The 280,411-nt window shown below is 38.6% G+C and overlaps 2 protein-coding genes across 4 annotated transcripts; both read left to right on the forward strand.

The window, feature by feature from the left end:
- Positions 1 to 45,083: 45,083 nt before the first annotated feature.
- LOC121524502 (beta,beta-carotene 9',10'-oxygenase-like) lies at positions 45,084 to 55,892 on the forward strand. The gene is made up of 12 exons (XM_041809924.1): positions 45,084 to 45,187; positions 45,308 to 45,506; positions 46,054 to 46,265; positions 50,097 to 50,212; positions 50,468 to 50,570; positions 50,676 to 50,804; positions 51,213 to 51,373; positions 53,634 to 53,801; positions 53,950 to 54,087; positions 54,185 to 54,367; positions 54,511 to 54,621; positions 55,345 to 55,892. The coding sequence occupies exons 1-12, from the start codon at positions 45,151 to 45,153 to the stop codon at positions 55,459 to 55,461; spliced, it is 1,674 nt and encodes a 557-aa protein (XP_041665858.1). The 5' UTR covers positions 45,084 to 45,150; the 3' UTR covers positions 55,462 to 55,892.
- Positions 55,893 to 67,149: 11,257 nt separating this feature from the next.
- sorl1 (sortilin-related receptor, L(DLR class) A repeats containing) lies at positions 67,150 to 199,295 on the forward strand. Of its 3 annotated transcripts, none has more exons than XM_041800923.1 (48): positions 67,150 to 67,471; positions 93,598 to 93,714; positions 95,745 to 95,879; positions 98,841 to 99,002; positions 103,780 to 103,847; positions 112,233 to 112,413; positions 132,771 to 132,872; positions 135,820 to 135,989; positions 139,365 to 139,557; positions 140,439 to 140,556; positions 152,513 to 152,586; positions 153,175 to 153,263; positions 155,440 to 155,618; positions 158,707 to 158,893; positions 159,656 to 159,784; positions 160,765 to 160,850; positions 161,788 to 161,960; positions 162,046 to 162,177; positions 162,777 to 162,868; positions 167,789 to 168,035; positions 168,520 to 168,658; positions 170,268 to 170,441; positions 170,584 to 170,697; positions 171,801 to 171,923; positions 172,489 to 172,608; positions 172,886 to 173,011; positions 173,275 to 173,385; positions 174,344 to 174,475; positions 174,698 to 174,829; positions 175,458 to 175,592; positions 176,057 to 176,209; positions 176,393 to 176,569; positions 176,755 to 176,883; positions 177,111 to 177,237; positions 177,593 to 177,762; positions 178,140 to 178,252; positions 178,976 to 179,080; positions 181,197 to 181,263; positions 181,743 to 181,825; positions 185,463 to 185,553; positions 185,873 to 186,063; positions 186,230 to 186,349; positions 190,277 to 190,441; positions 190,630 to 190,804; positions 191,619 to 191,725; positions 193,239 to 193,431; positions 193,537 to 193,749; positions 193,843 to 199,295. In XM_041800923.1, the coding sequence occupies exons 1-48, from the start codon at positions 67,151 to 67,153 to the stop codon at positions 193,908 to 193,910; spliced, it is 6,708 nt and encodes a 2,235-aa protein (XP_041656857.1). In that variant the 5' UTR covers position 67,150; the 3' UTR covers positions 193,911 to 199,295. The 3 variants fall into 3 exon arrangements, with proteins under 3 accessions (XP_041656857.1, XP_041656866.1, XP_041656876.1); XM_041800932.1 differs by lacking the exon at positions 67,150 to 67,471 and adding an exon at positions 70,175 to 70,247; XM_041800942.1 differs by lacking the exons at positions 67,150 to 67,471; positions 93,598 to 93,714; positions 95,745 to 95,879; positions 103,780 to 103,847 and having other exon boundaries at positions 98,851 to 99,002.
- The last annotated feature ends 81,116 nt before the right edge of the window (positions 199,296 to 280,411 follow it).

Genomic DNA, 280,411 nt, shown 5'->3' on the forward strand with positions numbered 1-280,411 from the left:
AACTGCATTATGCAAAAAATACTGGCCTTTATAGGGTTAAAACTCCAGTGAAAAAAAAAAAAATGTATTTTTCAGGCCGAAGTAGTTTTAAAAGACTGACTCATTTAAAGTGGAACACAAAAAATTTTTAGACAGAACTTTGTGGTAAGGTGGCATTTTTGGTCATTAGGGTCAAATACAAAAGTCTTTATTGGACTTTTGAAATTAAGGCCATAAGATGTCATAATTCTACTTGTGAGTGGACTTACATTTAAGATGGTACTTTGAAAGAGACTTATCTATCAACTCCTTTTTTCAGCCAACTTTATATGATTGTAAGGCAGGGTATGGCGAGTAAGGCTGGCCACACACTACAGGATTTTAAGCCCGATTTGAGGCAAGACTTGCCTCCCCTGACAACTGTGGGGGCGTAACCTGAGTGGCAATTGCAAATGATTATTTGTCTAAATAATCTGCATGTGTGTGGTGTCAACAGGATTATTTTACTACTCCAAATCGCGTCGTAGCCTCCAAAATCCCAAATCAAAAACAAACACGTTTTATATTTACCATTCTAGGTCGAAGTGCCTCTGACAGAGTACCCACAACAACCAATGAAAGCAAGCACACTGGGTAGCGTCACCAGCTGGATCATACGTAATCACAACCATAAACACAACTATAGCTTCTTTCCAGCCAGATTTCATCTGGAGTTTTTCCCTTGCTTTATGATTTTTGCTGCACCTGTAATGCATGCCAGGACAGCCTGTTGTGGAGGGACAGCAAGAAGGTATCGACAGTCATCGGTGATATTTATTTATTTATTTTCTGAAGTCATGTGATTACACAAGGTCGCTGGCAGGTCAGCATGTGTGTGGTCTCCAGTGATCTGACAGTCTGGCAGACTTGTCTAGTGTATGTGTTCAGAGGATTAAAGATGACAGATCATTAGAGATTGTCCTTATGTCTGTGGTCTCCCACATTTTTAAAATCGTTTCAGATTTAAAAATCGTCAAGAGTGTGGCCGGCCTACGCCGCCTTAGATTACTGTTGGGCAGGAAGGAGGTTTGCCACACTATATGTCCATGCATATGACCAGGGGCATGGGAAAATAATCTGTTGAAAAAATAATGTAGTCCACACCTTTAGGGTGGAGTAAGGGGTGGATGTGGTCAGTAATCATAGCCCAGGGAACCGTCAGGGTGGGTAGCAGTGTTGCCACAAGCCCCTGGTCATGCTATGGATGTCCCAAAGGCCTGAAAACTGCCAGTGGTCTCCAGGTATATCACCAGGAGCTTGACTCTGGCCGCCAAAATCATAAAATTTGAGTGCATATGACCCCACACATTTGACATTTCATGTACAGTACATTAGATCATAAAATTCTGGTCTGGTGTACAGAAAATATCACATGCCTTTAGTTTTTGATTATTTACTGCACAAAACCCTGATGGAAAGAAGTTGCTTGAAATAACTAGACAATTTCCTCAAGTGGAAATTGCAAGAGGGGTTCAGGGGGGCCGTGCCGGTTTCATCACATGGCCGTTTATGACAATAGACCCAACTTGTCATTACAAGGTCATGTCCAAGTCCAGGCTGAAGCAGCATGTAGCTGGACAATGACACGATGAAATGGTTGAGAAACACCGTACATGACAGGAGACTTTATTTATGTGTTTTAGTCAGGTGTGGCCTGATTAGCTGATCACCTAGCGCCTGAGCTTCAGCTGTCTTCTTGATATACCTGGTGGTGTTGACCCTCCCTATGAGCTAAGGTAACATTATGACTACAAATGGACGTGACTGTGATACAAAGAAACAATGAAATCAATCTAATGAAACCATGTGTCTCTCTTACTCACGTGGCCTGGTCATAGTTTAATAGCAGTTACTGGAACATGAGGCTGAGAAGTTTGTGCAGATTCACACATGCATGTAACTTTTGCTAATGGATGCTCAGATAGAGTCCTTTAATTGAATTTTATACAGACATGCAGTTCCTGTCAACATCTTGATGAGAGCAGGTGAAGAAGAGATGAATTTTATTATTTCCAGCTCCATTTGAACACATTAAAAACTTTCATTGAGAAAGGATTGTGGGTTCTAATTTTGATTGACGTTGCCAAAGACAAGTCAACACATACACATGCATGTGCGCTTCGCGCGCCAACACACAAACACACACACATGTGCTAAGCATGCCAACACACACACACAAACGCACAGTCTCTCCCATTCACTTCATATGGGATAAATGTGTGGTTGTCTTTGGCGACTGACGTCGCCAAAGACTTTATCCTGTCCAAGCATTGTTTAAATGGGCTGCTTTATTGGAACAGCTCCATGTGTGTGCATGATCAGAGCTCATTGAGGGACAAACTGGTCTGAAAGACCTGTTTTCTGCCTCTGAGAGGCTTTTGAACAAATGTTAATTACAGGACTGTAAATGCTAGGTGAAAAGTAAAATGATCATGAGCTTCGGACAGTTCTGGGGAACGTGAAGATGTAATGTTTTTTAAGATACTCTGAGAAATGACTGAGTTACGACAGTGTAAAAACAGTCAGTTCAACAGGAGAAAAAAGAACAGTTTACACTGTCTCTTATGGGACAAAATCAGGGACCACCGCCTAAACATTTGGCTCCCATTTCAGTTTTAAAAAAGGTAGGGCTTCAAATATGGGTTTATATGAGTCCCAGGAACAGTGGCCACATTCTATGAAAAAAATCATTCGCCTCCTTTGTATGGTTTGGCTGTGAGGGCGAGTAATTCGCAAAATTGTCAGTTCATCTGTCGGCTCTCCCAGGCTCTAGGGTGATGACATCTCCGAGAGTGGCTCGTGTCGTTGCCCCTAGTAATAAATTGCATCAAAATAATTTTTGATTATCCAAAGAAGTCCCTGAGGACCCCTAGCTCAAACAGCAAGACCCAAGCACCGCAAAAGCTTCCAAAGCTCTTCAAAACAAGCTCATTGTTTTTAGCTAAAGGGGTAAGGGCCACATATTAGTCTGTGTTTGGTTCAAGGGCCTACAGCTCTCCCACAGACATGTTCTTGTTCCACTCGCCTCTTTATGTATTTTTTTTTGTGTGTGTTTATGCTTTTTTTGACGATATTTACCTCCACCAAGGAGGTTATGTAATTGGGTGGGTTTGTTCGTTGGTTAGATTGTTTGTTAGTTTGTTTTTTAGCAACATAACTCAAAAAGTTGAGGACGGATTTTGATGAAATTTTTAGGGAATGTCAGAAATGGCATAAGGTAGAATTGATTAGATTTTGGGACTGACCCAGATCACCGTCTGGATCCAGGAATTTTTTAAAGGATTCTGTATTATTGAGAGATAGGGCTAATGGCCGAGGTCTGTGCTCTCCAAGTGCTTTTCTAGTTATCAACTGCAGACAAGTTACCATTCTCTCACACATGTGCATGCCCAGCAGTAATAAAAAGGGATCCAAAAAGATGTGGCAATTAAAGCCTGTTGTCTATTTTGGGGAAAAAAATGATTGATGCGACTTGTAATTAACTATTTCCGATGATATTATATTTTCCAATTAAGCCTTTGAAAGGGACACATGCAGCTCAAGAGTCATGGTTAAGTCTCTCTATTTAAAACTAATCCTTGCAGTGGACTCCCCATATCTAAGGAAAGCTAAGCATCCCCATTACCCTCACACAAAAAAGTGACTAATTTCTGTCTAAAATCAACAGTACGAACTATATAATAAGTGTTCTGTTATTATTTTAGTCTGGAAAATTCATCTGATGGGTCTGACCAACAGCTCCACTCTTGTGTCCAATTCGTCCGTCTCTTTGTGACGCAGGACCAGTTTGTTCAGGCACTGGTTCTTCTCGTCTGGCTCAAATCCAAGAAACTTCATCGGATACAGAGATGACTCAAACATGTACTTGTTAGACGTCGATGGGAGTCTCACTCTGTAGAATACAGCTCTGTGTCCATCTTCTTCAATCTTGGATGGAAGATCCTGGAAAAAAAACAGATTTTTTTATTTTAGGCATCTTGTTGCTTCATGAGGATTCATAAGAACGTACAAGTCCTAAGGCAGGGGTGTCAGAACTTTTTTCACTGAGGGCCACAAACAGGAAAAATAGAAGAATGACTTGGCCACATGTCTTTAGTATATCAAAATAAACCAATCCCATGTAGGTTAAGATATCATTAGTAATTCAGTGTTTTTTCAGTTAGAAATGCAAGTTTGAGGAGACTGCTTCTGTCTCAACCACATATTGGCCATTTTCGAATTCGCCTACTATACTAGCAGTGTGTACTGATTTGCCCAAAACGTAGTATGCAGTATGCAGTATGCGAACATATGTGAAAGTTGCAGTATGTCAAAAATACCTGGATGGCATACTGATTCGGGAAATTTCACAGTATGCATCGGACCAGTCTGCTTCACCTACTGTTACCAACAATGCAAAGCGCCAGGTCAGAGTTTGTAATGGTGGAGAGCGGCAAAACTTTCACCGGGCAGCTGGCGGTTACATCAAGCGCCATTACCTTTTACCTTTGCCTTTTTAACATGCACTGTAGCGAAATAGGTTGTAATAAGGTCACTGTTGTTTTTGTTTTGCTGTTATGGCTCATAAAGCCAGAAAGGTGCTGTCAAGTGTGTCCTTTTACTGCACTATAAATGCTAAGCTAAAAACAACAGCTATAAAAATCCCCAAAAATCAAATAAAAAACACTTCCCAGATTTTTTTTCTGTACGTAAATGGATGGAAAACACTGTAGCGTCGTTTGCAATTGACCAGGGTGTTTGTATACCAGAAACCAGAAACGACTGGCAGTCATACTGCATATTACTGTGGAACGCAGTACGCAGTGAGCAGTGCGCAATACATACTGCGTTTGGCAGGAGTATGCAGTAGGCCAATTCGAAAACAGTCATCGTGTCTCATCCAAACAAGCGCAGAAAGCAACACTGAAAGCTTTCTGTGACAGAAAAAAATGTTCTCTCTCTCCTCTCCCGGCCTGTTTCGGCATGGTTTCCCAATCATGGCGGTGGGCTGGTTCCGCATTATCTGCCATTAGCTTGGATATTGCTGTAAGACCGCTGCTGTTTATGCCGAGCTGGACCGCTGTTCTTTTTATTAAATCCAGAGCACAAAGCTGCACCAACAGCTTGTCTTGTGCAGAGAATATATTTTGTGATTCTAGACTTGTGCACAATCTTTGGTTTACAATTTTTCCATCATGAGCGCCTGTCCCCCTGCTCTTCTCTCATCCTTGTCTGCTTTCATGCTACATGAGTGACACACACACACACCTACACTGAAACGCATGCTAACATGTTGGTAGTGTAGACCTCAGGCTTCTATCTGTTGAGGGAAAAAAGTTTCCGAATACTGGAGGATAAACAGCAGAACTTTCTCCTCTTAAAGCTCCTCTCTGACCACAGAGGATCAGCACGTCATCGCCGTGTGTGTGCGCACTCCAGCTGTGTCGCTGCGTGAGCCAGGGGTGTGCGCTATGTTAAAAAAATATTTGGTAAATATTCCCTCAATAGTATGTTTTGGGGAACAAATTAATGTTAAAATCACCGCATTTGCATTGTTGAGAGAAAGCTACTGAACGTTTAGCACGTCTTCATTTGCAGGGAATATAATAAATTTGTTAACGTTTATAGATAATTAACGGATATAAAAAAGGATAGGAACAATTAAGTAAAAATTCAGCTTAATTTTACACATATAAAGACCCTTACACACCTGTCTGAGGAGAATTAGAAATGTTCGTGAAACCTGCTGCAGTTTTTATTTTATTTTAGAATAAACAGTTTATTAACAGTTGGTGTTTTATTGTTAATATAAAATTACTACCATTAAAGACTTTAATCTGACAGAAAAACATTAAATCTCCAGTGACACTGTCTCTGTCAGTGAAGTCTGACACATATCTCTGTAGAGTTTCATATGTACACAGAGAAGAGTTTTATTAAGAGGAGAGACAGAGAGAGAGGACAGCATGTAGCTATGTACATTTAAGAAGCCACAATAAATTTGGCTCACAAAAAATAACAATAATAACAAAATCACTCTGCCAGTCAGGCATTTTAACAAGCATCCCAGATAGTTGCGGTCAGCCATATACTAGGTTTTTACCTAGTCTTGTTCGTCTTTGAAAAGAAAACGACTCACTGCTGTTCTTTGTTCTTCTTTTAACGAAGAAATGTCGTTAAGTTCTGAAAAAACTGACGCTATAGCAGCATCCACGCTAATCTCTTCCGCCATAATTGCACCATCCTCTTGTTGCTACTTTCCTACATCATGACTCTGCCACGCCTGAAACTACTGCCCCTTGATGCTGATTGGTCCTGTCACTTTCTAACTAGGCCCAAACGGTTCAGTTTGGGAGCCTTGCAAGATGGATTCCCCAGTGGGAAACACGGAAACAGGCGCATCCATCTGCTTTGCAAGTTTACATTCATGTGGGATCACTCTGGCTTTGAGAAGTCAGACCAGCAAAGTAACTTGCAGATTTACTGGAAGTCACACACAGATGGAGATGTTGTAAAATAATTTATTGTGTTTATTAAGTGTGATCTCAAATCAATTAGACAATCATGATGACATTTGCTTTAATTGAGCAGCTCAAAAGCCTTAAACAGAAAAGTAACCAAAGCAAAGTCTCAATAAGTTGGACTCCACTGAGCTGAGTCACAAGCTGTTACAGTCCTCGACTCGAGAACCCAAACACTGGTTGGTCAAACCACAAAGAAAAACCAGGTCACATTTACAAAACACCTGTTCTACTCAGTGCAAGTACAGATGGAGAGAGGATGTTTCTTGAAAACTAATCTATTTAGGGTGGAACCTAACACATTTTCTGTGATTGTTTGTACTCACTATTTCCTGAGCATATACTTCATGCTGCTCACCGCAGCACGCCACCTTCTTCTTCCCATCTTTGTTGACATACAGCATGACTGCCCGCCCAGCCTTTCCATCTCCATTGCTGCTGTTGTAAAACTGCATGCAAAATTGGCAGTCTGGAAGGGAAACATTGGGTTAGTGAGAGACCAAAAGCAGCTAGTTGTGGAATAATGTAGGATCTGACTTAATAGGGAAGAATTTTTGTAACCTAAAAGTTTGCTTGAATGCTCTTAGCAGGCTTCTCACCCTTTTTCAATGCTGCTTTACAAACACTTGTGATTTCATTCCCTCCACTGTCCTCGTCTTTGATCACCCTCTGCTGTTCTTACAGCTTTTGTCCCCTTTAAATAATTTGAACTGACCACATATGAACATGTTCTTGCTTTGTTTTCAGTTGGTACTTAAAGGTGCTATTTAAACAAAACAGTTTTAACCGTAGCAAAAACCTCCTTCAAACTTGGTGCCATTGCAACAAGATTTGGATAACATGTAGCTATGACTTTATTTCCATCAGTCTACACTGTGAGTAGGCTCTCCAAGCATACAATAAAAAATACTGACACATCTAAATCCACAAATCATGTGTCTTAAGTATAAGAACAATGGGAGAAAAACTAGCCAACAAGCAGCTAGTCAAGCTAGCGTGATGCTGAACAAGAAGTGTTTTTATTAAAAGTAGTAAGAACATTACATGGTACCAGGATGGGGTAAAACTTCGCCCAGACAAAGAAGCAACACAAGATGGATGCATTAAAACCACCAGGTCTGTTAAAACTGACTGGAAACATAGATGCTAACTGGAGGACTTTTAAGCAACAGCGCCTGCTGTATTCTTCAGCCGTCAGAGCCAACAGTAAGTCTGATGCCAGAAAAATAGCAACGCTGCTCACTGTTGCTGGAACTGAGGCCATAGAAGTCTACAATACCTTTGTGTATGCTCAACCACAGGACAAAGACAAGTTTGATGTGATCCTGAAAATGACCACATCAATGGAACACTGCCTAAAAAGAATGAAACTTAAGAGAGGTACGTCTTTCGCTCACATGTACAGCACCAGGGAGAGTCTTTTGATAAGTTTCTCACAGATCTCAAGCTAAAGGCACAGTCATGCGGTTTCAATGATCTCAGAGACTCACTGATCAGAGATCAAATTGTGTTTGGGATAAATGATAAGAAGCTAAGAGAGAAGTTGCTGAGAGAAACAGACCTCTCATTGCAAAGTGCTATAGAAATATGTCAAGCCAGTGAGCTAGCACGCCAGCATGTACTAACATTTGAGGACTCTGCACCTGCAGCTGTGAGCAAAGAAAGTGATTGTGTTAACACCCTGACTGCTAAAGGCAAGCACAGAAGCAAGTTTAAGGATACAATCAAAGACAATGAGATGTACAGTTGCAAGAGATGTGGTGAAAAACACAAACCAAGACAGTGTCCTGCTTATGGAAAAACATGTGCCAAGTGACAAAACCATTTTGCAAAAATGTGCCTCACTAAAGACAGAAAAAAAGGACATAACATTCATGCAATAGAAAAAACAGATGACAGTGATGACTTGAGTGAGACCTTTTTCATTCAGACAATATCTCATGAGGAGATGGACAGCAAAGAGGATGCTAGCCAGACTGTCAACACAGTGAAAAGTCACAAATGGGCTGCACTGCTGCTTGTCAACGGCACAACTGTAACATTTAAGATAAACACTGGAGCTAAAGCTAACCTAATAAATGAGAATGATCTCAGAACCCTTCAACAGAAGCCTAGTTGGATAACAGACAAAACTATGGCTCTGTAAGCATACAATGGACAGTTAATTGAAACAAAAGGACAGTGTCGACTCAAAGTAACAGCAAAAGGCAAGCAGTACAGCCTGTTGTTTGTCATTGTGCCACATGGATATCAATCTCTCCTAGGAGATGAAGCCTCTGAACACCTAGGGCTGGTGAAGAGGATTTACCAGATGAACTGTGACAACAAATTGATGGACGGACAACACAAAGAACCAGACCACATGCAGTGTGAGAAAACTTCTGACAGTATGAGAGAATTTCCAGACGTTTTCAAGGGACAAGGAACATTACCTCACACTTACAAAAAACAGCTCAAGACTGGTGCCAAACCGGTAGTGCATGCTCCAAGGAGGGTGCCTGCACCGCTTTGGGCCAGCTTAAAAAAAAAAGCTTGACAGGATGACCCAGCTAGGTGTCACTGAGCGGGTGGAGGAACCGAGCGACTGGGTCAACTCCATCACGTGTGTCAAAAAGGAAAGTGGTGAGTTAAGAATCTGCCTAGATCCTAAAGATCTGAATGAAAACATCAAAAGAGAGCACTACCAGATCCCTAAACATTAAGAGATTACTAGCAAGATGGCAGGTGCTAAATGTTTCAGCAAACTGGATGCTTCACAGGGGTTTTGGCAACTCGAGTTGGACCCAGAGAGCAGCAAGTACTGCACCTTCAACACTCCATTTGGGAGGTACTGCTTTCTGAGGCTCCCATTTGGCATCATCTCAGCACCAGAAATCTTTCACAGGGCTATGGAGTCCATTATAGAGGGTCTGGAAGGCACCGGAGCATACACTGATGACTTGGTAGTCTGGGGAAATACACGTCAGCAACACAATGAAAGACTGAGGAAACTCCTGCAAAGAGTCCGGATGAGTGGGCTAAAACTGAACAAGAGGAAATGTCAGTTTGGGGTCACAGAGATGACCTTCTTAGGAGACAAGATCTCTGCACAAGGGGTGGAGCCTGACAAGATGAAGGTACAAGCCATAGGGCTCGAAAGGGCACGTGATCTCGCAATGCATTGTGGGCCGCGGTCGCCATCTTTGCGGGCAAATGTTTTTTGTTTACATCACTTCATGTTAGATACAGTGCTGCGAGAGAGAGACACACACCATGAAAAAATGGACCGTACAAAAGAGAAAGGCAATGGAAGGCTCAGTACCTTGAAAAAATCAGTAAAATTGGTGGAATCGATCCATATGAGCATGTTGACTGGACAATGGATTTAAATGACCTGCCGCCTAAGTGTCCGAAGCTCAGCTTGTCCCTACCTCGTCAATGGCGTGAGTTATTACACAGGCGAAGAATTTAGGAATGGCAAATCTTTAAGGGCTCATGGACAAACCACTTTGGGTGGGTGCAACTGGGAATTTTCTGACTTGAAGAGAAGACCGTTGTCATTTCAGAGGTGTGTAAACAACACGCCTTGAGCTCACTGTGTCCCACCTCCATGTGGTGCTGCTTGTTTGTTTGCGTTGACTAACATATGTTGATGTCTGCTGGACAAATTTGTTTCAGACAAGTATATTTTAAGCCTGGAATCCACTCTGCATTTATGTGGGAAATATTATGTATCTATGAATCGGGGCACTTTCACAATCCAAAATTTCTCTAACTCTTCCTCGTCATACATGGGTGGACTGGAAATGAGAAAAATCTCACCCCATTGTTTTTTTTGCTGAAGTGATCGTGTGAACGATTGTGGCAGTTAACAACACAGCACATTTGCACCATGTTTTAACTTGTTAAAACAAAAGAACAGAACAGGGACAGCGCACATGCAGCCGGCATAAACAAACTTCAATTGCCCGCAAAGTCCACAATGCATTGTGGTTTTCCCACTCCGCTACGTCACCCTTTCGAGCCCTATTCTCAACATGCCTCCTCCCACTGACAAGAAAGGAGTCCTGCGAGTAATGGTCATGATAAACTTCTTGGGTAAATTCATCCCAAATCTTTCTGCCAAGACTGCATGCCTCAGAGAGCTGCTTCAGCATAACACAGTGTTTGAATGGACTGCTCAACATGAACATGAATGGAAAAGACTAAAAGAAACAATGACTACTGAGCCAGTCCTCACGTTCTTTGATCCATCTAAAGCAACCAAGATCTCAACTGATGCTTCCAAGGATGGGTTGGGGGATGTGTTACTTCAAGCAAATGGAGAGAAGTGGCAGCCAGTGGCATACGCATCAAGGTCAGTGACGGAGACTGGACAGTGCTATGCTCAGATAGAAAAAGAAACTCTGGGTTTAGTGTTTGGGTGTGGAAAGTTTCAGTTATGTTTATGGGTTACCTACCTTTACAGCTGAAACTGATCACAAACCACTCACCTCGATTATTAAAAAGAACCTCTATGACATGTGTCCTAGAATCCAGCGCATGATGATGAAGTTGCAACGCTATGATTTCGAGTTAATCTACACACCTGGAAAGTACATAGTGTAAGCTGACACTTCATCACGAGCACCCATTACTGACTCACAGACAAGCTCTGCAACCGATGACTTGGAAGTACATGTTGACATGATAACAGCTTCACTTCCTGCTTCTGATGCTATGTTGCAACAAATCCAGTTGGAAACTGAGAAGGCTCCTGTGCTGCAGAAGGTGACTGAAAATATCTGCAATGGTTGGACTAAAGGAAGGCGCAAAGTTCTATTCAGTTCGAGCAGACTTGAGCGTGGCACATGGCCTTGTGCTGCGTCAGAACAGGATCATCATTCCTTTATCCATGCATCAGGACATTCTGCGTCGCATTCATGAAGGACATCTGGGCACAGAAAAATGCAAAAGATGGGCAAGAGAATCCGTTTATTGGCCAGGTTTAAACAAGGACATTGAAAACATGATAGGGAAGTGTGAAACTTGACTCAGACATCACTACAAACAGACAAAAGATCCAATGCTCACTGCAGATTTACCAACTGCACTATGGCAAAAAGTGGGTACTGATCCAACTATCCAGAGGTTACACAACTGCCCAGTACATCTGCACAGTCTGTCATCACACATGAAAGGTTTCTTCACCAGACATGGAATCCCTCAATGTGTGGTCAGTGACAACGGTCCACAGTACAGCAGTACCGAATTCTTTTCAAAGTGGTATGAATTTCAAAACCTTGCCTCAAGCCCTCTGTATCCACAGGCAAATGGACAAGCCAAGAAAGGAGTTCAAATCGTGAAGAGACTGTTGAAAAAGGCAAGTGACAGCAAAAGTGATCCTTACCTAGCTCTGTGGAGTTACAGAACAGCAACTTTGGAGTGTGGAGTTTCTCCTGCTGAACTCCTCATGGGTCGCAAACTGCGCACTACACTTCCTCGCATTGTGCAAGACAACACATGCAACAACAAACTGAAAAACAAGCGTGCTAAACTCAAGCAAAAACAAAAGAAGGACTTTGACAAACTATATATGATGCAATAAAACACCAGTGATCACATGTGTAACAAGAGAGCGAGCGTGTTTATGTTCAAAAAAACAGCTAGTCAAGCTAGCGTGATGCTGAACAAGAAGTGTTTTTATTTAGAGTAATAAAAACATTACAGTGTGTTAAATCATTCCATTTACTGGGGTTTGACTGCAGATGTTTCACAGACTACCACAGAGATAAACCACTAGGAAGCCATGAAGTCCTTGTAGGTGAAGCACCAAAAAATTAACAGGAAGTCTGGTTTATTTTTTTAGGTTATGAAAACATTTGCTGTTTTTTTAAAGAACAGATTCCATCCTGAGATGCCTCCACTGATCTCATGCTGAAAGAAACCAAGTAATCTGGAAACTCTGTGGGAGATTAAATCAAGTTTCTTTGTACTGATATCCCAAACAAAATGATCTTCCTTATTCTAAATTCTTTAACAGATCTGTGTCCAAAGCAGAACTTTGACAGGCACTGTGATCAAGTTTATCTAATCAATGTAATCAATGTTTAGTGTTATCAGTGATTATTTATACGTTTGAAACCTATTTTACTTTTTTGGCGCCATAATTACATGGAGTATAAAGGCTGCATCCAAGAAGGAATAATTTTAGACTTCAAGAATTTGAGGTTGTAATATGAGGAGAATAAAGCCATTGTATTAGGTTTACTGGTTTAAAAACATGACATTAGCTGGTGTAGCTCAGTGGGTAGAGCAGGCGCCCATCAGTAGAGGCAAAAGTCCTCAACACACTAGCTGCAGGATTTCAGCCTCAGCACGTTTGGTGCATGTCTTCCCCTATTTTCTCTCTTCCCATCCTCTCTACGGCTGTCCTATCAAAATAAAGGAAAAAAGCCCAAAAAAAACCAATATTAAGGAAAAAAAATGACGTTAAGAAAATAATTTTTCCATATTATGGGGAAATTTTTCAAATATTATGAGAGTTAATGTGTAACTTCAAGAGAAAAGTTTACAGTTTGTAGGTGATGGTTAGCTTCTTAGATATTGAAGGGCTACAGTGGTGTGAAAAAGAATTCCCCCCCTTCTGATCCTGAGTTTTTTTGCATATTTATCACACTTAAATGTTTTGGATCATCAAACCAATTTTTCTATTTCACAAAGACAACCCAAGTAAATAGAAAATGCAGTGTTTGAATGATTATTTAATTTTTTTTAAGTGGGGGGGGGATCCAAACCTCTCTGGCCCTGTGTGAAAAAGTAATTGCCCCCTGAACCTAGTAACTTGTTGTGTCACCCTTGGCAGCTGAATAACTGAATGAAGCATTTGCGATAATGGGTGAAGAGTGTTTCTCATCACTGTGGAGGAATTCTGACCCACTCTTCTTCACAGAATTGCTTTAACTCAGCCATATTGGAGGGTTTTCCAGCATGAACAGCCGTTTAAGGTCACACCACAGCATCTCAGTTGGATTTAAGTCCGGACCCCATACTGGGCCACTCCAAAACCTTAATTTAGTTTTTTCTTGAGCCATTAAGAGGTGAATTTGCAGGTGTATTTCGGGTCGTTGTCCTGCTGCATAACCCGAGAGCGCTTGAGCTTGAGCTTGAGGGCACATACTGGTCAGATGTTCACCTTCAGGATTTTCTGGTAGACAGCAGAATTCGTTGTTCCATCAATCACAGCAAGTGGTCCAGGTCCTGAAGCAGCAAAGCAGCCCCAGACCATCACATTGCCACCACCATGTTTGACTGTTGGCATGATGTTCTTTTTATCAAATGCTGTTATTTTTACGCCCAGTGTAACAGGACTCAAACCTTCCAAAAAGTTCAACTTTTGTCTCGTCAGTCCACAGAATATTACTCCAAAAGTCTTGGGGATCATCAAGATGTTTCTTGGAAAATGTGAGACGAGCCTTTGTGCTCTTTTTGATCAGCAGTGGTTTTGGCTTTGGAACTCTCCCATGGGTGCCATTTTTGCCCCGTGTCTTTCTTATGGTTGAGTCATGAAAACTGACCTTAACTGAGGCCAGTGAGGCCTACAGGTCTTCGGATGTCGTTCTAGGTTCTTCTGTGACCTCCTGGATGAGTCGTGGTTGCACTCTCAGAGTGATTTTGGTTGGCCGACCACTCCTGGGAAGGTTCCCCAATGTTTCTTGTTTTCTCCATTTGTGTATAATGGCTCTGACTGTGGTTTGCTGGAGTCCCAAAGCCTTGGAAATGGCTTTGTAACCTTTTCCAGACTGATAGATTCCAATCACTTTGTTTTTTCATTTGTTCCTGAATTTCTTTGGCTCGTGGCATGATGCATTTCTTTTTGAGATCTTGTAGCCTACTTCATTAGGGGCTCGGGGCAACGACACAAGCCACTCTCCTCCTCATAGCAAAGCTATGAGCCACAAGCTCATGACATAGCCACAAGCCACTATTGTTCTTTCGTGCGTTTCTTTTACTTCATCTTGCGGACAAAATTTCGCCGCACTATTCCTCCTTGGGCTTTGAGAAGACCCCTGCAAATTATACATCAAAACGTGTAGTTTGTTCCTGATCGGTGTGCTATGACTTTTCTAAGAGATTTGCCAATTTTTCGCAAAGTTATTTGCAAAAAAATGCGAAAAAAGTCCCATTTGAAATGAATGGGGAGAGGGACGATGAAACCACAAAAATAGGGTTTTTTACCACCCCTACTGCTTCGCCATACTTTCACCTACAGAGATCATTCAAACTTTAAAACGCAGGTATTTTTGTCCTGTCTTCAGGAATGTCTTTGTTATGATAATGGGGTTTACGGTTTTCGATAGGCAAGTCTTCAAATCTCCTGTGTGTTGAATGAAAATCATGAAAAATCACGCTGCTAGAGTGGGTGATGTTGTCATCCTAGAGACTGAGAGAGCCAACACATCAACTGAGACTTTTGCGAACAACTACTGACTACGGCCACAAATCTAACACCACACACACATAAAAATATATCAAAACGGAGGAAATTTTGTCCCGCTACTGTGGAACCAAGAACCAAAGCCATATCATGTGCAGTTTTGGCATGGGAGAACCAACTGTCCCAAGTACGCTGACACCTCTCTGATCTGCTGCAATGTTACCAAATCTGATAAATTTGCCTAAAGAGTCTGAAAGTTGCCCATTTTGAGCTTGCCCTCCTGGCCTCATTTCTTGCACAATCAACACCAAAATTACATCACTGCTAGTTCCAAGCCTGCAGATGCTCATGCCAAAATCCTTTTGATGATACCATTTACGGTTTTCGCACATGGAGAGGAGAAAGAGACTGTGTTTACGAGCAAAAATCACCCAAAACTACTCTCTGCTGTCTCAGGTGTAACTGATCTGTGATCAGTGATGAGTAACCATGCAGGCATTAATTACCATGGCAACAGCAGCTCTGGTGCTTTGATGATGTCATCGTTGATTGACACACATAAAGCCCTCAATGAGCTCTGATCATGCACATACATGGAGCTGTTCCAATAAAGCAGCCCATTTAAACAATGCTTTAACAGGATGGTGGGATGCTGTGGGTGGCTTCTCATCCACATACAGTCCCCCATAAAGTTTTTGGCGACTGACGTCGCCAAAGACAGCCACACATATATCCCATATGAAGTGAATGGGAGAGAGTGTGCATTTGTGTGTGTTAGCATGCGACACGAGCATTGGTGTGTGTTTCTGTGTTCTCTTGACTTTGGTGACATCAATCAAAATAACAACACCCAATCCTTTCTCAATAAAAGTTTTTAATGTGTTCAAATGGAGCTGGAAATAATAACATTCATCTCTTGTGCACCTGCTCTCATCAAGACCTTGACAGGAACTGCATGTCTGTATAAAATTCAAATAAAGGACTCTATTTCATAGGGAGGGTCAACACCACCAGGTATGTCAAGAAAACAGCTGAGGCTCAGTTGCCAGGTGATCAGCATCAGCTAATCAGGCCACATGACTAAAACACATGAATAAAGTCTCCTGTCATGTACAGTGTTTCTCAACCATTTCACCGTGTCATTGTCCAGCTACATGCTGCTTCAGCTTGGACTTGGACATGACCTTGTAATGACAAGTCAGGCTATTGTCATAAATGGCCTTGCAATGAAACCGGCACCGCCCCCCGAGCCCCTCTCGCGATTTCCGCTTGAGGAAATTGTCTAGTTTTGTCTGAGAGTTTCTATTTAAGTGATTTTTTGATTCAACAAATCTGGCAGTAATCAGGCCTGGGTGTGGCCAGGGAAATTGAACTCAGCTTTCCAAAAACTGTGGTTAATCAGAGTTAACTCATGATTTAACAAGGGGGGCAATTACTTTTTCACACAGGGCCAGAGAGGTTTGGATTTTTTCCTCCCTAAAAAATTAAATAATCATTCAAACACTGCATTTTCTATTTACTTGGGTTGTCTTTGTGAAATAGAAAAAATTGGTTTGATGATCCGAAACATTTAAGTGTGATAAATATGCAAAAAAACTCAGGAATCAGAAAAGGGGCAAATACTTTTTCACACCACTGTATATGAGAAGAGCAGCCAGCCGTCTGCACTAAAATATAGACTATGGGCAATGTTTTAAAATAAAAATTTGGATAAGGTTTACATAACTTCTTTCTTTTAGCAAAGCCAGCGTGCTGTTCTTCTGATATTACCCCAAAACTATGATTTTCTGACTTTTGTTTAAAATATGATTTAGTGCTGTCAATTGATTAAAAAGTTAGTGAACACAAATCATAATAAATTGCATATAACAATAATATTAGAAGACTGCAGTACAGGCAGATTTAATAATGGTTGTAATGAACTGATCTGAAGTAATGTGCTTTGGAATTTTAGACTTAAATATTTATTTATTTATATTTAATGGATGAGACTGCTTATGTGCATGTTATTGTTAGGGATGGGTACCGAATTCTGCACTTTTATAGTTACTGACAGAATTACTCTGGTAATCTTGAGTATTGGTTCACATCAAATCCAGCGGTACTGCAATTTGGTACCTAAATGCATCACCATCACTTTGAGAGAGGAGATTTTTCATTCTGGACACATTGAATATTACAACTTTATTCTAATCATCACAGATGTTTTTTTTTTTTTCTGAATACAGTCCCACAACTTTTACTTAATAATTACTCAAACATTTGGAAGCTTTGGAATCTGTCCAGCAGCTGCTACAGCAAAATGTCTTTCCCTGTGGGGATTCTTTCTTTAATCTTTTCAGACATTTTAATTTACTCTGAGGCAATGGGTGGTAAAAACAAAGCACTTTTGCCCAATGCACATTGATCAGGCCAATTTTCCAATTCCCAACCTGTGTTGCTGCAGGCACCAGCACTCTATTCAAGTTTTGACCTTTTGAAGATCTAAACCCTGACATTAGTTAACTAGAGCTCAGGTGTTAAGGTACTGTAAATTACAATTAATCACAGCACAATGTTTTGCTGAGTTTGGAAACATCTTACCTGACTGACGTTGCTCCTGTGTGTTCAAGGCTTGAGCTTGAAATTGGTTGTCATCATTTAACAGCAGGAATTTGTCATCGTTGCTTTGAATCCAACCTTGAAAACAATTCAAGGTCTTTCCAAAGGCGTCTACATCCATACCTGTATTTCAGAGGAAAAACATTCAGAAAAACCAATACTATTGCATCCCATTCTCCTCTTTTTCTACTCAATACCACATGTACCTTTGTCAGTGTTAATGGCATTAAAGCCAGGTGTCTGTTGTTTTTTTTTTTTGTTTGTTTTTTTGCTTGTCTCTCTTTCTGTAAGCCCAGCAGAGTTTAAGCAGAGGGCTGTTCAATATGAGTCTGGTTCTGCTAAAGGCACATACGGACTACTTTTTCCAAATGTCTTAATATTTCATATCTCTATTAATATATCTGTAGAGTTGTAAGTCTTTTGAAACAAAACATCATAAATTTGCACAAATAAAGACTGATATGCAATCACCACTTTTATACTGTGCTGAAGACTGAAGGAGTGTTAAGAAAAACACAAAAAATGTAAACAATAACAATATCTAGTGCTATTGCCTTACCTGGTTCACCTGGTTCCACTTTAAAAAAGGGAGAGGTGAAGAGTAAGAGACAGGATGTCAGTATTTTATCAGAAAAAATATTAAAGTGATTATTTGGTAATAAGTTGAATAAAATAAATGAAAGAAACAACTTTACCTCTGAAGTAGAAGGCGTTCTCATAGGTATCACAAAAGGTGGCTGGAGTAAAGCCCTCAGTAGCCATCATGAAGTCCTGGTGGAAAAGCAAAGACTTGCTTTATTTTCTTCTACAGTACACACTAAGTGTTGAATAGCCTCTGCGTCTTTGGCTTTAAAGCATTTTAGTGAAGGCATATGAGAACTGTTAAAACACATCATGTGGGTGGTGGCCATTTATTCTATTCCTGTCTGGAAGCACTTGTATCCCGTACTGCGGTTCTCCCTATAATGTATCTTCACAAATGTTTCCCACACCCACACTGGTGACTCACAAGCCAAACAAGTTCAATATAAGTGGAAATCTTTCACAGTCCAAACAAAAGGGGAAATGGGAGAAGTCAAGGTGAAGCAATCCAACCGCATACCCTTTGCGGATGTCTGTGGTTACAAGCATAGACTTGAAAAGCTCTGAAATAAACTTGATATAAACCGTTCTTCAGCAGACAACCAAATATTGTTACATTCTAATTATCACAGTAAAAATCTGCTGTAATTAGAAATCACAGAGTAGAGGTGGAAAAAATGCATTACAATTGCACTTAATGAATAAGTGCAGTTGGCCTGGTTATAATTTAGTGACGTAAAAGAAAAGTACTGGTCTATAAACTGACTAAAAAGTAAAAAGTATTTCATTTAAAGTTGACTTTAAGGACTGACTACTGAGTAGCTACTAAGGCTGAATGATTTGGAAATAAATTAACCATATAAAATACATAAATAATAAAATAATTAGGGCTATCAAAAGATTAAAATGTTCCACCATTTCTGTAGTTAATTGTGATTAATCGTACCCTTTCATCACATTTTATAAATTCCACTATTTTTCATTTTAAACAGTTATTTTCTCTGTTTTCCATTTTGGATACAGTCCTGTTTTCATGGTTACATTGAGGATTGTGATATGAACTCAACCAAAGAAAAAGGAAGTCGTCATGGCTAGAAAAGAAAATTTCAGTCAGGAACACTCTTGTATACATTTAACCATTTTATTGCAAAATGGATGTTCAGTTTTACATGGCAGAGAAAGCTCTGCTCCCTGGGTTAGTCAAGCAGCATGCTTTGACTTTCCAGGGAGCGCATGGCTAGAAAACCGCATAGATAGAAACATTTATGACAACGCGTATTGAACACAAGAAAAGTAGTTCAAAAGCAATTAATCCAAGGTAGGATAAATCTGAATGTAAGGGTGCAACAAGCTTTATAAAGTTAAGGAAGGGGCTGGGATGGAGGAGGTTAAGCTTTGCCAGCAGCAGCAGCTGTGTGGTACATCGGTATTAATGCAAGCAGGGATTAGTAAGAAGTACGTCATATCTAAATACACAGCTGTGTTCAGAGAAAAAGCTATAATTGGCTGTAGGAGCTGGGAGGCAATAAGTAGGATCAGCTGGCCATCAGCCAATCATGACTGGGCGTAAACTGTGTCCTGCATGAACTAACGCTGAGCTTCATAAGAGAACAATAAAAATTAAATGCTTGATAACACAAAGTTCACATGATATTTGACCTGCCTTCTGAGCTGTCGGTGAGTTTTTTTTTTTTTTTTTTACAGTGAAATGAGATATTAAAGGGGAGTGGTGGACTTACTTTACATCACTCTGGCTGTAGAGAGACACTGACATGGCCTAACCAAAGAGTGTTGAAAGGGACAATAAATCATGTGACTCACTGTGTTAAAAAAATAGTGCACTGATTATGGATGTTGATTATTTGCAATTATCTTGATTAATCTTGAAAGCCCTGATTTTCTTAGTTGATATTGCCCAACATTATTAGAAACCACACGAGTGTGTTTTTCTGTGATGTTGCCACTGTGTATTTCAGTGCTGTGATGCAATTTCACACTACTCACTGAGAGACCAGTATTATGCAGTCGCAGATCCAATTTGTAAGAAGAAAAAAGGCATGATCACAGCAGAGCACTGCAATGTTTAAAGGGCTAAAGTCAGAATAACAGGAGATCTTCTAGCTCTCTTACAGTGTCTTTGAACGATGTTGACAGAGAGGTCTCTATCCACAGCCTCAGACAGGTGGTGTACTAAATTCTGTAGAAACACTGCTCTGCAGATGAAAAACAATCCCTTAATGTACCCTATACGGCATCTTTCTACTGGCTTCCTGTTCTATGGGGGGCTTTTTTTTAGCAGTTACACCTTGACTTAGTATGTTAAAAACCACTATACCCGCAATACCAATCCTGTGCAGTCACTTAGGTCCACAGATTAATCCCTGCAATGAAAGCAAAAGCTTTTGGAGACAGGGCCTCCCAGGAGCTGACTCTGGAATACTGGAACTCAAAATTAAAAAAAAATTAAACACTTAGGTTTAAGCTATGTCTTAAGAATGATCCACTTTAAAAATCCCTGTCATTATTGTTGACTTAACTCTGCATTTAATGACCCATGAATGTTTGAATGCCTGTGTTTGTGCATGAATGAATGCACTTATGTCTGTAATTTTTGTCCTCTCTATATGCACTTTGGTTCAATCTGTCATTATCTTTTTAAAGCCTTCTTTAAATAAACTTGATCTTGAGACTTTGAGATAAGACATGAAGTGTGGCACTTTAAGACTGAATAGGAAATAAATTAAATTTTTCTACAATGGATGTCTCAGAGGTCTTCATTTTCCATCATCTGGGCTCTAGTCATCAACCTGTGTATATTGCTTTTATGCTTCAACACTTAACAAAATTTTAACTTAAAATTAGATATTTTTTCCAAAAAACAAAGTTGACTCATTGCTAGAAGATTTAACTGCCCAAACACAAGACCTCTTTCTGCAGTGCTATGAAAAAAATATTTGCCCATTTCTGATTTATTTCTCTTTTTTCTCGTAATCGTTTATCTTAAATGTTTCAGAACGTTGAACAAATTTTAATATTGGACCAAGCTAATCCAAAAAAAGACAAAATGCAGTTTTTGAATGATGATTTCATATATTAAGGGAAAAAGCCATCCAAACCTACCTGGCCCTTTGTAAAAAAGTAATTGCTTTAATGGCTTTAACTCAGCCCCATTGGAGGGTTTTCGAGCATGAACAGCCTGTGTCACAGCATCTCAATCACATACAGGTCTGGACTTATACTAAGCCACTCCAAAACCTTTATTTTGTGTTTTTTCAAGCCATTCAGACTTGGAATTGCTGGTTTGTTTTGGATAATTGTCCTGCTGCATAACCCAAATGTGTCTGAGCCTGAGTTCACAAACTGATGGCTGGACATTCTCCTTCAGGATTTTCTGGAAGAGGGCAGAATTCATGGTTCTATCAATTACAGCCAAAGGTCCAGGTCCTGAAGCAACAAAACAGCCCCAGACCATTACACTACCACCACCATGTTTGACTGTTGGTATGATGTTCTTTTTTTTTAGAAATACTGCAAAAGTTTTATGTTGTTTTTGGGCAGCAGTGGTTTTAGCACGGGAACTCTCCCATAGATGCCACTTTTGCCCAGTCTCTTCCTTATAGTTGAATCATGAACACTGACCTGAGCTGAGTCAGGTGAGGCCTGCTGGGTTCTTTTTGACCTCCTAGAGACTTGTCGATTCGCTCTAGGATTAGTTTTGGTAGGGTGGACACTCCTGGGAAGGTTAACCACTGTTCTAAGTTTTCTCCATTTGTGTATAATGGCTCTCCCTGTGGTTCGCTGGGGTCTCAAAGCCTTAGAAATGGATTTGTAACCCTTTCAAGACTAACAGATGTCAATGACAGTATCTATCATCTGTCTCATCTGAATTTCTTTAAATGTCGTCATGATGTGTTGCTTTTTCTGATCTTTTTTTGCCTTCTTCACTTTGTCAGACTGGTTCTATTTCAGGGATTTCTTGATTCAGGAGGTCTGGCAATAATCAGGGCTGGGTGTAGTGAAATTGAACTTAGCTTTCCAGTTAATTCATGGTTTAATGGTGGGTTCAATTATTTTTTTACATAGTGGCAGGTAGGTTTGGATGGCTAATTTCATTCAATAAATGAAATCATCTTTTTAAAACTGCTTTTTTTTATTTACCCTGGTTATTTTTGTCTAATTTCAAATTTAGTTTAAAGATCTGAACCATTAAAGTGTGACAAATATGCAAAAAATAAGAAATCAGGAAGGGTGAAAATACTTGGTCCAATTCAAAAGTGGAGGTCCAATACTCTAAAGTGGGGGTAAGGAGATTGGGATATTACTTGGTTCACAAAATTTTCAACAAATGCTTGCGTGAAAATTCTGAAAATTTGTTGTGAAAACAATCAAAAAAGATCAGTAATTACTTTCAAGTACGTGTATCTCAAACATGTCAACTTTTTTGACTGTTCTTACTTGTTAATCAAGCAGTAAAAAGCCCAAATAAGTCTTTTTGAAAACCAGGTTGTCAAAGAGGTTGTAACTGGACGGCAAGTTGTTATGGAATTTTGTAATCAAGTTGGAAATCTTTTAAACTATTCACCTAGAAATCATTTAGACCAATGCTTCTCCCCTGGTGGGTCAGCACCCAAAAATGGGTTGCAGAGTTATATTCAGTCGGCTGTGAATGTGTGTCTGAAAACCACTGACTTAGACTATCAAAAAAACAGGAAGTTGTGAAAATGCTCGGCACACTTTCCAGGTCCTGAAGCAATGATTACACTTTGCTTTTTTTCATCAAACCATTGGTTAAAAATCCCCAACGATTAACTTACAAAACAATAAAATTACCTTTACTTTAAAGAAGTTTGAACCTTCAAATGTAAGATTTTTTGCTTGAAATAAATCTGGAGAATGACTGTTATGACTCATTCAGTCTCTGATTCATCATTACAGTCCAGTTCCACTAGAAGACTGATGTCGAGGGTTTATAGCCAAATCAGCAGTCTCATTACCCAGACAGCTGGGTCAGATTTGCAAAACACAGTGAGGGAGATGTATGATTAAGCATTTAAAACCAGTCAGTGGAGGGTCAATGCCAGGAAAAGCGTGATGAAGTGGTGATGTTGTTTGGGTTGTAGTGGCAGCCTAGGGTCATGCAGTAGTCTATGGAATTGATCAACAGTATACAGGGGCACACTCACTTTACATTTATTTGAAAAAAAAAACTACTGTATTGGCTAAGATAGTCTAAATTTTAGACATCTGTAATGAACAGGGCCTGAATTTCGTGGTGGAATTGCAGAAATTATGCACAAAATATTGAATTTCCTTAAGTCTCACTCTGGAAAAGTCATGCACAGAATAATAACTTTACCATTATTTTTACAGTGCCCCTGTATGTCATTTCATGAATGTCTGTTTCGGCCATGGACAAGAAACACCTCACAAGTTGTTCCAGACAGTACAGGCTGAGGTAGATGGGTATGGGAGATCAAAGTGACGGTGAGTAGATTGAAGTTTCAGAATAAGGAACCATCGATAAAACTAATGAATGAAGTATCTAAGCATAGAGTGCTGGAATAATAATGCTGTTGTATGTCTGTAATGCAAATAATCTTACTCAGTACTGTCTCGGGAGGGGGGGGGGTAATGTTTGAGCATCCAAAAAATCCCCTGGTGTGAAGAAAGAAGAGAGGAATTTCCCCGTAGTTAAAAAAGAGAATTTCAGGCCCTGATGACATATCTCAAGATAATATTCTAATGAGATTTGTAAGCTAAGAAACTCAGTATCGTTTGTTCTTTCCCCACCTTTTGCTGATTTGTTTATTCATTTCTGGTTTATTTTGAATGTTACACAACGTGTAAACACACGATTAATAAGTACTGTGATCAGGAACATTTTATAGGAATGCAATTGTTAATGTATGTCTCATTAATTTACTTTTATGTTGAACGGGTGAAGATAAAAATAAAAGGATTGTATTAAGATCTTTATAAACAGCAGAATATGTTTACCATACTGTGCTACACAGGCTATATATAGGCTACATCAAGAAAGTTTCGTCATTTATTAAGGAAAAGATTCAACAATATCACTTTGTTCTGAAATGTTCATTTCACCTGCCCTTTGAGGAGTTATTTAGACACTAGCACGTTAAGCTTTAAAATATCAGAACCGCTTGCCAAATGGTCCAGTATTTAGAGGTTGAGATAGCTACTACGTCATACTAAAGTAAACGTGCATGCCGATCCGATGTAGGCTATAATGAGCATTCATATTTAAGCATAAGATTGAAAAATCAACATACCTTCACAAATATGGAGGGCAGTTCTCTTTGCTTAATGGCACCTTCGCTCTCACCTGGTAATGAAGGCGACAAAGACATCATAACAGTGAATTAAAACTGTATCAACCAGTAAACTAAGGCGTTTATGACTGATACCTGACGGTTATAATACTGTAAGCACCATATTACTGCTGCTTACTCGAGAGCGGACGTCTCGATCTATCTTTAATATGTTACCTTGCTTCCTGAGCTGCCGCTGTGATCCAGGTGACAAGGAAAGTTCTCAGATTGTCAGCGAATCTGCAGAGAAATCCCGCTAACGCACGACGTGTGTATGTGGATGACGGGCGCGCGCTTAGCCAGTCTGCCATTACGGAAGTGAAAACAGAGGAGTTGTCAAAATAATGTGTTATTCCTGTTTCATTTTCTCTAAGATGTGCATTTTTGTCAAATGTTATCCAAAGCTTTTAAAAGATCTCAGACCATGAAAACATTTATTTTCACGTTAAATGTGGTGTCAAAACACTTAAATCATTTTATAGTTTTCATTTCGTGTTATCCCGGCGTTATATTCACAAAATGCCTGCAATGATACTCTAAGGAGGAAGAAAAACGTTTTATTTAGTGATTTCATCTCCAGTTAGTAGGTTAATTCACATTAAATGACATTTTTAGTTTAGGTTTGAAGACTACAATTCTAGTCACTAGAACGTGCTGGCTGTATTTCTACCACTAGAGGGCCAACCAGAGCTAAAGAATTATGCCTAAAATGCTTCACAAGTACAAGTGTAGTCATTGTTTTAATTATGTATGATGGTACAGGTTTTAGTCAGCATATTTGTTGGTTCATGTGGGTATGCAATAATTCAAGTGACTGGCAGAGGTGGAAAGAGTACAAGACTATTACACTCAAGCATAAATTCAGTTTCTTTGGTTAAAATTTACTTAAATAGAGGTGAAAGTACAGGCCAGCAAATCTAACTATGTACAAGTAAAAGTATCTAAAGTTTACTGTAAGTACTGAGTACCGCCAGAAAGCTCTGAGTCTCAGGACTCTGACCATGTTAACCATATTGGGATAAAACCTAACCTGGCACTCAATAGGTAGCGTTTGGGAAAGGGCAGAGCCTTTAAAAAAAACTCGGAAGGTGATTGGATGGACATTCGGTCTGTCACATCTTTATGGGCCAATCAGAGCAACAAAACACATGACGTAGCCGCTACTGAGGAGTAAACTCCAAACAGAACTGCATAACGTCGCGAACCATGACATCTGTAGACATGTCAGTACACTACTTTTGTCGTTTCTGAAAAGAAAACAACTCAATGCTGTTCTTTGTTCTTTTAACAAAGAAATGTCATCAATTTCTGATAAAACTGGCACTATAGCAGCTTCCAACCTTGATGCCTTCTGCCATTATTGCACCGGCCTTTTGTTCAGTGTTGCCAACTCCTCAGTGAGCAAAGTAGCTATTGGTTGTCCTAAAAGTCGCCAGAAATCGCAAAATGATGTCATCACCTAATTTTCATAATTGTCTGTACGCATTTAATTGTAATGGACACTGTAGGAGAGAGCAAAAACATGAGAGAAACATAAAGTGAGTAAAAAGACCCTTAAGATGTGTAGAACTGCAAATGAACTTGCTTCTGTTGGTTCTTGTTTTTATAATGTCACAATTTCAACCCTTCTCCTTGGGCTTTTAATCCATAACATTTATTATATGTTTCTGTGTTGTATTCAGTCTTCATTAACAATGTAAATGGACCAAAAACAGGCAATAGAAAAAACTGTGAAGGCGTCTTCACAGCGCGGTTAATCTGCAGTCTGGACATGGAGGCATGAGCATCTCCTGCTCCGACTGCAGCTTTCACTAAATGTAGCGACAAAGTCACTAAGTAAGCATCTCTGCTGCTTGCCTATGTCACAACTCCGCTGCACCCAAAAGTACTGCCCCTTGACGCTGACTGGTCCCATGTCTTTCTAACCAGTCTTCAGATGGGACTTTGCAAGATGGATTCACCAGTGAGAAACACGGAAACAGGCGTATCCATCTGCCTTGCAAGGTTAGATAAAACCACCACAACAGCACAATTAATGCATTTGTCAGACATAAAAAAATAATAATAAAAGTGACAACGCTTACCATCAGAAGCTGTCCTGTACTCTCCTGATCATAACTTTCCATCAAAAACTGTCCTACTGGATCAGAAAGAGACCCCATGATCTAAATCCAGCCAAAATTTTGGTCTAAAAATACATCCATGAAGATCCATGGACATGGGCGGAATGAGGGGGTGGCTTATGGGGCTTCAGCCCCAAATGTTTTCTTCAAAGCCCTGAATCTTTCAGGTTGGTTCTAAGTAAGTTGCTCATGGCCTTGCTGATCACCAGGTGGTAATTTTAAAAATCAGATTTTTTTTATTATTATTATTATTTTTTTACTTCCAAGAAATTACAGTATGTATGGATGAGGATAAGGGACATTTAACAACAAATCTTTGGTATGCATTTTTTTAATTCTAAGACAAATGACAGAATTTAAAAAAAAAAAAAAAAAAACTTTTTATATTGCTCTTAAAATACAATGGACTCCAGAATGGTGTATCATGATTGTAGAATGATAATGACACTTTTAGCTCAGTTAAGTTAAGAAAACAAATTTTATCAATTAAGTATTTTTTAGGCTGAACAACATTATTTTTGTCTAAATGATGCGTAGATTTGTTGTCAATTTGAATTAAAATTTTTATTTAAAAGTTTGCAGATTTTAAACATGTCTGGCTCCACCTCTGTCCATGGACCAGTTTTGTAACATTTCAAATCTACTGCCGTTCTCTATAGTCCACTGTATTTACCTTAATAATGAGGTTTTCCCGGGCTATTATTAGCAATGCTATATAAAAAAAAGTCTGCCAACCTCAATCCCTTTGAGTCCAGCTCAAAAAGCCTTGACCTTTCCCCATAAAAATGTGTAAAATACTAATTTTCTGTTCTATTCTCATCAGTGTTGAACACAAACTAGTGATGGCTTCAAGCTTTGGTCCAGTTTTCCAGCTAATATAACTCCCAGCTAAGGTCATCTACAGGCCTCTGTTTCACAATACAAATTCAGATGGGAAAAAATATGTTTTTTTTTGTTGTATTACTCAATAACAGAAACACCTACAGTGAGTCTGCAGTTTAGGAAGAAACTTAAGACTTTTACCTTTGTAAAGACACCTTGTTTGTGCTTGTATTGTTCAAACACAGCATTCAATTCAGTTTGCGTAGTTGTGGGTAGGACTTTTTAACTGATTTCACCCGAAATTCTTAGGGGTTAGAAACGTGTTACTGACTGGTCAGCCCTAGTTTTCATGATGATTGCAACAAGGCTTTAAAAGGGGAGGGGGAGTAAAGTCTTCAGTATGGGGACTTTTCCCTAAGAGGCTATCAACAAAGAGAATGTAAAACCTGTAATAAATGCATTTAAAACCTGTGTTTAGCTGAAGAAAAACAACACTTGACCTGGGCAGATGGCTGTCACAGGCCTCTCCTCGGATCAGTGCCTCCAAGCAGGAGGCCTGGACCTAAAGTGGCCCAACCACTGGTCTAAGTTGTGGGAATCTTCCTGTAAATTCAAAAGAGGATGTTGGACCTTATTACTGATAGAGAAATATCTATTATTATTAAAAGGAAATAACATCAGAATTCTGCTGGCAAGAAGAGGTTTGTGCATCATAGATGAGTATCAAGCTTTCATCCTCTGATCATTTATAATCATGATCAATAAAACACCAGAAAACCTTGCCAACATAAATATGAATTGCCCCTACATGGCCCTGGTGGATGATGTTAGGATCTCTATTGCATGTTGAGTAAGCAGCAGCTATGAGTTGACCTGTATTTGTCAAAACAGGTCTTACATCAGCCACAGCAGAGACCCAGTACTGCCTGAACCATTCAGAAAGATGGAACAAAACCATCATAAAAGATGCTGACCTGGCACCAGTGTGAAAAGTTGCTCTTCTTTATCTGTTCAGAGCTGTAGCTTTCTTATCGTGAACACTCTGAAGGAAACAGTGCTAACACTTCCTCCAAAACAGATAAAAACTGTGGGGAGTCCACACACAGTAAAGCGGTCTTAAACAGCATGACATGAACTGGTACTGGGTCATAACCTAGATCCAGTCTTGAAGACATGGCGGCAAGTTCAAAATAAACAGCGGTGTGGAGTTGGAAATGTTCTTTTGAGTTTGATTTTTCATTTTTTTTAATCCATCTCATCAAGCTTGCAAAGTACTGATTGAAAATTGCTTTGAAAGATAGTGCTGAAAAAGAGTGATATCTGAATTATATGTCCTTAATGATTTCCTTTTTTAAGTTGTTTATTTCTCTACTCTACTTTTTTGAATGGGGCTGAGAGAGATGATCGAAGAGGCTCAAGAATGTCATATGCTGTTTTATGCATGACCAGCCTTTAGTTATGCTTTTAACATTTTTAGTTCCATAGTTTTATACTTATCCCAATTCCTTAAAAAGTTGGAACACTGTGTGAAATGTGGATAAAAAACAGAATACAATGATCTGCAAATCATTTTCAAGCAGTGTTCATTGGAATGAATCAAAAAGACAAAAAGACTTCTTATTTGGAAGTATCCAAACATTGTGAATTTGATACCTGAAACAATTTTCAAAATGCTCGGGACAGGAACATGTTTCCTACCATGTTACATCACCTAATGTCACCCAGGTAAAGGAGAGATGCCATGGCTTATCCAGGCCTTAACAAGGAGATTGATTTTAAACAATTTCTACAGATTAAAAAATAGAAAAAAAAATTGCAAGATAAAATAGATGTAATTAAATAAATCATTTCTTTATAAAGATATTCAGTGCTTAACAAATTATTAGACCACCACCCAAAGTAAGGTTTATGCCACAGCTGCCCTAAATTAACAGCATCGGTAAAAATTGGTAAAACCGAAATCATTTTTTATGTTTCTGCAATGGTTAATACACCAATATGTACAAGCTTTTTCACCCAAATGATATTTTAATGCTAAAATATAATTTTTATTGTTATCCATGAATTTTCAAATTTACTGATTTACAAAAAAAACCTGAAAAAATAGTAAAGCACATTATTATTTCTTGATTAATATGTCAAATTATAGTTATTTACTTGCATTCCTGAACAGAAAAATTTGTTTCAGTGGTTGAATGTTATGCTTGATTCATTTCTGACTTCTCAGAGAAGCCCAGTGAACCGGCTCAAATTTGGGTATAAAAAGGTGAATTCAGTATGAAATCCCTCATTCCTGTTCAAAATGGTAAAATGTGGAGGGCTCACTGAAAATGAAAGAGTCCACATTAAAGCACTTCATGATGCTGGATGGTCTCTGAGACAGGTGGTCTAATAAATTTGTTAAGCACTGTACCTTGTAAGTAAATAGATAAACCTATGAATACACCCAGGGGTGTCCAAACTTTTTCCTACTGAGGGCCACATATAGCTATTAATATATAAGGATGTTCGGGCCACTTTAATATCCACAAGATGAGGTTTGTTAAACCAAAATAATGTAGGTTAAGATATGCTTAGTGATTGAGCATGCCTAAATAGCTAAGTCATTCAGGAAGCAGCAAAAGCCTAGAGCAGAGCAGGGATCAGTGGCAACAGAGTGGCACTGATCAAGTCAGAAGCAGAATAAAGGAGGAGCTGGGGGGGAGGAGGGTTGCAAGAGCAGCTTCTAGACAGAGCAAAAGAGCATGGCCAGGTAAGAGCAGAGCCAGTGAGGGCTTTTGTGATTGTGACAGTGCTTGACTCCTGAACTAATGCTATATGCTCGATTCAATGGCTGACAAGGCAAACAGACAATTGATTCCTTGTTTTTGGGGAGGCCATCAGATTTCAGGGGGCCCTGTTGCACCAGAACTATCACTGGCTCCGCCCCTGAAATGTTATTGTTACTGCTAGTTGCTGTCATAAGTCATCACAAAGCTTGAAAATAAGACACTGATATTATTTTGTTTGGTAAAAAAACATCAATGTTTTTTTCTTGTCAAAATGCTTGTTTACAGAATTATCATGGTAGCACTTGCCTTGTACTGAAACTATGAAGTACAATACAGTCAAGCACATGCTTCATGCTCAAATGTGGGCCTTTACTTCATTTCTAGAATTTGCTGTGGGCTGATTACAATTGGACCGCAGGCCACATTTGGCCCCTGGCCCATTGTTTGGACACCCCTGACCTAACCTACTCTTCAATTTATTGGTTGGTCCATCCCTTTTAATCAGTCAATCTGCTCTGTTGCTACTTAAGGCTGTTTCATCTTCATGTTGTTCTCTCTCTCACTAAAAAAATCCTTATGATATTAGTATTGTTTTTAGTAACTATTTTATGAACAATTTGGGGTTATAAATGCAATCTGTAAACCTCTTTTGCATTTTTTATATATGCCATGGTTGTTTCAGCCCCTAGGTCACATGATTTTTTTTTTAAAATGAACCTCATCTGTGTCTGTCTTGTTACCAAAATACCCTGATGAAGACTCTGTGTAGGTGGAAACTGTTTATTATTTTTTTTATATTTATTGGATATGCCCTGAGCTGATAAAGGCTAAGCTAAAATAGGTCTGGACTGCCAAGTACCAGCACTTTTTTACTGTGAAGTCATCCAATTTTACTCATGCAGAATGTGACTTACCCAGATAGCAAAAGACATTAATTCAATATTGGATTTTGGTCAGATTAGTTATTTTTGGTTGAGGTTGAAAAATCTATGTTGATTCAATGTTTAATTACAGTTGCCATTTCAACATTTGAAAAACTGTTGTTGAATCAATGTAGTATAGATGATGATTTTTCAATGTTGAAATGCCCTACAATGAATTGACATCATTTCAATGGTGCTGATGGGGAAAGAGGGGGCATGTAGGCAGCTCATGAGACCAGCGAGATCTCACGGGACTTGAGTTAAAACTATGGCGGCAAGTGGGCACAGAACGGCAGATAAAATACTTTGTCCTTCTGTATTGTAGTGTATTTTTTATTTTAAACATGTTTTATTTATCTGTGTATATAGAATTATATATTATTAGCGTTTTTAATAGTTACATAAGCATTGTTGTACTATGTGTACTTGTACGTCAAGCTGCCTCATTTCACAGAAACGGGCAATGGGCTCCTGACCCGAGAACAGTGTCTATCTCAAGGCTTTCCCAGTTAATGTAATTATATTTAAAATTCTTTCAATTGCTGTGAATGCTTAATTTTTATTGTCAAAGCCAAATCCTGTGTATGTGGAGTCAGATGGGGAGCCAGAAACCAGCAGTGTTAAGAGAAAATTTTCCAAGCCCCCTGCTATTCATTTTCCAGGTACATTTCTCCTCATGTTTCTAGTATTGCCATTTCCTGTTTTATTTTGGTACTTACCTCGTGTCTCTTTTCCAGATCACTCCTTCCTGCCCATCCCTACCTGTTTCCCCGCGTCCTGATTACCCTCATGTGTCTCACCTGTGTCCATTGTCTGAGTGGCTGCGCCTGGTGATCCCCGGCTGGTTGTCTCCCTCCTGGTGTATTTAGTTCATTCACTCCCTGTCTTCTGTGCAAGATTGTCTTGTTACCCCTGTGTGCAATTCTTTCGAGCCTTATTTTCTGACAGATTCTAGTGTGTTTAGACCCAGTTCCTAGTTCTCAGTTTCCGAGTTTAGCCTGCTGATTTTATACCTCTGCCTGATTATTATTTGACCTCCTGTGTACTGAAACTTTTTTGATTAAATGAACTGAGACTTTTTCCTGGTTATCCTGTGTCTGCTTGTGAGTCCTTTTAACTGGCATATCGTTACAGCAGCTGTTTTCAACCTTGGTTTCTTAAAAACAATCGAAATAGCCAATCTCCAAGCTCACAATACATTTTCAAATATTCACCTATGACATAATTATTATCAAGTAACATGTCCCTGTAAAGTGGGGTCTTTGTATATAAAGGTTGAGAACCACTGCAGTATGGTATACTTAATGGACCATTTCAGCATTTTAACCTTTGTCTGTATGTCTTTAATATGCTTCATTTAAAAAATAATCATTTTACTCTATTTGGTGTTTTAAGTTCTGTGGGGGTTGCTCCAAACTTATCAATTAGTGACATTACTGCCATTTAGGCACATGGAGGTGATATCACTGACTAGTAGACTACTTTGGCATGCTCCTTGTTGAACTATACCATAAATGGAGTAATAAAGTGATTATTTTTTAATAAGGCATATAAAAAGCATACAGAGGAAGGTTGAAAAGTGTTGAAATGGCCCTTTAGTAATAACATTGTTTTGATGTATAATGCAATGCATATATAGTTGAATCAATGTTGATGCAATTCATTCTTTCAATGTTGATCATATCATAGTTGAATCAAGGTTGATTCATTGTCAGAATTGACTGGAAATTCAGTATTATTTCCATGCTGATCATAGCGAGCACTTTCCATGTTTTTTTTTCAATGTCTGACATCAGTATTGATTGCAATCTTCAGCCTGACAGTATCACAATGTTGATTCAATCACTTCTTGCTATCTGGGTTAACTTTGGCTTGCTGAGCAGGAAAGATTGTCTGAATTGAAGCATATGTTGCTCCAAAATGTTATTGTACACAGTACATTTACCTGAGTAAATTTTACTCAAATTGAATAAAATTTTGCTCTGAAAAATATAACATTTGGTCCCAGTCTATTTGGAGTAAAATTTACTCTGCTTGCAGAGTAATGTTTTCAGAGTTGTTTTTACTCTTAAACGTGTTGTTATTTAACTCTAAATGATGATTATGTAACTTTGCAAAGCAGATGGATATACCCATTTCCTTGTTTTTCACTGGCGAATCCATCTTGCAAAGCTCCCGTCTAAACCATTTGGGCCCGGTTAGAAATTGACAGGAGCAATTGGCGACAACGGGCGGTACTTTCAGGCACGGCAGAGTCATGACGTAAACAAGCAGCAGCAAGAGGGGGAACAATTATGGCGGAAGAGATTAGCGTGGATGCTGCTAAAGCGAAAGTTTTATCAGAACTTGACAACAATTCTTCACTAAAAGAAGAACAAAGAACAGCAGTGAGTTGTTTTCTTTTCAAAAATGACAAAAGTCAAGTACTTACATGTCTATAGTCGCCATGTTTCACGTTATTCCCCGTAGGTGTGCACGTGCAGCCTGAAGCTGCTACGTCACGTGTTTTGTTGCTGTGATTTGCCTGTAGAGATGTAACAGACAGAACATTCATCCAAACACACTCTGAGTTTTTTCAAATCCTCTGCCTTTTCTCAAACGTTTCCTATTGAAGCTTTCCCACATGGATGTGTGAAACAAATCCATCTGGCACGTCAGGATAATAATCATGTACTCCATAATGAAAAAACATAAAAACAACTCTACAGCAATTGAACTCACTACAGAGTCATACAGACCTTAGTTTACTCAGTATAGAGCTTTTTTTCTTAATACTGATATTTAGTCCTTTCAGAGCTGTTTTTCATTCCTTTTAGAAATGTTTCCTACTCATTACGGAACAATTTCTACTCCATTTACAATTAAGTAATGCTTATGTAGAACTGTACCTTCCTCTAAATAGATTAATCTTTCTCTTTATAAAGAGCTATATTTCCTCTCTATAGATAATTCTGCCTTTCCACCTATAAAGGGCATGACAACAAAGGAGGTCTTGTTTTGCTTATACATATTAAACATAGATTTCTATTATTACAAAATAGTTGTGATGAAGATGTGACGAGCACAAGATGAGGTAGTAAGGTTAAAGAAGTTTATTTGACATCAACAGTGCAAATGATGGTGAGCTGGCAAGTGGGTGGCAGAATCACTGGCAGAGAGATGAAGACACTGCAAAAAAAAGGACAAAATGGAGTTAGACAAGGCAAAAAAGTCACTGAAAAATCATTAGATTATCAAAGGTTGAAGAGGAGCCAAGTTACCTGATAAGAAGCTGCATCACCAGGTGAGGAGATCTTGGTCGTAATGGATTAGCTGCAGCTGGGACAGCAAAGGAGCTGCAGCCTTGAGTGACACCAGCTGAGCTGAAACATAAGTGGATGTGGTTGAAGTTTTACTCCAGCAGAATTTACTCTGTTTTTTAACTGCAACTCTGACAGTGGTTGGTAATAAATACACTCAACAAAGTGTACATTTTACTATTTTTGAGTAAAACATTCTTTACTCTGGAAAAATTACTCCCCAGATTTTCCTGTGTACCTCTCAGCACTGATGGTGCCTTCACAGATGTGCAAGTTACTCATGCCATGGGCACCACTACACCCAACACCATCACAAGACTGGTTTTTGAACTGTGTTCATAACAACCTAGATGGTCTTTTACCTCCTTAGCCTGAACGACCTGGCAGCATTTATTTAAAAAAAAAAACAGTTTGCAAAATGTGGACTCGTCAGACCACAGAATACGTTCCCTCTCTAGGTCGGTGCATCACGGAAGAAGTCAGGCCCTGAGAAGACGGCAGTGTGTTGTTGATGCAGTGACAAACTTGTTAACTGATGTTAGTTTTCTGAAGTGTCCCCAAGCCCATTTTATGATATGCTTCACAGCATGATGATGCCAGATTTTAATGCAGCTCCACTTGTTGGTTTTCAGCCTTGCATCACATGCAGATATTTCTCCAGATTCCCTGAATCTATATCATGGACTGAAGATGGTGAAATCAGTAGAGGAAGGTTTTTCATGAACTGCTGAGCTATTTGCCCTAGCAGTCTTTTGTAAAGTGAAGAACATTGTGCTATCATTGATTTTGAATGAAGCCTTTCAGGGGTGCTCCTTTAATACCCAATCATGAGATTTGACACCAACATACCTACTGTCCTGACATGTGGAACATCCCAGGTGCTTTTTTAGGTAGTCCTCAACTTTTCCATTCTTTTCTTGTTACTGTCCCAACTTATTTGGAACATTTTAAAGGCAACCCATTCAGAATATTTGTATATTAAAAGAGAAAAAACACACATTTACAATGTAGAGATTAATATTATTTTTATCATCATCATCATCATCATTATTTTTTTTTTAAATTATCATCATCATCATCATCATCATTATTACCAAAAACCTTGATTCAAGTTCTTGTTCAAAAAAATCTCCAAATATTTGGGGATCAAAAATAACCAAATGTTGGTATTGATATAGATTAAAAAAAAAAAAAAAAACTATGTAGATACAAGATTTAAAAATTAAAGTAAAAAATGAAATGTCTGACTTTTGAAATTGCCTATAAGGTGTCAAGCTTCCAGTCTAAAAGCAAAGGACACCTTTTCATTTTTATGGTTTCAGAACCACTCCTTAATCTTTTACTGTAGTGCTGGCAATGTTGTAAATCTCCTCACAGTACAATTTGTCTCTCAGTAGAGTTGTGACCTAGTACTGGATGAAAACAACATGAAAAAAGGCTTTAAACCATTTCTGTTGAGAGGAGAAAAAGAAGAAAGTGACCTTGCACCGGTGCAAAGCATTGATATCTGCAAAGCTCTGAGTGATGACTTCCTTATCATGAAACATTATTACCTCTGACGGGCCATCAAACAGTGGTTAAACTCTGTTTGACTTCAGTCATGAGAGATAAAAAAAAAATCTCGCATGGAGAGTCACTGAGAAGTCAGCAGGTCATTTACAGGTGACATGTTCACCTTTGCAGAGAGTTGTAATTGAGCTCTGTAGTTTAAATAATCTTAGTGCATATTTTCGTGCATTGGAGTGTCTAGAATTTCAATACTGTCGAGCTGCTGCCCCAGTGTACAAACCCCTGGGGTGACAGAAGTGGCATTATGAAAAAAAAAAAAAACAACATAAATAACCCACTGAGCCAACTACAGTTAGCACTCAGCCAATTCCCATTTAATGTTTATTTTTTTTAGAATCACAAAAACATTTAAATTGATTCTAGATATTAAATGTAGTGAATCAATTTTAAAATCCTGTGGTAAAAATCACTAGATGATAGCTGTGTAGTTCTCTCTTCACGCTCTGTTATTTTCATATTGTTAACCTCATACATGACCACCACATTGGTGGGGCTAACAAAAACTTTGCTTCTCATTAGCTAGCCAAAAATGCTTATTGAAAGTATGACCAGTGGAGTCTGACTGTACTGTAAACATAATGTTTTTACCTACTGAAGTAAAGAAAGAAGTAATAGTAACAGTGTAAGCACTACATAAATTGTCAGTTAATTAGTTAACAATTTTTGTCTTAACATTTAAAAGGACTGGATGTAAATGTTTCATTTACAGTGCTATAAAAAGTATTCACCTCTTGGATGTTTTGAACATTTATTGATTTTATAAATCAGTCATGGTCAATATAATAAGGCCTTTTTTGACCAAAAAAATGGTCTTAGATGTCAAAGTGAAAAACAGATTTCTAGAAAGTAATGTCAATTAACCAAAAATATATTATGAAATAAGTGACTGCAATAATAATAAAATATTCATCCCCTTCAAGCCAGTATTTAGTAGATGCACCTTTGGCTGCAATCACAGCACTGAGTCTGTGTGGATAGGTCTCAATCAGGCTTGCACATTTGGACACACAATTTTACTGCATTCTTCTTTGCAAAACTGCTCGTGATCTGTTAGGGATTCAGAACGAACAGCCCTTTTCAAGTCCAGCTACAAATTCTCTGTTGGATTGAGGTCTGGGCTTTGAATACGCCACTACAGAGCATTTACCTTGTTGTCTTTAAACCATTCTTTTGTAGCTTTCATTGTATGCTTGTAGGGGTCTTTGTCTTGCTGAAAAATAAATCTTCTCCCAAAGCAGTAATTTTCTAACAGATTGAATAAGATAGTCCTCCAGGATTTTCCTATATTGTGCCACATTCATTTTACCCTCAACCTGTACAAGCCTTCCAGGACCAGCTGCTGAGAAGCATCCCTACAGCATGATGCTGCCACCGCGGTGCTTCACAGTGGGGATGTTGTGTTTGTAGTGACATGCAGTGTTTTGTGTCTACCAAACACAGCTTCTTGTTTGATGACCAACCGTTATGGTCTCACCAGACCAAGAAATTTTCTCCAACTTGACCACAGAGTCTCTGTAATGACCTGGCTCAAGAAGGGAAACAACTGGGGGATGCTGGTAGTCAAGTGGTCAAGGCGCACACCATATACACAGGCGACCAGGGTTCAAATCCAGCCCCTGGTACCATTTCCCGCATGTCCCCCCCAGCTCCCCTCCCTGCCCTCGACTCTATCCACTGTCCTCTCTCTAACAGAGGCACGAAAAACCCAAAAATAAATCTTAAAAAAAAAAAAAAGAAGGGAGACAACTACCATGGCAAAGTTCCAAACAAGTCTTTATTTTTCCAAATTAAACATTTAAATCAAACAATTCTCTAATTAAACCAAATATGAACAAATTAGACCAAATTAGAACAAATTAAATATTTAAAGCATGAAGAATGTAAGTTAGGAGAGTTAGTAGTGTGGGATGTGCATGAGTGAAGATAATGTGTGTAAATGTTGTAAAATGCAAACTTAACTAAAGTTAAGCCTAATCTAACATAACTAAACCAAAGTGTGGTATACAGTCATGGATGAAAGTATTGGTACCCCTGGAATTTTTCCAGAACATACACCATTTCTCCCAGAAATTGTTGCAATTACAAATGTTTTTGGTATACATGTGTGTATTGCCTTTGTGTGCAGTTGAACAACACAAAAAATCCCAGAAAAAAGACAAAATTGAGATAATTTTGCACAAAACTCAAAAAATGGGCCGGAAAAAAATTATTGGCACCCTAAACTTAATATTTGGCTGCACAGCCTCAGAAAAAAATAACTGTAGGCCTCATTCCGTTTTTTATAAACAGTAGAATGACGTGCTTTTCCAGAAAGCTCTACTTTAGTCTCATCTGTCCTCAAAATGTTCTCCCAGAAGGATTGAGGCTTACTCAGGTTTATTTTTGCAAACTCCAGTCTGCCTTTTTTATGCCTCTTTGTCAGCAGTGGGGTTCTCCTCGGTCTCCTGCCATAGCGCTTCATCTCATTCAGATGACGACATATGGTCTGAGCTGACACTTTTGCATCCTGAGTCTGCAGGACAGCCTGAATTTGTATGGAAGTTGACTGAGGATGTTTATCCACCATTCCAACTATCCTGCGTTACATTCTTTTGTCAGTTGTTCTCTTCCATCCACATCCAGGGAGATTAGCCACAGTTCCATGGGTTATAAACTTCTTGATTATATTACACACAGTGGACAGTTAGGGTTTAAATTTAAAGCCTGGTCAATTGGATTTTCCATTGATTTCTGTGTAAAAAGGCATTTGTTAGTCACATTTGCCCAGAGCACTCTCTCCCCCAGAGAGCATCTATTTCTAGTTTCAAATGTTCTGGTCTTCAGTTGTGAGAGGAGAAAAACAAAATCACCAATCTAAGACTAATCAGCTGCCCTTTTGGTCATGGTTCATACGTAAATTGAATCTTCACCAGTGATAGATAGATACTTTACTGATCCTAAAGGAAATTTAAAAATAGTGAGTGACATTGCTGTTGAAACTTTCTTTAATTCACTGAAATGATTTGGTTGATGTTTCCAACATTAGCTTTCTACAACAGTTGTTAGAACTTTCCAGTGTCATCAAGTATTTGGTCTCAAAGCTAACCAACAGTTTTTCCACAATCTTCCATTATGCCTCTCACTATTCTTACAGTTGGCTAGATTTGGAAGAAATGTGATGATTTTCCCCACCAAACCTGGTGAAAGTTCACCCTGCTCATTAAGGGAACTGGGTGCACCCAGCTGAGAGCTGTTCAGCTGGTCTGGGATGCTATATAGAGAGCAGGTGGTTGCTCAGGTCAGTTGAGTTTTGTGTGCCAGAGGGTCAACACCATAAGTTGGCTCTCTTTGAGTTGAGTTAATAAAGGAAATTTGTTTTGAGTATCTTTGTATTTGTGGGGAGAGAATCAAATCTGTCTTTTCTTAAGCTACCTACCCTGTAATCTAATGACTCCCACCTGTTCTTATTTTATGTAAAAATTCAAGTTTATCTATCATTTTGATAGACGTGGCGGTGTGGAAACAAAATCCTGGCACCTTTCAGAAATCAAAGACCTGTTTTAATTTTAAACGCCATTTTGTGGTTTGTGCAGTTTTTTGTAAGTTAGTTACAGTCATGGGTGAAAGTATTGGCACCCCTGGAATTTTTCAAGAAAATACACCACTTCTCCCAGAAACTGTTGCAATTACAAATGTTTTTGGTATACACATGTTTATTTACTTTATGTGCATTGGAACAACACAAAATAGCAGAGGAAAAAAGTCAAAATTGCCATAATTTTACACAAAACTCAAAAACTGGTCCAGACAACATTGTTGGCACCCTCAAATTAATATTTGGTTGCACACCCTTGGGAAAAAAATAACTGAAACCATTGGCTTCCTATAACCATCAAGAAGCTTCTTACACCTCTCAACTGCGATTTTGGACCACTCTTCTTTTGCAAACTGCTCCAGGTCTCTCAGATTTGAAGGGTGCCTTCTTGCAACAGCATTTTTGAGATCTCTCCATGGGTGTTCTATGGGAATTAGAGCCCCACTCATTGCCGCTCACTTCAGAACTCTCCAGCACTTTGTCTCCAAACATTGCTTTGTGCTTTTTGAGGTATGTTTGGGGTCATTGTCCTGCTGGAACACCCATGACCTCTGACGCAGACCCAGCTTTCTGACACTAGGCCCTACATTGCAGGCCAAAATCAAATTTTGATAGTCTCCAGATTTCATGATTCATTGCACACAGTCAAGGCACCCTGTGCCAGAGGCAGCAAAACAACCCCAAAACATCTTTGAACCTCCACCATGTTTGACTGTAGGTACTGTGTTCTTTTCTTTGTAGGCCTCGTTTTTTATAAACAGTAGAATAACACGTTTTTTCAAAATGCTCTACCTTAGTCTCATCTGTCCACAAAAATGTTCTCCCAGAAGGATTGAGGCTTACTCAGGTACATTTTTGCAAACTCCAGTCTGCCTTTTTTATGTCTCTTTGTCAGCAGTGGGGTTCTCCTCGGTCTCCTGCCATAGCGCTTCATCTCATTCAGATGACGACGTATGGTCTGAGCTGACACTTTTGCACCCTGAGTCTGCAGGACAGCCTGAATTTGTGTGGAAGTTGACTGAGGATGTTTATCCACCATTCTAACTATCCTGCGTTACATTCTTTTGTCAGATGTTCTCTTCTGTCCACATCCAGGGAGATTAGCCATAGTTCCATGGGTTATAAACTTCTTGATTATATTACGCACAGTGGACAAAGGAATTTCAAGATCTCTGGAGATGATCTTGTTCATCTTTTTCCACAGTCTTGCTTCTTAAGTCCTCAGACAATTCTGGGCTCTTCTTTCTTTCCTCCATGCTTGGTGTGACACACACAGGCACAAAACACAAAAGTTGAGTCAACTTTTATACATTCTAACTGGCTTCAGGTGTGGTTTCTAGATTGCCTGCACCTGTTACTGCCACAGGTGAGTTTAAATGAGCATCACATGCTGGAAATAAAAAGATTTACCCCCAGTTTTAAAAGGGTGCCAATAATTTTGTCAAGCCCATTTTTGAGTTTTGTGTGAAATTATATCAATTTTGTCTTTTTTCTTCTGTTTTTTTTGTGATGTTCCAATGCACATAAATGAAACAAACATGTGTATACCAAAAACATTTGTAATTGCAACAATTTATGGGAGAAATGGTGTATTTTCTTGAAAAATTCCAGGGGTACCAATACTTTTGTCCATGATTGTACTTCTGTAATTCTGTGTTTCTTGGGGGAAATGTAGCAGTGTATTTGTTTTCGGGAAAAATCTTGTTGCGCTGCCAGGATGTCAGAAAAGCATGCTGAGTCATTCTATCACTGGTCATTTTGCAGCACTGATCAGCAGATAAGGGCTTCTTTTTGTCCCCTATTAATGCCAATGTCCAAATTTAGGTCATGATGTCCTCAATGTATAAAAAAAGAGAAAAATATTTATCCTTTTTAAACAGTGGTAATATTATAAATTTACAATAAGACAACTGTGTAAACAAATTCCTTCATGCTTTCTCATTTTCACCACACATTTTGAAATCACCAAAATTAGATCATCTTCAATTGGATCAAAGATTTACTGACATCTTGCAAGACACAGAACCAGTTCTTTCATTACTTGAATGGGAGAAAAACTATACCGCAGCTCAATCACTGTGCACATACAGATCTTACATACGCAAGCAAAAATAAAGCAAACCAAAGAAGTATTGGTTTGAACTCCAAGTTTAAAGATGCTACATTGTGCATCAAAGAAGCTACCTAAATGGTTAAGTTACCACTGTTTTCGTGCTAAATTTAATCATGAACACAACGCTGCAGGGTAGGAGTTGTTTTTCTGGGAACTTCAGACTCCAAGCGCTGCACGCATTCAGCTGCCACTGAACAACGTGTAAGTGATGAACTGGAACAATAGCAATAATCCACGTGCACACAGAGTAATACATACCAATGAAAAACACAATTAACAAATATTCAGGGTTCTTACATGCTTTAAAAAAAAACAACGTTTAAGACCTGAACAGAGAAAAAATGTATATCATGGTCAAAAATGAAAGTCATATGAGATATCTCAGTACACTGGACAAGAGCTGAATTTTCTGATTAAATGTGTTGTTAATGAAATGTCAAATAGCATAAGGCAAGTACATTTTTTTGGCCATAAAGAGCCAACATTGATGATGTCTGGCACACTGAATGCCTATTCTATCAATAAGCCATACACTGACTTTTATTCTAACACATTTTAGCAGGTGTGAGCCAAACAATTTCACTATTTAAAAGCAGAATAATACTTTCGTCAGGGAGAACCTGTTAAAATAAGGGTGGTCTGCATGGGTTTTTAATCGGGCAACCTGGTTTCCCAGGGAAACGGGACCGTTGTTTCACAACAGTACAGAGCAGGGGTGTCAAACTCAAGGCCCCGGGGGCCAAATTTGGCCCATGGCACAGTTGCACCCAGCCCGCAAGGTCATATCATATTCTTATTATAAGTGGCCCACCAGTATAAATTCTGCAGACTTCCTCCAGTATAAAAATGTAAACTTAAACTTGATGATATCAAATACCTTCAAGTCATAAAAATGGGACAAAATAAAGAGTAAAAATACTTAGATAAAAAGATATGTGGGGAAAGAAATTCATTTGTGTTTTCATTTCAAATTTTCAATTTGTATTGCACAATTATGACTTCAATCTATTATTTGGACTTTTATCTCATATTTTAGCTTTTATAATTAATAATTTTGACTGTTTATCTCATATTTTGGCTTTACAAAATTATAAATTTTATTTCTTTTTTCATATTTTGACCTTTCACATTTATAATTTTCACTATGTATCTCTAATTTTGGCCTTTAACATGTATTATTTTGACTTTATAGCTCATATTTTGGCCTTTTACATTTATAATTTTGACTGTTTATCTCAATCTTTGACCTTTTAGGTACAAAATTTCAAATTTGAAGTCATATATTTGCCTTAAAAACATGATTGAGACTTCTAATTTTATACATTTGCATTTTAAAAGTATTATTTTAACATCTAATTACATGTTTTGACCAACTGAAGAAATATTTTGACTTTTCATCTCAGATTTTGAGCCTTTCAACTTATCATTTTGACTTTTTAAATCTCAGAATCATTTATCATCAGTGCTATTTTTTCCCCCATAATTTATTTCTGGTGATAATTAGGGTGACAGTTTTGTTGAATGTTGACCCTGTTAGGTCCTCAGGTTAGATCTAAATTTCGGAATCTGGCCCCTGCTGTGACTGAGTTTGACTCCCCTGGTACAGAGTATATTTAATCTTAGTGAGCCAGATAAAATCAGAGAGTTGTCTGGGGGTCCTTCTCAAGGAAATTTAGAACATCCAACATTGATTTCCCTGAATTCTGGGGATTTATGCAACAGTTTGTGGAGGACAATGGCTAAAATCATTTAAGATTGGAAGACTGGATAAGAACGTGTCTTAGTCAAAGTGCTGTGTAAAACTTAAGATCGCTCACTGGTAAAAATCAGATTTTTCAAGTTTTCTCCTTCATTAGAAAAAAACCTGCATTTAAAAAAATGTCTGTGGTGGTTTATCATTTTTGGTAAATATGGCCAGAACTTGATAGTAGAATGTCCCAAAAGAAGACTGATACTACTCTCAAGCCTTTAGGTAAAATATCAGCCTACCTTAAAGTGGAAAAAGAGAAACAGCTTGTATGTCTGTTGAGGTATTTCTGAGCTACAGGTTGTAAATCATATCTCTTTATTTTCAGCTTTAATGTTTACTGTATCAGCATCTGTACGTTGCCCTGTTGACCCGTGTCCTTTGTTTCACCCCATACTACACATGACACTGAACAATGTTCAATATGTTAATATAGATAAGACAAAGTGAGAGAAGATAAAGCTAATTTAGACTGTGTTAAGAGCATGTAAAGATAATGCACCCCCCTCTACCATTAAAGATTAAGTGTGCTGTACATGCAAAACACTAAAAAAAAAAAAAAATTCAGATCTTGCTGTACTTGAACATGCCAAACAGGTAAATATTGCTAAACAAATATAACACGCTCATCTACATACCGAGTGTCTTCCCCTGACCCCATGTCTCTGCAGTTCAAGTCCAGGTCGTTGACCTTTGTGAAATCTGAAGAAACACTTGACAGGAGATGGATCCCTCATTCATGAGATAATCTGATAATAGATTCACCTTTAAGTGTCTGGACGGAAACCATATAATATGTTTGTTAACCATTTTATGGGTGACATACATTAATGAGGTACATGTCTCTCAGATTAAACCACTCCACTTAAAAAAATGAGGAGGAAAATCCAAGTTTGCGTTTCAGAATAACACAATTGTTCTGATTATTCCAGACACAGAAGCTGTCAGTAAAAAGGCTGATTGTAGATGTGTTAGGGATGCATGATATTGGATTTTTCCCAATATCCAATATGCCAGTACTTGCAAGTTGATTTTAGTTTAGTCTGATATTGATACTAATATTTAAATGCAGTTCAGACCTAAAACTTCAGCTCTTAAAACAAAAAAATTTAAAGCTTAAGGATGAACAAAGATAAAGTTGAGTCCTTAGAATACACCTAGATGTTAAAAGAATGAAGTTGCACAAAGAAAAATACTTCAGCCTAAAACTTCCCAAAGTTGTTTGTGCATATGGGCAATATTTACAGTTGATATATCAGTAGTAAATATCCCAATAGTTTTCAAATCTGACAGTATGATAACCAACTTGTTAGCTGGTAACTGCCAAAATCAATATCATGCCAATATTATCTTGCTTACCTAGATTTTGTATAAATACTCCCTGAACTGCTTCTCAACAAACTTCACTTGTTTTAAACATCACTGCTCAAAGACAAGCATACATGGCATGCAGACTCGCATTTAAATGTTCATGTTAAACATAAAAAATTAAATGAATGCAGTCATGGTAAATTACAAAATCAAGTGATCCTCTTATCTCTGTAAATAAGTAACCTCCATCATCTTGTGATCATGAACAACATCAATTTTGTAAAGGATTATGCAACCATGAAATCACTGCCAGTGTGTCCACTTATCTGGCTTGAGGGTGTGTTGAAGGAGGGCTGTCACAGTCAGGGGGACAGTATAAAGTTGAGCTCCAAGTGAGGGGAAACCACACTACTGCAGGAGGAGTGTGCAAGATCTTCAACACCAACAGAAACTCAAGAAAATTCACTACAGCCATGGCTTCCATCAAAATTCAACAGAACAATGCTACAGGTAGGTATTTACACAATTTATGCAAAATTAAGGTTCACACAAGCTACTTTCATGAATATCAATAGTGGATCTCATTTTTTGAGTTGAAGATTGTGCTTTTGGGTTGTTTTTTTCTCAAAGGGCTCAAAAAGTCCAGGTCGAGGAAAAACATCAACTACTTCACAGACGTGCATGGGCTGCCTAGCATTGAAAAGCTTGTGACCTCTGTGGAAGAAACTCCTCAGCCAATCATCACCAAAATCACAGGCAAAATCCCAGAATGGATCAATGGGAAGTTCCTGAGAAATGGACCTGGGAAGTTTGAGTTTGGAAACAACAAGTGAGTATTTAAATGTTAATGAATTTACTAGAGTGACTACATAACAAAGCTGATTCCACTGGTGTAGAAACCTCGTCTGATAAAGATTTGTACTTCAGCAGTTCAGGTCTGATGTTTTCTTTGCATAATTTGAAATTTAATATCCATAAATAACTAGTCAACTTAATAAAATACAGCTGCAATGTACCCATCAGAAGACGTGCAGAAGGCTTCACCTCATAAAGTATGATTTGTTTAAGGATATGTTGTCTGTAGGCAAAAATATTCATCCTCTTTCCTGAATGTTGTTTTCCTGTTCTACAGTAGATAAAGTTTACCATCTGAAGTCCAGTTTTGGAAAAAAAAAAAAAAAAAAGTGTTGGTGTTTTTTATGACAACACAATGCTTCTATCACCATAGCAAGCCACAATCTCGTCCCAGGATTTTTCCAGCCGTCAGTAATTTGAGTAAATGCAATCAGTTACTTTCCAGCCCTGATTTTAAGTCATCATTTCTTCCTTTGTATGTATACTTCTAATGCTGTTCTTTCCCCTTCTTTTCTCATCAGGTTTAATCACTGGTTTGATGGTATGGCTCTCCTGCACCAGTTCAAAATATCCAATGGTCAGGTTACTTACAAAAGCCGCTTCCTGCGCAGTGACTGTTACCAAACCAACAAAGAGCTCAACCGTATTGCTGTTTCAGAGTTTGGCACTGTCATGATGCCAGACCCCTGCAAAAACTTCTTTCAACGCTTCCTGTCAAGATTTGAGTTACCAAGTAAGCTTTTTAAGTCTTATGAAAAAAAAATCAGCTTTATATCTTAGACTGTGTCTTTCATTGTGTTCACCACTATATAGTTGCTAGAAAAAATATGTGAACCCTTTGTGATTTCTTGGATTTCTGCATAAATTGCTCATAAAATGTGTTCTGATCTTCATCTAAGTCACAACAATAGACAAACACAGTCTGCTTAAACTAATACCGCACAAAAAATGATATGTTTTTATGTTTTTCTTGAACAAACCATGTAAACATTCACAGTGCAGGGGGGAAAAAGTATGTTACCATTGAATTTAATAACTGGTTGACCCTCCTTTGGCAGCAATAACCTCAACCAAACATTTCCTGTAGTTGCAGATCAGACCTGCACAATGGTCAGGAGGAATTTTGGACCATTTCTCTTTACAAAACTGCTTTAGTTCAGCAATATTTTTGGGATGTCTGGTGTGAATCGCTCTCTTGAGGTCATGCCACAGCATCTCAATCAGGTTGAGGTCAGGACTCTGACTGGGCCACTCCAGAAGGCATATTTTCTTCTGTTGAAGCCATTCTGTTGTTGATTTACTTCTATGCTTTGGGTCTTTGCCCTTTTGCATCACCCATCCTCTGTTGAGCTTCAGTTGGTGGACAGATGGTCTTAAGTTTTCCTGTAAAATCTATTGATAAAATTGGGAATTCGCAATCCGTCAATGACAGCAATCCGTCCAGGCCCTGAGGCAGCAACGCAGCCCCACACCATGATGGCCCCTCCACCATATTCCACAGTTGGGATGAGGTTTTGATGTTGGTGTGCTGTGCCTTTTTTTCTCTACACATAGCGTTGTGTGTTCCTTCCAAACAACTCAATTTTGGTTTCATCTATGGACAGAATATTTTGCCAGTAGAGCTGTGGAACATCCAGGTGCTCTTTCGCAAACTTCAAACATGCAGCAATTGTTTTTTTTGGACAGCAGTGGCTTCCTCCATGGTGTCCTCCTATGAACTCCATTCTTGTTTAATGTTTTACTTATTGTAGATTTGTCAATATAAATGTTTGCATGTACCAGAGATTTCTGTAAGTCTTTAACTGACACTCTAGGATTCTTCTTCACCTCATTGAGCGTTCTGCGCTGTGCTCTTGCAGTCATCTTTACAGGATGACCATGCCTAGGGAGAGTAGCAACAGTGCTGAACTTTCTCCATTTGCAGACAGTCTGTCTTACCGTGGACACATAGGTCTCTCTTTTCGTAGACCAGGCGCAGGCATGGCGCACCTGCCCTGCGCCACGCCTGTGCCACGCCAACGGGGAGTGTCCAGGGCATTTTGCAATTTTTGTGCACGGCGCAGCGCGACGCATCCACGCCTCCGTCCCTCCCACCAGCGCAAGTGGCAAAGAGGGAGGAGAGAAGGCATGAGTGGGTTTAACACAGCAGAGAGTAATCTTCACCAATCAAATGAATGCCTCTCCTTGTCTTTAAATGCGCTGTGAGGTCCAAGTTCACAGTACCAGAATATATGGTAATGCTAACAGACCTCCAGGGCTGATGATGCAAAAACTGCCTAGGAGGAAGTTACTAATATTGTCAATCAAGTTTTCACAGATATTCTTAGAACTGCTGCCCAATATAAAAAACGGTTCAATGATGTAAGGAGAAAGGCCAAAAAAAAAAAGCTGTCAGAGCAAAGAAGGCACACAGTGGCCACCGGGCTGTGCATCAGAGGCCATGATGCGCGTCACTGTGTGGACCACCTCGCGGGACAGATGTAATCTGTTCCTGTGTCATGAATAGGAGTACAAAATTAAGTGACAATTACATTAAACACAGCAGCAGGCTAATCCAAGCATCATGCTTGTGATCCACCTGCATTCCTGCTCTGCCATCGCCAAATAGGAGAACCTTTGGTGATATATTCTCTCCCGGTATCTCCTCCTCATTCTCCTTGCCATAATGTACTCCATCTTTTTAGATCACGTAAAGAATAAAGATTAAAACAGAGAAATATGGGCAATCACTGGTAAATCCTTAAGACACCGACTGACTTACATTTATTCAGCGAGCATCTCTCTCTTTTTTCTTTTCTTTTGAATTTCATGAGATGAGAGAAGACGAATATATACTCCGTATCGGATGCCATGGCTGTTTGTGGTTGGCTGAGAGATGTGAACTCGCTAGTTTTTATCACTCTTAGCTGCCATCAGGTTGACTTTCAATTACACGTGACAAACATCTTTGATCTGACATCAGATGTGACAGGACAATTGATATAGATACAAATGTTACGGTTACATTAAATAGTGATTGCTGTGATTGTTTATTGCACTGAAATGTGCCTGACACTCTGGAAACCTGCCTGTGAGGTTTTGGTGACGTGTGCGCACTGCGCGCTTGTCAGCCAAATTGCCACTACACCGGGCGCGCTTTGCCTGCACCGAGGTTGGAGCTGGCGGGCTTTCAGCGCACCTTCCGCGCAGTGTTTTGGCACGAAATTGTCCCTGCGCCAAGCTGAATCTGTCGACACCTCCCCCCGGTGCACCGCCACACACATCTCGGCGCAGCCTGGTCTACCAAATTGCCAAATTGGCTGAGCAGGGTGGTGTGCCGGCCAAAATGACCACTGTGCGGGGCGCGCCACGCTCTGCCACCCTGTGCTGCGCCACGAAATTAGAGCCCATGAACATCAAGGCTCTTAGAGATACTTTCGTAACCCTTTCCAGCTTCATGCAAGTCGACAATATTTGATCGTAGGTCTTCTGAGAGCTCTTTTGTGCCAGGCATGGTTCACATTAGGCAATGCTTCTTGAGAAAAGCAAATTCAAAACTGGTGTGTGTTTTTGTAGGGCAGGGCAGCTTTAACCAACATATCCAATCACATCACATTGATTGGACTCCAGGTTGGCTGACTCCTGGCTCAAATTAGCTCTTGGAGAAGTCATTAGCCGAGGGGTTCACGTACTTTTTCCACCCTGTACTGTAAATGTTTACATGGTTTGTCCAATAAAAACATGAAAATATATCAGTTTTTGTGCAGTATTAGTTTAAGCAGACTGTGTTTGTCTATTGTTGTGAATTAGATGAAGATCAGAACAAATTTTATGAGCAATTTATGCAGAAATCCAAGAAATCACAAAGGGTTCACATACTTTTTCTAGCAACTGTAACATTTTGAAATACAGGAAAATGAAATTATCTTCATCAGCAGATAAAACATCATTAATAGTTATAATTCTCAACATTCATCACAAAGTATACTCAAACATATGTGTCATGCTTTTGAAATTACATAAGAGGTTTGTAATTTCACTCAGGCTGAAAATGGCAGTTATTGTTGCAATTGATTAATTCACTGATTAATCAAGCCTTAACTCTTCAACATGTAAAAAAAAAAAAAGTGATTTCTTTGAAAAATAATATTTTTGATCAAATTAACACTTCAATGATAAAATGATCAGGAGCCATAAATGCTTAAATTTCAAAAGTTAGTGGCAGCGATCACTTCACTGTTATGCCTGAAAATCACTAATTTCTTATCAAGAACATTAGAACCCCCATCGGTTTTGGGATTAGGTTTCTTTTCAACGATTTTATTCCACTTAACACTATTAAGCATTATGCACACACCCCTTGTTTTGCTTCCTGTAAAGATCTGAACAATCTAATGAGCATCTTGATCAGGATCAGGAACTGGAGTCCTTTAATACAAGAGATATGTTGTAATGTGAGAGTAAATTGCCTTGCACAGTTCAGTTCATTTCCTTAATCTAGAGGTACTGTGCGTGTATTACAGAATGAAAGCTTTCTTTGTTGGTGATGTCTGCTCAGCAGTCAATTTTTAACTTTTTCCTTTAGAACCCACAGACAATGCAAATGTGAACTTCATGACGTACAAAGGTGACTATTATGTCAGCACAGAAACCAATCTCATGCACAGGGTGGACCCTGAGACACTAGAGACAACTAAAAAGGTAATACAATGTTATATTTAGTTTCAAGAAAGATGTTTCATGCAGAAGAGACAGCAGTGTGTTATATTGGCCGGGCACTTTACACATAACAAGAATCATAAAAGAGTGCAGAATTCCAGCTGATTTATAGCCACCCTGCAGGCTACTGCCACAGCTCATTAGTGCTTAACAGCTGTATAAAATCATAATCTTAACAGCTGTATAAAATCATAAGATTGAAGCGGAGCATTGCAATTCTTTGTTCTTGCTTCTTAGGTGGACTGGAGCAAATTTATTGCAGTAAATGGAGCGACAGCACACCCCCACACAGATCCTGATGGAACATCATACAACATGGGGAACTCGTACTCAGTTAAAGGTATTTTAGAAACACACAATCACATTGTTCATAAACCATCACAGATGTCCAGAACATTTCTGCCCCCCTCTTCTTTGCTGACCTTCAACACAATTTGGCTTGCAGGAGCAACTTACAACATCATTCGCGTGCCACCAACAAAAGAAACAGCTGATGAGACCCTGGAGGGAGTCACTGTGATGTGCACTATTCCTTCACTGGACAAGGCCAATCCATCCTACTACCACAGCTTTGGTGAGAAAAGCTTCATCCGCAAAAGACAACTGTGCTTTGCTCTTTATCCAGACCATAGACCAGTTTAGAGGTATATAATCTTCAGGTGCATTCTACCACAATGAATATAAAGAAAACACTGAGTACAGAAACTGGACTCAGCAATCTATCACTTGTTTAAAGTTTTGCCAAAAGAGGGCATGCACAACTAAAAAAGAAAAGAGTAAATTCAAAGAAAAAAGGAAAATAAAATTGGAATTGAGACCAAAAGTTAAAACAGTCAGAACTCCTCTTGGATGAAAAACAAGAAATTGCAACTGGATTGGTAAACCACTAGTTACCCTAATGAAAATGTCTGAACAACATGCAAACGAAACTTCTGAAATAACATTGAATAGAAACTAATGTAACCTTGTCAATCAATTGCAGGAATGACTGAGAACTACATAGTGTTCATTGAGCAGCCAATAAAGATGGACCTGTTGAAGATTGTGACCGGCAAGCTAAGAACAAAAAGCATCGGTGATGGTTTTTTCTGGGACCCAAAACTCAAAACTGTCTTCCACCTGATTCACAAGGACACAGGGAAGGTACGTCCCAAAAATTGACTTTCATCTAGTTATGGAAGATAAACCCCCCTCTTATGTAAGAAGCCCCCCCCCCCCAAAAAAAAAATCTGGAGTGTAAATACCCAGGGTATATACAGTACTCTTTAAGTTAAATTTAATACCTTTAATACCTTTTTTACTACCTTGAATTTTTTTTAAAACCATCACAACACTGAGTTGCAAGTGTTAATCAGTGACCTTTCTAACGTTTACGCAGATTTTGCTTAACAAATTTATTAGACCACGCTAATCCTAACCAAAGTAAGGTTTATGCCACAGCTGCCCTAAATTAACAGCATTGGTAATTACCAGAATCATTTTTTATGTTTCTGCAATGGTTAATACACCAATATGTAGGAGCTCTTTAACCTAAATTATATTTGATGCTAAAATAGAATTATTATTGTTATCCATGAATTTTCAAATTTACTGATTTACAAAAAACTGAAAAAATACTAAAGCACATTAATATTTCTTGATTAATATGTCAAATTATAGTTATTTACTTGCATTCCTAAACAGAAAAATGAGTTTTAGTGGTTGAATGTTATGCTTGATTCATTTCTGACTTCTCAGAGAAGGCCAGTGATGATGATGATGGACAGCCATGAGTCTTTTTGTACAGAAATGTGTAGTAGTTGCTGAGAAATAATTCTTCTCTGATTTTAAATATTCTCACAGGCATATTACAAATGTGACATCTGCATAAGAAAATCTTATTTTGCTAAAAAACTCAGCTTTGTTGTACATCTGGAAAACAGGTCACGAGAAAGATGGGGTGCCAGTTTAGCTCATTTGGTAGTGCAGGCACCCGTTTCGAAAGGCTACAATCTACAACACACTGGTGTCAGGTTTTAATCCTGATTGTGGCGATGTTTGGTCATCACTCACATTAAATAAAAAAACAAACAAACCCAAAAGACACAAGTGATGCATGTAAACACCGGGACAGTCCAATAACTTTGCCAGTTTGACACTCATTTCAATAGCTATCCCCTTGGTTGGAAAGAATGAGGTTTTTGCAAATCAAATGACAGCATCTTGATCAGAACAACAAAAACAGTCATCATGTGCACAAAAGTTTTAGGCATGTGTGCAGCTAAGGTCAAGCTCAACAGCATGTCTTTTGTCTGGGCCTTTTCTCAACTGGTAATATGCCTGGAAAGCACCAGGGGTCTTTGGACATTCAGAGCACAACCAGGGGCTCGTGGCAAGCCTACAGTAATATATAAACAGGACAAAAAGGGACAGGTAACCAACGGTTTACAACAGATGATCATCAGAGCACCACACTGCATGCACTATATCTGAAAATGTGTAGTGTGTGGATCTATTTTTGTGACTATTATTACTAATACCACATTGTAATCTTTAGAATCTTCAGTGTAATTATACATCATGGACTTACTCAAACTAAGCAACAATCATTTATCAAATTTACTCATTTTTATCTTTATTCATGTTACAACATGAGTAAGAAAACATAAGTAGCTTGTCTCTGCCTTAAAATAAACATGTTGGAGCCTAGCAGCTCTCGTCTACTGATGGAACAGCCAAACTCAACAGAAAACAGAAACTGCATTTTGGATTTAAAAACTAGAAAGACAGATGCGAACTGAACGAGAGAAAGATCATATGCAAGATGTGCCACGGGTAAATTAGGTAAAACAGTAATGTAAATACTACTAGTTTGAGGCTAATTTTTTACGCAAACTCTAATATTTTTTATAATGTGCCTGGTTGGAACATTCTTTGTACTATTTCCAGCTTTAATTCTCTGAGAACATCTTAAATGTTGAAGCAAAATAGGTTTTGTAACTAACTAAGCCTGGTGAATCCAAACTGAATCAATTCATGCAATCAGAGGCAATACCCAGCCCTAACACCCACCCCTTACCCGCCATAGAGGTGTGGACTTTATTTTTTCAGCAGATTAATTTCCCAAGCTCCTGGTAGGACATCCAGAGCATAACCTGGGTTGTGTCAATCCTTTCCTGCCCAATGGTGCTCTCAGGCAGGCTCACTCGCCATAATATATCTTACTTCAGCCTCAATTTTTAGCCCAAACATGCCTAAAAATTATGCGCAGTATTGTATATAGAACTCATGATAAAATTTTGGATCAAAGGAAATGTCTCTGAAGTAGACCGCTGGGCATGTTTTGGTCAGATACAAGCATACACTACTTCTGTCTTGAACAAGTAAAAAGTTTCACATTCACCTGTCTTATCATGGCTTTCAGGTAAGCGCCATCAAGTACATGGCTGAGCCACTATCAACCTTCCATCAGATTAATGCATACGAGGAAGATGGCTTCTTGATCCTGGATATGTGTGCCTCAGATGACGGTCAAGCAATCTCAAACTACAACATCCAGAACCTGCGCAAGTCTGGAGAAGCTCTTGATGAGGTAAGAGAGTTACAGGTCAAGATCAAAACCCAACAAGATGTTTGCTTAACACTTCCACCATTTGTCTAGAGGTTTAATTCAAGGCTTTAGGATGTTTTAATAGCTTTATCTTGATTCTGTTAAAGTCATGTTCATATTGTCATGTTAGGTATATAACACTTTGTGTCGATCCTTCCCACGGCGCTTCGTTCTTCCTCTAAATGTGAGCAACGATACACCCTACAACCAGAACTTGAACAACCAGGTCTACACCACAGCCACTGCTGTAAGAACTGATAAAAACAAGGTGAGCAGCCAACACAAAACAAAAAAAGAAAAAAGCACTGGGGAGAAAATCAGTGTCCTTTGATCCCCATAACCTATGTTGATTTCTTTTGGTCCAGGTCTTCTGTACTCATGAAGACCTCCATGGGGACGATCTTCATCACTATGGAGGTCTGGAGTTCCCTCAGATCAACTATAACAAGTACAACACCAAGCCCTACCGCTTCTTCTACGGCTGTGGTTTCAGACATCTTGTGGGAGACACACTGATCAAAATGGACCTTAATGGGAAACAAATGAAGGTGAGTGTCTTTCTATTATCATTTCTTGAAGACAGGTCAGTACTCATAGCTTGTTTCTAATTGTATTGCCCTTTCAATGGCAGATGTCAAACCTTGATATTTGCATCAAACTTCAACTAAAGTTCTCCTGTATTTTCTCACAGGTGTGGGAACAGCCTGGCCTGTATCCCTCTGAACCAATCTTCGTGCCCTCCCCCAATGCAACAGACGAAGATGATGGTGTTGTCTTGTCAGTTGTCATCACTCCAAATAAAGCAAGTTCTGTTTTTTTATACCAAGGAAAAACAAGCAAGAAACCCTCAAAGTAATGGTCAGAACCCTTGTTTCGGGATTTAATCTCCATCTGATTATTTGGACAGTGGCTTTACACCCCCACATTTCTTCCCAGCTTACTGTATCCAGTACAGTCATGCAGTAAAAAATGCTTTCTGAACAATAAACAGATGAGAGGAAATTGCTGAAACAGCTTTAACCACAGAATGTATAGAAGAGATTAAAGTACTGGTTTGACTGTGAAAGAACCGAGCTTTGCATTCTTGCTGTTATGTCTTGATTTTTTTTGTGGCTGCATTTGACTTGTGAATCACAGGAAACATGGCTCTAAAGCTCTAAAGCATCCCCACTGTTTTTGTTTTACTCTACACAGGTTGCAACTTCATATATATTTAAAATACTTGAATCTACTGGTTAAGTTTATGAATCTGTTCACTTGAGTGATTAGATCAAGTGAGAAGTAGAGCCTTTTTGTGACAAACTTGCGCAGTCACCACCTGCTGGCCTCATAAGAGAATGCAGCTTGAACACTTTCTCATAGGCATTTGAAACCAAGGCACTGGGTTTATCTCTCTATTCTTTGGATTTATAAGTTTATGCTGATGCTTCAAATTTCAATATATAACATAAGCTTTTGAGTCCTCAAATTCTGGAAAACATTTTAAAAAATTCATTTTTTCTCCCTGCATCTTTCTTATTTCCAGGACAAGAGTACATTCCTTCTGGTTTTGGATGCAAAAACATTTGAGGAGCTGGGCAGAGCTGCAGTACCTGTCAACATCCCCTACGGTTTCCACGGGACATTCAGTAACGATGCTTAGAGCTGCAAGGAGGAAATAAACACAGACTGAACTGCCAGACTCACAGGGAGTTAAAAACTATGTCAATACTGAGTCTTTTTTGTTTGTGTAAACTAAACTTGGAGAGGTCACTATGAAGGTATGACATGTTAGCAGTAAAAAGATGGCAACCTCTATTATTCATATTATTTTGCAGGTAAAACTTTAGAAACTTTTGAGATGTTCAATTGTAAATATGTTTTCTTTTCTATACTTTTAACATTGTTTTTTAATGTTTAATTCAAGAACACTTCAGTTTTAAAAGAGTTTGAATAGTAAATATCTCGGGTAGAGTACACAAAACTTAATTTATGATGTTAACATATAAACTAACACTGCAGCTGGAATAAAACATTAACAGAAAGTTCCGTTCAGTATTAATGAGGAAACATGTACTGACATCTATATATGAACCAAAAATCAATTATTGAATGTATTATAGCGTTGCTTTCACATGTTGGAGAAAGTTCAATTTCCTGTTTAATAAAGTATACTCTGTTCTTATTTTGTATATTGATATTGCTGATCATTATACTCTTTAAATAAAGGAAAAATGTACTTAAATAGTTGTATTATGTTTATTTTTTTTCCTCTTAGTATTTATAAAAATGAGGATAAGTAAGTGTAATACTTTGCTAGGCAATTAGGAGTCTTGTTTCATTCCACAGTATCAGTATATAAACAAAATTTAAATCTATTAATGTAAATATTCAGGAATACTCGGAAAAAGAAATAAGGAAGGGATGGGCAGCCCAGGAGCCATTTGTGGTCCCCCTTTTAACTCAGTGTGGCCTCCAAGTTGACAAAACCTGACATAAAGAATCTAAAGTAAGTGTGTAAAACAACACCAAGCACAACAACATGCACACGAATACAAATTCCTATCAGAAAACTTTGTTTACAGGTTAAGAGCCTGTGTCCACAAGCCATCTATGTTTAGCACTAGCAGAGCCCAGAACTGCATTTTCAGAGCACTTCCTACCAGCGTTTATCAATGCCTGGTTACAAAAGCTGCTTTAGGATACATGATGTTGCTTTAAAACAGCTTTGTGTGCTTCATATTTTCTTTTTCAAGGACATATCACAAAGAAAACAAACAAAAAAACAATGTAAAGGAATCCTGAGACAGGCAGCTACTGTAAACCTACTTTACCCTTGAAAAGACAATTCAGATTTGTTTCTTTGTTGACATTATCAGAAGTACCGCCCCTTTTTGATTTGGTTGCTGAGTGAGAAAGAGGTGACATTGATGAACAAAGCACTGTTCAAAAAAGTAAAATTCTTTCTTAGGAGAGCACTGAAAGCTCAGCAGCAATAACAGCCAATGCATAAGGTAAACACTGGGCTATATCAGCTTTGTATAGAAATTGACTGCTGCTAGTGCTAAAAATGCTGGCTGTGGACCCAGGCCTATATTTCTGTGCTGTGGAAAAATTTAGAAGATGTTTGTTATTGTTTCTGTAAAAGCATATTAATGGCACTGAAGAGAATAGCCATAAATAAATATGGACCTACTTTAATAGCCTGTTAATATGTTTAACTCATTACTAAAGTAGATTTTTTCCTTCTTTAAAGTTAATTAAGTTACTGTCTTATTAAGAGTGTGAGAAAATTAGTAATAATGTGGCCCTCTTGGTAACTAAGGCTGCTCATCCCTGATGTAAAGGAAGCTGTGGGAGCTAAGCGTGGCACACCTACACCCTCTTCTGGCTGGACATTTGACCTTACATAACCTAAATGCCATTTCTGAAATGCATTTGGATGAATGTTTAGCAGAGAAAAGTGTAATCAGTGGTCATATGAACAGTCCTGAAACAATACAACAAAGTTTATTTCTATTAATTTAGTTTCAATTCGTCCTCTCTTCCTATTGTGTTTTGTATTCTAAAATTAAATTATCAACTGAATCCCTCTTTACATAAGCAACAAAAATGACAGGGTGCAAAACTATTTTGTAGTTAAGTCACTTTTATTTTTAATAAACTGATAGAAATACATTTGTTTGTACAGAACTTCTTTTTAATTTTGTTCCATTAAGAGTGTCATAAATCATTTTCACTTATCTTAGTCTATATGACAAAATGTAGGCCCAGTATGAAGAAACAAAAGTAAGGTTGTTGTAAATTGCATAGCTACTCATGTATTCAGTTAATTTAATTTAACCAGAAACATACAACAGGTTTTTGTCATTCTTCAATATTTTAAAACAATTCCAAAAATTGCCAGAGACTTTATCAATGTCTCTTTTTTGTTAAGTGAGCATCAATCAATATTAATAAATGAACTGACTACACAGCACTACTACATCTGAACAAAAAAACCCACTTTGGGTAGAATAAACAGGACTGTTTCATCCCAGCGTGGTAAACCTAGCCCTTCAGCTGATCAGAAATGAGAGCCAATGTTTGCCTCAGATGATTTTTCTTCTCTTTAAGGAAAGACTCCAGGTGTCGAGCTTCACTCAAAATGCCATCCAGCTGCTCCATCTGAGAGGTGTCTGCTGTAGCGCTCTCTCTACAACAAACCATTGATAATTACTTCAGTGTTACCTAATACTAAATTGCTGCATCATATTTATATCCTGGGAATCCTGAGGAGCAGATTTGCATAATTCTGAATTTGTACAGCAGTTTAATGTTAGGGATATAGCTCACAGTTCTAAGTATATTTGAAGTTTTCAGTATATTTGATATTGAAGTTTAGATCTCTCTAAGTCTAAAGTAGTCTTAGAAACCACTTACCTTAACACTTCAGCAAATTTTGAGAATAGCATGCTGACCTCTCTAGTTGCACCTGTTTGGGGGGAGCAAAACAAATGCAGGATGCTGCAAATTTGTTGTTTTATCAACGTTTCACTGATTTTATCTATTTTATTGCTTTTTGGTAATCAGTATTTAGCTGTGTTGATTGTATTTCCTTTATTTATGAGCTCATCAGATTTTTTTCTCTTTCCTATTTTTTTCTGTCTCTGTTCTTTATGAAGCACGTTGGGCTGTTTTATTTTTTTATGTATAAAAAGTGCTATACAAATAAATGCTTGGCAATTATTTTGAGCAGGCAAAAGTCAATAATACATTTCAAAAATGATCATGTCCTGTCTAGACACTTTTCAATCCTGCGGTTCAATTTCACACCTCTGATTAATTTTCTGTCAAACTTGCAGAGAGCTCATGTTCCTTCCTATCAGTCTAAAATAATCTTCGTTTGTCAATACAGTTGTAAGGATGAATCATTATGTTGTGAACCTTCCAATGTGAAACTTCACATACCTGCACCTGTGGTGTCAAATATATCAGCTGGTTCTCGCATCGATGGTTTGAAATTGTGTTTCTTCTTCTTTGGAGGAGATTTGTCTTGATTTGGACATGACTGTTCCATCTGTAGAAAATTATTTGGTTTAATTTATTTTCTTTTTTAGTTAAAGAGATGATCTGTATCATTTCCAGAACAACAGGCACTTTTGTAACTAACAGCTTTTTTAAATACTTTTTGAGCCTTTTCGCCTGTATGGAGAGGAAATGTAGCGGCAGAGTGTAGAATTATATGACATCTCTTATTATCTGACCCCTGACATATTTTCTCTGTTTCAAAAAGAAGAGTGTATTTCCTGTGCTGTCATTGAATCAACAGGACATCATTTTTTTCTTCATGTAAAAGCATCTTTTCTCATAAATGATGACATTTACTTCCCAGATTAGATACTATCATCAGCTTCTCTTACCTCTTGTGGCATTGTCTGTTTAAGGCCTTTGTTGCTGTTCATGGACCTCTTGTTTAGTGCTGGTGAAATCAGATTTCCTGCCATTAGTATTGCTTCTTCCATTATTAGGTAGTGTCCCTGAAATGTGAAATTTTATTAGACAGTTTGGTAAATATAAAGTCTCTCTCATTACTGTCAGAGTCATATAGTCTGGTTCATGCTGCAATTTAAGTATTTTCAACCTGCAAATTGCAATCAGCTTCTTTGTATGAGTAAAGGCAGTTTGTTAACCTAAAGAATCCTTTAAAAAACAGTTATAAAGTAAAAAATGTATCTGATGATGTTCAAGTTACCTGATCATTTCTATTTGTCAGAGGTGGAACAAGTACAAGACTATTGGACTCAAGTAATATTAGTTACTTTGGTTCAGATTTACCTAAGTTAAAACAGAAGTACTGATCGATAGATCTACTCAAGTAAAAGTAAAAAGTAGATGATCCAAAATTTACTCAAAATACTAAGTAGCTACTTCTAACACCCAAGGGGCTTATAAAGTGAAACATGATCTCTCCTTAATGTGTAAAAACAACAAGAAAATATGAATCTCCATCCAGGTTGGTTATTATAAGGCGTGACCTAGCCTACACTATATTACCACAGCTATTTTGGGTAAAATGTGGAATCATTCTCTTGCTATGTGCTACTGAGTGTCATGTGTTGTCAAAGCCAAACTACTGGCCAGTTTCATGTTGGCAGAAAGCTTCGGCCTCCTCGTTTTGGCTTCTAGTGCTTAATTTTGAGGATGTAAAGTAACATCAGCATGCTATCATTATCGGCAGATATTTGCTTAAGAATGTAAATATTAGGGTCAATGACATGTAAGGCTTAATTCAATTGCAGCTGCGCTGCCCTACATTTGCAACTAATTTCTAATCTAACATGCAAATAGTAAGACACATGTTGTTATTTTTACTCTTGTTAGAAAGTGTACACATATATTTTTAGAATAAAATCAAGAATTTTATGATCAAATTAATTTTTAGCAGTTTTTCATTGGTTGAACCACCTGTCATAGAAAGTGTACCTGCCCACTTGTGACTGGAAATAAATGCTTTTATCTTTACTTGAAAAGGGTCTACAAACCATTTTAATTTCTTATGACTGTTAGCTGGAGTAAAAAAATTATAAATCATGCTACAATTTGTTTTCATCTTCATTTTAAAATAATATACCAAGAATAAGGTTGCGCCGCCATGACATTTAGGAACATGAAAATTCTGTGACATAAGTATTTTTATGATCTTACTAACTTTGTATTGGGAAATTTAATCACCTTTATTCATTTCAGAGATTTCAACCATAAAACCATGCCAAAGTATTATCATTTGAATGTCTGACAATTAAAATGCCATTTAAACCATGTCAATAATCCAGTCATTCATTTGGATGGTCACGCCACCTGACAGGTTTAGGGTTTGAGATCCCAAAATAAAAAATGAATTATTTGAATTAAATATACCAAGCATATTTTTATACAAAGAAGGTTTTGTATAACAAATCCTTATATATACAGTGCTTAACAGATTTATTAGACCACCCTAACCTTCACCAAAGTAAGGTTTATGCCACAGCTGCCCTAAAATTACAGCATTGGTAATTACCAGAATCATTTTTTATGTTTCTGCAATGGTTAATACACCAATATGTGGAAGCTCTACAACCCAAATGATATATTTGATGCTAAAATAGAATTATTATTGTTATTCATGAATTTTCAAATTTACTGATTTACTAAAAAATGAAAAAATAGTAAAGCACATTAATATTTCTTGACTAATATGTCAAATTATAGTTATTTACTTGCATTCCTAAACAGAAAAATGAGTTATAGTGGTTGAATGTTACGCTTGATTCATTTCTGACTTCTCAGAGAAGGCCAGTGATAATGATGATGGACAGCCATGAGTCTTTTTGTCCAGAAATGTGTAGTAGTTGCTGAGAAATAATTCTTCTCTGATTTTAAATATTCTCACAGGCATATTACAAATGTGACACCTATATAAGAAAATCTTATTTTGCTAAAAAACTCAGCTTTGTTGTACATCTGGAAAACAGGTAATATTTCTTGATTAATATGTCAAATTATAGTTATTAACTTGCATTCCTGAACAGAAAAATGAGTTTTAGTGCTTGAATGTTACGCTTGATTCATTTCTGACTTCTCAGAGAAGCCCAGTGAGCCGGCTCAAATTTGGGTGAATTCAGTTTGAAATCCCTTATTCCTGTTCAAGATGGTAAAACATGGAGAGCTGACTGAAAATGAAAGAGTCCGTATTAAAGCACTTCATGATGCTGGATGGTCTTTGAGACAAACATGACAGGTGGTCTAATAAATTTGTTAATGACTATATATATATATATATATACACACACACACATATATATATACAGTCGCGAGAAAAAGTATGTGAACTCTTTGAGATTTCTTGGATTTCTGCATAAATTGGTCATCAAATGTGTTCCGATCTTCATCTAAGTTACAACAATAGACAAACACAGTCTGCTTAAACTAATACTGCACAAAAAATGATATGTTTTCATGTTTTTATTGAACAAAACATGTAAACATTCACAGTGCAGGGTGGAAAAAGTATTTGAACCCCTAGGCTAATGACTTCTCCAAGAGCTATTTGGAGCCATGAGTCAGCCAACCTGGAGTCCAATCAATGTGATGAGATTGGATGTGTTGGTTAAAGTTGTCCTGCCCGATAAAATACACACACCAGTTTTGAATTTGCTGTTCTCAAGGAGTATTGCCTGATGTGAACCATGCCTGGCACAAAAGAGCTCTCAGAAGACCTACGATCAAGAATTGTAGACTTGCATGAAGCTGGAAAGGTTTACAAAAGTATCTCTAAAAGTCTTGATGTTCATGTGTCCACAGTAAGACAGACTGTCTACAAATGGAGAAAGTTCAGCACTGTTGCTACTCTCCCTAGGTGTGGTCGTCCTGTAAAGATGACTGCAAGAGCACAGCGCAGAACGCTCAATGAGGTGAAGAAGAATCCTAGAGTGTCAGTTAAAGACTTACAGAAATCTCTGGCACATGCTAACATTTGTGTTGACAAATCTACAATAAGTAAAACATTAAACAAGGATGGAGTTCATAGGAGGACACCATGGAGGAAGCCACTGCTGTCCAAAAAAAACAATTGCTGCATGTTTGAAGTTTGCGAAAGAGCACCTGGATTTTCCACAGCTCTACTGGCAAAATATTCTGTCCATAGATGAAACCAAAATTGAGTTGTTCAGAAGGAACACACAGCGCTATGTGTGGAGAAAAAAAGGCACAGCACACCAACATCAAAACCTCATCCCAACTGTGAAATATGGTGGAGGGGCCATCATGGTGTGGGGCTGCATTGCTGCCTCAGGGCCTGGACAGATTGCTGTCACTGACGGAAAGTGAATTCCCAAGTTTATCAAGACATTTTACAGGAAAACTTAAGACCATCTGTCCGCCAACTGAAGCTCAACAGAAGATGGGTGATGCAACAGGACAACGACCCAAGGCATAGAAGAAAATCAACAACAGAATGGCTTTAACAGAAGAAAATATGCCTTCTGGAGTGGCCCAGTCAGAGTCCTGACCTCAGTCTGATTGAGATGCTGTGGCATGACCTAAAGAGAGCAATTCACACCAGACATCCCAAGAATATTGCTGAACTGAAACAGTTTTGTAAAGAAGAATGGTCCAAAATTCCTCCTGACCGTTGTGCAGGTCTGATCTGCAACTACAGGAAACGTTTGGTTGAGGTTATTGCTGCCAAAGGAGGGTCAACCAGTCATTAAATTCAATGGTTTACATACTTTTTCCACCCTGCACTCTGAATGTTTACATGGTTTGTTCAAGAAAAACATGAAAACATATCATTTTTTTGTGCGGTATTAGTTTAAGCAGACTTTGTCTATTGTTGTGAATTAGATGAAGATCAGAACACATTTTATGACCAATTTATGCAGAAATCCAAGAAATCTCAAAGGGTTCACAAACTTTTTCTAGCGACTGTGTGTGTATATATATATATATATATAACAACAAGATGTATATATATATATATTTATATGTATGCACATTTTGTCAATGACCCTTCTGCAGATATTTATTGGTTAAAATCGGCTGTTAATATTCACCATGTGTATGAAATGGCCAATAGATTTGTCTCAACTTAGGTCTTATTCTTTGTTCATCCTCATTCTTTTAAAGCGTGATGTAGCAACTGAAGTTTTAGACCTGCTCTGAACTATGTATATGAATACTGGTATTGATATCAGCACTGGCTAAAATTAACCTGTAAAACCTGACATGTTTGATAATGGCAAAAGTCCAACAGCATGCATCCCTACTTAACTTAATTTTTTACTCAGTATTTGATGTTTTTAAAAATTAAGTGAAGAACAATAACTCCTTCAAAATATGCTTAGGTAAAGGTAGGTATAATTAGAAGAGGTTACCAAAAAAGTGCAAAAAAAAAAAACTCAATCACAGTAATTTAAGTAAATATAATACGTAGCTAAGTTTCCACCCCTACTATCAGTGCAGCAATGATCAGTCAATTGAAAAATGTGTTACTTCAAGAAACTATTTTCATTATGAGAGAATTTCACCAGTATTTTTCATATGAAAAACTGTCACACATTTGCTAGTCCAAATGTCTTAAATTCAAGTATCTGCAGCTTTCTCTATAACGTAAGACAGTAAAACAGTCTATATTAAAAATTTGAAATAAAAAAACATCTGAAATCACCTCTTAGTTGGACTAACACACCTGTTAAAGCTGTATTTCCCAGTAAAACACAACTCAAATGTTTATTCAGCCACACCTACCACATTAATTCATCCCTAAACCTTTATATCGTAAAATGCGTTTGAAAAAGTAGCCACAGAGTTAGAACAATGATAGCAGGAAGTTAAGCTAGCTGCTAACCTACCTGCCTAAAATTTTGCACATACTAGCTAGCTATGGTTTGTAAAATAACAGAAGCTAACCTCTCTTTAACAACCACATTTCTGAGTCAAAAACTTATTGACAGAGGTAAACTTTACCGTAAACTGAAGGCTGTTTTATCGCTGGTGTTTATAATATATAAAAACATAAAGTCAAAACAACCGTTAGAGCACAAGCGCGCGCCTGGCACGTGTTGCATTCAAAGGTACTCGTAAATTCCGCCGGTTAGGTTCAGTAGGTTAACTTATCGACCCGTTTACCACACTAGGGAAAACGATGATCCGTTTTTAACCAGTTCCCCCTTTTCTCGTTAGATTATTTTCATTAAAATGTGATTAGTTAATCAAATTATTGTTTAAGTAAACACACACAATGAATTACCACTAATTTGCATTTTTATTTAAGTTAGAGTGAAAAACAAAATAACACTATAGCATTTTTGCAGAGCCTACACTATGCAAACTATGTGCTGATTATTTAAGTAACTGTATGACTAATTTTAATATGGTTACAGGGAGGGACCTGTAAGGGGACCAGCCAATCCTCTAAGCAGGCCTGATGACAATTTAAGCCTCAACAATGGATTTCTGACATGTCAGAAACCTTGGTTGACAGACATAGTAGTCTGAGTGTGTCAGTTGAAGGCAGGACATTTTTGCCCCTGCAACCCCTCACATGCAATGTGTAATGCAAAGAGATGGAATGGTTGCGCAGAGTCAGACAACACCGATCTATCGTTTGAGATAGTAAAGGGGGAAATGAGCTGGCATTGTGTAACGCCAGAGTTGGTTAGGCAGAACGAAGCTGTGTGTGAATGTCTGAGAGTGTGTATTTGGAGCCTCTTAGTGGCTTCTTTCTTGATGCAGAATTGAATTCAAAATCAGGACAGTACAATTATGGTATTACGGGTCCAATGTGTAAGTTAAAAGTGTGGGCCTGATTTCTGCTGAGCTTTGGTATGGCACCATCTCAGAAGTGATGAGGCAAGTGAATGTGGAGATCAGCACAGATCAAAGAAATTGGAAGCACTTAAGCTAAATTCAAGTGCATCTTTTAAGGGTCTTAATACTTATGTAAATGTGATATTTCTGTTTTTTATTTTCAATAAATCTGCAATTTTTTCTAAAATCCTGTTCTCACTTTGTCTTGATGGGGTACTGAGTGTAATGAGAATAACACTGTAGCATTCAGCTGCAACGTAAGAAAAACAAAAAAGTGAAGGGGGCCTGAATACTTTATGAGTGCACAATATATTCAATACTTTTATAGTGCCATAATTAAATCTGCTGTCATGTTGATTTGCACTATGGACAGGCTGCTCAAATATCTTCAAGCTCTATGGTCGCCTTGAGTCTAACAAGTTCACCTCTCTTTCCAAACTCTATTACTTAGGAGCAGGCCTTCTACAAAGTTACTCTACAACCCATAATGAAATCTCTAGGGCTAAAATTCAACCAGTGTTTGTTATTGCAACACAGGCCAGCTTTGTTTTGCTGTGGAAGAAGTGGAAGTCCAATCAATATCCAACTAATTCAAAGGTTTTGAAGGAAATAATGTGATTCTTTGAGGATATTTGTGAATGCAATCCCTGAAGAGAACAATCAATATAAATAAAGTCGACCTTGAAGGGAAACCATAGAGACTTAGGACTAACACTGTTATCATGTTACGCTGAGTTTGACTGTAAACAAATCATATATTTATTCATTGTATCACATTATTGATCTACTATATCTTCTAAAATGAGTAAAAACAGCATGCTTTGTAATTAGCCTTTCTCATCCAGTAAGCATTGTTGGCAGGAGACAGTAGATCTGTGACCACTGAATTTTTAACAGCAATTTAAAACACATTTCAGTAATTTTTTCCCCACATGTCACAATTTGGAAGTGCAAGAAAACTGCAGAGTCCACTTAGGGGGCTGGCTGCAAAAGCCAATGAAGTCCCATAGATACCCACTCAAAACAGAAAGAAACACGTTTACAGCCTGGTTCAGTATCTTGTTCGGTCTTCAAAGCTCATGTCTAACAGCTCAAACTGTACACAGGAAGAATTTCTTAAAAATAATTCATTCCAATTTCCTGAAGGAAAATACAGCGTTAGGCTGACTTAACTGGCGTGTTGTAACTATTTACCAAGAGGCTTAAGATCTGTTTCGCTACAGCTCTTTGCCTGTAGTTGGGTTGACCTGAAGTTAGATATTGATCAATCTCGGACCCAGTCTGCAATCACTGTCTGTCCTCATTGGATAGATGCATCATACCTCTGGTGAATTTTTCCTCCAATCTAGTGAGGCAAGAGTAGGAGTAAAATGCCTTACAGGTAAGAGTGTATTTTTCTGTTTGGTTTTAATATCTGCAATATACAGCCTCATAAATTTTATTCATAAATTTTAGCACAGTATGCTCTCAGTGTATGAAAAACTCAATTTTAATGACATATTAAGCTGATTAAAGAAAGCACTAGATGGGTTTGAGTTTAAAAGTATAAATGATGGCTGACTCAACTTGAGACTTCACCCATGGTTCACTGTACCTCCTCCCTTCAACAGTTGCATTCACATTTTTACTTGTTTAATAAATGCCTGTTTTATTGTATCTGTTCTATTTAAATTATCATTTGAACCTTCCCTGCTACTCTGCCTTTGTGTTGCTGCAATGCTGGGGGTTTCCCATGGGAATCAATATATTATAACTTAACTTGTCTTAATTTTTATGTCGTCTTTATTCATTTTAATGACACACTGTGAATGTTTTTTCTTCGTCATAGGAGACATGCTATGGCGCATTGGTGGCATGTTGTGTGGCTTTGTTTACCGCAGCACTAAGCCAACTAAAGCATATTATGAAGTGAGAAGTCTCGTGTTTCCCGACATTCCCATGGTCTGTTAACGCAGCATGAAACAGCCCGACTGCCAGTAGAAGGAGCCCTTCAGTCTTACCTAATCCAAACATACACAAACATGGCGATATCACAGGCAGGCAAGATGCTGTGCTCCCTTCGCTCTTCGTTATATTTATTAGTCTTCTGGGTTGCTGGATTTAATGCTTCGACCCTTCGTCTTCACCCGGAGCAGCGTTACATGCTGCCGCAAAACAGAGGATTTTTCACAATAGAAGCAAATGAGGATTTACGGTGGGGAGGTGGAGGAGACGCCGCGGCTCCAGAGCAGTCTCTGGCCGCTCGCAGCGTCGCTGAAGGCGGGTTGGACTCCGGCGCCCTCCCGCTGCAGCGAAGCCGCCGGAGCACTGGGGAATCGACCATGCCAAAGGTGTACGGCCAGGTAATTTAGTACATCCTAGTCATACTACTCTATTTAATTTGTGCATCACCTCAGCATGCCCTTAACTGATAAGGGTGTCTTGAAAAAAATTACGCAAGCATCTGTGTATTTAACTCACATCAGTGATCGCACCTTATAACGAGGTTTGTGCTGTCTGCAGAGAAAACATCGAAAATAAGTGACCTGTTTAACCTCAAAGTAGCACACCCAAGGCACTGAATATAAGAGGTCAGTCGGTTTTACCTGGTGTTTTCAGTGCAAGATATTAAACAGCTGGCTTAGTAGGCTTGAATTATCAGTTCAAACCTAGGTAACCTTTAGGTCTGTTGTAGCGACCTGCTTGTGGGATCCCATGAAATTCTCACAGGATGGGGATAAAGTGGCTGCTACGTAGTCTTAATTTCGACCGAAGTTACCAGAAAGCCCTGGAGATTCTGTGAACGCTGTCGCTTATGTGCCACCAGGTGTTTTATGTTCCAACAAACAAGGAAACCCAATAATGTGTTCCCTAATGGTGGATGTGAACGGAGGAGCACTCAGGGAGGAGGGCGATGCGAGAGTCATAGGTGTGAAACATATGCCCCCAGCTGTTGTTTCTCTGACAAACAGACTAACAGATCAGCGAGAAATAAAAGTTTATGTACCGGTGCCACAGACTCAGTAAATGCAAAGCAGTTCTGGTAAACAGTTCAGGCAACTTAAAGCCAACATTATGGATTTTCCTTTCTGTATTTAATGAACAGCTGCTTTTATCCAATCTAAACTTAAGTTGTCCTTTGTAAGTAAACATGAGCAAAAATGCCTTGTATTGACACAGAGACAAACTGGTTTTAAAGCCAAAAGCGTCACAGGTTTCCATTGAGGCAATGTAGCCCCTTATAGTGGATATTTAATTGACTTTACACATACATGACTCTCCGAATGAACACAGAAGGCTCTTTAAAACAACTTCACTGTAGAACACAGGGTTTTTACAGTCAGCCTATCCTGCAGCAGGGACTGTCTGTTTGGCTGTGATGCTCTGCAGACAGTGCTCAGATGACTGTAAATCATGGGGCCATGCACCCTGCATAAAATGACAGCATTTTTGAAGTATCCCAAGCATTGTTTCCTGCTTTAGATTTTCTGTTTTAGCATTGTTGCACATCTCCGTTACAGTTTTGACTCTGAGATGTTAGTACTGGACAAATTTTAAGCCAACTATTATGATTTGACCCCAAACATACTGCACAATAAACAATTCTGCGAAGGAACGCAACATAAAAGACGACTTTTAATGCTCAAATATTGCCGCAGTTGTTGGTAGCACCCTGTTTTGTTAAAAAATGTTCCTTCCTCATTAATAACCTTTGCACCAGTCTGGGAGCTGCTCCCACTATTCGCCCTAACTCATTTCCTAATTGGTCATAATCAAACATTTTAAACTCTTGAGTAAGTGTTCTTTGTTATTTGAAAACGCAGCTTACTTGTACCCCAAAGAAAAAATAGGCTCTCATTGAAGAAACCCCTTGTCTCGTTATGCCCTCATGCCCTTCTCATAGCTTGTCTTATGGCCCTTCATTGCTACTACAATCAAAACAGCACTGGAACCTTTAACAGATCCAGGCTCTGTTTTTAAGCCAGCTAGGTGTTGACAACAATGATGCTCTATACTGATGTCACATCGGACCCCACATTTCAACAGTAGAAAAGAAATGAAATGCAGCAAGAGCTAGGGCATCTCTAGGGTTTTCAGATTTATTCGGGATTCCCACGGGATGGGAGTCATTTCACTGTTCGATCATGTGATTGGAATGAGATGAGAAAACAAGTAAGCGGGAAGAGGCGTGAACCTCTGTAACAATGGACCAATTTTTATATCTAAATATGCATATGCAGTTTTTATGCTTTGTTGTTAGTTAGTAGTTTTTTAGTGGAAAATGTACAGAAGCACAGCTCTTTGACCACACTTGGCAGCCATTTTGCTTGTAGTTTTTCTTTCAGTGAGACTGCAACGCAAGTAGGGATATTCTGATACCATTTTTTCCTTCCTGATATGATTCTAATACCAAGGTGTTTGGTATCGGCCGATACTGAGTACTGATCTGATACCAGTGTGAACTTTCTGGACTGACTGTGCAGGCTAGTAAATAATTTTAGACCTACATTTGACTCAGAACATGGCTCAATGATTAGAATCATAATGTACAGCATCTCTGTGAGCCTAAAGTTGTTTTTCTTCTGATTATTGAGCTTTACTCCTAAATATTAAAATAACAATAATACAGGGGGCTGCCTCACAGGCTCTCACAATCTCTAAAATTGAGTTGAAAAATAAACAGAGTCACTTCTTGTCATGTTTGACAGCACAGGTCTGGAAGGCATTTTAAAGATCACATTCAGAGAAAAACTGTCATGCAGCCACCATTTTTTGCGGCTGCAGTGGGTCCTTTGATCCTTTTGCTGCAGTAAAAACAGTAGCCCGTGCATGCAGTGCTTTCTGGCAGCAAAGAATAATTGATTTCCAGTTAATAGTGCTAAAATTTAGCATGGCTAAACAAAGCAAAATAAAGAGCTAAATTAAACAGTGTCGGATCGATGCATAAACTCGTGTACTTGCCGATAACAATACCTGCATTTTCAGCAGTATCGACGTATTTCAGATACTGGTATCAGAATCGGAACAATCCTAAATGCAAGTTGAACAAACTACACTTCCCACACCGGACACAACACTGCAGCAACCGGCACTTTCTCCAGCAATGCAAGCCGCAACCCTTCTTTGACATAGAGCAAGGTGAGTGCAGTCAGTTGGATGAGGCAAAATGTGATTTAAAATGAAAAATATGATGGAACGATCAATCTATCATGCTTAATAAATTTAAGGGGAAGTCGCAAATTTTAGAAAAGTACAGGAGAGTTGAGCATGAGGGCTTATCCTTTTCTGGCATGTTACAGTTTTTTTCTTTTTCAGCCAAAGGTCTTGAGTGGAAAGTTGGGAGTTATTCTACTGGGAGTGGGATGGAGCAGGACTGTTTTTTTTTTTTTAATTTACTCTGGTTTGGGATTGGGATTGGATGGGAGCGAAAATCCTCTCCCATGTCACTCGCTATCATCAAGCAAGAACCTCCTTGCACCAGTATTCCATATTAATAGGGCTCAAGTATGCTCTAAATATGACAAAGATAAGGAGAGAGCTTCTGTCTGTACTTTGCATGTATATAATCCAAATTGCATCATGTTTTTGGAAGCTTGCAGCTATGCAACAAATGTTCGAACCAGACCAACAAAACACAACAATGTGATTGGTTGGCTAAAATCAGATTCTTTTGTTGTCAGCACAAGGAGTCACTTAACTTATTAACATTTTTATGTTAAAATCAATAGTGATTAAAAATAGCTGTTAAATTTCAATGATAATAGCCAAATGTCTGTTTGCATTTTGCTGTTTTAAAAGATGTAGAAGAAGATAAAAGAGGCAGCTCAATTTGGAACAACACTATCCTACCCCTAAGTGCTATGTACTGCATATACAGCAGTAAAGTATAAGCTAGCTACTATTAATTCTAGCTCTCGCTGGCAACCACCGCCACACAGGGCTTCTTTATCTTCTGTACTCTACCACAATATAATGACACTCCTTTAGGTGCAAATTCATCCACTCTCATATATTGTTTTACATTTTATTATTTGGCTGTTAAATCCTTATTATCATTTAGATGTTGCCATGTATTCTCAAAGAACACCTAATCCAGAAGGGTAATGTCTTGCCCATAGCTGTTGAACTCTTTTAACCTCCCAGCATTGTGAGGCTATTGAGCTCACTCTGACAACGCCGTGATGGAAAAAGTGTAATGAAGCATCTCATAACAAAAGGCAACAGAGTCAATGGCACATGATTGCCTGAGAAAACGGTTCACTTCCACGTAAAGGCAGAGAGCTAGAGCAGCAGAGTCACTGTGAGACTTCCCTAACTGTTCTGGGAACTTGTTCGACGATTAGGTCATATACAGCCGTAAAGAGGACATTTTCTGTTCCCTAAAGGTTAGGGTTTCGAGGTAAATGTTAGAGTGAAAGGATGAAGTTTGTTGACCTTTGGTAATTATTTATAGGAAAAAAATTATGAAGAAGTTGGTTGTATTGGATATTTATCTCAATTTGTTGTCTACTTCTGGTGTTGGAAAATGGAAGTCCGAAAAGTCTGTCCACTGAGGCTGACTTCAAAACAAAGAGATCCTCCAAAAAAGACTAATTTGCTTATTTATTTATTTTTTTTAATTTGCGTGAATAACTTGCTCCACTCACTCGTCAAATGTTGTGTATACCAGTACCCACAGGACGTGAGAGGCAGCCATCTCCCGCAACCGGCATTTCAGTCAGTTGTCAACAAACATGGCTGAACTTCACTACACTGAGGGGATTACTGACCAGGCTGGTCCTTCAGGGATCCTCCGGTGACATATGTGAAATACATCAACAGGGGATCTCCATGTTGATTGCCAATCGCGCTGCAAGTGTTTCACTTGAGTTTAGATTTTTTTTAACTCTTGTGAATAAGCGAATGAAGCAAACTGCACAGTGAACACGGTGCACGGGAATGACTCAACTGTGCAATTCACAGCATTTGCACCACCCGAGGCGAATTTGCATCCACTCGCTTCTTTACTTTACATGTAGTTAGGTCATGCAAACGCTTTTGCTAAGGGCTTATAACATCTTTCCAAAAACCACTGGGTGAGGTTAGTTAGACTATGTCCATGTTTATAGAGTCCATGACTATGACATATCCTTGACTAAGTTTGCAGTTGTAAGAGCACCCTGATAATGACAGATGCCTCTAGGAGGGCTCTAGTTAGATATGGTTCTTCAGAGAGCATTTAAAAGTCTTGCACAGTTTTAAGCCTGTGCTCTCCATAATAAGGCAGGGATAATGAAAAATGTTAAAACATTCAATAAAGCAGTTAAATGTTCAAAATCAGCGCTTCACTAATGCTCTAAGTTCACTGATGGACTCCAGGGCTTCATGAAAAAATATAAATGAGTGAAATTAACCTTCACACAAGTCCTTGAGGACTAATGAGAGAGGAAAATCAAGGAAAAAGGAAACCAGCGTGGGTATTTGTCTCTGAAGTGTTGTTGTAAAGAGGAGGGTGTTTCTCTCCATCACTCGTCGACAGTCTGCCGTCTCACGCTGACACCCATAGTTCAAACACAGCAGACAGGACAAATAGACTCCAGAGAGTCACATCAGGATCAGGTTACGTGGCTTGTATAACAGGCAAGTGCTGGAGATTGTTTTTAAGTGCTTAGCAGGCCACGTGTTTGTTCATCAGCTTGCTGTCCCTGCTGGCTTGTTGTGGAATAGCTGGCCTTGTTAAGAAGCAGAGCAGGCGTTGTAATTGGACATAATGGTGAGGTTTGTGTGGCATACTGAGTTTGCATACTTAATCATTCATCCATTGGAGTAAGGTGTGGTTAACTGTTCGGTTAACTGTCTCCAAGGGTGCGCTCACACTAGGTATGATACTAGGCCCAAGGACATTTTACCCAAAACTTCTGTTTGTTTGACCAGTGTGATTGCTCTGAATTGTACACTTTCTTGGCCCTAGGATAGATGGAAGAGGAAGACTTCAGCATGGTATGGTTGCTCATGATTGACAACAAGTATGGTATATGGACACGATGTCTATTCGATGCACGTTGATGCGCAACCTTGCATATTGGAGATATTCAGGGGTGTGTCAGAGGGCTGCACCTGACCAAGCAACTCAAAATGAGCCATTAAGTCAGTAAATATTTGATATTTATTTACTAGTTTTAATAAAAAAAGATAATTATAATACAGCCTAGACATGCAACACTGAGCAAAAGTATCAGGCCACACTTGCTTTGATCTTTTGGCAGAGTTTTATTAACTGATCACACTGATGTTTCTATAACCTGCTACCTATAAATTAAAGGATGCATCATGTCAAAATTAAGCCATCTATGTTACAACATGATGGCGTATGTCCAAGAGGTAGCAGTGCTCAGGCCCAGCAGAGTCTGGAGAGATGCGAGTGCAGAAACCTGTCAGTCCTGACAGTCCTTTGAGAGATGAAAGTCAGCATCTGGATTAACCAGGGAGTTTTCACTTTACATGAAGACAGGTGTTTCAGGTCATTTGCACTTCCTCTTTTGTAGCTGTTGCATGTGCAGGCCTACAATCTGTGAGTTAAAATTCTGTGAATTTTGACCTCCCTCGCTTCCAAGATAACTACATTATGGAAGTGTCTGCCTGTGATGTCTTGTCATTTTAGCCAATGAAAATCGATTCTCTGATTTAAATTGATTCTTATTAATTTTTTAGGATACCAAAGCATAAAATACAGAGATTGTTCTTTTAGTGTAGGACTGCTCCTGTTCCTAAGAACTTTCAGGTGACAAGCCTTTGCACTATAAAAAAACTGGCCATGTGAAAGACTGGTGCCTGGTGGGGGCAGATAAAGCAGACAAAGTCACAGTTTATAATAGTTAAAGATTCCAGCAACACACTGCAATAACTGTATTTAAGATGAGTTGTCTGAGAATCTGTTTTAGTGAAGAAATACTTTTACTACTGCTGCTACATTTAAAACATTACTTAGGCTGTTGTCTTATTACAGGGATGAGAGAGTGGGGGAGAGACAAGTGGGAAAGGAGCTGCAGGCCAGACCCGAACCCGGCCCTTGGGTGCAACCCAACTGCTAGGCCATCTGCAATCCGATAATGTGCCTTATTTAATCCTTTTTATTATCATTCCGTCAAACACTTGTGACTCCACTTGGACTTGCCTACACAGACTTGAGACCTTACTTTTTCTTGCAGTAAGTGGCTTGTACCCATCTCTGCCTTAAAACAAACATGGTTGATCCTGGAAACTCTGCTCCACTGAAGGCACAACCAAACTTAATCGGATGTCTGGCTTCGTTTTGTATTAAAAAGTATGATAAAAGGGGTGGTGGACCAGGTGCAAGATGTGCTACATGGAGGTAAAATATTGTGGAAACCTTGGGGTCAATTTTTGATTTAAACCTTGATATTCTTAATAATGGTCATGTCAGGTCAGATATGGGAGCATATGTCAGTTTGAAACTTCAAAGCGTCACCCTTGGTCCTGTACTGCTCCAACCTCCTGATGGCCATCCCAGAGGCCTGTGCCAGGCCTATGCCCCATCTCTCCAGGTATTCTCCCTGCTGCCCCCTCCACAACGCGTGGAGGTGTGGTGTGCGAGTGGTGTTCCACGGCGTATGGATCAATCCACCGGGTCCTGGGCACCCAGTGTGCAGTGCGCTCCATCAGGCTGAGTAAAGCATGCAAGATATCCGCAAAAGTGCTGTTCCCATATCTGGCACCCTTCTTGTCCCTGCTCTCCTGAGGACGTCAGCATTAGACACATGGTCTTGCCAATGATACCAAAAGATGCACGGAGGAGTCCAGTTAGTGCCTCTGGTCACGTAAGTATAGTAAAATCGGGAGGGCCAAGCACAGAAAGACTTTGACTTTTGTCCACATGCTCAGATACCAGGACTGCTATACTGTCTTGCTCAGCAGAGCCCATGGAGATTAAGGCAGTGGCTAATGCAGCTGGAAGGGGGTTGGCGTCCCTTGCCTTTGGGACCTCAGAGCAGAGGGTTTGCACCCCAACACCCTTAAACGACATCACATGTTCAACCATGAATGACAGATCTGTACAGATGCAGTACTGACGCTGCAGCCATTAGACAAGCTACACGTCACATGAAGGCAGCGAGGCAAAGCCTATGGGACCCTCACTGCCCAATGAAGAGGAAATCTCTGTACAGCAACCCTTGATCAGGTAGGTTGAACATCGCTGCTAGTGCTGAGATGTCATCAACCGGTTCTCAACTGTTAATAATGGACCCGCTTGGACGTTTCCTTGTGCATTTTTCAACTTTAGCTCTTTGAGAATCTCTTTCATATTGAAGAAAAATAGATTTTTATAACTGAAAGATCTCTACATGTATTGAAATCAAACTGTAAATAGAATTGAATGTAATCAGTTCAGGCAATCATTGGTGACACCCAGCCCTAATGGAAAGTCTTACAGAACAGAACTAAATCACCCAAATTTGGGGTAGCATCATACTGCATCCTTAAGACACAGTCTTAAGGACACCCTCTCAAACACCGTCAGAGTACACTTTACAAGTCTTTTCTCTCAAGGCTTGCGTGCAGTCTGATTTAAAGAGCCTCCTTAAAATTCATCTCTGACCCTCACTTTTAGCAGCCATCAGAGTGTGTGTCTATCTGTGTGTGTTTAACACAGCACTTAGCTCTAGCATGAAAACATGTTTCTTAGTGTTTGTCTGGTTGAGTTTGTGCAGCTGCTGTTAAGACGTTTCAAGCAGGGCTGTCATGTTGTAAAGCAACTTAAGCCCACTTTTCATCAAGTGTTGAAGAAAATAAATATATTTTTGTTTATTGAGTGCCTTAATTTTAAACACTCAGATCTACACAAATAGCAGTTAAGTCATTCAGCATAACCTTTTTTTTTTGTCTCAGCGTGTCAACACCTCAGTGCAGTCTATAAAGGAACCCTAAAGGGAAGGTCTGCTGTTAGAGCACAGAGACTCAATTGTGTTGCCTCTTTACAGCCAGGAGTGCACTAACAGCACAGACCAACTTACACATGCAAGTGTAGAGCATGCCAGTCCTGCAGAGATGATGTCATTGTTTCAGACTGGGCTCTGCCGCTGATGCTCTCCTGACTACGATGCTGCCCCCCTCCCCTCCCTTCACAGTTGAATAATGGAGAACTCAGAGCTGAGGCGAGGGGAGGGTGGAATGGGAGAGTGTAGGCTAAATGCCTGAGCGTGTTGTTGCTCTGTGTCACTCCTTGGTGGTACCAGACGCCGAGCCAAACTCCTCCACGCTACTAACAGGACATCAAAGTGCCAGAAGGGAGGGAAAGGAATGTAGCAGATATGAAAAACATGGTTTCAAAATATCCTCTCAGGTCAAATCAGTGATTTCTTATTTCTGCTCTAATGCTGGGCGTTATAGCAAAACAAAAAAAAATATGTATTGAGTCATATTTATCACCATGATCTGATCAGTCTGCCATTTTGTTAAGCATCTTGACAGTGACGTAGAAACCAGGGGATCATTAGAAAAACTTAGAGTACAGTTTATTTACATGTGCAAGGGTTGTCTTATCACATAAACTTTACCAAAGTCTGAGGCCACCATTAGATTTGTTGTTGTCAAATCGACTACGATTGCATTCCTAAGAAATGTTATTGCATTTATTTTCACTATACTCACACCTGAATAAAACTTCTGAAAATCTCTTGAATTTAAGTGGATGAGGTGCATTTGTGAATGCAAGCTACAGAGTTTTCACCTTGAATTTGCCCTGCAACCTCCCTAGTATTTTCCCCTCCCCTCCTTTTTTAATACTAACAGGCAAACTGCTTTGGAAACTTACTGATGTGATTGAAAAGTACTTGGGTACATTTCTGAGTAGGTTAACCTGAAATATTCCAGAAAATTTCCAGGGTGCATGTGTGAAAACGGCCTATGTCATTTTCTCTGGAAAACACCTGATTGGTAACTGTTTAATTTTATTATGAAAATGATCCCAAGCACACTGTTAATGTTCTGAGACCATAAGTTTAGTGAAAACCGCTGATTCAACACAACAGTAATGAACTGATCTCCACACAGTGCACACCTGAATATTATAGAAGCGGTCAGGACAGGGTTAAGTATGTCCCACAGCCTCATAATTTTGATTTCACAAACTGGTAAGTGAGCCTAGTTGTTTCTAATTGCTAATTAGCCTGGTGCCTTGTTTAGGATAAAGACTGGTGTTGCTGCAATATTTTACCTTATTTCTGCACAGCTTGCATGTTGCATGACTCATGTCCAGCTCCTGACTTTCCGGTGTTTGAAGAGACCCAAAATGATCTAGCATCTTTGATATCTGTTGTGCCAGTAGGAGAAGGCTGCCTCATCCATATGTTACCTGTAGTTTTGTTTTGATCTTAGGTGTGCGTTGCATCAAGCAGTTTCGCGTCATCTCCCGCCTAGTGGGTTTTTTGTGAACTGTACTAAATGGGATGTGTATTTTCAAACTACTGCCACAGCATTTGCAGCCATATTGAAACCATAACACCTGTATGCAGGTATGAGCAATGTGCATGTGGTGACATATTGCCATATATTTATGAATACAGAGGTAGTTTACAATCACCTAGCTCTGAAGATGTCTGGAAAGTGCTGTAAGATGTCTGGCAAACGATGTGTATATTCTCAATAGTGATTTTTACATGTTGATGCCATTTTATTCTAATTTTTTCCCCTTTTTTAAAATTAAATTTTGTTAGCAAATTTCTTGCATTTTAAAGGCACGGAGGGCACTCTCACTTAAGGCCCATTTATCTCATACCTTGCCGAAGCATGACAATAACCCTTCCCAGTACCCTGCTGGCCTGCACTCATTTCTTCAGGCTCAACTGGGCCTGAGGATGGTTAGCTACATCATACGTAACACACACATACATATGAATGTGTGACGTATGATGTAGCTAACCATCATACGTCACACATTACATATGAATGTGTGACTTATGATGGTTAGCTACATCATACGTCACACATTCATATGTAATCACATTGTAGTATGACGTATGCACGGATTTATTTCAACACGATGCGTCCCTAAATTTACAAGAAGTGTGGTCTCAGAATCAGTACAATGGAAAACAATACAGTGGATATGACAGTAACTTTACTGACTTTGTGGCTTATTTTCATTTGTTTTGTTCAGATATGACCCTCTCACACTGGATTTCTTGACAATGCAAGAGGATAAGATGAGACATTTTTTTCATGGTATGCTCATTAGTTCAACTCATGTTTAGATTAAGATACTTTAGTTTTTTTTTTTAGGATTTCTAAGGTTTTAAACAGATGTCACATTATCTGCGAAAAACCCCTTCTGTCTTGTCTCCATATTTATGAGAATTTTGAAATAGGATTAGAGTTTATGATCAGCATTTGCATTTATACTTCATCGTTCCCTTTTTTTTTTCTCTAACAGCAGACATTCACTTCACCTCAAATGAAGCTTCAAAAATACTCTATTTTCTGGTTGCTTCAGGTGCTAGGAAAAAACCCTGTAGACTTGCATGTTGCCAAAACTGTTACGCTACCCCCAAATCTATGCTATTTTAAAAAAGAAACATGATCATTCCTGTCTGATTTTAAGCTTCTTCTTTCCAGAAAAATATAAAACCTGTCCAGTAAAGGGCTAACGTTTTCTCTATGCTGGTAGATATCTTTTTGGTTGACTAAAAATATGTTCAGGCTTGGAGATGCTGAGACCTGAAATGAGCTGCTCTTCCAGAGGGATGATGAGAAGTAGCACGGACTGTTCGTGTGCCTCCCTGTTCTCACCCAGGGATGGCTTTTTTTACATCTTCTAATCGATTATATTAGGAGCTTTGTCTGGAGTTTATTTAATTGTGTTCAAGTTTCACTTTGCCAATCCTCTGACGAATATCTGTCTGGCCTGCACTTGTCTGCTCAGGATGACTAATGCTGTGTCATGTCCAAGCCTGGCCATGCTTTTTATGAACACTCTCCCATGGCTATTAATCTGCTCTGTGAATATTAAACACTGCTACTGAAAATGTCTCTCAAATGGCACTGGTTCCATCCCAGATAATCAATATACATTGATGAGGCTTTTAAACTGTTGTCAGGCAGCCAGTAGAAACCCCCGCAGTGAGAAACAACCAGAGACTTTTTATGTGGATCCAAGCGTTGATGAGGAATGCAGCCAGTTTTTCTCAGTCGCATGTTTTGGCTTGTTGCTGAAAGACACTGCCTCATTGCCTGTCGGGGGATGTGACACAAATAAGTTTGTTTGGGGAAAACATGATGCGATTTGAAGGAATTGAAAACGGTTAATTTTGGCTCCACATTTTGATTTAGTTTCATCTTCCCATGCTGTTTCCTAAACCACCTGCTTTGCCAGCAGTAAGGGCTGATTCAGGCAAAAACATAAGCCAAATCTTCTGTATGCTAGGTTTCCTTGCTTCTGTTTTACATAATGCAAACTGAGGTGTTTTAAGACAATACAGTCAGTGTTATTGTGATGATCAGTAGTATTGAAAAGTACCAAAACTTTTACAAAACACACCTGTTTCAAAAGACAAATATGCAGAATAGAAATTTATCTATCTATTGCCCTGCAAAAATCTAAAAGTTGCAAGCAAAATCTTTTTAATTGTCTTAAGTTGCACAAAACTTTTGCAACATTTTGGTATTGAAGCCAGTGCCAATGTATTTGTGCAAGTCAGACAGTGTTAGTGTATAGGAGTTGGCTGCCATTTTGGGGGGATTAAAAAACTAGCAAAAAAAATAGAAATTACCCAATAGGATCTCTAGAGACTTCTATATCTGCTGCTGCTGTGGTGTCTAAACTAGGGGTCGACCGATACTGGCTTTTCGGATTAATATGGATACAGATTATTTGTGTCTCATGAGACAGATAATCGATATTTGGAATCAGTATGTTTTTATTGAGACAAATAAGATGCACGTAATGTGTCAAAAGTAAAAGTGCATGATTACAAAATGAAAGAAAATATAAAAAAAATTCACTCTTCGAGGTGAGAAATGGCACATAACTACACAATAGCAGCAGGTAAGCAGAAAGTAATGCTATATGCCCACTATGTCAGTGGCACCCAGGCTTAAATGTTGATTGGCTGATAGCCAATCAGATAGTAATATGGGAGGCATTAGGGGTGAACTTTAAGAGCGAAATTAGAGTCAGGGAAAGACATATGTTACTAGGGGTGAGGTAAAAAAAAATCGATACAGCATAGTATCAGGAAATTTTGCACGGCCATATATTGTATCGTATCCTCCGTCAAGCATCAATTTTTTTCAAATTAATTGCTGACATGAACTCCCGCTATACAGTTTTCATTCTAACATTAGTGCTAGTGGGAGTTCAGAACTCTTAAGCTATGGAATCTGCAGAGCACTGATGACTTCTACGCACTGTGCACCTTAGCAGTCGTTGACCCTTCTCTGTAATTTTATGTAGTCTTCCACCTTGTGGCTTGGTTGCTGTTGTTCCTAAACTTTTCCATTTTCTAGTAACATCACTTACAGCTGGCTGTGGAATATCCAGCGGGACTAAAATTACACTGTCTCATTGCAAAAGTTGCCTCATCCACTGAGGTAGGGGTAGATAAACAACTCCCATGTTATCTAAGTTTAAATGGCTGATTTTATCAGTGGAGTGTGGTGGCCATGTGGAGAATAGTGTAACAGCTTTTTCCAGTTAAAAGAGCATCATCTTAGGAAAACAAAAATTAAAACTTTAATGTTGTCAGTCCCATGAAACAACAATTTTAGACTTTAAGTTGTAAACATGAGCATATTCAGTGGCTTGTTTCTGCAGCCTGTCTATCGTTTACAGACAACAGATAGCGAAGAAAGCTTTGTTTATCTTTCTGTGTTGCATGGTGGCTCAGCTGTCTGTAAAAAAGACACTTTAGAGGGTTCATATCTTATAGAACTTTTTTTAAAATCCTTGTGCATCATCAAAATAGAACCGGCAGCCCTAATCCTATTATAGCAGTCAATCATAATATGAGCATATGAGTCTTAATGTAATGAACAAATAACAAATAGTATTTATGGAAACAAACAAGCAGTGCTGATAATGGATATGCTTTCAAACCACTTTGATGTCATCAAATGCAGCTCTGGCTAGTTTTTGCTACGCTCATTTATTTGTGACCATTTTGTGATGAATGGACTTGAGCTTGTATAGCTCTGGGGAAAAATGTTTTTTGGACTTGTATTCAAGAACAGTGGACTGACATGGGATAAAAGCCAGTATGTAGTTTTTGTTTTGTTTATTCATGACAATTTAAATTGCCAGTATAGTACAGCGTAATTGCATATTGGAGATTTTTCTCTTATTCTACAGGATACACACTTCACAATTTGAACAATGCTGTAAGGCAGGGAACATTCTCCCTGCATCTACCTAACCCAGACTCACCCATCTGACTGTCAAACAGAGGTGCATTGTGTAACACTAACCCAGACTCACCCATCTGACTGCCAAACAGAGGTGCGTTGTGTTAATGTGCTTTACACCACTCCATCTGACACTTAACATTGAACTTGATGATATGAGGCTTATATTCAGTTATTCAACCATGGAAACCTATTCCACTAAGCTACGGCTGCACTATTTTTTTTCTTACATTAGTGCCAGTAGAAGTTAAGAACTCTTCAGCTATGGTGTCGGCAGATTGTTGACTTTTACGCACCATGCATTTAAGCAGTCGTTGATCCTGCTCTGTGGTTTTAGGTAGTCTTCTGCTTTGTGGCTTGGTTGCTGTTATTCCTAAACACTGCCACTTCCTAATGATATGACTTACAGTTGACCATGGCATATACAGTAAAGATGAAATTTCAAGAACAGTCTTATTGCAATGGTGGCATCCATCACATTACCACGCTTGAAGTAACTGAGCTCTTCAGAACGACCCATTTTGTATCACAGATGTTTGCAGATGGAGACTGCATGGCTTGGCGCTTGATTTTATTCATCTGTGGCAAGGAGGTCTGATTGAAACACCTGAATTCAATAGTTAACAGGTGTGCCAAAGCAACACACAAGTTGATTAACTGATATTAGCCATTGTTAGTAAGGCAAAGACAAAGAAGAAGCTGTGGCTTCAACAAAGCCAAAACAGCAGCTATGACCACTGTAGCTCCATACTCTCATGGTAACACTGGTTTTGGCAATACCATCTTTGTTACCAGACATTAGCAGTCTGTGTTTTTGAATGGTCAGAAAAAATGAAATCTTAGAATCTGATAGCTTTTAAGATGCAAAACTGAGAGTAATTAAGAAGAGGCATTCTTATTACAAACAGAAAAGTTTTCTTATCATTTCTAAATTAACATTTGATCATTTCTAAAAGCTTAAGTGCATCTATATTTAACTGTTTCCATGACTCCCTGATGTTTGTATTATTTGGGTGTTTTGAGCAGATTGAGGCAGTGCAGATATAAATCTCCCTCCACACCACAGAGAGGACTATAAAGATGACGATAAACTCGCTGTTCCGGTCTGCTGCCTCTCAGTGTCTGTCAGAAGAGCGAGCCATGAAGAAAAAGAGAAGTCCTCCTCTGCTGCTCTTCTTGATTTGCTTGCTGTGTTGAATCCTGTCTGCTCGTTCAGGTATGAAGGGTTCACACAAAACCGCTGCTGGTGACTCAGAATGCATAATACATGTGAGAGTGAGAGACGGTGTCAGTACAGTAGCCTTCATGGACGTCTGGGATGCTCTTTAACACCCTCCCCCCAGCCTCCCTGAGTGACCACAAAGCTGTCACAGAGATTGATGGATGGGAGCAGACAGGGTTTACACCTCTGAAGCTCAGCCGCCATGTTGCTTTGCTGAGTGTGAAGGAAAGAAAAGAAATGTAATAGAGCAGCACAGGAAATATGCTAAACAGGAATTAAAGCATGAAATCTTGTTAGCCTGAAGGTGTGCATTATTCTCTGTTGAATGTACGGCTCTGACACAGCAGCTGTCCTAAATTAATTCTGAGGTGGGAGGTGTCTTTTCAGCTGTTACTAGGCTACAGCTTCCCCTCTTTTAATGATTTTAATGTAATGTTGACAAGACAGACAAAGGGACTGTTGGTGTTTGTAGAGCAAATGGCTTAATGCATTATCAACAGGGATGGGCAAATTAGTGAAACTCAGTGACTGTTAGTCACAGTCAGTGGTTTTTACTGCCAAAGAATGAGTTACTGGATTCCTGCATTATAAAGAAAACTTTAGTGTAACTTGACTGAAATAAATAAAGCCTGCATAGGAGATTGTCTACAAAGTTTTTTCTATAGGCTATTACAGTGCTTTTATTTCATTTCATTTCATCTTATCTTGACTAATGACTTTACTTTGCTTGATTTTAAACTGTACTGTCCAAACTGCTGCTCTCATAATTCACACAGCACTTCGTCTCTGACTCCTATAGCTTGCCTTTACCTCAATGCGCACTTGGAGAGTGAGGGGAGTTAATAAAACACTTTGGCACATGTTGTCTATTGGAAACTCTGGTTAACAGTATGTGTGCTTGATATTGCATTTTTGTGTGGAGTGTAGAAATAAAAAAATGACCGTGCATCAGAACTGGGGGGTATTCACTTTTTCATACGGTCATACCCTCCCTAAATTTTACAGGGTTTAGGTATTACCACCAGGTGTTTCAAAACCACAGTATATACTGTAAGTGCTTGCCGGCGTTTATGCACAATCACAGCGAACAGAGTGGACCTCTACAGACGCTTCATTCATACCTTTACCAAAATGTTACAAGTAAAAAAAAAAAAAAAATAGGTTTATGAGGCGACTTATGTAGGATGGAAGTGATTTATAGTTGAATTAATGTTTTAACACTTAAGTAAAATGAGCAACAGTAGGACAGAGAATCAAATGAAGTTTCTCTCTTTTTCCTCTCTATCGATGACACAGATGAGCTCTCTTTTCCTCCCTCACTTCCTCCCTGAGGTGAGATGAGAAATAGCTCTCAACGCATATAAGATTAGGGAACGTGAAGTATTGTTCAGCAAGCTTTTAAACAGATAAAAATTGGACTTAAATATTATTTCTGCTTCGTGCTATGATGACAAGCTCCATCCTCAAGTTAATTTTTTACAGGAAGCTTATGAAAGGACGCAGCACCTGTGGATATTCATAAACCTTATCATTTCTCATCACTAATCCACACCCAGGAAGAAGAATGAAAGTGTTTTCAAACTCACGTTGTCATTGATCACAATACAACCAGTGGTCCACGTTAATCAGTTTGACTTCAGAGAGGATCAGAGCGTGGTGCCGGAGCTGTGCCAAGCCATGGCACATATATAATGTAAAGGCGCCGCTATACATACACACATTGGTTGTTCCTCAGATTAGCCTGACATCACTAACAGGAGTTCTGTCATCACTTTTAATGCATTTTCACTCACAGTCAGGGGTGCTACAGGTAGAAAAACACATATGCCAGAGGAATTTATGAGGAATATTTACTCATCACACAATACCATCTTCATAACGGTAAATTAAGTAATACCTTGGCTATTTTTTAATACCCCGGTATATTGTATTACCTCAGTACCACCCATTCCTACTGTGCATTCTTATTGCTGCTGTCATGCAGCATCTCCATGTTCTCCTTAGGAAATGTCTGTAATTCTGAGGACATTACAGACTTCACTTGCCCTGTGCAAATGCAACATAGCCAACACTGACAAATTATCAGAAGTCCATAGGTAATACTAATCCTGTACAGATAGTACTTTTATAACCATTTTTAATATTTACATAACCTCATTATTTCTCTGAAGACCGACTTTAGAGATGACATGGGAAGAATGTTGTCAACAACAAACCTGTCTGTTTAGTCTGGGTCAGGTCATGTGGCTTTGTCTGTTTTAATGGAGTGGATGATGAGCTAATGTGATCTGCATCTGGGTCAATGATGTCTACAGTGCTTGGCTCTCTGGTATTGTTTTAGTAGAAGTGTGTTTTTTGGCTATAAGAGAAGGGTAAAAGTACTTGAGTACCTAACGTGGCTGCCATTATTGGAGTATTGTTTCATTACTAGCACTGTGGACATGCTGTGTTGAGCTACAGTATTTCAGCTAATTACACATGTAACTGAACGCTGAGGTTGTTTAACTGAATATAGTTGGTAGGAATTGATACAGATTAGGAAAAGAATTTACAGTAAACAGAGGTCATTTCACCCGCCTCAGCACTAGCTTATCCGTCTTAGACTAGTGGCAATGACTGAGTAAAGTTGGTTCTGTCTTGTTCATACTATGGAGCTCTGTGCTTTCTTTATATTTTTGCAGTAAAGGCACAACTAATAACCCTCACTTACATTATGATGTCTAAAATGACAACATATTGGGCCAACTGCAGTTCTGAGTGGAGCGCATTTGTCTATACAGGAATATTCTAGTGCTAGATGAAATCCTATGGCTGTTGGCTATGTGCTTTGTAAGATTATAATTACTAGTGTTGGTGGTGGACACAGTTTTTCCATTCTCCACATAGACTAAGAATCACTGCTATCTCCTTGTCCTTTATCTTAAGAAGGGAGAATAATGCTTGTATTTCCAAGAGAGAAAGCTGGTAGGATTCCTCTACCACTGTATATGAGCCTTTAGCTATAAAAATGTGTAAGCTTCCATGTCTTAAACCCTTCTGAATTTTGAAACAGTAGGGAGAAGTTAATGGACGCCTGTGTTTTCTTTTGGTAATCTCTGATGATGAGTGCATCTGGGTAATGCAGTTTAAAGTAATCCTAGCATGCTGAAGTTTCTTCTAGCAACTGTTTCATAGAGAGGGGAGCATGGAGGGTGTCTTTTAGCTATGATGTGTTATCTTGCTATTTTACTCTATATTATTATGCTGCATTACTGTTTCATTTGTTTTGTTGTGTCTGCTTTTTCTTTGTCGTTTAATAGTGGGCTGGCCTACGGTAACAAGCAGTAGCGCTACCTTAATTTGGGTGTAGAAACTACCATGTGATGGCCTTTTCCTTCCCTCAGAAGCTTAGACACTACATTTAACCAGCATTGTGCAAGAACTCAATTTCAAATAGAAATAATTTAAAGTAGAACATTTAATCATGAAAGTGAAATTGAATGTGGAGAAGAACAAAATATAGATATGTTACCTTTAGCATTAAAATGTCCTCTTATTATGAAGAAGCTACCCTTCCCTATAGATACCTCCCTATCCGACCTAATGGACTATATTCTGTGCTAATTTAAAGGTTTATATTCTATCTAAACATCACAAGTCGATGAATTTCGTCAGTTTACAGTTTGCACTGTAAAAGATGAGCAGACAGGTTGGTGTTCTGTTGCATTCTTGTCTGATTTTGAGCACCGCTTTAAAAATAGATTTTCCTTACTTACAAGTCAACTAGGAATAAAGTTGTATGAAAGAAGAAAGACTGCATGGAGGATGAGCACTTCAGAACACAGACTGCCGCATTGTGCATTAACTGAAAAGTGACGTCCCTAATGATTAGAGGATTCTGTGGTGTTTTGCAAACCTCTTCAAAGCGTTCAGTATTTAAGCTCCTGTTCTAGAGACAGATAACTACAGATATGCTCACCACTGGCAGTTAACACTGATCCTGTAAAAGTAAATCATCTGTAATGATGTACTTATACATTATAGTGTGCAATTTTAATGTTGAATTTACCACAAAAAAGTTAACAGGAACTCCTTTAGTCAGAGTCTGAAACAGCGAGCTGTCTGCAGACACGAGGAAGGGCATAACACTGTGGTCAAACCACAGAGTCTGCTCTCTGCAGGGTGGAAGAGGCAGTTTATGACACCTGTAACTGTGAGAATATTTGCATAAGGAGACAACACTGAGCTTTTTTGGTGGAGATAAATGAACTTGACACAAATTTTTGTCAGCTGAATAAGATAAGATAAGATGATACTTTATTGTCTGATTGCTCCGAAATTTGTCTTGCATCACCAGCTCATCCATCAACACAGTACAATCACATCACATGTAATAAAAAAAAAAAGCATATCATTAAAAACATCATAAAAAGATTGAAAAGTCCTACGATAGGGCTGTTCAATATGAATCACTTTCAGCACAACAATCAACTCTGAATTCAGCCCAGAAGTCTCATGTTTCACAAGGAAGAAGCTTGTCACTCCAAGTTTTGTTTTAGTGCAGGCTGATTTAGAGCACCAGCTTACAACTATAATTGGTGGCGTGTCTTTCTGTGTGGATTTGCACACCACATCATTGCTCCAATTGTCCTTGACACCTCTCAGAAGTCTTCTTGGGTGTACCTGTTCAATAAAGGTGCCATGACAGAATCATAAATATTTACAGATTTTCTATAAAATCCAAGATTGATGCACCTTTTGCTTCAGTTTGCCCCCCTCCACTGTCCCCATCCCCTGTTTTGCCACTTTCCCTGTTTAACACCCTGAAGAGGAGACGACCTTTGCTCTTAAACACACACAAAACACAGATACTGCAGGGGCCCCATGAGTCTTGTTTTTCTTTATAATTGAGAGCGAAAGTGACAGAGCTGGAAAACAACTGAACTTTGTTGAAACATGCCCACATGGAAACATATTAGGCTTTCATGGATGTGATGATTCACAATCCCTGTTGTAGGCATATCACCATAAATACGCTCTGGGGCGTAGAGATGCTGAGCTATTATGCCGTTATTTGGAGAAAAATCAGGAAACAGAGTGATCAGGAAACAATTCCACCTCTGTATAACTTTAAAATAAATGGTGAAAAATAATGTGTAAATTACGCCAGTAATTATGACTTTGACATTGCTATTTCTAAGCCATAACCAGGAGTTAAATCAGTCTGAGGCTTGGACAGGAGTGGGCAGCATGCGCTACTGGAATAGGGCAGTAATGGTCAGAAATTCAGTGAGAGCAGAATAAAAAAAAAGCGTTCCATGCAGTCCATGTAATTGTCAGATTTGAGCTTATGTGGATCTCTTGGACTGAAACTAACCCGATGAACAGCGTACTCTGAGCCTTTCTCTTTGTTGCTCTGCGTGATGCAGCTAAAACTAAATCAAAGTCAAACCACTGAAAAAATCAACTGAGGGTATTCTTGACTAATGGTGATAGTCTTGGACTTTTAGTGTGCAGCCCTAGAGTAGCCAATGTTTAATGGTCGCGCTGCCCTTCAGTTGGAGCCACTAGCCGTGAACAGAGAGGCAATCATCTACAGATGGACCCTCGCTGCTTTGACTCTAATGCTGCAATCTGCTGCAACCTGGCAAATAGTTTTTATCACCGTCATCACCGTTCCCCAGATTCCACTGCAGAGCCGCCGGCAGACTTTTTGGCCAGCTCACACCACGACCCAATGAGGCTTAAAATGCAGAGATTTACTGCTGCAACACCTCGGCCAGGGAGGGAGAGACGGCGATGGCTTTTTACTGAGGTGGCCCTGAGGGAAAGGGACTGAGGAAGATGGAGAGGAGGAGGAGGAGGCTGATGACTAAAGCAAGAAAAAGAAGGCGCAAGTTGTGTATCAGTAAAGCTGGCTTCATGTCAGCAGCTCATAGCTGTCCCTTTGTTGAGGAAAATGTTACATTTGTGTCTAGCAGGCGACACAGAGTCTAGTCCTGCAGGATGTTGGCTTCACTATCAACTTTAGCACCATGCTTATAGGAAAAATCCACACGATGGTCACTTAAATATCATCACTCTCTGGAGGTTTAAGATGTTTTCCAGGAGTCTTTTGTGATAAACAGTTGTAATTTTCAAGAAATACCCACCCCCTTATCCAGAACACACTATGTGCTGTTTGTGTGTTGCTTTTATAGATTTGTGAGGCCTCTGTGGGTGGTGATATTAGCGTCTCAGCCTTTTCTGCTGCTGGAAGATTCTTGTCGAATCCAAACCCTGATGTTCACCACACAACAGGCACAGCAATGCACTGCCAGCAGCTCTTCATAAGTACTGAAATATTTCAAGCCAAATATTTTATTAAACTCCACTTCCTCATGCTTTCACAATAACATCGTTTTGGGCCCTGTCATCCACATCAGCGCCGCGATCGTAGAAGTTACAAACAAGAAGTGGGTTAAGGGTTGTCTCTGATCACAGCTGACAGGGGAAGCAGAGATATTTGTTGTTTACTCCACAGCGTGAAGAGCAGAAAAAACGCCTTTGAAGCAAAAAGCAGAGCTCCTTCAGAAGGCTGCCCCCTCACAGAATCATCAATAAAAGATAAGAGAAGAGAGGCAGCACAGAGGGTGAGGCAGCGACAATGAAAAAGATGAAATAGCCTATTTCTTTTCATTGATCTACGAGCCCTGTGGGAGGTGCACTGAGTGGGGAATCAGTATGTGTTCCAGTAAGTCATTATAGTAGCCTTCTTTACATGGGAAGAGACAGGCTGCACAAACACACATCCACTATAAGAGTGTGATCATCCAGATGTTAATGTCCTTAAATAGTCTTTTAATCTTCCGCTTGACCCAATAAGATACATAGATCCATTGCTGTCTAGAAAATGCCCAAAGTACTAGCATTGCAAGATTATTTAGACCAAGAACTAATAATTACATTCTTGTTGCTGGAGGTGTGGGAAAATCTACTTGTGCTAGAATCTCAATGATCAATTTCCAATATTCTGAATTTATTCAAGCATGTTAAAGTATTTTTTTACGTCGAACATACTCCGGTTTTGTCCTGAGTACATTTTCATTGGTAACCAGCTTGATCAAGGCAAAGTCACTGCTGACATTTTCTTCTGTCTCCAGCTTCCATGATAGACTGATGCAGCAGGGAGTGTCAGTCCTCATTAGTGGGGTGTGTCGTTGTTGATGTACGGCTGTGACATAACACTGCACTGCCTCTTCAGTCCATTAAGTATTATTTATTTCCTTCTCTCTTTATGTCAAGAGTTAGTGGCCCTAGTCCAGTTCTGCAGTTTGGGATTCATTTTTTTTAATCTATAAGTTTGATATATTAAGTAAAAAAAAAAAATTGAAACCTAGAAAATAACAGGTAAACTAATCGTGAGTTGAAATTACTTGTTTATTTTAAATGTGCTGCGATTACACATCCATTCTATTTTTTCACTAAAAGAGCAGCATTCTTTCTGCATGTCATGTGTTTCAGTTAGAATTATGTCATAAAAGTCATAACAACTGTCTCAGTATTGTAAATATTTAGGAGAAATATATTTTTTAGATTATTTTTTGGGTCTTCTGCCTTTATTCAGATAGAGAGACACAGGAAATATGGGGAGAGTGGGGGAAGACAGGCACCAAATAGCACCAAGGCCGGGAATCGATCCTGTGACCACTGTATTGAGGACTCCATATGGTCATCTCCTCTACCCACTAAGCCAAACTAGTGCCTAGAGAGTCATATATCTTTTAGATAACTGAATAGACTATGAAATAAGAAAAGGAAATGGTCCAAACTTCTTGGGGTAAGAGGCTCAGTCAAAATTCTTATCCTAAGGCTGCATTATAGTGTGATTGTGTCAAAGACAAAAACTGGCCTTCTGTATGTAAATGAGCAGAGCAGACATTTCTTAAGACAGTGAAATGGAATAAAGACACTTATGCTGTGCTGAAATAAAACTAGGCTGCATTTAAATTTCATTTAAATTCTATATGGTATGGTGGTTGCATTGGGGTGGAGAGCTGCCACTCCAAATGAATGGTAGTGGAAACAGAGGTTTATGGGTGTGTTGTTCAAGGAAAGCAAATTTTGGATTCTTCATTTATTTATTTTGCACTTGACTGTTATTATTAACCTTGTAAAATAAGTTTTATCAGATATTTGTCTTCTTTTTAGATCTGCCCTGACAGATTCAGACTCCTCAACATGAGGTTATCTCAGGTTTCTACCTCTTTTGTTTGCATACCAGTAATAAGTTGTCATGAAGCCCTGAAGGCTAGTTTGCTTCCTCGATCTTTATCTCTCCTCATTGTTTAAGTCTGACAGTTGAAGAGAAAAAGAGAGGGAGTCTTTAAAATCTTGCTGCCCCGGTTGTTAAATCATTACAAATTTTCAGCTTTATGTCTGGGGTTTTACAGTGAAGAAAATAGTCACGGCTGTCAGCGAAAGCCTCTTCTTCTCAACACATGAAACCATGTGTTGAGAAGAAGAGATGTCTAAATCTATTCTTGAGACAGTATGCCCATCTAGAAGATTTGTAACAGCCATTTTTTATCCTCAGTGTGAGTATTTTGATACAACACCAAGGAGTGGAATGATGGACAATATCAATCTTCATCATTGCACCTTTTTCAGTTTCCAGCAGCAATGTTTTACCACTGTTGAAAAGCCAGAGCTGCATTGTTTCTATTGTAAAAAAAAAACATAATTTTTATTCTCACTGATCTACACTCAGTACCCTGAAATGACAAATTAAAATCAGAAGTTTTAATTTTTCTGCAATTTTATGAAACATAAAAACCTGAAATATCACACTGACGTAAGTATTCCGACCCTTTGCAAAAAACACTTGAAATTTCACCCTGTGCCTCCCATTTCTCTTGACCTTTGCTGAGATGTTTCGACAGGTGCATCTCAATAAATTAGAATAGCATCAAAAAGTTGACTTTTTTCAGTTTTAAATTCAAAAAGTGAAACTTGTATTCATAGATCTGTTATACACAGACTGATAAATTTCAAGTGTTTATTTCTTTTAATTTTAATGGTTATGTCTTACTGCTAAAGAACACCCAAAATTTAGTATCTCAGAAAATTAGAATATCACTTAAAACTAATTAAAAAAGGATTTTTAACAGAAATGTTTGACTACTGAAAAGTATGAACATGTACAGTGCTCAATACTTGGGTCAGGGCTCCTTTTACATGAACTACTGCAGCAATGCGACATGGCATGGAGGCAATCAGTCTGTGGCACTGCTGAGGTGTTATGGAAACTCAGGTTGCTTTGATAGTGGCCTTTGGCTCTTCTGCGTTGTTGGGTCTGGTGTCTCTCATCTTCCAATTCACAATACCTCACAGTGTGGGCAGATGCCAAATCCTGCTGGAAAATGAAATCAACATCTTCATAAAGATGGCCAGCAGAGGGAAGCATGAAGTGCTCTGAAACTTCCTGGTAGATGGCTGCGCTGACCTTGGACTTGATAAAACATAGTGGATCAACACCAGCAGATGCCATGGCAGCCCAAGACATTACTGACTGTGGAAACTTCACACTGGACTTCAAGCAACATGGATCCTGTGCCTCTTGGACCTTGATTTACAAATGAAATTCAACATTCTCCTTATCTAAAAAGAGGACTTTGGTCCACTGGGCAACAGTCCAGTCCTTTTTGTCCTTAGCCCAGGGAAGACACCTCTGACCTCTCTGGTTCAAAAGTGGCCTGACACAAGGTTTGCAACAGTTATAGCCCATATCCAGTCCAGCCTCAGTCTGCTCCTTGTGAAGCTCCCCCCAAATTCCTTAATGGGCTTCTTTTCACAATCCTCTCAAGGCTGCAGTTATCCCTGTTGCTTGTGCACTGGTTTATACCACATTTTTTCCTTTCTTTCAACTTTCCATGAATATGCTTGAATACAGCGCTCTGTAAAAAAAACAGCTTCCTAAGCAATGACCTTCTGTGTCTCACCCTCCTTGTGCAGGGTGTCAGTGATCATCTTCTGGTTATCTCTCTTGTCAGCAGTCTTCCCCATGATTGTGTAGCCTACTGACCCAGACTGAGAGACCATTTAAAGGCTCAGGAAACCTTAGCAGGTGTTTTGACTTAGTTGGCTGATTAGAGTGTGACACCATGACTTTCCAATTTTAAACTTTTTCTCGATATTCTAATTTTCTGAGATACTGAATTTTGGGTTTCATTATCCGTAAGCCATAATCATAAAAAGTAAAAGAAATAAACACTTGAAATACATCAGTCTGTGTGTAATGAATCTATGGAATATGAGTTTCACTTTTTAAATTGATTAATTTTGATGATATTCTAATTTACTGAGATGCACCTGAAACATTACAGGATCATGACTGGTAATAAGTAGTACCTTTATAAATACCTTTAGGTGAACCTTCTGTTAGATATTGTGTTCCCTTCCAAAAGTTTAAGATGATACAGTGTGTGCAGGAGTTTGCCTGCTTTTTTGTTGACTATAAACAAGACATGACCCAATATGTGTACCCTAGAACTTGTGTTTTTATTTTTGTGACATTCAAGCAGGTATCAAACTTTTTTTTTTTTTTTTTTTTTTTTTTTACTAGTATTAAATATCGAAGTTTGGAAATCTGGTTATGTGGCTAACCTTCATGCAGAGAAATGCTGATTCAATAAAATACTGATAAATGGTACTGATAAATCCTTTTTAATATGAACAGAATATGCTGTAAAGATTTGTTCTGTTTAGCCTTTTTTTCTTCTGTGTGCTTCATTTGTATTTTGTCTTATTTTCTTGCTTTCCACCAACACGGTGTCTCTGCTGTGAAGTTTGATTTGGCCTACTTTGCCCTTCTCCCTGGTGTCCATCTTTAATTCATCTTGTTTTGTCCTGCAGGCCAACCTGAACGACTCTCACAACCAGATGGTGGTCCACTGGGCTGGAGAAAAGAGCAATGTGATCGTAGCTTTGGCCCGAGACAGCGCAGGAGCCACCGGGCCCAAAACCAGCTCGGTAAGTTCACCTGAGGGCATACGTTCTTAAGAGGGGGGTTTTATGAGGTCACTTTTGTTGTTGCTCTGACTGAAACACCTCACACATTGCCCTCCATCATCCTTACCTCCCTTTTGAATTGAAACGTAATCTCAGTAAATCAGCAAGTAGCAGAAGGTGTGTGCCGACACTTGTCCAACATGTTTCTCATGTTTCTGGTGATGTTTTGATTGTCAAGCCACAGTTTGAGTCTTCCATCTGCTACTGTATAACACAAACATACACACAGACTAACACTCACTTGGAATAAACTGAAAGCTTTAAGCTGCATGGTTGAACTTGCACACCTTAATTTTTCTGTTCTGACTTGTGCGTCTGATTTATTTCCTCCTTGTTTAAAAGGGAGTTGAGTAACAGCCCTTGACCTACTCCTTTCTTCTTTAGGGAATCTACCGACGCATTTTCCAGTTTTTTTCCTGTACCCTTTTGTCATTAAGATGCCAGAAATACAAAAAAAAATAGTTTTGATTTGCTCAGAAGACTGCTACCAAAAAAACTTTTGATTAAATTTGACTCTTTACCTTATAACATCAGAAAAATCTCAATTTTTCTATATGAAAATGCTTTTAACTGAATCAGTCTTTCTAAGAGAGGTAGACAGTGACTCAACAAAATCACATTTGCTTTTTTTTACTGGTTTCTGCACAGATGAAAAGCCAACTCAGCAACTATGGAACATGTCAGATTTAACTGTTGTACATTGTACACCCTCACAGAGCTTTATGTAGATTTTAAACAGTTATTTAAATAAATAAACCTCATCAAGGGCCCACGGTTGAAAAGCTGAATAGTTTGATAGGATAGATAATTTATAATTGATCCCTGGAATATGTAGTCGAGAGGATACTTTAGCCTTTTAGCTAATTACAGAGAAATGGAACATTCTCATTTGGCACTAGAATTTATTCTCACTCAATTTATTTTATATATTTAATTACAGTATATTCACTTCTCCTAAAGAGGATAGCATCTTAATTATATTTAAATGACTCAGAGAACATGCGTCTGTTGAGTCAGTTTTTTTTTAATTTAAAATGTGAAACTTTTATGTGAGCTAGTCTTCATTTACCAAGATATGATTTTACAAAGCAGTTTTCTGACATTTATATGGATCTGATTTTGAGAATACAAATCAAAGCTGAAATCAGCTTGGTTCATCAGAACTGAATCAATATCAAAACGTTTTGTTCATGCAAAGCTTTAGACCAGCTGTTTCTCTGTGTATCAGAGTTTCTTTTACGTTATACTTTAGGTGATCTGTGGAAAAGATCACTCTGTAGTTGTATAATCTGTTTGCCAAAAAATTCAGGGTGTAGCCTGTTTCTAAATGAGATCAACATTCCCCAGCTGCCTTTCTTAATCTAGTTTCATTTTGACAACAGTTAAACCTCTATTTTTTTTTTTGATGTCACCACACATTCTGACTGTTCTCTTTTTTATTCAACACCTTACACTGTAACCATTTTTTATTCACAGAAACAGAGGTAGTGTTTATTTTTTTATGTGAATATCACATGCTTCTGTTGTTACATTTGATGCTTTCCTGCTTGTTAATAGTGCCATTATGTAAATTTAGAAAGGCATAATGGAGGAAGCTTGCTAGTGAACAAACAAGGAAGTAAACAGTTCTGTTTACAAAATCCCTTAAATGTGCTCTGAGTGTGTTTAATGAGGAAGGTAAAGCATAAAATACATTTGATTGATTGTTAGAGAACTCTAAAAACTGATGAGAAGAGAAACATCACAGCCACAAATCCTCAGAGGTTCTTAAAAGGAAAAGCTTGAATCAATAAAAATGTTCTTATAAGTTTATGAGGAAATTTCTGACCACTCCCATTTTGTTTCACTACTACTAAAATACGTGGTACAATTTCACATCTCAGTTTCACTTAGGAGAGATGAATCTAGTCAAAATTGATGTTGCTCATCAGTTAACACAAACCTCAAAATCATTGATTTCCTTCTCTTCTGTTTTTTTCTCTTCTGTCCAGGTTTATGTGTCATATGACTACGGGACCACCTTCACGCTTGTTTCAGAGAAGTTCCAGCTCTTAGGGGTCAAGTTTAAAGAAGGAGCCAAGCAGGTCATCTCCCAGTTCTACCACAGTCCTGCAGATAACAGACGGGTAAGTCAGACAGAGCGCCGCGCATTGATAAAGGTTCCCAACACAACACTTTGAACTGAATGGTAAATGGTATGAACTTGTACAGCACTGCTCTAGTCTCTTGGCGACACAAAGGACTAACTAGTAAAAGTCACATGTAAACAGCAAATTGAAAGGTTTGCTTCGGTTGTTCAGTTGTGTTTCATGACTGTAGTGTGTCAGACCTAGGAGCAAAAATAATTTAGCCTTTTAGCCATTCATAGTTATTGATGTATTGGTTTACAAACAGTTCTGTGCAGAACTTTTAGGCATGTTTGGACCAACATTTACAGCTGAAGTAAGATGTAGATGTGGTGAGTACACCTGGATGAGGGCACCATTAGGTGTGAAGGAGGATTGACACCAGGGGCATGGGTAAAATAATCTATTAAGATTATGGTCCACACCTTAAGGGCAGAGTAAGAAATGTTGTGGCGAGTAAGCACGGCCTAGGGTACTGCCCAGATGGGTTGCCATGTCCCAAGGGCCCAAAAACTGTCGTTGGTCTCCATGAGTAGTACCGAGGTGAAAATGCCTGGACAAAAGAGATGCTGTTGAGCTTGACCTTGGCTGTTGAGCGACACATAGGTGTGCCATATGCCTGTCAGTAGGGCTGGGTATAACCTCTGATTACCTGAATCAATTTGGTTAAGCCCCAATTCAATTCATGATGAAATTCAAGATTTGATTCACTACAGGTTTGAGTCATGACTCATGTAGGGATGTTTTAGTTACAAAACCTATTTTGCTTCAACATTTAAGAGATTCTCAAAGAAAAAAGTTGGAAAAAGTACAATGAATGTTCTTACCAAGCACATTATTAAAAACACAAAGGTTTGCATTAAAAATTGACCCTAGACTAGTAGTATTTACATTATATTATACATCTACATGCCGGCACATCTTGCATATGCATATCCAGCTCATATTAATAACGCACACCAAATATTACGAAAAAGGTAATTGGGCTTAAGAGTTACACCTTGAATATGGATCTAAAGGCTTTTAGAGGAGTGTGCAGGTCTTAGACTGGTTGTGTGAGGAGTTTTCAGGAAGTGGAGCAGGCCTATATGTATGAATAAACTTTGGATCATATGAATCGATATCGTTACTAAATAATGAGAATCGATCTGAATCTGTGAATTGATTTAATGCCTATTTTCAGTTTTAAAAACTCACAGACTGCTCAATTCAGAAGTCAGAAGACATTCGCTTCTTGTAATATCAAACATTTTACTTTCTACTGTTCCCATATTTTCATTACAATCCATAACAAGTTCCTTTTCACTGATTAGGTTCATGTTCTTATCTACGTTCCCTGTTTTCTTTCAAAATAAAAGCAGGTCTGTTATATCACAATGAGGAGTTTAATTGCAGTCAGCTACAGAAATACAGAGATTAATCACCATTAAAAATTTGAATTGATTGACAGTACAGTGTGATTATCAAGGAAATAAAACAACGCTGGAGCCTTGTAATACTTGTGAGATGATCCAGACTTTATTCACTGTCATCAACCTCTCAGCAGTACAAAAGTACAGAACTTTCATTTTCACCCCTCAGAATAAAAGTCCCCTGAAAATGGAATTCACAGAGCTTTATGCCACCATACAACAAGTCTGTTAACAGTCTTTTTCCTCAGAAATAAATTCCACTCTCATAGCCATTGTTTTCTGCGACGGTGGCTCGTACTCCTGCTTGATGAATGCCATCAGCTTCTGGAAATCTTTTCTGTCCAACAAACTTCATTAGAGCATACCGCCATTGGCTAATCTTTTTCATTCTTTTATCATCACGATCATGTCTGCCAACAAGGATAGCAAATGATGAGACATTGTAGCAAACTATGATAAGCAGGTTTTATACCTCATATGTTTTGCTGCAAATACTAATCATCTTTTAAAATGTACTTCGAGACAGCATTTCTTCCTTCAAGGCTGACATGAAGCATGCATAACAGGTAATAGGCAGTTTGTTGTTTGTTAAACACTTGCCCTTTGGTGTAATGTGTCCCTTGAGAGTTACTGTAGCTGCTGTGAAGCAGTTGTTTTTGTATTGTGGTTTTAAGATCCACTACACCATAAAACGAAACAGCATGCAAATTAATCAATAGTGAGTTTTTACACTTAAAATAACAATTCTGAGCCTGTTTGTGACAAAAGCACCAACTTAGAGTGGATGTACTTTGATCGGGTTTGTTTGGTCAACAGGGATTATGATCCAGCTTGTTTCACTGATGCCAGCTGAAGCAATCGACAAGAACAAAAGGAAAAACTATTTTTAACCCATTAAAATATGCACTTTACAACCAAGGTTTAAGAATCTGAGAATGCGAGTAGAAAAAATCATCCTAATACAACTTCTTTAAGTATATTTGAATATTTAAACAAAGTGCTGATGCAGAAATAAGGCTCTTAGTTAAGGAAATTAAAGTTCCTAACTGCTCCTGGATTCACTTTCTTCCTGGCCTGTAGATTTTCTTCAGCATTCTGCTCTCCTCTCAACACTTCAACAGTCACTGATCCCAGCGGGACTGAATTAGCAAAGCTCTCTGAGTGCATTAGTGATCTGGCACCTTGACTTTGTGTTGAAACACTGCAGTCAGAAATCACTGAGGCCCCTGAGAAACACCTCAGCTGACACTTACTGCTTCAGTAACTTGTGTTTTCTGCTTTCTGTGACCTGCTTATAAGGAACTGAGCAGCTATTTGGGAAAACAGTGACACAGTACTTCAAAGTGAGCTGAGGAAAGTGGGATTAGCTCAGTGCAATTACATAATCAAACTGTGTAATGCAGCAGGGGAATACGTAGTGTTGACGAAGCACTGAGCTGTAAGACTTATTCCACTTTCATTAGCTTGAAAAATTCTATACTTCATATCCAAGGTAGGCTTAAAATTCAGTTGTGTGTGTTTCATTTTGTTTTTTCTTCTTTTCTGTCAGTACCTTTTTGTGGACTCAACCAACAACTACCTGTGGAACACCTTTGACTTTTGCAAGAGCGTGCAGGGCTTTCCTCTGCCCTTCAAACCCACAGACCTGCTGCTCCACAACAGAAGATCCAGCCTGGTGCTTGGCTACGATGGCTCGCACCCAAACAAGCAGGTAAAGACACTTCTGCTCTGTATTCCTGCATTAACTGATGAAAGTGTTGAGTGTGTATCATAAATTGAAACATCAAATGAACAACAAAAGAAAGACAAGTGTTTGAATTTTGCCTCATGAAATATACAAATAAACTTATTGGATAAAATAAAATTCTGCACATAAAAACACAGAAAAATAATCTAAACATTGTTGGCTACTTGTTATCGATATAGTGTCTATCTGAAGTATTCACCCCCTTGGATGTTTTACCCTGTTATTAACTTTATAAATCAATCATGGTTAATATATTTTGCCTTTTTGACAAAAAAGGGCTTGCACATTGGACACTGCAATTTTACGCCATTCTGTTTTTTTTTTTTAACGGCTGCTCAAGCTCTATTAGGTTGCAGACCTGAATGGCCCTTCTCAAGTTCAGCCACAAATTCTCTATTGGATTGAGGTCTGGGCTTTTACTTGGCCACTCCAGAACATTCACCTTGTTGTCTTTAAACCATTCTTGTGATATTTTCTCTGTATGCTTTTGGTCATTGTCTTACTGGAAAATAAATCTTTACCAAATCTGTAGTTCTCTTGCAGACTGAATAAGATTGTCCTCCAGGATTTTCCTTTTTTTTCTCTGCATTCATTTTACCCCCCACCTTTACAAGCCATCCAGGGCGGGCTGCCAAGAAGCATCCCCACAGCATGATGCTGCCACGATCATGCTTCACAGTGGGGTTGATGTGTTTGTCGTGATGTGTCTGCCAAACGTGTCTTTTCTGATAGCCAAAAAGCACCATTTAGGTCTCATCAGACCAAGGAACTTTCTCCTACTTGGCCATAGAGTCTTCCTCATGCCTTTTGGCAAACTCTAGTCCAAATTTAGTATTAGTTTTCTTCGACAGTGGCTTCCTCTTTGCCACTCTCCCATAAAGCTTTGACTGGTGAAGAACAAACATGGGCACCAGTTGTTGGATACAGAGTCTCTCCCATCTCAGCTGCTGAAGCTTGTAACTCCTTCAGAATAGTCATAGATGTCTTGGTGGCCTCTCTCACTACTCTCTGTCTTGCACAGTCACTCAGTTTGACACGACGGCCTGATCTAGGCAGATTTACATATGTGACATATTCTTTTCACTCCTTGGTGATGGATTTACTTGAACTCCTGGGGATGTTCAGTGCCTAGGATTTTTTTTTGTACCGATCCCCTGACTTATACTTTTCAATAACCTTTTCTCTGAGTGCTTGGAGTGTTCTTTTGTCTTCATGGTGTAATGGTAGCCAGGAATACTGATTAACCAGTGACTAGACCATTCAGACACAGGAATCTTTATACTACAATCATTTGAAACAACTCACTGCACCAGTTGTCTGAACCTTTGTTGAATTAGTTCAGTCACTTTAAAGGAGGTGAATATTAATGTACTCACTTGATTTACATAACATATTTTGTTTAATTGACATTAATTTGTAGAAATCTTTTATTCCCTTTGACATGAAAGAGTTTTTTGTCTTCTTTGTCAAAAAAGCCTTGATTGATTTATAAAACCAATAAAAGGGAACATCCAAGGGGGTGAATACTTTTAATAGGCTCTGTATATGAGGAAGTTTTCAAAGGTATTTCCATCTCCGTGCAACATTTAAAGGTGCTTTTCTTATTTCAGCTGCAGGAAGAATACAGTGTCTGCATTCATACAGTAATGACCTTAAAGCTATTGCATGATTTGTCTGGCAGGTTATACAGCAGGAAATAAATAGCTTGCCCTCGATTTGACCTGCAAAAGCTAAAAAGATGGTACAAGCAATTACATACGGTTTTCTGTATGCATAAGCAACAAGATTTATCAAAACTAATTCAGTTGCAAAAGGCATCAAAAACATGACATGGGGCAAAAATAAGACATTAAAATGCAAAACATGAAAAAATATACTTTTTTGAAATGTATTAAAATAATTATTAGGATTAAATCATTAAAATCTAGTAGCCTTAAGTAGTCTAATACCTAATGTGGTTTCATCTTAGCTCATCGGTCCAACCTTTATGATAGAAACAATCTCCTGGTGCTGTTTTGCCCTGTCACCAGAATTTCTTTCAATAGAGAGAAACCATAGCTTTAGCAAAAGAATAGCTGTAAAGAAGACCTTTGTAGGGTTTTTGAGGTCATCTTATTTGCATATTAGGTGTGTCCTACTTAGTTGCTGATTAAATAGCATGGTTACCAAACAGGTTTTGCCCTGGTATGACCCTAAAATGTGCAGTTTTATACAACACACAACATCATGGATGCCCTAGATTTGATTAAGTATACAGCTGGCATGATAACTGCAGGAATGTAACCAGAGCCGTTCGCCCATTGTCATCCGTGCTGCTAACCAGTACGACCACATTTCACCTTTACCTCAGAGCAGCCAAACACAAGTATGAGTGTCATTGTGTTGATCGGTGAAACTGCACAATTTAAAGGCTTCTGTTGTGTGCAGTCCGAACACACCTGGGTCAAAATGACTCTGTTAATCCTGCTTAATACGGGGATTTAAACAAATCAGTGAAATTATAATATATGACAGAGAGAGGCCATCTGTGTGCAGAGAAAAAGCCTTGACTTTTATTTACAGTAATTAAATAGTTAATTGACAGCTCAAATAGGTCATTTCCACTGAGTTGTCCGGCTCAGTTTGGTATAGCATGGGGCGTTTCCATTAACAAAAGTTTGAAAGGGTCCCAAATAACTGGCCTCTACTGTCCTATTTTTTGACACCCTTCTGTAAGAGTGCCAAGCTTACCTATCCATCCCAGAAGGGTGGAGCTTCACACACAAAAGAGGGTTTGCACTGACATCATTTTCAGTGTGCAACACTACTCTTCAGCCAGGATGAGTGAAAAAACATGGGAGAAACAGACTAACATGCGCTTAAATTAGGGATATTTGGACTGGGCAGAAATTTATATTGTTTTTTTGGAGCGTGGACAGCTAAAAACATAACGTTACAGCTCCAAATGATACTCCAAAGATCTTAGAGAATGAGGATCTGTACTGATCGTGGTAAACATCCTAAAGATGTTACGAAAAACTCTGCAATTTTTAGCTTCTTGATGTTTACCTTCTGCTGATTTCTGTCATCAGTATGAACTTTCTTCCACCCAGCAGCTGGAACAGCAGAGACTCACGCTGCCTGTGACCTCACATGCATAGCCTTTACAGTCCACCCACCAAGTGAGGGTACAGGTGTCTTTGGAAATGCAAACTATTTTGGGGTTTAACATATCGAATCATGCCATGCTGTGCTCAATCAAACTTGGCCACCTGGTGGGAACACAGCTTAGGACTCTGCGTCCATAGACGGTGCTTTTTGAGCCACCAGCATACACAACCTAAGCGTTAGAGCATCTCTCACCTGCGTTTATTGTCACTCACTCACATACAGTGCTTAAAAAATTTATTAAACCACCCTAACTCTAACCAAAGTACGGTTTATGCCACAGCTGCCCTAAATTAACAGCGTTGGTAATTACCAAATCATTTTTTATGTTTCTGCAATGGTTAATACAGCAATATGTAGAAGCTCTTTAACCCAAATGATATTTTTAATGCTAAAATATAATTATCATTGTTATCCATGAATTTTCAAATGTACTGATTTACAAAAAAACCTGAAAAAATAGTAAAGCACATTAATATTTCTTGATTAATATGTCAGATTATAGTTATTTACTTGCATTCCTGAACAGAAAAATTTGTTTTAGTGGTTGAATGTTATGCTTGATTCATTTCTGACTTCTCAGAGAAGCCCAGTGAGCCGGCTCAAATTTGGATGAATTCAGTTTGAAATCCCTCATTCCTGTTCAAAATGGTAAAACGTGGAGAGCTCACTGAAAATGAAAGAGTCCGTATTAAAGCACTTCATGATGCTGGATGGTCTTTGAGACAAATATGACAGGTGGTGTAATAAATTTGTTAAGCACTGTATGTTGACTTCTGCTTTCCTCAGTAGTATGTGTGAGGTTTTTCCCATCTTTTCTTTCGTTGAAGGAAACTTCGACAAGAAAAAAATAAATTAAAGGAACTATGTCCTGGCCTTTGCAGCTATAGACCTGGAAATTATACCCTCGAAAAGATAAGACAGATTGGTTTCTTCTCGCCACTGTAATTGACAAAGCTGGTATCATGTCCCGCCCTTTCTTCACTTTGGTTGGTCAGTGGGAGAAGTGCCATTGATGACTCTGCAAAAGTCTGCGGAAAGAAATAGGCACTGCCAGTATAAAAAATGGCAGATGTGGATACAGTCTCTGATTTTCCTACAAATTTCTTTTAAGATCTAGAAGCATCTTTTCTGTTGGTTTATACCCTCAGACTTTCCATTTATTGCTCAAATAATGCCATAGTTTTTGATACAAATACTCACATTATAACTACTACTAAAGCATGAACTCATGCATTACATTCAAAATGTTCTTTTCAGGGATTTCTTCCCCCTATGATTTGGTTACACAAAAATGCTTGCACCTCTAGAGCTGCTTTTAAATTTTCAGTACTCGTATGATTCAGAACCTCACATACAAAATAACCAATAGAAGAACTACTGGTTGCCAAGGTTTCCACATGCAAGTTTTTTTTTTGGTGTCTTTGTCTTGAGTTGAAGCACAATAGCGCCAAACAGCTCTTATGCGTTCTCATGTCACATGTGCAAGAGCCAAAACGAAAGGAATGAGCTTGACCTACATTTCTACAGTTCACCATCCCCCTCCTCTTCTTCCTTCTCCTCCTCTTCTCACCGTGTCTCTCTCCTCCTGCAGCTGTGGAAATCAGACGACTTTGGGGAGACGTGGGTTTTGATTCAAGAGCATGTGAAGACCTACTTTTGGTAAGACACATTCAATGTCTCAGGATGTATGAACTGCAGATGACAACTGCTCTGAAGTCTGCTGCATTGAGGGCCCCATGTGCAGGACATGGTAAAGACAACCTTTCCAGAAATACCACTGAGGCCACTATCACAATACCAAACTTAGCTCTCAGGCAGAAATTACAACCAATACTGCTTACAAATGATTTGGGCTGTAAATACCTTGATGCTATTTCATGATAATGTGGCTTGTCATAGGATAACAGATGATAAAAACAGTAAGTACATTAAATACTTGTCCCCCCGAAAAATAAAATACCTCCCAAACTGTCAAGGTTGGCTGAGAGCTCAACTACCATACTGTTACTTTGTAGTGCTGCACACAGTGAAAGCAGATGGTACTAAAAGAGCTACTGAGCTTCACACAGTCTGCAAGCTGTGAACACAATGCAAGTCATCACACAGGAAGACAGTTTTTACCAGCAGTTCTCAACTGGTTGAGCAACAGGACCCATCACCCCCTTTGCATGACAAGTCACACTCCAGCATTTTATAAATCATCAATAGAAGAAGCCTGTTTACTCAAGCTTTTTAACAGCTTCTATTTATCAGATATCATTATGCATGCTACATGACAGTCTTACTACTTGCCATATATCGCAGAATAACTGAATCATGATAATGTTGTTATGAGCTAGAGCTAGGTAAAATGGTCTAAAATTTATATCTCAGTAAGTTTTTTGCATTTTGGGCTAATGGCTTCATATCCTGGCATTAATAAATTAAACAAGACAATGCATCTAAATGCATATACAGGTCTTACAATCCCCTTCTCCCCAAAACAAGCCTGTGATGGCATACTCAACCCATGTCTTAGAATAAGATCACAGACAAAGGATTTTGTATTTCCCCCCTTGTGTTGCTGAGGTGCATCAAGCTGCTACTGCCTAAACTACATTCCCTGATGTGGGCATTCACAAATTAGGAACCAAGTAAATTTACAACTACCGACTTTTGTTGTGAAAAACTTGTCAGATATAGCATGTTATCATTGATTTATCAATTAATCAATAAATATTTGTTTTTGTAGCACAAATTCATAACTGAGTTTCTCTTAAGACACTTTAAGGGGGCAGGTCAAGACCTCTGATGTAGCCTATTATAATACAAGATGTCATGGCATGAGATCTCATCACACCCCTATATGCAACTCCTCCCAACATTAATATTTTATATAAAAAATTATAAAAATAAAGAACCAGGGCAGAAATAATGAAGTTTCTTATACAACCTTAAAGGAACAAGGAACCTGTATTATCTTTGTCCATTATGAATTTAAATGTATTGACCACAAAGAACAGGAGATGCATCAAGGCCTTTGATATCTTCAGTCAGTTACAAATTAATAAAAAAAAAAAATCCAGTTGAATTTAGGTGTTTGTTCCTCAGAAGTTGTTAACACATTAACACAACATGATGGAGTGAAACTGTATTTGTCTTTAAGGAGGGGCTGGTGAATTGCTTCATTGTTTGAGTTACAGAACAGGATCAGACATGAAGGCTGAACTGGTTCATGTTTACTTTCAATTTGTTACAGTAAATGTATGTGTATGTGTGTTTGATATGCTACCAGTGCTTCTCCTTCTAATGGTATGAAAAATAGCCTCAACAGGAGGAGTTACAAATGCTTGTATGCATGCCTCATTGCAAGTCGTTGCTCACAGTGTACAGCCTTAGTTGCAATTGATGAATATTTGATAATCCCTGTTGTAACTGCTAGCAATACTATCCCTGATGCAAATTATTGGAATTTTTCCCTTGGGGTTTAAGTGTTGTTAATGCTCTATTCAAAAAGAGAAACACATTTCAAGGCACGAAACCAAACTTGGATGGGTTAAAGCAATAAAATGCAACTTTTCCACCTTAGAATTGTCATTTTAAACTACAAAGTTGATCTGTAGTGATCAGGGAGAATGGCGTCTACCCCGTTTCCACAAAGTGCCCTGGTCACTGATTTCAGCACGATGTAACTTTGGCATTTGCTCACTCTTCTGTACTGTCTCGTCTATCATGCTAGCTAACTTCTCTGTCACTGTCAAGTTGAACCATGCTGCCTGGGGGAGTACTGTATGTTCCTTAACTGGAGATTAATCTGGTTGGTCCATGTTTCCAGGCCTTGATCTGATTTGTCAAAAATTGCATGCTGACAAACTCCAGAGGCATCATATGTTGCCACTGGCATCCTAAATTGTACTTTTGGAACAATACGAAATGCAGTTTGGCTCTTAAGTATAAAAAATATTACTACTGCTTTAGATTCAAAACGATTCATTTTTCTCTTTAACCCAGTTTGACAGAAGCTAGTAAATGCCTCTGGTGTTAGAGTAGTTAAAGTGTTGCCACTGCTGCCAACAGCCACATAATGAAAGCAGTGATTGCATATCGTCTTTCATGGCAGATACTTCAGCAGTCTCAGCCTGCTGGTTTAGATTTAAAGAAAGAAGAGGAAGTCTAGAAGACAACTGCTGAGGAACGTGGCTCTAAATAAGGCCAGTTTGACATGTGTGAGTTTATACATTAAGATACATATCTTTGAATCTTTTTAAACTGATCTAAAAGACTTTTCTGTAACCAACCTGGCCTATATCAGTGAGAACAAGGCCTCAACTGAATCTTTTGAAAGTACTGTAGAAGTGAACACCACTTGATTTTAACAATGATACAACACAATCAAACAGCACTGAAAGCTTTTTAAAAATTGTTTTAGAGAACGCTGGTGTTTTTATTTAATTTCAAACACACCCTTTTTTTTTCTCGAGAAAACAAAGCATGAGTATTCAGGTCAAACTCTGAGAACTAAAACTATTCAGACCTTATTCAGGTTATGTTTATTATAGATAATGGGACAAGAGTTGAAAACTGTTAATAAAATCTCTAAATTTGTGAAAGCTGCAGTGAAATTTCAGACACTTAAAGTGTTAACACTTGGATGAAGTTGAGAGCCAGTGAAATCAGCATATTTTTTTATTCAAGTGTAATAGTGTTGAGAATATATCTGATTTATACTTGCAATGGTAGCCAGACAAAAGGACTGACATTACACGCAAACAATAAAAGTGAACCTAAAATAAAAAATCTAAAATTTCTTGACATTTAACATGTGTTTGATTTAATCTTGGGGTATGCAAGATGTAAAAAAAATGTGTGTGTGTGTGTGTGTGTGTGTGTGTGTTTTAAGTCGTAGAATTGCAGTCATGATATTGCCATGTTTATGTTTCATATTGATTTATTGTTCTTACAGTTGATTTACAACTTTGGTGGCCCAAGTATTAAATAATTTTAATACAAATAACAATACCTGTGAATGCCTTCAGCATTCACAGCAATAAAAGTCAGTGAGATCACAAGGAGTGAAAGCCTTGGCAAATGGTCAGTTAAATTTAATCTTATAGATTCATAAGCAGATGAACCTGTTTGTCCTACGTTCAGTGGGCAAAACATTTAATTTGACTCAAACTGCCCATTTCATCCGCAGCTGAAAGCGCAAGTAACCGGGGATCTACACAGTAAGTCAACTGAATGTTAAAATGCTGTCACCCGTGCTAATCAGCATCAGAACTACTAGGTCATTGACTCATCCCTAAGCCCTTCCCTGTAACGCCACCAGCCAGTGATATGTCTTACAAAAGAAATAATTTTATAATTAATTTTGGGATCTATTCGAACTGTATCTATGTCACCCTCCTCCCTATAATCTTTGTTGTATTTTATCATGTGTATTCATCCCGTCTTTTTTACTGATGTTTGTTCTTTTTACTTTGTCCCCGTTTATCTTGCTTTATTCTATGCATTTTGTAAAGCCCTTTGAAACTGTGTTTTGGTAAGTGCTATATAAATAGAGTTACTATTCTTATTCTTATTCTTATTACAGCTCCACAACCCATCACATTTGGCTTGTAGACTTTCATAAAAAAAAGTTAAATTTTGACTGAAATGTAATTCATCCTGCTCTGTTAACCTTACTTAAACAGAGCAAAGTGTCTCCTTTGGATTAAGCTGTTTAACAAACCACACAGTCAGCTCAACAGAAAGCAGCTCAAAAAGTATGTCTACAGTTGTTCTAAGATAAGGCAGAATATTATTAGCAGGTTACTAAAAAGGGACAACTGAATATGAAATGTGATAGATGATGTTGGGAACATCATGTAGAGCACCACTTTGCAGCAAACTTTGCTTTGTAACGTTACTGCGAGTGAGCTAATAGCTGGTAATGTTGTGGCCAAGTTCAGCTTTGAATGGTTAGCTCTCCTATCATCTTCTCAACTAAGTCGTTTTGTTTTTTGACAGTTGGACATTGGTGTTAACTGAAGGGAAAGGTTATAAAGCTCATCCAACTGAAAACAGATAACATAAGCCTGGGTTGTTTGTCTGAATGGGCTAAGTGGGTGGGCATTAAAGACAGGTCGATTAAACTTAGTGTAAATAGTTTTTAATATTGATCCACCATCGCACTTAAAAGTTGTGTGTACATTATAATGCAGTCACTCACCACTGGGGGGGCTGTAGCTCATGTTAATGAGCCTGCTCTTCTTACTCTACTGTATGAATGTAAACCAGCATAGTAGAAGGATAATATCTCATAGGAGCAGCAGGAAAAGTGATCTATTAACACTCTACTGGAGCAGTGTGTATCCATATTCTGCATAGATGTGGATATTGGTGGTAGCTTCACTCTGCAGACCAAGTTAAATTCATTAATCTGCAAATGCTAGTATCCTGTGTTTAGTCATGTTAAGTAAATTGTGCCCAATTTTGATTATTTTGTGAGTTTCTTATCCTCAGACAAGTCAGCTTGGTTGAATTTCAATTGCTGTGTAATTGACATTTTAATTAGTTGTCTTGGAACAGCAGTTTTCTGTCCCTCGACAGAATCTGTAGTTTTTGTCTTTCTCCCTTGTAGATTTGCCGATAATTTAATCATTAATGGCATGCAGCGGTCAGCCGGTAAGATTTGATAGACTCTGTTAAAGCTACCCCACTGCAGTGCTGCACCCGCCAAGAGAAACTGCAAATAATCTGAGGACAAAGGCAGCACAAATAAAGATTGATCTGAACCCAAACTCTCCCCCCTCCAGGCACCCCGTGGCTCCATCCAATTTGGGTCTAATCCTGTTTGTTCTGGCTGCAGGGAGGGGGGCTTCTGTCATGCTGCAGATCAGTCTTAAGGCTCTGCTACTGGATGTGTTTAAAACCCAATCTGATGGGTCGATCCCCCACCCGACTCCTAATCTTCTGATCTCAGGGCTCAGGGACGGACTGAGTGCTACTGTTCTCTGTGTATACAATGAGAAATACAATCTCTTTTCTCCTACAGATTACAGGCGTAAAACAAATCCTGCAAAGGCTTCTTTCAAATGCATTGAGACAACTTGGGAAAAGATGTTTTGACACAGAAGGTTAATAAGAGAATGAAAGTAAGGAGCATTGTCACTGCCAAATAGTTTAATAGTGCAATTTTAAAGTTTATTTTGGAAAGTTAAAAGTACATCAGACCATATGGACTCAAACATGTTTTTTTGTGTGGAATAAGAGATTGTCCTGCTGAGTGAATACAGTCTCAGTCACCAGGTATGTTTTAATTTTGTAGAGTGTAGAAGTATACCTTTGGTTATGCTGTTCAACCGTTACAGTGAACTCTTTAAATTACCTCTGCCAAGGCTGTTATGTGATCGGCAGGGTTTTTTAGTTAGTTTGTTAGTTTGTTAGCAACATAACTCAAAAAGTTATGGACGGATTTTGATGACATTTTCAGGAAATGTCAGAAATGGCATAAGGAAGAACTGATTAGATTTTGGGAGTGATCCAGATCACCATCTGGATCCGGGAATTTTTTAAAGGATTCATTACTATTGGGAGATAGGGCTAATGGCAGAGGTCTGCGCTCTCCGAGTGCTTTTCTAGTTCCTACTAGATTATACCTAGAAAGATCTTAAAGAGCCCAAATGATAATCTGTAGTGCCACTGCTTTACAATCAGAATGAAGGTCCTTAATATAAGTAGATTTTGGTCATAGTTTATATCCTAATGTTTAGATTTTCTAGCACTATATCTTCTGGTTCCCAATATTATGGTCAATTTAAGAAAATGAGAATGGGTGCAGTCCTTCCAGCTGTCAAAAACAACAAAAAAGATCTATGAAAATCAGTGCAATATCATTTCTGATACTTGTGATTTGTGAGCTCTCTGTCGGGGTTAATCTAAGGATTGAGGTGAAAGTTAATTCGCAGTGTGGAGAGTGACATGGTACATATAATGTATCACTGTAATCATATTACATTTGTTGGTTATGCATTATTGTAATGCATTATTGCTGCTAATATAGCAACCACATTACTGCTACTGTAAAATAATAATCTTGTTACTGGGGTTAATGCAAATCCTCCAACTCCCTTTAAAACAGGTGCACAGAGAAAACAAATCAAGCATGCCTATTAATAATTAATTCAAGCAACACTTGCTGACTCAGGTGACTGACACCTTAGCTCAGGTCCATTGCATAAAGACAGGGAAATCAGGGAAGCACTTTAATTATGAATAGAGGTGAATAAAAAATATATATACCTGGAATTCATTGTACAGGCAAATTACAGCACAATTCTCTAGAGATATATGGTGTCTCAGACACATGGTCTCAGAGTGGTCTTCAGAAATGTACGGTCTGCAGCCAGCCCCTTCTCAAAATGCCAGGGGGCTAGCAGAGAAAGTAAGATAGAAAAACTCTGCTGTTTGGTGTCACAACAGCAGCTCATCCTGGATAATTAAAGACATTTTCAGGAGTTTTGTGCAAATCTGAATAAGGACAGGTTGAGATGAGCTGTGGAGCCAGCAGAAAATATTCAGAAAATTTCACCATGACTGGGCAGGAGTGATGACCTTCCCGCAACCAACTCTCAGAACTTTTCGATTGTAGTGAGAGTAATGAAGCAGCTTCTCACTCACTGACCCTATCTCTCTATACTTGCTTTGATATGTTGAGAACATTGCATAGCTTCCTATTAATGTCTGTCTTGTGTCCAGAGACTCCTTCATTTGAAAGGCAAAATCTCTCTCTGTGAGGGGCATGTGTGAAACAGCAACTGATGAAGATTTCATGGACAGACTTATGAAATTTTCTTGAAATTTTCAGAAGTGCATGTGTAAAAAGGGCTTCTGACACACAGGACATAACATTAGGCACTGATCTCAAATTTACAATGGTTTTAAGCAGTAATGTTACTACTATAGGTTAGTTCTTGGTGCATGAATATTTAATTGGGCTGGAATGGTTCACCCCAGTATTTTTACTTTTGTTGTCGATGAAAGTGAGATTTGTTTAAAGTTTTAGTGGCTCTTGGTTGTTTTTCCTCCTTTGATGGGTATTTTCCTTATAAAACATTGCATTTCAAATCAAACACAACCAGAAGTAAAAAAACAAGACACTGCCAGTAAAGGGGGAGGACGGGTGTTTAGGAAGCGTTTAGAGCGTGCAAAGATGAATTCAAAGGAAGGGACGGAGACTGACTGCCAATGGCCTTCTGTGCACTCTCAGCCCAGACAGCGTCCATCAGTTAAACAGGAACCTTTGAAAGAATGCCACAGAGCCGAGCTGAGCTGAGACACACTGCTCCCTCTGTTCAGCTCTCTAGACTCTACAGGAAAACACACTGATTTAGAAGGCAGACGATAAGACGCAGTGAACCTTCTCCATTCATTCAGCCTGACTCTCCATGCCACTGTGTCAGAGCAGCGCTGTGATACACTCGAAGCCACAAATAGTTTGACCACACTGTTTTTAACATTCACACACACATGAATATTTAAAGCTAGGACATGCTGATGGGCTGTTTTATGTGCTGACATTTATTACAATGAAATATTGCCATTTTATACAGCATAAAATGTCAAATAAGGATGCTCTACTGTTTAAACAGCTCAGTGAAAGCAAGGTCAATTCAGGTATTTTAAATTAGTTTGCAGATTAAATGTTACTTACCATTAAATAAAAGTGCAGCGATTCAAAATAAAAATGACGTTGCTATAAAGCTTAAGATAATTTTTGAATAAGAGATGTTAAAAGAGGAGAGAGGACATTTTTTCCTCTTTGATGCTGAAAGTAGGTCTAAGTGGTCTGGTAGGATGGAGCTTTAAAATTTTTATGTGTGCTTACTTGTACTCCATTAAGAAAACCACTAAAATGCCGTGCAAAGATGAAGGGAAGGACTCACCAGAAATATGCAAGAAAACAAAGATGTTTTGGCACCTATAAACTCTACTCTTTCAAGAGGGGATGGCTAAAAGCTAAATGGTTCATGTGTCTTTTTGGTCTTTCTTCACCTTTTCTCTTTCTCTTCTCCTGTCTCTTAGGGGTGTGGAGCCCTATGACCCCCCCACCACCGTGCTGGTTCAGAGACACGAGCCTCAGGGTGTCTCCACCATTCTCAGCAGCACTGACTTCTTCCAGAGTGAACTGAACCGCCGGGTGATCCTGGAGCAGGTGGACAGCTTCCAGCTCAGAGAGAAGTACATGTTTGCCACCACCACACGGGTAAGAGAGCAGTGGCTCATCAGTGCAAACTTTGAACATTGTGTGCATATAACTTTGTTTTGATTTAACTTTTTTTTTAAAAAGCTGAAGAGAGACAGGAAAGGTTGGGTGGAAAGAGGGGGATGACATGCAGTCAAGGGCTGAGGTCAGACCCATGTCCACTGTGACGAGAACTATAATCTCTGTATGTGAGGTGCAAAACTAATACAGCTCAATCCTGCATCCTAGATGTTATTATCATCATTTTTTTAACTTTTACTATTTTGAAGGAAGCTTAATGTGTGTAGCAAAGAGCACAACCTGAAGTGGACAGTTAAGTTTTCGTATCAAATCATGATATCGTATTGCGTTGTTTCATTATATCGTATCATATTGTCCTATCAAATTATTGTGTCATTATATGGTACCGTTTCAAATTGTATCTTATCATTTTATCGTATTCTATCGTATCATGTTGTATAGAATCATCGTTTTGTATTGTACAACACCTTACAGTACTGTACTGTATTGTATCCTATCCCCTCTTGTCCTATCCTATCCTTTAAAACCTCCCTTGTTTAATTTCTTACTGTGTGAAGAGTAAACAAACAAGGCACAGGATAGTAACTGGTTCTTTTGAAATGTGACTTTGAAGAAATGGCAGAGTGAAAGTTTTCTGTAGTTTCTTCTCAACTGCATGAATATCATCCCCCTTATAAGCAGAAGAAGAGTAACAGGCAAGTCAACCCAGAAGTGCAGTGCTGAAACAGATATTTACTGTTGCATGTGCACTAACATACAATACAAATGCTGCCATTGTTTAATAGCAGAGTTAAGCGATCTAGTGATTAGCCAGTTTCTACCTCAGCATGATGTGCCGAGTCTAACAGACGCTGGATCAATATTTAGCTGATGGTCACATGAATCTCTGTGTGTTTGTCACTTTTAGTCTGGAGTGTTTGTGCAGAGCAAGCCTCAATCAGGCAGCAGACAAACAGACAGCTGAGCAGATGGAGTGGATAGTTTGGATCCAGTCTCCTCTGTTGTTTCACAGGCTGCCACTGACAGATTTTGCTTTTCTTCATGTTGACTTCAGTATGGGCTGACGACAGCCTTTGCTTCAGAAACAGCTGATTGTAAACAGAGGTCAGCTGGGAAGGATTTGTCTCTGATAATGAAATCAGATGGTTCATGACACCAAAATAATGCATGTGGCTTTACATTTAATCAGTATCGAGATTTATGTATTTAACGTGTTTTCTGTACTGCCGGAATAGTGGCTGTTGTGAGGCATTCGAGTACTATGGGAAATTTGACATTTATCTGATCTGGTTCTGTGTCTGTGTTATTTTTCTCTGTTTTGTTTGCCCATCCCTGTAGTTGAAGTTGGCTAGGACCCAAGGCTGGTAATTGCCTCTATAAAGACAGTTCACTGCAAGCAGCAGGGGAAGAAAGTCTGGAACAAACACTAGGATTTATGCTGAATTCATCTAGCCTCAGTTTCTTACTTTCATAGTTTGTTCGGCTTCCTTTTTATTGTTATTGTGTTTTCATGCTTCCTCAGTACACTTGTAAATAAATGTCCTCAGATGGGACCTTGGACATAAATCTATGAGTCTGCCTCCTACACTATAAACCATCAGACTATATTAGGTCACAGAGCTACTGAGATAAAAACCAGCATCAATATTAAACCAGCATCTAAACTTTATTTCTCCGAATGTCGGACCAAAATATTATTCCTGGGCTTTTGCAGACAGTGCACACCTGAGGAACAGCAGTTTTATGCACTTTTGCATTGACTTAATTTTCAACAACCTGGTGCCACTTTGGCTATCACTGTAACACCCATTTACCTGCCCTACTTTAACTTGACATTAAATATGTCTGCTGCCTGAAAAATAATACAATATTATAAAATATTATTATGACCTAAATCTATGCATTATATGGGGCATAATTAGAAATTATGCAGTTTGTGTAATTCATGGGCATTAAGAAAGATTTTGACAGCTAAGCATTGGTCAGTTTGTTATTAAAAAACACTGTACAGCAACTCCAAATTGTCTCATATTGCAGAGAACACAATAGTTAATAACCTCATATTCACCAGATAATGAGCTAGCCACCAGCTATGGTTCATTTCTTTGCTTACTTAGTGTCTGCTGATCCATCCTCCTACCCTCTCCAAAAGATATGGTCACATCTCGATTCTGAAAACCAACATGGTGAATTTCTGAACGCTAGATATCAGCTCCAAAAATACTGTCCACAAACAAGAGGCTGACAGAATGAGATACAACCTTAATTTATACAGTCTATGATGACTGCTGTGATTTAGTGGCTTCTTGCCTACAATGTACATGTGCCAATCAGGATTTTTTTGTCCATCCTTACTTCCATTATAGATATCTTTCTCATAACTGTTTTCAGTGCAGTACTTTTTGCATTAATAAGAATGATGCTAGTATATTTGCTAATGATCTATCTGTGGGCTCCTTAATTATGTTGTCATCAGTGCAGATGCATTTGGTGTAATTTGGTGTATACACAGCACACAGGAGCTGTTTAATACTGGGCTAATGAAGTCAGAGCAGTATAGAGCAGCCAGTAAATACCACTGGCTAATGTGGTTAAAACTAATGAGAAAATCCTCATTTAACAATTACTTATGTGGTCTCATAAAAACACAGGGTTTAACCTCAAAGTGTTTAGAAGCAAACAACTGCTCAGTGTGGTTTTCAAAGCCACTAAGAATTAAAAATACTGTCTTAGGTACAAAGTATATAAGTTTGAGGCAGAAATGATGAGCCTCTTTTGAAATAAAATGCTGAAGCCTACCACTGTCATTGACCTGCAGCCACATATTGGTCACAGTTCCTCACTTACAGTTTAAAGTAGTTTAAATCAGTGGTTCCCAACCTTTTTTCCTTGGACCCCCCCCCCCAGGACCCACAGAACGTCAATTTGATATTTTTATTGGCAAAACCCCAACATAATAGGCATTCACACACATGTTCTTACTAAAAGATCTATGTATAAACAATCAAATATTACAACAATGTTGTCGTGCAACAGTAAAAAAATTAATGCAAAAAAAAAAGAACAGCAGTAAACTAAAATTCTCAAGTTTATAAGGTAAATTTACACGGTCATAGATTTTTGACAGAAACTTCCAATGTTTGATTTTCTGTTGTTAAAGTAAATGACTTTTTTCCAACTCAGAATTTAAGGTTTGTTTTTCTTATAATTACAACTACAACTTTTTAAATTATGAAAAAATTGTGACAATTTTCTAAAAAAAATTACAGATCCTCTTATTTTTTTTAATCTTTTAGGTTGGGGCCAATTCACTATCCTACATTATGTTTCTAGTCTGGTTTTTATAAAGATAAATGCAAATCTCATTATGACAACATCAGAGCAGACAGGGCTCTGTGCCCCCCCGAGATCTTTGGCAGAAAGATTTGCCTTCAAGGTGAAATGGTTGGGAATCACTATACTGGTTGATGCCTCTCTCATGCATGTAGATGATGCTAACACCAGATATAAAAAAAGTCACTAAATATACTTGGGTGGCTCTAATGGGAGTGTTTAGTCAATGATTTTCTTATGCTTTAATCAAAGATATTAGCATGCCTTTTTTTTGTCCCTCCTTTCCTCCTGTCCTATTCATCTCTGTCTGAAATAAAGCTAATGCCCCAAACACTTATCTACTGTCTCATCATAAGCATATGCGGTTTTTAAGATCTAAGTAGAATAGAAAGAACTCTGGTGCTGAAACACATCTATCCAAAAATTTATTCAGATTGAGAACAAAACCCTCTCAAATTAGTCCTGTGACCTAAAACTGGTCCGTCAGGGGCTCTCTGCTATGAAAAAGACAGAAAGGCTTTGGGAGCAGCAGGGCATTTGATCCTGCCAACACTTGGCCGATTTGTTTGGTGTTTCCTCAGAGATAGTCATTTGTTGAACAATTCATCAGTGCTGCTGCCTCTGATGAAAGAAGCTGGAAGGGAAAACTAAACATCAGTAATATCCAGATAAAGTCAGAGTTTAATGTTGGCTGAACATATCAGAGCCTGAAACACAGACAGATGAGAGATGAAGAGTCCCAGCAAACTGCTGTCTTATACTACTGCCCTGTTGATGTGTGTTCACTGGCATGAAAGCCGTTCAGCCCAAGCCTCTGGTGCTGGAAAATGAAGCCAGTGCAGAAGTGCAGTTCATTGTGCCTAATTCAGGCTGGCTGCATAAGCTGAAGAATCCCCTTTTCACTGCTGCTCTCTCCTTTTCTCCTGGCAGCTAAAATATCTGTAGTATCTGAAAGTATCTGGTTTTGTTATGGCTACAATTTGTAGAATTTTTGCACTGAACTGTCTATATTAATTTAAAAATTAAGGATGGGCAAAATTTGATTTTTTGATATCTGATATGCCATTATTTCCAAACCCCTTTTAGCCAATACTGATAAAAACATGCCTTTTTGATGGCTCCATGGCTTAATTCTTGAATTGAGGGCTCATTTTGATAAAAGGTGTGTTTTCTAGATAGTGAACACACTTGGTTTCATATATGAGTTTACATTATTAGGGAGAAAAGCAGTTAAAAGTGCCCCCCTGGTTTGGGATGCAAGTGAGCCCAGAATGCTTTTTGAATAGCTTGTGAACCAGGAGGCCACTTTTAACAGCTTTTCTCCCTCATTATGTAAATTTTCAATTATGTCAATTTCAGTTCAGTTCTTTAGAAAAACACTACAGAGTGCTATCTTTGTTGAACAGAGTCCTCAATTCCAAACAGAGTTTAAATAGTGTTGGTTTAATACTATCAATCATTGAAATATGGATAGAATCAGAAACACCTGGAAATGTAATACCTAGCATTTCTTTTAAAACATCCACACACATGCACAGGTTTCCTTTGCATGTAGTTGTTGCGACTGACCTGCTGCTGACCTCCCCGTCTGAGATCTGACTCTGACCTCTGGAGCTGATGAGACCAGCCACACACCCATCCAGCCCTGAGCTCAGGGATCAGCTTGTGCAGAAATGTGTGGACTGAGCTGTCATAAAACATCAACTCTGTTTCCACTAGCACAGTTCTCTCTACATTCTGCCGTGTTCATCAACTTTAATAGAGAATGGTTCTTCTGGTATAGTCCCAGTTACTCTCTAGTCCTCTGTCTTTGCACTCGCACTAATAGGATTAGAATAATGGAATATCACTTTGGCTTTTGGCAGCACCAAGCTGCTTAAGCTAATTAAAGAGCCAGAAACGGAGAGTTTTATCTAACAATAGGGATCCTGAGGAAAAGGGTGTTAATCAGACCTTTAACAGCCCAGCCTTTCTCCCACAGAGGAGACCCGGGAAAGATAACTGGCTTAGAAGATGTAATGGGGGTGTCGATAAGATCCATCACTTCTCTTTATAGTTTTCTGTTACCCATATTCCATCTCATTTAGATCGCAGATTCTCTGCAGAGAATGCCTGAGACAGACAGAAAAGAAGCGGATGCTGGGACTAGAGGAGGAATGACTCCTTACGTCACTGTGTAGCTTACTGTGAAGTGGCTGCTGAAGATTTGTTTTAGTTGCAGTTTCTTAAACAATCAGTTTAGTACCTCAGACAGTGAAAAATTCCTGGCATAGTCCTCTTCTGTGTTTTGGTATTTCACAGGAAATTCCCAAAAGATGTAAAGTTTTGTTAAGTGCTTCATGAAAATTGATCTACCTGCTTTTCTGTGGCTGCTCATAGAGAAAGTAAAAGTGTTATTGATTACTGGAAAAGCTTTCAGTTTCATTTTGAGAGCGTCAAGAGGATGTCTTTGGAGCAAGGAATGAAAAGAGATAGTAAAATGTAGAGATGCTCCAGCTGATCAGGAACTGATCTCTATCTACAGATTTTTATTAAAAATGTGTGATTGATAGATTGAAATTAGTGCTGATATAACAACTAATTTATTTAAAGCATAAGCACCAAAAGCAATGAAATGGGGTTTATACTCTGACGTCTGCAGCTACAGTACCAGAATTTCGGTTCTACCAAGCGGCAACCTCTGGTCCTGAAAAATGAAGCCAATGCGAAAGTGCAAAAAATTGCTATACCGCTAGTGTCCACTTGAGGCTGGGTGCAGGAACACCGGAAGTCCCATCTGGACACATGTTAAACAGCCGGTTTTGACACTAGAAATAAACTGGTTTACAGCCTGGTTCAAAACATCAAACATGTCTGATTAGCTGGTGTCTTATTGTGCTCCCATTGTATGAGGGGTGAATTTTTTTTTACCACGATCGTTTGGATTATATTTAGGATGAAAGCTGATAGCCGCGTTTCATTTGATTGACAGATAGCTCGGCAGGCAGAGGCTCCGTTCCTGTCAACCAGAATGCTAGCTAGCAGGCTGACAGGAAGTCGCGCTTGGTGGGCGGGCCGTTAGGTTGATCCAAAATTCGGTTGAGACTGTGATTTCAATATGGAAGCCTCCATGGATTGGCTTCAGGAGCTGTTTGAGTCCGCCTATTGTAAGCAGGCGACTGACGTCACATGGGGCTTGTCCAATTCTTTCTACAGTCTATGGGTTCTACTCATTGGTCAAATAATGCTCTGGATTATTCATTATAGATATATATTCTCCATGACTGTTCATAGCGTTAACACAGCAATCTGTTCACAAAACCTGATCTGAGCCCTATTTTTACCTGACCTGGGGATCAGTGTACACAGTCCGGGGGCTGTTTACAGAGCTGCAAACCCTTGCCTGCTGAGTGAAAACTTGACTTTAAACCCATGCATGAGCCCTACAGTCATTCTTCTGCATGTCTACTTTATCTGAACCCCCTGATGTCCCTGCACACATGATGTACTGGGGCATCTCCGTGCGTATTTTAGTGCTGCGTCAAGACTAAACATGCTGACCTCTCATATCATAGGACAGCCTGTGTCCAGATTAGGATGAACTGTTCAGTTTTAGAGTATTTTTTTTATCGTTATGAGAGGAGTTTTTTTTTTTTTTTTTTAAGATTTATTTTTGGCCTTTTTGCCTTTATTTGATAGTACAGGACAGGGGATAGAGTCGGAAACAGGGGAGAGAGCGGGGAGAGACATGCAGGAAATAGTGCCACGGGCCGGACTCGAACCCGGGTTGCCTGCGTATATGGCATGTGCCTTAACCACTCGACTACCGGCACGCCATGAGAGGAGTTTTTGACAATTTTTTACTTTTGACAAGACTTGGAGTTAAATATGACACACGATTCATAAACCATGTCCTGTTTAAACAAAAGTGATCAAGACTACAATTTCACTTCTGGTTGACATAAAACTAAATCGTACGTAAATAAAATGAGTTGATATTATTTTGGCATTACAGATTGTAATAATGAGGGATTAAATCAGTCGGGAGATTGAACTGAGTCGCTTACCAAAGCGAGACACGATGTTTGCGTTTGTGGCTGACCGACAAGGGAAAACATTTGTCATCCTGAGCACAGCTGTTTTAATCCCACTAAGGGGAAGTTTGGTTTTACAAGGCAAAAACCTCTGGATTTCTTTGTAGACTTATTTAAACTCCTATCCATATCTCTGACCCTTCCTGTCACATCAGTGATCTGTGATCGCAGGTCCTCACGTCTGCGTTGTTTAAAGAATGAGTTGAGAAACAGCAGTGGAGACTCTTAGACAAGCACCCTGGTACTGCTGGCAATACTGACAGAACTGACAGAACCCGAGACCTGGACCAAGCAAAACTCATTGATGCCTTCACCCTCAACCATAACAACCGGAAGATTGTTTTATTATGAAGACATGTAAAGAGTGTGTTTTTCCGGCTGCATTGTGTTGATTAAATGCATTTGGGGATTAAGGTACCTGTTTTGAATTCCTGTTCTTATCTCTTAATGCTTATTCATATTATGGATATAATATGATTTGAGCCTTTTGTTGCTTTAAAGCTGCAGAGTTGTTAAGTGGCAGCAGAAACTGGTGGATTTTTGTGACTGAGGCTGGAGTGTGCATGCGTAAAAGGCGGGGGCCGCACTAACGCTATGCTTTGATGTCAAATGGGGGGCCAAACAATATCTATATCCAATTGTGGCCCACAGGCCACAAGATTGAGACCCCTGGCTTATATAGAAGTAACCTGAGGTTTAAACTAGGGATGCACGATAGTTATCGGTACGATAAATTATCCACTGATATTGCATTTTACACAGTTCTATCATACCGGTAATAAAATATTAACCAATAAAATCCACCGAACTACACATTCTGAAACAGTTGGTGGACCAGCATTAAGCCCAGAGTAGAAGAAGAAGCCTCAGTGAGAGGCTACAGCACATCTCAAAACACAGCATCACATGTGGACTTATCCTGTGTTTTAGAGGAGGATTACTCCACAGTGTTTATAAAACACACCCCGCAAAGATACTGAAGAGTGGAAACAAGTCCTCAAGTTATTAGTCCTATTAGTCAAGAATCGTCATCCTAACGGTGGACTGTTAATGTGAAGTGGCAGCAGCCGCTAGCTTTAGCCACTAGCATCAGGACCAAGCCAAAGGCTAGTACCAGACAGAATGCTGATTCAGCAGGAACTGGGAGCTGCGGGTTAAAATAAGTCTCAGCCTCCTGATCCACTGCTTCTTGCTAGACATATCCCTGCCTGCTCTGTTTGACGTGGTTTCTGATTGACAGCATGAAAATCACAAGTTTAACCACAGACAAAACCATAATTTTGGTTTAACAATGTACTTAACATTTTTTTAACCCATGTCTAATATGACTTACGTTATTGCATGTTGAATCTTTTATAAATGACTGCATTTCTCTTGTTCTGACTTGTACAGTAAAAATAACCCAATGGTCCATTTATTAAGCATAACAACTTGTTATCTTTTCTGTGTTTTATCTGTAGAGAAGTTTGCAGCAGGCTTAATTTTAATTGAAAAAACGACTTATTATTAAACTACCTGTATTTTAATAATAACATCTTATTTGAGGTTGCATAGAGGATTTGACTGCTTGTCAAGATATTTAAAGTTATTTCATGGGAAAAAGGGAAAAAAATCTTTAAAGCCAAAGTATATCAGTTGAGTTTTGTATGTTGTACTTTGGTACACAAATGTACAATTACAAGTAAAAAAAGAATTAATAACAGTTGAAAAGTCAGAAATGTCCTTTGTTTATTTATGTAAACATGAGTGATTTTATTAAGATTAAGTTATAAATGTCTTTGCTCACTACATATTGACCTTGCTTACCCCAAGATGTGCATGAATACATGAAATAACTTTTTTCATAATCAACAATTAAAAAAACAACGGTTCTTATCAGCTATCAGGAGTAAGAAATGATCAGTTATCATATCGGTTCGAAAAATGATTATAGTTCCTTGCTAGTTTAAACTACTGGTTTGGAAACATCAGAAGAGATGGATTTGTGTTTGTCTGACATTTCTTCTCCTGCTCTCAGTGAAGGCAGCATGCAGTAATGTGCTTGCACTTGTGGAGAAGGAGAGAGGATGAAGAAGAGGACATCATGTTGACCTGAGTCCCCTTTTCGGTCTGATATTAATTTCTGTGAGCCAAGCTGTGTGCTGGCAGAGAAACACTGTAATTAAAAAGGGTCACTTTCTCTGTACGGTGCAGAAGTGCTCACACACTTCTATGTCAATGTGTGTTCATGGCTGACTCTAGTTAGGGTGGAGGATGTGTTTTGCCATCATCCCTGATAGAAAAGATGATAATGATACTATATCCATTATTTTCTTTTGATCCATGAGCCAAATAATACAAAACTGCAGTTCACTGAAATTACTGAAAAATAAAAGAATGGAGATGATGGTTACCTTGTAAATATTTATTGAATTTAAAGCATCAGGCAGATTTGCATCAGTTTACTTTGATGTTTTATCTTCAAAGTCCAGTGGACTCATCAGAAGTCATCATACTTTTCATGAATCTCAATGTACTTCTTTAAACAGACATGAAAAGATTAGACACTGAATTCAGCAGCAGAGTTGGAAAGTCTAAGAGCGATGAACATTTCATGAAATTGTGGCTTAAGCAGATGTTAGGTTTAGCATTATTTCAGAATAAAACCATGCATTTGACACTGGAGGAACACATCTCCGATTTTATTGCAGAGTAAATCTGTTCTGCTTTGCTGTAGCAGGAAATGTAGTAAACTGTTTTAGCTTTTTTAAGATCGCCATGTGCATGCTAGAGACTGACACACAAGAATCATCTACTTATGACCTGACATCCTCTTGAGCAGAGATCTGAAAGAAAAGCTGTGTTGCTTTTATGCTGTACTAAAGCCCATTTGAATATTAGCATTGCCTGAGGTGAATACATGCAGCCATTGGGTCATGAATATGGAAGAGATGATCCCTGAGACACAGGCTTGGACAGAGCAGACCGGGAGTCTCTCTGCATAAACAGTGAAGCACATAAAGGTCTGAGAGGGTTGAGCTGTCCAGCAGAAGGCACTCTGGCCCCTGAGGATTTCACCTGTGGCATTTCCAGCTTGTTTTAGCATCAGTGCAGGTACTTTTGGTTGGATTAAAATGTCAGCCTTTTAAAAAAAAACATTAAAAAAGCAGCAACAGTCAACATGCACTATTCCTCTGGGCCAGTCATTAACAAATGTCACCTTGCAGCTGTTTACTGTGTGGGCGTACGTACAGCTCCGACTGTGCAGGCTTGTTGGTTTGGAGGAAATATTAAGGCTCATATAAATCTGGAAAACATATGCATGTGTTCAGCTGAAATGCCAAATAGCGTGGGAGAGATACTGGCATTAGTTTTCTTAAGCGGCTGGTATTTTAACATGACTTTAGGTGTTGCTATAACTTGCAGGAGGATTGAGTGTTACACAGTATTTGTTTACATCAGAAAAAACCCACAGAGAAACTTGATGTGTGAGCCATTTGTGTGCCTGCAACTCCTTTTAAGAGTTAGGGATGTCCTGATCACAGTTTTTGTTCACTATGCTGATCTATGAGAGACCAATATCTTAACTGATCATATTTAGTGTTTTGATATAGCAGCTGGTTTCATAGTTGCCAGTTTGCTTAGCTTTGTGGTGTGCTTGGAGCTGGGGAAGGTGCTGCATTTCAGTATTTACAATGCCGATGTGCTTGATACTTATGGGCTGGAATTTCAATCAGCCCTTATAATTACACTAGACCTCACACAGTCAAACAGTGCCTCTCCCAGCTGCACAATTAAAGAAAATCTGCCAATACTGATCACCTTCTAGTCAACTGGGCCATCTCTGGTAAAATAACTATTTTTTTTCTCTTCAGTGGATAACGTGGCTTTGATGGAGGATGTAAGCGCTGTTCCTGATGCATTTCAAACATCGTGCTCTCAAAAAAAATGTTTATCTCTGCAAAAATATTCCAACAGTGCCCTGAAACTCTTATATTTGCAGTTTTATGCTGTTAGTGGCAACAACATGCTGCTGTTTGATGCAATTTGATCTCAGTAATTGCACCCAAGCAATACTTTGCTGTAGTGTCAATCTCTGTTGATGATACTGGCCGAGCCAAACTACACAGGTTGGAGACAAATATGTTAAAGCAGGGTTTGAAAATACCTATTTTTTTCTCTAAGCTCCCTGTCCAGTGGGAAGTGGCTTTAGGTTGGACATTCAAGAAAAGGGGAAGAATGCCTGAAATACCACATGGATGACTTTATTCATTTCAGAGCATGATTATGTGATGTCAACAAGCCAGTATGTACAACAGCAACCATTTACTACAGTGGTTTTTCAGCAAACTTAATTACCTCTGCCAAGGAGGTTATGTGATCGTCAGGGTTTGTTAGTTAGTTTGTTAGTTAGATTGTTAGTTAGTTTGTTAGCAACATAACTCAAAAGGTTGTGGACGGATTTTGATGAAATTTTCAGGAAATGTCAGAAATGGCATAAGGAAGAACTGATTAGATTTTGGGAGTGATCCGGATCACCGTCTGGATCCAGGAATTTTTTAAAGGATTCTTCACTAATGGGAGATAGGGCTAATGGCGGAGGTCTGCGCTCTCCGAGTGCTTTTCTAGTTTATATTGTTTGCATTACCCTGTTACTTAACTTATTTGAGTGTTGATAGACATATATAGTGGGGCTAGAATTACTTTTCCCTGAAATGAACACAAACATAGTCTTGCTCTGTCTTATATGCAACTTCGAACTCCATAGATGGAAGTTTTTTCTTGGCAGTCGGAATAACCATTTATGTGTGCCAACTTTGGCAGAGTTAAAAAAAAAAAAACTGGGTTCATGATATGAAATGTGGTGGGCCAGAGATGCAGTGCAATGTTTAATATCAGCAGATATGAACATTTTTGTCAGCATTTACTGCTGAAATATCAGTTGAATATATATAGCAGCAGTAGAATCATGTATCCACCTTGAATACTGGCAAATGTATGGACTAGGGATGCACCGAAAATTCGGCCACCGAAAATTTTCGGCCGAAAATGGCCCAAAACCCGACGTGATGACGCAAGCAAAAACCGCGGCCAGCACGCGCTTGGATCAGTGGTTCTCAAATAGGGGTATGCGTACATGAAGGCACTCCAGGGGATACGTGAGATGTTAAAATACATGCCGGATATTTAAGAAAAATAGCGCCTTTCTTTGCATGTCAGGAGTGACATGATTTTGCGAGTATATTACATTCTAAAATCACATTCGTGCTACGAACATCAGCAGTGTGTTTTCTTTGTTCTCTAATAAACAGTGATATTTATTGAAGCAGAAGATAAAAGGAGGTTTGTCCCTCTCTGTCCTTCACTCCATGCGTAATGCAGCACTTTTACGCACAGCCAGGACGTCAGTGCCGTTTTGTTTCACGGTTTCATTCACTGTGCCAGCCAAGTTTGTAAGAGGAGGGAGTGACTTTTCATTCATTCTATGTCAAATATGATCAATAAGAGTCATAATATTGCACAGCTGAGGCTCGCTGTGAGAGGAGTGAACTCTCTCCACAGTGCACAGACTGGCTCACCTGTTTGTGTTCCAGACTGTTCAGAGGAGTCATTTAGCTGGTTGATCCAGAGCATTTATAAGTCGTTCGTCTGAGGTGAGAGGAGACTGTGTTGGTAAATATTTCACTAAAGTCCTGTTAGTTTAGAAACAGCTCCAGCTGTGTGAGTTTCACTCCAACGAGCGCACATGGTGGTGGTGGTGCCGATTTTTAAGGCAGACAGAGGAACAAATACGTCCTCCTCTCCAACACCACCTGATGTTTGATATCTCCTCATATCTGTCCGTTTCAGTGCTTGTGTTTTTGCCTCTTTTTTTTTTTTTTTTAATTTCCTAAAAAGGTTTTCTGATTTATTTTTTGTGAAGAAATGCTGATTTATAACTAAGGCTCAATTCAAACTAACAATAAAGTGAGCGTCTTCATTATTTTACTCCAGATTAGTTCACACCACCGTGTTCAGAGCTCCAACAGCAATTCCCTCCAGAGAGAGAGAAAGAGATAAAAGAGATAGTGAGAATAAAAAAAGCAGAGAAACAAGAAAAATCCATCAGGGAGTTAAACAGAGAGAGATCCGGAGGGAGAAGCTGGCAGGCAGGCGGCTTTAGAAAACTATAAATTGAACTTGAACAAGGATATAAAAATTCAGAGAGCTGAGCTGCACAGCCACTATTCATTCTGTGTCCTGAATTCATTTAATTTAAAGGTTAAATAAACAGAAAGCGTAAGAACATATGATTTATCAATGATCACAAACTAGCCCTGACATCTCTGGCCATTTGATAGCTAAGGATGAGAGTCAGAAGCATTTAATTATATCTGAATACAGCACTGAATCTGTTCATCATATTTGAATCCTGCTAAATCTCGTATGGAGTCTTAAAAGGTTTAGTTTTTACAGAAGAGGCAATCATTTTTTTTTAGATTTATTCTGTTGGTGCCTTTCAAACTTAAAGCAACATAATAAGACTAAAACAATGAAAAAGATTTTTTTCCCCAAGAGTAATGCAAAAATATTTAAACAATTCTGTCTATCTGTCTATAAATTATTGAATTGAAATTATTGGCTTACCTAAACATAAAGACTGCAGACTGATGAAGTTTGATTCTGTACAAATAATCTCTCTCTGTGGAGCAACAATTAACTTTAAACTTGCCAAATAAACATGTTACTTGTTATTTTGCTTCTTAAATGTTATCAACCATTTCTAATCAGTCATTTTATGGGAACTTAGAATTTAAGAAAAGCTCACTGTGTTAACACACACCTGTCGTAGTAACATGAACAGTTGATGGCATGTCTGTGCTGTTGGACTGTACATGTGGCTACAGCGTTAAGGAGCAACAGGACAAACTGCTGCTGATGGTGGGAATAAACTCCCTAAGATGCACCCCATATTACTGAGCATCTGCCTCGAGCATCATACTGGTGTATCTGTGACAGCAGACGCATCACCTGTAGCCTTTTAATGCAGGAGGCACACAGACTCTACAGTCCTCAGTTCTCTGACTGCTGATGGTGATATCAGATGGACTGCTACAGAACAGGCAAGGAAACAAGAAAACCTGCACCTTTTGAGGCCCTGTATAATGTCACTCTGGTGAATGATGTTATAAAGATAGGGGTCTTGTTAAATCATGAGTTAACAATGAATTCTGCTGTCTACCAGAAATCTGGAAGGCCAACATCCATCAGTTCATGCCCTCAAGTTCAAAGGCTCTTGAGATATGCAGCGGGACAAAAACCCGAAACATACCAGCAAGTCCACCTCTCAATGGCTCAAAAGGCAAGCTGGATTGTCTTAATGTTCAATGAGGCAAAGAATCAAACTTCTTACCAGGAAGGGTAATTCCCTAAGGAACAAAATGTCAGCTTTGGAAATGACCCATGAACTTCCAAAGGCAGGAAGTTACTAGCTCGGTGAATAAATAACTTCACTTCTGGTACAAAAGTGCTTAACTTCAAAAACAACAACAATAATCCATCAGAAACATGAGCAAAGGTACTCCAGTAGTAATCACTGTACAACAGACAATATCAAAAGTCATCTAAACATTCTGCTCAAGGGCATGACAGGGAAACTCAGCCCAAATTCCCCACATTATTTGAAACGGCAGTGGGCAGAGCCTAGCTCGATAGAGACATATTATCTGTGTCTGTAATATTTTCTTGGGAAGTTTTTGTACTGCTTTGTTGAACATATATATTGAGAATGGCATAAGGATGAATTTTGTGCTCCTTTTGTCAGGTTTTGCTACCACCTGTAGGAGGTCCTGGTATATTACAGAGCTAAGTTGACTGACCAACAGCTAAAAAAGCTTCTATAACAAAGACAAAATGATATCAGTTTCAGTTTACAGGTCGATCTCACTCATAGATGATCAGTATCAGAGGCAAAAAAAAAATGTAATCAGGGCACCCCTTGTTCTATTGATTTTTTTTTTTTTTTTTCCCATTTTGGGACAGAGCCAAACTTCACTGCTTTGACTATTTCAAGCTACAGCGATGAGTAACTTCCATGCTTAAACACTTGAGCTGGCTTTTAAAAATCCTGTTTATGTGTTAGTGTGTCTCATTGTGTGTGCAGGCCTGTGTGTGTCCCATGGAAGGATTTGTTTCCATCCTTGAGAGCGTGAGCATCTCTCCTCTCCAGCAGAGCATTTCAGCCTTTACCATTCTGTCTATTGATTTATCTAGCGTAGTGCCCACAATTGACTGTGTGCTGTGATGTGAAAGCAAAGCAGCTACAGCACTGAGACAAAGAGAGTGAGCAGAGAGAGGGACTAATGGAGGTAGAACAGAAAGATAAACCATATAGAGTAAAGAGAAAACAGACAGAAAACTTAGATTTATAAAGGTCTGTGGAACAAAATAATGTAAAATGTATGTAGACATGCTCAGATGTTGAAAAAGTTAGCTTGAGGAAGAATTCTTTGGTTTTGGAGTTTTGTTTCACTTCTTGCCTCATATAATTAGGGTTTTCAGGTCGGTTGACTTTACGATTCAAGGGGACAGGAAAATGTCCATCATGTATTTTCACATCTAAGTGGCATGCTGATTTGATATTTTTTTAATGCCACCATAGATTGCACTGCGATGGTAAGTGCAATTTAGCCACACATTCCTCTGTGTGTCTACTTCTCTCATACTGATCCACACTAAAATCCTAAATCCCTGAAGTGAGATGTGGTTTCAAGGCCGAGGATCATCTCAACCTGGGTGGCAAACACACTCAGTTATGATAGATGTGAATAGACAGTATTTTATGCCTCTAAAAAAAAGAAATGAAACAATGAATTATGAAGTCAGAGTAAAAATGTTTGATATGCAAATGAGGTCAGAGCTCATTGTTTCAAGTTACTACTAAATTGAACCCATTTCTGCTTTGTTCCACTCAGTCATTACCACTTAGAAATGTTCCTCTGTATGATGCAAAAATTCAGCATTAACCAATGCCCAACTAAACATATTTTATTCTTTGTTGTCAGTTTTAATTTATTTAGAAAGGAATATCTAAAGTCCTGTTCATTTTTGCTGCTGTAACCTTAATTTTTATGTATTCCATTTCTTTCTACGTCTCTTTTTCCTGTTCAGTGTCATCATTAAAAGAGGTTCTGTTATGGCGCGCCGGTAGTCAAGTGGCTAAGGCGCACGCCATGTACGCAGGCAACCCAGGTTCGAATACGGCCCGTGGCACCATTTCCTGCATGTCTCTCCCCTGCTCTCCTCCCTGTTTCTGACTCTATCCACTGTCCTATCTAATAAAGGCAAGAAAGGCCAAAAATAAATCTTAAAAAAAAAAAAAAAAGAGGTTCTGTCATTTTATTAATCAGTAGAATTGAAAAGTACCAAAGCTTTAAAACCCCTTAAGGTCTTAAGTCCTATGTTGAACCAAAAACCACTGCAAGCTGGGAGCTTAGTCAAAATTGCAACATGTTGGCAACTTGAAGTATTTGTGCAAATTAGACAGTGTGTCGGAATTTGTCGCATTTTCGTGTTACACAAAAAACAACTCAGTATTGGGTAACTGGGACTTTAACTTTTGTTGTTGTTGTTGTGGTATTGAAACAGGAACTCATATTGTTTGTTTAGTCCTTAAACCACACTAAAATGTCTAAAAAGCATATAATAGAGCTGAACAATTTTAGACAAAAGGGACATTGCAATATCTTACCTTTCTGAGATACATTCCATGAGATGAAAAAAAACTAAATAGTATTAACATGTAAAAAGAAACAATTAGAAAAGCCAAAATATCTAACAGTAGTGAACAACATAAAAAATATATTAAATAAATATGAAAACAACATTTATAGACTTGGTTTACATGTTTGTAAAGGTTTGGGAAAAGTCCAAGAATACAGGAAAATTAGTCCAAATAGGTGCAGTGTCTTCATGTAGGCCTGAATACAGTATCTTTAAAAAGTATTCCCCCCCTTGGATGTTTCACCCTTTTATTAATTCAATAAATTAATCATGGCCAACATAACTTTGCTTGTTTGACAACAAAATTACAAAATAACCCTCTTAAATGTCAAAGTGAATATAGATTTCTAAAAAGTGACGTCAGTAAATACAAATATTTAATATAAAAGAAGTGACTGCATAAAATTTTACCCCCTTCAAGTCAGTATGTAGTAGGTCTCAATCAGACTTGACCATATGGACACTGCAATTTTACTCCATTCTTCTTTGCATAGCTGCTCAAGCTCTGGTGATCAGGTGTGAACAGCCCTTTTCAAGTCCAGCCACAAATTCTCTTTTAGGTTGAGGTCTGCTCCAGAACATTTTACCTCTTCTCTCACGTCGTAGTTCTCTTGCAGACTGAATAAGATTTCCTGCATGCGATTTTCCTATATTTTTTGCTGCATTCATTTTACCCTCTACCTTTATAAGCCTTCCAGGGGTGGCTGCAGAGAAGCATCCCCACAGCATGATGCTGCCATCACTGTGCTTCACAGTAGGGATGGTGTGTTTGTGGTGATGTGCAGTGTTTGATGTCCACTAAACATAGTGCCTTGTCTGATGACTAGTGGTGTAAAGATAATCCGATATGGATCGGTTAACCGATCTTGACTTCATTAGTCTGAGTGCATCGGTCCATGGAGCCCTGGACCAGTAAAAATGCAGCACAAACCGGTCTCTGGACTGGTTTTAATGTTATGGATCAGTTAAATGAGGCTCTGCTGCTTTGCATAGCCTGTTCTGCCATGCTCTGGCTCAGCGTCTGTAATCTTGCGCAACCTACGTTGACCTTTTACCTTTAAACGAGAGTTATGTTCGCCGTAGATGCTCGCTAGGTAGCTGGATGTGTTTCACCGGTCGTCGCCTAAACGTCTTTCAGTTCTGCACCTCAGGAAAAAGTCATGTGGACTTTATATGAAGGAAAGATAACTTTCGAAATGTCTGCCTGTCTGTACGCTTTGGATAAAAGCGATTAAGAACTACGGCAGCTCATAAATCTCACCTGTTGAGATGGCGGAGCTAAAGTTTAGCTAAGATGCTAACGCTAAATGAAGCACAAACAGACCTGAACATAAACACCTTTCTAAATTAAAACTCAGAGAAGTCTTCAGTTATCACAACAGCCCCTTTATTCACAGGGTTTAAAACCATAACGTGTTGTTGATTTGGTGACATAATCAATAGATCTGGGCCCACTGATATGATATTAATCAGAGAGGACTTCACTGAGCTGGAGATCAGCTGTTCTCCAGTGAATTAATTCAAGTATGAAAACTATCAGGAATAGTCAGATACACAGAGAAAGGAAATAACAATGTTTTTGCGACATGTAGACTGAATACTCACATTAAGAGAAATCATGAAAGAAAAAAATGTACAGAAAGCTGTTTTAATTTGACTGTTTTCAATATTATTTTAACCCCTTGTTCTCCTGTACTAGCAGACACACAGAGCTCTGTTCACCAAATCTCTTTGTAACTTAAAATCTGTTTGAATTTGTCCTTCTTGGAAAAATGTGATATTTAGTTTCTACTGTTATTGGGATTAATAATGCTAAGGAAGTTACAAGTACAGAAGGACGAACATGTACCAGTCAAAACTCATTCTAATATTTATCTCCCAGTTTATTGTCAAAGTAAGACACCTGGGTGTGATGAAAACTTTCTTAAACATAATTTCAGAATGTTAGCACAGATAAAGCTCTGTTTTATAAAAAGATCAATTAAGCTTAGATTATCATGAAATTATCTTGTTTTCCCCTTTTTTGCTCATTTTTGATGAAGCAAAAAGTTATTTTGATTTTATAATCAGATTGTACCAGACAGAATCGTTCTGTGTTTTAAAGAATTGCCAGTGAATCGAATTGTAGTCAGTGAGTCGAGATTCGAATTGAATCGTCTGAGAAGGAGAGATTTACACCCCTACTGATGACCATACCATTTTACTTATATATAGTGATAAACGTCTTTGCAGTTATTGCTAAGTTATTGCTTACTGTGACAGTAACAAAAACTGCAGCCCTTATTATGCAGCCCTTACACAGTCCATAAAGTATTGCATAATATTATTCCCCAAATATGATTGTAATTTTGCATATATATGGCTGTCACAAAATACTAATATAAGAAGTGATTAGATTGCTCAATATAATTAATACATAGAGGAAAACAGAGCAACATACATAACCAGTGAATCACTAAATGTCAGCACTGTGCATGTGTATGGTGGGTTGCTAATGTGGCAGGGTGAAAATCTGAGTCACTCATCTGAAAAGATCCAGAGTATATACCCAGGAATCTGATCAGAGGCTGAGCCTGTTTCTCCTTCACACACTCTGTCACACACAGACACACAGACATGAGATATGCTCGATATGCCTGCTATGTCTGGTCTGCACACGCTTGTAATTCATAAAAGATCAGAGCTAGCTCCCTCCAGCAGCCAGCCTTCTAATGCATTTGTAATGACAATGAAGACGTGTCCTCTGAGTCCCTTTCTCTCTCTCTTTCCCTCACTCACTCTCTGTCACACATTCACAGATTATTGAACCCCACTGGGAGTCCTTTTAAGTCTGGCCCTGTAATGTTTTCTGACTCAGCTGTCGGGCTCTGTGCAGCTGGGATATTAGGACAGAAAAACATCATTAGGAAAGTTCATGTATCCAAAGTCTGTCATCTTTAACCTCACTGATGTGGGCACAGCGTGGTCCACATGTCTGCTCTGTCATTATCCTTATCTCTCCACATTCAGGGATTCTTTAATAGAGTTAATTTCATGTTTGTTTTGGGGTATTTTCATCAAACTTTGGAGTTATTTTCCAAGTTGGAGCTGCTAAGACATGATTCAAGATTGGTGGCCTGTGAAAGTGTTTGACTTCAACGATGAGTAGCTGACTGAATTGTGCCATCTCTGTCTCTGTGTCCTCTCCAGAAACTGTTTGGCAGTCATGAACCTTCCTCTGTTCAGCTGTGGGTCTCCTACAACCGCCAACCAATGAAAGCTGCCCAGTTCCAGACGCGTCATCCAATCACAGTGAGTTTTGTTTCCACACAATGCAGCAGCGACTGAGAAATTAGGAGTTTATGAAGGCCTATATGATAAATTGATGATGAATTAAGGTTTAATAATCGCCACATTTGTAGTCGTATTGGAACTAGCTTGACTGATGTCCTTTTTAAGACCAAACCAGTGTCAGAGGAAGAATAAAATAGTATCTTATATGATAATAAACTTATATACAGTGCTTAACAAATTTATTAGACCACTTGTCATATTTGTCTCAGAGACTATACAGCATCATGAAGTCCTTTAATGCGGACTCTTTGATTTTCAGTGAGCCCTCCACGTTTTACCAGTTTGAACAGGAATGAGGGATTTCAAACTGAATTCACCTTTTTATACGCAAATTTTAGCTGGCTCACTGGGCTTCTCTGAGAAGTCAGAAATGAAACAAGCATAACATTCAACCACTAAAACTCATTTTTCTGTTCAGGAGTGCAAGTAAATAACTATAATTTGTTATATTAATCAAGAAATATTAATGTGCTTTACAATTTTTTCAGTTTTTTGTAAATCAGTAAATTTGAAAATTCATGGATAACAATAATTATTATATTTTAGCATTAAAAATATAATTTGGGTTAAAGAGCTTCTACATATTGATGTATTAACCATTGCAGAAGCATAAAAAATGATTTTGGTAATTACCAATGCTGTTAATTTAGGGCAGCTGTGGCATAAACCGTACTTTGGGTGGTGGTCTAATAAATTTGTTAAGCACTGTATGTGTCTTATGAAACAACCTATGGATATTGTCTTCCTGTGTGGATTGCACACTGATTTTTCACAAACACAACTGTGCAAGAATATTCAGAGGGCTGTTTTTCAGTCAAATTACTCCATTTAAAGGCTTACTGTGTGAGCAGATTTTTAGACTGAAACAAACTATCATCAACCTTTATTTAAGCCTTGAACACTAAGGTTTCAAAGATGTTAAGATTCAAAAACTCACAATTACAACAATAAAAAAGTTATAGAAAACAACCCCACACCAGGATGAAATGATCTGAGATTATTGTTAAAGAGAAATAGACTCCACATGTTTGGAACAGAAAAGCCAAAGGCAGATTTCTCTAGTTCTGAGTGAACTTTAAAGCATCAGACAATCAGTTGACCACCTACAGTATGAAAATTTCAGTTTTTCCCAAGTAATTCCCAAGTGCTGTGAAACAGAGCAAAGAAATTTTAACAGAGCTTTTCAAAACATCACAGCTTTATTTGGATGCTTACATTGTTTTACTTTGCATACATAAACAAAATGATTTCACAAAACTAAAAAACTACCTAGGTACAAAATTACCCTTTTAAGCCATAGCGAAAACCACGGTTGTGCTCAAAGCTTTAAAATCAAGTTAAAACAATCTTCCCATTTACACAAAGTATTAAAACCTCAGTAAGGATTTGAGAAAGCATTATGGCAAAACCAAAAGAAATCAGTTTAGACTTGAGAAAAAGAATTGTTGATGCTCACAAAGCAGAAGAAGGACATACAAAGTCATCACAGTGTTTCCAAGTGAGATCAAGAATTTCATAGAAAGTCACACAGTCCATAACAATCCTGGCAAAGGTAGGAAGAGAAAGATTCCAAGACTCTGGAAAGAAAACTAGACAGAGATGTGTCTAAAGACCCCAGAACAACTGTCAAGACACTAGAGAATGACTTAGCTGAGTCAGGAATTGTAGTCTCGAAAAAGACTATCACTACAGCCCTGCACAGGAATGGACTGCGAGGTTGCAGACCAAGAAAACCTCCACTTCTACAGAAGAAACATCTTCAAACCAAACTGAAGTATGCTAAGGACAACCTGGAGAAAGATTATATGTACTGGAAGCATGTCCTTTGGTCAGATAAGATGAAATTAGAGCTTTTCGGCCATGGAGACGTTGCTTATGTGTGGAGAGAGAAGGGAGAGGCATATCACTCAAAGAATGCTGCCCCAACAGTGAAACATGGTGGTGGGAGGATTATGCTGTGGGGATACTTCAGTGCATCTGGAACAGGAAACCTTGTCCAGGTGGAAGGAACTGTGAAGAAAGAAGGATATGTGGAGATTTAGAAAGAAAATCTCAAGCAGTCAGCAGCAAAACTGGGTCTGGGTCATCGCTTTGTCTTCCAACACAACGATCCAAAATGTATGTGGCTCCTGACGAAGAACTACCTTTAGAAGACCAACGTGAGTGTTACTGAGTAGCCTGTACAAAGCCCTGATTTGACTCCCATTGAAAATCTGTGGGGTGAACTGAAGATGAAGGTCCATGCCAGAAGTCCATCAAATCTGGAGGAGCCTGAGAGATTTGTCTGAGAAGAACGGGCTGGGATTCCTCAGGAGATGTATCAGAGACTTGTTTACTATTACTATTATCAATGGTATCAAAAGCTTTTGACAAATCAATGGTGTCAGACAGGTGTGAAAAGAAGTAAAGATTAAGATTGTGAAATTCTTTTATTGATCAGATGTCTTGATGTTTCATTAAATGTGTGTCTTGCAATATATCAATTATTGCAGAATTGCTGTAACATTGTTATTATGGGCCCCATATCATGTATTGTGTTATATTGTATATGGGTTACCCTGTGATTCCAGCCCTTGTCATTATGTCTATGAGCTTATTTAAATCACTTGGTTGAATCTTTATCAGGTCAGAGATAAATTAGAGTGTGAGTCATTCTGTTTCTTTGAGTGGATGACTTAGAACCAGTGAACTGCATCTGAGCAGCATGCTTCTTTTTTCTAAAAATATGAGAAACAATCGACTTCTTGGTTTTGCTGGAAGAACCACCCACACCCCACTGCACAAGAAAGTCCATGTCCCAGCTTTGATATACGGTATATACAGTATATTCACACTGTCCAGAGTCTCATTTTGATGTTTGTCAGTGAAAATGGCCCCCTCTGTCTGTCCCCTCTTTTCTTAACAGGAGTACTACATAGCAGATGCTTCAGAGGACCAGGTGTTTGTGTGTGTGAACCACCTGAACAACGTCACACACCTTTACATCTCAGACACACAGGGCCTGTCCTTCTCTCTGTCACTGGAGAATGTGCTGTACTACAGTCCTGAAGGCTCTGGCAGCAACACATTGATAAGGTAACACAAAGACACGTGTAATCTCTATTGACAGTTTTTGCATTGATATAAATGATATTAAGGGGCAGGACCAATTTTGATATCTGATTTCTGTGTGGAAATCGAAGGGTTGGAATGCTGTCCATGGAAATGCAATGTTTAAAACTCCTGAGTGAGAAGTTATTTGATGATATAAATGGATAAGTGGATGCAAGTGCAGCTTTTGGATGAGACAAGGAAGAAGAGTTAAAAAACAGAGCATTTGTAACAGTTACAGAGATATAAGGCAGCAGAAGACATAAAAAAAATAAATAAAGAAAATGACCTTCAGTTAATATAAGAAAAAAATTACACTGAGCTTGCAAAGGAGAGTAAATAAATAGATCAAATGAAAGATATTAATCGTGTGAAGCGTCGTTTAAAAGAAGATAAGAGGATATTGAACCTATGAGAGTTCTGCAGTACATAAAATATTTTTTATGAGTAGTTCTTACCTTAATTAACCTTATCCGATACGTCCTTTCTTACTGGCCCTATTCACTCTATTTAGGTTGCTAGCCGCACTTTTCCCATTGACTCTCTCTCTCTCTCTTTCACTCTCTCTCTCTCTCTCTCTCTCTCTCTCTCTCTCTCTCTCTCTCTCTCTCTCTCTCTCTCTCTCTCTCTCTCTCTCTCTCTCTCTCTCTCTCTCTTTCATTCTCTCTCTCTCTCTCTCTCTCTCTCTCTCTCTTTTCCTCTCTCTCCCCCCGATCGATGTACAAATAATGATTCATGCTTATCATCAAAAAGAGAGAATTTTCCTACATTGACGTCAAAGATCAGTCTTCTGATGATCGATTTATGGGTTTTTGGGATTGCAGAAAATGAAGGCAATCATATTTTTGGATTGGGCAATATGAAATGCATGCTTTACTAGTGCCAATAAATGAATACGACTCATTCGTTGTTATGTAAAGAAAAGGTCATCTTGATCAGAGTCTAAATGTTTTAAACATCTCCAGGGTTTTATTTTGTACTAAAGGGAAATGGTTTAAACTTCATATACGAATAGGCCCAGACAAAGTTGTTATCCTTGGCATGCCATTGTCACTTGAGTCAAAGTTGCGATGTTTTAGCAAACAGCTGATCAGCAATGAGGCGTAAAACACATAGCCTATTTGTTGCATCTAAAATAGTACCAAACACAGAAGCTCTCTGGAGTAAAAATAAAATGCTAAATCTTTTGTCCTAAATATAGTCTTACAATCATATGATTCTGATGACGTGTTGGGTCCCAGAAAGTGTGAGCCAGCTGTTAAGAATGAATGTGAGTGGAGGAAATTCTCAGTCCTGCAGACCTCCTAGCATCTAGCGTTGTCTAGCGTACACCACTAAAAAAAAAAAAAAAACACACCAGAGCACTTAAATTAGATAAAATAAATGTTAAAGACAAATATACTGTATGAAGCAGTGTATTTTAACATGTATGCATTAAGGGGTCAGGATGATTGTTATTACTAGTAATTCGACCTTTCATACTTACAGTTAATATCATCACTTTCTTCCTTTATGCCTTCACAAAGTAATGAGTTGTACGACCATCATACCAAAGTCACAGTTAAACATTTCAACAGACGTGACAGTGATGAAGCGGTTTCATTGAGCATGCTCAGGAAATGTCTGGTTACAGAAATATGATAACTGATAACACAGAGACTGAGCCAATGCTGACCAGTGACGCTTGTTTATCTAATAAGAGATAATGTATTGATGTGACGCTGCAGCTCTGTCTGACCTTTCCACGCTGTATTCATTGTTTTTCTGGCTCCCTCTTTTTTATAATCGCATCAGTTTGATGCTGCGTTGTTTTGGCAGGAGCAGTCTCAGTGTTGACTCAGGTGTTTGTCTGCCAAAGATGATTCTGTTTGTGTGACACTGTGTCTTCTGCTAACGGAATTATCTGTAGATCACTGTGCTGTCTCTTTATGCAAACACGTAGCATCCTGTGCTCTGCAGCTCAGTGAAAATGTGCTTCCTTTTTGTTTGAATGCATGCAAGTTTGTTTATAGAGTTGACCTTCATATTCATATTCACCACTTTCTGCAGGAAAGAAAATGTGCAACTTGAGGCTGTAATTTTAAAATGCTGATGTTTATAATTTGCTTGAATTTGTCCTCCAGTGTTCTTGAGTTAAGTCAGGAAGAACATGAGGGATTATGGAGATTTTAAACACAAGATTATACAGGCATGAATCAGCAAAACCATTTTTAACCAATAACACAGAACAAGTGCACCCAGTTTTTACTTTTAACCCATGTTGAAATGATTCTCCTTCTTTTTCATTTTTTAAAGAGTTGCAACAATTGTCCCAAAATGTGGCAGAAAATAAAATAAAAAAACCCTGATAATTAGATCAGAGTTGTACCTTTATAAGAAATAAAATCATGTTAGACGAAAGTTGAATCATCATGGGACTACAGTTGTGAACTTCGTATATTTGGATGTGAGTTTGATTAATATAGCACAAATGTGGGGTTCAATGTCCTTATTTTCCTAGATTGAAATTGTAATTTCCCAAGCTTTATGTGGTAATGACTGGTTGTAAACCATTAATCCTTAATTAAAAATCAGAAGAATTTCACAACATTTTAAAATAAATTTTAAAAACAGTTTTGATCAGTAAATATATTTTCAAATTCTTTCAAGAGATGGTTTAATTTGGATGTCCTTGAATGCCAAGTTCTTTTCATTCTGTCAAATAAACTAAAGTTGATAATATCCTAACAATTAATTTGTAAAAAGTTGTGTCTAGTTATGACTAGTTTTTTTTGGAACAGTTATGATTCAAGAAAAATATTCTCACAAACTGTGAGCACATTTACATCAAGGTTGAATGATAATAGAAGAGACATAAATGTGCTTTCACTTTACAAAATGCTCCACACCATTCATTTTAGCTTTGAAAGTTTGGTGCTTTTCTGTTTTGCCTTACATACGTAAGTTTAGACTGATCTCAAAATCTTATTTTTGTTTTCTTAACATAGCCCTAATAGTCAGATGTAGATTATTATGGGTAGAATGATTTGTTATACCAGCTAAAAAAGTCAGAGTGGTAAGAAAGTAAAGAGTAAGGGATAAATACAGTATCTTAACAATTGTAATAAAATGACTGATATTGCTAACAGGCATAAAGTAGTTTGCATACTAAATATTTTTATTTAAGATGTCACTTTAGGGCAAGGGATGTTATGATGAGCATTTTTCAGCATTTTGATTTTCTTAGATTTCAATTTCACAAGTTTTTGACAAAATATTTAGTTCCAAAGATAGTTTTAAATTCGTTCTTTAATTGAAAACATCCAAAGTGTGTTTCAGCCACTGCAGCCTGATGATAATGGCATTTCATCTATGTTCCAGGTACTTTGCCAATGAGCCTTTTGCAGATCTTCACCGAGTGGAAGGCCTACGAGGAGTCTTCATCGCCACGCTCATCAATGGCTCGGTCAGTGAGGACAACATGAGATCAGTCATCACATTTGACAAAGGAGGCACGTGGGAGCTGCTGCAGCCCCCTGCTGCAGACAGTCTGGGAGGAACTCTGGACTGTCAGGTATGCATACAGTCTTTGATGGTACGATTGATGGTACGATTTCTCATACTTAACCCTTCTCAATGTTTCTTATGATCTCATCTCTAAACGTCTAACAGTATCAATGCTTGTTTTCATACCACTGCAACAAAAAACAAGCCTTAGGCACCCAATGTTTGAATTGCAAAAATTAATTAATTAATTAAGCAGACGAATGCACACTGTTTTGATTGCACAAATTAGTTGGCAGCATTTCAGTGCCAAAAATTGCTGATGTATTTCTGCAGTCAAGACCCTCTCTTTACTCATGGCGGTTTTGGGTTAAACATATTTTTAAGATCTGAGGACCTTTGGTACTTTTTTTACTATTTATCATTAAAATAACAGTATTTGTAATGTTTTGAATCATGATTGCTAAAATGATAAAACAATGGAAAACTTGGGCAACCTTACACTTTTCAAGTTATTTGCCTTGGCGTAGCTACCTCTTTACTTTTTTTGGTTATGGTATTTTCATTGCATTTTTCTGAATCTAACATTCTTCACAAGTCCATAATTTATAAACAAATCTTAAAACTAACAAACAAATACACAATTATCAAAAATTCCCAACAACCTATCAAGTATACAGTATAACGTGGTTCTTGATGGTATTTTTTGGTATTATGAAAAGGTCATCTGCTACCATTCTGAAGGGGCTTTGAATTTGATCTGTAGGGTGTTTGAGTATCAGCCCTACACCTTGTCAAACTAACATTTGTTATGGTACTTTTATTTATAGATGTTACTTTCTCTGCCTACAAGTTGACCTTTGTCTCACAATGTAACCGATCCATAAGGCAGAGAGAAAAATGCTGTAAATGCCCTGACAGGATAGTCTGACGCTCTCCCCTCTGTTTCAGCTGAGTAAAGGTTGCTCTCTGCACCTGGCACAGCGCTGGAGCCAGCTGTTCAACATCCAGCTGAGGAGGATGCCCATTTTATCCAAAGACTCTGCACCGGGACTCATCATGGCTACAGGTAGAACTATAAGCAACAACAGCATTGAAACTGTATTCAAACTTCCATTTCAGTCAATTCTCCTCCATGCAATACTATGGAAACAGAGTTTATGGCAATTCTCTTTTTAAACACACTGATCTGAATCTTTTTGAGATCTCCATCCTGATTTTTCTAGCACTAATTTTTTTTTTATCTTTGGAGTTGGTTAAAAAATAGTTCCAGGTTAGTGAACAAAACACATTTAAAATATACTTTTGGGTTGCATCAGTTAGGTTTTGTCCTGTCATATGGTCCAAGTTCTGTACTGGTACTGATTAACTTTGAAAAAAACAAACAAACCCTGCAGCAGAATCATAGAGATTTATCATAATTAATCTGAGGGTGACAAGACTCAGTCCATGTATTTAGAGCTAAAAGCCACCTCTTTTTTCAGTTTATTCTAATGCAGTCAAGATCCAATAAAAGCACTTCATTGTTACTTCAAGCCTCTGGGATCCTCTCAGTTTTGCGAACCTTTAGTTTGGGAGCAGGTCATTAAAATCAATTTCTTGTGCTCTGCAAGATGTATAATATTAAGTTCAAAATCACAGCCAGATAACATTCAGAAGGCCTCTAATAAATGTACAAAAGGCTTGACTTTTCTTGAATTTAACTTGAGATTTCCTCTCACTTTCAGGGAATACAACTAGGTCAGTCCAAAAAAAATAGCATATGTAAATAAAAGGTAATCATGACTATTTTCAGACACAAGCAATTATTACTGCATGAGACAGTACAAAATCATCACACTAAGCAAAAAGTTATCAAAGCAGTAAAAGAAAGGGTTAGCTGCTACCTTCAACATTAGCTAGTCAAGCGTATTATATCAAAACAAAACTTTTTTATTTTTTACATGAAATTTCCCTTTATGAATGTTTTGCAGTCAGGGATAACTCAAAGAACACCAGACTGCCTTTTGCCTAATTTGAATTTACAATGTGCACAGATCACAGGCATAAAAAATTATTTTTAGACCAAATAAATAAATGAAATTTCAGAGCTCTGCATCACAGATGGTGTCTTGAAACTTTTGTGCCTTTAATTGCATGTTTAACCATCTTCAATCAGTTTCATCTCTACAGTTCTCTGTACTTCTACAAAACTCTGAAACAAACAAACAGAAAGTCGTTTTTTTTATTTCACCGTTTTGGCAGGACTTCGACTGTTTGAATATGTCTTAGTCATGGCAGATGAAGGGAATTTGGGTGCCATCTGTTGGAGGATGATCTCTCTGTCAGAGCTAGAGCCAGACAAGCTTGAGCAACTTCCTTTTGTTCTGATAAGACGGAAAAGTTTGCTCTACACAGGAAACAAGCAATACAGACTCACAAGTGTTCCTCTGTGGTAATGAGCTGAGCTCTTTATATCTTTCTGAGTAAATATACGCTTCCTGAACAGCCCAAAACACAGGAAATACTGTTTCATCGTTCCCCCAAAAAACCTCTGTTTACTGTGTTAAAAATGATGGTCTCTCACACAGTAGTGATGCAGCCAGTCACAGTTAATATGTGGTCTTAGTTCAGGCCTAATTTTTATGTGGTTCAAGGTTTAGTGGAAATTTTTTCATAAATGTGTTACATAAATGTACAGCCATTAAACCCCAGTGTTGTTTCTCCGTGAAAATAAGGTTGAGTTTAAGTAGTTAGCAATGGAGATAAACTGCAAATATCTTATCCTTTTTTGTATTATTACAGGAGTTTAGTGTGAATTTCCTGAAAAAGAACAGAGGTGAAGGTGTTTTTTACTTTCCTCTTCTTCCTTTTAGTGTCTGTATTTATCACGCAACAATCAGCTGGTGGTTTTAGAGACCACAATCAGTAGCTTATCATTAGCAACACTATCCTTCAGCCTGCTATAGCCTGTATCTGTAAACTTAAGCAAACTATTTTTGCTATGCAGCACTACCTGTTTGTTGTTTTCCATCCCTATGTATTAATATGGACTGCATTTCTGTGCCTCCCTTTGTTGTACAAAAACAAAGCCAAAATACCTCCTCAACTTGAACTGACTGATGCTGCGTTGGTGACGTAATTTGAAGCCAAGACCTGCACTAAAGGGGACTGGCTGGTGAAACCACAGTATGCCATGCTTCTTCTGCTACCTCTAGCACACATTAAACTCACCTATAAAACATCCAACAGGTTGCACAACAGTAAATGAAGAGATCTGAGGCACTTAGAAGGATTGTTAACAAAAAGCCTTTTCATCAGGGCTATGGACTAAAACCATGCCAGCACGTTTCACCCATACAGGCCTTTATCAGGGCAGATGAGCTTTCAGAACAGTGCAGTCCACAGCAAAACAGACTCTTGCATATGGTTGAAGCAAAAAGTCACAGTTATGGAAGGTTTTATGACTCTATTGCTAATTTTTGTTACGCCTTTCCTCCTCTTCTGCTGCTAATCCAGCTGGGAACACTGCAAGGAGACACATTTGTCAACACATTTGTCAGCATGACACTGCATCTGCTCTGTTTTACACCAAATAACTAATCAAAACAGACTTCCTCAGAAAGATGAACAGTTGGGCGTTAATGAGCATGACAATAACTATCACAACAGGCTTCAGGTTGGAGAAGAATTTATTTGATATGTATTTTTAACTTGTGTGCTTGACTCATATCCTATTTGTTGATACAGAAGAAGCGGAGTTTTCCGACCTATACCGCACACAGTCAGCAGGGGGAGCTCTTAGTATTTTGTTTTCACTCTGAGGCAGCTGTTGCTGTGTCCATTTTCATATACAGTCTATGGCTAGGCTGTTTATAATTAAAGGGATATTTTGGTGTTTTTGGCAAAATTAGCCTCCAGAAATTTCAGTGTGCATTGCCCATTTAGGCAACTAAACCCCAGAGTTCTGTCTGAAGTTCATCTAGCCCGGAAAATATTTTTAAAACACTTTAAGAATATTTTACATCCTCAGAGTTTATTTAAATGAAACAGCAGTGTGTTCAGCATAAATATTATGCCCTATTTTTAAAATGGCTAATGTTGTCAGATGGCACCAGCTGAGCCAATAGAAAAATTCAGTTGCAGTAGCCTGGTTTCAGCCTGTAGAGGGCAGTCTCTATGCAAATTTCTTAAACAAAATTTAAGATTTAAAACTTTGTGCTCAGATGTTGAGAGATGAACCTAATTATTTAACAACACTAGTAGATGCCAGTTTACGTAACTTTTCCGCTTGGCTTTACAGGACTACAGATGGGTACAGTTTCTCAGTGTAGTTTAGGGAGTTTTAGGTGAAAATGAGCCAAAACAATGTATGTTTGAATGAATGTTATATTGAAATGTTTTAGCAGTTTATGTTTCACCAAGAAAACCTTTGTTTGGCACTATTTTGCAGTGCAAGCTTCGGAATCAACTACATGCGCTTCAGTGTATCGTTATCTCCTGATCGGCAGTTTGGGTCTGCAGGCTTCAACAGAGACAACAACAAACTAAATTAAAACTAGTTAGTTCTGCTCGGTTTTTCCACTTCAACAGCTGTCAGATTAGTTACATAAAATAAAAATATCATGTCATCTGTAGCTTGTCTAATTATAAGACATTAGAAGAGTAAAGTGATGTCCATAAACTTACTTGGATGATGAATTTCCATTCAGCTCTTTTGGTTGGAATCAGTGTTTTCAACTTATCGCAGAAAAGTTGAAGAAGGTCTGTAAAACACCAGTGTTCAGTAAGGCAGGGAACTCTAGATGGGGAGTGATGCAGGCTGCAGATGTCTGTGAGCTGCTATCCTCAATCAGAAATGGGAAGAAGTGTTGTGAAGGCCCACTCAAGATCGCAGGAGCTCCCCAGGTTTGTGGGGTCACCATTTGCAAACCCACACCATCGGGTAACTCAAGGTCTCTCCTGCTCACTGGTCTCCACTGAAGTGTCTCTCCTCTCTGTTTCTTCCCGCTGAGTCTCCATCTGCAAATGTTTCTCTGTGTACTCCAGATGATAGCAGTATCCACTCGTATCCACTGTAAATGGCATGTCATTGCCACTCAAGTTAAAATCTCTCATTTCTAGTTTTGTTTTAGCTTAGTTTGTTGTTGTCTTTGTCGTAGCCCTAACTCCCAAACAGCTGTCCAGATACACTGAGGCAGAAGAGCATGTAGCCGTTAGCTGAAGCTACCACTGTTCAGATATGCTGAGGCGGAAGAACACTTAGCCAAAGCTTGCATTGCAAAATAGTGCTAAACACAGACTTTTTCTTGGTTAAAAATAAAATGCTTAAATAAAATTGGATATAGCATGTTAGTGAGCTAACATGAGTTTTTGGCCCATTTTTACCTAGAACTCTAACTTACGAGGAGCATCTGTACCTGTCTGTATAGCCTAGTTTCCCTTAGCTCCTTGCATAAAGGGGCACTGAAATCTCTGGAGGCTAATGCCACTACTATTGCCAAGTATCAAATACAACCGAACTTCAAAATATCCTTTGAGGACTGATGTTATCAGACTTTTAAAACCAATCTCTGAATAAAATGGGCAACCAGGATGATCATTTTATTGATCATTCTATTTATTGGAGTTTTAGCAATGAGTACTGTGGTATCTGGTTTCTAAGCCACACTTTTAATATTGGTTTTTCATCTTAAGAGTTGTCTGCATTGTATATACGCATGTTTTTCTGGTTAAATGGATTTAAATACATTTAAATAATGTACAGTGCTTAAAAAATTTATTAGACCACCCTAACCCTAACCAAAGTAAGGTTTATGCCACAGCTGCCCTAAATTAACAGCATTGGTAATTACCAAAATCATTTTTCATTTTTCTGCAATGGATAATACACCAATATGTAGAAGCTCTTTAACCCAAATGATATTTTTGATGCTAAAATATAATTATTATTGTTATCCATGAATTTTCAGATTTACTGATTTACAAAAAACCTGAAAAAATAGTAAAGTGCATTATTATTTCTTGATTAATATGTCAAATTATAGTTATTTACTTGCATTCCTGAACAGAAAAATGAGTTTTAGTAGTTGAATGTTATGCTTGATTAATTTCTGACTTTTCAGAGAAGCCCAGTGAGCCGGCTCAAATTTGGGTGAATTCAGTTTGAAATTCCTCATTCCTGTTCAAAATGGTAAAACGTGGAGAGCTGACTGAAAATGAAAGAGTCTGCATTAAAGCACTTCATGATGCTGAATGGTCTCTGAGACAAATATGACAGGTGGTCTAATAAATTTGTTAAGCACTGTACCAGTACTTACATGGCAATATTAGATGCTAAGACTCATACCATCATGATCACAGGTTCTTACCATCATCACATATTGCTCAAGACCTGTCACAATTGAATATTTGCCCCAAATCATTGTGTATTGCAAGAAACCCCTTCACTGCACCAAACATGCTGGAATACATAGTTATGCAGAGCAGGATTGCTGGGATTGACACCACTTTTTAATAGCTTTTCCCCTCACTAGGTCATAGTCCTGCATTTAAAGAAAACTGTGGTACACTGATGAGTAATTAAGCCATAGGAAGTGCTGGTTTGATTAAAAATGTCTTAATTAATGACAGCTTTGGCCAGCAGAGGTGGTAGGCGAGTCTTGTAGGCTGCAGGTTTATACATTGCAGCAAACAGTAAAAGCAGAGACCTCAACTACTGTATTCTAGTAGCAGAATGTAAAGTCAACAGAGAAACTGTATACCGTGGACTTTGCTGAACACAATAGAAATTATTATCCACAAAGACAGTTTAAACAGGTATTCCTTCTTTGAGAGCCACAAAAGAGCCTCCATTCGTACACCAGTGTGATTTATAATCTAGATATTGTGGTGCAAAGCTGCGAAAATAAAGGAAGTGGGACATCAGCACCTTTTGAATGCATTAAGTTGCATTCTGATAAGTTATGCCTTAAAATCATGGCTAGCAGAGGACCAGAACTTTCATAATGACATGTTGGCAAATCCAGAAAATGGTCAGATTTTTCATCAATCCATGATCTAGTCCATATTGTGACATTATTGACCCTCTGCATCCCAAATAAAGGCAACAAGCGTTTTTCGAACATATCCCTCACAGTGAAAAATGAAAACTTTTTCTCTGCTCTGGTACTCAGGCTGAGTTTCTGCCTCCAATTTAAACCTCTTCGTCTGTTTACAGCCGATGAAAAGCATTGATTTGTTGATACTCCACAGTGTCTAGGACTGCTTCCTCTGCACCCAGCTAGGCCCTCTAATTAAATTCTTATTAGATAATGGCCAGAGAGAGAGAGAGAGAGAGAGAGAGAGAGAGAGAGAGGGCTGCGAATCACCAGCACCATTCATTTCGTTATCGCTCTCAAACAGATGGGCTAATTACTGCTGCTGCACCCAGAGGGCACTCGATGGGTCAAACACACACTCATGAATACAGCCAGGCTCACACAAGCGCACACTGCCTAGACATGTTTACATAAACAACAGCCTGATTGACTGCTCGTATATTCCTCCACACATTTGACCAGGATGTCACATGAAATTCAATCATAGCATCCGACATACTGCACATGTTTAGTAGTAAATACTATTATGAATTGAAGTTTACACAGTGTGTCAGGCTGACACGATATGTCAAATTCATCATTATTTGTCTCTCAAACAGAATAAAGAACATACAGTGAAAGTTAAAATTTGTCAGGGAGACTGACTTTAACATATGAAACATCCAAAAACCGAAAGTATAAGTAGGATCATCATACAAGAAATGCAAACATCAGATAGATAAAATTATTTATGGATAAAGACGCAAAGCTGAAAATCTAAGATGAAAAAAGTTTGCTAAATACAGCTTGTTAAACTGTGATGCTAAAGTGCACATAAACATGAATAATAACAAACCTGTAAGCACTATGAAGAAAAGAAAGCTTGAGAGGCTACGGACAGTCAGGCTCTTGCAGCTCTGTGTCTGTTTGGCAGCTTAAGTGCAGAAATATTCAAGTTAAATCATCTTTTGTTAACAGTGATTTTTTTAAATCTCGCAGGACCATGAACTTAAAAAAAACACAGAGAAATAATCCACTGTTTACCCTGCTACTGAATGGCACCTGACAACCTGGGCTGTGCACGGGGATCTCTTTTGAGGATTTAGAAAAGCATTTTCATTTATTCATTGTTTGCCCAATGCATAAAAAAGAAACTTATACAAAAGTGAGACACATTCATTCCCAGCACACAATAATCAACATATCAGAAGTAATCATAAGTGTAAATATGCTAGAATCAGCAGAAGAGCTTGATTTAACCTGTAGTCCTAAGGCAGGTACTTATTTAAGCCTATGTAAACTTGAATTACAAAAGCTTGTTAACAGTTTTACAATCAAAACACGTTTGAGACTTAAAAAAAATTATAGATGGATTCACAGTGAACCAGAAAAAAAGGCAGGATGAATGATTTGGCAACGGTCATCAGAGGTAAAAATAGAGACACATTAATTCATGACAGTTTTTTAAAAAATGTTTAAGTTTTTTATTTTGAAATGGCCTCTCATTTAATTCGGCCCCAAATGGCACGAGTTTTTGTGATAAAAATAGACTGTTCTCTTGGATTTTCAATAAAACTGTATGCAGAAAGTAAAAATCAATGTAAAGTCAAATTTAGCAGTTTTTTCTGGATTTTGATCATTCAATCTTTTACTAATAATATCAAGAATACATAAATCATGAAATACTACATATATATAAACATATATATATATATATATATATATATATATATATATATATATATATCCTGATATATATATATATATATATATATATCCTGATATATATATATATATATATATATATATATATCCTGATATATATCGTGGTATTTTGAAATGGCCTCTCATTTAATTCGGCCCCAAATGGCACGAGTTTTTGTGATAAAAATAGACTGTTCTCTTGGATTTTCAATAAAACTGTATGCAGAAAGTAAAAATCAATGTAAAGTCAAATTTAGCAGTTTTTTCTGGATTTTGATCATTCAATCTTTTACTAATAATATCAAGAATACATAAATCATGAAATACTCGATATTTTACAGTGTATGGAAAGTCCTGAAGTGTTTTCTGTGTTATGTTTAGTATTGATGATTATAAAATGATTATTTTCCTCATTAAGGGTGAAGCAAACCTACACAAAACTCACCAATCCTGCATGAAGACCAAAACCATGCAGTCTAGTCCACTATTCAGGCTTAGAACTGTGATTATATTAGTCCATTATCTGTGCTGATGAACGCTGGAGCAGTTTCTGACAAGTTTATGACACAAGTGCGCCTTTAGACCTTATTCAAGAAGCTCTCCTGTGTGATCATGGGGGAAAAAAGCTTGTCTGGAGGCAGGAACATTTTAACCCCTCGTTGTTATTGTTTTGAACTCTTAGGCTGAGATAAGTCTCCATTGTTGTGGAGATGTGGATCACATTTGTCTGCTGCTGGGCCATCTTCTCTCTGACGTGTACAACTCTGGCAGGGAGTTTTCAGCAAAATGTTCGCACCCAGGCAAATCTTGTATTCTGGGTTAAGTGTCTGTATGACATTTTTAAAATCCTGGCTTTTCAACAACACTGGGCTCATGTCGTTAGTGACGTGTTGTGTTACTTCCGTTATCTCGGAGTCATCTTGTGGCGTATTTTAACAAATACCGCGCGAGTTAGACCTCCTTCTTTTCAGAGTTAAACGACTGCTCAACGCTGCAGATCCAACGCTGTTTCTCATTGACCGTCTTAAAAAGGGATCTAAAAGGCATCTAACTACAGACGCTAACTCGCCACGCTGCTCTGTTTACCTTCCTGTCCCCTGCTTCTCTTGCCACTGATACAAAACATGCTGTGAGAGATGCCTTCAGGGACAATGGGAGAAGCGAAACTCTGGCGACAAATGCATGCTGGCAGCTCAAACTTCCACATAATTTATACTCGGATATTCGCAATATAGTCATTTTAACGACACGTTACATTCACAGAGCGAGGGCGAACAGGTAGCGCCAAAATCTATTTGTGGCGGGCTTAAGTTATTTGTGGTGATCCGCCACAAATAAATGAATGTATGGGAAACACTGCTTTATAGTTAAATTTTTCACAGTCTCTGATATGTGCTGGCAATTTCTATGAACAGGCCTCAGACACATTCATCTGTCTAGATTTAGTCAGATATGTAGGTACATTACAGTCTCCCCTAGCAGGCCTTGATATTTATTTGTTTTTGCTCACCAGCCACTGTGGCTAGGAGTTTTGCAGTTACTTGTTGCAAACAATAAATGATCAAAGTTGATGATATCATGCTAAAATTTACTTGAACTACATCTGAAATCATTTTAAATGTAAATGAACACTGTACTAAAGTATTTTCTCTCAACCATTCTGGGGAAAACACAAATTGAAAAAGTTTGTGGTCAACTGTTAAGTGGGCACAATTCTAACACTGTATTAATTTTGGGGTAAAATTGTCCCCTATATGTGCAAAACAGCCTCATTGGGATGGGCATTTACCACTGTAACAGTGTTCACTAGGGGTCGGCCGATATTTGTTTGTCAGGGCCGCTATAGATAGTGATTATTTGTAGTTCACGAGAATGATAACTAATGTTTGGAACCAATATGGATCTATAATGACATACAAAATGTACTTAATGTGGCCAAAGTTAAATCACATGATAAAGGGAACATAAACAATTTAGCCCTATTTCTATCAGCATTAGAAATGTCACAGAGCAACACAGTAGCAGCAGGAAAACAGGAAGTCATTCCATATGTTCAGTGTGTCAGTGGCACCCAAGATTAATTGTTGGTTGGCCAGTGCTTGTGTGACATCTCCCTCTGTGGTTTTCAACCTTTACTTAGCTCAAGGCACACCGAAGCCAAAATCTCAAGGCACACCATGCATACATCTTAAATCTAAAATAGCCTCTTTAAAAATGTGTAACTTAATTTGTTTTATAGCTTAGTAATAATGTACAGTTATAGTATTACTGTACACTATTACAAAGCTGTGCCTTGCTACACCGTTTTAGTACCACTGATCTAGCTAATTGGACTGTATTGTACTCAGGAAATTTGGTGAGGCTGTGGAGATGAAAAATAAAGACATGGGGGAAGACGCACACCTTGCAGGGGAGCCTAGGTAGCCCACTTTATGATCAATCAATTTTATTGATTATCATTAAAATGGAATACAGATAATTGACCAACTGCCAAATATCGATCTTGTTAATAATAAAAATATGTAATTGGTGGGGCCAATAATTGGTTGACCCCCAGTGGTCACAAACACTGGCGCTAACAGCTGAGGCAAGTAAGTATAAAGCACAGCATGTGTCACTGATAAATTCAACCGGCCAGAGTGGCTAGTGGGAGTCACCACACAACCTGCCACAGCTGAAATCCACCTGCATTTTTCTGGTTGGCCGGTGTTAATGCCAAACCATGTCCCCTAGTTTGTGATCTGCTATTTCTTGTTGTGCTTTTCTGCTTTAAAGTCATTTAAGTGCAATTTTAAATGTTCTAAAACAAGAAAAATGAACCTAAATGTCAATGCTTAAAAATGTTATACAAACTTCTGCTATTGACATAGTAGAAATGAAAGGGTTTCCTGTTAAAATTTCCTCTTGAAGCCAGACATGAGAGGTTTTCCCATGCTAAATTGTAATGCTATACTATTTAACTGGTAAACAGATTTAAAGTGACTGCACGTTCCTCTCCTCTTTTACAGAAGCACAAGCCTCTCAGGAACATTTGTTTTATTGTCTGGAGCCTCTGTCTGGCTGTCTGATGATATTTAATGACCGTCATTAACCTGTTTTACACAGAGATGGAGCGTAATTCATTTCTGAGGCATTCTCAGAGCCTTCAGCGAAGACAACAACCGTGTTTGTGTCATTCTAATCTCTGATTCTCAAAGACATTTACTGTGAAAGATTTGACTAATGTGATTGATGTCTGCAGATACATGCAGACGTCTGGTTGTCCCCATCCTCTTTACTGAGTCAATCAGTTCTTTAATGGATTGAAGGAGGAATGCAAATTGTTATTTGTATATTAGTGGCATGCTAAAAATCTTAAAATAATGTTAGCATGCAAATATGATTATTATTCCACCCTCCCTCTTATTACTGTGCAATAATCTTATTTCTACTGAAGCAATAGGAGGTATATGTGCTTCAACTATGCTTTTTAAGTATATAAAAAGCATGCTTTATTATCACTGGTGAATTTTTGTGCAAAGAAAAAAACTGAAGGAGAATTGTTATGTGTACCCAACTTGGGCCAGGGGTGACCAAAAACATCAGCAATGAGAAGGAAGAAGGGGCAGTAGACCTACTCTGTGCCAAAAAAAGTGAAATCTTAGATTTTAACGTTTTGCTGGAAAATGCATTTTTCCAGCCAAACACCTCAATAGCTAAAGTTTTTGGTCAACATTAAATACACATTTTTATGCTTCCTGTACTGGATGTTTTGCTGAGCTTAAAAGAGGAAATTTTCAAATTTCTCAAGAGCCTTGCACCATCCGTTATCATCAAAGCATCTCTCAACACTGTCATGCTTACAACTTGAAAACTTAAGATTTTATCAAGGTTACACAACTTCAAATACATTTTACCGGTACTTGTGCAACCATGAGTCCTGGAAACAACAGACTTTTGACCTTATTTCTCAGTTCCACCAAAGTGACTAGATATACGTATGTCTGTAAGTTAATAGAGAAATTGGTTCAAGCCTTTTTAAATCATCTGAGCAGATCATGTTTGGTATTCTTCCTTCTTGTATACCAACATCATGTTAAATGTTCTTGTTCAAAGTGGAGGAAAAGGTCACGCATATGCAAGTAGCTGAATGCGCTGGTTTGAGTTCTTGGGTTTCAGGTTTTCCATGTATGAAAGCTAAAACAGCAGTTCAATCCTGTCTGTAATACAGGGGGAAAACCCTGTGATGTGTGTGTTAAAAGCCTTTCTGTCCTCTGATTGCAGGATCTGTAGGCAGGAACTTGGCCAACAAGCCCAATGTGTACGTATCCAGCAGCGCCGGAGCCCGCTGGAAGGAGGTCAGTCCAAAATCTGCCACAGATGACAAGAAAAACACAGTCTGCATGACTGAGTCACAAGCAATCCATCATTTAAAGAGAGTTTATAGCATGTCAAAATGAATTTTATTTCACTAGCTGTGCATTTACGCTGGATTTATGGCCTTTACTGCTTTTCTGCAAGGACTGGCCTTTTCTGTACTTCTCAAAATGAGATCTGTATGTCTCAGCTTTTGGCCTCCCAATGTCATAAATACAGTACAAACTTCATCAATTATAGTCTTTAAAGTTTAATAACAAGCGTGTCAAATCACAAGTCCTTGCTTGTTAAATATGTTTCAAAATGTACTTGCAAGGAATCTTGCTGTTGCAATACTACTCTTTTGTGCCACATAAATTCTGCAAAATAAGCTGGAAAAACAATTTTGATATTTTTTTATCATAAAGTTGTTTCGGTAAACATTTTTGCAGTTGATAAATAACTGCACAAAGCTAATTTGGTATCTGATATAAAATGATAATTTTTTTAAAGTTATTGCAACAAGTTCTATGAATAGCTTAATTCCTATTACTCATGATAGCACACTAAACATGCATTTTGCTGTCCAGGCTCTGGCTGGGCCTCACTTCTACACATGGGGAGACCATGGTGGCATCCTGATGGCCATCGCACAAGGAGGAGCCACTACACACCTCAAGTAAGTCCACGTGAGCTGATCAAATGTTCCTACAGGATGAAATTAAAGGATCATTAGCATAAAGCAAAATCCATTCTTTGGCTGGTTATACCAGAATGAATATTTTTTAATCATCAATCTTTGTTTGTATAGCACCAATTCATAACCAAAGATATCTCAAGATCCTTTACAAAGAGAGCAAGTCTAGACTGTACTTTCTGATGTAACCTATTATAAAGATCACCTCTAATCACCATGAGGTCAGTATTTAGCTTTGTTACAGTGGTGAAAAAAGCCCTCTGTTTAACGGGCAAGAACATTGAGCAGAGCCAGACTCATGTTTAAAGCCATCTGCCAAAGCCACGCAGGGGTTGGAAGGGGTAGTAGGAGGGGTAGGGGATGAGGGAGAAGTAAGAAAAGAGATAGATGACTAAAAAAAGCACTATACAAGCTCAAGTCCATTTACCAGATGGGGTGAAACAGAAAGAGGGACAAGAGAAACAACAAAACAACAAATGGGAGATATATTTATGTTAGTCATGACCATACACCTTTCTCCCATTTTATGGGATAAGGCTATGACGTCAGTAATGATAGTGGCATTGTGTGAAGAATTAGCAATAAGAACTATAATTGATAGATAATAAAACAATGTAATATTAGCATTAGCAGCAAGGATGATAATGATACAGACAGAACTATTATTAATAATTACATCAGTTAAAGTACTATTGCTCTAAGATTTAATTTAACTGTTCTAGTAATGATAATAGAGGTAAGGATGATTATGATAGATGAAGCGATGATCATTGTAATGCTAGCATTTTCAAAAATAATGGCAGAGAAGACAAAGATGTATAAAATACATAAAGGTTATAATAGCCTTGCAAGGCTGATAAGTTGTAGTGGTTGGAGCCAGACAGTATTTTTAAACCCCAGAGAGGCTGGTTTAAGTATCCCATTCAAACCATTTGAGTAAATTTAAGGACTGAAGCATGGCATCGCTTTCTAAGGATTTGCTCATGAGTCAGCAGAAGCAGATTTTGAGAATGTGAAACAGCTTAATGTAGGTAAAGCCATAATAAACCTGCCTTGGACCTAGTGATGGCAGATTTTTGTGAAATCAGCTGAATGTTTTGAATCATAATACCAATGATAATGGTACTAATATGTATCATTAATATAGCCCTTTTCCAAACAAGCTGTGTCCCTTATTATTCTTGTTACTCAATGATACGGTTTAATCTTTTTATAGAAACATGTCAATATAATGTAAAATGATGAGACTTCAAATGTGATCAGTTGGAGGGTTTTCTCTAGAGTAAATCTTAATTCTACAAAGGCCACATAGCTTCAGGCTGTTTTTCAGGAAGCTCAAAAAAGCAAAGCGAAAGATGCACCTTTATTTAAGGAAGTTACCTTAAAGGTTTCTGGAAAGGTGATTTTAAAATATCTTGTTAAGGCAAGGCAAGTTTATTTGTATAGCGCATTTCAGCAACAAGGCAATTCAAAGTGCTTCACACAGGACATTAAAATACATTGACAAAAGGAAAAAAGAAAAACAATGTTTGTTAAAACAAAATTACAAAAACATTTCATTAAGAAATAATGGCATAAAAGCTTAGGTTCTAGCAAACATAGCATGAGTTCAGAGGTGCACAGTTAAGAATGGGAATCCTTTCTTTGACCTTTTAGAATGTGTGATAAAAAAAATTATGAACTAGAGGTGTTTGTAAATTACTGGAAATCAAAGAAGTTTAGGATGACTGGCATTTTCTGACGCAGTGAAATTTGATGTAATGAGTTAGCTACTCTCATTTCTTGACCTTGAAAAAAGGCATATTGGTTTCTTTTTAGAAATGTTTGTGATCTACTATTTAAACTGAGTTTTCTGAGGTCTTTCTTATAATGGTGTCTTGTAACCACCTTTTGGTTTGGCAATATATGTTACAAAATCAATTGATCTTTATGTCCTTTTACACATTTTAAATAAACCATCACTTTTGCTACTATATCATATTTCTGGTATACTTTCATTTAGCCAGATTCAATGGGTGGGGATTCATTTTATATGAAGTTAACTTTCCTTCCGCATAAAGGAAATTCTGGCCATTGATGTTTAAAAGATGAGAAACATCTGGAAAACAACTGTTACTTTGTGAAACAACAGGTCAAATTCTGTCCGTGTCCTCTTCAGGTTCAGCACTAATGAAGGTGAGACGTGGACAGACTTCAAGTTCTCAGACAGGGAGGTGTTTGTGTACCAGCTGCTGACTGAGCCTGGGGAGAAGAGCACCATCTTTACCATCTTTGGCTCCTACGCCGACCAGAGACACAGCTGGCTCATCCTGCAGGTCAACACCTCCGACGTGCTGGGTAGGTCAGAAGTCAGAGGAACGAAAAGACAAAGAAAAAATTTTTTCACTCTCAGCAATGAAACCCTTTGGACTCTGAAGAGATGTTTTAAAACAAGCGATGGTGGTTACAATCTTGGGAATGTTAACTTTACCTTACTTTTATCAATCTTAGAAACTGTTATGGAGTAGAGCTGTGGCAGGCGACTCTTACCTTTTTATAATCAAAATAGACAATTGTACAAAAACGGACTCTGGTATAGTTTTAACAAATTGCTAAATGAGCTTTCGAGACCAAAATATTTGTTTGAACCAGGCAGCAAATGTTTTTATTACTACTGTAAATAGTATAATTTTACTACTGACACTAGAGGAACTGCAGTTTTTGCCTAATTTTTTAACATAAGAGGCTAAAACTTCATTTAAACTTCAACTTTAGCACCTGTGCTTCATTAATGTAGCACTACCACTTTAGAGATAATAGGGCATTATCTAAAAGATAATCACTCTGTGGTAAATTTGAATAACATTATTCTTTTATATTTATGGCTTTTCTCCTCACATAGTCACAAACTTGTCAGTTATATTAGCTTCATGGTCTATGCCACGCTGGCTACAGTTTCTACATAGACTATCCAAATTGCAACCAGTTCTTTCAGGCAATGTAGATGTTAAAATTGCTGCATAGCCAGAATAAGCTGTTGCTACATAGCCCCTTCACTGTTAGCTACATTTTTAGCATTGCCAGAATTAGCTACAATTGCTGCTTACTGTTGTCAATCCAGCAGTTGCTGAAATTGCTACATAGCCTGTCCAGCATTAGCAGAATAGTCTAGACCCAGATTGTCCAAACTGTGGCCCCTGGTCTAAATACAGCCCATGACCATTTTTTATCGGTCTGCATCAAATTTTAAAAATAACATACAATTTGGCCCGCATTTGACCACAAAGTGTTTGACTGCATTGTAATTTTTAGCTTTAACACTAGGTAATAATGCGGTGTTAATCATTTAAACAAACATTTTGACAATAATAATTACCCCGCCAAGGAGATAATGTGATCGGCAGGGTTTGTTAGTTAGTTTGTTAGTTTGTTAGCAACATAACTCAAAAAGTTATGGACGGATTTTGATGAAATTTTCAGGAAATGTCAGAAATGGCAAAAGGAAGAAATGAGTAGATTTTTGGAGTGAGCCAGATCACCGTCTGGATCCAGGAATTTTTTAAAGGATTCTGTACTATTGGAAGATAGGGCTAATGGCGGAGGTCTGCACTCTCCGAGTGCTTTTCTAGTTTATTGTAAGTTTAAAATGGGTAAATAGTAAAAATAATGATACCTCGATTCATAACACAGTGATGAATGAAAACCAAAGGAATGCAGCAGCCAGTAGCAGCACAAATGGTGCTCATTTTCTCCTCTGCTCCGTCTCAAGGTCTGATTTCCACTGCCTATTGCTCTAATCATCTTCAAGCACCAACTCTCCTCTAAAGTATGACAGCTTTGTGCAGTTTGTACAGCCTAAATTACATCAGATTTGTTTTACTAATTTTATTATACTAAGGGTAAGCTATCAGCTCAGCTGGCCTTAAATTTTTCTGAATTAGGCCTTTAGTGAGAAAGTTTGGCTACCCGTGGCCCAGACTATCTAACATTGGTTAAATTTCCTACGCTGTGTGTCAGGTGTTAGAAACAATAACCACATGGCATATTCTGTGTGTACTGTACTGTACTGTACTGTTTCAATTTTATTTACCCCCTCCTCCCTCTCTAGGGATCCTGCATGGACTACACAACAGCCACGTTAACAGCAAAATATGCTGAACATGAAGGGGGTTTCTTACACCTCCAAATGTATTTACTGCCCACAAATCTTCAGTTTTTAACATCATTCCACAAACATAATACAATTCTCAGAAATGTAATAGTAGTTGCCTACTGCAAACATCATAACACATTCCCACAAACATAACCATTATTACACATACAAAATCTCCAGCCTCAGTATTTTGTCACAAATGTAATATGAGCATGAAAACTATATTTTTGTGGTCCTAATTGTTTTTTTGCTTTTTGTTTTTGCCGCTGCCAGTGAGTTCAGGTCAGCTTGAGCTTAAGTCACATAAAAACTCTGTAGTCATAGACACTTTTTGTTCAGCATGAAACAGGAAGTAGTTTTTTAGAGTCTTAAAACATGGTAGAGCCATGAATCTTAGCAATTGAAAAAAAAACATATCTAGTAGTAGGTATAATTGCAATAGTTCATCCAGTGTAAGCTAAAATGGCTACATAACTTATCAAATGTCACCTAAAATTGCTTGATAAGCGATACAGCCTGGTGATTTAATTGAAATAACTTATCTTTGGTTTGCTAGAATTATTACAGCTTGAGTTAGAATGGAAAAAATGCAAATGTAGTTCTGCTTTAGTCCAAGAGAAGTGCAGAAATAAAGCATGTTCGGCATTAGGACAGTGCTAAAACAAAGTGTTTTAAGGTCTAGCTAAACTAAAGGAGCCACATAAACAGTCTCATACTGGACAGCCAAGAATTATCCAACAATTTAGATATTCCGCAGAAATATTTGTGTAAAAATGATGGCAGGACTTTACTAGCTGAAGATGGAAACATAAAGACATAAAGTTGATCTAGTGCAGTGGTTCTCAAATCTGTGTCTTGAGGCAAGATTCAGTGTGCCATGGAAATTTGTACAACCATATATTAATACAACAACTATACAGCTACTAGATTTACTTTAACTCATGATAAAGAGGCTATTTTGCATGAAAATGAGCGTGGTGTGCCTTGTGATTTTGGCTTGGTCTTTGTGTGCCTGTGGCAAAAAAAGTGTGAAAACCACTGACTGTTATATCAAGAGCTCACTCTTTTTGTAAAAGGCTCATAAAAAAGAGCCTTTTTGGACGTCAGTTGTTTATAGAAATATGGTAGTAATATTAGATACGAATGTTATCATTTAAATTTAGATTACTGTTTTTTTGTTGTGTGCACTCCTTTGAAATATTACAATGCAACAAAAATGCACAAAGTAAGTCAGGGTTCATTGTTAATGTCATATATAAAGCAAAAATTCTCTCCTTTTTGATTTTCCTTCAGGTGTGCCATGTTCTGAGGCTGACTACAAGCGCTGGTCTCCATCAGACGAGCATGGCAATGAGTGTCTGCTGGGCAGAGAGATAACGTTTAAGAGACGAGCTCCTCATGCTACTTGTTTTAATGGAGAAGACTTTGACCGGCCCGTTACCATCTCCAACTGCTCCTGTACAAGACAGGACTACGAATGGTAAGACACTCCCCGACACAATATACTGTATATTCATGATCAGAAAGTGCTTATTCTTGTTGCCTTAGTTTCAGGATGTGTATTAACTACTGATTTATTATGAGCTGTTACATCTTTATATCAACATTTGTCTGTCAGTAAACCAATTTCTTTTTTGGTTTACACACATCTGTTCTCATTCCTCTTTTTTTTTAATTACTAGGGAAAATGGCTCCCCAAAGCCCTCTTTTCAAGGGGCTGGTGGTACCTGGGGATTTCATGCAGTTTTAGAGGCTCCCCTGTGGGAAAAATATTATGATATGATTATAATTTTGTTTTATATACAAAGCATGGACATAGAAGAAGGAAATTAATGACAACCCCTGCTATTTTTCTAATTACTAGAGGTCCTCAGGTAACATCAGGCCTGTGCAAATCGAGCTTGAGACGTTAAACTAAATGACTTAAACATAAAAGTTACATTTAAATATCTTTGTTTATTAGCTTCAGAGTGAGAGTGAGACTTCTTATTGGGGGTAAATGCTTCTTTGTGCATGTCTCTTAATTAAATTCACCTCTGGCAGACCAATACATCAGTTTCAGCCTTTGTTGCACATTTTTAATGCTCCTGGAGCAGCCATCACAGCTCATAATGAGTCTGTTTTAAATGCACATCAGGTGCTGCCGTTAATCACAGGGCAGAAGCTAACTGGCTTGTTTTTCTTTCCTATCCCCCTCCACCTGTCTCCCTCCTTCTTTTCCTCCTTCTCTCTCCCCTTCCAGTGACTACGGCTTCAAGCTGAGTGAAGACTTGTCTCTGCAGGTGTGTGTTCCTGACCCCGAGTTTGTTGGTGACCTCTACGCTCCTCCTGTGCCGTGTCCTGTCGGCACCACGTACCGCCGCAGCAAAGGGTGAGCTGCTGTTTTCTGTCCCCAAAATGGAAAAATAGTCAGTCTGGGGTTCTTTGTGTTATTTATTAACATAATACTGGTGTCTGCGATATTTGTGTTCTACTCAGTTTCGTTTGTTGATGTTTGATTTCTCAGTTGTGACATTTACTGTCTAATAAACTGGCTATGTGCCCCTAATTTTAGATATATTGATGTTAAAACTATTTGCGACATAGCAAGAAGGTCATGCAAGACTGCACACAATGACTCAAATGAACCCAACTCAAATGACTTGTTTCTGACAGTAACACCTGAAGAAGAATACACAGACAAAGGACAGCTCACAGAGTCCATGATAGATATCTCTTTATGAAATCTTAAGCATGTCTCACAGGGAGATTGCTTTATCTGAAGTTGGAGTTTTTGAACCTAAATAGTAGTCTTTGAGTAGCTTGTTCAAAACATAGGGCTAAAAGTTTAAATTGTACTCTGTTTGAGCTATGCTGAGTAAAATCATGCTTGAGTAAAACAAGTAGCTACATTAGTAGTTCACATTTGGTAGCAGAGGAAGAAGGAATATCTCTGCCATAAAAATGGTCATATATGTATTTTATAAACAAGAAAAGTGAAATATTTGTATTACCTGACCAATGCGATGGATTTGTTGCCCCAGCATTGCAATATTTATTTATTGTCATACAACTGAGTCCTGTACAAGGCAAGATGAAATATTTGAGAATGAAACCAAATGTAATACCCTAGATTTCAGGTCTTTGTTTTCCTTGTTATATCTTCATCAAGTCATGTGAGCTTCTATCCTTGGCTTCCTGGCCATATTTATTGATTGACGGGACCTGAGAATTCCCCAGGATGTAATCCAGCCTTTGTTCTTTTGAAGCATCTTTGCTATAGAGAGAACTGCTGCTGTTGTTGTCAAACATGTTGTGTGAGAGCACCACCTAGTGTCCAAGTGGATTAAAACATTCTTGTTCCTCTTGCAGCTATAGGAAGGTACCAGGCGACAGCTGCAGTGGAGGCGACGTGGAGTCCAGACTGGATGGAGAGATGCTGCCCTGTCCTGTTGGAGGTAAACCTTCACTTTATGTGTATTTACTATTAAAATGTCTGCACAGAACTCTTAACTTAATCTTGCTTCTGCTGGATTTCTGACATTACCGCAGCACTCGCCATCCACTCCTGCCCACACCCTCAACAGGTGTCTCAGATACCCCCTGCATCTTGCACAGATTCTGGCAATCCATGTTGAATATTCAGATTAACAGACAGTGCGTTTAATTAAAGGCAATATTGACATGTTCACTTAAGCACCACCCTGATTAAGTTTCCTCTCTGAATGAAGGAAACCACTTCCATGTCATGGTGCCACATATGGATAAAAAAGCAGCTGAGTGTCTTAGACTGGTTAAACTCCTGGTTATGGTTTAGTAATAGCAATGTCAAAGTAACATTTACCAACTCTATTTACACATCATCTATCATCATTTATTACTAAATCATAGAGGTGGAATGTTTCCTGATCTCTGGAAAGTTTGTGTGTCATAGAAACAGCAGTGCACTACCATCCACTATTGTTTGCAGCTTTTCAGAGCAGCTTAGTCTGTAAATGGTGGGGGAAAGGAAACCTTCACAGTACCAAGAAAGGAGGAATGCATGTCCTATAATAATACTCAATAGTATTTTATCAGTGTATTTGGCATGGCATCCTTTTCTTGCAAAGTTAAGCCTCATTATAGAAAAAGTCCAGTTAAGAGCTCACAAACTGCAGCAATGGAGGTCAAACTTGTTCTTCATGCAGCAGTAGAGACCAGATGAGCAAAGGAAGCTTTATTGGCATTACAGTACCATATATAATGCAGTCATCTATGTAGATCAGACCTACAGAACAGTTACTGGTAGCAAGCTATATGTTATTGAATGTAAAATACATGGCTGCAATCAGCTTTCATTGAATTCCACTTTGTAAGTATCTACTCCATCACTTATGTCTCGGTGTTTACTTTCAGAGAGTAACGAGTTCATCCTGTATGCGGTGAGGAATGCAATCCGGCGACACGACCTGGCCACAGGAGATGACGAGCCCCTACCTGTGATCGGACTGAGAGAGGCCGTGGCTCTGGACTTTGACTATGACAGAAACTGCCTGTACTGGGCTGATATCTCTCTGGACACCATTCAGGTGAGTGAGAAACCCCACCTTAGGCAGGTTTTCATGGTAATTCAAGAGTTGTTATTTACCATTGTCTCTGTCCTCTCTTGTGCAGCGTCTGTGTCTGAATGGCAGCACAGGCCAGGAGATTGTTGTCAGAAAGGACCTGCAGAATGTGGAAGCTCTTACCTTTGATCCCATCAGCAGACTGCTGTACTGGGTGGATGCTGGAGCACAGAAGATTGAGGTATATAAAACTGCTTTCACACATGCACTGCTGCAATTTTCTGTACATTTCAGGACAGCTTTCCCCAGAAATCCTCTTCAGGTGGTCCTTCACATGTACCTCACTTGGGGAAATTTGCAGTTGCAGAAATCCAAGATGGCAACAGAGTACAGCTCTATGATGATAATGTTTGCTTCTATATCTATGCTGCATTTAATTGGAGATGTTCACAGTATCAAAAAACAAGCTCAAAAGGAAGTGAGCGTCTTACAGGTTAATCATGTGCACAAAGATCACAACAGCTGCGCACATGTAATATTAATGTCATCACCCCAAGTGCTCACTCATGTTGAATTTCCTGCAAACTTTTATGGATTTGATATCTCCAACAAGACTGGAAAAAACACAGATCTCTGTCTCCTACAATATCTTTCATATTAACAGTCTTATACGTTCTGTTGTCTTTTTGCCTTTTACTGACTGTACATTGTTCAAAGACAACAAAGTAAAATAAAATCATATCAAATCATTGATTTTGTGCAACATACAAAGCTTTAAACTGCTAAATATTCTTAAAATTTAAGCTGATAAATCTCTGAAAAGTCTTTCTGTTTTTTAAGGTGTCTAACCCTGACGGCGACCTGCGTCACACTCTGCTCAACTCGTCCATCCTAGAGCATCCAAGAGCCTTAGTTCTGCTGCCTGGAGAAAGGTAACAGGCATTCACGCACACACTCAAAGTTCAATCTGGAACACCAGAAACCCAAACTGCAGGACTGCAGCTTTCATTGGTTGATTGATCTCTTATTTTAAAGAGGTAGTCAACACTTTAACTTTATATGTGTCAGCTAACTTGGCTTCCCCACCAACTATTTCTTGACTGTCCTTACAAGAATTTCCTGGACAGTGTTCTGTTTTCTGTTTGTAAAGAACATGAGTTTAGTTTTATCTGCATTATCTGCAGGTAACAAACCAGACTGAAAATTAGACAGAGAAAAACATTGGAATATCCATACATATTTTAAGTATGTATCAATATTATCTCTCTTTTGCAGCCAGGAAACTTCACAGCTGTATGGCTAACCTCAAAGCTTACCTACATCTACAGAAACTCTAATCTTAATCCTTAAACACGCCTTTGGGGAAGTGAATACCAGACAGCAAGTCTGCCACTTGAGAAACTCAGATGCACTGAAACAAAGTCTGTTTCACTTCTGCTTTAGTCGAAGATAAGTGCAGCTGAATTACCACACTGTGCCTTTTATTTCCCGATTACTGACTTTATTCTTACTCTCTTCCTGTGTTCTTTAGCTGGAAAATTGATCAGTATTCTGCCTTACTGCACCTGCTACCCTTTCCACTTTCTCTCCAGCATACTGTACATAACTTGAGGCAAATCACTGATAAATGATCAGGTCGTAGACCAAAATTTGAGTCCTGCATACAATAAAGTAATTCATATACTTTTTGACAAAAAAGATTTTATAATCTTATATGTCGGGGGGGTGCACGCTAACAAAAAAAACGAACAAAAAAAACAACATGGAGTTTGATTTGGATTTGAATATAAAACTTTCATTTAATGTGAAATGTAAACAAACACCAAATAAACTTAACTTAAAATAAATACATTTAAAAAAATACAATAGCTTTTTTTTTTTAAAGAAATTAGGTTGAATAAATAAAGTAAGTAACTTTAATCAAAAGGAGTAACAATTATGTTAAATTTTGTTCTTGCAGAGTTTGCACCCTTTCTCGGGGCATTTTATTTTACAGGCTTCCTAAAAAAATACTCCAAAGTAGAGCTGGGTGATGTGGCCTAAAATTGATATCCAGAAATATTTTTGCTATATCCTGATACACGATATATATCGTGATATTTTGAAATGGCCCCTCAGCAGCTGTATTTAATTCGGCTCCAAATGACACTAATTTGGTGATTAAAATAGATTGTTCTATTGGATTTTTAATAAAACTGGATGCAGAAAGTAAAAATCAATATAAAGTCAAATTTAGCGGTTTTATTTTGATATGGACTTTACTCAGTCTTTCACTAATTAATCAAAAGTACATAAATCTTGAAATACTCTGTCTTTTACAGTGTATGGAAAGTCCTGAAAGTTTTTCTGTGTTATGTTTACTATTGATGATTATAAAATGATTGTTTTTCTGATTAAGGGTGAAGCAAACCTTCACAAAACTCACCAATCCTGCATGCAGCCAGAGGCCAAAACCTTGCAGTCTAGTCCTCCATTCAGGCTCACAGCTGTGATTATATTAGTCCGATATCTGTGCTGATGAAAGCTTGACCAGTTTCTGACAATTTCATGACATGAGAGCGTCATTAGACCTTATTCAATAAACTCTCCTGTGTGATCATGGGGGAAAAAAGCTTGTCTAGAGGCGGTAACATTTTAACTACTTGTTGTTGGTGTTTTGAACTTTTAGGCTGAGATAAGGCTCCATTGTTGTGGAGATGTGGATCACGCTTGTCTGCTGCTGGGCCATCTTCTCTCTGACATGTACGACTCTGGCAGGGAGGTTTCAGCAAAATGTTTGCACCCAGGCAAATCTTGTATTCTGGGTTGTCTATATGAGATTTTTAAAATCCTGGCTTTTCAACAACTTTGGGCTCATGTCGTTAGTGACGTGTTGGTTACTGCCCCCGTTATCTCGGAGTCATCTTGTGGCGTATTTTAATGAATGCTGCATGAGTTAGATCTCCTCCTTTTCAGAGTTGAACGACCGCTCAACGCTGCAGATCCATCGCTGTTTCTCATTGTCCGTCTTAAAAGGCATCTAACAAGCCGCTAACTCGCCACGCTACTCTGTCTACCCTCCTCTCCCTTGCTTCTCTCGCCACTGATACAAAAACCCGCATGTGCAGGAGTTTTCTGGATGGGCGGAGGAGAGAAAGACAACTCTCTGCTGTGAGAGATGCATACAGGGACAATGGGAGAAGCGAAACTCCAGAACTACATAATTTATACTCGGATATTCGTGATATAGTCATTTTAACGACACGCTACATTCACAGAGCGAGGGCTAACAGGTAGTGTCAAAATCTATTTGTGGCGGGCCTAAATTATTTGTAGCGGTCCGCCACAAATAAATGAATGTATCGGAAAAACTGACACAACAATGAGTTAAGTGTTAGACAGACATGAGACGGTTACAACTAATATCATTTTGAATCTACATGTCATGGCACCAGCTCTTTTTAAATGGAAGCAGTTTTAGATGGAGCAAAATTATTGTTTAATGTGTACAAAGATCTGTACACAAATCTGCAAATGAATAGATTCGCAAATGCGAGACACATTCGCTGCTGCTCAGCTATCCTATCCATTTATGTCTTAAGGTGTCTTAATGTTAATTAAATGTATCAGCATTGTTCAGTGCCATTTAGCGTATCCATTCAAGAACAGCTCTCTTTCCCTTCAACTATTATAAATATAAATATAAATGTTACACACCACTCTATCGATCTTATTGCTAACATCACCCGGCTCATACAGTATCATAATGGTGATTTCGGTATGAAAAATAGAACACAATGAAACCCTGTCTTGTATAGATGACAATTCAACTCCCGCTGTGATACAATTTTGGAGAAAACGAAGTCATTACTTTCTTCACTTTTTCAATGACAACATGAATAATAACAGTTTCATACGATAACACTTCTCTTCACGTTGATGTTATATCACCATTTCCGCTAGACTTTTCTGTCCCCGGTCAAAATGACCCGCAGTCCTCAAGAATTCCAGCCATTTAGAACAACCACCAGACATTTGCTTTAACATTATTTTGTTGCATTAACAGCAGAAAAACGCATAAATCTGATATTCTGTGATACATTGATACATACAAGTCTGCGCTAAACGGGACTGAGGGACTGAGTAATTATTACCCTGTTATTACAGACACATGATTAGACCCTAGAACCGACTGCACAAAGACTTTATCTTATTTTTCTTTGTGTAAGTGGTTTAAAGTTTCAAAATAAAGGCTACGCACTTTTTCTTACACACGCAGTCAGTTACACATTATACGCCCACGTTAAACTCACAAACAACAATGGTTAGCTTCACATCAGCACCGTTAGCCTGTTAGCACATTGACCGCTACTATAACTTTGCAGCATACAACAGCCAAATACCATCCTGCACCAGTATCCAAACATAACACCCCTGTGCTCTGTTCACTGGACACCATGTTAGAACTCTACATTTCAAATGAATGATTAGTCTTACCGTCAGCTGCCATTATCAGTCCTCATGATGATATAACTGTAACCTTGAAACCATCCTGGTTTATTTGGACTAGTCCCAAAAAGACAAAAGCTCCACAGCAGATAGTCCAGTCCAGTCCTCCTTTCATTAACGGTGTATCCAAGACTACTTCTGCTAATTAGCCAGCGTAGACCTCTCTCTCTCTCTCTGCTGCTGCACCAGTGTTTACGATGCTCAGCAGTTCCCTTAGTTTCAGCCTCTTCATTACTTGCAGCAATGACATACTCAAAATTCCTCCGTACTGCTGATGATATTAAGCCTTTGGTTAACTAGGAAAACCTCACTTAGATTAAAATTCTGCTTTACAAGAAAGCTCTGGACAAACTTTTCCTGCAGAGTCTCCAGCCGTACTGAGCATGCTCAGAGAGATAGATTTACTTAAACGTCATCGTGCATACATAATTAGCCATATGCTTGCCATCTGAGGAGATAAACAACCCCAGCACCGCAGGACAGTAGATGTAGTAAGATTAGGCAACTTTTAGTTTATATTAACGGATTCTCGCGACATATCTTCTAGGTTACACAAAATGTAATATGCAAGTATTCAGTATTTACTTATCTGGTCATTTGCATGTTTTCTACCGGATATTTTGACCAGTTATATTTATGTCTTATATTTACCGGCCAATGACCGTTAATTGCCGGCTATAGAGCTTTTTTAGGATCTTAACTGCTGTCTTCTGTGTGATGCCTATGCTATGATGAAGGCAGCCTTGCCTGTTAGCCGGGGCTGAGGGCAGCAAACCCAGTGCTTATGCTTACGGATCTGAGTACACATTTGTGGATTGTGTGTGGCAGAAATGTTGCAAAAGTTATACGTGTATGACAGCCAACTGAGAGGCAGATTTCAGTTGTAACTGATGGCTTGTAAGGTTTTGACAATGAGTGAGTTTCTGAACCAAAATGAACTAAGTCCGCAATTACAAATTGGTACATATTTGCAGATTAGTGCACGCATTTGTGGATCTTTGTACGTATTTGCATATCTTAACACACATTTGCAAATCTATCTACACATTTGCAGATTTATGTGGAGATCTTAGTATGCATTTGCAAATAGTTTTGCAAATAGTTTTGCAACAGTAACAGCTCCATACTTTTATTGATTTATTTTAAAGTATCAAATGATTTTAGTCATCAAATATCTGACAGTTGGAGAAAGACAAAGAAAGTTAAGAAAGTTTCAGTTTGCTGCATTTGGTAAACAGTTAATCATTTTACTGTCTACGAGGAAGAAACTCATAAAACTTTTACTTTTGACATTATGAGATTTTTTAGTATAAGTTTGAATTCAGTGAAATGCCCCTGAAAAATCCTTCTCTGTTGTTCCATAGTCTGATGTTCTGGACTGACTGGGGAGACAGAGCTGCTGGTGTTTACCGGAGCTACATGGATGGATCCAACGTGTCTTGCATAGTGTCTGAAGGTGTCCGCTGGCCCAACGGGATCACAGCTGATGACCACTGGCTGTACTGGACTGAAGCTTACAGCGATCGCATCGAAAGGGCTGACTTCATGGGGGGTCAGCGGAGTGTTCTTATGGAGGGGCTACCCCATCCATATGCCATCGCTGTCTTCAAAGTGAGACCCAGTTTTCAATAAGTATACAAACTGAAGAATCTCTTTTGCTTTGTTATCTGGTACACAATAAAAAGAATCAAAACCTAAACGTGTTGAAAATGTGAGAGAGCCCACATATTAACAAATTAACAAACAATTCATTGTACGGAGAGCAATGATATGACCAAAGGCACACCACTCACTCACAAATTCATTCAACAACAACCAGAGTCCTGTCTCTTAAACTGAAAGTCTTACAAATGTGGCTTTAGGGTAAACAACCATGAAGAATCAGCAATAGTTTATGAACTGCATTTTAACCTGACTAGATCATTTCAAAACCATTAAGAAGTTGCAACCACGTTTATTTTTGTTTAAAGTCAGAACTGGACCCAATATCTGCCACACTATCTTGTAGTGTTTACCACGCTTAACAAGAAAAGACTGTATGAATTAAAAAAAAGCTGAATCAGTTTTAAATCCTTATTTTCAATAATGTTTACAGAATGACCTCTACTGGGATGACTGGTCCAGAATGGGCATCTTCAAAGCTCCCAAAGCAGGTTCCCAGAGCAATGAACTGATCGTTGGCAGACTGACTGGAGTCATGGACCTCAAGATCTTCTACAAAGGGAAAAATAGAGGTGAGGGTGCAGATAGCTCTTTGAAGTTTGACAGAACAGCAAAATACTTAAACCATACACGATAGGAACGAAAGCATTTTGCCACACATGTCAATTATTGAATTCAGGTGTTTCAATCTGACCAGTTGCCATAGGTATAAAATCAACCACCTAGCCATGCAGTCTCCATTTACAAGTATTTGTGATACAAAATGGGTCGTTCTGAAGAGCCCAGTGACTTCAAGCGTGGTACTGTGATGGATGCCACCTTTGCAATGAGATGGTTCAGGAAATTTACCATCCCCACAGTCAACTGTAAGTGATATTATTAGAAAGTAGAGGAGTTTAGGAACAACAGCAACTCAGTGAAGTGTACATATCTGAATACAATGTCATTACAGTCTCTGTTGGTATAATGGTAAGGCAGCCAGGTACTTTAGTCCATACAGTGTATGAGAAAATCTTTTAAGTAGCTAGGCTTTCAAATATCAATAAGAGGTCTAATGCAATGTGAATGTTACAGGGAGAAGCAAGGTATCATATTAGAAAATTTCAGAACTTTCAATATATAATGTATTTAAGACAGATCAGAAAGTTTATAGCTCTGTTTTTACTTTAATAATTTTTTTTTTTTTTTTTTTTTAGCAGGTAGTAAAAGCTGAAGAATTAATCATTTTGTGAAACAGGCTGTTAAAGCTGGCTTAGATTGTCATTTTAAAGTAAATACCTGACAACATTCAGTCAGGGGAGACTTCATTTTTTTTAAGAAGTATTTATTGTACAGTCTGTGGGGACAGCAAAAAACATTACAAAAATTTCAAGTTAATAATATACTGGCTGCCATCTGCCATCATATTTTTTTCTATTAATAATTATCTGCATTTAAGTGCAGCTAACAGTCTGTTGTACATCAAGAACTTCAACTTGAGCCTCGAATCTGTTGAATCTGTGTCCTTAAAGCCAATTAGGGTTTACTTTTTCCCTGACCACCTGATTGGCATCTGTAGTGATGTAATGGGCCTCTATTCGGCAAAAAAACATCGAGAACATTTTCTTCTCTTGAGGACAGACCTCACAAACATGGTGTTATTATTGCAGAAAACTTCAGTTAATTGCAAGTAAAATCACATGAAAATGGTTGCATTTTAAGGGTTCATGCTTTTGAAGTAAGCCAGTCTGATGCCTTTGGATGACTTTTAGTCAGCTGTTTAACTGAGACTTAGGAGAGACTGATTAACAGCTGCTGGTCTGGTATCTAATGCAATAGGAAATGACTGCATTTAAATTAGACTCGTAACACTGCATGGAAAAGGAAGTGTTGCCTAGAAGTCATTTAAGGCTAATTGCTGGCTTCAAATGGATTTCTGAGAAGTTAGTATCAGTTCACAGAGGCGTAGGTCATGTATCAGATGATGATAGACAATAATAAGATTGCCTTTGGTGAAAAAGTGCATCTATTGCATCTATCTTAGTCATCTTAAGGATGCCAGCTGAGGCAGTCTCCAAGAGTAGTTAAAAAACATTCATTTAAGCCATTTTGACCCCTTGATGATAAAATAGAGTCCAGGTTAAAAACTTCCCAAACTCCTCTTAAATGCTAATCCTGTCATTCTGGTCTTTTGCCCCTCAGGTCATAATGCCTGTGCTGACCAGCCATGCAGTCTATTATGTCTGCCTCAGCCCGGCCATCGACACACCTGTGTCTGCCCAGATGGCGCCCCAACTTTGACCATGCCCAACGGAGAGCTGCAGTGCCAGTGTCCTTCCGGCTACCAGCTCCAGAACAACACCTGTGTAAAGACTGGTGGGCTAAACACACCAAACTTTAAAATGCTGATAATCTTGTGCTACTGTCTGAATAATTTTGCCAGAAATGAGGCATCAGTTACAGGAGAGGCAGTTGGATTGATACTTTTTTTTTTTTTTTTTTCCTTTCTTCCTCTCAGAGCACAGCTGTTTGCCCAACCAGTACCGCTGCTCTAACGGCCGCTGCATCAGCAGCATCTGGAAGTGTGACAGCGACAACGACTGTGGAGACATGAGTGATGAACAAGAGTGTCGTAAGTATTTAGACACATCTCATGATACTGGTACATTATCTTTAAAATTTGAGTAATTCTATGGAGAGAGAGAGAGAATAGGGAGTACATTTCATTTATTCCACTTCTTTCGATTAAAAAATAAATATTGACAGTTTTCTCAAAAACTGGAATGATTTACCTCATTTTCTCAGGATAACAATGTCATTTTTACTGTAAGGAATTGATTTATTAAACCATCGTCATTATTTCAGTTGACAAAATAAACAAGACAACATCTCAAGGGAACAATTAATTATTTGACAATGCATGGTAAAACTAAATGTATGGATGTGCATCAACTTAAGGACTTCACATCAAATTTCAACAAAATAATACTCTTTGCTGGTATTTTTTTTATTTTTGCTTTTTCGTGTCATGTATAGACCGTAGGTGTGAATGTGAGTGTGCCTGGTTGTCTGTCTCTATATGTCAGCCCTGCAATTGACTGGCGTTCAGGCCCCCCCGCAACCCCAAAAGAGATAAGCGGTATGGAAAATGGATGGATGTTCCCATGGAATAAAAAATAATGTGTTTGAAAAGGAGCAGAAAGAAGCCGATGCTTTTCTCGTCTCGCCCCTTGTATGAAGTACTTGGTAATACTAAGCCCCTCACCATTACCCCTCCTCCACCAAACTTCACAGTTGGCACAATGCAGTCAGGAAGGTAAAGTTCTCCCAGCATCCGCCAAACCCAGACTTGTCCATCTGACTGCCAAACAGAGAAGAATAACATGTTTCCTCTGCTCCACAGTCCAGTGTTGATGTGCTTTACACCCACTCCCATGAGTTGATGATGTGAGACTAACATGCAGCTACTTGTCCATGGAAACCCATTCCATGAAACTACTGCACAGATGCCACTCAGAAACCTTGCCCATTTACAGAGACATTTAATTTTTTTTTTTTTTCCAAAAATAATCCCAACAGACTTTCTTTTACCAGACTAAAACTTTTCTTTCTGGCCTTTTTATGTTTAGAAATGTAATACTTGTCAGCTCTCTTTCTGGGTTTCCATGCTATGTGTAAAAGCTGTTAAAGACACAACATATTAATGTTCCTTGTCCCTGTCTGATCTAATTTCAGCAACCACCACCTGTGACCCATCAAACCAGTTCCGCTGCATGGCCTCAGGTTCCTGCATTCCTTTGGCTTTCAAGTGTGACCTTGAAGACGACTGTGGAGATAACAGCGATGAAGAGCACTGTGGTAAGATGCTGCTTTTTATCTTCAGATGTCCCCGAAAAAACATGGAGTGTGTCGTAAATGTGCACTTTCCTCCATGAAAGCTTTTCATATGGCAAAGTGTTTTTTACTAAAGAAAAAAACAATTAAACTGTAAAATTATATACTGTATGTATAATTCTTTAAAGAGAAAAAAAAACAACATAACAGTAATTAATCTGTTTTGACTGAAAAAAACTATCCATACTAACTATCTATACTATACTAATCTTTGGTTGCTTACCTATCTGTAAGATATTTATGTCGTCTAAAATTCTGAACCACCCAGAGTACTGTTGTCATGAAACCAGAACCTCATGCTTTGATATGATACTAGTAAAATCAAATTGTGCCGTTTGATGCCCCGATGATTTAATTTTTGATACCACAGCAACAAAAATAAAAGTCCTTGAAAATCAAGTATTTGGTGAATTTATGCTTTCAATTACCAAAAATTGCAGGAATACTCCTGAACACTGTCTAAATTGCACGAATGTATTGACATTGCTTTCTAAAACGTTGCCTGGATGCAATGTTTTTCATGTCTCAGAGTCTCACCAGTGTGGCCCAGGAGAGTTCACATGTGCACGAGGTGTTTGTATCCGTGAGGCGTGGCGTTGTGATGGAGACAATGACTGCAGAGACTGGTCTGATGAGGCCAACTGTACAGGTGAACACTGTTTGTCAGCTGCTTGGTACATCATATACTAGAGAATATAATCAGGCTATTTCAGTTGTAAAAACAATAGCATGGCTGGAATAATCAGAGTAATATGATTATTTATGCACCTTCACATGCAACTCTATTATTATTCAAAATGATGTTGAAGTGAATATTTAATTATGCAACTTTACATCAACTTGAATGGGTTCCAGGTATTACTTTCATGAGTTTTCTTAATTTTATCAGCTTTGTCAAGTTTTGAATCTCTATTATTTGTCCATAGTGGGTCACCATACATGTGAGGCCAGCAGCTTCCAGTGCCACACAGGTCACTGTATACCACAGCGCTGGGTGTGTGACGGTGATGACGATTGCCAGGATGACTCTGATGAAGATCCCCGACATTGTGGTAAGTACACACACAGCAGTGTCATTTAAACACACTTAACTGTACTGTGTGTACAGAATGTTTTTGTAAAACTTATCAGGTGATTAGATATATCTGTTTTGTTGGATGTTGAATAATGCTTGTATTTTCATTCTTTTACACACTTGTGAACAAAAATAGACATTGATTACTGTGAATGATGAAACAGAAAAAAAGGCCAGCCTGATAAAACAAAAGCTTTTTGACTATGTAACTTTACCTGTGGCCATTTTCTGTGTTTTCAGAGGGAACTCGGTGTAACGGCTTCCTCTGCTCCAATCACACCTGCCTTCCTGCCACCGCTCACTGCAATGGCATCCAGGACTGTCCAGATGGCGCTGACGAGCACAATTGTGGTGAGAGATCCTATTTGTGAAGTAGTTTTTTTAGAGGAATGAGTTATAAGAAAGTAAAAATTCTTATCTCATCAGATTTGCCTGATCTGTTTTTAATATACTAGTAATCATCATAAAATCAGCCCCCTGTAATTTTGCCACAATCCAAAAGACAGATACAACTTTTAATATAACAGTAACTTCATTTAAAAAGCACTCTTTATCACAATGTTTCAAAAACTACAGTAAATTGATAAAAAGCTAATTATAAGACAGTCAAGATTAATTCAATGCACAAGATGGCAGGGCTTCAACGTTAGGGTACTGGTATAAAGATACCTCATACTGGTATTGCCAGTACAGGGTGTGAGGAGATCTTGTGATCTCACGAGACTCACTGAGGCGGAAAATGTCTTGTCTTAACAGGATGCCTCGAGGCAGAGCTGTAGCTTTCATGAAGTAGTCCACTTGAACTAGATATTGCCCATGCAATTGTTCCTGACACCCTCAGATAGTTTGTGTGGCAGCTAGTAAGGAAAAAGGAGCACAGTTGATCCTCTGTCACGTGTGAATGAATCACAGCTGACTGCTAATTCTATGACTTTAGCTTGGATAAAAGAAAAAAAATTCCATTTTAATGTTATTGAAGTTTAAAAATCGTTTACAATTTTGACTCGTTCTTGTGAGCTTAGTGTCTCATCGCACCCTTAATTGCAAATTCTTCTATAGAAATTGTATAAGTTGTCACAGAGCTATACATTTTCAGGGACAATAAGAGTATGACCAGAGTAGAACCCTGTTGAGCCCACAGGTAATTTTAAAGTGTTTTAAAATATGAAGCATGAAACACATGTAACATGAGTCTGTACTTCTTTGTAGATGCTTATGTTCAATTTAAACACCTCATGTTAGAATGGATTATTTTTTGATTAGTCGAGTGTTTTTTAAATGTCTGTCATGTTCTTTGTTTCACCCACAGACCCCCTGTGCACTCGCTACATGGAGTTTGTGTGTAAGAACCGAGCCCAGTGTCTGTTTCAGTCTCTGGTTTGTGACGGGATCAAACACTGTGAAGATGGATCCGATGAGGATGCAGAGTATGCTGGATGTGGTGAGGAACACTTGCATGCTACTGTAGCTTACAGCTGTATTGTATTTGAGAAATCCTTCCTCTGATCAGTTACATTTCTCCTCCTTTGACCCCTGCCTCCAATCCTGCACTCCAAGAGAGACAGCCAGTCCTTGAAATCTTCTATAGTTGATGTGTCATTTGACTCTGTTGCAAAAAAATGTGTTGTTGTTATATGCTAAAAATCTTCTGTTTCTCTGTCAGCCACGCCTTCTGAGTTTGGCAAAGTGTGTGACTCCTACACCTTCCAGTGCGCTAACGGTGTGTGTGTGAGCCTGGAGTGGAAGTGTGACGGCATGGACGACTGTGGGGATTACTCTGATGAAGCCAACTGTGGTAAGGAGGAAAAAAATAGTCCAGTAAAGCATAAAAACTCTCTACTCAACTCATTTGCTAATATTCTCCAGATTTTTTTTAAATATATAAATATATATGCTTTCAATATTTTAAGAAAAAGTCCTGGCCAGATTCCTGAAGCTGTTCCTGATGTGCTAAATTGTTAGGAGTAGGACAATTATAAACAAAAAGGAGATGCTGATCAAATCTCATATTTTTCATTATAATTCCAACCTGAATGTACAGAACATTTAGTCTCAAAGCTATGGCTGCCAAACAAAGAAAAATGTGACAGATTCTCTCTGGAAAACCAATCTATGGAGTCGGGATTTTATTGTTGTGAATAAGTGTTTGATTTTTTCATGATTTAACATTGCAGTTTAAATCAAATACTATATTATTACAATGAAAGTTGGCTTTATTTGTCTTACCTATCTTATATGTTATTTTAAATTTAAAGATGCAAAAAACTAAAAAGTGTGTTTTAAGAACAGATTTCCTAAAAAAAGCAATTGGTGAATGAGGCCTGCAGTTTAGACATTATTCTTTATGTTGTAATTTGTAATTATAAAGAAGTTCTGTAAAGGTTCAGTTGAATCAGCATTATGTCCCGCCCATATTTGTGCAGCTGCTCCCACTGAGGTCCCCGGCTGCTCCCGGTATTTCCAGTACGAGTGCAAAAATGGACGCTGTATTCCAACATGGTGGAAATGTGACGGAGAGAACGACTGTGGGGACTGGTCAGATGAGGCCCAGTGTACAGGTATAAACTTAGACTCTTTTTTCTATTATTTTATTACATTTATTTTAGAAAGCCAAATTATATTGATCATGATGGATTTATAAAATCAATAAAATGGTAAAACATCCAAGGTGGTAAATACTTTTCATAGGCACTGTATAAATGAATATTACACCCTTTCTCTGTAAAGGGGGTTTGGCTTAGAAATACATTAAGAAGAAAAGCCTGAATGTAAGTGTCCTAAAACCAAAGTATTGAAGACTTAACAGTTCATAGCTGGGAATTGTTATATTAAACATTTTTAAACAGTTTGAAGTGGGTGCTTTCAGCACGTCTTTAGTATTCATTCATCATACAGACATTTTTGTGTATCTTGGATAAACCGTTTGATGCTCTTTTTTGCAGATTTTTAAGCTCTTTGTTTCTTTTTTACCTCCTGTATGTTGAAGTAATTTAACCATTCTCCTTTTGTATCTTTCCCCCAGGTGGTGTTACTCCTCACACTGTGTCTCCTGGTCCCTCTACGTGTGCCCCAAACCGTTTCCACTGTGGCTCTGGAGCCTGCATCATCAACACCTGGGTATGTGACGGCTACGCTGACTGTCCTGATGGCAGCGACGAGTTGGGATGTCCCACAGGTACACGTCTGTCAGCTGATCAACAGGTTTTACACAAGAGAGGCAGTGGATCATATCTTTCTTTAATCCTGTTTTATTTGACCAGACAAGAAATATGTCAAATGTACACAAAAATAGAATTTAAATATTAATAATTACTGCTCTCATTGCTCACTCTAACTTTCTGCATCTGTCTATCATCAGGTATTAGTTCTGCAACAAACGCTCCAGTACCGACTCAGCCACCTCCTCCTCCACCCTCCCCTGGTCGGTGCAGTCAGGGTCAGTTCCAGTGTCACCGACCCGCCCTCTGCATCCCTGACTGGCAGCGCTGTGACGGTCAGACCAACTGTCAGGACGGCTCTGATGAAGCACACTGCCGTGAGTTTCTGAAAAACTGCACCTGTAATGCCAGTGATAACACGTGCAAACTGATGAATACGTCAGAAATAATTTTGGTCATATTTGTCAAACCACTGCAAACAGAGATAATGGGACCATGCCAAATTAGAATCCATGTTTTCCGATAGCATAGCTAATACTGTAACACCTTTGTGTCTCTGCAGCCACTCGTGGTCCTCTGTTTTGCATTAATGGGACACGCTGCTCTGATGGAGAGACCTGCGTTCTGGACAGTGAGAGGTGTGACGGCTTCCTGGACTGCTCTGACCACAGCGATGAGGATAACTGCACCCGTACGTCCCATATTCTCTAAAAACATATCACCAGAAATGTTTTTGTATGTCATACAAGCTGTATGGTTGCCTGATAAATCTCAACTTTTCCAAATACATTAAAAATGCTGTTAGGTTACTTGATAATTTAAAGCAGTACGACGCTGCCACCTGCTGGCGTTGGGTGCTTTTTTTCAGGCTTAACCATGAGGTATTTAGTTTTCCTCATCTCTCTTTTTTAAACCCAGTGGATAATCTGGCCTATAAAGTCCAGAATCTCCAGTGGACTCGAGACTTCCTGGGCGCCATCACCCTGACCTGGTCTCGCCCCAAAAGCCTTCCTCTGGACTCCTGTTACTACCTTATTTACTACAGGTAAGATATTCCACAGCTTCATCAGGTTTTATACTTATTAAAAGTTGATCTTGGCACAAGCGGTTCAACCCTAACCTCTGTATGACTGTCACATTTAGAGATGGGGAAGGAAACACAGCGCTATTTGGGACCTAGTTCTGCTTTTTTTCAAAACTCTACTCTAAAAACAATGATTTATTTCCTGATTAGTAGGTATTGTCAGTCAGCCTTTTTTCTAATTATAGAAGGTTATTGATGGTAGTATTGATAAAGACCAGGACTTATAAGATAAATATATCTTTGAAATTAACAATCCCCACCTCTGCCTATGTTGCTGTAATGCCACCAAGATTGTTTGTTTTTTGTCTGTTCTTAGGCTGGTGGGCACCCAGCAGTGGACCATCATGGACACTCACAGCAACAAGACAAGCTACCAGCTGACAGTGCTGAAACCCGACACCACCTACCAGGTCAAAGTGCTCACCCAGTGTCTCAGCAAGCTGCACAAGACCAATGAGATGATCACAGTCAGGACGCCAGAGGGATGTGAGTTGAAGTGCATAACAATCCCCCTCCCTGCCTGTAAATCGTAAACTGAACACTAACTCCTGTGTGTCATTGGTTTTTGACAACAAAGTAGGTTTCAAATGGTTTCATTTCTGATATGTTTCAAAACTTTTACCTAAAACAGCTGAACAGATAAATCATAAATTTAGGTGCATGCTGGACCAGCTTAACATTTCTGTTATTCTTTCCTTTCATGTGCTACAGTTTTTAATGTTCTACATCATAAGAATAGATGCAGATAAATTTAATTACTAAAAATACTGATCTTTTTTAAAGTATGAGATTGATTGAGTTCCACCCAAAAGAGCCTTTCATTAATCCAGTCATCCCATTGGCTGTATCTTTGTATCCTTCAGTGCCAGATCCACCAAGAAACCTACAGCTGTCCTGTGATAATGCTGAGGATGGGAAGGTGCAAATTTCCTGGAGCCCTCCGGACAAAGGTCACGGCCTCATCAGAGAGTACATTGTGAGTCTTTTTCATATTTATCAGACCACTAACTGATGTAAAGATGGACACCCCGTCTTCAGCTCCTCCTGCTGTTTACATGTGGAGCTCAATTTTTTTTTTTTTTGTAGATTTTAGCACCAGTGTCTTGGTCAGTCGACTGAGGCTCAGAGCACAGACACTTAGACTGGAAATGTGATCATTCAGTAGGTTAAGAGGTGAATAATGTTTTAAATCTTTATTTTATTGTTCTACAAAAAAACAGAATGACTACATGAAAATCAGCTTTCATGCCTTGTCTTCTATTGGCTGGTCATGACGCCATCAGTCATGGTATTTATACTTTTTTATCATCAAATAATGGAGTAAGACTTAAATCACAAAAATAGAACACTTGGAACTAAGTCAACATGAGAAGGACCTATTATGGCAGAAAATCTGTTTGAAATTGAATTTGTTGTATATCTGATGTCATAGTTTGACCCTATATGTCTGATTTGTCCCCATGGAGGAAGTGGAGCGTATGATGTTAAATGCAGCCAGTCATTAGGGGGAGCTCCTAAAGATTTGATTCAATTCTGGAGAGTTTTCATGTCACCTATCTTTTTATCAAGTCTCTACATCAACCTGGTCAGAGGTTCAGTATTTGCTGGTTTGATTGCTAGAGATAGAAATATAGTTGCTAAAGACAGTCTACTGAGTTAACTGAGATATTTATGTGCTTGTGTATGTGTTTATTTTCAGCTTGAGTATAGTGAGCGAGGAGGTCTTGAATGGACATCACAGAGGTGTACCACCACCAACACTGAAGTTACAGAGCTGCAGCCGGACACTTTGTACAGGTTCAGGGTAAGAAAAATGCACACGCAAGTTTTCTTTCGCACTAATATAAAACAATTTAAGCTGAAGCATTTATTCTTTTTGCAACAGAAAGAAAAGTACTTTTTTTTTTTGGCTTCAAAATGCATTAGATAAGTAACCTTGCAAAGCAGATGAATACGCCCGTTTCTGTGTTTCTCAGTGGCAAATCCCATCTTGCAAAGCTCCCGTCTGAACTGTTTGGGCCCAGTTTAGAAAGTGACAGGACCAATCAGCATTGGTCAAGACATTAGCTGCTAAGGCGCCAGTTTTATAAGAACTTGACGACATTTCTTCATTTAAAGAAGAACAAAGAACAGCATTGAGTTGTTTTCTTTTCAAAAACGACAAAAGTCGTGTACTGACATGTCTGTAGTCGTCATGGTTCGTGTTATGCGGTTCTATATGGAGTTTATTCCTCGGTAGCTGCGCATGCGCACTTCGGTTACGGCAACGACATCACGTGTTTTGTTGCTCTGATTGGCCTGTAAAGATGTGACAGACAGAACGTTCATCCAATCATGCTCTGAGTTTTTTTTTTTTTCAAAGGCTCTGCCCTTTCCTAAACGCTGTATATGGAAGGTTTTCCAGATGGATGTGTGAAACAAATCCATCTGGCGTGTCAGGTTATTAGATAAGTGCATTAATTGATTTCATCATCATTTCTAATATTCTGAAATATTTGATGGCATGAAAATGTTGCAGTGTGATGACTAGAAGTGTAATTTGCATAATCTAATTCAGTTTATTAAGTAAAACTCAGAAAATCTTCATATCCTTAAAAGTTGATTAAACAGATTTCTAGAATTTTTATAATTTGAATAGCTTAACAACATGTTTTATTGCACATAAGGTTTTCTATTGCAGAGTTTAAGGGTAACTTGGCCTGAATTTGACCAAATTATAGCTAAGAAACCTTTTTACCTCTGCATACTACCCTCTAACGGATGCAAAATTGTTTTTTGCTCTTGTTTTTACTTCAGCTTCACAAACTATGCACTTTTGCAGATTCTTCTTTTTTTGTTATTAAATTGATATGTATTTACTATTTAATTGATCTCATATCATACTCAGTTCTGTGTATTCAATATATATATTTTTTTAATGTTTGAGAACTTTTAAATGCAACAATATACAGGATTAAGAGCTCCATAAAACAAAAAAAATGAGTTCAAGGCTCAGTAAGAGGTTGATCACAAATAAATTGTGTGGTTTAGGAGCTACACAAATAAATGAGCATCTGAGTAGTTGATTTTAAAGGCATTTTTTATATTTTCTGATTGACGGTTACCTTTGCAAACTTTCCTACTGTATTAATATTTTTTTACTCTTGTACTACGGCTGGGCAATTAATTGAAAATTAGATTAAATGGCAATATGGCCTGCTACAATTTTCAAATCGAAGGTACAATATTTCTTTGACCAGAAATTTGTGTCGGAATTTTTTTTTTTTTTGCAGACCTGTTATTCATGACATATGCAATCATTAAAGTGCCATTTTTTTAGAATAGTCCTCAAAAATTCCTACCTTAATTTTTTGTATTTTTTACATTAAATATGAGAATGACAAAACAGTTTAATGCAACAATTCATATCTAATTTGCAATACGAGTCAAAAATCATCAGAATTAAATATTTTTAGAGAATTGTTCAACCTGTGTTTAGGAATAAAAGAGAGTTAAAGAATAATTGCATATCAAATCGCAATAACTGGGGGAAAAAAATTCAATTAGATCATTTCCCAAAGTTGTTCGGCCCTACTCTGTACGTTGGGCTTGTGCTCTTATTGCTATTATTCTGGATTGTACAGCACTTGTGAAACGTTTTTTTTAATTAAATGTGCTTTATTCATGAATTTGGATTATATTGGATAGGAAAACAAACTAAAGCATAAGCAGAGTATGTGTATTCATCCAACAACTTAAAAATGGTAAAGCTAATGTTTGAGTTATAAATCAATATATTTTGCTCTTCAAGTTGATTATTTTTGCCAATGATGTCCTTCATTCTCTGTTTTTTACTGTTCAAATCATTTTAAGTAGCTCTGTGTTTGAGAGGTGACTCAGTAAATCAACTTTTACTGCCTTGCTCTGATGATGTTTCTCAGGTGGCAGCAGTGACGAGTCGAGGAGTAGGAAACTGGAGCGAAGTGAAATCCATCACACCTAAGAAAGGTAAGACATCTCCCTTAACAATTTCACACACTGGTGTTACTGGTATTATTACTGGTATTGCCTTTACAACACTGCCATCTGCTGGAGATTTACAGGTATTTCAGGGATTTAAAATGCTTTCAAACTTTAAAAACATCACTTCGTAAATGAGGTTCTCAGTTGCAGGAAGAGGTTTTACGAAAGACAAAGGGTAGAGGAAATCCTAATTAGCAGTCACCAGCATGACATGGCAGTGCTTATTTCTCTATTGCTGAATTTTAAAGTACTTTCATTCAGTGATTCATTCAGTCTGACTCTGATCCCTTTTCACACAATTAGTGCTCTCTTTATAAAGAATACTGCAGGATTTTATTTGCTGCACATGGAGGGAGTCCTGAGTTTTAATTTGCAGCAGAATAAAAATCAAATGTTCACAGATCATATATGTAGTTAACTTAATTAACACTGTTCTGCATCACTCTTCTCTGTTTCCTCGGCAGCTCTACCTCTCCCCTCTGTGATCGCTGACACCATCACTGCAGACTCTCTGAGCTTTTCATTCAGCTTTAACCCTCAGTACGAGGTGAGACATTTTTAGTTGGATTCCCACACTTTTTAGAAACACTTCAATGGAAATATGTTTTTTCTTGCCATCGTATCTGTAAAACAATAAATTATTAGGCTTTGATAGTTGAGGAAATTTGTTGTAGGCAATGTAATTATTAAAATGCCTCATCAGTTGAAATTCTCAATGAAATATAACATTTTATATGCATGTTTTATTCAGAGTACCTGAAGACCCTTAAAGTCTTAAATAGTCCTAAATTGCGCATCTGAAACGTTAGCCTTAGAAAGAAAAATTGTGATTTTTGCCAGTGAGTGGTCCTAAATTAATGAAGGCACTTTGACTAAGACAGGTTCTTATCCAATCCTCATTTTCTAGCCAACCTTATACGATTGTATACATTTTCCTCTACAGATTGTTGCATAAATATTCTCCATAATTCAGGGAATTCAGTGTTGGATAATCTAAATTTTCTGGTGTAGAACCCTAGATCTCTCTCTGATTTTATCTCCCTCACTGTTAATAAATACACTCTGAGCTGTTGTGAAACACTAGTCCAGTACTCTAGCATCTGGGATCCTAGGTTGGCCATTTAAAAATCTGTTCAGGCCACCCTTATTTCAACAGGTCTTCTGCAACAAAAAAGCATGATTCTGCTTTTAATATTTAAATTGTTTATAATCAGCTTAACACATCTGCTATAATATGTCATGATAAATATCATCATATGGCATATTGATAAGATAGAGGCGTTAGATGTGCCAAAAAATCGTCAAATTTAGATTTTAAGATCAAAAAGTGTCCTTGTCTTTTACCATTTAACATTTCATAAAGTTGTATTGATTTTTCTCAGTTCAGTTCTTACAAAGGTCTTAAAAAAAGTCTTAAATTTGACTTTTAAAAGCATGTAGGAACCCTGTTTTATTGCTGTTTCCTTTTCTTTTTAGATAATTTAGGGAGGCTTTTTTGCCTTTACTGGATAGAGAAAAGACAGTTGATAGAGTTGGAAACAGGGATGAGAAAATGGGGAATGACATGGGGAAAGAGTCGCAGGCTGGATTTGAACGGAGACCTCCCATGTACATATTACATGACCTAATCTCTAGGCCCTTTACGCCCCTCCATTCATACAGAATTGCCATTCTGTAGAAATATCCATGTGGTATTTATTTTTTCTTTTTCTTTTTTTTTGTCCTCTTGCCTGATGTGAAAGTCACTTTTACTTAACCTCCATCAATAGAGGTTTTAATATACAGTATTATCCCTTTTTCTTAAATCTTAACAGTTAGGAAAGAGGAGCATTTGAATATGAACTAGGTGAAAGGATGTGCCTTGAAATAAAAGCTGCTCTTGTAAAATTTATTCAGAAGCACTCTCAGTAAAAAAGAATGGTCAACTGTTTACAATTTTTATTTAATAATCTATCCTAATATTGGAATTGATACCCTGAGAAAATCAGACAGAAAATGATGTAAACTACACTTTTGTACCTGGCAAAGCTTGCACATGCTTTAAACATTTTTTATAGGATTGCAACCATTGATTTCTTCCTGCATCAAGCAATTAGCTGATTATTTTCTCCATAAAATATTAATTGTTTGGTTAATTAGAAGCTCATAATGCAGAACTGCTTTGGTGTTTCCAAACATACACAAACTCCTGAAAACCTCCCACGGAGTTGGGAGTTAGCTGCATGAGCTTTTATTGGCCATCCCTGATTTAGCTTATATGTGAGCACAAAAGGAAACATTCAGCAAAATTTACTGCAAGCAATTGGGAGGGGTTGATGATATTTATTCCATGCTACCAGTTTGATCATTATGCCTGTAATGAAGTAGCTACAAACTCTGTACCACTCACCTGCCTGTTTTTCCATTCAGTTGTTGATCTTGTGCAGTATGGTGTGAATTCTCACTGTCAGAAGTTGGTACCCACAACTGTACCACCCTACTTTTTTGGCACCCTTCTATAGAGGCACCAAGTACACCTATCTGAGCAAGTGTGAGTGGGGACTCACTGCAGTCCAATGATTGGTGGAAAGAATCTTCCCATGTGGCAGTCATAATATTGGACAAACATAGAACATGCCATGTTTTGCATTGAGCTAAAGAGCTTTCCCCCCACATTTACATGCTTTTAAAGGGAATGGTGATGTACTATTTTGTGAACCTTGTGGGGTACTGGTTAGATTAAGATGACAACTCAGTTTGAGACAAGCTTCAAGCAGTGTCATTCACAAACAAGCTGGTTCACAGAACTGACTCTTTCATGTGAAAAGTCAAGCAGGCTTCTGTTTGATAGCCAGTTTCTTTTTATTATCATTTTTGTTGTTTAATAGACAGAAAAGAGCCAAAATGGTAACAAATGAGAGTCATCCGGGATCCAAAGGCTGGCTCTTGTTACTAAGCCAAGCCAAATAACTGAGCTGGTATTCAGAGAGGGTTCTGGCTGCAGGCCGTTGCTCTCAAACAGACTGTTACTGTGAGACATGGCATCTCTGTCAGAACAGAAGTGCATGCTGAAATTTTAAGATAAAATCATCTTAAAATTTCATTCAGGGTAAGGGTTAGGGTTAGGAACCCACACATTAAAAGTTAAAAACCTGGCCTGCAAAACCGAATTACAAAATGCAAAATCAAGCAGAGTTAACAGCTTATCCTCCATGAAAACATTATACCATAGCAAATGTAGCTTACGTAGCTCCGTTAGCTGTGTAAGCTATGTAGATGATGTATCTATGTAGCTAACATAGCAAAAACAATAACTTGATATCTAGACTTGCAAAGCTTCAAAGATAATGCTACATCCGCTGTGTAGCAACATTATCTAACTACCTTACTCAGCTAAATTAGCTTACCTATGTTTGCTAAGGCTCACATTGCTAAAGCTAACCTAGTTACATTGGCTCCTGTAATAAAGTTAACTACGTTGCTAGCGCAGCTATGTTAGCTTTAGCCAAAGCTTATGATGCTAAAGCAAGCCATTGTTCGTGTATCTTCTTGTAAAACAGGTCTATACATAATTTACCCTTGAGTTAGACCTCTGACCTTTTTCTCTGTTTTATTAATGAAATATTGCTTAGTTTGTATTGTTGGCAATGTAGTTATTTCATTCATGTAACTGCCAGACTATGTTAATGAACAAAGCTGAATTTCAGAAAAAAATCTGAAACTGAAAACATTTTGTTCCATCAAATTACGCCATTTTTGTTCTGACAGGCTTAGGGTCTGCGAGAGGGGGGCATCTGAGATCCACAGTCTGCAGTCAGACTGTTTCAGGAATAACCACCATGACAAGCGAGGCTTCATGGGCATTTGTTATGAAAATGCAAGCAAGATTGCAGTTTACTGAACCTAACAGGTCTGCTCCAGCAAAAAGTATCAGCATTGCTTTATCTGTTGCTTCCAAGCTCTCATTTTTACACCCTGTCTTGCCTCCTGCTAGGAGATGTGTATGAGGATTGGCAAGTCAGAGAAATTTTTGGGCTTTTCTGTACTAAAAGGGTGTATATGGAAAAATTATCTTCATCAGATTTATATTTCACTGTGTTAATTGGTCTCTGGATTCTTTTAAAAACACCTTCTTTTTCCTTGTGTTATTCTTATTTTTAGACCTTTCTGTGAGAGTTTAAATGAGCATGATTTGTCTCTCTCAGGTGAAACACTACGTCGTGATTCTGTCCTGGCAGTTTGACTCCCATGTCAAGGAGAGCAAGAACTACACGGTCACTGAGAGGATCCTCAAAGGTAATATTTAGACTGTGTTTTCCCAGTGCAGTTCCCGTTGTCGCCATAATGAAGTGTTGCAGTCGTTATACCTCTAGACATTCATACTGATGCTGCAATGGTGTGATACCATGTGTCCTTGAAATTGACACAGTGGTGTGGCTTACTTAGTTGCCCTACTACACCTCTGCCATGTTCACAGTAAAGGCGAACTGTCACAGGGGTGTAAATATCCCAGCTTTAAACAGGAGTGTGAATGGGGCTTTGGTGTACTGTTGGTGGAGGGCACGTTTGTGCAGCTTCATTTGTCTGAACATTAATGTTCATGTTTGTCCTCCAGCTACAAACCTGACAGCAGGGACGGTGTATGAGGCGGCCGTGTGGGCTCACACTAGTGTAGGAGATAGTCCCACCACTCTGTCCCAACACCAGACAAGTGGTACGCAGCCAGAACGACCCCTCTTCAAAGCCAGGGCCCTCAACCAGACAGCTGTGGACTGCAGCTGGAACATGAATGGACCCCCTTCTCAGGTACTCACACAACAGATTACTAAATCACTACAATAAACAGTCATGCAGAGGAATATGATATGACATATGAATCTAACAAAATACCATTGAAATTATACAGTGAAAGAAGCTTTATCTCAGTGTTTGCTTATCTTAACTTTGTGGTTTATGTGTGCGTGTAATTTAGGTGTACGGTGTATTTTACGCCACCTCCTTCCTGGATCTGTACCGCAGTCCTCGTCAGCTCAGCACCTCATCTCTCAGTCTGACTGTCAATGTGGAAAGTGATGAACAGTATCTGTTCCTGGTAAGTCTTAATCTTCTATATGATCCATTTAAAGACGGTTCTTACTCAGTGCAAACTTCTTTTTTTAATAAAAGCCTGTTAAATTCAGGGTTACAGATGCACTGATTAGATAAACAGCGCTGACACCTATTAGATTTGGATGTAGTCAAAAAATATAAGTGTTAAAGTCATTCAAGCCTTCATGATGCTGTCTTTGAGTCAGCACAAACTAGACACTTTATTTTAACCTTGTGTTACACAGAAATATAACATCATTTAAATGAAAAGCAATGTAAACTGCTAAATAATCCCTGATAAACTCATTTATGATTTAAAGTTTTTTGCCTCTTTTACATTTGGACTTCGGTGGTGTTAAAATGCACGATGCATTGTGTGGCATATGTAAACATCAATGCAAAGTAGCCTGTTCCCAGTCCAAACTGAACTGCTTTCCATGCATTTTGGCAGTAGTCTGTTTTTAATGGTGCAGCTTTTTCTGTCTTTGTGGTAACATTAGTCACACACGACTGTATTCAACCATCAACTCTGTTAAGACAAGGACGGCATTAGAACATGGAAGTACTCAGAGTTAATATATGTTCAAATATTAAGCCTATTTTAATGTACCCTTTCCAAAAGGGCATATTAAAAAATGCAGACCTTTTACTTGAAATAAGAGAATATTATTATATGCTAAAATTGTTAATATTATTTTACATCATTTAGTTAAATGATTTAATTAAATAAATGATTTATTTGTAAAGAAATTTACACTGAAATTAGGAGTTTGGTTATCAGACTGCTTGCCTCCGTTGATAAAAAGTAGACATGTGGAGTGACAGAAAATGGAGGATGCATTGGATGAATCCATAACAAATCGAATCAAATCCAATTGAATCAAATTGCATCAAATCGACTTGTAAGGTCAGTCAAAGTCAGTTAAGGTCAGTGGAACAATCAAGTAACACATTACCAATATTTTGCCATTCTTATTTATTTATTTATTTTTTTGTTAATTTATTTATTTAGCCTTTTTTATGTAGGCTAGGAAGTGTTCTTCTTATTTTTTACTAAGTGATGCAAAACAAAACAAGACAGGTGAACAATACAGAAACTCCATTGTGGAGAAACGCAACAGTATTATGTAGAACAAGCAGGGCAGCAAAGACGAGACAGAGGCAAGCAGGGGTTAACAACCTGCTATAATTTTTGAACTTGAAGTTGTTAAAGTGGTATGTCTTATTGTGATGGTGTACACGCCTGCATGTGTGCATCATTGTGTGTTGGAGGAAAATCGGAATTGTTTCAAAGATAAGTTAGTGGTGAACATTTGAGAATCCATTGTAAGTGTGGGTTTTGCAATATCAGTTTTTATGAAGTGCTCTTCTGAGTTCCCCTGTTGCAGCTTACTACTTTTTGTAACTTTTTATTGCCTTTTATTTCCAAAAAGGGCAGCTTTTTTGCCCTGTTGTTTGTTTGTTTGTTTGTTTGTTTGTTTTTTGTAATTGCAGTGACTTGTATGTCAAAAATAACAAATGACAGCATCATATTGGCAACAATAACAAAACACAATACATATATTTAACCTGAAAATCAGAAAATGTAATGAAAACTTTTTATTAAAAAAATGCAAACCCTAAAGGAAGCTATTTTCTTGACTTTTACTGTCAAACAAAAAGCTTATTTTTAAAAGCATAAAGATACAGTTATGTAGCAAATGAATGTAATGCATTAGTGTGGTAAAAGCAGTAAAATAGTCAGAGATCCAAAATGCAAATAAGTAATCTTTAGAAAAATAGGTCGGGCTATCATTTCGCCATGAAAAACATTTTTCCCCTCTAAAGCAAAGGCTTCAAATCAGACTGGGATGTTGGATAAACTAGTTAAAATGATGTGAGACAACAGTTACATATTACCTTTTGTAATGCCAAACTGTTTGCTAATAGACAGATAAATCAGCAGGACGATTATTACTAAGATGAGATCAATGCTTCTTTCATCTGTAAATATGTCTCTCTTTTTTGTATTATTTTCTGGCCTTTCATTCTGATGCAAAAGTGTTCTCAAATACCAAAAACTCTTTTAATCAGGAGAACCCTTTGAGTAGATATCTGAACACCAGAAAATTCAATCTGAAAGCAGTTGCAATTTTTAGACAATCCCTTTGGGTTTCACACCAAGAAGTCAAACCTTTCCAGCAGAGACGTCTTTGTGAAAATAACATGGAAAAAAAGGGAGCTGAAAAGATTAACACCATAGAAGGAAAGTCAGAGGTGAAGTGTAAATTATTCTGTATGACAGTTGATGAAATCAGATGAAAATTGGAACCATGTGGAGGTAAGGTTCTATGATGGCGCTACAGCTGCTTAAAAAATGTAGAATTTGAAGACTTAATGTGTTGAACTGCAGGCATGTCTTCATATAAGTATACGATAACAAGGGAGCAGAGACTAATTATTGAGATAATTCTTAATACTTTTCTGGTTATTTTTACCTGCTGTAGAGTCTTCTTGCTCTCACAGCGATGTATTATTCCTATACCCACAGAAAGTAGCATTCCCTTTGTTTGTCAAGACAATACAAATAAAGTAAAGCATATAAAAGAACAGTTTCATAAGGAAATGTCTTTGCTTTATTACTCACCTTAACCCTTTATAGGGAACTCACTGAAATATGTGGAAATTTACAATTGAAGCCCTAAAATGGTGGATATCCCAATACTTTTTTATTTTTGTAACTCATATGTATATACGACAATAAAGTGACCATATATGGCTCCTTGCCCCATAAAGGGTTGGAACAGCTACACAGAGAAGGAAAACTAAACAGGAGCTCCTGAAAAATGTAAATGACGCTGCATTAACCAGGAACATTGGACGTCAGTGAGTCATTTTGTACATGCAGCCCTGCATATTTCTTAATATTTAAGTGTTAAACATTGTATTTCCCAGCTGTGTCATACCTTAAAGTTGCTGCAGCAATAGTTTGAATAATAAATCTAAAAGTCAAGATCATAAAGTACGTTTTTGCATTCATTTGAGTCCCAAATCAAACCACGGTAAACTATTGCTTTACATCATCAATATTGACTTAAGATTTGCCACCAAATGCAGAATACATTTTTTTTCTGCAATTAACAAAATGGAAACAAAAAAATCACAAACCATCAAAATTCAGCTGAATTAAATGCATTTTCATGAGTTATTTATTTGACAGTACTAATAATTGTTTTAATTTTCTTTATTATTTTTATTTATCTTACAGAAGCATCTTTTTTAAGAAACTTTGCATATTTATGTCGTTGTAAAGTTTAAACCCATGCGACCCTGAATGGGAAAGCAGTATAGAAAATGGAAGGATGGATGTAAAGTTTATAAGAATGTCTGTTTCATATTTACTCAGATATTCAAAATATCAGATGTCTATGAATTTCCCCCCTATAAAAACAATATTAATCAAAAGTAATTAATTGAAGACACTTGTAGTTATTCTTTAAAACATATAGTTTAACTTTAAATATTATCTAATTATCTTTTTTCTTTATCTTACAGATGTCATCACAGTTTTTTGCTGGAGCAAAGCTGATAATACTCTTATTTGTCCTTTATTTATGTCTGAAATACAAAGATTTTTTTGCCTTCTCAAAGACGCCAGTATACTTTCAATCATTTAAGATCTGGAAACTTATATTGTGCTATTAAAAGTTGATGTTTTAGGGCATGATGGTCTAATGGTTAGGTTCTGCTCCATATACGAGGGATTATAGTTCTCCAAACCGGCAGTCTAGGTGAAAGTCCAACCTGTGGCTCTTTTAAATGCCTTTCTCCACTCTCTTCATGATTTTACACTCAATCCATTGCCTTATCTTTTAAATGCTAAAAGCCCAAAAATACATCTTTAAAAGATGTAATTTTGATCATGACTGTAATGTTTTCCTTCTGCCTGTAGGTGCGTGTTGTCTCTCCTTTCCTGGGTCCTCCATCTGACTATGCTGTGGTGAAAATGATCCCCAATGAGAGGCTGCCCCCCAGAAACCTGCATAGAGTCAGAGTCGACAAGACACAGGTCACACTGAAGTGGCAGCCGCCGTATGATGCCCCAAACGTGCCACTGGTATGATACTGACTCATGTTCCATAAAAGATTGATTGAAATGAATTCCCTCAACAGAATTATCTGGGAAACTCCATTAAGTATTCTTTGGCATGTTCAACTTTGTGATAAATCATTTGACAAATTGTTTAACAAGGTTTTGTGTGTTACTGTGCCTTCCTGTCCTCTCTCTGGCTCGTGTATCTGTAGACATACGCAGTCCATGTACGGGACGTCATCCGTAAGACGGAGCGTGACTACAAGCTGACCACCCAGAACAACACAGTGGAGTATCTACTGAAAGGCCTGGAGCCTGGAGGACGATACAGTATCTCTGTCCGCCTGAGAAACATGACCAAGGAGGCCAGCTTCACTCTCAGCACAGGCACAGTGACAGCTTCATCTCTACCAGTCTGACACATAAAGATTTACCAAAAAGATTTATGTCACTAAAGCTGGTGCCCTTTAATCAATCCAGCAGAATTTGACAGGCTTTTTTTCAGTGACAGTCCAATCCCCTGATTGTAAGCCAGCTCTTTGCAAAAATTTTTAATTTGAAAGATCATTTAATATGTTTACTGAGTGTGACCAGGAGAAAACTGTCAGATTAAAGCCATATATGGCAGGGGTTACTCCTGACATCACTTCTGGTTATTTTTTGTGTCAAAATGTCAAGAAAATATGTACAACTGAATGAAACTGTAAAACTATGCAGAGAATATCCCTAACACCATTTGAGATTTACAAAAAGGAGATAAAGAGATTGATACAGTCACACTTATTTTTTGGTTGATATGCTGTAATAAGCCATTAGTGAGAGAGAATAATTATTATCGCACTGTCAAAACACTCCTTGAGATCAGGGTTGATTCACATTTACAATGCGGTCTCCAGTAGATGAAAAGTTTGGTGATAATCCACTGATTATCAATAGATTCAACACAAAGCACATCTCATAGAGAGACATGTCAATCTGTGCTTTCAGTTGCTAATCCTGTTTTGCACTGGACTCTTCAAAGCTTTCTCTGGATAGGGTTTTATTTATTGTGCTCTTTACTCAATTCAGACAAGAAAAGCATTAGATTTACCCTTAAATCCAAAGAAATTGGACTTATTTGGTTGACACAGAAGGAGAGGAGTAAGCGGTGGGTTCAACCCTTTCCATTGTATTTTTAACACATTTTCTCTCCCTGCTGCAGTCCCTCTTACAGCTCCTGAGGCTCTGAAGATTTTGACAGAAAAAGACCATGTGTTCCTGTTCTGGAAGAGCCTGGCTGTCAAGGAAAAGGGCTTCAACGAAAGCAGGGTGAGATAGTGGTGACCTGTACTTCCTTAAATTTTTCAGGTTGTCACAACTCTTTCTCTCAGACTATTGCAGGGTTTATTAAAGGTGATTTTATCCATTTTTTCTCAATCAAACTTTGCAAATGTGCTTTAGGAGCTGCTTCTTAACTCTTGCATGTATTTTAAAACAGAAAAGTTAGATAAATGGGAATATTTTAATGTCTTACAGTCAGTAAACATTTACTAAAAGCTTCTGTTAGGTTAATATGAGAGGCAGGTATAGGAGTTGGGTGTGGGGCCTAAAAACATGCATACACCGTGCGATTTGAAGCCAACTCTTTAGCAGTTGGGTTGGACTGTCAGTTCACATGGCAACAGAATCCTTTAGAACAAGATTTATGTGCTCACACTCAGGGGTGTCCATGTGGTATACAAATAGTATCAATAGTGGGTAAACCAATTCAACCTATAAATACGCCTTAAATGCAAGTGGTAAAGTCTCAGCTGTTCCAGTTTTAAGTTTTAACTACACAGCTTGTAAATAGGTACTTCTGAATTGTGGTATAACCACTTTTAAGAAGCTTAAGTAGAAAACCGGACCTTCCATGGCCTGATGCTTTAAGGTATCAAACCTTTATCTTTTTTCTCATAGTATGTCAATTAAGCTTTCTTTGATTATTTTTAGATTTGTCCAAGATTAGAAATCCTGCCTTACAGTCAGCACAAAGCAAATACTTTATTGTGTTGCTAATGTAATAGGTTAGAAATAAAAGCAGTAATAGAGTCTTAAAATGCATAAAGAGGGCCTTGAAATTGGTTTTAAATTAAATGTCAGATTTTCTGTTTATACCCTGACACTGCATGATCGGGTGGTTGAGCATGACCTGAGTGCTCAAATTGCAGAGTTTCCTGTGAAGTCTCACAGATAGATGTTGAAGTCATATCTTGCTTTAAACAGATAAAAACAACAACAAGACCACTCTCGCCATGTCTGTCCCACAACCATAAACAGCCATGCCAGCAGACACAACTAGCAGCAAAATAATAACAAATATTCTGTGTCAGCTAGAGGTCCATGGGTGGGCCTGTTTCCCTGCTAGTTTATTTCCTTTATTATTGTCAGGTAAGGTACTTCTAAAGGTATTCCTGCTGTTGTCCGAAACCTGTTTAACCTGTCTGGAGTAGATGATTGGGCCATGGTCATATCTTGTCCCCCTGTACACTGCATGACAAAAGATCAGGAATGTCAGCCTAGCTGTGCCACTTGAGATTCATTTCTGAATCAGTTGGAAATCATAGTATACACCTGGCTTAAATGAGAAAATTAACAAATGTTTTAAGTGTTGTTTTGTGCAGCCAAATATGATTAGACTTGGCTGTTGCTGAGAGAGCTCTTAATTTGTGATTCTGATGTGTGATTTTGTTTTAAAAGGTAAAATCCAATCAGCATCAAACAGTATTTTCAAGTAATGGCCTGAGAAAGCATCTTTTGTCCTCAGTTTTGTGCTCCAAATAACATGTTTATTCATTTTCAGGGGTATGAAGTGCACGTTTACGACAGTGTGACCAACCAGACGTCGTACCTGGGAAACACCACGGAGACGTATTTTAGAATCAACAGCTTGTTGCTTGGTCACAACTACACCTTCTCAGTGCAGGCGCGCTGTCTGCTCAGTGGTCAGCTGTGTGGAGAACCTGCTCTCCTTCTATATAATCAGCTGGCTGCAGGTACAATAACACACACAAACACTCTCCTATAAGGTCTTACAAACACCACAAGGGTATAATAAAGCTTTTCCATTAATACTACATGTTACCTTTCCACCCATCCAGGTGCAAGTGACAGCTCCCGTGCTGATAGCCGCTCAGGTGACATGGCGGCTGTGGTGGTCCCGGTTCTTTTCCTGCTGTTGCTGGTAGTATGTGGTGGCTTGGTTGCGCTCTACCTCAGACATCGCAGGCTGCAGAACAACTTCACCGCCTTTGCAAACTCGCATTACAACTCCCGCCTGGGCTCGGCCATCTTCTCCTCTGGGGATGAACTGGGTGAGATGATTGAACATTTCTGTAGCTAGGTGTATTACTTAGGCCACTTAGGTATCTTTGATAAACACCCCTCTCTGCTCTTTTCTCCTCTAGGTGATGATGATGAAGATGCTCCAATGATAAGCGGCTTCTCAGACGACGTTCCCATGGTCATCGCGTAGCACCACATCCCTCCATTAATTATTTCTCTCTTTCCTTCTCCCCTTCTCTTCTTCCTCCCCTTTCACTCCCTCCTTCTTATCCCCATCAACGGCGTGTTACAAAGAGGAAACCAGTGAAAAACTTTGCCGCCATCCCATCGATAGGAACCCACTCTCGATTAGCAGGAAAACATGAAGAAAAATGGAAAAGTGTAAAGAGGGAAAGAGATATTTTTCAAATATACAATGCACTTTTTTTGGATGCGCAATAACTTATTTTTTATAATGTTAAATATATAAATATATATATGGGGTCATTGAGGACTGTCAGGAAGAGGCGGACACTGAAGAAACTGTGAAGGATTTGAGTTTGTGGAGCTTGCCCAGGGAAAGAGAGACCCTATTTGTAATGCAAACTCACCACCCATAGGAGCGGTTCATTGCTCAAAGCCAAAATCAGCATCCAGAGACTGTAATATAGAATGCAAAAAACATACACTTTGACAACAAAAAAAAGATGTTGGACAAATGTTGAAAACTATATGTACTAAAAAGAAAATGGAAAAGTATCAGTTACATATTCTGTCAATAGTACATCGTGTACTATAGCAGTATGTAACGTCAGTGTCCATTAAGGAGTTTGATTAGTTAAAGAGAGATTCTGTCTTTTTCTTGTATCCTGGGTAGTGTCTTACATGTTTGAGGGTCAAAATAATTAATTGATACACAACTTCTTTGAGCTGCAAGAGTAGATTACTTCAGCTTGAAACAGGCTGTGGTGGCTAGTTCTTATTTCTCTTCTCAGAGGTACAGGGAGTTTTATTTTATCAGTGGAGTTCAGTGGCTTTAAAGAAAGCAATATAATGTCTGTTTCTGTTTAAAATGCTAATTTTACAGTCAAGGAAATTTTGATCTCAATAAGAATCCTTTCTTTTATGTAATCAGATACTGAGAATTCCAATCCAAGCATCGTAAAGCCTTTAAAGTCCCTGTAAAATGAACTTCAAATGTGTGTTTTAGCACACTAGATATGTTGGAATAAGGTTGCTTTAAATTGTACAAACACAGATCTAAATGTGACTAAATTTAGGACTAAGACCATTATAAAGTTGCCTTCATTTAAAAATAACAGTTGGTTAAATGCTGTATTTTTGTTCATTGTGAGGTAAATTCAGGCAAAATCTATCAGCCACATTGGTCTATGGATCGCACATTTTGCTGCTCTGGCACTGAACCAGGCGACTGTGCATTGGCTATAGTTCACCATAAGGTCAGGGAGCAGGCTAATTGCAAGAGTGCTCTTCTACTTTTCACTTAAGCCAGGCCCAGCAGGAACAGACATCTCACCTGCTGAAGATGTGTTCTCCATATTTAACTTGTCTTTAGTTCTGGATGATTAAAAGAAGCAAACTGTGGCTTTGTCTCTCAAAGCAGCAACACTTCGATCACTCCTGTCTTTTAGCGTTGCATTGCTAAAGTTAAGTAAAGTATCTGTTGAGAGAGATGTTTTTCTGAAGTTTGGCCTGGTGGTTTATAACACAGTTGCCTGTCATACAATAAACCTAAATTACAGATTTTTTTTTTAATCACTTTACAGGGACTTTAATATGTGTTATTTTTCAGCCATCAGAGCCTGCTTTACAGCTGCTGGCTAGAGCAATTCAAAAACCTTTGGTACCTTTTACTTATTCACACCTCAAAATGAATAAAAATCAAAAGACCCAGTTTTAAAATGCAGAACCTCCCCTTTAACTGTGGATAATTTTAAATCATTCACATCTTTTAAATCGTCTATTTGAATCATCACCAGTTTAAAAAACTGCTGATAAATGTAAATGCATCAGCGTCTATTGACACCAAACAGCTCAGTGACTGGTTCGACCAGTGGCACCATGTAGTGTCGTCATCGATACACCTTTATTTTCTCACCACCAGCACACTGTTGTATGTCTGTATGTAGAGGAAAATACACGTACCATGATAAGAGAATAATCATGGCTTTTAAGATGGGGAAGACTCCCATCAGAAATATCTGTAAATATTGGCTTTTAATATGTCCTCTCCTTGTTATGCTGCACCATTATTTTCTGTTTCTTTTTTTTTTCTAATAGTTCAGGATCACACATCTTTGTCCCCAGCGTTTTGCCATAGCTGTAGTCGTAGATGAAGTGGGTTCTCAGGGAACTGTTCAGCAGCACCATCAGCACCATGGCTCAGGCAGCACTGTCCATCCACTGCTGAAGAGATACAGAAAATAAAAGTAGTGGGTGGAATGACTGGCAGATGCAGAACTTTTTCAGGAGATGGTTAAGATTTAGGATTTAGATACAACTTAAAGGCTTAATTTAAACAAAATCACTCAAAAAACATGTTGTAGTTGATCTGTATTGAATTCAATTTTTTTTCCAGAAACATGATGGTTCTTACAAAAACACTCAGGTTCAGTTGGAGTTAGTAGGGATGTTCCAGGGCAAACAATTTCATTTGCAGTTACCATAAATTACAGTTGCGTTTTGCTGACTAGTAGAAGTCAATAAAACACATTCTGTAAACCAGCTTCACATTGTAAGTGTGTGTATAGCTAATGTAAGCTGTTAGCTTGTAACAGTTTTAAATTCTCATGGTCCAATAATACCTCAGAAACAAGTCCATGGTATGGTATTTATTGTGGTATCAAATAAACACAAAAAAACAACAAATGAAGACTTGAAAAAATGGCATCTGCATTTATTAAACAACAGTTGTGCTTTGAATATTAAAATTTGTGCAAAACAGTGCTGTAGGGGTGCACAAGGCTTAACATATATACGTATTTTATGGCTCCTGCATGTTTTCTGACCGCCTAAAACCTTCGTTGTCCACCAAAATCACTGGAGTCTCAACAACCTCAAAAATGTTGTCGCTAGGTTCTCATTTGCCACTCGAAGCATCCATTTTTGATTAAAAGATGCAAACTGTGGTTTAGTAAAATGATAATTTGCCAGGTGGCTCCTTATGTTTCTTGTATTCCCCAACAAGTGTGTCACCACAGTCTGGTAGTGTCTTTGTCTCCAGAATCTTAACAACTTTGTCACTAGGTTCTCATTCGCCACTTGTAGCCTCCACCATTTTTGCACTGCTACATCAAGCCAGGATGATGAGCATGGGCTGATGGGAACTGTAGTTCCTGCTTAACCTTTGCTCTGCTCCACTAAAAAAATTCTTTCAGCAGTTTTAGCACCACCTGCCTTAGATTCTTTGTGCAGGTTAATGTACACTCCTGTACCGAATATCGTCACTCGTTATGTGCGAGTATGACCTGACATAGCCCCTGATCGTTATTCCTATTTTCCAGATCAAAATAGCGCTAAACAGTACTGTTCCTGTGAGGCGCTATCAATGCTATCTGTTCTCTGTTGTTTTCATTGGATTAAAGAGTATTACAGCAGCATGGCAGTGGTCACTGAGACCAGCTACAGGGGCTACTAGTGGCAGGGGACAGCATTATAGTTTAGATCGAGTTTTAGACTGGGATTATACCCTGAACTGATAAAATATTAATTTTACTAACTTGTAATTCAAGAGATCAGAATTTTACCATTTTGCTGGCAAATTACACACATCCCTAGGAGTTACTTTAACCTTGTGACAACAGATAGTCAAAGAAGTAGGTGAGGTTGGTGACTTAAAAAAAAAAAACAGAAGGGGGGCAGAAATTGCATCCATAAGTATACAGAAGTAAGTTTTGTAGGCACAGCCTTTAAGGTAGCTCAGTTAGATGCGGGTACAGACTACTGAATCTTTGGTACTAAACAAATAAAGATTGCCTTTGAAGTCATACGGTTAATTCAACTCAATGAAAGCCACAGATTTTTGTTTTTTTAATGAATGTAATTTGGTCTAAATTTTAGCTTAATTAATTTGTGACCAGGCTCTATAAAGGACTGTTTCTGGAAAAATCATTCTTTTATTCTGTCAGTGTCAAAATGCAGGGCTAGACACGCCTAAATGTACGATAAGTGACTAAATATGTATCTTGAATTTGTTTTTGTATTCTTTTTTGAATTCGAAGTAAAATTATTTCAGTCTTGCTTAGCAGGAGAACAAGAATAATAACATATACATACAGAATCTTTACTGTTGCAAATCTATAAACAGAACATAAATTGCTATCCATTGTTTGGTACTTCTGCCTCTCAGCTTGAGCCATTTGAACTGATGGTGTTCTGCTTTCTATTGACCTTGTTCTTTGTTTTGTTTGTAAAAATGTCTTCATGAATGTATTTTATATCTGTACTTTTTATGGTACTGTCCCAGCTCATTATGCTACCATCACCACCTGTGAATCATTGCACACGCTCTGCTTTTTTTCACCCTTTTTTCTTGTTTCTCTGTGGGCTGGCTTCTGCAGACAAATCTCAGCTGTTACAACCCAAACCCACTTTACCCATCTAGAGCAACAAACTATTTTTGTCAGTCAGATTTTTTTTGTACATCAGTTTTCTTTGCCAGATCATTCAACAGTGTCTATACAGGTTTCTTTAAGCTTGATGTTACGCAGCTTCTTATTTTGTACTTTGTTCTGTTTTCTTGCCTTAAAACATTTTCTGGCATTAATGCTGTTTTTTGCTCTGTGGGGTTTCTGATTTTCTGTTTTGCCACATAATGCCTTATCAAGATACATTGGGTTTCTATGTGATGAAACGTTTGTAGAGCTGCAACTAATCATCATCAGTTGATGTGCCAATAATTTTTATGATCGATGGAGTGGAATTAGTCTATTCAAAGTAAAACATGTTTCTAACCATTAATGCAATTTTCTAAAGTCCTAAGTTATGCTTTTAGAATAATTCTTTTGTCAAATCACTGGTCAAAACTGTAGAAAGACCACATTAATGCTCAAAAAAGCAGAAGTTGGAACACTTACCCAATCAGTGAATTAATATAAAGCTATAAATATTGTAGAAGATTTGTTTTCTTTGAACCAATCCAGAGAAAATCGTTGCAGCTCTGTTTGTATAATAGTACTTAAGTGCACACGCATGCATACACGCACACAAACACACTCAGCCTGCACACACGGCTCAGGAGGCTGAGGAGGACGTTACTTTTAGGGCATTTGGTTGATTTTGTCAGATCACTGCACTTTTCTGCAAGTCTCTTTTTAGTCAGGTTTTACACATGTACAGAGTTTAATCATTGGTTCTTAAATTTTACTCCCCACTCGTCTTAATGTGACAACTCTAAATGTCAAATAGTTTGCTTCAAAAATGTCGTCGGGCACACAGTTTGATCATGTTGAACTTGGCCATGTTTGAGGATGTTTATGTCTTGCTTGCTTATCTCAGAGGTTGCAGGAACAATGTGATGTTTGGAGAAACAGTGTGAGGTGTTTTAAAAACCACTTATACTGAAATAAAGTTGCTGAAAATCAAACTGCAAAATCCTTTCTTATTTTCTACAATGATGGTTTCTCTATCAGGAATGACAGAAGACGGCGACTCTTCAGCTGGAATTTAGGAATCATCCTAAAAGTGAAGTCAGCTCCTCCAAAATCAGCCTCAAAAAGTTTGGTTTTAATGATACATAAAGAGGTTTAACCCCACAATTGACAGCTATATATGTTCAAAAGTATTTGCCCACACCTATTTATTATTATTAATTATTAATTTCAAGTGTTTCAGTTAGTATTTAGTTGTTAGCTAAAAAGCTAAATGCTTCCCTATGTTGGCTATAGCTCTCTGCTCTTTGATGTTAACATGTAGACTATAGTAGGATTATTGGGGCTGTTTCACAAACCTACTGATGTGGGAAACAAGTTAGATTAAACCATGTGACTGAGCCAAACCCAGCTTACAGGTTACTCAAACCAAAACAATGAGCTAAAACACTTAATGGAGCTTTGGGGAAATGCTGATTCAGGTGACCTTTTCTGGTGGTCCTTTACTAAAACAACTTCTGTCACATTACACAAAGCCATCTGTTCCAATGCTGTTATAAAGACAGATCAATGCAGCTTTAGATAAGTGTTTTATGGCTGGAAACATGACTAAAAGGGGACTGAGAGTGACTCAGTGATGACTTGTTTAGTATCTGGCTCTCAAAACAAGATTTCCAGTTCACTTGGAACAAAGAGTTGTCTGTATTTGTGCGGGATATCGAAAAGACTCATCCAGCAATGCTTTTCTTTCCAAAATATTACAGGCTAATGACCTACCTCTTGGGTTTGACGAGTTTCTTAGCCCTCACGCTGAGTTCAGGCGGGATCATTGTGAACTGTTGAACTGTTGATCAGGAAACTCTAAAGACATTACAGACCACACTGAGGGCTCTGTGTCTACAGATACACTACATAGGCAAAAGTATTAAACCACCTGACCATTACACCAGCAGGGACTGTAATGACATTTTATTCAAATACATGTATCTTAATGGGGAGTTGTCCCAGCCCCTTCGCAGCTATAACAGCCTCCCTTCTTTTAAAAAGGCTTTCCACAAGATTTTGGAGTTTTTGGGGGAAATTTATGCCCATTCAGTCTGTAGAGCATTTATGAGGTCAGGCACTGATGTTGGACGAGAAAGCCTGGCTAGCAATCTCCATTCCTGCTCATCCCAGTGGTGCTTGATTGGGTTGAGGTCGGGGCTCTGTGTGACCCAGTCAAGTTCTTCCACACTGAACTCATCAAACAACAATGCAGTCTGGCAGGTAACGGTTTTCCCGACATCCGCCAAACCAGGCTCGTCCATCTGACTACCAAACAGAGAAGCATGATTCGTCACTCCACAGAACAGGTTTCCACAGCTGCAAAATCTATTGTCTGTGTGATTTACACCGACATTTAGCACTGGACTTGGTGATGTGAGGCTTGCATGCAGCTGCTCCGCCATAGAAACCCTTTATCATGAAGCTTCTGCTGCACATTTTCTGTGCTTACATTAACACCAGTGGCAAAACTTGTTACTAATGAAAAATAGCTGAAAGAGCATTTTGCAACTAATTATGCTGATTGGCAACAGATCAGTAACATGACTCAGTACAAGAGAAGCATTTTAGAGAGACAGGGTGTCTCTGAAGTGAAGATGGGTGGAGGTTCAGCAATCTATGAAAATCAGAATCTAGAAATTAGGAAACAATTTCAGAAAAATTTTCTTCAATGTAAAATTTTGAAGACTTTGACTATTCTGCAATCTACTGCCCATAATATCATCAAGAGATTCAGAGAAGAAAGAAATTTCTGTGCAAGGGACAAGGCTGTGGGTCGGTACTGAATGCTTTTTTTCTTCATAATTGAGTGCTATTGGTCAGCCTTTACATCTTGTGACATGTTTATGTTCTTTTGTGAATAAAATATGGGTTCATGAGACTTGACAATAATTGTATTCTGTTTTTATTTACATTTTACACAGCGCCTCAACTTTTTTGGAATCAGGTCCAAAATCCCAAAATCTGATATGTTATCTGTACAATTAGTGGTATAAAATGTTAAATCTATATCTAACTATGAAAACCATTTTCAAATAAAGTTGCAAATTGGATTAAAATGACAGATGTGCTCATACCAGTGTTTTATTATTATTATTTTTTACATGTATCAAGTTCCAGTAGTTAAAAGCCTTAGCCTTTCATGTTAACAATGTAGGTTATGTAATTTTCCAAAAAAATATTTTTGCAGTTTTTTTGTGTGTGTATGAGTTCTTGTTTATGAGGTATGTTTGTTATATTCCAGGCCAAATGTATGAAAATGTTCAAACAAAGACCTGCAGATATAGTTTTGTCCTGTGGGGGCAGCATCTTATCAGCCAGACAGTTAGCAGACTGTTGCTGCTGATGGGCGAGCAGAGAGAGAGAGAGAGAGAGTAGAATTGACAGGAGTTTGGAGGTGGAGGTCAGGGGTTGTAGATAAACAGTCCCATCCTGTCCTGGTCAGGAAGTGAGCACCCACACAGAGCTCCATGTTTAATAAAATGAACCAACCTAAAATAGTTTCCTCCTCTGTGCTCCAGTTTGAGAGTCACAGCCAGTGTTCGGTTACAGCCGCTCATACTGAAACCAGCCTGCGCTCAGACCCCTGAGATGGGCCTCGGGTTGCTGAGGAACAAGGATTCACTCTGGACAACGGTAGCTCAGAGTCAGACCAAACACAGCTGTGAGTGTGTTAAGTGTTTGTTACTACCACCAGGGGGCAGGAGAGACTCTGCTGCAGCTCTGTCATATCAGGTAACGTTTCATCAAACATGCATTTCCGTTGGTCTGCTGGATCTGTGTCAATTTATCAGTCTGCAGGTCAGTGTTTATGCTTCAGAGGAGCAGATTTGCTGAAATGACTCCAGCTGAAATGAAAACTAACATGGACTTTGGTTTAACTATGAAACAGCACATTTGTGAACGGCCAAAATCATTCAGGTTTCTGCACAGAGTGATTGAGCTGCTTCACCACATGCAGTGATGCATTACAAACATACATGCAGAATTTAAGAACAGAGCTTTTTCATGTAAGAAAACAGATGTATTTGTTAATCTTTGTCTTAAATTATTTAATTATAATAAAGTAACAGCATGTTGATCATGTCTGCCTATGCAAAAAGTAGCTAAGGTAGCACCATTGCTTTAGGAACCCTTTTTTTGGATTCATCATATTCTTAAAGGTGACCATTGATACCTTATTAGTAGCATATTATGAAAAAATACTTTTTTTAGTGTTCTAGCACATAGATTTGGGTATTCAGAGTATCTCAAACTCACAAAATAGCAACCAAGCCAACCCAATCCTTTGTACGTGATCTACCTATGACTGAAAACATGAAATCTGGCAGTCTGTTCTGAATCTGCTCCTTGTAACATCACAGTGAAAGTCATTTAAATAATACCTGCCCCTGTCCTGATACCTCCACTCAGATGCAGTCAAACACTTCTGAGTTCATTGAGAAATGAAGCTTAGCTTTAGTTAATGCAGGACACTGACGTCATACACCCAGCTGCAATCAGCTGATGGCCAGCTGGTTTCAATTATCGTCTCCCAACTCTCTCAGCCAATTATGGCTCATTCTCTCAACACAGGGGACATCCTTCTCACTAATCCCTGCAGCATCAATGCCAAAAACACCACACTGCAGCTGGCAAAGCTTCACCTCCTCCACCCCAGCCTCATCCTTTCTAACCTTAAACTTTTGTTACACCATCAGATTCACTTTCATTCTCCTGTGGAGTAAATTGCATCTAAACTGAATTTCATTGTATTCAACATGTTTTGTCATTATTGTATATCTACAGGGGGTTTCTAGCACTACACTCCCTAGAAAGTCAAAGCATTCTGCTTGACTGAGCCAGGGAGAATTTTTTCAGCAGCTCTTTCTCTGCCAAGTAAAATTGTATGCCCATTTTGCAATGAATAGTTAAATGTATGGCGAGTTTTCGTGAATGACCTGTAGTTTTTTAAATCGATTTTTTATTCCAGTACTACTAAATCATTTGAATGTATGAAACATGGAAGTAGTGTTGTTAATATCACCCACTGGTATTTTAAATGCTGTCTGCAACTAACCTTTTTTGGTTTAGAAAGAGGTGGAGCTGAGATGGCCTTATGTATTATGGCAAACAGCTACAACATAACCCCTAATTATGCAAAATTATGCATGACTGTAAAAGAAACTGTAGACACATAATTTTGACTAGACAGTGAACATTTTTATTTCTGCTGTAAAAATGAGCATATAAATATCATCATCATAATTATCATTATCATCATCATCATCATCATTAAAATCATTTAGGTTTCCCTTTTGTACAATGATTTTGTTTACAAAAAATATTCATTTAAAACCATTCAAAGAAAAAGAACAATACAAACAGGCAAATGGTTTGAGATAACTGACTGAAATAGATATCAATATTAATATACTGTGAAAAAGATTTAACATTTTTGGAGCATAAAAGCAGATTTTTCCTCATTCAGAGTAAACCCATTGGTGCTGAATCATTAAAGTGTCATTAGAAGAAGTTTTGGTAGGGTCCAGCGAATCAGTTTAACAAAGCTGTTTTATGAGATGGTGAACATCCAATCAGGGATTTAACAACCAAAAAAACATTGTTTATGAACTGTGGAAGAAACCAATCAACCTTGTTGAACAGTAAACAATGATGAGTGATTTCAGGATCCTCTCTTATGAATCTAAGAGCAGAGTGAGAAACTGAGCCTAGAGATTTGAAGATGGAAGCAGCAGCATGTCTGTAGATAACATCATCATAATCCAGCTCTGATATAAAGACGGCCTTCATAGCACCTTTTCTACAGTTAACAGGGAAGTTAGATCAGTTTCTGGACAAGAAAGCAACTTTCTGACAAAGCTTGCTGATAAGGTGGTCAATGTCATATTTAGATGTAATTGTTTTATCAAACTAAAATTAGATATTCTTTCAATTTTACTTCCATCCAGTGTGTTTACTGTCAAAAGCAATATCTAGCCTGGTCAGGCCTGTCTGCAGAATTGGCCCTTGAAAAACCCAGAGGATGGGTCCTTCCCTGTTTTGATTTATTGATTGTATCAATGTATGTGTTGGATCAGTAACACTGGTGCTAGTGTCCTGGCTAACAGTTACCTTAATTTGGAACTGAAGAGAGTGTCAAGATGTTGTTAGGATTTTTGCCACTTTTATTTACAAATTCTCATTCATTCTGGGCATTTTTGGCCTATTTTTGCCAGATTTAACCCATTTTTGCAATTTTTAAAATTCATCATTTTAACATTTCATCTCATTTTCTGCCAATTTTTGCTACTTTAACCCAGATTTGCCACTTTTTAACCTATTTGCATCACTTTTTCTGCCTGTTTTTGCCATATTTGACCTACTTTGCTACTTTTAACCAATTCTGGCAATTTTTAAAATTCCATTTTACTACCCTTTCTGCCCATTTTCCTGCTTTAACTCAGCTGCCACAGTTTAAACCCTTTGCACCATTTTTTGTCTGTTCTATTTTTTTTGCCACTTTTGACCCAGTTTTGCCACTTTCTGCCATTTTTGCCACTCTTGCCCTCCTTTCACCACTTTTATTCTCATTTCTGCCACATTTAATTACCTCCGCCAAGGAGGTTATGTGATCGGCAGGGTTTGTTAGTTTGTTAGTTTGTTTGTCGGTAACTCAAAAAGTTATGGATGGATTTTGATGACATTTTTTGAAGAAATGTCACAAATGGCATAAGGAAGAACTGATTAGATTTTGGGACTGATCCGGATCATCATATGGATCCAGGACCCAGGAATTTTTTACTATTGGGAGATAGGACTAATGGCAGAGGTCTGTGCTCTCTGAGTGCTTTTCTAGTTGCTTTTAGTGACTTGTTACATTCATTTACCAGTTTAAACCTATTTTTGCCACGTTTAGCCCCTTTTCACATTTTTAAGCCCATTTTCACCACTTTTCACTCAAATGTAGCCTTTTTTGATCATTATTTAATTTTTTCCCTTTGTGTACATAGCTTTGAAGCCAGACTTTACTTTCCAAATAGTTTGTTTTAAGAAAGCAATTCTGTTTTGAGAAAAGAAGTTTTAAAGAAGGCTGTATGCCTATCTAAGGTTGCTTTGACAAGGGTGATTATTTAGGTGAAGTTAATTACATTTGACAGTTATTGAAAGAAAGCTGTAATTCCTCAACAGTGAGCTGTACAGAGTCAGCAATATACAAGAACACATCATCTGCACACAGATGGATATATCAGACTTAATGGGAGTTCTTTGGTTTTTGCAGCCAACTACAAGTGACCTCTGCGAAATGTGGGTGTTTTTATTCTCTCTTCTGTTCTGGCTTTGTTTTTCTGCACCAGAGGTCGCCAGTTGTTTACATCAAGCTTCTTTGCTATTAGCTGAAATGGGTTGGAAATCAAAGACAAATTAACAACTGCACTGCATAAACTCAAATCTTATCCAATTGGTTTGTGTAATTTGTTTTAAAGCATGAAATCTAAAATTTATTTGAAATAAGATTATTATCTGGGCATGTCAGGTACACATGAATCATGATGCGTTTAACACATGTATTTTTGATGGGAAATTAAACAAATACACTGTATAAGATTTGAGATTCCAAGTATACGGTACAAAAGCATAGACAGATGCTTCGTAGGTGACTATGAACTACTCTCATCAGGGATCTGTCGGTTGCTTTACTAAAGCACTCACTTGTCAGAGGTCAGAGGAGGTCAGACTGCGACACAAACACAATACACACCTGCACACACAGCACAACAACAACAGACCAGTCATCCCTCCGAAGGTCAAATGCTGGTCAAGAGGTTTCTGGCTGTTTGTGACTGATGGGCGGACAGTGTGAGGTGAAGAACAGGTGAGAGAAAGAGACGGGAACAACAAGAGACAGAAAACAAAGAGCTTGGACAGTGTGGCTTTAGCATCATGCTCCTCTAAAGGGCATTTAGCATCAGTTTAAAGGAGGAGAACACAGTTTTACTGAAGGATATCACACACATGCTAATGCACACTCAGCTGATACTGTATGAACAGATTTCCTGTTGTGTTATTAAAGGCCAAGTGAGGATTTAGGAAGAAGGCTTGTGTAGATGGGGTGATAAGTCAGTGTTTTTATTACCTCCGCCAAGGAGGTTATGTGATCGGGGGGGTTTGTTAGTTTATTTGTTAGCAACATAACTAAAAAAGTTCTGGATGGATTTAGATGAAATTTTCAGGAAATGGCAGAAGAAAGAACTGATTAGATTTTGGGACTGATCCAGATCACTGTCTGGATCCAGGAATTTTTAACTTAATCTTTAACTTCTTGCCAGTCACTCAGTTTGTGAGGAAAGTCTGATCTAGGCAGATTTTTGTGCCATATTTCCTTCCACTTCTTGATGATCCATTCAACTGAACTGCGGGGCATGTTCAGTCTCTTGGAATTTTGTTGTATCCATCCCCTGACTTATACTTTTCAGTAACCTGTAATGGTAGCCAGGAATACTGATTAACCAGTGACTGAACCTTTCAGACACAGGTGTCTTTAAACTACAATCACTTGAGGCACATTAACTGCACACAGGTGATCCCCATACTACTAAATGTGAGACTACTAGCACCAATTGACTGGACCTCCAGTTTGTGTGCCCTTGTGGGTGAAAGTTGTAAAAAGCATCAAAGATAACAAAGCCCAAGATGAGATTTGATTGGTCAGTTTTACTGTCATTGAAAATATTGTCTTGTTAAATTACATTACCAAGACCTTGTGAAAACTTTTAGAGGGCACACCAATTACAGAGCTGAAAGTAAAGCACTATCCTGCCTAGCAACAGCAGGGACAGAGAATTTTGATAGGGAGAGAAGTGGTTCTCCTTCATTTAACCCTTTCCATGCCAAGACAAATGGAAACGACAGGTTTTAAGGGGTTTATTTTAACTGAAAGGAGTTCTCCTTCATTTAACCCTTTCCATGCCAAGACAAATGGAAACGACAGGTTTTAAGGGGTTTATTTTAACTGAAAGGATTTGTTTGGATGTTGATTATCAATGAATGAAATAAAATTCAACTTGATGGCTTTGTAAATACTAATTTGAAAATACTGGGGCCCTCTGAAAGGGTCTGAAGAACCCTGACAGTGCTCAATGGATGTACAGGTATGACAGAGATAAATCATCAATCCATCCATTCATTTTCTACACTGCTTATCCTGTTTTAGGGTTGCGGGGGCTAGATCCTATCCCACCCGCCATTAGATGAGAGATATACCCTGGACTGCTCACCAGTCAATTAACAAGTGTGACGTATAGACACAATAAACTACAGTTGAACTACAGACAATTTAGGGTCACCACTCACCCTAACAAGCATGTTTTTGGTATTCAGGAGGAAGCCAGAGTACCCTGAGAGAATCCACAAGTTTATGGGTAGAACATGCAAACTCCACACAGAAAAGCGTGTCTGACTGGGATTCAAACCAACCAAACTTCTTGCTGTGAGGTGAACAGCACTTACCTCTGCACCACTGCACAGCCCAGAGATAAATCAACCTTTTAAAAAATGAGCACATTTTTATTATTTAATTTTTGTTCTTTTATCATGTATGCCAAGTCTTCCTAGCACCTATAATCTGTTTTTATCTCTGTCTCGTGTGTATGTCCTATAACTATAGATCCACCTTAAAGGTAATTGTTATTGTTTGATATCAGTATTATCTCTCTGACAGTCTCACAGTTAGGCTGCTCCTGTGGGCTGAGTTCAGACTTTTTCTGTCTGCTGAAGGAATCAGATGTGTGACCTTGTCATCTCTCAGACAGAAGCAGGAGGCGGCTCCTCAGGGATCTGTGGCTGACTCTCTGCCCTTTAGAGAGATTTAAGAGACTTAAAAGTTTCAGCAGCTTGATGGGTATTGCAACAGAGATGTATCTCTGCAGATGAACAGAAAGTCAAACTAGTTATTTTTAGTTGAGGAATTTGATTGATCCTTTTTTGATTTCTTTACCTTTATTTCAAGTTTCACAAAGATTATTTATCTAAGCTATTAAAGAGTGTCTTTGTCTCTTTGAAGTGAGGTTCAAATGTGCCAACTTTTGTCTAAACCTCCCAGTTTTCCCTGCTGAGACTCGACCCTTTCAAGTGAAGACAGCTGCAACAATTTTTATAACAAGCTTTATTATTCATTGTAAGCAATGATTATGCAAGCAAGCAAACATCTAATAGTTTTCTCAAAGACCCATTTCCTTAAAAGCTGGGACATTATCTAAATTGTAATCTGTTGTTAATATGAAGAATGTAGTATTGCATTGAGTGGCTGAAGTAAGAAAAGTCAGAGATGCACTCACTAATTCACCTCGTGTTTCAACATGTGTCATGATCATAATTGTAAATATAGTTGCTTATACGTGACATTGTATAGGCAACCTCTAGAGGGAGCCCCAGACAGCTCAGGCTGTAAACAGCTACTTGATGTAAGATATGCAAACTACAAACATGGTAACACTCAAGTAGGTTACTAAGATGTTAATTCCGAGATCAGAGCTAACATAATATAAACATCAGTAATCAATAGTAACGATGGATAAGATCAGACTGATAAACATTATTCAGAACACAGATGTGATGTTTGTGTGTGGGTTGAACTCAGGTGCGGAGACGGAAGCAGTTTTAACAGTTTATTTGTGAGGATAAGTGCGCCAGGGAAGGGGATTCCAAGAGTCCAGGAGGGAGTGAGGGAGTGCTGGAGCTGGCTGTGGTGAATTGAGCAGGAGGCACTGGAAAAAAGGAGGAGAGGCACGTTAGCGACAATATAGGCAAAATGCAAACACTAGAGATCACTGGAATCATCCAAAAAGCACAAAGAACTTCTCTGAAGGGTCACGAGAAGGAGCCTGGAGACGACGTTTACCGTGAGGTAATGTAGACAAGACTCAGGCGCTGTAGAGAGCTGCAGCCGGTCTTAAATAGCAGGAGTAATCAGTTGATTCGCTTCAGGTGTAACTCTCCACAGCACCAGGGGGGCAGGGTGAAAGCCTCAGGAGAAACAAATGATAGTTAGCAGCCAGCAGCCAGCTCCGGAAACCGGAAGTTTCACCAAAATAAGTTACTCAATACAAAATAAACACCACAACAGAAGATATATAGATTTATGTTACTACAACTTTTCCCACTGAATACAGACCTACAGGGCTTTGAAAAAAGTATTTGCCCCTTCCTGTTTTTTTTTTTGCATATTTGTCACTCTTAAATATTTAAGATCATCAAACTTATTCTATCATTGGACAAAGATAACACAAGTACATACAAAATGCAGTTATAAATGATGATTTTATTCATTAAGGGGAAAAGCAGTCCCTGCCCTTTTTGATAAAGTAAGTCCCCCCTAAACCTATTGAGTGTTGTTCCACCCTTGGCAGCAACAACTGTAAGCAAGCATTTGTGATAACTAACAATAACTCTTTCACATTGCTGTGGGGGGATTTTGGCCCACTCTTCTTTGTAGAATTGTTTTAATTCAGCCATATTGGAGGATTTTCCAGCATGAATAGCCCATTTAAGGTTGTACCACAGCATCTCAGTTGGATTTAAGCCAAGAATTACACCCAATGTTATGGAGTAAAACTTTGCCTTTTTTCACGTTTGTCCATAGAATATTTTCCCAAAAATTCCTGGAGAACATCAAGATGGTTTTTGGTAAATGTGAGACAAGTCTTTGTGTTCTTTTTGGTCAGCAGTGGTTTTGGCCTTGGAACTCTCCCATGGATGCTATTTTTGCCCTGTCTCTTCATTATTATTGAAAAATTAATACTGGCATTAACTGAGTCAAGTGAGGCCTGCAGGTCTTTAGATGCTGTTTTGGGTTCTTTTCTTTTTTTACCTCCTTGATGATTTGTTAATGTGCTTTTGGAGTAATTTTGGAAGACTGGCCATTCCTGGGAAGTTTGACCACTGTTCCAAGTTTTCTCTTTTGTGAATAATGGCTCTCCCTGTGGTTCACTGGATTCCAAGAGCCTTAAAAATTGCCTCGCTACCTTTTCCAGACTAATAGATGTCAACGACTTTGTTTCTCTTCTGTTCTTGAATATCCAGGTCTGGGTCTGGGTAGTGAAATTAAATGCAGCTTACCAAAAGTGTGGGTTATCACAGTTAATCATCATTTAACTGAAACATTTAATATTTGCAAAAATGCAAAAATAATTAATCAGGAAGGGTGCAAATACTTTTTCACAGTGCTGTAAGATCCCTGGTGTATTGGTGAAGTCAGTTACCACAGTAACAGACTCAGAGCTTAAGTTTCCTGTCCTCGAGAAACAGGCTCGACTGTTCCCTCATTCAGGTTTGAGTCTCCTCCTCTGAAATGGAAATCTAAAAGTTTTCCTTATTTTAGGGTTAACAGCCTCAAGATTTTCACTCCACCTGCTCTATAAAAAAGACCCCTGGTCTTCTGTATCAGACTATTGTCAGTATTTCCCTGTGTGTCTTCTGTAGAGCTTTCCATGAGCTCTTGGTTTTCTTCCCAGTATTTAAGAGTTCTGATGTTGATTTTGTACTTTGTCTTGAAAAAGATGACTTTTGATTTTTGTCTTTGGTTTGATGAATTATCTATTGGTTTGCTGCAATGGTATCCTTTTCCTTAATCTTAATTATCTTTAATCACACCACAGCGGGGGAAAATTGAAGTCTAGAAAAATAACCTCATACATCTTGCAGCTGACTATCAATTAACACCTATCTGACATCTTTGCGGTGCAAATGATTTTTAAATTTGAGATAATTATCAAATACATGTCTCAGTATAAGGATAACCCTTTATACTTTTTCACTTAAACTGATATATGGGTTGTCTTAACGTCGTGCATAATTTGCATACAAATTCACACAGATGCACATATGTGTGTGTGCATCCACAGCTTAACCCCTCTCTTCTTCTCCACCAACAATCTCACTGCTGATCTTTCCAACAGGTATTTGGCAGCCCACTTCAACCACAGAGGCTTTGTGATAATTGAGTCTGAATGGCAATCACTGTCCTGCTGCTGGGGGGCTTTTATTGGCCGAACATCCCGGCCAATAGAAGAGATACGAGTTTCTTCTCTCCTAGCAACAAGGCTCATTGGCTGTGCTTCCACGAGCTAACTAACAGCATAAAGACACATTTAATTATTTTTCTTTTTTTGTCTTTGAGATGGCATTGCTGTCGTTTTGACGAAGGGAATGGGTTCTCTAACGAACAACAGAAGCATGAATGAGAGCTTCACATTATCAAATATGATGGCTGGTATTTTTCTTTTTTTATTTTGTCTTATATGATATTTCAAGTTCATCTTTTGTTTAATTGTCTCTTAGCTGTAGGCTAAAAGAGAGCTACATGAGACAAAGAGTCTATTAGGGTATGTTTTCTCCATATCAGGCAATCATTTCTACTGTACTTCAGCAACCAAGAATCAATTTAAAACAACTGACTAAACTGACACAAATGAAACATTAAATCGGGGGGGGGGATCTTACTTTTCAAAGCAGCTAGATTGACCAGATTCCATGTCTGTCATCAGGCAGATCCATCTTGTAAAGCTGCAATCTGTAACAAATGTGCCAAGTCTAATGCATGAGTCTGTGATGGTCACGGGTGGAGATTAGCTTTATTGTGAGACAGTAGCAATGACTGCCAACAGAGATATGATTCACTCAGCTGCAGCTTCAGTGGCAGTTCATCAGAGCCTCAGTATTGAAAGAAGAGCAAAGAACCATACTAAAAGCCTCTCTTGTTCTTCTACTGACTGGCCTCTGTGTGAGTTTAATCCACCAACAATCTCCACTGTTCAAAAATTATGACTGCACTTGCCTGTCGAGCTCATGTTATTTACTACTTCTTCATTCTGACTTGTTGCTCTGATTGGCCCTTTATGAATTTCCCAGTTTGTCCAATCCCCCTCCAAATAAATACTCTAAAAATGTCTGCCCTTCTCAAATACTTTGTGCAGGAGGTTTCCCAGATGGAAGTGAAATATATCCATGCATTGGAAACAGTCTGTCTGGCATGTCAGGTTAAGTGATGCCAGTCATTTGGTTGCTAAAGCCGCTCTTGGAAGTCAATCAGTGGTGGATGCTGTGTTGAAATCACTGTCTCAACCTGACTTGTGGCCAACCAAAAACAGATAAAATATTTTAATGCTACGGTGTTACAACATCATTTAGCTTAATCTTTTGTCCAGAGTGATGTGCATCTGAGACTAAGTACAACACAAAAACAAAAACAACAACAACAACAACAAAAAAAAAACAGAAAGGAAACAACTTTGTTGTCGACTAGTACCTCTGGCAGCCAAAAAATGCTGCTGGTTTTAAAGTGGGTTCCAGAGTGAATAGATACGTACATATGTAACATGTGATTCAAATATAATCTAAAGAAGACACTGTTTATGCTATTATTATTACACCTCGTCTTGCCTTGAATGTTCTCACCATGTGAATGATACTGAATGATATTTTATTCAACACCATCGTCCTTTTTAACTACATATGAAAAAGTGTCACTATTCCTGTCATTGAGTTTGTTCATGCATTTCTACCCCCATTCACATGTTCTTTTTCCCTTCATCACTGTTTTTGTCCTTGGCTAGTAAATAAATAAATTAGATAGACTCACCATCTGTTTCTCCTGGGCCTTCAGATTTGGAGCATCACACCAGTCTAAGAGAACAAATACTCACTCGTGGTGCTGAGAGGATGAGCTAAAAAGGTCTCTGGTTTGACTGAAGGCTATTATACTCACTAATTGTTTGCTTTGGTTCATATTTAAATCATCTGTGAGTCCACACAGCTCTCCAGTGGGTTTGCTGGGTCTGCAGACACCTCATAGTGCCACAGTCATGTTTTAAAAGCATGCCGCACTTTTTAAAAATTCAAAGATTGCTCTTGGCAATTGGATGCATCGTTCCCTTTATTCCGCCTCAAGTTCAAGGAAAAAATGGCTGTACAAACATTACACATTTGCTTCCCTTAATTGCTAAAGTGAAGTGCTGCTCAGTGCTACAACATCACTATTATTAAACTGTGTTTATCTCCACAGTTTCAGCATAACATCTGTGACATCTGTAGGCGGGGCCTTGATTTTGAGTTATCTAGATTGTTTGCAGATCAAGCAGTCCTGTTCACAGAATTGGCAGAGCCCCTGAAAAACCCAGGGAATGGGGCTTTCCCGGCTGAGATTCACTGATGATGTCGATATGTGTGTTGAATCAGTAGCATTGGTGCTAGCATTCATTCTGGTGAAGAGTTCCCTCACATGGAGCTGAAAAGTGTGGGAATATATTTTTGGGTTCTGATGTTGACATTGTTTATGTGTGCTACTATTTACCCTTTTCACCACTTTTCACACCCATTTTACCACTTTTAACCCATTTTTTTTAGCCATTTGTTGCCCATTTTTGTTACTTCTTTCTTTAAACTTTTAACCCATTTTTGCCGCTTTTCACCCTTTCTGCTTCTTTCAACCCATTTTTGCTGCTTTTGCAACTCTCTTGCCACTTCTACTCCATTTTTACCACTTTGGACTCATTTTTAGCCAGTAGTTGGCCATTTTTGCAGTTTTTGTCACTTTTTGTGATTTTTTTTGTCTCTTAATGTATTTGTGCTGTTCTTTGGCCTGTTTTACCATGTCTTGCCAATTTTGCTGCTTTTTGCCCACTTTTGCAACTTTAAACCTGTTTTTCCACTTTTCCCCCTGCTTTCCACCATCCTTTTGTGCCATTTTTATTGCTTTTTACCCCTTTTTGGTACTTTCAACCCATTCTTGCCACTTTAGCTCCTCCGGTGACTTTTTTTTTGTGCCACTTTTAATAAATTTTAACCACTTTTTACCTCTTCTCGCTGTTTTCAACCCATTTCTTTCACTTTTGCCCATTTTGCCAATTTTTGCACTATTTTGACACAGTTAATTCATGCTGTTCTTTGGCCTGTTTAACTACATTTTGCCAATTCTTGGTGCTTTTACCCATTTTACTACCCATTTTACAGTTTTTGATGCCTTTTATTGCCACTTCTAGCCAATGTTTTCTCCTCTTTGCTGCTTTTAACATTTTTTTTCTGCTTTTTGCCTATTTTGCCACTTCGTTTTCTCACTTTTCACAATTATTTCCTTACTTTTCCATCAAAAATATCTCAATTTGATTTACTTTGTTTTCTGGCATTCTGATATGTTCACATCATGACTTAGCTATGAAATCTGACATTACTTTTTATTCATTTATTTCAGTGTGCCCATCCACATTGTTAACAATAACAAGATAATTCTGTCTTAATTAAAAAGGGTATATTGTACTACAAAATAAATAAAATTGTTTTTTACTGCTTTGATAATAGTGGTTATTATTCAGGTTAAAAATAAAATGTGGTTAACTTCACCATGGACCATGGATGATTTTACTGAACTCCACAGGCCTCCAGTGTGGTTGGGCTGCAGAAAGTTCTCTCCTTTTTACCCTCTAATGGGTGAAATTGGTTCAAATGACAAATGATTTATCGGCAAACTCTGGTATTTGCAGGAAAAAAAGTCTGTAACAAGAGCAAAAGCAAGGGGAACACAGACATAAAGATTTCTTAATGACAGTACTTTGACTAGAATTTATTTGTCTCTATAAAGAGCGATTTGCATAAAAGTGCAGCTAACAACCTGTCCTTAAACATTTAACCCTGAGTGACAAAAATGCTTTATGCCTTATGTCATTTATTTTGCCCACAAGTAACCTTGCAAAGCAGATGAACTGGCTGGATCCCATGTCTGCCATTGAGCAAACCTATTTAGCAAGGCTCCAGTCTGAAAGAACTGTGCCAGGTCAGCATCCTTTGAGGAGAATGAGGCATTAGTGAGGTGAGTTTTAGTTGTACTGGAAGGTAATAGCAATGGCTGCTGCAGGGGGTGATGTAGATTGACTGATGCAAATAAATCACAAGAAAATCTGATCAGTTTTTAAGGTCTGTATCCCCAAGGTGAGCCTTAGTGAGCCCAACTATTTTTTTGTCTTTTCAGACGGCAGCATGTCAGACAATGCAACAAAAATCTTGCTCAGTCTTGGCTGAAAGACTGGCTACACTATGGAAGTGTGATCTCAACCTGTCATGACCTTATCTGCTGTCTTCAAGACTGAATTCATAGTGTAATGGTTTTAACAAGAAGACTTTCTGCTGTTTTTTAAATGAGTTCTGTTGATGAGAGGTCAGTCAGGGCTAAAACAGGCAAAAGTAATTTTCTTTAAGTCACTTAAAGTCACTTAACCTTACAAAAAAAACAAAAAAAACCCCAAAAAAGATGCAAACTCAACAAGCTTTACGTAATAATCATGATGACAGAAATTAAATCAATCGAAAAAGAAACCCTTCTCAGGCTCTTAATTTCATTATTATTTAATTTTATTAATTTTATCTTTATCACTTGCCGAGGCAATATATCCCTTCCTGCTGTTGAGCGTCAGATGAAGGGTCAGGGCGTCACACTGCCATTTTGTATTTGATATCAGCAACACAGTTCAAAAGAGTAGAGATGGGAAATAAAGGCTGTAAAAGAAAGTGGTAATAGTGAAAAACAGCTGCAACTAATTAGGTAAATTGGCAACAGATCAGTAACCTTACTGACCATGACCCTGTCCCTACTTTTTTGAGATGTATTGCTTCCCTCAACTTCAAAACTTGCAATTATTTTCCTGAAATGGTAAAATGTCTCAGTTTCAACATCCGATGAGTCATATATGTTCTACTGTGAATAAAATATGGGTTTATGAGATATGACCAAGCAGCAATCTCTGGCCCTGAAAAATGAAGCCAATGCAGAAGTGCAAAGAATCGAAATATCGCAAGTGTTGAGGCTGGCTGCAGGAAAACTGGAAGTCCGTACAACACGTTCTAAAAACATTTTTTACACTAGAAATAAACTGGTTTACAGCCTGGTTCAAAAAAACAAACGTGTCTCATTGGCTAATGTCTTCATGTGCTCTTACTTTCCAGAAGGCCGGCTTTAGTGCTGGCTTAGCTGACAGGAAGCCAAACTCAGTGGGCGGGCCATTAGGTTGATCCAAAGTTTGGTTTAGACAGCGTTTTCAATACGGAGGCCGCCACGTATTTGCTTCAAAAGCTGTTTGAGTCAGCCTATTGTATTCAGACAGCTGACGTCACATAGGCTTTGTCCAATTCTTTCTACAGTCTATGGATTTGACAGTCATTGCATTCTTTTTTAATATCTATTTTACACAGCGACCCAATCTTTTTGGAATTTGGGTGGTACTCTAATGGTACCCACTTCATTTAAAATCTACATATTTCCAAAACCAAAAACATTTCGGTTTTTCTTTAAATATAGTTAAACCTTGAGGTGGGGTTGAACATTTAAAGCTCCACAAACAGATGTGAGTGTATCTTGCAGCGTATAGTTATCGCCTTAGAAGAAGATGTAAATACATGTCAGGGAAACTTCCCTTTGACACCATAGAGGCGTTGCATTACTGGAGACCAGAGGGGCAGCTGTGTGTGTGAAGAGACCCCCTGCAGCTTCGACCAATAACACTCCCCACCATGCTGTCAAAAGGATAGAAGGATGGAGCCATTGAGGGAGGCGTTAAACCTCCCTTATTGGCAGCAAGGAGGGGAGGACTACTGTAGCTGAAGATGAAGATGTACAGCGCAGACTCCCCAGCGTCTTGTTTGGAGGAGCAGGATGTGTTTGATGTGTGTGGGTGTGTGTGTGTGTGCGTGTGTGATATCCTCTTTTCATCTTTGTCAGCATGCTCAGCCTTCACAGAGAGTCCGTCTGTCAATATGAGCTCATGGTTGTATCTCACTTACTTGTGTTTGCTAGACAGTGTGTCGGTACGCTCCTAGAAAATGGAGAATAACCTTAACAGCACCATGTTGATAGCTTAAGTCAAATTCAGAATTACAATCACAGAATGTTTAGCAACAACCAGGACTGTCTTAGTACCAGGTTTCTTTTGAGATTTTTTTTGAGGGGGGCTTTCACATTTTTTGACAGGAATAAAAACAGGAAATAAGGAGAGAAAGAGTAAGGAAAAACAGGAACCAAATGTGCCAGGATCAGGATTTGAGGTGCATTCAGGACTGCAGCTTCTGTCTGTGGGTGCCTGCTGTACCAGTTGAGCTAATCTGGTGCCCTTGTGGTATCAGATTTTCAAACTCTTGCATGTAGATTTGTCTAATTTCAAATAAAAAAATAACATTTACATTAATTTAAAATTACACTTATCTCATTACACTTATTTACCAGACATGTCCAAATACACATCATATTTTAAGATCTTTAAATGCCCCTCTCAATCATTGAAATGTATCTCCTGAAAAAAATGTTGCAGTTTGGACCTTAAATGGTCCATTAGATAATCCTGTGACTAAATCTAAATTTAGGTTGGTTTCCAGAGATCTTAACTTTAACCTCATATGAGCATATTACATTATGGATTTACTACTTCACGGTAATAAATTATGCTATTAGAGTTTTTGAGATTATTGTCTGGATTTTCTACAGGAGTTTAAGTAATTTGCCTTGAATGTTTGGGGATTTTGCTTTAAATATTTCAGGAATTTCCTTAATATCTTAGGAGATATGTTTGTATATTTTGGAGAGAGCATGGGAATTTAAATGGAAATTTTGTGGGGGAATTTCCATGTAAAATGTTTCCTGAATTTTTGTAAATAATTTAGAGATTTTTGTGGATGTGTGGGGGACATTGTTCAGAAATTTTCCTTTTTTTCAATGTATTTTGGAGAATTTTATTTGTATTTTTTCCAGATCTCTGATTGCAAAATTTTCAGTCAAGTTTGTGTTTAAGTTTTGGGGAACTTGCTTGAAAATTTTTGGAATTTGATTAAATTTTTAAGGGATTTTTTAGGGAAGTTTTTTTTCAGAAACTGTAAGGGTTTTAAAACAGATGTCAAAATTTTTCACAGACATTTTTTTTTATTTTTGAGAATTGTGAGGGGATTTTTTTGTGGTTTGGAAATTTCTAATGAAGACCACAAAACATTTTAGTGGAAGAAAACATGCTATCTGTCAAAAATATTTGCTACAAGTGAAGAAATAATTTTGTGTTGTATTTTGCAGTAAGAAATGTCTGTCGTCCTCATATGCACCCATCATTTTTTGGTGAAAACTACTTCCTGTTTAGAGACAGGGCCGAGGTTTTATACTTATTAGGCTCCACTCGTCCCAGATGAGTGGGAGAAGCTTAAAATGCATTCCTAACATAAGCTTGGTTCTCAGGAGGTTGAGACAATAAAAAATACAATTAAGCTAAAAAAATATCATGAGTAATCCTGTTTTTATGGTATTATTTATGTGATTTTATCTTTTTGTGCTTTGTACAGTGCCTTTGAGTTTTTATGAAAAGCGCTTTATATATAAAATGTATTATTATTATTATTATTATTATTATAAAAAACAGGCTTGTTATTTCAAGATTATGAGAGAAATAAAATGACATCTTGAAAACAAAGACTGCAATCAAACCTAACTTGCTCTAAACTACTGATGCTGGTCTACTTAGAGCTTTTGTGCATTGACTTTTTAGCACATTTTTTTCCAGGCACACATTTGTGAACCACTTATAACAGTTCCACAATGCACTTTTGGGTTCTGAGTTGACTCTGGTAAAGCAGTGGTGTTGAAAACCACTGCTAGATAGCTCAGTGGTTTACTCCAGTGACTTTAGTATGGTATGCAAGGTTTTGAATGGTCAACATCCAGTGTAGACCCTTTGGCCTTTTGGCAAGGTCCTTAACACTTCCTACCTTGAAAACCTGCCTACCTTGAAAATGAGTGTGAAAAACTAGAGCTATACAGGACGTCTTGGGACGCCAGGGTCATGAAGGTCTGCATTAGGTGTTGGGGAACCAGGGTCACAAATGATGGCAAATGGGCTACTGGAAAAAGGAATTTGTGGAACAGGGAGGAGAACGTGGAACTGATGGAAGACTACAGGTTATCTATGTTGTCATAGCATGAAATGCTTGTAATAAGTTAAATTAAATGCCATAATAGTAGGTGCATGTTGGAATCCTAAAAAAGACTGTTAAAGGAGGTCAGTCTAGTACCTGAACTACTGAGATGCTTGATCCAGGAGTGACTTGCCTGATGCAAGCAGCCTTTACAAATCATTGGCATCCAGGTGGGACTGAATTTAAAACAGTTTCTTTATTAATATACAGTGCTTAACAAATTTATTAGACCACCACCCAAAGTAAGGTTTATGCCACAGCTGCCCTAAATTAACAGCATTGGTAATTACCAAAATCATTTTTTATGTTTCTGCAATGGTTAATACACCAATATGTAGAAGCTCTTTAACCCAAATGATATTTTTAATGCTAAGATATAATTATTATTATTATCCATGAATTTTCAAATTTACTGATTTACAAAAATACTGAAAAAATAGTAAAGCACATTGTTATTTCTTGATTAATGTGTCAAATTATAGTTATTTACTTGCATTCCTGAACAGAAAAATTAGTTTTAGTGGTTAAATGTTATGCTTGATTCATTTCTGACTTTTTTAGAGAATCCCAGTGAGCCGGCTCAAATTTGGATATAAAAAGGTGAATTCAGTTTGAAATTCCTCATTCCTGTTCAAAATGGTAAAACATGGCGAGCTCACTGAAAATGAAAGAGTCCGCATTAAAGGACTTCATGATGCTGGATGGTCTCTTAGACAAATAGGGAAAGACATAAAGTGTTCTCACAGTGTGGTCAAGTATGCTTTGGAGTCAACTGCTGAGACTGGTACTTACAAAATGCACCAAGGAAGAGGCAGGAAACCAAAGTTAACTGAAGCAGATGTCAGACACCTCAAGATATGAAGTACTAGAGACAGAAGGAAGACCACTGCTGATCTTCAGGCAGAGATGAATGCTTCTAGATCAGAGTCTGACAAAGTCTCCAGAATGACTGTTGGAACAAGGCCTAAAGGGAAGAATAGCTGATAAGAAGCCATTATTGAGGCCTGCAAACATCCAGAAATGCCTCAGATTTGCCAGGGAGCACAAACACTGGACTGTTGATGACTGGAAGAAAGTACTCTGGACGGACGAGTCCAAGTTTGAACTCTTCAGTCAGCATGGTCGTGTTTATGTCCACAGAAAAGCTGGAGAACGTTTTGATGCCAGATGCATTGCACCCACAGTGAAACACGGTGGAGATTCCATTATGGTATGGGGTTCCATTTGTGGATACGGCGTGGGCAAATTAGTGAAAATCGATGGTATCATGAACAAGAATGTCTACCACAACATCTTAGTGCATCATGGAATCCCTTCTGGACTGAATCTGATTGGTCGTGGGTTCATATACCAACAAGACAGTGACCCCAAGCATACTTCAAAGCTGTGCAGAGACTATTTGAGCAAGAAAAAGGAATCTGGAGTACTGGAACTGATGGACTGGCCAAGTCAAAGTCTGGATTTGAATCCTATTGAACAAATTTGGGATTTAGTAAATTCAAAGATTGATAGCACAAAAAGTTTCATTTAAAGCAAGTCTGTGGGAACAGCTTGAAACTATTTGGAACTCAATAACAAAAAGAGACTGTGGAAAAGTACATAAAAACAATGCCAGCAAGAATGCAAGCTGTTATCAAAGCCAAAGGAGGCCATACAAAATATGAAGTTTTTTGGTTATTATGTGTGAAAAAGGACTATTTAGTTGTTTCAGTTTGTTATTTGCCAAATAAATAACAATGACATTTTTAGTTTTAAACAAGTTTTCAAAAGATTTTTAAAATATTTATGTTTTCTTGTTTTTATGACAGGTGGTCTAATAAATTTGTTAAGCACTGTATATATATATATATATATGTATATATATGTATGTGTGACGAGAATAAAAGTCCATAAAAATATAACAAGAGCATAATTCCACAAACTTGCTGTATTGGTAAACCTCTCACTTAAACAGTCAAAAACCTTTTCCCTTACAGGATCACACACCTGACCTAGACAATCAAATCCTGGCATTTACAACTGTGAAATAGTCCAACAACACCAACCACAGGCAACAGAAAAAACAATACAGTGGTAACACAAGACAGCCTTGATCTGGCTCTTACAGAGACACTGCTTACATGACCCCGTTATGCTCAGTAAGATCTTTTCTGAGCAGATTTTTGAACATTTTGAAATGGAAGCAGATAACTCAGAACATCTCCTTTTTAAAGTATTTTTGGACTTTGTATGCCTTTTGTGATAGAGGAGGACAGTGGATAGAACTGGAAACAGGGATGAGAGGGTGGGGGAAAGACATGCAGGGAAGAGCCTCAGGCCAGAGATGCACCCGGGCTGTCCAGGTGTATGGGGCGCGACCCAGCTGCAAGGCAATCTGTGCCCCAAGAGCATCTACTTAAAAAAACAATGATGGTTCAGATTTGCCTAGGGCCCATAAATACAGTAATGGGACAAGCCGGCAGCCCCCTGACAATATGTATGGGCCTCAGGTTAGGTAGAGCTGTAGTTTTTGGGCCCAATCTTAGCTCCAGAAACCAGAAATAACATCTGAATATTGTGTGTCATCACATGATGAAAAAAAGAAGTTGTTATTTTCCTAAATGTGTGATATTTTAAAATCTAACAGGAGCATTAATATTCTAGATAACAAATTTCTGATGCCATTCAGTTTGTAATTTCCCCCCTCCTTATTCAGCTGCCCCCGCCTGCCCCCCATCCTCAGAGAACAAGGCCCCCACTGGACAAGAAGGACACATTTGTTCTCAACCTTGTGCCATGCTTCTCCTCACCATTGTTCTGCAAGCCTACTGTTAATATCCGTTGAAAATCTGCTTACTTTCAGATTCCATCAATCTAGGCGGGGCGGACAAAGAGAAGACTATAGGACCCGTTCAAGGCCCAGAGAAAGGACGCAAACAGAGGCTGTCAGTGTGTTTGTTGACTCGAGGAGGGCGCTGACAATGGCAGCAGTGTGAGGCAGCACGGTGATTGATCAGTCTGATGTTGTGCTGCGTGGGATGGATGTCGCAGGCAGAATTAAACAAACAATAGGTTTAGAGGAAGTGGCATGATTTAGATGATGGGATTTAGAAAGGATGAATATTAGCTTGACTGGATGTGGTAGGTCTACATGCCCTTCCTGTAATCCATAAATTATTTCACACCATGTCAGGATTAATGTAAATACAACAGAAACATCTACGGTAAATTTGTTTACAGGAAACCATATCAAAGAGCCAACAACTCACTGGTAAAATCAATGTTTGAATTTAAAAATAAAAAATACAGTCACTAATGCTTTTAAACACCTAAAAATAGAAATTCAAAAATTCACGTTGAAATGGCAGCAAACAGAATTAAAAAAAAAGTTTCCATCCAAAGCCTGAACAAAAGGTGTCCCACAGCACTTTTGTATGGTCCATTTCCACAAAGCAGTGTAGTTTGGTTTAGTCCAGTTTTGTCATGGTTAAGCTCAAACTCTGATCTTGCCAGTGTTCCTGATGTTTTTCCAGTCTCGCTTGATGTGACGGGAGATCCATCTCTTTTAAGAAATCCAGATGATTAAGCTCAGCTCAGTAGACTTGGTTGTTTGGCTCCCAAACAGCTCTTCATTTGAAATCAGTTTGAGGATAAAGACAAACGACAAGGATAGAGGAAAGGAAACTGGCACTCAAAATGGGAGCTAGGTACAGTGGCTCATATTAAAGAGCCGTTTCATCGCATAGGCTTGTACATGAACAGCAAATCATGACTCGGTAGAATTGAATCTTAATTTATTAAAATACAGAACAATCCAGTACAATCTGATTTGATTCAGTAGGGTTTGAATTAATGATAGAATCCTGATAACTTCTTGCTTTACAAAACTGAGTGAAAGGGGAGAAACCAGATCATTTCAAAACAGGCTAAATGTCTTTGAGTTATTCATAGAAGAGACTAAATCCCAGGCCACCTGTTTAAGTCATCATCACACACCTGACCAGGTGTCTCGCTTTGGCAGTAAGTTGGGGGAGTTTAGACGGATACTTAGATCTTTGCCCTTCTGTGTTTCTGACTTTACTGGCTCAATCACTCCTGCTAACAGTAAAAAGAAAATATTTTACCCAAAAAGCACAAATAAAAGCTAATGTTTCATTTGAAGGAGATTAAGATAAACACAGTGACAGTTCTATGTGTCTGATAGTACATTAGAATGATTGGTTAGAATAATTTTTTAAACAGTAAAACAAAAAACAGCTTTTTATACATTACATTTTCTTTAACCATTTCTGGGATTGTGAATGTTTAATCTACATGTTGCTCAGACATGGTCTCTCTCAGTTTGGTGGAACTCTTATTGTTTAATATCCCATCAGTGGACTCAAACATATGGATTATGCTACCATATCAGTCATCCTTAACAACACTTGGGGAATGAAGGAAGATTGTAGCTGCTGTGGTAACCAAAGAATTCAAAGAGTTTTAAGTTGGGAAAGTGTTTATTTTCAGGTCTCTTTGTGCTGCATTTAGTGTTAGTGCCTCAAATCTTAAGCTCTGCCGTCTACACAGGTGAGACTAAAAAGCTGCCATTGTGCTTAATTTGGAAAGCTCTCTTCCTTCAAACAAGCCCGCAAGGCCGCATTTCTGAGGGAATTAACTGTAATTGTAAGATGCTTCAGCATGCTTCACTCTTGTTTAACCCCTTAGAATTCTGGGTAACATCAGTCTAAAGCTGCGTTTCCAGCAAGTGGTCCAGTTTGATTGAGTACGGTTTGGTATAATTTGGTTCGCTAAACCCCAAAATAGTTGATGTTTCCACAGACACCCATACTCTCACTTGGTGGTTGGGCTGTAAAGGCTATGCAGTTGACATCACATGCAGCGAGTCTGCGGTTCCAACCACTGAGCTGTAGAAAGGATGAGCGACAGAAATCAGACTGGAATAATTAGTAAACAGCTTTATTTCAGCTGAAAAGTGCTGGTTTTAATAACACAGCTAACTGAGGTGAGTGCCAAGGTTATCATAGTTTTTGATTTTTCATTAGTTTTTATTTTTATTTTGTTTCCACTTTCTGTGTTCAATTTCAGTTTAGTTTTTATTTAGCTAAAATGCTTCATTTTTGTTTAGTTTTTATTAGTTTTTATTGCCAGCTTGTTAGTTTAGTTTAGTTTTAATTTAGTTAAAATGCTTCCTTTTAGTTCAGTTCTTATTAGTTTCAGTGTTAGTTTTAGTTTTTTCTGATACATGTCAGGGCTGAGTGAACCTTTTTTTTTTTCAAAAAGCATCCAAACAGGCTACTCTTCACTTATCATTCTATTTATTTGAAGATGATGTTTGAATACAACTCCAGAAGTAAAACTACCATTGCATTAGTTGTTTTTTTATATTATTTATCTTATCTTATCTTATCTTATTTTACTTAGTTTAATAAGCACAATTTGCAGTCTTAGTTAGTTTTCTTTTTTTGGTAAGGCTTAGTTTTAATTTAGTTTCAGTTAACTAAAATGAGTTTCAAATTTTAGTTTTTTGGGTAGTTTTACTTAGCTACAATAACCTTGGTCAGTGCAGATCCTCAGCTGATTGAACATGTGTGCAGAAACATTTGGATTCGTAACAGTACATTAGTGAAGACGATTTGTGGCCACATATCAATATCCACGGTCCAGGAAACAGCATGGATCTTTGTCGAGTCCAAATATCCCTGATGACAGGGATAAGATAAGAGTCTGTTTTTCTCTTGTTTTCACCCACTTCTCACTAAGTGAGCCTTATTTTGTAGTTTGGCTGAACGGTTGTGTTGCACACTGAAAGTGACATCAGTGCAAACCCCTATTTTTGTGTTTGTGGCTCCAAAGCCTTGGGAGGGATAGGTAAAACTGGTACCCCTCCGGAAGTGTACAGAAAAAATGGGACAGGCCATTTTTTTGTGACCCTTTCCAACTTTGATGGAAACACAAAAATAGGCGTGCCATACCAAGCTGAACTGGTCCATGGATCTTTATGAATGTAATCCTGTGTGTGGACCAAAAAATGGACTGGATTTAGGTTATAGGGACTTCTGTTTTAGATGGAATATTATTATTATCAGGAGAGTACAGGAGAGCTTCTGATGCTGAGTTGTGTCACTTTTATCATAATCACATTCATTTGAGCTGCTATGGTGGTTTAGACCTGAAATGGTTTGCATGGTCAGAATTCTGAGAACCAGAGCTTCATTGTCATGTATAACGTGTAGACTTATGAACAACCATTTTTGTAAAAAAAAAACCCAGAATAGTTAGAAAAAAATTAGCCGGCCTGCCTGTTGTCCCTTGAATTTTTAAGGTTTAAAGTCAAAAGGTCAATGCAGGCTACGCAAGATTAAAGCTGCTAAGCCAGAGCATGGCGAAACATGCTAGCAGAGCCTCAGTGAGCAGATTTCAAACATTAAAGACGGCACATCAACTGATTGATGTTAAAATGATCTATCCAGAGCCCTGTGGACTGATACACTCGACTCTTTGATGTAAACATGGTTATGCAATTCAGATCAGTTTAAATTTATACCACTCGTATGAAAGTATGTTCACACTGTGATTCTGAAGAAGTGCACTTTGCATTGATATAAAGGTGTTTTTTCTCACTGTATACTGGTAGGGTGGACTCTCATTATGTCTTTATATCTAACCTAACAGTACGCCCCAGTTGAATTTGTCCTAGCTATGCAGAGTCTTGCTGCATCCACCCCTGTTGCTTACCTACCCTCTGCTGTCTGACATAGTCAGGAAATTTTCAAGAGTGCATGTATGAAAACAGCTTATAATAGTCACTCTAAAGCAGCACTTACCATGTGTCTTATTTCAACAGTGATGTAGTTTTTTTTTGCACTAATGCATCAGTTTGATTTTTCAACACTGGAGGTTGCAACTTTGTTTTTTGCAGTCTTATCCTGAAATAAAAGAAAAAGAGGGTAGACCTCAGCTGGTCTCAGGGAGAGTGAAACATGTTTGAAACAACATTCAGTCCTGTAAAGAATCTTCAGCTGATGATGACCCCACATCTCTCTCCTCTCTCTGGTACGTCTGCACTGTAACAAAACCTTCATCTTCCTCTAAGCCTCTGATCACAGAACGGAACATCACTCTCCTCTGACCTTCTGTCACTCTTTCATTTTGATCTCACCGTTGTTTAAAGACTTCAGAAAGATAAGCTTCAGACATGTTCTGTTATACCCATAGATGTGTCTCTGCTGATAATACTTTAATCTCTTTACAGGCTTTCCCATCGTAGCAGTGTTGGTGAAAGTGCCTTCTCACATGTGGCCATAACACACAGCTTTGCACAGCAGGAAAAGCAATATTACTAAACTGCAGTCCTACCTTCTTTCCCTTGGAAGTGGATGAGGATGAATTTTCTTCTGGGTGCTGACAGGGCTTACTGTAAACACTAATTTCAGTGCTGACAGAGTGCCAGGACCCGACCTGTTTGATCTGCTCTTAAGCTGCATCATTCCATTAAGACGTAGGAAACATCTTTGATCTAGATCGTTTTAAGAAACTTTAAGTATATGAAGGCCAAATGAGACACTAAACAGAGAGGGGTTGGCTATCTGAACTCTACAAAGTATATTTCAGGCATATGCTTTATTTGATTTGGCTTTAATTCTGAAATATTCATTTGAGCTTTGCCTCTACAGGGTGTGAAGGAAACAGATGATTGGTAGCGAATGTACCATGAAACACTTTGTGTGGATTCTGCTGGATTTGGATCCAAAAATTCAGTAAAGGTTAGGATTGGTATGACTCAGCTGTTAATTAAGGATAAGGATATGGATAAGGATAAGCTTTACTGTCCCTGAGGGGAAATTTGTCATGGACATAAGTGCAGTGCTGCTCACAATCAATACATTCATCTTAAAAACAAACAGGTAGTACACAGACAGATAAATGGTCCACATTGACCCAGAATAAGAGAGACTTGCAGGTAGAGTATAGTATTGCACCTGCCCTGTAATATTGCGCTGTCTTCCCTGCAGTAAATTAGAAGTTAACAGTGAGATTTCTGACACTAACAGGCAGTGGTACTTAACTTTACCATACCCAGAAACCACACTGACAAATACACCATATTGCCAAAAGTATTCACTCACCCATCCAAATAATTGAAATCAGGTGTTCCAATCACTTCCATGGCCACAGGTGTATAAAATCAAGCACCTAGGCATGCAGACTGTTTCTACAAACATTTGTGAAAGAATGGGTCGCTCTCAGGAGCTCAGTGAATTCCAGCGTGGTACTGTGATAGGATGCCACCTGTGCAACAAGTCCAGTCGTGAAATTTCCTCACTCCTAAATATTCTGCAGTCAACTGTCAGTGATTTTATAACAAGTGGAAGCAATTGGGAATGACAGCAACTCAGCCATGAAGTGGTAGACCATGTAAAATGATGGAGTTATGATGGGTCAGTGGATGCTGAGGTGCATAGTGCGCAGAGGTCGCCAAGTTTCTGCAGAGTCAGTTACTACCAACCTCCAAACTTCATGTGGCCTTCAGATTAGCTCAAGAACAGTGCGTAGAGAGCTTCATGGAATGGGTTTCCATTTCCAAGCAGCTGCATCCAAGCCATACATCATCAAGTGCAATGCAAAGTATCAGATGAAGTGGTGTAAAGCATGCCACCACTGGACTGTAGAGCAGTAGGGACATGTTCTCTGGAGTGACAAATCGCACTTCTCCATCTGGCAATCTGATGGATGAGTATGGGTTTGGCAGTTGCCAGGAGAATGGTACTTGTCTGACTGCATTATGCCAAGTGTAAAGTTTGGTGGAGGGGGGTTTATGGTGTGGGGTTGTTTTTCAGGAGTTGTGCTTGGCCCCTTGGTTCCAGTGAAAGGAACTCTGAATGCTTCAGCATACCAAGATATTTTGGACAATTCTATGCTCCCAACTTTGTGGGAACAGTTTGGGGATGATCCCTTCCTGTTCCAACATGACTGTGCACCAGTGCACAAAGCAAGGTTCACAAAGACATAGATGAGAGAGTTTGGTGTGGATGAACTTGACTGGCCTACACAGAGTCCTGACCTCAACCTACTAGAACACCTTTGGGATGAATTAGAGTGGAGACTGAGAGCCAGGCCTTCTCGTCCAACATCAGTGTGTGACCTCACAAATGCACTTCTGGAAGAATGGTCAAAAATTTCCATAAATACACTCCTAAACCTTGTGGAAAGCCTTCCCAGAAGAGTTGAAGCTGTTATAGCTGCAAAGGGTGGACCGACATCATATTAAACCCTATGGATTAAGACTGGGATGTCACTTAAGTTCATATGCGAGTCAAGGCAGTTGAGTGAATACTTTTGGCGATATAGTTTAAGTTTGCAAGGGGCACAATCCAAAAACATTCCCTTCTTCCTCAAAAACAATTTGAATTTTAAAAAAGAGAGAAAAGTTATAGTCTATTAAGGCATAAAAAGTATGAAGTATAATTAGGGATGAGGATCATTCATTTTTACTGATACATATATCCTTACTGATGGTCCTATGGCTGCAACCAGATATCTGAGAAGGCAGTTTGCGAAAACCCCTTAAGTGACTGCAGAAGACCTCCAACAAAACTTGGTGCCAACAGGGACTGAGATTTCAGTGAGTACAGTAAGGCGCGGTCTTAACTTAGAAGGTTCCCATGCCAGAACTCCAAGACGTACACCTCTACTGACCGAAAAGCACAAGAAAAGTTGTTGTTTTGGGATTCTGATCTGTGGAGTGATGAAAGAAAAATGGAACTTTTTGCACGATGGATCAGCAGTATGTCTGGAGGAAGAAGAAGGAAGCGTACACTGATAAGAACACTGTGGCCACAGTGCATGGTGGTGGCTTGGTTCTCTGGGGCTGCTTTGCATCCTCTGTCACTGGAAACAAGCAGCATGTGGAAGACAAGATGGATTTATTGAAGTATCAGAAAATCCTAGAGGGAAACATCATACAGTCTGTGAGGAAACTGAAGCTTGGGTGTCATTGGACCTTCCAACAGGACAACAATCCCAAGCATACCTCAAATTCCACCGATGCTTGATTGCGGAAGAAGTCTTGGAAGATTCTACAATGGCCATCACAGTTGCCTGACTTGAACCCCCGTATGAAACCTGTGATGGGATTTGAAGAAGGTGGTTGCAGCAAGCAGACCCAAGAATAACACTGAACTGGAGGCTGTTGCACATGAGGAATGGGATAAGATTTCTCAAGAATGCTGCCAGAAGCTGGTGTCTGGCAAGGCATCTCATTTGCAGCAGGTCATAGCAGCAAAGATTCTCTAATAAGATGAAGGGGTTGAATAATTTTGAGACTAGAGGAATCATTTTAAGTTGAATTTGGGGAAACCATTTGAAGCATTTGTTGTGTTGCACTATTTTTATTGCTTTTGTTTAATTTTTTCCCATTGCAAAAAGCAAAAAGTCTATAGATTTTCACAACAAACCTTGCAATTAGGATTGAATAATTTTGATTGCAACTGTAGTTGACACCTAGTTTCCTAGTAAGGCACAGTATTCCAATTGCAGCCACCAGGGGGCTCTCAACCAAAACAATAACACAATATGGTAGAGGACAGCGCTGCCCATCTCCACCCATTACTGCTATTTACTTCTTGTTTTAAATTGAGGACTCCATTCAATAAAAGTGTCCCCTCATAGGGTGTATTTACTTAACAGAAACTGTTTGTTTTAATTCATGAATTTCCAATAATGAAAGAGAGATGCAATTAAAAAGGCTCTTCCACATTCATGCTAAAAGTGGTCCCAAAATGTACGTGTACTGGAAGTGACACTACAGCGCATCCAGGGACCTTACCCAGAGCAAATGTTAGTGCGTTTTAAGTGCATGTCTCCCTCATTTTGAGAAATTTATGAATGAAAACAAAACATCAGTTTTCTGTTTGGTAAATATGCCTTATGAGGTGATGTTTATACTGAACACAGTCCTCAGTTCCAAACAAGGAGCTGTGAAAGAGGGCGAGGAGATGGACGGTACAGAGTAGTGCTAGTGTTAATTCCCTGGAAATGCAGAGTGTAGGGGAGATCGATAATCCATCCTTCACAAAGGTGAGTTTGGGCAATTGAACTCATAAATAGGCATGTCCTGGCACAATTAAAAACATCAAAAAGTTCTCTGCCTTCCTGTAAGCACTCAATTTTTTAAAAACTATATAACATGTGGTCACTTTTTGACAAAGAAGTGACAAAAAAAAAATCAGCTGATCATCTGTTCTGACAGTATTTCTGTTATCAGTGAATATTGCACTGTGGGCTTCTGTGTTTTAATGGACCGATTCTGTCTCATATATAGGACTCTAACATGAGCTTACTGCGTATGGATCAGCTGGTTAGCTGCGTGGATCATCATTACTCTCTTTATTATAAACTCTAAACTTATCAGAGCCACGTCTACTGGAACCATGACTGTAAATAAGTTGTCTGTTTATTATAGGCTACTGAGAATCCATTTTGCTCAGCATTGAAATTAAAAATGAATTATAGTTTGCGTAGACCAGGATTTTCACCTGATAAATTCCAAAGACTGAATTTTTGCATATTGAGGCCACACTAAGCTTATCAGAAATTAAGACAACACACACAGTTAAATAGCAGAAAGTTCATGCATTTCAAGTGATTGTTTTCTCTCCTATTTGTCCTCCTGTTAACTGCGTAATACACACACTCCTCTCTCTCTCTCGCTCTCAATCTGGGCCTATTAAATGTTTTAAAGTACAATCTGCCAAACTCTCATTTCTAGGAAAGCTTGGAACAACAATTTTGAACGCCAACAATGAGGAGCACCAATGTCCGCTAAGCACGTATTAAAAAAGCAGCACAAAAAATAACAGAAAGATGACAGCATGTCAAAAGCAAAATGCAAACAGGCTTTTGCAACAAAAAGTTTCTGAAATTGTCAACAATATTATAGCCTGCATGGGTTAACATGCAGGCCTGTAGCAACTGTATGCACTAAACACATGGAAAAATAACAGCTTTGCTCAAAAAGGCTAATAACCTCATTTAAAATTGTACAGCAGGTGCGAGACTACACAGACAGCAGCTCTATACAATAGGTTCACCTCTCAATTTCCAATCAAGCACAGCTGTAAGAATGTAACTCTAATTTTATCACGAATGATCACAGGTGAAATAAAGCCTACCTGAAGACGTTCACTCAGCAAGCTTACACGCCCTCACAGAGAATCTTTTCAGTTTTCTGGGCCAATTAGTCATTCTGTACAATTTGTAGGAAGTCTGTTAAGTCTCTTCAGTTCCATTAAACAGCTGAGATTGTGGTTATTAAATAAGTCTGAAAGATGAATATCTGCACTCTTTAGAAGTGCAAGGTCTTGCTGCTGCAGCTGTTTAGGGGTAAAAAAAAAAAGAAGGGGTTTTTCATGTGGCGTGTCATTTTACTAGCTTAAGACTTCACTGGACTTGATGGAGGTTTTGAAGAGAGGTTAGCTTCTGATACAGTGATTTTGCTTCTCGTTGAGTTTCAGAGGAGATTGATGTTTTATCAGTCTGTGATCATGATGTGGGTTTGACAGCAGCACCTGCCCGATTGCTAGTTAGCACCTGCAGCTGAGGGGTTTGAGCCATCAGGATTCCCACAAACATTCATTGTAAAGATAAATCTCAGAAACTTCTCTCTTCGCTTCAGATGTCCTTCCTCCTTTAGAAATGTCCTTTTTATGTTCGCATGTAGATAATTTTGGTCGTTTTGACATGCTGCTGTTTTAGCTAACTTTGTAAACAAGCGGTAAGTCTGTGTCAGTAAACCGGGCTGTCATTGGCTTGTGATAGTTGAGTCGGGAGGCAGGGTTAGGATGAGGCTGGAAGTGCTGATTGATTGACATGTCTGTCAGCTACTCATTGTGCTTATAAGAGGCAGACTGTGCCAAGTGGGGAGGGCTGTAATGAGTTACTATGTATAATTACATATACAAAGTATGCCCGTACCACTGTGCTGCAATGGGCAAATGTGTATGGATGCCCATGGCCCGGCATTCAGTCGGAGCAGAGGCAGGGATAAAACATATCACCCCCCGGGGATGAAAATATGTCATCAGAGGAGGGGATATCAGAACCAGAAGGGGGGAAATCCCCCCATTACCCCCGGCAATTTGCACCCTGCTTGTAATACAATGGCTGGTGGTGGATTAGCCATTAGCTTTGAATTAGTCACAGCAGCACTTTTGTCAAAACTGGACAATTCTTTATTAAAGCAAAAGAAGAGAGCAACCAGAGAGGGACTCGAGTCGCACATAAGTCGCACACACTGGTGACTTTAGACTTCACTTGGACTTGCCTGCAAAAGACTCTGGACTTGACTCGGACTCGTGAGACTCCTGCACAATCTTTGGTTTTTAATTTTTCCTTCATGATCTCCTGTCCCCCTGTCACTCTTTCTCCTATCGTCCCTTTGTCTCTTCTCTCATCCTTGTCTGCTTTCATGCTGCATAATAATGTCACACACAAACGCGACGCTCACGTATACACCTACACTGAAACACACGCTAACATGTTGGTAGTGTAGACCTCAGGCTGCTATCTGTTGAGGGAAAATGTTTCAGAATACTGGAGGATAAAAAGCAGAACTTTCTCCTCTTAAAGCTCCTCCCTGACCACGGAGGACCAGCGTGTCAGCCCTGTGTGTGCGCATGCTAGCTGTGTGTGTCTGTGCCGCCTGCATGAGCCAGGGGTGTGCGCTATGTTAAAAAATATTTGGTAAATATTCCCTTAATATTATATGTTTATGGGGAACAAATAAATGTTAAAATCTCTGCATTTGTGTTGTTAAGAGAATGCTTCTTTAATGTTTGACATGTCTTTATTTACAGGGTATATGATAAATGTGCTGTTTATTGATCATTAACGGATTTAAAAGATAATAGGAACACTGAAACTTTTAATAATGTTTATTAAGGCACTGAGAAACAGAGACAGATGGATAAGAATCTTTAACAGAAAAATGAGTAATGCAGGAGTCCAGGAGATTTCAGATGAATAAAGTAAAAATTCAGTTTAATTTTACACATATAAAGACCCTTACACACCTGTCTGAGTGAGAATAAGAAATGTCCATGAAAGCTGAGGCAGTTTTTCTATTTTAGAATAAACAGTTCATTAACACTTAGTGTTACTATAAACTTACAACCATTGAAGACATATCTGACAAAAAAAAAAACATTTAATCTCCAGTGACACTGTCTGTCTCTATCAGTGAGGTCTGACATGTCTCTGTAGAATTTTATATTCACACAAAGAAGAGCTTTATTAAGAGGAGAGGCAGAGAGAGAGCTAGCATGTAGCATGTAGCTATACATTTAAGTAGCCACGATAAATTTGTCTAACAAAAAAATAATAATAATGACAAAATCACTCTGCCAGTCAGGCATTTCAACAGGCATCCCAGATAACTGCGGTCAGCCATACAGAGGTTTTAACCTAGTCTTGTTGAATTAAAAGATATTTCAGTGACGAGTTCTATGTTCTGTATCTTTAACTAACTAGATTTTAACCTGCAAAATTTAACAAGTATTTTAGCCTTGGATTATTATTATAACTGAGAAATCAGTATATCTTAAGACCAGTAATTTTGTTTCAAAACTATAATTACTTCAACTTTTCCACTTTTAACCTGAACTGAATCCATGTATTGTGCAGTTGTCAGAGAAAAAATGAGAACCATTCCACACTAAAATACTGAAAAATTAACCCATCAGTGGCGGCTGGTCAATAGGGGGTGCTAGGGCGCCACCCTCCCATGACTCTCTACAAAGAGAGGACAGATCCTAAGTTTGTTGAATAATTTTTGAAACATTTGCTTGAAATATCAATACATTTATATGAATATAGATAACCTCTAACATGTACTGTATAAAGATGATTTATAAAGAGATTTAAATGTATAATGTGCGATAAATCAGTAGATTATGAACATTCTAAGTGTTTGCCTTTACTTCCTGTTCACTCATTTCCTCCCTGGGGCGCAGGGCTCCTGCGCCCACAGCCTTTCATAGACCTTTGTTATAAGGTGTACGTGCGCATTCGCTTCTCTTCAATACAAAAGACAGGAGCTCTGTGGGCGCAACATGACTGCGCCCTGAAGGGATTACCACTCACCACTCGCCAGACGCCAGCAGGTGGCAGCAGAGCGATATGCTTCATAATTTGAGACACACAGAGGAAGTCATGCATCGTTGCGGTAAATCTGGTAAATCTCTGGCTTTCTGCCAGGTATTGCGCCTGGGTTGTTGTTTAGCTCATCAAGAAATGCTAGGAAGACAGTTAGCAAAATGCAATAAGAAACTCAGTCGAGTGTTTTAGAGTAAGGCGTTTTGAGAGGAGGACATTGGAGGAGAAACTTAGAATTAAAGAGCTTGGACCTGACTGGCCAGATATCAGGATGAGGCAACAAAGCTGTGACTAATATTAAGAAGTTAGTGAGTGAATCAATCAATAAATATTAGTTTTGTGGGTTTAAGCATTTTTGCTGCATTCAGGTCTGTTTTTTATATATATTTTTTTTTTAATCAACCAGTGACTGCTGTACCTTATGCCTTTTGTAAATTTTTCTATTTAAAATAAACATTCATTCAGCTCTTTAACATAATTTTGTCATGTATTGAGTAGATTTGTGATAATGTGTGATAAGTTACAAAGTTAAGTTGACTGTGATAAGAGTTAGTACTTGTGGCTGCTCATGACTTTTATAATAGCAATCTTATTTTGATATTTTTTTCACCAACCAAACAAATGCAGATATAAAAAAGGCATATCGATATAGCCTAACTCTTGGTGTAGTAACATCTTTTAATATATCTTACATACAAAACATATCAAATTGAGATTTTGTTGTAGCCCCTCCTGAAGAGAAATGCACCAGCCGCCACTGTAACCCATTATTGATATTTCTCAGTAGGAACTTTCATTCCTTCGTTTTTAGGGTAGCATGCATGCTATGCAGAATTGTGTGACCTGGCTCTGCAGCTCCAGAACAATGGCTCGGTCCCTGTGAGCGCTCATTGTGTCTGTGTAATGAGGGAAGTTCTCCCCAGTGATGAACCCTCATGCATTTAATTTTAGACACTGTGTGTGCCCACTGCCCCGCCTTGCCGACAATCTCCTGTGGTTAATGAAAACATAACAGACTGTTTAGCTGGTCCGGGCAAGATCCCCATCATCTCCCAGTCATAGCCAAATCTACCCCCTCACTCTCACCCAAACTGTCCCCTCTGTCCCCCAGCCACACATGCCTAAATGGGAGCCAAACCTATTCTGCTCCTCGCCTCCATATACTCTGGGCTTCTTCTTTCTCCCCCATCACTCCTCTGTCTCCATTCACTTGTCGTTTGCTTTCTCAGCCCTCCTCTGTCTCCCACATCCCTCAACCCACAAAGCTTTGCCCCAACCGAGGCCCAATTTGTCCTCAATTTGTGCCCCTCTAACCTCAGTGTGCAGTTACTTTTTGCCCCGCTGCCTCCTCTGTCCGCCTACGTATCAATTTCTGGACATGCTAGTCTGTGCTTTTCTCTTCCTTCTCCATCACACACTCTCTCTCTCACTCATTCTCTCTCTCTCCTCCCTTATCTCACTTCGCCCCAGCTCTCCTGCCTTTTCCGTTTCTCTGTTGGACAATTCAGAGGATCAGTCCGTTTTCCCCGACAGCCCGTCTGGGGAGGCTGCCCGCTCGCTCTGAATGCAGCCTGGGAGACATGAAGGCCTGCCAGCTTCCGATGTCATTACTGGAACGCAACACGGTCAGACAGGCAGACGCGAACACACACACACACCATGAACATTTCTGCACACTCACACTAGAAAGAATGTACATAGGCTCTGACACTTAACCAGGCACTTTATGGAGTGAAGTGAGTTGTTTTTTAATGATAGATTAAATATACTGTCTATACTGCCATTGAATCAAGCAACTAGGTGCCATAAAATGTAATGTTACGTCACTGATATAGTTACAAATAAAAGATGATGACACTGTGTAATGTGCAATTGCAATAGGTTGCTGATTAAAGCAGAATGGGTTGACATATAGACTGTAATAAAACAGTGGTAATTTTATGAATACATTATTTAGATAAGTTGCTCTTAAACAAGAGGGCACTTCCCCCTTGGTTTGGCTCGTTTGAACCGAATGCATCTGAAAAAAATAGATCATGTGAAAGCTCATTTTTGAGCGTGATCAGACATTAGAATTAATGAATAGTCTAGATTTATCCCATCCAAACTAAAATATTTACTTTTTTATTTAAGCCTTTATGATTACAGCTTACAGCTCATGAAAATTAAAAACCCAGCTATCTCAAAATATGAGAATATTGTGGAAAAGTCCAATTTGCAAAGGTTTCCTGAGCCTTTATTCTCTCACTGATTCAGAATGAACAACCACAATCATGGGGAAGACTCCTGATTTGACTATTATCCATAAGACAATCATTGACACCTCAACAAGGAGGGTAAGCCACAGAAGGTCATTGCAGAAAGGGCAGGCTGTTCTCGGAAGCTGTATCAAAGCCAAATTATGGAAAGCTGACTAGAGAAGTGTGGTAAGAAAGGGTCCACAAGGAACAGTGGTGACCTCAGGCTTCAGAGGACCATAGAACAAACAAGATTCAAAAACTTAGAGAAGTTTCACAAGGAGTGGACTGAGGCTGGAGTCAGTGGATCAAGAGCCACCACTCAGACACAGGTCCAGGAAATGGGCTACAAGTGTCGTGTTGTTCAAAAGTCCAGAGTCTTGTTCATTTTGGTCAGTGTGAATGCAAACTGCTGAGAGACTTTATGGAGATACTGATTTTCTTTTTCCAGCAGGACTTGGCACCTGCCCACAGTGAAGCCAAACCTACCAGAAACTGGTTTGCTGACCATGGCATTACTGTGTTTGATTGTCCAGGAAACTGCCCTGACCTTAACTCCATAGAGACTCTCCGGGGAAATGTCAAGAAGAAGATAAGAGATGTAGACCCAACAATACAATCAAGCTGAAGGCTGTCAGAGCAACCTGCTTCATAACACCCCAAAGGTGCCACAGGCTGATCGCCTCCATGCCACATCAAATAGATGCAGTAAAATATTTACTTAAAATATTCAAAGCGTTGCCTGTGTTATACCTCTTGGTGGAGGCATTAGATTGTCCTCAGCTATCTACCTGAATTTGTTAACTAATTCCCCCAACAAATAAGGCCCGCCCACACAAGTTAGGAAAGCAAACCCCTGAGTGACAGGCCCTCACACTATGACAAACAAATAAGCAAGCCGAGATTGCCTGGAAGAGGAGGCCTCATTTTGCTCCCATTTGAACCCTTGTGTGGTTCATTTGCAGTGATAAAGCAAGTGGAGCGAAATACGGGCTGACTCATCACAGTTTAAGAGTATCATTAAGCTTTAGTTATACTGCTACCCGGCAAAGTCAATTGGATCTGATAATACAAAAACAATGATGATAATTTGACTTCCATAATGGGCCTCCCACCACTTTCAGTGCTCGGGGCCTAAATAGCCAAACATTACTCACCCTTTCCATCACATTCAGCGTTACAGCATCACAAGACTTGACAACATCCACTGATTCAACAGCTATTTACTTCTGAAAACACTGTCCAGTTTGTTAAATCAGAGGAAATTGTCTTTTTAAAATAATTTTAGCACTTCATTGAAAATGCATTTCTATCAGTCTCAAAACAGGTAAACACATGGATTTGAGGCAGGCATTATACCTGTTGGCAAAAAGCTACAACAGCCATGTCCCTGATTTATAGATCATACGTTTTCAGCTTAATATTGTCCGACCTGACAGTCCTAGAAAATTGGCCATTCCATTTGTGCAGTGCGTCACACGATCAAGAACACGTCTGAAAAACCTCTGACAGAAAAACTGGCTGTTTGATTGTTGTCTTTCCTTCTACGATCTGTTTCGTATTGTCAGTGATGTTTACCAGTAAGAGAGCAGGCCACTTTTTACATGTAAGGCATTACTTTTAAAGGGTAATATGGGCCACTGAGTCGTTATTAATGAAAATAAACTAGATTTATGCCTACTTAATGGTTGTTACTTATTATTTGGCCTGATCATTTGGCTGCTTTGGTTAGTGGAGTAAGCTTTGGCAGTGAGTGTAGAGCCTAAGGTGATGCACAATGACAGATTTCTTCATTGGACTCAGCCTATGTGTCTCAAGCTAATGTATTTATGCCTTCTTATAATCACAGGTATCTTAATGGAGCCAGACAGAGCTGCAGTTGTAGATGGTGCCTGCATTATTCTTTTCAACCTAGCAATGATGTGGAAAGTGCTTCTAGTTCAATCAAGAGAGACTTACATGGGTTTAACAATAATTTATTTTACAAATTGAATGAAAGAATTGTGCAAAGTCCTTGGTGATTAGACTCCATTGTGATAATTTTATGTATTTGAAGGGGTAGTGAAGCAAATGCAGGAATAGGATACCCCTACGGCCCTGATCATCAACTGGCAGCCAGGGGGCCATATCAGGCCCCCCAAAGCTTCCTGTCCAGCCCCCGAAAGATCATTACATTCAGAAAAGGAAGAAAAGAAGATGTGTTTCTAAGAGTTTCTTTTGGCTTTAAATGCCTGCAAATGTTAAATCCATCCCACAAACAATTAATATTGAAATAGTTTTAGAATGACTTAAGGTTTTATCTGTTTTTAGGTTGGCAGAAGTGCTGCAAAAATAATCAGATAAAGTGTTGAAAAGGGGTTAGAGAGTAGCAAAAATGGGTGATACTTGGCAAAATGGGGCAACAAGTATCAAAAATGGGGTTAAAAGTGTCAAAATGGGTTAATATTGTGCTAAATGACAACTGTGGAGGGCCCATTCTCTTGGATTTTCAGGGGTCTGGCCAATTCTGTTGTCAGGCCTATCTCCTTGTGGTCTGCTTCATTATAGATAATAGGGATAAATCTCACTGGTAATGACTAAAAATGTCTTGTGTTTTGAAAGAAAATACAAATACTACAAAAATTGTATTTCAACCAGACTAAAATATTTATTTAATTTTTGTTTATTTGAAAGTCTGGCCCCCAGAGTTTCTGTTGAGACTAAATCTTTATGTACTTGATGACCCCTGCCCTACGAAGTCTAGACACTGGTGGTTGTGTTGAGAGATGCAGGATCAGATGAAGAGTAGACTTCTGAAAAGCTGTCTAGGAACCCATGAGGTGGCAAGATTTTTTTTGTACCACAGTTGTTTCGATTATAATTAGGAAAAACCTCACTGCACACTGATTGGCGCATCCAATTTGATTGACAGATAGCTTGACAGGCAGAAGTTACCTTTCTATCAACCAGAATGCTAGCTAGCTAGCTGACAGGAAGTCGAATTAGTGGGCGGGATGCTTGGTTGATCCAAAGTTCAGTTGAGACAGCGATTTCAATATGGAAGCCACCGCAGATTGGTTTCAATAGCTGTTTGAGTCCGCCTATTGTAATCAAACTGCTGACGACACACAGGCTTTGTCTAATTCTTTTTACAGTCAGTGGTTTGGACGTAAAGCTTTACTAGTTAAGATCAATCTTAGGCCTCTGTGGTGCACCTTAATTTATAAATTAAGTAGTTTCAGCGTATGGTTTAGTGTAAACTTTACACCATAACTGGTACGCTGGTGCAACATACTACAGATCTTTATAAAGCACTTTTTTGTACTTTAGCTAATCAGACTTTGTGGTGTGTCTTCAGGCTTCATGACTGTAATGCTATATATCAGTTAAAGCAGAGTCACTGAACAGCAACAGGACTGTTACACTGGCCATGTATCATGTATACGTGTGATTGTGATTACACCTATTGTTGCTGGTGTTTCACCTGTTAATGATGAAGAAATAGGATTTTGCCAAACAGGACAGATACTACAAAAGGTTTTCCCCCTTCAGGGGCAAAAACTCTTAAAACCTGTTGTCTGGGAGCAGAGAGCAGAGCAATGATATTGTTTAAAGTAAAGTAAGCACTTCCGCTTGTTTCACAGTTATCATAGTAAATCATCTTTTTTTTTGGTCTTTTATAAACACTGAGTCACTTCCTAAATACTTAATGGTGTTTCTCTTTTACACATACGTCCACCTTCACCCCTCCTCATCCTCTTTTGTTCTCACACAGTTTCACAAGACTTTGTGGGAAGAGCCTCCACAGACGCATCATGCATGAGTTGATGTGATTAGTTTTAAAGCTTATAGGATATAGATGAAAGGAAACAGACGGAAGCCTTCTGTTGGCTTTTCCCACTGACACTTGAATAGGCACTCTGTGGCCCTGAGAGCAGCCCACTTAATGTGCTGTGGCAGGCTTAGATAGCATATGACTGAAGATGGCCACCTAGCAGAGAGGTGCAGACAGCAGCACACTGGCTGAAGAGAGGCCACCAAACACAGCAACTGTTGCACTCTAAAGTAAGCTTGTCAAATTTATACTTTCAGATATAAGTGTTTTAAATTGAAACACTCTCAGTTGTTTCAATAATTCAGATTAATGTGAAAAACAGCTAAAGTACAGATGTTTAGCTTTAAAAACAGGCAGTTCTGTACAAAAGATAGAGCACTGCCTTAATTGCACAGGAACAATGGCAACACTTTGGAACAAAAATGTTGTTCCTAGGGGGTTTCAACTTTTGGGTGTTGATTGTTCTCACTGGTATCAGCCTGCTTTTCTGTACCAACCTAGCACTACTAGACATACCCAAAGTGTGTCAGTGAGCTTGTGTTAGGACCTACCATTCAATCACCTGGAATTTACAGTGTTTCGTCTCAGTAGAACGTCGGAATTTTACTTCAGATTATCAAACATTTATTGAGCCCGCAAGGATAAATGGCTTAAAGGGCAGAGAGCACTTTATTTATAGAAGCGAATGTATAGATTCAGGGATGCAGTGAGGTCCAGGAGATCTCCCGTCTGTGCAGAGGATGCTATAAACTACAAGATAACAGGGACAGTAAAGGGCAGTATATGTTGCTTAGAGAATTGTGTTGCTTCATGGCTTTTGTTCAATGGCACACTGAGGCACAATCCAGATAGACCCCTTTCACCTACTTCATCCTGATGTTTTGTGCATTCACATTGAGGGGTAGGGCGCACTGACTCTTGATAGAATGGCATGGGTAGATTGGTGCTGAGAGTACATGGCCCTTTAAATGGAGATTTTTCAGAGGCAAACTCAGGAGAATTCAAAGGATATTTCAGTGTTGTTTAAGTTGGGTTGTATGAGGTGCCTGGCAATAGTAGTGGTATTAGCCTCCAGAGATTTTAGTGTACCTTGCACCTTCATGCAGGGCGAGCTAGGAGCACAGGCAAGGAAGATAGGCTACACTGTGTATCAGATGGGTACACTTTCTCTGGGAAATTTTGCAAGATTTAGGTGAGAATTGGTCAAAAAAACAATGCTAGCTCAAATGTACACGACAAGTGAAGGTTTTCTGAAGCATTTTATATTCCACCTATAAAGCTTCTTTGTTTGGCACTATTTTGCTATGTAAGCTCCATCTACAGCCATGTGGTCTTCCACCATAGCATATCATCATCTCCTGATCAGCTGTTTGGGCATGCAGGCTTTGACAGAGACGAACCTTGAAGCACACTGAAATCTCTGGAGGCTCTGGAGGCCAAGTAGCTCATACAACCCAACATCAGAGTCATTCCAAAAAAATCGCTCATAGTAGAAATGCCCGATGGAAAATTTGGCAGTAACTTTGTGATTATGTAGATATGTTAATTTTATTCTAAGCTACCATTTTGAACACTATCTATTGTCAATCAATAATATTATCAGCCAAACAACTTCCTTTGCCCACGCTTGATAACATACCTGTAAAAAAAATGATTTATAGAATATACTCATAATAACTGAATATCAATAACAACCAAAGGAAAATAAAGTTTGCTAAACTCACTTTTAATTTTTACGTTTTTTTTTTTTTTTTTTTTTTTTAATAAAGCTCCCAAATCACTGGCACCAGGCCAAAAAAATGTACCCTAGATGCCATAGGCTGTTTGGCTCACCTGGACAACAAGTCCAAGTGAGACAAAAGTAAAGTTGTTGTTATTATTATTATTATTATTATTATTATTATTATTATTATAAGACAGGAGCAGTCTGACAAAGCATGATGCAACAGTGGAACCTGCCATTTGTTTTTTTTTAACAGCCTATTGCAAAGCATTGTGTGATACAAATTGGTGTTTAGCATTAGCTGCTAGCAGCAGAAACGATCTAAAATTGATTGAAAAATGGATAAAGGGACATTCAGTGTCAGAATTATTGGTGTGGATTCAATCTTTAAAGACCCTGAAATGTCACCCAAGTTGCCGGCTTGCTAGGGACCCTTCTGTGAGGGTTATGAAGGCGCGAAAAGCAACATTGGAACAGCACAACAGCAGGCTGCAAGAAGAAAAAAAACCAAGTGGCTTTAAATGAATGGTTCGAATGTTTAAACTTTTTATAGCCTGTGTTTCTTCTTGTTTTATAAAAACACATCAGACTCAGATGGTTTACACTGAATGGTCATAGTCATCATATTTTTTATGCATTTTGTTGCTTTAAAATTTGTTGAAACCCACTGACAGATGTAAAGGGTGAACAATGGCACTATGAAAAAAATCAAATCAGGTTTAGAAGGAGTACACCACAGGTGCAAGGAACTTTAGTCTTTTGGCCCCCTTATTTTTCTAAAGGTCTAACCCTTAACTCTACCCTGGCTTGATCCTTTTTGCAGTGCATGAACAGCATGACATGACAACAGGCCTCACTACTTTCTGCCCATGTGGTTTTAAAGAGATATTTATTAGTGTGACTTTAAAGATGCTGCAGGTATTGTCCAGTGTGTATTGAACTGAACAAGTCTTTGATCATGACTTTGCTGTGTTAACTGTTTAGTGTTGGTTTATGAAAGGCTTTTTGATTTTCCGGTGCAGAGCAGTCGGAGACAAAGAGGCAGTAATGTATCTACACGGAGCTGTGGGCGGGAGAGGAGCAACAGGATAAAAAGGGGTGAGGATGAGAGACAGAGAGAGAGAGGAGGAGTGTAACATCAAGGGAGAGAGAGAGGAAGACATTCAGAGTGGTGGGAGGGGAGTTCATGGGACGGGGCGGGGTGGTGGGTTTAGTGCAGTGGAGTCAAGCTGCCGTCTGGCCTAATGTACCCGCCTTGTGATTGGCTGGGATAGCTGGCCTGCATACCTGATACCAGGCTCTGCTATAATCGTCCTTTTCCTGTAGCCGAGCTCGGACAACGCTCCTTTCTCCTTTTATCTCGCCCTGCTCTGCTCTCCACTCAGATCAGGTTGCTAAAAGAGAAACGCCGCCTGCCCGCCTGCCACCAACTCTCCATTTCTTTCCCCCTCACAGTCCCTCACTCTCTCTCTCGCTCTCTCTCTGTCTGTCTCACATTGCTGCTGCAGCCCTCCTTTCCCTCCACCTTGCAGATTTTGTTTCTGTTGTGATGGCAAGAACCTGTTTCTGCTCCATTCAGTAAATCCCTTCAACGGACACTGTCACAAGATGGCTGCCTACCGATGAAAACACAGGGAGCAGAAACCCCCTGAAAGCTAGGTCTTCAGTGTGGAAATTTGATATTAGAAAAGAGGATGACCATTAGTGTAACAGTGGAAAACAGCAACAGCTGCGTTAAAAACACTCATTGTTGGTATTTTGCATAACCCTTCCAAAGTTGTTTAATTGCAGATGTACAGCTGAAGAGTTGAATATTTTTTTGAGTTAGAAAGTGGCCTTAAGAGAAAATCAAACCCAGTTTGCAAATATTCAAACAACATGCTCCTCCTTTACATGGGTGATTTGCCATTCATTTGGTTCCAGTTTTGGCATACTGATGTGATTTAGGATCATGAGTTCAAACATGGGGTTTTATTTTGAAATTAGCCTGATGCTCAGTGCGTTCCTCTGCCTGACTTTCTGCCCCTGTTGGTCTGTTTTGTTCAGCAAAACAGCAAACTAGTAGCAGGCTGTCCAAAATGGTCTCAGCATGTAGAGGAGCTTTGGTACTGTGAACAATACTGTAGACGGACAGCAGCGCACCATTGCTGATCACCATGAGCTTAGCGCTAACAGTGTTTATCCTCTTTGAAATCTTCCCTTTAACAGACAGGAACCTCAAGCAGAACCAGACTCATGTGGACTGCTATCTGCCGAAGCTAGGGGGGTAGGGGGTGGGGAAGAAGCAGAAAGAGAGCTGGTCAAGAGAAACAGCAAAACAACAATTGGAAGACAAATTTATGGCTGTCATGGCCATAAACTTATTTCCCATTAAGAAGAAGCTATCACAAAGGAGTCCAGTTGATGCCTCTGATCATCAGTCATTGTCCAGGCCTCACTTGAATATACCTAGTAAGACCAAGAGGACCAAGGACCTAAAGATACTGTGAGTGCCACACAACCAAGTGAGCCCATTGCCCCATGATGATCTCAGCTTTGCCTTTAGAGGATCGATAGATTACGCTTTCAGGGTAGAAGAAATGCTCCACAATTTCTATGCCCTTACCATCCCAAGCAGAGTCAATGGTAGCATGCAAGACATCCCCAAATGTTTAAATCTCGTCTTAGCAAAGGAGACTCGCAATCCAAAGCTTTAGCCTCCTCACTCAGCAAGTTTAAAGCCCCCACAGGGACAACTGTAACATGGTCAATATATATTTTAAGGTGAAAATTCAGTTAAAGGTTATTAATTTTTAGGCCTCACACAACCGAAAAGGAGCCACTGAGAAGTTGAGTAAAACACAACACAAAAAAGTGTTAGGAATGGGTGTTATAGTATGCTTGAGGAGACATATAGAAAATGATAAAAGAAAAAAAACAAGAGTGAGAGTGAAGAAACAAAAATCTGAGATTGGATTGATGACAAAAAGACTAAATCAGGCACATTTTCTCAGCTTTGTGTATTGTAAACATGTTTGAGTGCATATCATGTAGGCAGATGTTTTTCTTTGTATTGTGTGATTGGTTCAGTCAATTTGAGGAATGAGGGTGTAGCTGGTGTGAGAGGAAATGTGGGAAGAGAGATAGGAGGATGAAAGAAATCAAAGGATAGAAAAATGGAAAAAAAAGTGAAAATAATGAGATGGAGTATCAGTACTTGAAATAATACTGACATTTATTAAAACAAGCATGTGAGTTGTTTTGCCAGTGAGTCATATACAACCATACAGTATGTATGATTCACAGGCAGAAAATACTGATGTATACAAAAATAGACACACAGATGCACACACACTCACGTAGTTAAGAATTGAGTTGGCTTTTGATCTACTGTACGTACATAAATATATTAAAAGTCTATGCAATTATCTTTGGTGTTATATCCAAACAGATTCTGAATCAAGAAGTAATAAATCCAGATAACACTAAATACAATATAAAAACAAAAGTATTTGGCCACACCTGTAAATAGTTGAATCTAGGTGTTTCAATCAGACCTGGTGCCACAGGTGAGTAAAATCAAGCAGCTAATAATGCAGTCTCCATTTGCAGACATTTCTGGTCATTCTGAAGAGCTCAGTGACTTCAAGTGTGGTTCTGTGATGGATGCCACTTTTGCAATAAGACGTTTCGTGAAATTTCATCCCTGCTGTGTGTTCCACAGTCAGCTATAAGTGACCACATAAAGTCACAGAGCAGGGTCAACGACTGCTAAGGCACATGGTGTCTCACATCACCAAGTCTAATGTCAAGCGTTGGATGGATTGATGTAAAGCACACAGTGGAGAAGTGGAAACATGTTCTGTTGAGTGACGAATCATGCTTCTCTGTCTGGCAGTCAGATGTATGAGTCTGGGTTTGGCACATGCCAGGAGAACATCACCTGCCTGACCACATTGTGCCACCAGTGATGTTTGGTGGAGGAGGGATAATGGTATTTGGGGCTGTTTTACAGAGTCATGGCTAGGCCTCTTATCTCCAGTGAAGGGCAATCTTAATGCCTCAGCATACCAAGACATTTTGGAAAACGCTACAGTTCCAGCTTTGTGGCAACAGTTTGGGGAAGGACCTGTTCTATTCCAACCTGACTGGGTTAGAAAGACATGGTTTGATGAGTTCAGTGTGAAGAACTTGACTGGCTTGCACAGAGCCCTGACCTCAACTCCATCGGGCGCCTTTGGACTGGAATGGAGATTGCAGGCCAGGCATTCTTGTCTAATATCAGTGTCTGACCTCCACAGAATAAATGGGCACAAATTCCCACAGAAACACTCCAAAATCTTGTGGAACTCCTCCCAAGGAGATTGGAGGCTGTTATAGTTGCAAAAGACAGGCCACCTCCATCTTGAAATACATGTTTTGTTACAATGTCATTACAGTCCCTGTTGATGTAACTGTCAGGTGGCCAAATACTTTTGTCCATATAGTTTATCTATGACATGGTATGATAATAATGTTGATCTTGAGGTGATTTTTTATAACAATGAAAAGAAAAACACTTAGGTTGTAGTGTAACATAACATGGTCTATTTAATACTAACAGTGTCACTACTCTGCCTAAAGGCACATATTTCTGTAAATCCTTAATTGCTTAAAAAATGCACATACCTTTACTTTATATAAACAGGGAAACTTCCATTTGAAATTTTAAAAGGGGCACAGATTACCTGATCTGTAGTTTCTTTTACAAGGGACAATAGGTTAACCCAAAGCAAACACATTTTTCCAACAGTTTTTCTGTACAGTGACAAACATCATTAAACCACTGACACCTCTGTATTCAAAATCCTTAAACTTAAATGAAAAAAGTAATGCCACTGTAGAATCCCAGAAAGATATCATCTTCTTAGCGCCACAGATTATTGTCAAATCTGTGTCCGGAGTTTAAGATCTTGAATAGCTTGACTTTTTCTCTACTATGTCACTTTATTCGCTTTTGCTCGAGGAGTCCAAAAAACCCTGAGAATATCCTCAAGAAATGGTTGTTCTGTACCTTTCCGTCACGCTGCCTTTGGGCAGGCGGCTTTCCCTTTGAAAGCCACGACTCAGTGGAACGCCCTGCTGGATAACATCAAAAGCTGTAATTCCTCAGCGGCTTTTAAAAGGAACCGAAAAATCTGCAGAAGATACTGAACTCTGTAACCAATGTTTGAAATCACTGCTTTTAATATGACAGATATTTGTTAGTGTTATTTATGGTGTTGTACTGTGTTAGCTCTTTCTATGATGTTTAACTGTATAACTTCAGTAGATGATGCTCTGTGACCAACAAAGGGACCGCATATGTAAACCAGCTTTTAACAAACTCTGGTACAATGGATCAAATAGCGACATACAGTGCTTAACAAATTTATTAGACCACCACCCAAAGTAAGGTTTATGCCACAGCTGCTCTAAATTAACAGCACTGGTAATTACCAAAATCATTTTTTATGTTTCCACAATGGTTAATGCACCAATATGCAGAAGCTCTTTAACCCAAATTATATTTTTAATGCTAAGATATAATTATTATTGTTATCCATGAATTTTCAAATTTACTGATTTACAAAAAAACTGAAAAAAAATAGTAAAGCACATTAATATTTCTTGATTAAAATGTCAATTTATAGTTATTTACTTGCATTCCTGAAGAGAAAAAATAGTTTTAGTGGTTGAATGTTATGCTTGATTCATTTCTGACTTCTCAGAGAACAGGGTTGATGTTTTACAAGCTTTTTAAGACAATAAGTCCAGGTGAGACAAAACAGTTAAAAAATAGCTCAGGGCTCAGGGGATTATGGGAATGGTGAGTTGTTGACTCAACAGTAAATTGCTTTCTGTTGCTTGAATTTAGAACAGACCAGCTAGCTAAGCCTCTAAGGGCCCCTCATGAGGTTGTGGCCATTTCTCCTCTTATGGGCAGCCTTGCATGGCAGCACTATTCAGGGAAACCAGAACTTCCTAGTTAGGGTAAGGAAAGTTGTCATGGTAAAAGTGCTCTCCATTTTTTGTTGAGGTCATTCTTCTGTACTCACTCTACTGTACCTTCCTGTATTATTACGGTTGTTTGACATTGTCCTCTCCTGTCCCTACCTCCCCCTGTGTTTAAGCAGAGGAGGCACAGCGTTGCAGGGGCCAGGTGTTGCTGTGTGTGGATTTTCAGTGTCACTGTGCACAGTGGGAAGACAAAGACAGTATTGAGGAGCCAGGCATGGAGCAGGGACCAGCACAGGATACTCTTACAGACCGGCTAGTGTTTGTGCCAAGTCCTCCCTTCATACGCACAACAGACACTGTGTTCAGTCGCTCCCCACTCCCAGCTTTGTGCTGTCTGGCTCTATTTCTCTCCCTCTCATTCCCTCTACCTCCTCCTCTCTCCCCCCTTTATATATTTTTTGTGTTTAGAGCAGGTTGCATTGGAGTCGGCATCCAGCGAGCAGATGAGAGGCCCAGATAGCAGAGGCTCTAAGAACAGACTTGGGCTTTCAAACCATTCTCACAACCTGCAGGACACAAAGAGGTGGAGGCTGGAATAAACTTGAAAGAAACTCTGTTCAGTTGATCTTAAAGCTGCATGACAAAAGAACCAGAATGACTATGAACTGTTTTAGCTTTAGGAGGGTGACTTTTGCTTCACTTTGGCCTCATAATTGTGCTCATATTATTTTTTTCAGTAAAACAGGTTTCTGCTTGGACATCCGTGAAAAGATCAGATCTTATTACAGTCAACGCCGTCAGGTGAAAGTATCACATTAGTGCTGTTAGCATAAAGGAGGCATCAGACACCTGAATGTGAACCATGACAAAGAAAGCACATGATAATACATTTGAAAAAGAACATTTGAACCAACATCCTGAATAAGAGGAAGCACTCCGCAGGTAGAGTTACAGGTTACTTTCAGGCTCTGGCACTTTGCCATGACTAACGTAATTGGTTGTTTAACCTGGTGGTGATCAGGCTGTTTGGTTACCTCTGCATCATTCAGTCACACATTGCTTCCTCATTTGCAGCTCCCTTAAAGGAGAATGGATTGGGACCACTGTAGCAACAAACATTGTGCAATCTGCTCCGCCATAAGGTGTAGTTCACAAGGCATACAGTGCCGTGAGTATTTGCTCCCTTTCTGATTCCTGATTTTTTTGCATATTTATCACACTTAAATGTTCCAGATCATCAAACTAAAATCAAGATTTTACAAAGACAACCCAAGTAAATAAAAATGCAGTTTCTAAATAATGATTTTATACTGTGATTAACCACAGTTCTTGGAAAGCTGAGTTCAATTTCTGTCTACCATTTTTCACTGAGGAGAGGGTTAGCCTCCCTCAGATCTTTGTATTAAAACAAAACTGTCTCTGAGTTCTGCAGGTAGTTCCTTTGACCTCATGTCTTAGTTTTTGCTCAAATATACATTGTCATTCATAGAAATGGGAGGATCCTGAGCTAAGTTTCAAGTGTTTATGCAAAGGGTCTGGATGCATACAGTAAGTCAGTGTGATGTTTCAGTTTTGTTTTTTTTTTGTTTTTAAGAAATTTGCAAAAAAAAAAAAAAAAAAAAAAAAAATCTAAAAGAAAAAAAAATCTGTTTTCACCTTGTCATGATGAGGTACTGGGTATAGATTGATGAGAATAAAATAGATTTATTTTTACCGTAGCATCAGGCTGCAACATTAAAAATTACATTAGATCTGTTCTAATGTATCTTGGTTTATCTGCAAATCATGCTTGTGAAAGCTCTTCAGTCTTGCAGTTGTTTGTCTTTTAGATCTGAAATATATTCAGAAAATTATGTCACTCCTGATGTGAATAGAAAGGTGCCAAAGTTTGCCATTTATTGTACCCTTAGTGAGCAAAAGCTTTAACCATGATTAAAACTGAGAAATTAAAGGTTGTAGGAACTAAGTTTGTCTGTCATAATTATTCTCAGTGGATACCTTTGTTCCAGTAAGACTGGGCTAGCAAACCATTTTTATGTTTATATGTGTAGTGAAATTTCGCTACCACACTATGATGGCGAGGAGGATTTAGTGATGAATCCCTCTTGTACACCCGTGAATGATATACTGAAATTTTTACGCATTATCATGACGGCAAAAACACATGAAAAAACAGTGAATGTGCAGTGCTGTCCTTGCTGTAGAGACTGATTTATTGTCCAGCTGATTCTAATTATCACCTCCCAGCTCCCACAGCCAATCACAGCTTTTTCTCTCAACACAGCGGTGACATACTTCTCACTAATCCCTGCTTGCATAAATGCTGATGCACCACGCTGCTGCTGCTGCTGGCAAAGCTTAACCGCCTCCACCCCAGCCTCCTCCTTTATAGCATAAAGCTTGTTGCACTCTCATATTCAGATGGATTATTTGCTTTTGAACTAATTTTATTGTATTAAATATGCATTGTCATAAATGTATATATCCATATTGGGGTAAAAGGCTATATAAAAGTATTATCAACGGCCTCTTTCACATTACTGCAGTATAATTACTACATCATCTTATTATGAATACTAGACTGATATAATGAATATTCAAACCCCACCCAGCCAAAGGATGAACAATAATGAAGTAAATTCAGTTCCCCAGACCTCTGAACCACTAGAATGAGTTTGAAAAGTGGGCGTGTGAGTCAGAGGTCAGGAATGAGGCCACAGTTACACTTCAGATAAAACATTTGAGCTGTGATGTGAAACTTTACTGCCAGACTGTCAACCTGTTGAACAAGTCAGGTTCAAATGTCACCAGTTAGTCAGTGTGTGATACACAGAGCAGGCCTGTTAACCAGTGTAGGTCTGAAGACTGCGTATGTGTGTGTGCATGTATCTTCTTCCATCTGTCTCTGCGGGGTGTGATCTGGCTTTTGGATGAAAACAGAGAAAGATGACACTGATGTGATAATGAGAACCTCGCCCCATGTCTCCTGGAGAATTTTTTCTATCTCCCGGGCCTCACAAACTGCGGTGTCATCAGAAAACAGACGGTGGTGCTCAGTCTGCTCGCTCCGTATCTGTAAATAAAGCTTTTAATTAGTCTAAGCTCTGCCAGACTGTCTGCAACACCTGCAAGTCTCACACATTAACCCCCCGCCTACGCTTATTCTTTCAGTTTGGTTTATTTTAATTTTAATTTTTATAGCACATTTCATATAAATGTAATCTGAATGTGCTTTATAGAAGATGAAAAACATAAAACAGCAAAAAATAATTATATAAAAATGAGTTCAGAAGCACATTTATTCAAATCAAAGACAAAACGATGAATGACATTGCACTACTCTATAGAGCAGTCAGTTTTACATACTAAAATACAGGTCACATGGTCCCTGACTACTCCCAGGTCTATACACAAATCTGCACAAAACCGCCAAAGGTGCGAGATAAAAGCAATGTTTGAAGGCCTCTTTTAGATTAACTGAGTGATTTAACAGAGGACAGCACAAGAGCATCAAAATCCATCTTCTCCTGATTTTGAAGTTTTAAAAAAGTCTTATCGCTGTTGGTACAAAGGATCTTCTGAACCAGTGCAGAACCATGACAGCCAACAGCATCCTATTCTGACCTTAGGCCTTGGTCCTTGTGCACAGAGATTTCTCTGTACAGTCTGTTTTATGTTAAGTAAGATTTTTTAGACTGTTTTTCACAGACCGATGAACCTCTGCCAGCCTGAGAGAGCATTAAAACTGCTCAGTGAGGTAACAGTCAACCCTACAATGTTTGATGTCTTTGGTTAAAACATCTATTTTCAAAAAATTTTAAAGTTACCAGTGGGGATTTGTACTGGACCCAGGATATTTATGCCCTGATATTGGTGTTAATTGAGAAGGGATGAAACATGATTCTATCAGGACTAGTTTCTGCACTTTTAACCCTCCCCTACTGAGTATTATTGAATTGCCAGTGAATAACTATTAAGCGCATAAGCATTGCACATCAAATTAGACTGAAATTCAGCACCTTTGGCAAGAAGGTTGTTTCACAGAGAGACACTTGAGACTGAAACTTGGGACTGAAAGAGATGCTTCTCTGTACATTTGCAGTTATCTTAAAGCACACTAAAGCCTTAATGCCCACTTTGCTGTGAATTTTTTTGTGTTTCATTAAAATGTTAGATGCAGAACTTTACACCACTGCTTGTGGCATGTTTTCCTGAGAGAATGGTGGGCTTCCAGCTCTGGTATCATCACCTGGCCCAGCTGTGGCTAGTGAGGAGTTTGACCATTGACATGCAGCTGTCAGTGTGTGATGGGGATGGCAATTGAGGTGCATCGTATTACGTGGTGCAACGGTGTGTTGTCGGTGGGATTTCAGCTTTAATGCGATTTGCAGATGTCTAATGCTGACATTTCAAGCTTTCTTAACTTTCCGTGTACAAAATGTGCACTACACAGATTACCACAGGACTTTGTGGGCAGTGAAAGTGTTCATTTAGCACTGGTGTTTGATGAGTAAAGTGCCCCTTTTGCTGTTCAGAGTGAGGACGGGGCTGGATTGAACAGGCGCTAAAAGACTATAATGAACAACTTTTTTACAAAGTTAAATTTTGTAATAATTGTTTTGCAGGTATGACCTGTTGCAGTCACGTGAGTTTCATAACTGAACTTAATTATGTAACAATGCCCTAAGATTGTAATGTGTAGTTATCAGGGCAGTGCTTATGTATGAATTGAAAAACTGACTCGTGGTTCATTTCTATTGAAAATCTTGAGTCATTTGATTTTAAGATTAATTTAAGATTAATTTTAAGATTAATTCTACACCATGAAAATTTTAATTAATTCAGTATTTTTTTAGTTAGCCATGACAGCTCTTCAGTGAACATCGTCAATGTCTCTGATTCACTTTTCTTCTCTTTCCATTTTTGTTCATGCTTGTAAGATATTTGCCAAATTAAAAAACACCAACTACATCTAGCAACAAAGAGTATAATAAGAATTGATCTGCATTTGGAAACTTTGCAAACTTTCCACCTCTGTAGTTCTCTTTGAATCTCTGTTTATATAGCAGCAGATCAGAGAGCATGCTGACTCTTGAAAGCTTCTTTATGAAGAGATAAAATCCAAATCTGAGAAAAGCTTTCATGGCAGGACCATGCTCAGGCTGGCAGAGCATCAAGACATCCTGGGTGGCACCTTCATGTGTAGAAGGATCACCTGTATAGAACTAGTACAGAATCTTAAATCTTCTTTTTTTACAGTTTGGGGCAGGTTTATTCTTTTTTTTTTATACATATGTTAAAAGCAGATAAATGTTTTTATCATTTTTAAACAGATGCATTAACAGATAATAATGTGAGTTAGGAAAATAAATGGTTATGCTGTGGATTAAAAGATATGGCTTGCAGCAAAATTTGCAGACAATGAGTTTGGGTGAATAAAGCCGGATTTGGGTGGAAATGGGTGTGAAAGATTTTGTGTATGTGTGTGCGCATTGTGGCATATGCTCATCTGCATTTGCTGTATGCACGTATACTGTGTGTGGAAGTGGGTGTCAATGAGTGTGTGTGTGTCTAAGATAATTAACCATCCACAGAAGCGTGTCATTCCTCTATTGTGTGTCAGAGCGAACTGCGGGGGTCCTGAGGAGGAGCGGAAATGCTGATTTAGTCTCACAGTAGTCCGTGGGCTTCTCTTTCTCCTCGCTTTTCCTTTTGATTACACCAGCATCCTCCTTGGGTGTTAGCTCCCAAATGTTACCTTCCTACCACCTGCCTGGCAAACTTGGAAACCCAAACCCACGCAAACAATCAGCTTCAAGCTCCTGTATCCACCACCCATAAACTTTACCACCAGTGGACTTCTCTTGGGCTGGCCGGCCCGAAGCTCGGTGGCCTTTTCCACAGGAATTCTTAGGGTGTTTTTTTTTCTTGTAGATATTCCACGCCGCTTTGCGCCCTCAGATTTCACGCTGCAACATTAACACGAGCTGACACACTGGATTAAAGGCAGACAGCAGGAATGCCCGGGCCCTTTGTGCAGCGTGGACCTCGGCCAAGAGCCTTCGCTGTGAGGCCAAGAGAGACCTGGGAAAGAGAGCACTCCTTGGAAATAAACACAAGACCGGCCAAGAGGCTGGAATGTACCTGACGGAGTAAATCCCCTGCTGGCCCAGCCTGGTTTGGACTGGGTCATTTGAGTTCGGACAGGTGAACCCAAAGGAGGTCTCAGAGGGCGGCTATATGGGACTCAAGTCAGAGCTTTGGAGGAAATGGGTCTGTTTGAGACATTTGAGTACTGACTTCCATGTTATGGCAACACAATCTCACCGCCCACTTGTCAAAAAACAGCTCACTCAGTGGACCTAGTGCTCATAGTATGACTTCTTGGCATCTGGTCTAGAAATAAAGGGCTAGTGAGGATAAATAAGCATCATATTTTTATTTATTTTTATTTTATTCGTTTATATTGACAGGGACAATGTACAGCTACTTAGCTGTACCATAGTTAGCTATTAGCTAATTTACATCTGTCATTCCTGGGCAGGAGACAGAGACAGAGTCTCTGTTAAAAGCAAACAATTCTCTATAGAATTACGGCCCAACAATACGTAACAGAAACACACTAAACATGAAAAAGCTAAAAAGCATTACATTATATGAAAAGCTACACCACAATACAGCAACCACCTGCATGTTAACATTAACAATAATACTAAAACAATATAAAGGTAAGAGCTCTACATTTAAAAAAAAAACGGCAACAAAACCCCAGATAAAACGTTCTCATAGTAATACACCATCCCACACTAATAAAACAATTAAACAATACAACATTATAAAAAAAATTATGCAAGTTCATGTGTCTAAACCTGATGAGTACATGATTGTGATGATTTTAGCCATGATTTTATCTCATGATTAAATTCAGTGATGCTGCTGCACTCTCTGAAATTACTTGGAATAGAGTTCCAGGCATTTGTTGCTCTAATGGAGCGAGCTGATTTACCAAACTCAGAATATCTTTGCTGAATTAGTCACCTCTGTTGGTTGTCCTGGTTGTTCTTCCTTTATGTTCACACAGTGATATGAACTCATTTAAAGGACAGGGAGCCTGGCCATTGATTACTTTATACGCTAAACAAGCATCAGAGAATCTTTTAAAAGTTTCAAAGGTTAAGAAGTTATACCTCTGAATGATTTCCAGTAGTGGTAACTTTTTGACTTTTTGTCCAGTACTTTCAGTGTTTGTTTGTACAGTGTTTTAAGGGGGGCCAGTATTGTTTTCCCAGCTTGTGACCAGCTTGTAATGCAATATGGTATATGTGAAAATATCATTGAATGCATAAAGAGTTTGCTGCATCAGTTGGTAACTGGTGTCTGATAAACCTGAAGGTCCTGAGATTAAATCTAAACTTGTTACAAAGTTGTTCCATGTGTTTTTTAAAAGGCAGCTGTGAGTCTATAAGAATTTCCAGGTATTTAAAATGGGAAACTGTCTGTAGCCTTTCACCCTTCACACTAATATCAGGTTGATGTCCGTTTTTCCTGATACAGAAATACATACAGGCAGTTTTACTCACATTAAGTGTGAGGCAAGGTTCTGAGAGCCAGTCAGAAATCTTGGCCATAGCTAGAGTTAGTTTTGCCGCCAGTTCTTGCCTGTTTGTTCCATGTGCATAAATGACAGTGTCATCTGCATACATTTGAGTTTCAACTTCCGAGCAGACAAGTGGTAATTCATTAACATAAAGACTAAATAAGAGAGGTCCTAAGACTGATCCTTGTTGGATACCAATACCACAATTAATAAATGATGATGTCCCATTTCCAAAATGTGTACACTGTCTCCTCATTGTTAGATAGGACTCCATCCATTTAATGGAATTTGCAGAAAAGTTCAAATTTGACAACCTTGAGAGAAGAACATTGCGATTGACAGTATCAAAAGCTTTTCTCAAGTCCAAAAATTAACGCCTCTACAGCATTTGTGCTATCAAGTTGTAATTTAATTTTTTCAACTAGGCAGCAGACAGCCATTTCAGTTGAATATTTTTTTCTTAAACCAAATTGCATGGGATGAAGTGATGTTTCAGCTGAGTTTAGAAGGTCAGTTAGTTGGTCAGCAACTGTTTCTCAGCAATTTTGGATACTACTGGCAGAATGCTATATGTTCAGCCTTCTGATTTAAGTATTAAAAAATAACGAACTGAGTGAGAATTTGACCTGTATCAATTGTAACATGGCTAAAAAATGTCAAACTTCAGCTTTGGTTTGATTTGGAGATACACAACTTTTTTTTTATTGGTGGGTTGATGGATTGATTGAAGGAGTTGACTGTCCAGGACTTCACAACACACATATGGATATAAAGTAAAAATGAAAATAAAGCTGTATTTGTGAAAATATTGAGTCAGTCACTTGTGTAATTATTTATGGCATACAACAAAGACATGTAGGTTACTAAATGACCATGAAATGCTATTTGAATTAAAACCTAAACTCTGGTATGATTAATTTAATTATAACAGCCTCCAATCTTCTTGGAAGGCATTCCAAAAATTATGATTATCTATGTGGGAATTTGTGCCCATTCATTCTATAGAGCATCTATGAGGTCAGGCACTGATGTTGGATGAGAGGGCCTGGCTATGTTTTTATTTTATCCCAAAGGTGCTTGATGGGGATGAGGTCAGGGCTCTGTGCTGGCCAATCAAATTCTTCCACACTTAACTCATCAAACCATGCCTTTATAGCCCTTGCTTTGTGCACTGGGATGCAGTGATGTTGGAATAGAAAAGAGTGTTCCCCAAAGTGTTGCCACCAAGTTGGAAGCATAGCATTGTCCTAAATGAGTAGGTATGCTGAAGCATTAAGATTGGCTTTCACTGGAGATAAGGGATCCAGCCCACACCCTGAAAAGTGCCCCATATCATTATCCCTCCTAACTTCAGAGTTGGCACCGTGCAGTCAGGCAGGTAATGTTCTCCTGGCAGATCTCCAAACACGAACACGCTTCCACTGCTCCACAGTCTATTGTTGATGTGCTTTACAACCAGTGGTTCCCAAACTTTCTAGGCTGTGACCCTCAAAATACCAGCACCAGAGACTAGGGACCCCCACTGTCCTTGGATGTGGTTAAAGAATACTAAGTTGCACAAGCATCATGTAGAAATTCACAGTTTAAAGAGTTTTTGTGCACATTATAAGCTCAAATCTAACTTATTTACTATGGTTTTGATTTAGATTGAACCAATTTTAAGGATTATGTTACAAAAACGGGGAAAATATATCACTTGAAATAATTAAAATTTCTCTTTGTATTTTCAGCAAGCCCCCTGCGACCTCCCCTTAGTGTCTCGCAACCCCACAAGGGTCCCGACCCCCACTGTGGAAACCACTGCTTTACAGCACTCCATTTGATGCTTGCCATTGGACTTGGTGATGTGAGGCTTGCATGGAGCTGATCTGTTACTGAAACTTAATCCATGTAGCTCCTGCTGCACAGTTTTTGTGCTAACATTAATGCCAGTGGAAGTTCAGAACTCATTTGTTATGGAATCAGTAGAATGTAGGTGATTTTACACACCATGCATCGTGTTAAAAGTTGACCACACTGTTCTGCTTCATGGCTTCATTGCTGTTGTTCCTAAACTCTTCTACTTCCTAATAATATCACTTACAATTTACTGTGGAACATCCAGCGGGGATGAAATTTCATGAATCATCTTATTGCAAAGGTGGCATCCATCACAGTACCACGTTTGAAGTCACTGAGCTCTTCAGAACAACTCATTTCGTATCTAAAAAGCTTGCAAATGGAGACTGCATGGCCAGATGCTTGATTTTCTACACCTGTGGCACATGTTTGATTGAAACACCTGAATTCAGAAATGAACAGGTGTGGCTAAATAGTGAATTAAAGCAATGCAACAGTCCTTACTATGACATTTCACAACTTTCATCTCTCATCCATCCTAAAAATGTGATTCACCCAAACTGGTGCTTTAAAGTGAGGGACAAGAACTAGGAGGGGTTGGTGGTCACGGCTCATTATGGTGAGCTGAGTGTTTGTATTGGCCGTCCAGTTCCGGAATGTATTCTCCCCATGCTAATAGCCTTCAGATGCCATCGACTCACTGCGCTCTGCTGTGTCACCCAGCTCGACTAGAAACACACCTCAGAGGCACGCACTCACACACAGGCAGGAGAGGAGAGAGAAGTGCAGTTTTATGGCTTCAGATATTTCCCCTGGAGATCTATCCAAACACATAACAGAATTGTACATAAACTACTGCTGGCTGCCACAACTGGCTCTGTGTATGTTTGTGTGTGATCATGTGCCTTCATGAAAACATCACACTGGGGCTTCTCTTCTGCGTCATTTTTATCATTTTAGGACCTCAACCGATGATAACAAATAATCTTTACAGACTCATTTTTGTATGTCTCCTTTCAAAGAATATTTTATTACATCTCATTCAATGACCAAGCAGCAACCCTATGATATCCCTAGAGTGTTTGCTGCAGGGTTGCTCCAAAAACTACAGAATTTCTATCAGGTCATTTGTTAAAATGTTCCATTTTAGGAGTGTGCACACTCATATACAAAAATGAATAACTATTATTTACCCTGGCTGATTTCACTGTACATGTGACCTCTCTGGTTGTGATTTATTGATGATGTCAGTGCATGTGTGTTGGATCAGTAAAATTGATGTTAGCTAACTGTTACCTCATTTTGGAGCTGAAAAGTTTGTCAAGCTATTATTGGGTTCTGGTGTTGAAATTATTTACACATGCAAGTAGCATGTGTAGTACTCATAGCACTCATTTAACAGTTTTTCCACCTATTTTTGCCACATCTCACCCATTTTGGCCATTTATTGCTTCCACTTTAAACCAATTTATGCTGCCTTTTCTCTCAATTTTTCCAACTCTTTTGACAATTTTATCCATTTTTTTGCCACTTCTAGCCCATTTTTGCCACTTCTTTTTACCACTCTAAACCAAATTTTGCCTCTCCTCTCCCATTTTAATCAATTTTGCTAAGTGACAGGACCAGTCAGCGATGAGGCGCAGTACATTCAGGCTCAGCAGAGTCATGACGTGAGCAAGCAGCAACAAGAGAGCGGTGCAATTACGGCAGAAGACATTAGCAAGGATGCTGCTAAAGTGCCAGTTTTATCGGAACTTGATGACATTTCTTTGTTAAAAGAAGAACAAAGAACAGCAGTGAGTTGTTTTCTTTTCAGAAACGACAAAAGTCATGTACTGATATGTCTACAGTTGCCATGGTTCACATTATGCAGTTCTGTATGGAGTTTATTCCTTCGGTAGCGGCGCATACGCACCTCGGTAACAGCGACGATGTCACGTGTTTTGTTGCTCTGATTGGCCCGTAAAGATGTGGCAGACAGAACATTCATCCAATCACTCTCTGAGTTTTTTTTTTAAAGGCTCTGCCCTTTCTCAAACGCTGTCTATGAGAGTTTTTCTGCCGTGTCATGTTAGGAGTTGGATACATTGTAGCTGTTTCTCTTCTGTAGACATCATAGCAGTTTATTTGTTTATTTATTTTTTTATTTAATTTGGATCCACATTAGCTGTACCCTGGAGCATAGCTAGTCTCCCTGGGGTCCAGGCTAAAAACAAACATTTACACGCATATCATATATACATTTAACTTTACAAGAAAGCAACACAGTCTGTGCAAACCATCACATATAAGAAAGAGAATTAAAATCAAAGTTCACAGAAATCCAGAAACTTAAATTGTCCATTGAAATTATACAATAATTTCTGTCAAAAATAAAATGAATGTCAACCACAAAACATTAATACCAAGGTTAGGTTAAGAAAACTACAATCACTCTGTCTATGGCTAGTGTCCTACAAATGTGATGTGCCAAGGTGTTTTGTAATACGACTTTTAAAAATAGATTTTTGTGTTAATTTAGTCAGTAACAGAGGTAAGGAATTCCATGCCTTCATTGCTCTGTACTCTACTGTACGTTTTAGGAAGTTATTGTTTCCTTTTGGGTGTGAAAACTGTCGATTTGTTGCCTGTCTAGTGTTGTATCTATATAATTCTAAATTCAGTTTTAGTTTCCTATACTAATAAATAGGTGTTTTAAATTGCAAAAGTTTCCATGTTGCCAGTAGTAACGAAGCAGTCATCTTGTCCTCCATCTTTAGCCAGCCCAGACTTCGGTGCATGCTGTTGATATTATTGTCATATGGACATTGTAGAGCCAGGCATGCTGCTTTGTTTTGTATGAGCTGCAGTCTACTTAAATCTGTTTTTGTTGCATTCGACCATATTAGTTGACAATAGTCCAGCTGTGAGAGAACAAGAGTATTCAGTACAAGTTTAGTTAATTCAGGGGTGAGATATTTTCTGCTTCTCCTTACTACAGCCAAGGACCTTCCCATTTTACCGACTATAGATTCTATATGTTTTGACCAGGATAATTTGTTGTCTAAGGTAACACCCAAGAGTTTAATTTCCTTTACTTGCTCTATAGGTGAATTATTGATGCAGAGTTTAAGCTCTGGCACTTGCCTCAGAGAATGATTAGACCCGAAAACTATGCTTTTTGTCTTGGATGTATTCAGTATAAGCTTGTTTTCTTGAATCCATTTTCCTATGATATTTAATTCCTTGTTCAAGGTGGTGGTCAAATCAGCAGGTGTAGTTGTTGATGCATATACTGTAATATCATCTGCGTACATTACTGATTTAGCATCTGATAGAACAAAAGGTAAATCATTTGTGTAAACAGAATAGAGCAGAGGGCCTAGGCAGCTAGGCCCTCTGCTCTATTCTATTTAGCTTGTTGTTCTCTTGTTGTTGTAGCAGATCTTGATAAAAAGCTTTTTGCTGCTCAAGTAGTTCACGCACCTGCTCTTGTGAAATGTGTTGTCCATTGTCTCTGTCCTTACAACCAGCCATCTTGGCAACCTGAGAGAGCCTTTGGTGGTAGGCCTCAAACTTCTCTGAGGAAAAAATCAGTCTCAGTCCAACTGAAAGTCACACTTTCTCCAATGAATGTTGTCAGATGTCACTTAAAACCAGTAGAGAGATTTTGGAGGCGGAAAAAGACCAGGATTGTTAAGATTTCAAGCAGATTCTCTCTACCATATGACAGAGCACAGCCTGCACAGCCTGCAGTTGCCATCATTTGGTTTCATAACACATGTTCAGTTAACAGTAGGTGATCACACTCAGACTATGTCCACATATTTTTTTAAGTCTTTTTATGAGCAGAAAACACCTCCATAACATCACTTTTTTGATGCACTGTTTGTCTTTATCACTTATCACTCTACAAAAAAAATGTAGTGGAAAAAATGATCAAAGGACTTTTTAAATCTGAGCTGATTTTAACACACCAAACTCTTTACATAAATTGTAAAAAAAAAAAAAAAAAAGAAAAGAGACAAACTATATTATGCTATCACAATTTTTGCAGGAAGGCAACGTTTATCTTTACAGTGCTTTTAACCTTCTGAGACCAACAAGAAGAGATGTGTGTATTCAAAGTTAAATAACTTTTGAATCATAAATTGTAGCCACTTACTTGTTTTTCCCTCTGAAAGCCCTCCATTGTGCTATTCTAATAATGCTATCTATGTCGTTGTAACTCTTACAGAACATTGTCTTGCAAGCCTAGAACCTGAGTGACTTTTCAATGCCTCTATAATCTATGAAACAAGTAAATTTTCTATTTTAAATGCAGATTCTGCACACAAAACTATAGCTTTCATTAAACAACTTAAGATACAAATCATGTAACCCTTGTTTTCTTATCCAGTTCAAACCCCTCATTCAATGTTTAGTAGAAAAAAAGAGATTAGAATGAAATATTCAACTCTAGTACTGGAGTGGGACTTTTCAAGGGGAATTCCACAGACTGATAATAACTGAAAAAACAGTCAGTTATCAGAAAATTTAGTTTTTCAGTCATGGATCATTTCTCACTTTTGCCATGTAGTGAACTCTTAGATGTGGTACCACAGAAACATGAAGAGGGGAAAAGTAGTGTGTTTGGACTTCACAGGGTCTAACAAAAAAGCCTGAGTAGGGAAAGGCAAAACAGTAGCTGTCACACATTTTAGGCTATAAAAAATATCTATTTTTAAAATCAATCTACTCTTGTGAAAAAAAACCCCCAATAATATGCTCACAGAAACAACATTCCTGAGTGGATGGGTGTACCTCTTCTTCCCTCTGTTGTGGCAGGGCTAACGGTTAAATATGGAGGGGTTCATCTGGAATCAACCCCCCCCCCCCAAACATTTATGAAACATGCTTGAGCCTCTGAGTGAAACTTTCACAAGCTGAGGGAAGTACCATACCATCAGTGTGAACACAGTGCTAAGAACAACAAACCAGGGTAGAGTTTGACTTAACTCTCTTTGTAGGAAGTTATTACCTAACTATGTTTTTCCTTAGAGCATATTTGATTTTTACCACGGACAGCAACTCCCACATGTCAGCCAAAGTGATGTTATACATCCAATGAATTAAAACCCCATATACTTGTCATAAATCATAAAATTAGCTTCGGAATAATAAAGTAGTTGGTGTCATACAGTAAGCATATCTAGTTTTGTGGTAAAGTTGGGCATGTTAACATGGGTCCCTAAAGGGACTGACTCATTTTTGGAGCCAACCTCCTGTGGTGTCTGGAGGAACTACAGCTTTTAAATGAAGGGGGAGAATTCAGTCTGCCCTGTGCTATAATGATAGACGTTTGCTTCTGTGTTTGTTGACAGACTGGAGAGAAAGAAAAACAAACACACTGCTCATTATTAACCATTATTTGTTGTTTAAATCCATTATCAAAACATAAAAATTCAATGTGTGAGTGTTGAATATACATTACATCTACAGGTAGCCTAAGAGCTGTTTGTTTCAGCTTGAAGAGACAAATGCATCCCTTTTCAATTATATTCACCACGGGAGATGGCATAATTAATTGTTTCCTCTACTACTTTGCAAATTAATTATCCACAGGGCATATACATGCACATGCTAAATATGGAAGGGGAGCTACAGGTAGGTTGCAGTGTCAGAGCCTGTTGCTAGGCAGACTTATCTGCAGACATGGGAACACATTCAGCAACTAAGAGGGTTTAGACTAATACCTGGGCTGGTGTGACAGTCAGAATAAATCTTTATCTCATGTTTGATGCTAAAAATGATTCATTTGGCAAAGGTTTTATATTGTGGTATATCTTTTAATAATATATGACACGTATCATAGGAGATCATTACCGCATTTCTACTGACAAGACTATACATGATAAAAACATGCATCTGATATAAAGACTTGCTGTGTTTAAAGTAGGATGACAATATTTCTTCCATAACATATTAAAAGCACACATTGCCATAGGTGTATAATATCAAGCACCTAGCCATGCAGTCTCCATTTGTAAACATTTCTGATACAAAATGGGTCGTTCTGAAGAGCTCAGTGACATCAAACGTGGTACTGATGCCACCTTTGCAATAAGACAGTAAAATTTCATCCCTGCTTGATATTCCACAGTCAACTGTAAGTGATATTAGAACGTGGAAGCATTTAGGAACAACAGCAATGAAGCCATGAAGCAGAAGAGTGTGGTCAACTTTTACTAAGGTAGCAGAAGACCACATAAAATCACAGAGCAGGGTCAACGACTGCTAAGGCACATGGTGCCTAAAGGTCGGCGACACTCTGCTGTGCAGCGGAAGCTTCATGCAGTGGGTTTCAATGGCCGAGCAGCTGCATGCATGCCTCACATCACCAGGTCTAATGCCAAGCATCAGATGGAGTGATGTAAAGCACACCGACACTTGGCAGTGGAGCAGGGAAAACGTGTTCTGTGGAGTGACAGATCACACTTCTCTGTTTTGCAGTCAGATGTGCAGGTCTGGGTTTGGCAGATGCTGGGAGAACGTTACCTTCCTGACTGCGTTGTGCTAACTGTGATGTTTGGCGGGGGAAGGATAATGGTATTTGAGGCTGTTTTTCAGGGTTTGGGCGAGGCCCCTTATCTCCAGCGAATGCTATTCTTAATGCTTCAGCATACTAAGATATTTTGGACAATGCTATGCTTCCAACCTTTGTGGTAACAATTTGGGGAAGGCCCTTTTCTATTTCTATCTTTCTATCTATAAAGACATGGTTTGATGAGTTCGATGTGGAAGAACTTGACTAGCCTCAACTCCATTCCAGGAACCTTTGGAATGAACTGAGATGACAGAGATGTGAGTCAGGCCTTCTTGTCCAACATCACTGCCTGATCTCATAAATGCTCCTAGAATGAATTGGCACAAATTCCCATAAAACACTTCCTTCCAAGAAGAGGATAAGCTGTTATGGCTGCAAGAGGGGGGACCAACTCCATATTAGAGAGCATGTATTTGAATGCAACATCCTTATGGTCCCTGTTAGGTGGTCAAGTGGCCAAATACTCTTGTCCATTTGATGTAAATCAGAACCATGGTGTAAGATTTGCCGATTAACCATTTCCATTGGCAATCACTAGTCAAATATCAAAATAGTTGTTAGTTCCAGCCTTTGTGATCATGGTTGAAATGGTTCCAAAATTGACAAAAGGCAATTTATAAGCTACTGTAAGGCACAGCTGCAATGTTAGTCCATGTAAATAAATCCAATTTAATAGAGTGGTGCAGTCATGAAGTCATTTTGTGTGCAAAACCCAGACGTTAGCATTGCATGGGTTCCCTTGGCGATGTTATTCTATATTGAACTACAACATGGCCGACTGAATCTAGCGCCATCACAAGTGACCAGCAGGCAAGGCCGGATTAACCATTAGGGCAAATGGGCAATTGCCCAGGGGCCCTAGACCCAAAGGGGGCCCAGTGCATAACAATCACAACCTACTGAACCGCTTAAATAAGATTACCTAGTACTTTGCATTAGCTTGTCCACGAGTGTCATTGTAGTTCAATACTGTGAGCTGATGTACCCCTCCTCATTGGTCAGGGGCCTGAGGTGGGGAGGATAGCTCAGTTAGCAAGACAGCCTTTTCTCCCATCCATGAGACAGCTAATGTTAGCTCAATTGCAAATGTTATTAGAGACCTAGGGCAGAGGGAATTCCCAAGCAGCTTGCAACCCCAGATCGGCACCTGCAGCTGCTGAGGTGAGCGATGGGTTGCTCGACAATACTGCAAGCCTCTGCAGGAGCACCTCTCTGCAAACACTGTCCAGAGATCCTGCAACTTCAGAAAGTGGCAATTGAATGTGGGCCCTGCAGCGTTTTCAGAACAGAGCAGCCAAATATCCTGCATCAGTGAGGGAGTTGGGGTGTGCATCCGCTCTTTAACAAACAAGGTGTTTCATGCTTTGGGACTGGCTACTTTGATCGCCCTAAACTTTAACGGCTCAGTCCACCATTATGCATGCAAACTCCTGTCAGCCCAAAGGACTCTTTTCTTATTTTAACCATAAAAGGCCCCGAAAATGTCCTGCGAGTACGTGCTTTTGCCCATTTTTCCACAATACTTAGAACTTTTAATATATGGCAGTTATTTACATTTTACTGCATGTTGGGACTTCCAGTTTGTAGATGAGACTGTAGACAGCAAAAACGAGGAGCACCCAGCTGAATAAGTTTAAAAAACAGAGAAAAAACCCTTATAATCATGACTCAGTGACGGAAAAATAATTTATATGGATAAAACACATTTTACTGCATGTTAAGAGTGTTTTAACAGTTTAAAATGAAAAAAAACCCCACAAAAAACAGGGGAACTTTATGCTAGAATCTTAGTGAGAAAAGGGGAAATTACAGTAATACCCACATGCTGGCTGTGAAGCACAGTTTCTCAGCTTTCAGAAACTGATTGAATTTTTCCGCTAACACAAACAGTCACGCAATTATAGTCTTGCAAAGTGTGCTTCAACAGTGTGTCGTTGGCGATGCACTAGAATTTAAAGGGTTAAATGGACATTATTTCAGGCATTTAACTGAAAACTCCCCTAAAAGGCTACATTGCTTCCATGTTTTTGGACTCATTCCTGCACCACTCTGTAAAGACTGGGAGAGTAAATCAGAGGATAAACAACTGAAAAAGTTAAAAAGTGATTAAAGGTGACTTTAAAAGGTCAGAAAAGTGACATTGGTGTTGCACACACAAATAAAACAAAATAAAATGGCACAAAATTTGAAAGTAAAGTTACTCTGGACATGATAGTGAAAAATATTTGCAGCCACATAAGCTTTCAGCAGCTTTTCTAGCTACAGTACATCCGTTCCCTCTTCTTAATTACTGTGGCATTCATCCTGTGAGGAGCTAATGTGTGTGCTGTTTGATGTGTTACAGTAATCTATAAACATGTTTCACAGGCCTGTTTTCTCCTACCAAGGCTGGTGTATTCAGATCAGGACATGTTGTACTCTTAATCAAATGTAATGAGTTGAATGAAGTTTTAGTCACACAGAAAGAAGAGTTTTTTAGTAAGGTTAAATTATCAGAAAGGAATTAGCATCTGTAACTCTGTGCAGTCAAACATGTAGTCGAAAGAGGTAGACAAGTGGTTGTTTGGATAAAGTCCCTGTGGATCTCCTCTGTAGTGACTGATAAGTGCCCTGTGATTGTGCTTATCTCCATGTGGGTGGGTTGAAAAGGCACATTAGTGAGGCGGGCGAGATTTAAAAAAAAAAAAAAAAAGCCATAGAACACCAGCGGCAAAGACTGTTTATGTGGTTCCACACAATTGGTTATAAATAGTCTGTGATATGAGGCCCGTTATGATTTAGTTGTGAGGGAAATGCCCAGCTCGTGGCATGGCTTGACACACACTCCTTCTGAAAACACACATGTATACAGATTGTAGCAGGCAGCACAGTTCATCTAATCTTTTAACAACCACAGCACCTCTCTGTGAAAAAGAAAAAAAGCCCTGCAGTCAAGTGCAGATGTCTGTAGTGTGTCTTTCTGCTGACTGCTGCTGCGGTCGTCCGCTGCTTTACCAGCTGCTCTGTGGGCGGTCGCCGTGTCTGATCAAACTGTTCAGAACACTTCTCTGGTAAAAAATTGAGAGGAAACATCTAAGCCCAGAGATATCTGGTTCACCTTGTATTTGTGTTCATGGGTTTTCTGTAAATTTACATGCCTATACATGACAGGTGTTACTGGAGGAGAGCACACCGGAGAGACTTCTTCTGTCTTCTGGAGATAGGCCCTAAGAAAAAGGTCACTCCAAAAGGGGCCCATTAAGCATCCTTTTATTACAGCGTCCCATGACCATGGTCTCTTTGGCAGTGTTTCTCTCTTGACCTCTTTAGTGTTGGTAAACAGTATGATGTATTTTGGTGGGCGGGGCTTTGCTGGAGGCAAACACATTCCTTCCTTAATATTGGAGGAAGAAATAACCGATATCTGAATGTGTGAGATCACGAACACTTCAGGACTGAGAATGTTAATTTAACAGTAACACACAGGAGCAGACTTGCTGACCTGTGTGTTCTCTCTCACTGGATGGATGTCCAACAGGACTAAAGGAGGAATGGACTGACATTTGCACCTATCAGATAGAAAAAAACTAAGAGGATGTAGCAAAGATAAATGCACTAATCAAACTCTGATGATTTATGATTTAAGCCTGATGTTAGTGTTTGTTACAGCATCACACGGGACAAAAAAAGTCCGTAATAAACCAAAATTTACTAACATATGTGACAGAAAACACAGGTGCTGCATGACAGTGATCAATAACTTACTGTACATTGTCATTTTAGAGTCAGGTGGTTACAATAAAAGGTAATACAGTAATGCTGCACTTTATAACTATGAGAGATCTCCAAGATACAAAAATCTACTCAAATTCACAAAAAAATTCCAAGAAATAATTTTTAAAATCTGTGAAAATTCTTAAACAGCAGTTTTAATATCCCATTAAAAGTGTTGCTCAACATTCTCCAAACATTTCAGTGAAACGTTCCGGAAAATAACTAAAAGTGTCAATAAAAACTCTCACAAATTCCTTGAAAGTTCATGAAATTTTCAAGCAAGTTCCCAGAAATTTTAAAGTAATTAACCCTCAAAAATATGTCACCAAATTCTCAAAAAATTAACAATTCATGTTCCTCAAAATCCATGAAAATTTATGGAAAATGTTTAAACAAATTCCCAAAACTCCCAAAATTTCCATCAAAGTACCTGAGAATTTTAGACTAACACCTGCCCCAGCACCCCCCCCCCAAAAAAACACTTCAAATCAAAGACCCCAAAATATTCAAACAACCCCCCCCCACAAAAAAAAAAAAATTACGAGATTTTTAGAAAATTTTAAATCAAATTCCCCCAATATTCCAACCAAATTACTTAAATTTCTAAGGAAATTCTTCCAAACAATTCTAATAGCAGAATTTATTACTGTGTTTTAGGAGAGTAAAACTGTAATGTCTGCATACACGCAAGGTCTCAGGAGGGTAAAGCCTGATGTGGTAAACACATGCAAGTTTGAAAAAATAATCTATTCATTATTTAAAGATTTACTAAACTCCACAACATCATACAGCCTATGTCACTTTTTCATTTTTAGCCACAATGTCATGACCGTCCAAAGAAAACTTACTGCAATCTACAGGAGTATGACACAGTGACATCAATTGCGATGACAAAGGCCCAGTAGAAGACTTAAGTTTATTTGATATCAACCTGGTTTGAAGAATAACTTGGATCTTAATGAAAAGAATCACTCTACCCAATATCAGGAAGCCAGAATTTAGATGCTTTGTTCTTAAATATTGAGATTTGGAGCTCAACTGATGAACAGTACTTCTAAATACTCATACATATACAAATGTTTTCACCTGGAAAAAGGAAAGGGGTCAGGGGATTTATTCAATTCCTGACTAACTATTAAACTGTAACTGGCAGACACTGTCAAAGGAAAATGCATAGTGTCATCTGCACTGGCAGCTAGCCTGTGTTACATGGGCTCAAACATTCCCCCAATGAATAATTACAGTGTCACACAGAATAATATGGTCATTAGTCATTAATTAGAAGAAAACCTGCTCATTCTTAAAGGAAAAGTTGTCATGCCTCCACAACAATGATGAACAACCAGCACAAGCCTTTCAGACAGAGGGATATTTAGCATGATGTTGCGACCTGCACATGATCGACCAAGAGTTTTCAGATCAACTCACACTAACAACATGTAGCTATTCTACGTTTCACCCCTCATTGTGTTTGCAGATTCAGCTGTCTGTAAAAACGGCCGTGAGCCACCTGGTTGGGAGGGAGAGATTTCGTTCATTCATTCTGCAGCCGCCTGCGATTGTGAGGCAGCGCTGCGTTTCATCTGAGCGGCTGCATGACAGCCTGAATGCGGCCCTCCCTCAAACATATAATAGGGTTTTATTTGCCCCTTGAGAGTCGATGAGGAAACCCAACATGCAGCTGCAGGGCCACAGGAGTGCTAGCCCCCCTCCACCCCCGTCTGAAGGAAGAAAAAATCCTTGGGAACTGCAAGAAAAAGAAAGATGTGTGTGTTCCCAGTCTCTCCGAGTGTTTTAGTGTGTGAACTTGTATTTCTTTATATGATGTGTCTGCATAAATATAAAGTTATCCTCTTTATCCTTCTATGAGGATATTTTCCTTACCTTTACAGGGTTTTCAGAGCGTTGCTTTCAAGTAATTGGTTCCACTGTCTTTGTCTTTTACAAACAGCTGACCTGGTGCAAATTCTAGCAACTTTTGTACACTTTCTCATCAACTCTACAGTGCTAGGCCGCCAAGAGATGCAGCAATGTGCAAACCACTGCTGCAGGGAAGAAGTTGGAAAAAAATAGTGTTAGTCATGATGAGTTTTGGTTCGTATCTATCAGTGAAAAAGGAACTTGTTATGGATTGAAAAGGAAATAAAGGAACTGAAAAAGTGAAATGTGATACACAAGGTGCACATGGCTTTTGACTTATCCCTAAGTTGTCTCTGAATATGTTTTTCTAATGAAAAAAGACCTCAAGTTATAGTGCAACGTATTTAAACATTACTGTGGCTGCAGGGAGGCTTAACCATAGTTTAGCCTCTGTGGTGGGATGTGCATCTTTCCCAGTTTGCAGAAGTGGTTTTAGCAATTTGGATGCTCCAGGCACAAAGCAGTATCAGGCCTTTGCCTATGCCTTTCCAAACAAATCATACCTAGAGAAGAAAATAATTATAATGGTCCCATTATGAAAAGATGGGAACAGATGAAAGTTAGTACTTCACAGTTTTAAATGGACCTGTGCGCTACAATTATCATCAGAAAATGTCTACATACATTCAGCATGATCCCTAAACTTAACAAAAAAGTATAATTTTCTCCACAGTTTAACTGATTTACCTGACTGGAGGTGATCAACATCCCAAATTACTCGGTTGTGCAGACCTCTGAGTAAAGAAAACAATCTGCTTTTTGTCACAAACATGCTTTTAATTAGAACGGTGATGTACTATCAACCAAATAAACCTTGTGGGGTAAGCAACTAAGTTAACGCTCATTTGTTCCCTTCACACACATGAAAGTAGGTCCGTGCATTTTGAACTTTACAACCGTCGCTGACTTACATAATTTTCAAATAACTCACTCAGTATTCTGCAATATTTCCTCAAAAAACTGGATTAGGTTTTGCTTTTTATCCCCAAATGTTTCTTCTTTGTTGTTTTTTGCTACTCTGGTTTGAACTGTTGGCTATATTACCATGACTGGCAGCAGTATTGCTGCATTTTTTCTGTATTTTTAAGCTTCCAAAGAACAGACGAAATGGATGCAAAAAGGTTCGTCTGTATCTGTGGTTGAAACGTAGAGCATAAATGAGCCTTGAGGATGTTCTGTTTGCAAAAAAGCCTGTTCTACAAAACTGCTTTTTAATGTGAGCCGCAGTAGCTAGCTCCCATTTGAGTGCCAGTTTTCTTTACTCCATTTTTGCCATTCTTTAATCCACAGATAAAAAGCCAAACTGATAAAAAAAAAAATGAAGAGCTGTTTAAGCCAAAAAACCAGCTCCACTGAGCTGAGCCAAATAATTTAGATCTCTCTAAAGAGATGGATTTCCTGTCACAATGAGTGAGGCTGGACAGACATCAGCTGAGAAAACATGGATAAGATCAGGGTTCAATGAGCTAAACCATGATAAAACTGGACTGAACCAAACTGGACCACTTTGTTGACCATGTGACCAAGCTTATTCAGGCTTTTACAGAGGCTTTTTTAATCTGTGCCAGCTGCCAATTCACTGTGAAGTTTTAAAAACTTTTTTGTCTGAATATTTCACTACTTTAAAGACACAGAAGTAGCTTGACAATAAAAACTGTTCTTATTGTTGCACTTGGAATGCTTGGCATAGTCATAAACAGCTAAAAACATGGCCTTTTGGGCAGTTTTTCTCTGTGTAGGAATCGCTGCTTGTCCCCCAAGGGGTGTTCCCTTTAATTGCTTGATACCATCTGCAGAGTATCTATAACAAATTGAGATGCAAGCAGGCAGTGTTTGTTTATCATGTCATATTTGATCTAAACATTTTAATATACATATTCAGGCAAGCTTTAACATATAAAAAAGGATACATGTGCATTACAGGAGCTTTCCCTCTTCTGCAAATTTTACCATATAAAAACCTGTGATTTTATTGATATTTCCACATGGATCTCTTTGCAGGAATATGATTGTATGAAGACATTTTAGGGCCTTTCAAGGAGCTTGAATTTGGAAAGGGGTTTGGGATCATTTGACAATCAAACTCCATTTTGATGCTACCTTATCTCTATCTACTCTCTAAATACTCGCCTTAAGCACTGAACATTTCTTTGATGTATTCCTGACATTTGATGCACACCTTTGGAAGCCCAAGGCAGATATGAACAGTAGGGCTCAGTAATTTAAAATGGACTGTTGTAGACATTTTTATGAACTATTTCACTGAAAGTTTGAGCAGTAAATAGAGAAATAAAGTAGGAAAAACTCATACATAGCATACATAGCATAGAGATCTCTCTGCTTTAAATCTGTGTTGGAACCAAAAATCTGAAGTAGATTTACAGGCTCTTGTTAAATTTCAGGCCATTCTCCAGATTGCCCCTCTAAAATATTAGAGGAAGTCGCCACGACTCAACTGCAGTTGTTCTCGAAGACAACTATATTTATGAAAAGTTTCATTCTGCCTTTACACAAAGCCATAGTACAGAAACCGCCCTGCTGAGAGTCTACAATGAGCCTTTACTTTCTGTTGATGCTGGAGACTGCAGTTCTGGTGCTGTTAGACTTGACCACTGCCTTTGACGCGATGGACCACAAGATCCTCTCAGAGCATCTATAGAACACTTAAGAACATTCTTGATCCAACTAGGAGAGAATTCTTCAGACGTGGCCCTCCTCACCTGTGGAGTCCAGCAAGGATCCACTTTGGGACCTGTCCTCTTTTATATACAGTATGTACTGCCTTTGGGTTCTAATCTTAAAAACCCAATATCACTTTTCATTGCTTTGCTGATGATATTCAGATCCATCTGCCATTACAAAGCAATTGTATAGTTTCAATGCAGTCATTGCTGATCTAAACCTAGATGGATTTAATTTTTTTAAGCTAAATGAAAACAAAACTGGTAGTCATATTTTGGAAGCTTCTCTCAACCCTAGCAGCTCAAAACTGCACATCTATTAAAAAATCTGGGTGTTATCTTAGACAGTTTGAAAAATTACTCTGAAAGAGCAATCATTCTTTAATAAAATCAAGGATGGATTCCTTTATGTCTTTGTGTGCTGGCGTGAATTTGTCCTCTGTGCACCATCTACAGCTTGTCCAGAATGTTGTGGCTCATCTCCTCTCTTGTTAAAGGAAGCATGAAAACATAACTCCTATCCTAGCCTCCTCTCAGTGGCTTCCTTTAAAATTTGGATTGATTTTAAGGTTTAGTTGATTGTTTTTAAGTTTTAAATAAATTACCATCAGCATATCTTGCTGACCTTCTGCACAACCACACCTCAGCTCGACCACTCAGGTCAGCTGCTTTCAGAGGCCCTTAGATCAGACATAAAAAATCAGAGGTGATTGAGACTGTGGACTCTGTGCTCCAAAGTTATGGAACAACCTTCCTATTTAAATCAATCAGATCAAAGTTCCTGCTGGACTTTTTTGTCTCCAGCCAAAATGACCAACAGTCCTCGAGAATTTCAACCATTAAGAACAACTACTGTACATTTGCTTTAGATTGCCATGTGTGACATTGTGCATTTAACAGCAATAAAACACAAAAGCACTTAGTTTCATGTCAGGACCGTTGGCTCTGAGCCTGTTAGCACATTATCTGCTACTGTAACTTCACAGCTTACAACAGCTAAATAATATTGCCACAGGAAACGCCAGTGAATTGTCCTAACAAATACCTAACCAGTGCTTCGTTAACTAGACACCACATTAAAACTAAAAATTGAGTCTTACCATCAGTTGTCCAATATAAGCCCTCACAAACTGATGATCTCAACTGTAACCTTCACTAAAGCAGTTAATCCAGCCATCATGATTTCTATGGAGTGGTCCCAAAGAAAGACTGTGGATAGCTCATTACAGTCCTCCTCTCATCAATGGCTTTTCCCACACTGGAGAAGCTACTACAGTATAGGCCAGATCCAGAGCCAGGACGCCCTGAACATGAACACCAAGCAATGGATAAATGACATGAAGCTCTCGCTGTCCGCCCAAACAAACATACCTCTCTGCATGATGTGATTCCGTGTTGAATACAGCTCCACTTCATCAAAGAACCAGTCGTAGGTATATTTACCCACTCATCAAAGTCAATGACAACTCTCAACTTGGCCCAGGCCTGTCCTCATCCCAGCCACTTCATCTATCTATTGTCTGTTTATTTATTTGGAAATAGAAATATTTTCCATCCAGAGACCAAAAATGTTCTTAAATTGTCTTACTTTCTTACTTCATTTAAATTACTTTTGTGTTTTATTGTGTTTGTGGATGCTCTCTTATCTCACTTATGCTCTATAATGTGCTTTATAAATCAACTTTGAATAGACTTTTGACTTTTTAAACTAGCTGCAAAACTCCTAAACATGCATGCATACAAATGCAGCAATAACCTATCATACTTTGGGATTTTTTTTACCTCTTTAATGTTCAAATTTTGACTGTTTTGTTGTTATTGTCAGCAGTATGCTGTAAGATATAATTAAACATAGTTTTTCTTGACATAAATAACTCAAAAGACCATTATATTTAAGGCTGCATTTTTGACCACTTAACTTAATGGCAGTGGTGATTCAAGCCTGCAAATCGAGATGTTCACATGCAAAAGTCTGTTGGTAAAGTCTTTTTTATCCACTGTGTGGGGCAGGTGGAGGGGATATGGAGGGGGCAGCCAGCTTAGAAATGAAGGGTGTGTTCAAATCCCACAAACAGCAGGACCGATTTGAAGTGAGGGACCCCGTGCTGACTGCTCTGAATGGAGAGCTGCATACCTTGCAGACTGCCGTTGGTGCAGTAGTACATAGAGGAAGAAAGAGTGGAGAAAAGAATCACAGGAAAGCGAGAGTGGGGAGAGAGAGAGAGAGAGAGAGAGAGAGAGAGAGAGACAGGCAGAGAGAGAGAGGAAAAAAAAGCATGTTCTTGAACTTGGCTGATAGCATCTGTAATTTCCTCCTTCACTGTTCCTCTATATGTATCAGCCACTGGCTTATTACTGGCTGACCCTGCCTCGCCTCTGATCCGGCTGTTGTGAGCAAGAGTGTGAAACAGAGGGAGAGAGAGACAGCAAGAGAGAGGAGGGGGGTGAAAATTGCATTTTTTTCCAAAGGTCTTTGTAAAGAGCTTTCAGTGTGTGCCACAGAGAATCATATAGCTGCTCGTTACACACTCCTTCTGTGTATAAACTCACTGACCTTTTACACAGCCAACTTTATTGACAAAATGTGCTGACACAAACACTCAGCATTAGGTGTATTATAGCTTTAGACTGATGCTGAGAGGTAATGAGCTGATGAAAACAAGCAGACAGAAGCATGCAGTAGCTGAAACAGGCTTTTAAAGGTATGGAGGCAGAAAGGGCACCAGCAGATTATTTTCATGAATTATGTTTAAAAAATATCAAATAATCCAGCATGTAGAGAAGACTTTATGGCATCACAGCCAGTGTTGCCACTAGACCAACACCCAACATCTACTTGTTTGTTTTCTCCCAAGTAAAAAATAAAAAAGAACCCCTGTATCCTTTTTCCTCCACTGGTGGGTAATACTATTGAGCACATATGTAATTTTTATTTACTTGACTGGAACAAAACATGGCTCTTTAACAAGTTTCCTCCACTTTGAATATCATATTGTCTACCTTGAGGGTGAATACTTGATGATACTTTATAAAATGTTACCACTGAAAGTGCATCATATGGGAGCCTGAGTCACATTTTCTCTGCTGGGATGCCAGTACAGACAGACAGACAGACAGACAGACAGACAGACAGACAGACAGATAGATAGATAGTTGCCATCGCTGCCTCCTCCCCACTGGCTGTAGGTGTTGTGCTGCTCCACGTCCTCCTCCTCTCAGTCTCTGAGTGCCCCGAGTGCCCCGATCTCCATCGGGAAAGATGTAAACTCTGTGGGCACGCTGTCAGTTTTGGTGTAAGTGTTTTTAACACTATAAGCATCTTAAAAGGCACATGTTTTCTCCACAAAAGGCACCAGATAAGGCTTCTTCATCATTTTCCCAATTTCCCAGTTTGGCTTTTTAAATTTTTTTTTCTCCACTGGAAGGATGGAAAGGAAACCAGGAGGCATTACACCATTCTCAGAGTCCTAGTAGGCATCCTATCAAACTTTATCCAGTAAAAAGACTTGTTGGATTTGTCATAGTTTTGTTCACTCTATGGAATTAATGGAAATTAATTCAGGTGCATATAAATCCAATAGAAGACATCCTATTAGACACAAATTTGGAACCTTAAAAGGCTTATCATGGTTATGATTGAGCTTATAAAGACTTTGCATCCCATTTTTCCCCTCAGACGGCATCCTTGAGGGAACATTATCACATTTTCTTTGCTGGAAGGGCAGTGTTTCAGGTTTTCCACTAGGCAGAATAGAAGAATAGAACTTCATTTACTTGAAGACAACCACTAACACTCCTTTCCTGAATCTCTCAGCATGGAAAACACATTTGAATTATTTTACAAAATTATTTTAGGCTACACTTGCATCTTCTGAGGAACTTCTGCATACTTTCTCCACTAGAGGGGCTCTCTAAAGACACCTTCATCACGTCCTCTTCACTGTAGGGCAATATAGAGGGCAGCATGTTATAATTTATCCACTGCAAGGGCATCCTAGAGGGCAAAAATGCACGCTTTCTTGACTGCGGAGGCACTATAATAGAACCTTTACAAGAAATACGTCTGCACTGCATGAGGAGACACTTTTAAGTGAGTGAAATTTAAAGGGTGTTTTGGACATTTTGAACTTTGGTTGTTAGTCCTTTAGCTTGGAGATGTGCCGTTGGTGCTGATTGTGTGAAAGCCACATGGACTTGGCCTCTGACTGTACTAAGTAGCCCCTATGTACCCCACAGCCATAAGCAGCTCCTGTATGGCTGTATAGTTTCAGTTCCACCAAATCCCTCCCTCAGACAATGCTGCTCCGCTTGGCTAACGTATTGTTCAGCCTGTGAGAACCAGCTTCCTATATTAAGAAACCAAGGAGAGAGGGAGAGACAGATTGCTCGATCGCCCACTTTCCACAGACATAATAGCATTCTTAGAGTGAGAGAGCAATGAAAGACAGTGGGAGAAAGTTGCACACTCTTCACACTTCACTGGTCCTTGCCCCCCCCCCCCCACTTCTTCATCCCCCTACCTTTTTCCTTCCCCTCCAGCACACACTCTCTTCTTCTTAGGAGATTCTTTTGAAATGGGACAAGGGAGAAAGCGAGATCAAAGCAGGCCAATAGCCACACACATCATACAGCATTCCCAGCCTTGGTTCTGTACATACTTTACACATATACAACTAACACTCACACAACCACTCCCTCATTCCCATTATCTATCCATCCTATGTGTACAACCATTACATATTTCCTCTTTTACTCTGCAATGTAGGAAATTTTTTCACACCATAACTGATGACCAAAGATGTAGGTCAGTGTTTCCCAAACACTTTTAATTGGAGCCCCCCTTATATGTACCTAAGAAAAGTGGAGCCCTGTTAGGACCCGAGAGAGAAGAAAAAGTGACACAGTGCCATCAAAAATCAACATAGATTTTAGTTCTTTACCTGATAAAAACCCTAAAAAGCCATGCTTCTCTTACCTTTGTATAAACTACTCAATAACTACTTTATCATGGTTTTAGTCAATATTTTCAAATCTAATTTTGTTAGTATCAGAGCAGAAAAAGCCTTGCTTTGTGGGTGATTGTAGTTTCTAAAAACATTTATGGTCAAAACCATTGACTGTGTACAGTATAAAGATGTATAATGCATTTCAGTCAGTGATGATTTCAGCAGCTACTGACCCTTTAAAACTTATGGTATCGCCATTTGCAAATCTATTTTCAACCATGGGTAGAATTGTAACCAAATGAGATAGAGCAATAATTCTTTATACATATAAAACCAGAGGAGTGATTGATTGATTGATTGATTATTTGAACTTTATTTATTTGTCATGCACAAAAAGTGCCCCACCCTCATGGATTTATAAGACACCAGAAATACAATTGCAGTGTTTTACGAAAAGAGAAATTGGTAACAGTTACAAAGTTGCGTGATCTTTTAACAGCTCAGTAGTAAACAATACACTCTGCCTTTTCTCCCAGGCTTTGCAGATAAAATCTGCAATAGCAAAGTTTCCTTTTCTCGAACAGAACTCAAGTTTTCATAGTCATCGAACCAGAAAAAGTCAGCATTAATCAAGGACATTTTCCTAAAAAGTAAATCCCTTAACTCATCATAAATTGGACAGTATAAAAGAAAATGAATCTCGTACTCAGTTTCACCAAAGTTACACAACAAACACACACTGTCTTCCTCTGGAATGGCATTAAACCTGCCAGTCTCTATGGCTAGGAATAAAGTCTGCGTGCAACTGTGCACATAGTGATCTCTGTTTTCTAATGAAATTATACTTCACATAAGACTCTACATCATAACTATTCTTCATGAGACAATATGTTCGTAGTTTCAGTTTACACCATACATTGACAGACCATTTTTGTCTGTACTTAGTAAGCATAGAACTCTTAATGTCCTGGATGTCACATAGTAACTTATTTTGAAAAATGAATGACAAGTTATTAGCTTTGAAGACAGTTTTCAGTTCTTTGGACCAAGAATGACAATGAGAAACATCCTGATTAAAAATATTTTTAGTGAGTCTCTGATCAGAAGCCTATTCCAGAGCTGCAGCATTTCACATTTGTGTCTGATGTTTGGAGGCTCCCATCCCATATCTCCACTCATAGCCAGGGCCGATGTGAATTTATGAACTCCCAAGAAGGCCCAAATCACTCTGTAATATATAGAATTAGAACTAGGAGTAACACTAATATATCATACATTCAATGTGTTCCAGAGCACTGTTTCCTTCTAGAAATATCCTTACTGCTTAAAAATGTAGTACAAAGCACACACATCAAAACACAATATAATATGATCCATGCTATAAATGTGTTGTTTTTTTGCAGGTTAAGAGTCACACTTGTTATTGTCTCAGCATGGTCTTCTGCAAACACATGTATGCTCAAAAGTATCTGGCACACTTAGGGATTTGATTTCACTACTGTAAAAAGTTAATTTTTCATAAAGATGCTGTCTTTTTTTAACCTTGCAAAGCAGACGGATACGCCCGTTTCCTTGTTTCTCACTGGTGAATCTATCTTGCAAAGCTCCCGTCTGAACCGTTTGGGCCCAATTAGAAAGTGACAGGACAGGTGAGTTGTTTTCTTTTCAAAAACAACAAAAGTCATGTACTATAGTTACCATGGTTTGCGTTATTCCTCTGTAGCTGCGCACCTCGGTAGCGGCTTCATCACGTGTTTTGTTGCTCTGATTGGCCCGTAAAGATGTGACGGACAGAACGTTTTTTTTCAAAGCCCATGCCCTTTCTAAAAACGCTTAGTATTGAAGGTTTTCCAGATTGGCGTGTCAGGTTAGTCTTTTTTTTTTTTTTGCAAATTGAGCACAATTTCATTTTATTTTAGTTTTTGCCTCAGTTCATAAAGATAAGTGTATTTCAAAAATGAAATTATGAACATACAATAAATATTTTTTGTGGTTTGAAATGATCTTGAGCAACTCTTTTACAATCACACTTTTGAGGGATACAGCTATGGCATCTCTGTAATTAGGGAAATGTGTAAAAAAAAAAAAAAAAAGAAAAACGCTTTTTCTTGTGGTTTTTTTTTTTTTTTTTTGCACTTTAGAGCATTTTAATTGGTTGCTATAGACTTATCACATACATATCATTAAAATTTGGCTTCTAAGGGTTGTATTATGTATAGTCAATTCAAATACTCAAAAAAAAAAAGGCACTACAACATGTAAAAATGTAAAGATATGCTCTGGTGGACTTGTTCTATGGTAGGTCATAAAGGGTTAAAGTCTGAGTCACAATGCATGAGAGATGAGATGCACAATTAAATATATTACATAGAAACAAAAAAAAAATTGTGGTGTGATAGTTCTAATAAAAATATTATATAATCCTGCAGGCCAGGTACAACTGCACCACAGGCTGGATTTGGTCTCGAGATTGAACCCCCGTTCTAAAAGAGAGGGATGTAAAAAAATGGAGCATGTGACAGAAATGTAAATGGAGGAAGGTCATGTTAGTCTTAAATAAGTGTTTTATTTTAAACATGAATGTAAAAATTCTGATTGAAATACTCATTTAAAAATATATATTTCAACATTTTGCCATTTGAATAAAATATTTCATGATTAGAGTTATGTCACATTGGTAAAATGTTATTTACTGATAAAATGTTCTAAATTAAGAGAAAAACACAATAAGATACTGTAGTATTTTGCACAAATAAACTCATGTGTCAGAGTGTTTTGGTTTGTGTTCAGATTGTGTAGCTAAGACCAAATTCCAGATAAGAACACTTTAGTCATGTCAGAAGCTTCACAAAAAACTGTCACAAAGTTTCAAGATCTAATTTCTTCCTAAGGATGGTTGTTGGATGAGGCCCATAGACTTATGAC

The sequence above is a fragment of the Cheilinus undulatus genome, linkage group 2 (assembly GCF_018320785.1).
Source record: "Cheilinus undulatus linkage group 2, ASM1832078v1, whole genome shotgun sequence".
Classification (NCBI taxonomy): domain Eukaryota; kingdom Metazoa; phylum Chordata; class Actinopteri; order Labriformes; family Labridae; genus Cheilinus; species Cheilinus undulatus.

Excerpts from the sequence above, each read along its gene's own strand:
- LOC121524502 (XM_041809924.1), top strand. The coding sequence starts at position 45,151 with ATGGCTTCCATCAAAATTCAACAGAACAATGCTACAG. Across the intron at positions 45,188-45,307 it reads TCAACAGAACAATGCTACAG|GGCTCAAAAAGTCCAGGTCG; the intron begins GTAGGTATTTAC and ends TTTTTCTCAAAG. Across the intron at positions 50,805-51,212 it reads ATCCTACTACCACAGCTTTG|GAATGACTGAGAACTACATA; the intron begins GTGAGAAAAGCT and ends AATCAATTGCAG.
- sorl1 (XM_041800923.1), top strand. The coding sequence starts at position 67,151 with ATGGCGATATCACAGGCAGGCAAGATGCTGTGCTCCCTTCGCTCTTCG. Across the intron at positions 103,848-112,232 it reads CATGTGAAGACCTACTTTTG|GGGTGTGGAGCCCTATGACC; the intron begins GTAAGACACATT and ends CCTGTCTCTTAG. Across the intron at positions 178,253-178,975 it reads GCCTCATCAGAGAGTACATT|CTTGAGTATAGTGAGCGAGG; the intron begins GTGAGTCTTTTT and ends GTTTATTTTCAG.